Raw genomic sequence first — 256932 nt, forward strand, 5'->3', positions numbered from 1 at the left:
AGCTGGGGACTAAGGTGCGGGTCTCCTGCCCCAGGCAGGGTTTGTTTCCGTGCATGTTTGTTGATTCTCACTTAACCTAATCGTATGCCTTGTCCATTTTTCTCCCCCTTTCCCTTTTGTTGAAATTAAATTGCAGAACACAACAATTTACTGAGGTATGAGGAACATTTTTTAATGACATGGAGAAAATAGTATATGGCATGTAGTAAGATAAATACTTTGTGAAGTTTCTTTTTTAGTTACACATATAAGAGCAGCATGCTGTATAAACTGTATTTCTTACTGTGGGTAACAAAGTCCGAAGGCCGTTGTTCTGGGTACGCTGGATGGAATGGAATGTCTCCAGGTAACAAGTAGGTTTTTCTACAAGGTTATGGAGATACTGTCCTTTTTAGACTCTAAAGTGTTTTTTAAATTTCACATCTTGATGAAAAATGTGCTCCTGTTTATATGATCCCAGAAAAAAAATCCCCCCCCCCAACAGTTCAAGTGACTGATTAAATGGATTGTTGAGCATGGTGTCATTTAGCTCCATGAGGATGGAGACCATCCATGTTGATCTGTATCCCTAGGATCTGGCTCTTAATAGATTCTCAATAAATATTTACTGGTAGTAGGCCCAGTGTTTTGGTGAGTTACATTTTTTCCTCCAGGAAGTTAGAGAAACTGCCTGTGTCTGAGTGTGTCTCTGAGTGCGTCTGTGGGACCCTTAGAGGCTTTGCCTCAGCAGATCTCACTTACAGGGCTCTGGGAAGCCTGCAGAATTGCACCCTCTCTCTCCTGGAGGATGCGGCTCAAACCTGGGTGGCAGGGATTTTGGGTTTCTCTAGGACCCTAGTTAGGCCATGTATCTAGTTCTCTGCCATGCTATGAGAGTGATGGGAAGGGCACAAGCATGGAAAGTCTGGGTCCTAGTCTCTGTTGAGGAAGTGAGACACTCGATATGTTAACACAGAACCGCCTTTTATTGAGCACCAGGAGCTAGCAGAGGATGTGCATGTGTTATTAACCCGTCTAGTCCTCACAACACCTCTGAGGTTGCCTCTATTGTGACCTCTGCTGTACAGATGAGAACTAGGGTTTAGAGGATTTAAATGTTTTCTCTCCACTGTAATTGCTGTGTGTGGGGCTGAGGATACAAAGCCTTGCCCTTCTGAAGCTTCCAGTCTAGTGCCAAAGACCAGCAGTAAACAAGTAAGTAAGAAATACCGTGTAATTTTAGGCAGAAACAGAGAAATGCCGTGAAGAAAACTAACGCTTGAAGAAAAACGATGGAACAATCGGGACCAGTGTGCCATTAGAGAAGGAACAGTCAAAGAACCCCTCAATGACAAGGGTAAATCTGAACAGAGACCTGAACGGAGTGAGGGAATTAGCCTTGTGGATAATCTGGAGGAAGAGGCAGAAGGTTAGCAAGGGCGAGGACCCTGACCCAGTAGAGAGCGAGGCGCGTTCAGGCAACGCCGAGAGGGCCGTTGTAGCTCGAGTCAAACGAGCAAGAGGAGAGCGGTGGTGGCTGGTGAGAGGGCACAGGGCAGATCAGGTGAGGCCCTGAACGCACATCATTGCAAAGGAGTCCGAATTGTGTTCTGATGTCTTCTCCCTACAGCACAAGGTCTGTGAGGCAGAGACCTCTAAGGTCCTTACCTGCTTTAAAATCCTGTATGACTTTAAAGTAGTGATGTCGTGTGTCAAGCCATTCAAATCAGCCAGCGTGTTTTAGCGGTTCTGTGGAAGACCTGACTGCACCTCTAGATACAAAGCCATCGGCCCCTGGGCTGAGTTCTTTCAAGAGGGCAGCCAGCTGCAGCCGTTAAAGCCGTGGCTGGGCCCGCCTGCTGTGCTGTCTGTCAGAGCTGTGGCGGGCAGGGACTGTGTGTGCCAATGTGTGGTATGTGTTTAAAGAACGTTAAACCCTACAAAGTCATTTTGTGTTTTCTGGCACAACCGACAGTTTTCATCCTGCAATTCTCTTTTTCTAATTTGCTTAAATACTCCATGTGCTCCGGCATGGAGAGTGTGACAACTTGGGGTTGTAATAAAGTATTTGACAACTGTGTGAGTTGTAGGAACGTGCCCCTTTTTGTTAATAGCATAATTGTAACCAAAGAAATTTAATTTCTCCTTTAGCACACACTGACGTTGCTGTTTCAGAATGATTGCTAGAGTAAAAGGAAATAAGAAAATTACCATGTATCATGAACACACTGAGAGTTCTCTCTGTAATAGCTCAAAACTGATCTATGGCCAAAATCAAAACCATATGAACTTACCATAAATCTCAACTATTACTGTGTTTGCTTCTAATTCTGTTTGGAATAAGGCTTCAAATGCTTTCCAGAATGATGTGAGTTACGAATAAATAGAAAAAGAGTTATCCTGTGTTCCATTTATTTTATTTGTACATATCCATTTCAAGAGAAAAAAAAAAAAGAACTTTGAAAATACAGTTCTGTCCCAGAAATGGAGCCTTATCTGCACAACCATTAAAGGAAAAAAAAAATCATGCAAACTGAAACCAAGGTCTTTTGTAGTGACTGGATGTGACTGACGATGCAGTTATCCCAGTAGAATATCTATCTGATTTGGCAACTGACAGCACAAAAGAGAACCCAAACTTCACTGGTTTGATTCAAGGAAACACAATTTTACATATGGTTATGATAAGGTTTGCAAAACCCTGCAAAAGCCTGTATGGAACAAATAACGCACTGCAATCTGTTAAACACCATGTACTGCCATGCCACCGTCAGTTTTATTACTGTATCTCTTACTTGTTTGGCAACAGAAATAAGTGATCAAACCAAAACCATAAGTTGACATCAGTCCAGTGAATGCAGTAGCAAGTCACTTCATACTTTTAAATTATGTTTGGTCATTGGTATTAATGCATAATTCCCAAAATACACCACCACGTATAGAAGAGGCTCGACAATTTATCCGATTTGTTCTCTTAGCCAGTGTGACAATATTCCAAGTAGCCGGTTTCATAGAAATGGATAGAGAAATGTTATTGGTGACTAGTCTGGATTTTGCTATCTTGCAAAAGCTACAATTTCACATTTAAAAAATTTGTCACATTTTCAGATTTAATCAGATTTCTCATCAGCAAGTGGTTGTGTCTTTGTCAACCCAGTCACTCTGGCTCGGAGCTGGATGAGACTTGAGACAAACAGCTCTCCGAGGAAGACGCCGAGGCCTGCCCCCCTTCTTAAGGGCCTTCGTCACCTAACGGCACACAGAGCTTGGGGAGAGGAGGGAAGGTGTGCTGGGGCGCTAAGGAGGCTAACTCCCTATTTGATGAAAGTAGAACCAAATGATCACTCTAGCGAGTCCTGAAGGCACAGCTGACAGACGGGCACTGCACTGCTGTTCACATCCTAATGCAGCTCTGAGGTGACGGGAAGGTGTGCGTGCTGTGAGTGCAGACAGCAGTCTGACTTACAAAGACAAGGTCGGGTAATACCAAATACACCATGCATGGTTTCCAGACACCTCTCAGGTCAAGCTGGGAAGCAAACGGCAATGTCAGGATTTGGAGGGTGGCGGGGCAGGACACAAAAGATTTAAGTTGTAACACTGTTAAGAGATGAACCTTTAAATATTCTTCTGTCTTCATTCTCCTTAACACACATGCATTTTTGCCTTCAGAAAATGGAGTCAATAGCTGTGCAGAGTTGAAGAAAAACTTCCTCTGGTGTCCCCTCAGCATTGATCTATGTTTAAAAGGAAAAAAAAAAAAAAAAAAGAAAATTAGTCTTAAGAAATGTTTGTAAATAAGACCACTTTTAATAATAAAGATCACCTGTTTATAACTTGCTGTAAAAATTTTAAAACACAGCACACCAAAACCACAGAGAAAAGACTAGTTTAAGAACTAGGTGCCTAATTAAAACAAGAGATACCACTACACACCTGTTAGAATGGCCAAAATGTAAAGCACATCATCAAATGCTGGTGGGGGTATGGAGCAACAGGGGCCCTCATTCTTTGCTGATGGGGATGCAGAAAGGGACCACCACTTTGGAAGACAGTTTAGCAGTTTCTTACATGTTAGCATAGGATCCAGCAATTTGTGCTGGATTAATATGTACCCAAAGGAGTAGAAAACTTCTGTCCACACAAAACCTGTGTATAGGAGCTTCATTTATGATTGTTAAAACTTGGAAGCAACCAGGATGTCCTTTATTAAGTGAGTGGATAAATTGCAGTACATCCAGACAGTGGGATATTACTTAGTGCTCAAAAACAATGAGCTATCAGGCTATGCACAGACATGCAGGAGACTTAAATGCATGTCACTAAGTGAAAGGAGCCAGTCTCAAAAGGCTACCTACCACATGACCATGGGGAAATGGGAGAACTATGGAGACAGTGAAAACGATCAGGAGTTGGAGGGAGAGAAGAATGGACGGGGGAACACAGGACTTTTATGGTAGGAGACTATCCTGTGTGATGCTATAGTGGTGGATACATGTCATTGTACATTTTTCAAAACCCAAAGAATGCAACACCAAGAATGAACCCTACTGTGAACTATGGACTTTGGGTGGTAATGTGTCGATGGCAGCAGACGTGCTAGTGTGGGATGTTGATAGTGGGGAGAGTTGCACGTGTCTGGGGACAGGGGTAGATGAGAACTCTCAATTTTGCTGCGAGCCTAAAACTACTCTTAGGAAAAAAAAAAGATTTAAAACAACAACCACAACAAAAACTAGATGCCTTATTGAGGTAACTAAAGTATTGTTACAGGTCACAGGAAGGCTGAGTTAAAGTGAGACTTTTGAGTGTTCTGGAGCGTTTGGAGCAGGGTGGGCAGAGGGCAGAGGCTCGGGGTTGAGGGTCGGCTGTGGAGGAGAAAGCTGCAGCTGGGACCTCGGCTTGCAGGGGCCCCGAGCTCAGGGCAGGGTCCTCCTGCGCTGGCTGACACACCAGCACAAGGAGCCAACGACAGAGGCGGCAGGAGGAAGCCGATTTCCTGGGCAAGAAGGCACCACTACCCTTTCCTCTCAAAATCTCCTAATGTCGTGCCAGCCACTGAGCTATGTCCCACCACACACGTAACATCAGAGAAAGCAGAGGCCTGTTGGTCCAAGTGAGACTCACGCAAGGAGTGGTGGTGAGCTTGCAAAAATGCAGCTTTTTCAGACCCCATCTCCAGAGGTTCACATTTGGCAAGTTTGGGCTGGGCCTTCCAATCTGCATATTTGACAAGTTCTACAGATGATTTTGCTGTGGGTCATCTCGGACCACACTTTGAGAAACACTAGGTGATTTCTTCAGCTCCTGTCTAGCTTCTTCTTTGTGCAAACTAGTTTCAATTTCACAACCCTTGGGATTCCAGAGGTAAAATGAACCCTCAGAAAGAAAAAAAAAAAGTGCATATTTAAATGTCCTGGAAAATAGATACAAGAATGTTGGCCATAATCCCATACTGGAAAAATTTGCAAATGTCTATCAACAGGAGGTGGATTATATATATGACTATGTCCTAGTCAGATAATGGAATAGTATAGTAATAAAAAAAACCCACAGCTACATCCAACAGCATGGATTAATCCCACAAAGCTGAAAGAGAGAAGCAAGTTGCAAAAGAATATGCATATGATATGATTCAATTTATGTGAAGTTTAAAAACGAGCAAAGCTTAATTACATTGGTTAGAGATCCATACATAGGTGGTAAAACCACAGAGAACCAAGGAAATGATTATCATAAAAATCAGGATGGTGGTTACTTCTTGGGGAGAAGAAGGGAGATGTGACTGGGAGAGACACGGTGGGGAGCATCTAGGAATCCCAGCTGTTTTCTTGACCTGCGTGGTGATGACACGGTGTTCATTTTATAATTCTTCAAACGGTATTACTTTCACGCATTCATGTATGTAAGATGTATCTCACACGGAAAAAATAAATTAAAACCTAAAAACATTTCTTAAGCTTCTCCCCTTCTTCCCCCCATACTTGATCCTTACAGGAGGGTCAAAGAGCAACCTGCAGTCAGCTCGTCTCCCCAGCTGGTGGCGCTCTGTCTGGAGGGCAGGGAGTTTGCCGTGTTTACTCCCTCACAGCACATTGCTTGGCGCTTCACCTCTTCTTACTTTCCCTTTCAACCATCCAGCATCTCCTGGGTACCAACCATGTACTATGTGCCGGGGAAACCACGCTGAACTAGACCCAACAGTCCTGCTCTCAAGAAGTTCACAGCTCAAGGGCAGAGACAAATAATGAGAATTTACACTGTTGTGAGGCAAGCAGAGGAGCCATGGGTAAAAGGGGCACCTTACACAATCTCAGAAGAGCAGGAAGTTTCCTGAGGAAAGACATTATCATCATCATCATTTAAAATAATACACTTTACCACTAATGAGGCATGACTGCCATTCACTCATTCATTTTTTTTTCCACTTCCACCCTTGCTTCACTCTGCCCTTGCTAGACGTCCCTGCCTTCCCCCCGTCCCTCCAGCCTGCTCTCAATCCCCTCCATCGCTCCATCCCTGCTTTGCTCGCTCCCTCACTCCATCCGTCACTGCCTCCCTCCCTCACTCCCTCCTTCTCATTTCTGCTCCTCTCTCACTCCTCACTTGCTCCCTTATTCCCACCCCTGTGCATCCTCCCGTCCTCCCCAGCGAAAGTGCTTATAAGCAAACAGGTATTTCTAACAATGATCTTAGGGCACAGGTATTGTTGTCCCCATTTTGCAGATGATGAAACTGAGGCCCTGAAAGATGAATTAAATTTCCCAGTCATACAGCTAAGCAAGTGGCAGAGACTTGGTTCAAACTCAGGTCTCTGACTCCAAAGTCCTTGCACTTGTCGACTACATTATGCTACATGCACCAGTTCAAAATGTCTGGATGGCTGAACTGAGTGGAAGTTGCAAGGAGTGAAGCTGGACTAGCAAGCAGAGGTTGACAATAAAGAGGCTTATATCCTCTATTGCCTAAGAATAACGGGGAGCTGGGTAAGGGTTCTAAGGAATCGGTTGATACGATCAAACGCAGGTACGTTAAAAAATCTTTGATAAAGAGTTGTTTAATTGAACAGAAAGTGTGACGTGGAAGCAAAGAGCACCGTGTCAGGAGAGATGACACCTGGTGCTGTCCCTGGTGAGCTTCCGGACCTGGGCCGGCCCCTCGCGCTCCTGGGGCCTCAGCTTCCCCCTCTACTACATGAAAGCCTGAACTAGGACCTGATACCCCCCAGCTCTGGTTCCAGCTCTGACAAAGTGTTTCCAAATCTGAGTCTGAATCTTGGTGGGGATGAGGCTCCGACCAGGAGGCATCAGGTTTGTCCAGTTTAGTTTGGTGTTGCCAGTAAGGCTGGACCTGGAGGAATGGACCTGTACTTGAAAATCATAAAGAAGAATGTGAGCTTCCCCAGGGAAGAGAACAGAGATCTGAAAGCATCTGGATGTTCTCAGGGAGCAGTGGGTCATTCCTTGAGGATCTCACACAAACAGCTCGGCTGGGGGAAGGAGAAGGAGAGGAGGCTGGAAGAATGGGTTGGGATGAACTTGTGTCTCCATAGATCTGCCTATTCTGGACATTTTCTATAAATGGAATAGTAATATGCAGTCTTTTGTGACTGGTTGCTTTCACTTAACATTTTCAAGGTTCTTCCACGCTGTAGCATGCGTCAGCCCTTCGTTCTCTGTCCTCTGCCACTGCCCTGCTGAGCGGTCACCTGACCTGGTCTTTTCAAGCCCTGGGAGGAGGGAGGAGAGGAAGCAGCTGTGAACTCTCCCCACACACTTTCAGCTTCCCTCCCCTATAGCAAGGGCCCTGAGAAGACGTAAATCCACAAGCACTAGGCTTATAATGTGCATTATCTGTGTCCATATCAGTGGGAGATGCATCAGGTCTCTTGTCCCCAGGAAGCTCCCTGAGCACAAAGACTCAGTACAACAACCCTTTGGTACATCTTGCAAGTTCTCCGTCCTAGTGTCCAATGCTCTGTCCTTGGCACGGACACTTCCCAGAGTTCACTCCAGATCTTCCCCAGAGGAGAAAGCTAATTAGACTTGACCCCAAGTCATTTCTACTTCATTTGCATGTAAGTGTTCTCATTATAATACAATTGCCTGATCGGTGGAAGCCTGTAGTGGGACTTTCAGCTTAGCTACATCCTCTGCTTCCCTTGAACAAACCCCACCTGGTTCCGGGACTTCTCTTGTCCTCATAAGGTGGTCCACGTCTTGCAGTCTCCCTCTTTATTTCTCTGTTCTCCACAATGTCTTAACTGACTTCTCTAGTTACTTGCATTTAACTGACTTAACATGTCCTATTTCTACTAACCAGCCCTGAAACATTTCCCTCCTCCAGCCCATTCTTCTCTAACCAATACTACCCAACAGTCTTCAACCTCATGCACTTTTCTAAGTTTGTCATTCTTCCAAAAGAAAGCCATGTTACTTCCCACATCCTTATCTCCTGTCTAACAGTCATCATTTCTCTTTTAACGGATACATCATTAGTACAAAAAGTTATTTTAAAAGAACACTGATTGTTACATCCTCTCTCTTTTTCTCCATTTTCCTGTTGATTGATAACCTGTTTCTTCAATGTAACACCAGCAACGGATTCACACTATTTGGGTTGACCATTATCCAGAATTTCTTTTAGACTCTGATGAAGACATATTTGCTCATTACAATGTCCTATCTTTCCACTGCTCCTTTTGCCCTTTCATCAGCACAATGAACTAAAGGCTCCTTCAACACCTTCAGTGGGTTGCAACTCAACAGTGATGTTCAGCTTCTCACTCCTTGGCCAGATACGACCCATCATAAGCCCCAAATAGCTGCATGTCTAGAGGGCTGCCACGCTCCGTGAGGACAAGGCCATTACTCAGCATTGGCACCCTCAGAGCTCGGCTCTAGACAGGCAGGCAAAGACAAGAGAAGGCAACAGGAAGAAAGCATCTTCATTCTCCCACCCCCTCTTCCCTTCCTCACAGAAACGGGCTGTTGTGGGGCAGAAATAGGTTCTTGGAGCCCATTTTCCGACCCACAATCTGAACTTTGTACAACGATATGGGATCCTCTCTTGGAAAAGCAGAAACCAGGGCGGATTAGCACAAACACCTGCAGGCGACAGCGGATTTTCCATGACGGCTGGGACTGGGCGGTGGGAGGCTTTTCAGTGGGGCTGTGTCACTCAGGCCAAGGCTGACGTCGGGGGGAGCCGGGAGCCGGGCTGCAGGAGTGAGTCATGCCCCGGAGCGTCAGCTGGACCGCGTCCCGCTTCTATTTCCATCCCAAACCTCCCTCTTCAGTTTGCTTCGTGGCTTCAATCCAGGGCTTTATTTATTCAATTAAATAGAAGAAAGCTTCTCACTGCCACCCAGAGTCACGTGCTGTGGTGTGCGCTTTGCGGAGTCCAAGGACGTGAGGAGATTTAGAGACAAAATCAAAGAATCAGTCTTTTTAGATGGAAAAAGCAGCCTTGGGAAATCTATGACGCTCATCTGGGACCCTCATTAGGCCCAAGAACCAAAATTCTGAGAATAAAATTCTAAAGGCAGTGGGGCAACTTTTTCCTATAGAAGCTCTGTGTGTGTGTGTGTGTGTGTGTGTGCGCGCGCGCGTGTGCGTGCATGTGTGTGTGTCCTCCCGCCTGCTCTCCAAACTTCCCCTTCAGTTCTCCAGAGGTTACCTGGACATTTCCCGAATCTCATCTAATTTCCACATGGAGACTATTTTAAGAGAACAAAAAGTGCCTTTTATATTTTCATCTGTAACTGTGTAACTCAAAGGAAATGGGGAAGAACCAACTTCCTAAGTGCTTTCCATGCTGCAGGAACTATTCTCAGTGCTCACAACTTCAGCAAATTTGAACCAGCTCACAAAGTGCTAGTGTTTAGTCCTCAGTGAACAGATAAGAATCTTGTGCAGTTAGCACCCTGTTTCATGTGAAGAGGACTTCCTCAGCAATTGTGCAAACTTGAAAACAAGGTGTCCACCCACAGACGGTAAGTTTTCATTCCATAATCAATGCTGATAATGTTAATTTACAGGAACCCTCTTTCCCCATGAAGAGTAAAAGTAGGATCCAGGATGGTCTCCTCCCAAAAGGATCTCCAATTCTGAATCAGCAGAGTCAGAATGCAGAGCCTTTAATGTATTTAATTTAATAGAACACCAGGTAAGCGGATTTGCTTCTGACTTGGAGAACTTACCCAATTTAGTCTGAGATCTGATACAAAATCCTGCAGTAAGTGATATCCTGATCAATGTACAAAAGATTTTTAAATAAAAAACTGAAGTCAAGCAAACAGGAAATATGATTAAATTTCTGAGTTATCACTTGACTTTTTGAAGGAGAAGTAGAGCAGAGGTAATATTCCTGCCTGGCCGTCAGCGGAACACATCGCTAAATTAGGAAAGTGGTCCCACCGCCTTGGGAGCTGCGTGTTTTGTCTACGCTTTCTTTTTAGTTTTATTAAATTGTAAACCATAAAGCAGTTGGCTAGTTCAAACACTGCCCAGATAGAGTGTTCCTCCTGAATTTTCCCACACTGTTAAAAACATTTTTGAGTTTGTTTTTCACGTGTTGGCGCCACGGAGCTTCTGGGACAAACCCAAGCTGCCGCTGAGTGGTGTGTGATTGTGGTGTGGGCCACCTTCTTCCTCTTCTAATCCTGTCCTCTGGGAAACCAGGTGGAGCCCCACACCACAGGGATCCTTTGCGGCCGGAGGAGAGCGCGGTGCTCAGACACGGCCAAGCCCTTCATGTGCAGCCCCTGAGCACCGTCTGCGACAATCATAAGATGCGCTTGGATTCCAAAGTCAGGGTCATGAAACAGGCTGCCCCTGGGGAGACGGCCGTTTTACCGGTCCGGTCAGGCCACATATTCCTCCTCACTCTCAAGGTCTTAGAAAGAAGGAGGACTATGTATACCTTTGCTTTAATGAGCTTGAAGGACAAGCGTCAGCAAAAATATAAGGATGATTTATAATACGCACATTAATGGCTGCCTTATATAGAGGACTTCCCAAAATACCAACAGTTTGTCCATTTAAAATGTTACACGGTACCCTTTCCTTCTTTCTCCTCCTCCCAATTCTGTCTGAAGTTTAAATTTGACTAACAGATCTTTTCATAGACATGCGAAAAAAAAACATCCTTCCTGAAAGCGATCTTTTGGCTGCTCTGCCTTCTGCGATGGACCACATTCTGTCTGGACTGTGTGTTCCTCTAAATAAACTTGCTTTCACTTAAAAAAAAAGAAAAAACCTTTCTAAAACAGATCTGATCGGTCATTTCTCTACTTGAAATTGCTCAGCAGTTCTCTTCATTACTTGCAGTATTTAGTTCAAACTTTTCTCGAATAGTCTAGAACTACCCAAGATACAGGAACCCCCAGCCACAAGTGGTCTCCGAACATGTGAAATGTGGCTAGCACAGCTGAGGAACTGGGTTTTTAATACTGTGTAATTAAAATTAGTCTAACTTTTAAAACTAATATTGACTCAGTTGTTGGAAAATCAAAAAATGTATTTGAACAACTTGGAGATGTGAAATCTACCTTTTTAGCTATAAATTTTATGAAATACAAATACAATTCTAGTACTTCTGATGAAAATTTAACATTTAAATTGAGAAATGCTTAAGTACCAGATTTTGAAGGCATAGATTAAAAAAAAGGAATGTAAAGCTATCTCATTAATAATTTTTATATTGATTACATAAAATGATAATACTTAGGCTATATTAGATTAAATAAAATATATTGTTAAATGAATTTCATTTGTTTCTTTTTACATTTTTTTTTTGGTTAATGCAAATACTAGGATATTTTTAAATTACCTACATGGCCCAGATTATATTTCTATTGGACAGTGCTGGTCTAGAAAATCAATTGCATGAGGGAAGAATAAAATCTCCCCAGGAATAAAGACTCCACCTTGCTTTTCAGTCTAGTCTGCCATGACTGTTTTATTTTTATGTTTTTAGTTTTTCTCCTCTTTTTTCTTTTTAATTGAAGTATAGTCAGTTACAATGTGTCAATTTCTGGTGTAGAGCTAAATGTTTCAGTTATACATATACATACATATTTCATTTTCATATTCTTCTTCATTATAGGTTACTTCAAGATATTGAATATAGTTCCCTGTGCTATACGGAAGAAATTTGCTGTTTATCTATTTTATAGATAGTAGTTAGTGTCTGCAAATCTTGAACTCCCCATTTATCCCTTCATGCCCCCACTTTAACTCACCTGTTTGCACTATGTCCTGTGCTAGCACTCCTGGGGTCTTTCTTGTGTCAGAGCCTTGGTGCCCTCCTCTCTGTCTGGCATGAACTTCTGCTCATCCTTTAGGACCCAGCTCAAAGGTCTTCTTCTCTCTGAAGCCTTTATGCACCTCTCCAGGCCCAAGCTCTGTGCTCCCCAAGACCTAGAACATTCTGTGAATCCTATTACTACATTAAGAACCTTGCTGTGGGTGCAGAGTTTCACGTGTCTCTTTTCCCCTTTGAATTCCCAGCATTAAGCACCCAGCATGAGGACATTGGAGACACCCCATAAATGTCGGCAGAATATGTCAAGGACCTTAGATGGAACAGTGCCACTTCTCTGCTGGTAGAATCCTTGGCCGTGGCTCCTGGAGAAGTTCTGAGTTAAAGTGGAGCCCAGTGAAGGGACTGCCCTGAGGCAGGGGGGAGGCAAAGGTAAGCCCCGCCCTGCGATGAAAGCCCCCACCGAGGAAGACAATCAAGATCGTGTACAGACGAGAACAAAGGTCTGGCGTTCTCTCCTGCCTGCTGTTCTGGGAGGACTCAACCACACAGGGAGCACAACTCTTTTCAACAGGACCACGGGGGTGCAAAGAACACTGCACGGAATCAAAAGCTCTCTGTGGGAATCTAGTGAAGTCCTGACTATGGAAGTGCGGGGTGGAGGGGAGACTTTCAAGCAGAGTCGTGACAAACGAGTCTCTTCAGTCTCTTGGAGACAGATGGAAGGTTATGCCTTGTCTGTCAAGTGAGAGGACAGACCATCAGGGCCCCCAGGTCACGCTCTCCTTCGTGCATCATTCTTTCTGCTGGGCCAGGGGGTGGGAGGGAGGGTTGTCTCCAGATCCAGGTTGCTAGGAGCACTCAACCGGGGGGGGGGGGGGTCCAGATTGAATTCGGGGAAGCTTCAGACTCAGAACTGAGAAGTAAACTCAACTGAGATGGGCCCTGATCAAAGAGGGCAAACATCCAGGAACTAGGAAATCCCAAAGCTTTTCTAGATTTCAAAGAACTCTTCTCAGGGCAACATGGAGGCAAAGAAAAGTGGAAATGAATGGGGGAAAAAAAACCCTCTGCTTAGGACCTGAATAGACATTTCTCCAAAGACATACAGATGGCCAACAGACACACGAAAAGATACTCAATGTCAATAATCAGGGAAATGTAAATCAAAACCACAATGACATGTCACCTCACACCTGTCAGAGTGGCTATCATCAAAAAGACAAAAAAGAGTAAGTGTTGGTGAGGATGTGGAGCAAAGGGAACCCTTATGCACTGTTGGTGAGAATGTAAATTGGTGTAGCCACTATGAAGAACAGTATAGAGGTTTCTCAAAAAATTAAAAATAAAACTATTGTGTGATCCAGCAATCCTACTTCTGGGTATTTACTCAAAGAAAACAAAAACACTGATTTGAAAACATATACACCATCATTCACAATAGCCAAGATATAGAAGCAACCTAAGTGTCCTTTAACAGATGAATGGATAGAGAAGATACGACTTACATACACAATGGAATATTACCCAGCCATAAAAAAGAATGAAATTTTGCCATCTTGCAACAACATAGATGGACCTAGAGAGTATTATGCTAAGTGAAATAAATCAGAGAAAGACAAATGCTACATGATCTCATGTATATGTAGAATCTAAAAAACAAAAGAAACAGGCAAAACAAAATGAAAACAGACTCAGACACAGAGAACAAGTGAGTGGTTGCCAGAGGAGAGGAGGAGGGTGGCTGGGCCAAATTGGTGAAGGGAATTAAGAGGTACATGCTTCCAGTTACAAAATAAATAAGTCTTGGGGGGAAAAAGTCATGGGGATGTGATATACAGCCTAAGAAATACAGTCAACAATACTGTCATCACTTGGTAAGGGGACAGATGGTTACTAGATTTGCTGTGGTGATCATTTTGTAATATATTTGAATTTCGAATCACTATGTTGTGCACCTGAATTTAACATTATACTGTAGGTCAACTGCACTTCAATTAAAAAAAAAGCTTAATATAGCTCAGCAACCTCATACAAGAAATGAAAGTCTAAGTAAGTGTGTTTGTTCAATGCATAGTTATTTGTAGTCACTCAGCTAAATCAGAAACAAACTGGTTGAATAAATTAGAGAATATCCGTATTATGGAGTTTCAGGTAACTTAAAAGAAAACGTGTTTGCAATATGCGTTGGCTTTCAGATGTTTCAGAGAACTGTGTGCAGGATGGTAGTAGTATTTCTCATGATATCAGAACTCTGCACCATAGAGGGTGTGTGTTTATACAGAGCAGATAGACTGATGTCAGAAAGAAGAGAGGGGAGGGCGAATTTACTTCTTGTTGGTAGATACAACAAGTAAAGAAGTAACACAGCGTGACAAACACAAAGATGGAGCGAGGCACAGGGCTTGTAAGAGCACGCGGGAGGAACGATGAGTGTCTGCTGCTGCTAGCTTAAACAGATGCAGCATGCGAGAACTCGAGGTTGCTAGAGATAAGAGCAGAGAGTCATGAAATGAGAGCAGGATTAGCCTGGAACAGCAACAGCACGAGATGAAAAGAATGAGCTCACGTAAACGACAAACACCCATGAGACTCAAAAGCAATCTTGGAGCTGAAAGCAGGAACCACAGCCTGGAAAACTGAGCTGGATGATGTGGAAGACAAATCTGGGATTTTTTTTTTTTTTTTTTTTCCTAGAAAGCAGACAGCAAAAATGGAAACAATGGAGTGGCTTATAGAGACAGTGTTCTCCAGGACAGAAGTCACTTGTTGCTACTGAGCACTTGAAACGTGGCTCCTCTGAATTCAGATGTGTTGTGTAGATGAAGTACACACCAGATTTCAAAGCCCTGATAAAATCAGAGTCTTGTTTCTTTTTACTTGTTAAAGTGTGGCTACTGGAAAATGTAAAATTACATACGTGGCTCACATTAAATTTCTACTGAATGGCACTGGTATAGAAGGGAGAACAGAAACCCAAGAATTGTGCGTTCTTGAGAAAAACAAGGCACAGTGGGACATAAAAAATAAAGAAAACGTTTCTTGAGTTTAAAAAAGTTGTCTGTGCCACTGAAAATCAGGGAAGAGCAGACCCATTTCCAGACACAAGTTTTAAATTATGTGGGAAAACATTTAAAAAAGTTTTCTTTAAAAACAGCAGCTGAGAAAACTTTACTTTCAAATTTTTTGCCTTTCCTCCACAACACGAAATGCCCCAAAACAGTGGAGCAATGTTTACTGACTGGATAAAGAAGTATTAAGACCTAAATTTTACATCCAGGGAAACTGTCATTTGTGTAGAGAGCCATCACAGTGACACTCTCAGATATTCACAGAGAGACTGAACTGAAAGTTAGTTTAAGGGTTACTTTAGCCAACAGAAAGAAGAATCAAAATGAGAGGTTCAAGGAGGGAGGGTCTAGCTCAGTGGCAGAGCACATGCTTAGCCGGCACGAGGTCCTGGGTTCCATTGCCAGTACCTCCATTTAATAAATAAATAAGCCTAATTACCCTTCCCCCAACCACAAGGTAATGATAAGAAAAAAGAGTTCAAGCACAGAGAATTCAAGATATAGAAGTAATTTTGGGTTTTCCTTTCCTTGTGTTAGATTCCTATCTTAGGAATCCGGTTGATTACAGGGTATCCACTGGATTTTGCACCAGGGGTAAAACTTGACCTGCCGGTGCCTTCTGCTTCCATGTCTTTCACGGTGGTACCAGCAACTGCGTTTCTCATCCTTTGTCCCCCAGTTCACAGGAAGCCTCCTGCCAGGTTGGACGAGTACCCAGAACAATGACAGGTTCTGCTGTGTTTCAGGACTTGCTACAAATCGCAAGACTGTCTGTGAAGGCGGGGCACTGCGGCAGCAGAACTGCTGACGATTAACCTGTCTTCCGCTTTACAGGAGCCGAGGTGCCAAGGAAGTGGAGTTTCTGCATCCGTTAAGTGCATGTTTAATGAGTCACTGGCCTCTCTTTATTTTTTAAATTGATGAACACTAATAAATAACGCAGGGACCGGTATCATCTGTTATCAGGACCATTTCCTCTATGGCCCGTGGTGTTTCTGGGCTCTTTATGCCATGAGCAAACACACATTAAAAAATGAAGAAAAACAAATGTAAGAAAATACATCAAAATGGTCATTGGTGGTTATCTTTGGCTGGAAGAATTCTGAGGATTTTCACTTTATACGCTCACATTTTCTGGTTAGTTTCTTTTTTAAGAAGTGGCTGTTACTTTTATCCTTAACAAAAGGAGAGGTTTTAAACATCAGTTTATACAATTCTGTATATGCCACGTGGGGAAGTTATTTCTGGGGTTTGTCCCAGGTTCACAGGAGCTTGTTCCCCACCCAGGCTCCAGGGAGGAGTCCTGGGCCACCAGGCAACCACGTTTATTATCACTCAAGTCTTCATCCAAACGCTACTTCCACAGAGAGCTTCCAAAACCCACCTAAAACACCTACCCTCAACAACTCACTGTGTTTTGTTTTATTCATAGAGCTCATCCTGTTAGCAGTTATGTCATTGTCTTGCCTACAGCTCTTCTCTTTCCAGTGAGGGACTTTGTCTTGTTTCCTGCTGTGTCTCCAGCACCGAGAATCTGACCCGAGGTTTGCACTCAATAAAACAGCCACAGAACAAACAGAAAAGCCCCACGGGACCCCGCCTGCCTGGCCACAGCTAAAGGGACCAGGGCCCTGAGCAAAGCAAGGCCAATCGGAACACTTCTCTCTGGAATTTGAAACTGTTGTGGTAACGTGAATGTGAAAGCTGCAGGGTGGTCACATTCCAGCTTCTGGGCCAGAGCAAGAAAAATCAGCATGAGGGAGAGAAGAGGGGAGACAGGTGTGAGGCGCAGTGGGGAGCCTGGGCCCACAGGCCTGCTGGGCCTGCTGTGCTCAGCCTCGGCCCCCACGCCCTTATCATCAAGTGCCGTGTTTCAGCTCAGGCCAGCTGGAGTCGGTGCCTGTCGCCTACAACCTCAGGAATATACCTGTGGTCACAGTCATCCTTTAAAAACTCACAGCAGAAAGATTTGGAGAAAATACTCCAGAATGGTTGCCTCCGAGTGGTGGGACCACCTAGTTTTCTATATTTTCTAAAATGACTATTTGTTACTCTTATGATTACAAAAATACACACACACACATATCTTTAATTTTTTCCTGGAGAAGCATAGAGTGACGGACCTGGAGGATTGCAGGCGACGCCACTCTGTCCATCCATTTCATCCAGCTGCGAGGCTGAGCAGTGAGGTGACTCACCGAGTTCCCCAGGCTCACTCACACTTTCTTACACCCAGGCCAGGATTCCCCCAACCAGGGGGTCTCTGGACAGTTACTATGTTTTCACCTCAAAACACTGCATTTCAGTTATGTTTTCAATAATAAATTCTCTCACTCAAGGTGAAACAAGCTTTCTTTCTGGATTACCTCTAGTGAGTTGGGCGAGACTGTCTGTGCTGCTGAGCTGAGGAAGTTTCTGGGGCAGCGTCCAGGCTGGGTGGGAAGTCCCAGGGCTGACTAACAGGTCTGCCCCGAGTGCATGGGGAGGGAGGGAGTGAGGAGGACAAAATTTCTGTCAGTTCTTTCTTAGATGCAGAGCAAAGCTGGCTTTATGAGGGGAGAAAACGGAAGGTCAGGAGACCCATTTGGATCACACACGCTACTACCCCTTGGTTTATGTTACAAGAAGTTCTAATTTAAAAAAAAAAATTGAAGAATAGCTGATTTACAATCTTGTGTTGTGAAGGGAAAGCCAGGCTGGTCTAACAAGATAATGCACAGGTCTAGGAATGTGAAGGACAGGCCGGGCTGGGCTAACAAGATAACTCACAACTCTAAGTGCTGGAATACTGATCTGAGTTCTGCTGGACTAACTTGTAAATCTAGGTTAATTAGTGTTGGTTTGCTGTTCATGTTTTTTTGCTAGCCAACTGGATTTTCAAAGACACATATCTGGCTTTGGAATGTTGGTTTGCTGCCTCCCCGCCTCCACTTTTGTGATGATGCTGCTGCTAAAGCTGTTCCATGCCTATTGGCCGAATCCCCCAAGCTTGTACTTTACCCTATAAAACCTCATATGCACATCTTGAAGGTGCTCAGAGCTTCGGAGCAGAAGCCCCTCTGAGCCCGCCGGCGTAATACATCTGAGCACTCCAACCCTCCGAGTGGTGCTTGTTTCTTGGCTGGCCTGTCGTTTCCGTAACAGTGTTAGTTTCAGGTGTACAGCAAAGTGATTCAGTTATATATATACATACATATATTCTTTTTCAGATTCTTTTCCATTACAGGTTATTATAAGATATTGAATATAGTTCCCTGTGCTATAGGGTAGGTCCTTGTGATTTCCTTGTTTTATATATAGTAGTTTGTATATGCTAATCCCAAACTCCTAGTTTACCCTTCCCCGCTCCTTCCTCTTTGGTAACTGTGAGTTTGCTTTCTATGTCTGTGAGTCTACTTCTGGTTTAACTTCATTTGTATCTTGCTTTTTTTTTTTTTTTTTTAAGATTCCACATGTAAGTGATAACATATGAGATCTGTCTTTCTCAAGAAGTTCTAACTCATTGCACAATGATGATGTAACAGATATATAAGCGACAAAGTAGTGGCTACATAAATCCTGGTTTGCCTGTTTATTACTTTTGTTTGAAATTTCACTGCTCTTTTCTGGCTAGTTGGTGGCCAAAAGCATGACTGCCATTAGTCAGGAAGGGTGTCAGCTATGGTTTCAGCATAAGCATAGCTGGGCAACACGGAGGCCAAAGGGAGGAGCTTGTGGAGGGCGGTCTATTTCTGGGCTGGACCACAGCGAGGCCTATTCCTAAAAAAAAAAAAACCTCGCTGAACTACTAATTTGTCTGACTTGCATCTTGAAGGGCATTCACCACTCCACCTAGTTTAAGAAAACTCCTGAAATGATTCAGGAGCACCCCCTGGAGAGCTGAGCAGCCCTGCCTTGGGCTCAATAACCAGCGAGAGAGGAAGGGATCCTAACACTCCAAAAAGCATCACAGGAACAAGACACAAGCCGCCACTTCAAATCAGGGGGTGATCAAGCTGATGCGAGGAGCCCAGACAGGAGCCCAGAGGCCAGAGAACACACAGGGACTGAGGCGCTCCGGTTCTCCACTGCCGGCCAGCTCCCCAGCTTCTCCTCCTGGCCCCTCTGTAGCCCGAGCTGCTGGCAAGTCACACTGGGCACCTGCAAACCATCCGCGCCTCCCTGGGCCCCAGGCCGGCGCTCAGCCCGCGCTGTCTCTGCACCAGGTCGGGGAGAAAGCCTGTTTGTTCATTCTCTGCAGACAGGTGGGTAGAGGACAGCCCCGGGAGGGGCCCGCAGGCCCTTGGGGAGTCCTGGGGCCTAGAGCCCACACCACCCTGGAGTTGGGGCTGCAGTGGTGTTAGGTATTTGCAAAGTGGAACGTAAATGTTACCTCACTACGAACCCAGCTGCCGGCACCCCCAAAATGCTGGGGGAGCTGAAGAGATGAGCCAAACGGGACAGGAAACTCCCTTTCCCACTGACTCAGGTATTTCTAAGGAGGATTCCAGAAATCAGCTTTCTCTGAGAACTCGCTTAGCCCTGTATCCGCAGGCCACCCATTTGTGAGTGTGTAGGATTTAGGTTGGAATAAAATGGGAGAGACATGAAAGAGATTTTTCTGCTTATGAAAGTGGTTAAACTCTAAATTCCTTAGGGATTTTCTCACCCCTGCAAATCTGGAAAGTGGAAGAAATTCTCTTCTCTCGGGATAATTTGCCTGTGGGTTCCAGTCTACACAAAGGGTGGAAATCACCAATCTTGGAAAGGCCTTTGCTACCTGAATTCTTAAGACCCTGCTCTTACGTAATGTACTATCGATTTGCTTGTTTTTACAGATCTAGGTCTTTGTTTTCCATGGCAACCCGAGGTGACATAAAGCTCAGCAAATAAAATTCATCTTGCACACCGAGTCCTAGTAAGTGGGCGGAGCTGCCTGGAGCGCTGTGCTAACGTCCCGAGGCCACAGTGTCTGCCGTGGGCACGGCTGGGGGGCTGACGGCTCTCATGTCACATGCGTGACGTCCCTGAGTTAAATCATGGGGCACCTTTCAGATTCTATACAGGGCTAGGTTCTTAGGAGTCTGGAAAATGGACATTTAACAGGCTTAGAAGAGAAGAATTCATTAGCAAGGGTTTTCCCCGAGGAGTCAGTCACATAGCTGCCTGAGAGACAAGTCCGTTATTGACTGACTGATGTCTCCTTTTAACTTCCTGTGAAAAGCAGACAGTAGATACCCACTCTAATCTGCTTTGGGTCCTCAGGATTTAGTTCTGGGAGTACTTCCCAGCCTCCCAGGGGTCTCCTGGCCTCACCTTCTTGGGATCCGTTCCTCACAAGGCTGACGGAGAGCTCCTTCTGAAGCCCTCGCCGTGTCTGTCCCCTCAGAGTCCCCCTCATCCTCAGGAATAGCTATTTGCTCCCACAACAGGTTCATCTTGATCTGGTCTCACAGGTTTGTCTCTCTCCCCTCCTAAGCCCGAGGCTTTAGCAGGCGAGAACCGCATCTCACAGTCTGCATCCAAGCCACTAGGGCAATGGACAGCCCATCGGAGGTACCTGATACACATTCATGAAATGAGCGAATGAATGGGGATTGCGTAGTCTCCCCAAATTCATAAAATTAATGGTGGTGACTCAGCATGGATTATCACTCATGAGCATTAAGCGGACACCACTCGTCTCCTCAATGTTTCACCGAAGCTGCCCCCCCGGCCCCATATGCTGCTTCTCCCAATAACACTAGTCATTGCAAGAAACTGAGGCAAAGCAGCCAAGTGCCAGTTATGAACCACGTAAAAATCTAGAAATGCAAAATTGTTGAATTTGACATGTATTTCGGCTCCACCAGTTCAGCTGTCTACAGGGCGGGACTTATGCCCACCCACCCCCTCACCCCTTTCTTGGAAAAAGGAGTTGTTTTCAGCAACTCTAATGGCATCTGTAAAAACCAGCTTTTCATGGTCCACGTGATGATGGATATTTAATTTTGATTGATACAAAAGTGATGAGAGGAAGGGACCCAAGTTTTGGCCCAAATTGTGCAGCTGCCTAATTCCAAGATCCCATAACTCCAAATTCTCCATTTTATTCTCTTTTCTTAAAAAAGAAGAGGGGGGCTGACTCATGTCAGGGGGAGTGGGGTGCCTCACCTTATGCAGCTGTGTTCTCGTCTCATAGTAGGCGACCACGGGGATGGAGGCTCGGTAGTAGGTTTCAAGGCGCTTGGCGATGGTGGTGGTGCTGTCGTCGGCGCGCGCACTTCCTCGGCTCTTCTGGAGAAGGCGGTTGGTCATGGTGTCTGCTGAGCAGTCCATGCAGATTACCAAGTGCGGGTCTCCAATCTGGGGGTTGGGGGAGCACAGCACGGTCAGAAAGTCCACTCTGCCAGGTTCTGGAAAGACCTGGGGGCCCTAGTTCTTTCCTGGGCTTCTGCTTCCTCTCAAGGTCCCAGGCCAACACTGCAGCAGAGTTGGGACTAGACTTCATGGCTCCTCATTTCCAGGTTATTATATAATTCCAGGGATTACACAGAATGCTACCCAGGGCAGTCACACTCTTTCCTCCACACTAAGGGGAGGGATGTGTGTGCGTATGTGTGCACGTACGTGTGTGGTGTTTCCTGCGGGAACCCTTTCCTGACCTACTAAGGCAAGTTAACCACGTTCTCCTTTGTTCCACCACTGGATGTGGCACCAGCCCCCAGTGGCATGGTGAGACTGTGCCCGCATTACCTGGGGCTCAGTGGAGCATAATGATTGGGCACACAGAGGTTGGAGTCAGGCTGCTTAAGGTCAAATCCTGGTGTGGTGACTTGTCTCCACGATGGTCTTCATCAATTCCTTACCCTGATGTAATTTAAGCTCTTCCTCCACTGAGACATAAGCCCATTCCTTCATCTCCTTGAATCTGAGCTGAATTGTAACGTTCTCCACCAATAGAATATGGTGGAAATGATACCACATGCTTTTAGAAGCAAGATCATAAGATTTGCAGTTCCTGCCTGGTCAACTGCATCTAGGATGCCCAGCTACTCTGACTACAGAGCCGTGAGGAAGCCCAAGTTAGCCACACGGAGAGGCTACGTGGGCAGAGATCCCCAACCAGCCCTGGGCTGTTTTAGACATCCCAGCGCCTGCTCCGGATGTGTGTACTCAGCCTTAGCCACTGCCTGACTGCAACTGAATAAAGGACCTTAAGTGAGAGCCAGACAGCCAAGCTCATCAACCACCCCCACTCAAAACCCTATCAGAGAAAATAAAAAATTACTACTTTAAGTTACCTGACTTCCACATTAAGTAAAAATGTCACTTAATTTCTCTGCATCACAACTTTCCCATTTGTACAGTGAGGATGATCAAAGAATTGCTGTGAGGATTAAATATGATTAAATAAGGTAATGTAAGTAGATTGCTTGGCATACAGCAGACACTCAGGAAGTATTAGCTATTATGCTCATTTCCCATATTGGCTTACGATCCCTGGATCAAAAGAAACTGTTGCTCCCTCCTGATTTCGCAATGTAAACGAAGGCTTTCTGTTCTGCTGTAGTAAGGTCCTGGCAGGGACGGGAACAAAGTCAGGGTAGGGGAGGACTTTAAGACGACACAGTCATAAGTTGTTAGTAAGCGTTATTCAGACATTTATTTATCTAGCTCGTCTGAAGGATGTATTTTAAGGAACAGAATGGGGGATTCTCCAAAATCTAGAAAAGTGAAATAAACCTCTAGAACATGTCACATAACTTTTCTGCCTTTATTAATTGGAAGGAAAAAAAAAAAAAGCATTTGAACAGTAGAAAAGCTGGGTGAACGTTTAGAAGACAATGGCCCCTGTCCACCGGCAGAGGGCGAGCTTGGGAGGCAGCCCGGGGTTCGGTTACAGAGTTTGGCTCCCAAAGCAGTTTCTGGTTGGGTTTGTGCGAGACTAAGCGATTTTTCTTATTGTGGGGTTTTTCAGGCCACTCGTGGGGACATGAAAGATAATTCTGGGACTCATTTGGGTACAAACAGAGATAATGAGTGTCTGAGCAGGAGCTGGCAGTAAATGGACCCAAAATAAGTGCAAGACCTGGAGGTAGCTCTGTCTTCCACATCAATTCTCAAAGTGTGGGCCGTGGACCAGCAGCACAGGCGTGATCTGGGAGCTCGTTTGAAATGCAGAGGATCAGGCACCATCCCTGACCTACTGAGTCTGCATTTTAAGAGGTGACTCTTCACAAAATAACAGCTTGAGAAGCTGCTCTACCAGACCAGTTCCTCGGGCCAAGGCTGGGGTCTCACCTAACCCGCCTCTCCTGCAGTCAGCACACCCTTCCCACCTAAAAAGGTACTGTGCAGTCATTCCATTTGGAAGTGGCCTGGACCACTGATGTCTTTAATACCTAAACGTTAGTGAACTGGTTGAATGAAATAGCATTGCATTGTTTTTCGAAACGCTTTGATCTGCACCTTTAGACAGTCCCTTGGGGGTAGCTCAGCCTCTTTTTGGCTGGTAAGCCTCTAACATCCCATGGGCGGGAGAGCAGAGGACTCTGTCCTTGTCGGAATGAATCACAGAGACTTGGGGACAACTCCATGTCCCTAACATCCCCCTGCTGGCTCCTGGGAACTCCGCCACAGCAGCACTGGGCTCCTCATGGCCTTTGGGAAGTCAGGGGAACCTATCAGCGCACAAGTGCCTCGGAAGGGCGTTGAGATCCCATAAGGACATTTCAGCAGCCTACGCACCGGGCCACCCCTCGGACCCCTCCAGCCCCTCTGTGGGGAGGAAACGGAGGCCCACGGAGGTTAACTTGCCCGAGGTCACTGAGGACTAGTGAGTGACAGTCCTGGGCCAGCTGCATGGAACTCCAAAGCCTGGTGACCTCACCCTAGTGGAGGGCACCAGAGCCTACAGAACGGGACTTGGGCCGGACGCCTGGTGGGCCACATGGAGCCGGGAGGGGAGGATGGGGTGGCAGGAAAAGAAGCGGTTGGTGTCAGAGGCCACCTCATTTTACTTTGTGGGGTTCTGGCTGGGGTCGGCACTCACCTGGGCTGAGAGCAGCCCACCAGGATGAGGCTGTCAGCGTTAGCTGACTTGTGATGATGACTTTGCCTGGATAATTCCAGCGGGTGGAGCAGGAGGAGGCGGTTACCTGGGCCTCCTCGGCCCCAACTTTAGTTTTCTTCTGATCAGGTCAGGACACAGGTTAAGACCATATTACCAGTGGGCAGGGGCCTGCCATCCAGGAACTCTCTATGGTTCAGAATACCAGCTTTCTTGTTCTCACTGGGGCCTCCGTCTGCTCATTTTCAGTGAGGATTACAATAGTTTTTACCTTATAGGATGATTGTGATGGTTAAATCAGTTAATATGTGGGCCATTTCAAGCACTACATAAATGTGAGCTAATGTGGGCCTGGCAGTATTTTCATCCCTTTAAATTTTGTAAAAGCCCCAGTTGGTCAGATTTGGGTTTAGAAAGAGTCGGAGGCCCAGTCTACACTTTTAGCCTAAGTCACACGCTCCGGCACTGACCAGCCTCACCGCGCTGGGAGGTGACGCTGGCTAACAAGAGAGCCACGGGCCTATTTCCCATTTGCTCTCACCCCTGAGGTATGTCCCCTTGGGGAGCCTCACTGAGTGGGGGTGACAGGGTCATCCCAGCATTCCTGAACACACAAGCCCCATGACAGGAACACCACCACACTGCCACTACAACACCTGCCCCAACACGGCCATCACACAGCTCAAAGTTCTGCAGTGAACCAGCAGTCAGAAGAGGAGGGCTGGAAATCTCAGGTGGAAAAATCCCAAGGTGGTCCCCAAACAACCAGAAACACCCACTAGAAAGTCCCGTGGCTAGACTCAGACCTTTTTCTTGGCTGAGAGCTCATTCTGAAGATGACAGTACATTTGTAAACAGACTCACTGATTGTGGAGCTGAGGAATGTTAGGAGATGGTTAAAGGCAGTCAGAATACACTGTCATATTTATACAACCAGGAAAACCATCTGCATAATCAGGCTCAGGGCAGAATTTCAGCTAAGAGGCTCCTGCGAGGGAAAGGCGAGCGCAAACTTCTGTTAACGTGTGTTTAGGTTGGCTGCTGTGGAGTAAACGCTGGGTTCCCACAGCAGAGTGTTTCAGTTTCACACCTGGGAGTCAGGCCAAGCACACGCCCTCCTTGGGGGGATGATCATCTGTAAAGTGGGGATAATAACACCGTCTGCACAGGACTGTGAAGATTAATAAAACGACATAGGTGGGCACTGAGTGCAGTTCCTGCACATTTTAAGTGCTCAGAAAATAACAGCTATCATTCAGTTGGTTCTGTACTCTGTGTGATTTTTAACTGCGTAAGGACAGGTAGAACAGAGGCTGGGAGCCCAGACATCAGCGTGTTCTCTCTGGTTAGTTACCTTCGTTTTATACCTTCTTGTATTGTCACATGTCTATATAATTTCTGTTTCTATAGTCAGAAAAAAATCTACTTAATTTTGAAAAAAACTGTAACAATTGATTGAACACCATACCAGGCTTATATATGTATTGAGACACTTTTGAAGGATTTCACCCAATCTTTCCCCCAAAACACTGAGGTAGCTACTTTCTTTCTTTTTAAATGGAAATATAGTTGACACACAACACTGTGTCAGCTTCAGGTGTACAGGGATTTGATGTCCACATACATTATGAAATGATCACCACAGCGGTCGGGTCACCATCTGTCCCCATACAAGGTTATTACACTATTACTGACCGTGCTCCCTGAGCCGTACCGTACCTCCCCGTGACTTATTTACTATATAACTGAGGGCTGGTACCTCTTCATCTCCCTCATCTATTTCGCCTACCTCCACCCACTCCCTTCTGCCAACCACCTACCTGTTTGTTCTCTGTATCTATGAGTCTGTTTTTTGTTTTTGGGGGTTTGTTTTATATTCCACATAGAAGTAGATCATGCTGAATTTGTCTTTTTCTGTCTCACTTTTTTCACTTAGCATAATACCTTCTGGATCCACCTATGTTGCAAATGGAAAGATACATTTTTTTTAAACCACTGGAGGCAACTTTTAAATCTGTATTTTACAGAGGAGGAAATTGAAATTAAAAAATATAGTTAAGGGACTTGTCATGGACTTATTATTTTTGAAATCAAATATGATTTACTTTAGTCAACATTTTGAATCTTACTGTAATTGTTTTTTGTGTCTGTTTCCTCCTCTTTCTTTTCTATTGAAGTATAGTCAGTTTACAATGTTGTGTTAATTTGTGGTGTACAGCATAGTGCTTCAATTATACATATATATATTCCTTTCCATATTCTTTTTTGTTATAGGATATTACAAGGTATTGAATATAGTTCCCTGTGCTATACAGTACAAACTAATTATTTATCTATTTTATATTTAGCAGTTAGTATCTGCAAAATCTTGAACTCCCAATTTACCCCTTCTTATCCGCTTCCCCTCCAGTAACCACAAGTTTGTTCTCTATGTCTGTGAGTCTGTTTCTGTTTTGTAAATAAGATCGCTTGTCTTTTTATTTTTTTTAGAGTCCACATATAAGTGATACCATATGGTATTTTTCTTTCTCTTTCTGGCTTATTTCACTTAGAATGATAATCTCCAGGTCCATCCACATTGCTGCAAATGGCATTATTTTATTCTTTTTTATGGCAGAATAGTATTCCATTGTACAAATGTACAACTTCTTTATCCAGTCATCTGTTGATGGACATTTAGGTTGTTTCCATGTCTTGGCTATTGTAAGTAGTGCTGCTATGAACATTGGGGTGCATGTATCTTTTTGAATTAAGGTTCCCTCTGGATATATGCCCAGGAGTGGGATTGCTGGATCATATGATAAGTCTATTTTTAGTCTTTTGCAGAATCTCCATACTGTTTTCCACAGTGGCTACACCAAACTGCATTCCCACCAGCAGCATAGGAAGTTTCACTTTTCTCCACGCCCTCTCCAACATTTATCATTTGTGGACTTCTGAATGATGACCATTCTGACTGGTGTGAGATGATACCTCATTGTAATTTTGATTTGCATTTCTCTGATAATTAGCGATATTGAGCATTTTTTTCATGTGCAGGTTTTGAATACAGGTCTGTGAATACTGAAGCCATTATACCTAGGGGTTCACATATGGGGTAGGAGACAGGGATGGTGGTTAGAAACCCCGACCCCTCTTTCATATTTCTTCTCTCTCATTCTCTCTCTCTCTCTGCCATACACCCACCCACCCTTCCCTTCCCTAAAACACTATGTTGCATACTGAAGACACAGATCATTAATTCAACAGGGGAAAAAAACACCTTTGGGAATAGAAGACAGGGTGGTAATAGAGAAATCGCATACAGAGTTACCCCTAAGCTGTGGATATTAGTTTGTGCTGGTCTTTGTGGTGTCATGTACAGCAGCCAAGCAGAGCCTCAAAGCACCTGCTCTCGGAGCAGTCAGCTCCAGGTCTGCAAAAGCATCAGCCTAACTAACTGAATCGGATTTTTTTGAGCAACAGATGGTGCCGAGCATCAGGCACAACAGTCCCTGGGATACGGATGGGCTGGGGAGACGTCTGTGGGCTAGAAAACCATCCACAGCCCTGAACGGGCTTCAAACAGAGTCGCAGGCCTGACAGGTTTGCCAGGAACACTCACTGGGCTCTCAGCCAGGCTGATGCCCCTGAATCTCGGGAAAATCAGGTATTTGTCTTTGCCAAATTTCAAATTAATTACTTGCCTGTAATTTGGAAGGGGCTGTACAAATGATGGGGTCCCTGCAGGGCACAAGCAAATCAGCAGTACCTCACCCTGTGCTTGTAGCATCTTTTTCTTCTGGTCAGGTTTAAAGCAGGTGTGTGTGTTGGAGGGCTGGATGCATTCTCTTGCCCACAAGTCAAACTGATATTAGAAGCTTCTAAATTGCTGTACCCAGGGACAAATCAAGATCATGCTTCATCTTTGCAAACTTCTCCGAGCAGAATGCAAAAGACTTTTTTAAAAATAAATACCTCATTGGAAGGACGTCAATTCAGTAATGAAAAGGAGGAGGCCCCTGTATACCTTTTGAAAGGGCACCATGTATTTTAGCATTGGTTGAAACTATCCAGTTGCCACGTTGATGACTCTTTCTTGCTCCTAAATTTTAGTTAGGCTTCTTTGCACATTGTGAAACCTGTCTGAATGGTGCTCACAGTAGGAAAATTTTGCTTTTTTAAAGGAAGATCGTATGGATGATTTGAATTCAGACTCACCCAAAGGCCAGTGACAGACCAGGTGGCCATCTAAAGTCCTTACCTCACCCTACCTAGGTTATAAGCAAAGGAGAAGGGGGTGATGGAGCAGGAATGTATGGCTTTGTATGAAGTGTGATTAAAAACATGTGTGACCCTAAACTAGATAATATTTTATAGCTTTTTATAGCTTAGAAAACACAATATGCGTGTTACGTCATTTAATGCTCACAAAAACTCTCTGAATAGGGTTTGCCAGATATCCCACTATCTTCTACAGGGGAGGAAGCTGAGGTTGAGTGACGTGTCCAGGGTCACACTAAAATATGGCTGAGGTGAAAATCCAGCTTCTCTGACTCCAGGCACCACAAGTGACGAGCTTTGAAGAAGTTACCTTGGAAGGCCCTCCGTGAACACCAACAGTGCTGTCGCTGCTCTTAACAGTCTGGAACCCCACAGGCCTAAGTTCAGGGTTTTGCCATCGGATCCAGTTCAAAAAGTCCCCAAAGGAGAATAAAGATCATAATTTTGCTGCTGTTGTCGGCACACAGTAGGTGACCAACAAAGATGCTCATCTTCCCCACACATCTTATTTTTCCCACGTGGCCATTTGGAGGGTTCAAAAGAATATTTCAGTCCAACTGAGAGCAATTACATAAAAAAAGGCTTTTAAAAGCATATTTTCCCCAGCACTCCTAAGCAAGTACATGGCCTGGCCTGACCCTTCTGGAGACCCTTCCAGGGCTTTGAGACCTTCAGTTCATAGGCAAGGTCGAGTGTGAAGTCACCTGTTGGAGTGCTGCCGCCTTGAAGCCTGAACCTCAGTCAACACCGCAGACCAGCAGCAGCATGCACCCATACCCTCTGGGTTTTGATGGCGTGTTTACACAACTGCCACCCCCACCTGGCAGGAAGCCCCTCCAGTGCCCGTCACACCTTCCTCTTCTCTGGATCTCCCCTCGCCCACCCTGGCCCTAATTCTGAGGTGGTGCAAGAAAGACGCCTTCACCCCTCAGTTACTCAGGGCATCCCCAGGAGCCTTATTAACAACCTGAACACTGGCTAGAAGATTAGAATAAACAAAAATGTATGACAATCCACCGAAGACTTAATATTGTTAAGGTGTCAACACTACCAAAGCGATCAACAGATTTAACATAATCCCTGTCCAAGTTCCAACGTCATTTTTTTTTCAGAAGTAGAAATATCCAACCTAAAATTCATGCGGGCTCTCAAGGGACCCTGAATAGCCAAAGCAGTCTTGAAAAAGAACAAAGTTGTAGGTCTCACACTTCTGATTTAAAAGCCTACTATAATAATGGGAAAGAATCTGACTATATACATATATATGTGTATGTGTATGTATAACTGGATCACTTTGCTGTACATCTGAAACTGACATTGTAAATCAACTGCACTTCAATTAAAGAAACTAAAAAAACTTATTACAAATCTATAGTAATTAAAACAGGGGTAGTACTGGCATAAAGTCAATAATTTAGACCAATGGAATATAATATAGAGCCTGGAAATAAACTCTTGAATGTGTGGTCAAGTGATTTTTGACAAGGGTGCCAAGACCATTCAGTGGGGAAAAAAACAGTCTTTTCAAGAAATGGTGTTGGGAAAGCTGGATATCTATATGCAAAGAATAGAGCTGGACCCTTGCTTTACACGATATACAAAAATTAGGTCAAAATGATTTAAAGACCTGAATGTAAAAGTGACGACTACAAAATTCGTGGGAAAAAAGATAGGTAAAAACCTCATGACACTGGATTTGGTGATAATTTCTTGGACACAACACCAAAAGCATAGGAAACAAAGCAAAAATAGATAAACTGGGTTTATATCAAAATTAAAAACTTCTGTGCACCAAAGGACACAATCAACAGAGTGAGAAGGCAACCTGTTTAATGGGAGAAAATATTAGGGAGTCATACATCTGATAAGGGGTTAAAATCCAGAATACACCAAAAACTCCTACAACTCAACAACAACAAAAAAACCCAAAAACCTGGTTAAAAAAATGGGCAAAAGACTTAAATAGGTATTTCCTGAAAGAAGACATACGAATGGCTAACAGGCACATGAAAGGATGCTCAGCATCATTAATCATTAGGGAAATGCAAACCAAAACCACAGTGAGGTACCACCTCGCACCCATTAGGATGGTTACTATGGAAGTCGTGGAAGTAACCCAAGCAGCCATCGATGAATGAATGGAAAAACAAAGTATTATTCAGCCTTCACCGGGAAGGAAGTTTTAACACATGCTACAGCATGAATGAACTCTGAGGACATTATGCCAAATGAAATAAGCCGGTAACAAAAGGACAGATCTGTCTGATTCCCCTTATGTGAGGTAACTAGAGTCGTCAGTTCAAAAAGACGGGAAGTGGACACGCGGTTGCCAGGGGCTGAGGAGGGGGGAGTGGGGAGTTGTTGTTTAATGAGCGTAGAGTTTCAGCTTCACATGAAAAGAGTTCTGGAGACTGGCTGCACGACCATACGAACACACTTAATATGACTGAAGTGTACCCTGAAAATTGGTTAAGATGGTAAATTCTAGGTTCTGTAAATATATAGAACATGGTAAAATATTACTAGTGATTTTTTTAAAAAATAGAACAATCCTCCCAATTCCATTTTGTTAAAAAGTAGTTGATTATATAGAAGTCTGAACTCTTAAAAGTGGTTTGTTTTGTCAGAAAAAGCTCATTAGAATTCTGGTCCATGAGCGCTCACCAGGAGTTACCTGGAACCCTTACAGGCACAAAGCTCTGCTCACAAATCCACTTCTCCCTGCCCACCCCCATCCTGCCGACAAAGGTTTCTGAGCTGTGATGGAGAAAGTCAGCCCTGGGTGGGGGGTGGTCAGGGCCCACCCTTGCCAATGGGGCCAGGGGAATTTTTGGTTGCAAGCAGGAAATGCAAGGCAAGGTGAGCCACAGTCCTTTAAATATTTAGATACCACCTAAGGAAACTAGATAAAACAGAGGCTCAGGAGGAGGTCACACTAACCCCTAGGAGACACACAAGTACTATCCCACTTAATCAATGCTGCAGCACTAGAGACGGACGGAGATGGGCCCCCCCAGTTCTAGTCCTACCAGTAGTCACTTACCGATGAATTGTCTCTTACTAGCTGTGTGGCTGTGGGCAAGTCACATAATCTCTCTGGGCTTAATTCATCACCTGTACCATGAAGGTTATTACAAGTCTATCAAATGAAATAATATAATAAAAATGTTTAATATAGTCTAAAGAGATGTCCATATGAAAATTAATTCGTGTAGGCTCTGGAGTCTTTGTTTAATAAATGGGGACAATTGTTTCCCTCATTTGGGTTTTGTAAAATTACAGACAATGTATGTGAAATGTGCAGCACAGGGCTCAGCCCAGAGAAGGTTCAGTGAATGAGAGCAATGATGGTTTTTACTTACTGCTCTTTCTGTGAGTGGCCCTGAGCCACCCTCTTCACTAGGAGTGGGTGAGGCTGGGATGCAGGGAGGTGGAAGGATACATAGACCTGACTGTCTGTCCAGCATCCTTTCTCCCTGCCTTCTTCTAAGGGCATCTTAGTTTTCCTTTGGGTAATTCTCTTGCCTTTCTCAGTCTGTGTGGTTCAGGTGTGGTGCCCATTCTCCCTTCCCATCCCTGCCCTGGTCCTCCAGGCTGGACCAGGACATTCCTGAATATCCACAATGATTGATTCAGTGATGGCCCATGACCTAATAACCCAGGATAAAGAAATAAAACCCTGTTTTTTTTTTTTTTTGCTGGACCCACTGGAGAACAGAAACACTTTCCTGTGAAATCACTTAGATAGTAGACTATAAGCCTGCTGAAGGAAGAAAATAAGGCCAACACAAAGAAAGAAAATCCAAGAGGTGGATAAAGTCAGAAGACTGATGAACAAATTTGAATTCATGGATCCAACCAAGTGTGAACCACTCTTGATTTTAGCTGTTTGAACCAATAAATCCCCCACCACCGTCCCCCATCCCCCAACCCTTTTCTTGCCTGCATGCTGAGTTTCAGCCATTTGTAATAGAAAGTTTTGTTTAATGTATTGGGGAAAGAGATAGACTCTGAATTTATCCCCCAGCCTCAGTGATGTCCCCTGTTTTCCTTCTGGGACGGTCCCCACACAACACTCACCCGACGTCCGAACTCTTCCGCTTGCTTCACTTCCCGAGGGTAGCCATCGATCAGGAAGCCCTTGGTGCCGCGGAGGCCGGCCACCACGGCCTCCCTCAGGAGCTCCAGCATGACGCCCTAGAGCAGAGGCAGCGCGGTCAGGCCCCGGGCCCTCCCGCAGGACAGCGCTCGGGTTGCCCGGGTCCCATCGCGGGAGTCTCGGCAGCATGAACAGCGGTCAGCAGTACACCGTATTTCATCCTTTCTAAATCTCTCACCCCCCACCTCCCCATTTTAATAGCTATGGATTTGGCAGGTATCTTACAATCAGTGCTGGGTCACAGTTTAATTGTTCGTGTTTTTCCTGACTGGCATATTTTTATCGGTTATATTTTACTGGGGTGTCTAAAAGCAATGGCATCTTAGATCAGATGAAATATGGTGCTCCGTTTCAGACGGTAGCTCTCCATGAATTAGGCCTAACTGCAGTTTAAAACTAGACAAGAGATGGTATAAAACACGCTTCACTCTTGATTTTTTTTCCAGTAAATACTTTATAAGGTTTGACATTCATTGACTTGAGGAGACTATCAGCAGAGAAGAAGCAGCATTTTCTAGCACAATCACTTTCTCTGTTAAAATTTTTTAATCATCTTTTTTTCAGTTTTTTTTTTTTTTTTTTTTTTTGGTGGTGGGGAGGTAATTAGGCTCATTCATTTGTTTACTTTTAGAGGCGGTACTGGGGATTGAACCCCAAACCTCATGCATGCTAAGCATGCGTTCTACCACTTGAGCTATACCCTCCCTACACTGTTAAAATTTTTGATTTAACTTGTGTTTATGGAAAATACAGAAGGAGAAAGACACAGAAGCTTGGGAATGGATGAAAAACAAATGCAACCAGCTGCCCAAATGTGGGGAAGTCTTTGTGATGGCTGGTTCCCTGGCATCCTCTGACTTTTGGCACGGGCTTGGGGAATGTGGCCATTGTAAGGGCGGACAGAAACTATCCCTAGATAATAGGGAATGACATCCTCATGAAGTTTATATTCTAGTGAAAAAAAATAGATGATAGATGCAAAAATAAATATAAAAAATAATCAGCTAGAGAGAACTACTCTCAACAAAATAAAAGCAGGGCAAAGAGAAGCAGAATGCTGGAGGTGCTATTTTAGATGGGGTGCTCAGGGAGAGCCTCTCTGGTACACTGCGGTATTTAAGTAGAGATCTGGATGATGTAAAGGAGCAAACTATGTGCATGTAAGATGGAAGAGCACTCAGGCTGAGGAAATAGCAAGTGCAAAGGCCCTGAGGCAGGAACAGGCTGGCCGGTGGGAGGAACAATGAGGAGGTCAGTGGCTGGGCAGGAGTGAGCAAGGTGAGAGTGGTGGGAAACAGTGCTGGAGAGCCAGCTGGAGTCCAGAGCCGTGGGAAGGAGTCTGGATTTCATTCTAAGTGCAGAGGGGAGTCATTGAAAGGTTCTGGGAAAAGGAAGAAACGTTTTCAAGATATCACTCTCACTGCTGTGAAAAGTGTAAACTGTAGGAGGAAAAGAATGGGCAGAAGGGGGTCCACTAAGAGGCAATTGCAGTGGTCGGCTCCCTCTCGTGAGGACCCTCCTGGCTTCCAGGTGGGAAACAGACTGCAGCTGGTTAAAGAAGCAGTGGAAAGCTCTGTTAGCTAATAGGGACCACAAAGCCTAGCACAGGACCTAGACTGGCAGGGATGAATATTTTTTGATACCTGTGGCATCCAGCTTCCCAGAGATGGATGATGACTTGAAAAAAATACACCTAAAAGGGGTATTTTTTATTTAAGCTACACAGGGAAGATACCAAATTTCAAGTTAATGCTATTATACCTCCCGGCACTAGACCAAAATGTTGTTTTTTATTTTCCAGAGGGTTCTAATTCTAGACTCTGTTGCACCGTACTCACCTCTGCTTTGAAGATTTCGACTCTAAAGACGGGGAACAGTTTTAGGGGAAAATACGAAACAGGTTAACATTCAAGGGGCTGGCAGAGCAACAAGACAGAAGGAACCTGGGTCCGGACACCCTGGTCTGGCAAGTGGGCCTCTGCTGTGGAGACCCAGCTGCCTCTGGACTGTTACAGAAGAGAGAAAGAAAATACGGCTCTTGTCCTTCGGGGTTTCTTTGTTCCAGCAGCTGAGGTGAACTGCAGCGCCCCCAAACCTCTGCCCAGCCAGAGAAGCAGCTGCTGCTTACCGAGGGCACCAGCTCCCCACGTTCCACGGCGTCTCTGATCAACCTGCTTCTCTCAGACTCTGATGACAGCTCATTCCGCAGCAGCTCACCAGTGGAGAGGCGTGTAAATCCGTATTTTTCCACTAGCTTTTCACACTGTGTGCCTTTGCCAGAGCCTGGGCCGCCTGGAAAAGAAGTCACATATCAGACATCCATCCCAAGTCTGGTGCCTCGTGTTGGGCAGTAGCCACCATGGTGAGCAGGTCTCAGGGCTTCATTCACCAGCATGTACTGAGTACTTAGGATTTACCGGGAGTACGTCGGGAGCTGCGGATACAGTGCAGAATGCGGCAAAGACCTTGTGCTCAAAGAGCTTACTGTCTGTGAAGGGCAGTGGGTGTTTTAGGCAAACAACAGCTGTCACTCTAGGTGGCCTGGTGGGGAGGAGTTCAGGCTGATACAGGGGCACTGAGGAAGGGGCGCAAGATCTCATTTTGGTAGACATGCAGGTCAGAGAGGTTTCCTGAGGCACTGAATCCGCTCCTTTGTGGAGCAGGGACCACAGTGCCTGATACACTGTGAAGGCTCCACAAATATTAGCCGTTAGTTTTAAAACAAGTTGCTTTCATTTTCAAACAATCACAAACATACAGAAGAGTTATGAGCACAAAGAACTTTCTGAAACGTTTGAGAATCAGATGCCAACCTGATGCCTCATCCCTACAGAGCACTTTAGTGTCCTTTCCTCCAGACAGGAAACCAAGCACCACCTCCTACAGAACTGCGTCTTCAGACCCCATTCACGGTTCAGTGGAATTGTCCCAGTGGTCCCGGTGATGTCCTCTGAAGTCATGGGTCAAGTTCAGAACCACGTCTTCAGTTGTCATGCCCTGATCTTTTTCCATATGGAACAGTTCCTCCGTGCTTCCTTGACACTTTTGAAGACTGTAAATAGTTATTTCATAGAACGTCCCTCCATGTGAAATTTTTCTGTTGTTTTCTAGCTATTATTGTTGCTTATCTCCCATATTCCTCTGATGAACATTACACCTTTGACTCTTTCCTTACCCCCTCTAAGTTCAACGCGTTGCTAAGTTATAAGATTTTACATCTTAATTAAAACTACAATGAGATATCACCTCACACCAGTCAGAATGGCCATCATTCAAAAGTCCACAAATGACAAATGCTGGAGAGGCTGTGGAGAAAAGGGAACCCTCCTACACTGCTGGTGGAAATGCAGTTTGGTGCAGCCACTGTGGAAAATAGTATGGCGATCCCTCAAAAGACTAGGAATAGACTTATCATATGACCCAGGAATCCCGCTCCTGGGCATATGTCCAGAAGGAAGCCTACTTCAAAATGACACCTGCACCCCAATGTTCATAGCAGCACTATTTACAATAGCCAAGACATGGAAGCAACCTAAATGTCCATCAACAGATGACTGGGTAAAGAAGACGTGGTATATTTATACAATGGAATACTATTCAGCCATAAAAACCAACAACATAACACCATTTGCAGCAACATGGATGCTCCTGGAGAATGTCATTCGAAGTGAAATAAGCCAGAAAGAGAAAGAAAAATACCATATGAGATCGCTCATATGCAGAAACTAAAAAAACCCAAACAAAACATAAATACAAAACAGAAACAGACTCATAGACATAGAATACAAACTTGTGGTTGCCAAGGGGGCGGGGGGTGGGAAGGGACAGACTGGGATTTCAAAATGTAGAATAGATAGACAAGATTATGCTGTATAGCACAGGGAAATATATACAAGATCTTACGGTAGCTCACAGAGAAGAAAATGTGACAATGAATATATATGTTCATATATGACTGAAGAATTGTGCTCTACACTGGAATTTGACACAACATTGTAAAATGACTATAACTCAATAAAAAATGTTAAAAAAATAAGATTTTACATCTTAAAAATACTAATAGATAAGTTTTGTCAGGTGCTTACTGTACCAGCTACTGTTCTAAGCATTTTGTGTGTATTAATTTTAAATCATCTTAAGAGAGGCAGACACTGGTATCATCCCCATTTTACAGATAGACGGGGAAGTGGAGGCACAGAAAAGTTAAATGCCTGAGTAAGCAAGTAGCGCGTCTAGGATGTGAAGCCTGGACTCTGGCTCTCAGAGGTGGTTCCTCCTCTTCCCTGCTGTGCCCAGATTTACCTGCCACAATCAGGTCCTCATGCTCTTGTATGACAGTCACTTCCCCTCTGCGTGGGGCAACGTGTGAGGCTTTGGGGTCCAGCAGACCTGCTAGCAGAGTGATTTGCCTGAGAAGCGTGTCACTTCCCAGCTGCAGAGCATTCAATGGCTTCCCATGCCCAACAGAAAAATTCCAAATCCTTAGAGTGGTATTTCAACCTTCCAGAATCTAGTTCCATTCAATCTCTCCAACTTAAAAAAAAAATTTCTTGTCCTTGCCCAGCTTTGTATTTTGAGATAAGTGCAGATTCACATGCATTTTAAAGAATCGTACAGAGAGATCCCACGTATCCTTTACCAGCTTTCCCTTGTGGTGACATCTTAACAAAAGTACCGCACAGGATCACCACCAGAATATGAGCACTGATGTAATAAAGACAGAGAACATTCCTGTCACCACGAGAATCCCTCAAGTGGTCCTTTTACAGCCACACCCACTTCTCCCCTACACACCCAACTCTCCTTCCTTAACCTCCGGCAACCGCTGGATCTGTAATTTTGTCATTTTGAGAAAAGTATATAAATGGAATCATAGACATCAAGATAGACTTTTCCAATGTGCTTCTGCTCTTCTGGGTCCTCAGCCTGGAAGGCTCTTGCATCCTCCTGTAACAAGATCCTTTTCATCCCTCAGGCCCGGATCCAATGCTTCCTCCTCCCGGCAGGAGCTGGATCTGTCCGCCTGCCTAGGTTGGAGTGAGCGGTGTAAACAGGGCTTGGCTTGGATGCCCTCGGCCTGTCTGACACTCAGTCCAGGTCTCTGTCTAGACCTTCTGCCCCGCAGCGCCCTGTACAGAGCAGGCGCTGCTTTGTGCCTGGAGGTTTTCCCTACAAAAGGAAGTGTTTAACACTGAAGTGTAAAACACGATTGAGATTTTAGCACGGTAGTGAGAATTTACGACTTGTTCTGTAATTTTCCTGGCTGGCCTCTCTCACAGTCAAAACCCCTTTCTCCCAACAATGGGCCCCATCCCTCTGGAGGGGCAGGAGTTGTCATCTCCCATTAGTACAGGGGCCTCTCATTCCCTCCCCTCTGCCTGGGCAGAAAATTCCAGGAAAGGCCCACATTTTCTGTCTTCCGCTCATCCATGCCAAATGGGGAGGGCACAGACCCCACCCCAGTAATGTCACCGATGGCCTCAATGCAGTCAGAAAACAGCAATTACAGAGGCTCAAAACTATAACGCAGACCACTTAGCAGGAGCGGCCGACTGCCAGCTAATGCTATGTTTGCTCCAAGCACGATGACTCCTGTGTCCGGAGATAATGGAAATGGAGAGTGGGGACAAGGGAGAGCCACTCAGAGGAGCAGTGCTTCCAGATCAAGAGGTCAGGGGAACAAACGGCTGGACTCCTGCAGCGGCCACGAGGGCTTCTGCGGCCAGATTTACCTAGAAACTCTTTTCCCTGGGATGGCTGGAAGCCGGTCACGTGGAAAAGGAACTTGTAGCCTTGGCTTATAAGGCAGAAATGCTGCGTTCCAATTATTTTCTCCCTTCAGCATCCTACTAATATGACTATTACAGTTTTTGTTCCTCCAAAATGTTGTTTAATAAATCTCGACACAGAGGCAATTGAAAAGCTTCAGATCAAATTAACAACAGCTGTGTGTTCAACAGCAGCCGCTGCCCTAGTGAGAAACCTTTCGTGGGAGTGACAGCTGCAAATTCTTAACATTCTTTGGGCGAGTGGTGCAGGCTCGGTGGAATTTTAAGTAATCGACACAATGGCTGGATTCTTCCCGTGGCTCCAAACCGGAGAACAGAGTGATTACTCTCACCCCCGTGAGGGCGCAGAACTTGCTAGTAGATGTATGAATTTTCATACACTGTCATGTACTAGTCTTTGAGGCCTTAATTTATGACTTTTAAATAAAAAACAGTGGAGCCCTGATATCCTTCCAGGATAATTTGTTACACCGGAAAAAAGTCTTTCGGGGTGTCACGTATCCAAATGAGTAGGCGGTGTTCTTCGGTGACAAGATGACTAACGGAAGACGAGGAGCTGTCACAGTTACCGCCATCTCGCCGATCCTTCCTGTACCATTACCCAAGGCTCAACCTCCTGGACAAACCCATACACCATCCCGCGTGGCGTGATTCACAAAGAGAGCCTAGACTATGAGGTTCCATTTTGAAAGGGTCTGTGAACACTTAAAAAAAAAAAAGGTTAAAAAAAAACCCTTTATTGTCAACCCTCCAATGTAATTTAAAATTTTTTCCATGTGAGACCAAAGGTGCTATCTTGTGAGGAGTGCAAATCCTGTGAACTCCCACCTTCCAGCTCCACACATCACTTCCCCCTAATGCTGTGCGGGAGGGAGGGGACGAGCCTGCAGGAGATCGGGGAGCGCGGGGCCCATGTCTGGACTCTTCGTGGTGCATTCTCCGTGGTACCCGGTGAGCTCTGAGGTGGAAGTGAGGCAAACTGCATCACCTCGGCCTTCCCACCTGAGCCACCTCGTCCAGTGTGCTTTTTACCTTCTGGGGTGGTCCTCTTAGGGGACAGCCCCTGGATTCATTAGCTGGGCTCTGCAAGAGGACACCTGCCTCCTACTTGACTTTGCAGGGTGCTTGGCCTCGGGACAAAAAACCGAAATGGCAAAGCTGGTGTGTTAGAGCACATTCTGGACTCAGAAAGCAAGCCCAAGTGACTAATGATGTCAGGTAGGTAACTAGCTGAATCCCAAATACAAACAAATGCAGGGCTGGAAGTTTCTATTACACTTAAAATATGCTTCGAATAGTAACGCGTAGAGCAGGCTCCAGTGTCCTTTGCTGACGTATTATTGTGTCCCGTTAACTGTGAACTGCAACCTGGAACAAGGCATGAGACCTACTAATGCAGCTCTTCACTACACAGACGTCTTTTGGGCAGCTATGATAGGTCAGACGCTGCGCTGATCACTGGGAGTAAAAAGACTGAGGCTCTGTCTTTTCCATGAGAGGATTCACTGTCTAAGGGGAGGCTGACAGGCGAGCGCAGTGTGACAGCAGTGTGAGCCAGGCCTGCCAACATCGTTGCAGGGGCCCTGGGAGGGACTCCTCGCCCAGGCGGGGGAAGGGGAATCCGGGCGCCTGCACCATCATCTTTGCTAACACGGAAAAGTGGAGAAGAAGAGCCTAAGGCTGAGCCTGGAGTCTTCAGGAAAGTGGCCTGGAGCGGAAAGGGTCCTGCGGAGGATTGGGGGACGGGGAGTGTGGTGTGCTGGGAAGGGCACGGGACAGACAGATCTAGCAATAAACCCTGGCTCTACCACTTACTGGTCATGTGGCTCTAGGTAAGTCTTTTAATTTCTCTGAGCCTTAGTTTCCTCATCTGTAAAATGGGGGGAAATAAGAACCAATTCTCCTCTTCATTCTACCTTTGACTCTCCTTTGTCCTCATCTCCCATAACCAGGCGGTTGTTAAGCAACTTTGAAAAGTTGAGTCCACATTTGAAAAGTCTCTGAAATCTGTCCTTTTGTCCCAAATCTCACTGAAAGTTTCCCTCGTCCCATTTCTCTGCCAAAAAAATGGGTGCTTGATAAATGCTATTTATAATGAGAGGAGGTTACTCATCCCTTTAGCTCCTCCTGAGTTACATCTGCAGGGTGTCACCCAGCATATCGAGGTTCGAATCAAGCACAATCCAACAGAAGTATGGGGACGAGCCATCACCTTGAGTTGTCCAGACCACTTGCAGATAATTAAGATACTAGTGTGTGTGGTCACACACATAAGCACACACACATGTATATGACATTATATGTACAAATACATGTATCTAGTTTGGAAAACTCAAGAAGTTTATTTTCTGTAAGGCACAGCAGGGGACAGCATTCTCCAGGTTCTAACTGCCATCAGCAGAGCTTTCCAGGCTTTAATTCCCGTCCCACCCCAGCCTCAGTGTTCCCTTCACCTCTTCAGCACCAATGACCTTCACCTCTAACCCAAATTTCACTCCCTATCGATCTGGCTGATCCTGAGAGTTCGTCACTGCTTGGGTCTATCCTCCCATCTTGATCATGTCTCCCTGTCTCTCTTCCCTTGACCTCACTTCTTCTCACCTCGTTCTCTGTTCTCACCATGACCTTACTGACTTGGTCCATTCCCTTTAGGCTCCACTCGCCTCCCTGACCAGCTGGACAGCAGGCCCTTTGTAGTAACTCTGGATCCTTTGCACCCTCTGAACTCGACTGTGCTTACCACGAGAACCACCAGCCTGCTCTCTCTGCCCACCCCGCCATTTGCTCAATTTGCATCTACTCTGTGCTGCTAAGAATTCCTTGAGAAGGTCAGAAAACCGAGCCAACAGAGTCACGCTTTCTAACTTCACAATTGCTTTTAATGCTTCTTGGCACATACACATTCCTCTTGAGCTGACACCAAATTCGATGTCCATGGATGGATTCTAATATATTTCGCCATTGTTCTTAAATTCCCAATATGCTGTTATTCTTCTCACTTGTAACAGCCATTAAAATCTTCTTATTCACTAAGGAGATGAAGATTACCTTTCAAAACATGTGTATCTTCAGTTTGCCCTCCATCTCTCCTTTTTTTTTATCTGGAAGACATTGTACGACTCTTCAGACTAAGGCTAACTTCTCTGCTTTGGCTCTTGTAGCACCTTGGCATTTTCCTTCACAGCATTTTTCACAGAATATAATTTATCTATCTATCTATCTATCTATCTATCTATCTATCTATCTATCTATCTTCTTTCTATCTATCTATCTATCTATCCATCATCTAGTATCTCTGGCACCTATCATATCTATCTATCATCTATAGTTTACTTAAAGTCTGTCTTCCATGTCAGACTCTGCAGGATATGGGTAGGCTTTGCTTACCACAGTGTCCAAACATAGTGCCAGGAACACGGAAGACAATTTCTAATAGTGGCTGAAATAGTACATAAATGGTGAATGGGTCTTCTCCTCCTGCCTGCTCCCAAAACTCGATCCTCTTTCTCTTGTCTACATTACATTTATTCCTCTCTGTTGGCACCATCTCTTCTGTAAACAACATGTTTAGTTCTTTCCAATCCAAATAAAAATATTTTCACCATTGTCTGCATCCTCTAGTAATCTTTACATTCTTTCCCTTTTTCTGTAGCCTGAAACTGCCTGTTTCCATTTCCTCCTCTTTTACTGATTCCCCATCCTCTTGCAAGCTCCCTCCTACTCTCCTCACTCACTGAAATTGATCTTTTAAAGTTCAGCAGTAATTGCATAATTGTCATATTATTCGATGACCTTCTTCTAGTCTTTACTGTCTTTGACTCTTTAGTAGCATTTAACACCACTGACAAATATCTTGAAATTCTCTCTTGCCCTGGCTTCCAGGACATATAATTTGCCCGTGAATTCTCCCTCCCTTCGCCAGGCAGAAGCTCACAGGCAGTGGAAAATGCTTTATTACTGTTGGTATTCCCGCAGAACCTTGCAAAGTATCACAGGCAGTTGTTGAATAGAGCCAATGTCTAGGAGCTTGGTGGCCCCACAAAAGTGACAACTATATTCCCTTTCACATCAAAGGAGCCCTGAACTATATTCCCTCCACATCGTGGAGCCCTAGGTCCACGCCCTAGACCTTTATCTGGTTAGATGACTTTGATGGAGTCACTTATCCTCTCTGAGCTTCAACCTCTTCAATGACAAAACAGGGAAGATTATAGTGCCTACTGGCTGTGAGGACAAAATGTGATAATAGATATAAACTGCCTGGAACAGTAGCTGGCACGGCCAAGCACTCAATAAGCATCATGACTGTTATCTGTAAATGAGGCAGCCAGTGTTAGCGACGCTTAGAAGTCCTCCCAGCTCTGACATTCCGTGCTTTTACAAAGATTAGCTGCAGCATTTTTACATTTGGGGGATATTTTAACATCTTTAAAGATGGATAGTCTTTAAAGCAATAGCCTGCAAAGGTGTCAAATATCTTTTGCAAATTCAACTATCCTATTTTTAGATAGTCCTCAGAGTTGCTTAAAAATCTATCCGATTTCTACCTCTTGAAATGTTTCTTTCTCTCTAAATGAAAATGGGCTTTAGGTTGGGTTCTGGTTTTTGCAAGTGGATGATTCCTTTCAGGAAAAAAGCTCTCCTGCCATCAGATCTGAACTGACTGTGCCCTCGGAATGGTCCTCAACCACTGTGGCCCATGACTCACTTGAAACATCCTGCGTCTGGGATGAGCTGTATCACCGTGCTGAGTTCCAGCAGGCTGCTGCTGGGAACTGGCTCTCTGACCAGAAATAATGCAGAAAAGTAGACCTTTATCGTCAAAGACAATATCTCTATTAGTTCTGAAACACACTGCTGCTTCAGGTTACCTGCTGACTAGAATGAAATATGCTAGTCACAGGGTCAGCTGAAGGTTATGTGAAAGAATTTCATACAGGACTGGAAAACTTCTGGATAGCAGGGACTTATTTATCAGTACCTGGAATATAGTAGGCACTCAACAGTTACTAGATCAATTAATGAATAAATGAAGGAATGACTGGATGGTGAATGATCTGGGAACTTCAGGGAGGTAGCCCGGTACATAACATTGGAAGATTGGAGACCTTGGTTCTAGACCATTCCTGCTTTGAACTAGCTGAGTGATCAGGGAGAATCACCCTGCCTCTTCGGATGCTAGCCTCCTTGTCTGTAAACCCAATAGTCTCGGTTAGATTAGTGGTTTCCTATGTTATTTTATGTTACTTTTCCTAAATATTCCAGCTTCCCTTCCATAGTCCTCCCTGAAGGAGGATTATTCATCTTCACCTTTTTGAACTTAAAAGTCTATAAGTGACTTGCTTTGGCCAATGAAATGTGGGCAGAGGTGGATGTGTATTACATTTAGGTAGAGGTTTTTATAGCTAATATGTGGTTTTCTGTGTCTCTTTTCTCTTTGCCATGATACTAGCAATATTTCAGATAGGAGGGGCTCAATCAGCATGGTTACCAGGGTGAAACCCAGTCAAATGTTAATGAACATGTAGCATTAGTCCGGAGCAAGAAGAAGAAGAGAAGGAGGAGGTAGAGGAAGAAGAAGAAAAAGAAGGAATATGTTTGTTGGTCTATACCACAGAGATTCTTAGGAGGGCTTACTTGTTACTACGGGATAGCCTAGCTTCTTCTGACTGATACGTTCCCAGTGTATCAGTGTATCATTCCCAGGATAAATTAACTGTGTATCAGAATCACCTGGGGAGGGTGAAAAATTCCTGAATCAGTAGATCTCTGAACCTCTGTGGTTTAGGCCTTGGAATTTATAGTTTTAGAAACTTTCCTAGGGAAAGTACAAAGATATCTGCAATTGACTTCAAAATGGGTCAGGAAAAAAGAGATATTGATGGATGGGTAAAGGGATGGGTAGAGGGACAGATATGTGATAAAACAAGTTATTGTATATGTCACTGGTAGAATCTAGATGGTGGGTTTACAGTGTTCACTATAAAATTCTTTCAGCTGTGCTGAATGTTTGAAATATTTTCACAATAAATAAAGATCTTTAAAAAAATTCCCCAGGTGATTCTGACAGTTAGCTTGATTTGGAACTTCTAGACTAGATAACCTAAGGAAGGCAATTTGCTATGAATACCCCAGTGGTCGGCAGGGAGTCTGTGGTGTGGATCTTTCTTTTAATATTTACAGTGTAATAATGCTGAGATAATGGCTCTATCATGAGCAAATACTGATTATAATGGTTAATAAAAAACCTTCATTGCTTTATCAAATACGGGCTGTCCTTCTGTTGCAGATAAGGGGGAACCTTCTGTTTTCTCAGCATCAAGCCGGAGATGATGCAAGGGGGACTGTGGCCTACTTTACCAATGGCATGGTTCAGAGACAAGTATGAGAAGTCATTGCAGACCATGCAGATAAAGTTCTCTGGTTCACAATGCTTTTGGCTTGATGTTTGACCCTAACAAGTATCTGTTCTATGTGTTTTATTTGTAATAATTCATTTTTAATCTTTACAACAACTATGTGAAGTGGGTGCTGTTTGTAACTCTATTATGCAAATGAAAACATTGTGCCCGAAGGCCACCTGGACCTTGGTAACCACTAAGACCTACAGCCTCTCCTGTGGAAGGCCCTTCTGGAAATCAGACCGATCTGCTGCTCAGAAAAGCACCGCCCAGTCTTTTCAGTCAGTCAGAATGGTCGCTGGGAGCTGGGCTTCCATCACGGTCCCACAGGGTTGCCAGACGACACACAAGCGTCCAGTCAGACGGTGCATGAGACACACCTACATTAAACACTGCCATTGTATATCTAAAATCCAAATTTAATTAAGGGCCTAACATTTCTGTTAAATCTGGCAAGACTATGAGGCCCCACCACTTATTTGGAGAATTTTGGGAGAAATGATTTTCTTTCTGTTCTGACAACTCTTAATAGTCTGCGATTCTGTGATTCATTCAGCTAAAACCCATGGCAGCCATAGTGAGACATGTGAAACATCTAAACAAGACAAGACTCAAACTGGATTCCACGACTCTAGCTCCTACACAGATGGAAGATGAGGAAGGTTCAGGTCATTGGTGAGAGGAAATCGCAGGTACCAGGTGCCGACTCCTAAACATTTCCACCCATGATGCTCCTACAGCTCATGCCACCCGAACCCCGTCTCATCCCACCAAGGACAGAGACAAAATCTCCAAACTGCTCGCAAGCAAATGTCACTAAATAACCTGTCCTTTGTTTCTTCAGCCAGCGGTCTCCAGAGTCTGTTTCAGACGTAACCCACCCAGCTTACGGACTGCAGCCTTTGAAAAGTTGCTTTCTCAGGCTCTCCTGGTGTGGGTCTCTGAACTCTTGGACTTCATTCTTCTAGAGGGCCCTTTCTCCTCCAAATTCTTCTTAAACTTGTCAAGCCACCTTTTTTCCTATTTTGTAGCCCCTTCACACTATGATCTTAGGCGTGCGTTAGATAAATTTAATAACTTAGCTATTTATAAACTTAGCTCCTTTTTTCTGCTTTCTTCCTTCTTTTATAGAAAATAGTTTTTCTTGACTGTACAGGAAATATATGCTCCTTCTTGAAGATTTAGATAACTCAGAAAAGTGAAAAGAAAGAAGATCTCCTATGGTCCTACTCCCCAAGTGTAATCGCCAAAAATACATTTTGTTTTGTTTCTTTGCAACTTTTTTCCTACATGGTGATTTTCCGGTTTGATTTTCACTGGGAATCCATCTGCTCTGATATTTCTCCTTTTGGGGCTTTTGTATTCTCATCTGAAAATGAGCTTCTTGGACTAGATAAATTCCAAGGTCATTTCCAGTGCTACCATTCTGTTTTTGTCTGTGTCAGAGAACTTGGAGAATACTTGTGCTTGCAGTCTATTTTTGTACTGTAAAAGGATGTGAGGATATTTAAGACACGTAGGGGCATTCGTGGTGGGTGTTAGTTGGGTTACATCTGGGGTTTTGTATTCAATTTTGGGCCATACCATGGACACTGGAAGTCTTACAGGCTGTGATGAGAATATAAAATTGGTACACTCTTTCTGAAGGGCAATTTAGTAATATAAGTGACAAGTCTAAAGTTTTGGATTTATCCTAAGGGGGAAAATTATGTTTTGGTTACACAGATATTCATGATCGCATTTTTAATGAAAGCAAAAAATTTAGGAAAAATGCATGACCGTAGGAATAAACTGAATAAATTATAATATAGCAATACAAAGGAATAGTATGTGGTCATTAAAATGATATATTGAAAGAAGTCAGATACAAATGAATACAAACAGTATGATTCCATTTAGATAAAGTTCAAAAATATCTATGGCATTCCCTGCAGGGGCCAGTGAATAGAATGGGACACGGAGACTTCTGGGATTCTGGTTATGGTCAACTTCTTGATCTGCATATTGGTGAGATGGGTGTGTCCACTTAGTGAAAATTCATCAAGCTGAACACTTATGATCTGAGTGCTTTTCTGTTTTGTTTCAGTTCAGTTACAAAAGAGCTTTTAAAAATGAAATGAGGTGGGGAGGCTATAGCTCAGTGGTAGAGTGAGTGCTTAGCATGCAAGAGGTCCTGAGTTCAATCCCTCGTACCTCCATTAATAAATAAACAAACAAACCTAATTACCTCCCCGTGCCCAATAAAGGCAAACAAAAATTTTTTTAAAATAAAATATTATATTCAAAATTTTACAGGCTTGGAAAGATGCCCATCATATCTTGTTAAGGATAAAAAGTAGGTTTCTCATATTGATAAAAAATGTATATTTAAAAAATATACACATAGAAGGAAATCTAAGAGAAATATAAATCAAAATCTTAATAGTATGCATGCCCAGGCTTTGGGATTTTGTGTGATTTATTGTTGTTGATATATGTTTTCTAGAATGAAGATGTATTATTTTGTAAAAGAAAAATCCTTAAATTAAAAAAAAATTCTGGCTAACATGTTGTAGGAGAAATTTTGGCTACATGTGTCCAAAGAGACATGAGGGAGTGGGAAATAATCAAAGTAGAATTTATTCATTTATATCATAAGTAAATATGAAGAATCCATGAGTGAGGCAGTGTATTTCAGTCCTGAGGACACAAGGAGGAGAAGACAGCGACACACTCTCGAGGAGCTTTCAGCCTGTAGGGTAACAGAGGAGGCTGATGTTCTGAATCAGACGAAGACGTGACTCACAGGGAAGTTACACGTCTTCAAATGTGTGAATGGCTGCGATGATGGAGAGGAAGCTGATTTGTTCTGTGTTGCTCTGCAAGGCAAGACTGGGCAAAACAGCAGAAGTTTCGACTGAGCAGGTTTTAGCTGAGTCGTGGGAAGACCTTCCTAAGGACGGCAGTCGTCCAACAGAAGGAGAACCTCCCACCTGCAGGGGAGACCAAGCAGATGCAGCCAATGCTCTCCGCTGGGGCTCAAGGCCAGGGCAGTCCCTTCCAGTGATGTGCAGTGCTGGGGTTGACATTTTAATTCAGGCTTCTTCCTTCTTTGGAGAGGACTTGAAAACAAAGGCTCTAACCCGTTGGTTTGTTTGGTCTGAGACATTGCAAATGCAAACCTTTTCTTTTTTAATTCCCATTTTTTAAAATTGAAATGTAGTCAATTTACAATGTTAGTTTTAGGTGTACAGTAAAGCGTTTCAGTTATACATATACATAAATATATATTTTTTCAGTTTCTTTTCCATTACAGCTCATTACAAGAGGTTGAATATGGTTCCCTGTGCTATACAGGAGGTCCTTGTTGTTTATCTGTTTTATATGCAGTAATGTGTATCTGTTAATCCCAAACTCCTAATCTACCCCTCCCCCTACCTTTCGCCCTGGTAACCAGTTTGTTATCTATGTCTGTGAGTCTATTTCTGGGCAAACCTTTTCTAAGTTTGTATCATTCCACCCCCCATTTCCCCTGAGAACATTATAAAAAAAAAAAACCTGTAAAACTAGAAGGTAAATATGAGAAATATGGGCAGATTCATCAAGGGAAGTTCTTCCCTCCTGGTGCTTCCTTGCCTGTTTACCAGCCCTGGACTGGTCCTTGCTCAGCATCACTTTTATCACATCATTCCTCAGCACCCAGGGCTTCCATGATTGGGCCCATCTCCTTTCTGTACTGGGCCAGGAGGGGCATACTCCTACTACTGTGATTTGTTCCTTACTTAAAATCTCCCTCCTTGGACCTCCTCTCTTTCCAGTCCTCAACCTTAGGGGACCCTCATCTGTTCTCCAAGGCTCCCTTTGCTTCTCAGCTTCTCAGCAGGGGCTCCTGACCATTCAGCCATTGTGCTTTCTTTGTCCTCTCCTCCCTGCTAACACTCCCTGAATGTCTCCTTTGTCTACACTGCTCTGTATTGGTTCTGAAGTTTTCACAAGCATAAATTCCTGCTTCATCAGATAGATTATAAGCTCCTTGAGGAATGGTGACATTAAAAATAAAAAAAAAATGCTGCCTTGTATTTACTGTAGTAACAATGCATAATTCAGATTTTTTTTTTGCTCTTCTATCTTTAATGATGACTTAGTGACCCATGAACTCCAGTCCATACTCCCTTTTTGAAGGCTGGTTACACTTGGAATCACTACCACCACTGGAATGATTTACTAGCTGGTTTTTTTTGTACTTTGCTTCCTGGCATCTATGCTAGTTACAGTGCAGTGACTGGAACTTGGTTCTGATATAGGAACTGCATGCTAGCTTCCTGAGCAAAGGCCATGTTTGTTTCTGTTTTTGTTTGGTGGGAAGGGGCCAGGAAGACTACGTGAAGACTCCACATTGCTCCTTCAGGGCCCATCCAGAGGAAGAGTCTTCTAGTTATGACTGGCTTTTAAAAGTGGCCAAGTATTATAATTGTACTTCAAACCTCCACTCTCATCATCATGACTCTGAAATGGTTACAGATAAAAGACAAGTTAATATGGTTATGTCTGACAATGCATCTTTATTTACCACAACTGAGCTTGAGGGACGTGGCAACAGTAACTCTATCTGAGCTCTCATCATCTTGCTTTCTTATTTTTTCATTCATTCAGATCAAAGACTTACACTGAAGCTTACGAAGTGCCAGGTTTCTCACCATTTAACACACTCTTCCTTTCTCAACAACAGACGTTGGAACGAGGGGCAGTTTCAGGGGCTTCCCTGAACAGCTCCAAGGAGACCACGCTTCCAAGAAAAACACGGCTGTGCTCTGCATGCCGTTCTGCCCACGCCGTCTTCCCATGCATTTGCTACAGGAGTCAGTCCAAGCAGGGAGATGTGTAATCAGACTGAATAGATTCCTTCCTTTTAAACTGACGTTGTCGGGCTGGTGTGGGGATGGGTAGGTGTGTGGCACTAACACGGTGATCAACGTTCTGGTGGAAGACGTTCCTCGAGGCATGGTAGAACCACGAGGAACGCCGCCTTCAGAGTCAGTGCCCCAGAAAATATGAGAAGGAAGTATCAGCTGGGTCACAGGGACCTGTCACATTAAAGTACAATAGCTGCATCCGGTGGCAAGAGGAGAAAGGGTCTCTCATGGCTTTGACCATCTGATGGTTTAAATATACTTCGTCTATAGCTAAGATGCTCCGAGACTCTTGGTTCTGGAGCCTAGAGCAAAATGAGAGGGAAATACTGTGGAATGCTACATTGAGGCAGGCTGAAGCAGCCACTGAACCCTTAATCACTGGCTTGTTATTTTTCGCATCCTTCCTCAAGGCTAAATACGGTCTCCTGCTGCAAAACCTGAGCTGCGTGGTTGTGGACAACTGCACGGATGTGTCCACAAGGGGAATGGCAGTCGACAAGCGGGTTTAAGCCAACCACCTAAGAGATACTTTCTCACTTCACCTCGCCCTGATCCCAGCCAACCACAGCCGTTGTGGGCGAAACCCATTCAGCAGATCGGTCCCTGAGGGAGTGTGTAATTTGAACAAATGACACCAGAAACAGAATCAGGACCTTACCCAACCTCTCCTGACCTCTGTCACGGCCCCATTATCTTGTAGGTGTCCTTTCTTCGTTCCAATTCACTTCTGATCGCATCTTTGTCCCTCGTTTATCGGTTTGTTCTCTCTCTTATTGGTCGTCTCCCTCACTCAGCGTATAATAGTTACAATGAAAGCGAGTGCTTGTTAAGGATTTACTAAGAGCACTGTGACATGTGTTAATTCATTCATCCTCACTTCAACCCTTTGACCTTGGTCCTGTCATTGCTTCCACAACCCAGGTAAGGAAACTGAGGACGAGTGGGTGTAAGGATGCTGCCTGAGCTCATGTGGCCAGGACATGGGGGAGCCGGGATTTGAACTCAAGTATTTCATGCTCTTAAACCAGACTCTGTACTGCCTCTCTGCTTAAACTCATGTGCTTAACTCTCCTGTATTTTAAAAAATATTCCACTCTCGAGCTTCCTTTCCCTTTAGATACTGCCCCAAGTCTTTCCTTTTTCTCAGAGTCAAATTTCTTGAAAGTGTATTTTGAATACATCCTCATTTCCTTACCTTTAAAAAAAATTTTTTTTTGGGTGGGGGGAGGTAATGAGGTTTATTTATTTATTTAACGGAAGTACTGGGGATTGAACCCAGAACCTCGTGCATGCCAAGCATATGCTCTACCACTGAGCTACAACCTATCCCCTCCTTACCCCTTAATCACCCCAAACCCACTGGCTTTACTTTCTTGGGTTCCACTGGAATGGCTCTCACCAAAGTCACCAATAGCTCTTTGGTTGTTAAACCCAACACTTTCCATTACATTCAGTTTAAACTTTCCCAGATGGAAACTCTCCTCCCTTGCCTTCTATGACACCATTTCCTCCTTCGGCTCTGGCACGGGTGCTTCTAAGCCTCTAGATCTCAGCCTTCCTCTAGTGTCCCTTTGCCCAAGCTTGCTGGGTGACCTCATCTACCACTGACATCCTCAATTCCACATCTCTGTCTGCAGCCAGAACTTGTATGGTGGGTACTGGATCTCAAAAACCTCTTGTTTAATGAACATTACTTCTGGATGTCCCATCAGCCTCTCAATCTTGAAATGTTTAAAGCTGAACTCTTTATGGTCCCCCAAACCATTTCTTCCCCACGTCCCTTATCCCCTGGAAGGACTCCTCTGTTTGCTTGGTTGTCTGAGTCATGCTGATTCGCCTCATTCACCTGTACACATGATGGATCTTTAAATCCTGTTGATTCCATGCTCTACAAGCTCTTGGATCTGTTTCTTCTTTTCCCTCTCACTGCCTCCTTGTTCCTCACCTGTCTGGCCAACCAGACGACCTCTCGACGGGCCTTCCCGCCAAGGCCTGGCCTCCCTCTCAGTGCTGCCACAGGCTCTCTCTGAAATCTGATTCTGATGACCCTTTACTGATAAAGCCTTGGTGGCTCCTCACGGCTCCAGGACTAGGCTCCTATTTCCTAGCCCGGGGTTTATAGCCGTTCATGCTCCAGCCTTTGTCTCGTCCCCAGCTCTGCCCTCACCACCTCCCACCTCCTCATCTCCGAGCCTTTCTCTGGCACTTCTGTCCCCTCTCCTTGCTGTGGGCCCACCCCAATTTTCTTCCCGCTTGCACTTGGCCAATTCCTTTTCTTCAGGATTCAGCCCTGACTTCCCCTCTTCACCCCACATCCCCACTTCATCTTTCTCTCCATCCCATGCTTCTGCTGTTGCGCATACCAAGCTGTGCTATTTCTTTGCTCCATCCCTACAACGTGAGCTCCTTGAGGTTAGGAAGCCGTATCTTTCATGTTTATATGCTTATTAACTCTATCACTTATATCTCACATAGTAGAAGCTCAAAAAACATAAACGTATCAAGTGAATTAATGAAAGTCACTCAAAGGAATATATACGTAATGGAAGAATTTACCATAACAGCAAGGGAAGGTATTATCATTAGGGAGTTTAAACAGCCCCCTTAAAGCCTATACATCCTTTAGCCTAGGCTATTTCCCCGCCACCTGCACACTCAGCCATCGTTTGAGAGATCAAGCCGTAGTCAAGGCACTCCATCCAACCCACGAAGAAAGCCTCGGAAGCACCAGGTCCCCCCCAGATCTGCCCAGCACCACATTGTCACATGTTTGCTCATTGTCGCCCTTGGCCCTCTGAGATAGTTTTGGTAATGCTCACAAAAAGCACCCACACTATGTCTTCTCAGTAAAAGATGCAATGTATATTCTGAAATCAGTGTGCTTTGGGAAGGGGTTCAGCAACGGTTCAGATGCTTTATGGATTCAAATTGTTTCCTTTTTTGAAGTTAAAATGGAATATCACATAATTGGGAGAAACATGGCTGGGGCACTCAGAGGTCACTGACATTCATTTGATGTCTTATTATTTTGTCGTTGTTTTCAGACATCAATAGCTAGATACAGAGGAACAAAGTAAAGCAGAAAATTGAGGTACTTATTCAAATGATGATGGCAAACTCTTCCCTCCCCTACAGTACTCTTAAAACCTCACCTACATTTTGGCCTCCGTAGTACGTATTTACATACACTTCTAGAGCATGGGCTTCGAAGTCTGAGAAACTTGGTCTGAGTCCTAATTGTCTCTTATTAACTGTGCGACCTTGGGAACGTTACTTAACCTTTCTGAGCCTCCATTTCTTCATCTGTAAAATGGGGAAGAATTTAAGTACTGATGATTAGTGTCAGGATTAAATAAGAGAACAAATACAAAGAAAACACAATATCTGGGGCAGAGTAAGTCACCAGTATATGTTGGTTTTAATATTGCTCTGAGGGAAATAAAATAAATATTTTTGAGGTAGAGGATGCAGACTTTGGCTTATTAAATTGCTTCCACATTTCATTTCCTTGAGACTATGTCTCTGTTGTACATGTTTGTACAACAGTTTGCAATATGTCAATTCATTGGCTACTCAAACTTGGGGTAACAGAGGATAAACATTATTTTGCCATTTTAAAAGAAATTCAGAGAAGCTAAGGGACTGGCCCAAGGGTGCACAGAGCTTGGACACAAACCCATGATTCTGAGTGTTCTCTCATCACCAATGTTGGGTCCTTCTAGTGTCCATACTGTCTGCCAGTGTCCCCTGATCATTCTTTGTGGGTCTTGGAACAAGAAAAAGAGGCTTTCACTGAGTCAGGCTTGGAGATGAGGCCCTACCTGGGTGAACAGGCTGAGTACCTAAAACTTCACCGCATGACTCCATTGATGAGTTAATGGTGTTTCCAAAAAGATGCCAACAAACGGGAAGGGAGACAATGAGCGTGAGGCTATGAGGTCTCCTTTTTACCTGGTAAAACTCACTCACTTGTGCTCTTTTCTTTTTAGTAGCAGTTTGCCCTTTCTGGATAACTCAATTAACTCAGCAACATTCTTTCCTTTGAGAAAATAATTTTAAAGACATGGAGGAGGGGAACCGCTTCTGTCCTGTGATGCAGTGTTCCAAGGACTGTTTAATGTCTTTTTTTGAACCTCACAGTTCTTTAAGCATAGTGCGCCCTTGATAAAGGTTTATTAATTTGGTCTGTTTAATAATGAAACTGTTTTGTTCCAGTCAAACAATACTTACAGATTTCTGCAGTGAAAAAGTTCAGGTAATTACATGGGCTCATTGTCAGCACACAATGCCTGCATTTCTCAAACGTTAGAAAGATGTCCCGTGAGTTTGTAAACGCATTTGAGATTGTCTCTCTCCCATCCCCAATGGCCTGGACTTTGGACACACAGGTGAGTTCACTAGACTTTATACACACAGGTGTGTGAGGACTTTGTACCCACACAGGGTGAGTGTCAAAGGGGCCCTTGGTAACTGCACCCCTTCAGGGCGGAAAGAGCTGTGGCGGTCCTGCGGCTGTGTCGCGAGCAGGGTGATGTGTCACAGTTAGGGCAGGCCCCGGGCTTTGGAGGCAGGTGGAAACATTTCTCCACGTGAACCCAGCCTTGCTCATGAGCTGCCAGTTTTCTCTTCATAGTGGAAACTCTGTCAAGTCTAGTTTGGGTTTTCTTAGTTTAATCCAATGACTTCTGATAAACCTGATAGTTCAATTTCTGTGCCCCCTCCCTCAATTCCTGTGTCAAATCCTAAAGCCCAACGTGATGGTGTCAGGAGGTGGGGCCTTTAGGAGATGCTGAGGCCATGAGGGTGCAGCCCTCAGGAAGGGGACTAGTGCCCTTGGAAAAGAGGCCCCAGAGAGCTCCCTCTCTCTTTCCACCACGTGGAGACATGGTGAAAGGACAGCTGTATAGGAGCCAGGAGGTGGGTTCTTGCCAGTCGCTGAATCTGCTGGTGCTTTGACCTCAGACTTCTTGTCTCCAGAACAGTGAGAAGTTAGTGCCTGCTGTTTACAAACCACCCAGTCTGTGATATTTGGTTACAGCAGCCTGAGCGGACCTCAAAGTTCAGCCCCAGGTCAGGGCTGCTCTCGCAGCTGGATTGCTTCACCACCCTTCCCCCAGCCCTGGTTCTCCCTGGTGCTGTGGGCCCCCCGAGGTGTGCCCCCTCCACCTTCCACCAGCCCCCACTTTGGAGTCGCCTGCTGGTCCGCTGACGCATTTCTCTTTGCCAGTTCCCACAAGCACCCAGACTTTCCTTTAAGGCATCCCTTCACCCCTGGGGACTGAGAAACATTCAGGACTTCTCCAGGCCCACAGGAGCCCAGAGAAACAGGGGCTTTCAGTAGATGCACCTGCTTTTCCCTGACCGCTTCCTCAAATTTGTAAGGTTATTTGCATTGGAAAGGACAAGTGAAAGCGAAGCATAAGGGACTTTTTTCCTCCAAGATCTCCCAAATGCTAAGTCTGGCATTTCATAATACTTGCGCAACAAATTCCCCACCCCCAAATCCAATTAACCCCAGGGTGATGGTTCTCAAAGTGTGGCCCAGAGACGCTGGTCCCCTATTTTCATTACAATGCTGAGAGGTTATTTGCTTTTCACTGATGGTGCAAAAGCCATGGCTGTAAACTGTGATGGCAATCATAGCCAGTTATTCCCATCATGGATTCTTTACCGCCATGAATCCACAGTTAAAAAAAAAAAAAAAAGAATGAACCATGTCAGTGTTACTTAAGAATGCTCTTGCCGAAGCGATGAAAGAGGTTAACTTAATTTTAACCTTCAAGCACACATCATTGAAACACTCGTGTGACAAAATAGGAAGACGCGCAAGGCGCTTAGCACACTCGCGTACGCTGCACGGTTTTCTCAAGCCAGAGCGCTGTGTGATTGAGTTGCTTAACTAGTTGTTTTATTAGTTGAACGCCACTTTTACCTTCTGAAAGACTGAATAACAGATCAACTGTGGTTTTCCGGATTTGAGTATCTGGCAGACACTTTCTTGAAAAGAAATAAAGTAAGCCTGTCACTTCAAGGAAACCAACTAGCATCATCTGTTGCTAAAGACACAATCCAAGCTTTCAAGCCCTGGACCCATCACTCACTAGCAAACTCTTTAACTCTCTGAGGTCTTACTTGAAAAGTAAGACGGCGATCGTATGCCACAGAGAGGATACAAGCATTAAATAAGGTAACATCACAAAGCATTTTATACGATGCCTGGTGTGCGCTGTGCTCAATAAACGTTGGTTTCTATTATTGCTCCATCAAGTGAAAACAATCAGATTTGCTTTTCATTTGTAATTTGACCAAATACGTGAGTCAGTTCCACCCAAAATGTTCAACCTGATCTCCAAGGAAATACTCTCTAAAAATTAGATTTATTCATATTTCTTTAGTAATAGGGCAACTATGAAATGACAACAGGGCTCTGCTGAAATAATGACAGGCGTTGAGATACTGGGTTTTAAGCAAAAATTCTCATTTCTCTAGTCTTCCTCCAGGAAATAAATAGGACTAGTTGTGCGGTGGTTAAAAAACACACAAAACAACACAGACTATTTTACGAGTACCTCCCAAAGCCTACTCCCTAAACGTAGCTTATCAGCACCAACACCAGGGCACACAAGGCCACCTGTGTCCCTGCGCTACTGAAAGCAACAGCCCTTGAATGATGTCTTCATCATGATGCCGTCAGCACCACACCTCACCTGTAAAGGGAGAAGATTTTCCAAACTGAAGCACTTCTACTAGGGCCTTGGATAAGAATTAATGGGAATTCAGGTTCTGTTACATTGTGGGTGCAGCGCCAACTGGTACCTGCCGAGGCCCTGCGGCCCCAAACTTCCAGCCCTTGGGCGTCTGCCTGCCTGCCTCTCTTTGGAAGATAAGCTCCTGATGGGTATTCACCTTAGCAAAGTTAGCAACCCTGGGAAATGGCTAACTTTACCGCAGCTCAGGCGGACTTGTCACAGCCCACTTTCCTCCTTATCGGAGCCGTAAATCCCACTACCTCGCTTGTGCTAGCGCATGTCTCCATCTTACTGGAGTGGTAAGTCCACTATCCTCCATACACCAAAGCCCCTTACCTCACTTACAGCCAATCAGAGGGCTTCCCCCCCACCCCTCTGTGTTCGCAGCCCCTTCCCCAGCAGAACACCCTGCACGTCCCACACTGGGTGGGCACGCAGGCACCTCTTGCCTGTGTGGCCTGCTGTTGCCTGGAGCGGCATAACTATTAAACTTTCCCTTTGTTCTTAAACTTCTCTTGGTTTCTGGTAAATTCTTTTTTACCACCCACAACACCGGCCTGCCACGTGTCCCCCAATGTTGGGGATAGGCAGGCCACGAAAAGCAGAGAAGGGAAAAAGAAACCAAAATAGATTGGATAATAGCAAGATCATGATCAAAAGATTTAAAAGAAGAAAGAAGGAAGGAGATGTGCCAGAAAAGGTGAAACACTGTAGGAGCCTGTTAGTGGGCTGTAATGAGGCTCTTTAAGATATTTTTACTTTTTCCAAATAATTTTCTGTTTTCAGCAATGATTGAGTCCCAATCTTATACATCAGTCCAGTTCTTAGATCTTGTTTGTGAACAATTACAGAGCCTTTTTCAGTCCTTTTGATCACCAGGCCCTCTCCTGTGAGACCCTTTCTCTGTCCTTTGGAAGGCATTTCTCTATAGACAGCTAGTGAGCTGCCTTCTTCATGAACGAAGAAGTAGTAACAGTCGCACGACATTCAGAAAGCTCCCTAGGGCCAGCCTTGTCACTTTCCCCTTTGGTCCAGACGATTCATTTTCCTGGAACGTATTTTCCCACTCAGACGGCAGACAGTGCTATTACTTGCCCCCACTTAAAACCATATTGTAAATGAGCAAGAAATAGCACCAGCTTGGGGGTGGGCAGAAGCTGTCGCTGCTTGCTCTCAGGGAGAAGGTGGCAGGCACGTGGAGTAACAAGCATCTGATCAGGCTCATAATCAACCTGACAGCCATCCTGCCAGAAGCAGCCACAGCAGCGGCAACCTGCCTGTCAGCTCCGGTTCAGGAGTTCCGACTGCTATTCCAGTTGTTATGGAAACTGACCACACTGCTTCCCAAAGAAGTCATTATTCCAACAAATAATTGTTGTTCTAGTCATTACGGGGTATCTTTGTGAGAGATGCAGACACAGGGATGGAGGAGCGCAGGGGAGGAAGGCTAGAGATTAGAGAGACCTCACAGAGAGCTAGAGCTGGACACTGACCGTGGGGCATGATTAGCTAGCGGAGAAGACATTTCAGGTGAGAGGACTGGCAAGTGCCAGGAGAGTTCAAGAGAGAAAAACAGTGCAGGTGGAGTTGAGGCTGAAGATGCACATGGGGGTGTGGTGGAAAGGGGGAAGACACACTGAGGCCAGGACCGAGAGAGCTCTGAAGGCCAGTCGAAGGACTTTGGAGCTGTCAGTGGACAAAAGGGAACCAGGATACTTTAAAAAAGGGAAAGAATGCTTTAGGAATATTAATTTTATCTTAAGACTAACAGCGAGGATGTCAACCTAGCTTCTGGCTATACTACAACCGTACTTGGTAGCTATCAAGACAATAATTTGCAAAGTGAAAAATTTAGCCGTCTTCTCATACAGACAAAACCACATTTGTTTGACTGAAATCAACTGACTGTTGAAGCTCATCAAAACTGTTATGGGTGTGTCTCTGACATCACGAGTATTTTTATGAGCTTCAAATTGACCTGCAATAATACAGCCTCAAAATATCATTCTGCCATCTGCCAAGAAAGAACAGCTGACCCTTGAGTAACATAGGGGTGGTTGTGCTAACCCTCCCTGCAAAGGAAAACCCGCAAATGACTTATAGTCAGCTCTCCAGATACTCAGTTCATGTGTATCCATGATTCCGCATCTGGGGATTCACCAATCAGACAGTGCGGTACTGTCGTAATTACTGTTGAAAAAAATCCACGTTATCAGTGGACCTGCGCAGTTCAAACCCATGTTGTTCAAGGCTTGACTGTTTATAACTAAAGCCTTAATTTTCAAGCAGAATCCAATAAATAGCCTGAAGAAGAAAAATCATTTTTCCCCTTGTTGCAGAGTCTTTGTACCTTCTACTGCCCACACAGGAAGCTGAAGTCTTTTTTACTACAATAGTGACTGACCAACAAGTTGAAATACAGGAGAGTTTGGCTGATAGAAGGAAAACCTTTACTCAGAGCAGCAGTGCTTAGTGGGGTCTGTGGACCCTTGCAGGGGCGGGTCTTACGGTTTGTGTGATGGCAAAGATTTTACACTGTGCTAGTTCACCTTCTGAAGGGCACAGGACTTAGTAACGGGTGAGCCGAGATCTCTGGAGAGGTCTGGCTGGATAGCAGCAGTTTTTGAAAATACACTTCAAAATTCGACTATGAGTAAATCTGAAATGACATTTTTGCTAGAGACAATAACAACCACCACAAAACATGCTGTACTGTTTTCAAAGGCTTTTTTTTTGTGGGGGGGACTACACTATTAAAAACACAGATTTCTAAGTGATAATAAAGGTCCATTCTTTGGATTCCTGAACTTCCTGTTTTAAAGAGTCTCCCTGTCCCGAATTTGGCCCCTAAGATAAAAGCTGGACAGAAAGTGTAATTTATTGTGTTTGTAACTTATCTAGATGCCAAGATAACCGATTGCAGTCTGTGTGGGAAGGGGAACTTTCTTTGAAGTTATGACGATGAGTTTCTCTTCAGTAAAGAGTGGTCATAATGACTTTTACTTTCTGAAAGAACGTAAAATAAAAGTGTGGCTGTAGTCCCTCCAGTTCCCAAGGCTAAGGTCAGCTAGAGACGAGGGGCTCAGGAGCGGATCTCAGGCTGCCCTCCAGAATTCTCACTGCCTAAGACACGCTGTTCCCTTTGGCTGGAATTCGCCCTCCTCTCACCTCCCACTAACCCTTCAGTCACCCATCCCTTCCTGTAGCTCCCTGCTTAAACATCACTTCCTCAGGCTTCCCTGAGCGCCCATTTTCACCCTGAATACTCCACCCAGGTGTTCTCTGTTTCAGCTCTCTGTTTCCTTCCTAAGGCTTTTCATCTGATTTGTTCTCCTTTCCCTGCTCGTGGCCCAGCGTGGGTCCAATACTCAGTCAGTATTTGGGGGATGACTGAGTGTGGGAGGCGGTCTAGGGTGGCAGCCCACATGACTCGGGGGTGAGTGGGGAGAGTCCTGGAGTGGGGACTCACAGCCCTGGACCCTGGTCTCCTCTCTGCTAGTTGCCTGAACAACCTTGATCGAACCCCCTAAATTCTCTGCAACTCAGTTCCCTCATCTGTCAATGAGGGAGATTTACTGAGAGATTTCCAAGCAAGCATCCTGCCTTCAGGGTGCGAGATTCTAGCTATATCTGATTACAATTCTCGGCTGCTGATAACCATTCTTTTTCAGACTCATTGAGGAGGTGTGGACTTTTCCATTATTTCTATATATAAATAGATAGATTTCTGAAAAATGTACAGGCAGCCGTATTAACTTTTCTATAGACTTGAATGATTAGAGGGAAAAGCGCTAAGTTTTGGGAGGTGCTCTGACAATATTTTGTCCTAATCTGTGTAATTTTAACTGCTGTACAACTAGTCCCGTTTATTCCCACAAGGAAAACTAGAACTTTGGCTCTCAAACTCATTAGCTCTGCGACGAGGTCCTTAACCTTCTGAGGCTCAGTCTTCCTGTCTGTGTAATAGCCATGTAACAGGGAAGGACCACCAACCTACGGGGTTGGCCAAGGAGGTAACCTGGAATATAACAGGTGTTCAAATGAATTTTGTCCCACAATTCATTTTCCAATGAGTTTCACCGTCCTAGGGCATAAAGCAAATGAGCTTGTTTTTGCTGTTAGCTGTATGGAACGCAGGCTATGGTTTCTGAGGTATATTTGAATATGCGGTCACGGACGTATTTAGGGAGGAATGGGTCATTGTTCAAACAGAAGAAGTGTTAGATTTTAACAGGCTCCCTTCTACCCGTGAGACTGTAACGCATTTTGTTTTATAGAGCTGAACTCAGGAGGAGTTTGACATTCCTCGGAGTCCTGCTTTGTGCTGGAAAGATACAAAGCCAAAACTGATATAAAACTGTATCAATGAACAAGCTGGAAGCCTCGGGGGTGTTAATCTTGACTACAAAAGGGGCAAGACTTCAAAACAGGCTGAGAAATGAAAAGTCTTTTTTCTCTACCAAGTTGTTATTATTAGCAATTACGTTAAAAAATTTGAGGGCTGTTACTCACCGATTATGAAAATAATTTTACACTTTCTCAAATCTTCTGTGAAACCTTTAAAATAAGAATAATTTAAGTTATTGGCAAGAAATACTGTATTGAAATCTTGGTTTTGTAATACATTGTATATATACTACAGATGTCATACATAATAGACATAGTACAGATGGCATAGAGATCAAATAAAAGTCACAAAGGTGGGGAGTGAGGGCTGAATTTTGGGAACAACTGCTTTAGGGCAAAGGAATGATCAGGAGTTTTTGGCAAAGTGGGAAACTCTGTAGAGGATGTGGAACCCTAAAAGATTTCCAGTTGTCACTTGGTGTAGTAGGTAGCCATGAGGGCTGGGGCAGTCCGTTTATACACACAATGTTACATTTTTGCAGGAATCCACTATTGGCTGAGTGAAAGGCCCAACTCTACCGGAGAGAGAGAGAGAGGGAGAGGGAGAGGGAGAGAGAGAGAGAGAGAGAGAGAGAGAGAGAGAGAGAGAGAGAGAGAGAGAGAGAATGGGGCATGAAGAAATGAGTTGGGGATAGAACGGGAAGGAGACAAGGGAGAAAGAGCTGGAAACAGAGGAAAGAAGTGAATTTGAAGGTTTGGAAACATTTGATTTTCACACTAAAGGATGATTTTTAAAATTGTTCTTTTATATCAAACAGATGCTTCAATCTCTTTTACAAAGTAGCCCATGGTAAGTGAAAAACTATTTTATCTGGAGCTTTCTATTAAGAGCAGCTCCATTGAAGCTCTTAACATGTGGGACCAAATGGTCATCTCACGTTCTCTAGACTTTCAGTTTCCTTTTATGAAGCTGAGCAACTTTTAATCTATCTGCAATCTAGGAAAGTGGTTGTGGTTATTACTACTATTATTATTATTAGCATGATTGTATTTTACTCCTGTTTTAAAAAATTGTTATTTTAAAATTAATGATGGTACAGTCATATAATGTGGTCACTACAAATTAAGTTTATAGAGAGTTTTTAATGACATGGGAACATACTAATGATAGGCACAGAATATGGGAGATAATATCTGTATATACACATGTATTCTCAACTATGTAAAAATAGGTATATAGGCAAATACGCTGGAATAAAATATACCAGAATGTTAACCATGATTATCTAGAGGTCATGAGATTTTAGATGGTTCTTATTTTCCACCTTAAAATCTTTTTCACATGAATGCATGTTAATTTTATAACCAGGAAAAAAGGAAACTTTATTCGACAATCAATCAATCCCTATCCAGTTGGGACCGAGTTGATTATTTGCACTTGGCTCAGGTTTATGTGCCTTTTCGCTCTGAATCAGCATGATGTCATTTGGTGACCGTGATTTGCACATACTACTATTGCCGTTATCATAAAATGACACTTTATCTGCCACCTCATGCTCATGGATCAGTGCAGGATTACAGCTAGGGTTATTCAGAAAGCACATACACTTACTTGTATGTGCTCACAGTTAATATAAACATATTTCCAAGGACCATAATTATAACTACATTTATTACAGAGTGGAAATGTTAGATGGTATTTTTCCTGGGGCAATTGTGAACCTTATCTTTTTTAGACAACCTCAAATTCATGTAAGTTTATCTATTTTCAGTTCCATGTGTAGCTAATTATCTTGGATTTTAAAGTTTGGACAAGACTTAAAATGACAAAACTATAAAGCAGTATAATTCGGATGTTTCTTATGTTGCATCCCAATGGCTCACTGCAGAATAGTAACCACTACGCAGGAAAAAAGACTTCTGGGTTCCAATAAATGTGAAGAATGCTGAATCACAGTTAGTCAGCTCTCTTTACCGCAGGACATGTGGGAGCCCTGCTGTGCGAATATACATGTGAATCTTCCAAAGGGGATTGAGTGTTGTGTTTTCCAAACGTATTTACCACAGTATCCTGTCTTCACTGAGCATCTTGGGGGTCATGTTCTCTGGGCAGTGAGGAAGTGCATCTCTTAGTAAGGCATCTCTTTGGTTCTTTACGTGGACCAAGAGGGGAGAGAGCCAAAGAGCCCATCTTATTCATGTTCCCTGGCTAAGGGAAAAGTACATACTGTTGGTAGTTTATCTCTTAGTTGGTGTTTAATAAAAAAGACAAGCTCAGAGCTACTAAAATGACAACTCTGGTCTGATCAGTAAAGGAAACTCACCTCCCATGGTGTCCTCTCCAAATACATTTAACTGGTCATCACCCTGTTTATAGAAAAATCAAACTATTAGATGATAACGCCAACAGGTATTGCTCTCAACTTCTTGCCAACATTAACATACTTAACCTTCCAAACAACTCTCTGTAGGAGGCACCATTATTACCCACCTTTTACGGATGAAAACCATGCTGAGTTTGAGAAGCTAGTTGCCTGAGGTCACATAGCAGTGAGGGACAAAGCCCAGATTTAAACCTGGGCTGTCTGTCCCTGGAGTTCATGCTCTTTGCAGCTTGTGCAATATCCTGCCTTTTTTTCTGGCCGCGTAACTATCTGTGGTCAGAAAAGCTGATTTAAAGAAGACAAAACCCTTCAGTACTTGAAGCTCACTGATAGGTGTAGTCACAGCTGTTTTACTAACAGCTCCATGATTTGGCAAACTTTCTGTAAAGGGCCAGAGAGTGAACATTTTCAGCACTGGGAGCCAGTTGGTCTCCGTTCAACTGTTTAACCACCGGCCATGTTTGCCAACCCCCGAACTACAGCATGAAATAAAGGAAGTCGAAAAGACTAGCTTTGATTGGTGCCTGCCTTTAAAATTTTCATTTTATTTTTTAATCCAACAGCTGCTCCATTTTCCTTATAGAAAACCATGGTGGTTGGGAAAAAATCCAGAAAGAAATTTTGCAAAAAGACATTGGTGGGATTTCTCAGGCCATCCATCCTGTTTTCCCTCCCCCTCATCCCTTATGGATAAACACTCATAGAAGGCTTAAAAAAATATCTTTCCAGATACACAAAAACTGACTCCCAGATCTCTATGGATGCACTTGAATATGAATACATAATCTTATTACCTGCACCATGTACACAGAAAGAAACAAACTCATACGTGCATATGTGTTTCTAATACACACAATGATCTAGGACGGAGCTGCTCTTCTCTTAGCTTTTTCACTTATCAGTACATCCTGAAGAACTCTCCGTATCAGTACAGATGCTTTTGGTTACACTGTATTCTGTTGTACGGAAGGTACTGTAGTTCTTATTGTATATCACTAGTCCTTTATTGATGGACCACTGAGTTGTTTGCAACCTTGGAATATTTTTGAAAAAGTAGCAAAATGAATAAACTCATACAAATGTCATTTCATGCATATCTACCTATAGGATACATTCCCAGAGAGGGAGCTGTACAGTCAAAGAGGAAATGTATCTATAATTCTGACAGGTTTTTGCCAAACTGCTCTTCTCGCTGGAGATTGTGCTGTTCTGCAGGGACAGCTTCTGGCTCACGCTATACTCCAGCCTCTTGCGTCTCCTGCTCTTTGATGCGGGAGTCACTTAAATGAGATAGCCTGGCGGCATGAGTGTTCCCTTTAGGTAAACTGCCATGAAAGCACTTTGAAAAGAGAGCCTCACCATCCTTTTTTAGAACACATGCCTTCAGGGCAACTTTGCTGTTTGTCTTCTTAGACTGGCCTGTGTATCCAGAGCTATTCCAGGTGAGAGAAGAGTTTTGAATGGATTGGTCATTTGGGGACACATTTACATTAACTCCTTTCCCGAATAGAAAGAACATTCATTGTTCCTCAGTGAGCCTCCCGGCTACTTCCCTTATTGAAATCATTGCATTTTGCAGCTGAAAGGATAAGAGTCATCTAATCTGATGCTCCCACCCCCCTCCTCCCATTTTACAGGTGAGGAAATTGATGGTTAGAGAGATCCTGTGAGGGGCCCAAGGCTACATCCTCCTGTCCTTAGTGAGGTCAGGGCTGGGATGAGAACCACATCTCCTCCCCCGCAGCATGACTCCTAGAGGCTTGGTCCCATCAGCTTGGCTACCAAGTGGATCTGCCAGGTCATGCTGCTCACCTGGCTGGCGCACCCCTCCCCGAGCTGAGCATTGGTCTGGTCCTGCCCTCAAGCTGGGGCAGCTCTGGTATAAGCTGCTGCCCAGTGCTCCCTTTGAGATCGAGTTGAAGCTAAGCTCCAGCTGGGACCACATCCTTGCTCAGCTTCTACCCCGGCCCTATCCTGCGTCTCTCCCTGTCTCCTAAGAGCACTCCCCATCTCAGACTCTGCTTCCAGGGAAGCCCACCTGAGACTGGGACTTACTTGAAACAACTAATATGCTGCCCTAAGATGCAGCTACACAGAAAGAGGCTCAGTAGCCTTTGTTGGAAAAAGGATTGTTTAATCTGACTCTGCTTATTGCTTGTCAAATAGCTCTTGAATATACTCAGGTAATGTTAAGAGGAAACCATGAAGTCCCCTCCCTCAATTTTTAATATTATTGTTGAATTATCAGGCTTACACTCACCTTGTAGACTAAACTGTATCAGATCTTTCCTGTAGCTGGCTATCATGTCTTTGGAGTCTGATCAGGGTTAATCTGAATTCACAAAGTGATGCACCAGGTTATAAAAGGGCCTCTCTGACCCCTGTTTGGCTTCTTGAGTCTGACCTGTTTTTATCCACAGCTCTTACTCACAGCCTTCTATTCAGTTTGCCCAAATGCTTCAGATGAGCCCCAGCTTTATTTCTATGAACGCACTGATAGGGAACAGGTTTCCAGAGCAGAGATGCTACTGTCAGAAGCTCTCCACCGGGAATGCGGTGCATTACGCTCACTGACACGAAAGCCCAGGTGAATGGGACGTTTGCCTGGAGGGTGTTACTTCCCAGTGATGCTCAGCAAACTTCATGATTCCAACGTGGATCTTTTGGAGACAAAGTTTACTTGATATCTTACACACACACACACACACACACACACACACACACACACACACACACACACGGAACGACAAGTAAATGGCAAACACTCCTGGCTTTGGTGAAAAGATGCCATACAGTTCCCGGAGGCCCTAAATCTTGTCCCTTTCTTTTCAAATGCTAGGTAAGTTCTGCATAAAAGGCATTAATTTCAGAACGTCACATGTACAAGGTGCAGAATATCATATAGGCTCTTTGGAGAAATCACTGACAAGGTGTTCATCTCCAGTTACACTGTAGCTGCGCCTTCAGGGAGGCACTCCTGGAGGAAACCACTCACCAACTCCCAAGTACCACCCCGGGTGCCGGCGGGTGCCTCTGGGGGTCACAGCCTTTCACCTCGCTCCTGCTCCCTCCTGTCAGCCCTCTGTCACCTGTGAGTCTGAATGTGGGGTTAGGCTTTGTGGGTTCAGTGAGACATAGAAGACTTCCTGCAGTATTGAACCAGACTTTGGGGGCATGAGGCAGCATACCAAGTCTGAACAAACTGACAAAGACAGACAGTGCAGACACTGGCACAGGTAAGCACCATTTGTGCCTCACTAGCATGGAGCCAAGATGCACCTGCAACGACGCTGTTAATACTGGCGAAGGTGGGAGAGGCTGCAGCAAAACCACTAGCCCCCAGACCAACTCAGACTGCCACATCCCCTGCAGCTGGATATATGATGCTGAGAAATCTAGACTCCTACTGAAGTGACACATTAAGAACCTCAGGATAGGATCGACGGCTTCATGGGGAAGCTGGATGCAGACTACAGATTTGTTTTGGTCTCCATCCCTCATTCTCCAGTCAAGACAGAGCTGCAAAGAGAGCAAAAGCAACTTGCATTCGACTTTACTTCCCAGCAGGGATATGCAGGCAAGAAACTGCCTTTGCAAGGCTGGATTCTGGTGTTCTCTGTAAGAAGAGCAGCTCATTGGTGCGCATTTGTGTTTTTCCTTTTGGATCAGAGCTCCTATTATCACCTTGAGATATCGATGTTTTGTTACTCCCACTTCCTTGAATTATTGAATTTTTGGTGGGCGAGATCAAAATAGAACATAGCTTCACAGAGGGTTCACCAGTCACAAGGAATTATGTTCGTTCTCCAACTGTGCTTGCAGCATAGCGTGTGCTCCTGGGCACGGGACCAGTGGTATTGCCACAAGCAAATCACATCATAATAGGAAGCTGACCCTTAAATAATGCTTTACAGCATTTCTGCATATAGGACCTCACTGCATCGTCACTGCAGCCCTGCGGATAAAGAATGATGTAACTAAGGTTCTGTGGTGCCACTGGATGGGGAGGTGCCGGAGCTTCCACCGCCCGGAGCTGGGCGGAGGACAACCTACGTTGCCCCGTCAGCATCCTCTTACTGCTGTTGGAGGTGGGGGTCATGCAGGCAGATACTCCTACGGCTCCTCCTTGAGTAGGCAGTGCTGATTTTTAAAAACTCTTTTGGGGACCACAAAACAAAAGCTCTCCTGGGAAGGAGAGCGCAGCAGTAGGTCATTTTTGGAGTGCTTTCCTAGTTCCTGTTTGTATTAGACAGTGTGCGTGTTTCATGATGTTAAAATGCGTATAGCTTCAAGTGGAATTATGAGAAAGAGGCTTTACCTAACAACAGAATGTCATGGCAAAGATTAATAAATTCACAAACGCTGCAAAGAAAAGACTATTTTCTGTCCCTGGCACTGAGCACAGATACCAACTTCAAAAAAAAAAAAAAAAAAAAAGAGGGTTTCGAAGAGATTTCTAGTTTCTGAGACAATGAGAGGAGCAGTCTTTTCTAATTTTTTCTTACCTCAGCGAGTACTAAGCAGATAATCCAGATTCTGGGAGAACCATGAACCATGAAATGCTAGCATGTGAGGATTTTGGTCTAACGACCCCATCTCTGATTACAAGAAGCAACAGCAGGGAAGTAAGGAGGAGGTGAGGGACAGAATGTCCTGTGGTTCTCGGAAGGGCTTATCTTCACTGAGAACCAGAATCTTAATAGGAAAAAATAGTAATTAAAAAAGACAACTGAAATAGTAGCATTTCCAATTTTGTAACCCGAAAATGAAATTTTTCGCTTCTTTTTCTTTATGTCAGTTAAAAACAAAAACACCTCACATAAACAGCTTTTTAAATGGTTATTGGAACTGCTATTTAGGTAGCATTTAGGGTGTTTTCACTATGTGTGATCTCCGGAAAGCAGTAGGAGGTAAGCAAGTTTGCTATTTCCCATTTTTCAGGTGGGGAAACTCAGGCTCAGAAAGCTTACACGACGCGTGCACGATGCCCCAGCCAGTGGGGTTTCCTGGTGCCCAAGCCCGTGTTCTAACGCCTCTGCTGCTGCCCCAGAAGGAGCGTAATGACCCGTCCACGTGGGACGTGCAGGATGACGGTGTTGTCGCAAGTGACTTCACCACTCGAGGGCAGGGACCGCTCGTGATGACATGTGACTAGAGATGACGATGGATTTGTTTGCTAAAAGAGGGGCTGAAGGTGGTGCATGCTTATCACATGACTTGAAAATGAAACTCAAGTTTTACTGGTAAACCTGTAAGTGAAGTTTTGAAATTCCTCGGATCTTCAGAAGGGAATATTGGAAAATGGAAACACAGCTACATTTTATCAGCAGGGAGAAGGGAAATAGGTCCTTGAGAAATGTTTTGAGTGTTTACAGTTCTTTTCTAAAGCATGTTTTCACTTAAAGTAATGGGCAATTTGAAAAAAAAAAAGTAGGGGGAGTGGTATGTAATTTAGTTACACCCAAGAATTTATTTTACAGCAAGTTCCATTTCTCTTTCACCGAAGACTACGCAATTAGAGGTCTGCTTGCTGTGGAAGTACTTGTATAATTGGGTAAACAGGGAGGAAAAAAATATAGGGGATGCTAGGCTAGCCTTTCCCCCATCTTATTAAATTGCAGGTTCTCAACATGAACTGCTTTAAGTAGTGGTTTACAGACCCAGTTCTCTAGGAGGAATGCTGTTTTTCTTCTTTTCTGTATAAATTGAAATGTTGATGTCTCTAATAAGGAATTTTAAAGAAAAGTTTTTCCCTGATGTTTTCCTATAAGTTCTTGTTCTCATCATCTCAAAAATATGTCCAACTCAACTCACTGCCCAGAGACCACGGAGGAAACACTTTGGTCTTGGCTCCATGTGTACCAGATGAGGCTCATTTGTAGTGAGGAGAATTTTTAAGATTTACTCTCTTAGCAACTTTCAAATGTGCAATACAGTATCATTAAGTATAGTCTCCATGCTGGACACTATGTCCCCATGACATTTACCTTATAACTGGAAGTTTGAACCTTTTGATCTTACCTCCCTCCTGTGGCAACAGCCAGTCTGTTCTCTGTACCTATGAATTTGTTTGTTTTTTGATTCTGTATATAATAAGATCATACAGTATCTGTCTTTCTCTGTCTGGCTTATTTCACCTAGCACAATGTCCTCAAGTCCATCCTGGTTGCCAATGGCAAGATTTTCTTCTCTTTGATGGCTGAATAATACTTCATTGCGTGTATGTGCCACATCTCCTTTATCCATTGATCCTACCCATGCACGCTAACTCTACAAAAACACTTAAAAAATGCCCAGTCCTGTGCCTCAGATATATTTTGCCTTCTCTTTTCTTGCATTTCAGTAGGTGTTCAAGTGTTTCTATCAAAGAAAAGTATTTGTTGAGCTCCTGCCAGGCACAGCAGCAGACAGTGTACTGTTTCACAGATACCTCATTATTCTATGCTGACACCACAAGGCAGACTTTACTATCCTCCATTTATAAGTGAGAAGATGAAGGCTCTGAACTTTACTGCCTTAAAAAGAGAGAAAAGGCATATTGATGGTTAAAAATAGTTCTGATGTCTGTCCACTTCTGCATCATCGTATCAAACTGTCTGTGGTAGGTTAGTGGCAACTGTGACCTCACATTTTTCACTCTTCCCTGCATTTCCATCCCTTGCAACGTCGCTTGGCAGATCCTCTCACCCAGAGGTGAGTATTTTTCCGCACCCTTGAAGCCAGGCCAGTCTTGTGACTTGCTTCAGCTGACAGAATAAGGCAGAGGTGCTGGTGTGCCATTCCTGAGGCTTCAAGAACCTTGCAGGCTTCCACCTTCTGCCTTGGCCCCCGCCCCTGCCATGAGGACAAGTCAGAGCGAGGCTGCTTGAGGATGAGCGACCACGTGGAGCAGAGTTCCACTCATCCAGAGAGGCTATCCTGGCCCAGGCAGGCCCTGGCTGACCAGGCAGCTGACCAGTTAAGAGTTCTGTCAAAGGAACAGAACCAGCAGGATCTAATGAATCTTTCTTCCATCAGAGATTTGCTACAAGGAACTGGCTTACCCAGTTGTGGGAACTGGTTAGGCAAGTCTGAAATCTACAGGACAGGTTGGCAGGCTGGAAACTCCAGGGCAGAAGATGACACGGGAGACCATAGACAGAATTTCCTCTTCCTTCTGGAAACCTCAGTTTTGCTCTTAAGGCCTTTCAACTGATTGGATGAGGCCCACCCATATTATCAAGGATAATCTCACTATCTGTGGGCATGTAAACTGGTGTAGCCACTATAGAAGACAGTATGGAGGTTCCTCAAAAAATTAAAAATAGAATTATCATATGATCCAGCAATTCCATTTCTGAGTTTTTATACAGAGGAAATGAAAATACTATCTCAGAAAGATATCTGTCCTCCCATGTTTAATGCAGTGTTATTCACAGTAGCTAAGACATGGAAGCAATCTAAATGCCCATCAACAGATGACTATATAAAGAAAATGTGGTGTATATATATATATATATATATATATATATATATATATATATACACAATAGAATGTTATTTAGTCATAAAAAGAAGGAAATCTTGCCATTTGTGACAACATGGATACAGAGAACAGAATGGTGGTTGCCAGAGGTGAGGGCAGTGGTGGGCAAAATGGGTGAAGATGGCTAACAGGTACTAACTTCCAGTTCTAAGATACATAAGCCCTAGGGATATAATGTACAGCATGGTGACTATAGTTAATAATACCATATTGTATCTTTTATTTATTTAAAAAATTTTTATTTAAAATTTTAATTAAATTTAAATTTAATTTAATTTAAAATTTATTTAAAAATTTAAAGGTTTCTTTTTAATATTTTATCTATTTATTATCATATTATTTAATTATTTTTTATTTTGGCAGGAGGTGGGGGAGGTAATCAGGTTTATTTATTTTTAGAGGAGGTGCTGGGGATTGAACCCAGGACCTCATGCATGTTAAGCATGTGCTCTACCACTTGAGCTATACCCTCCGCCTGTATTGTATCTTTGACAGACGCTAAGAGAGTAGATTTTAAAAGGTATCACAAGAAAAAACATTGTAATTATGTGTGTTGATAACTAGACTTATTGTGGTGATCATTTTGCAATATATACACATATCAAATTATGTTGTATACCTAAAACTAACACAATATGCCAATTATGTCTCAATTAAAAAAAGATAATCTCTTTTACATCAAGTCCGATTGTACACGTTACTGTATCTACGTCTACCGATTGCAGATGTTAACCATATCTACAAAGTACCTTCACGGTAAGGCCTAGATGGGTGTTTGATTACATAACTGGGAACTATATAGCCCAGCCAAATTAACACATAAATGTGACCTTCACACTGTGGATGTGTGAGTGAGCCCAGCTGAGCCCAGCCTTGATCAGTGGATCTGCTCAGCCAACACTGGTGTCTCAAGAGAAATAATAAGGAGATGTTGTTTTAAGTTCTGGGCAGCTTCACAGCAGCAGATCACTGATACACAGCACCTTTTATTTTGAAACAATATTTGGAAATCTTCCAATCCAAGGACTCTGCCCTGTCTCTTTGGGCTCTCTGTTATAATTTACCCAAGACAATGCAGAGCAGAGTTAACAGGTTGGATTCTAGAGTGACCCAGCTGTGGGCCTCCTGGAATATGTTGTACTTTATATTGTCTCTTTGTTTTGTACAAAGTTCCACAGGAGGAAAAGAGAAAGATTTGATTATCTTTTGAAAAACCTTTGACAAAGAGTATTTGGGGAACACTTAAAAGACACGATGACATCTTACTGGAAAAGCACACATCCAGCTCACCACCAAAAAGCAAACAGATGCAGGAGTCCAGGAAGCCGGACTGCTCTTTTCTGTTGCTCAAAGTCCCTCATACAGAATGCTGTACAGAAAAGATAAACGACTGCCAAAGAGAAATAAAGGAGGCTCAGCTGATAAGCCTACAAGAGGAGTTAACCCTTAAAAGCTGGGACATTCAAAACGAAGGGCTGAATGTCTCCTGCTGAGAGAAGGCAGCCCTCTCTCTGTGGCTGCAAATGCAAGGTGGCCTGCCTGTGAGACAGGGTTGCCATGTACGGTTCCATAGTTGTGCACTGCGCAAATATTCTTGGCTGGGGGCCGAATCCACTCACCAACCCGTGCACCCCCAAGAATGTGTGTGTCTAGTAAGGGAGGCTTTTACTAATTCTCACAAAGGCACTGCATGGACTAGCAGTGGTCTGCCTTGAGTTGCAGTTCGATCAACTTTTTTTCCCCATCAAATACTCAGAATAGAAAATGAAGAAACTATGGGAGGAAAAAGCAAACGAGAGTTTTACAGCTTTTGCAAATGCCACTATCGTGGTGTCCGTCAGACGGCACTCCCTCCACCACCTCCTGCCCTCAGCTGTTCTGGGTAAACACGCACTGTACTTACAATCCCGTGCCTGCCGTCCCTACACGGCCCCAGGCCAGGCCTCCAGCCCAGATCTGACCCAGTCCCAGTATTTAAGCCCCGCTTCCGCTGCTGCTCTCTGCCTCCCATCCTGATTCACAATATAGGAACCACCATTCCTTCCCTACTTACACAATGACACTGTTTTGAGAATCAGATGAAGAGGAAGCCAGGGTGCACAGTGTGCTACTTGCGGTGACCCCGCTCCGCCTTGGGAGAGGGGCAGGACTTGTCTGCTTGGACACATCTTGTGAGCTCAGAATGGTCTCCTTCCCCTGAAGTTGCAAGACATGGAACTTTAAAGGACAATGAGGATGCTTTAAAGGCTGGAATCAGTCCTTCTCATCATTGCCTCTTCATGTCTTTACTGCATATGTACTAAAATGAAAGAAGTAAAAGCCCTAAAGGGGGCTAAAAATGGAGGAGATGGTGCCATGGACCTGACACATTGGTATCTATTTTAGAAAAGAAAAAATCAGGTAAGAAGTTACCATATGAAATGGGTGATGTGATAAACCTCCAGTTAAAAAGCACAAACTCCCAGTTATGAGGTAAGTAAGTCCTGGGATGTACAGCATGGTGACTATAGTTAGCACTGTACTGTATTGCATATGTGAAAGTTACCATGGGAGTAGTTCTTAAACGTTCCCATCATGAGAAAAAATATTTGTAACTGTGTGGTGGTGGATGTTAACTAGACTTATTGTGTGGATCATTTTGCAAGATACACAGATATGGAATCATTATGTTATACACCTAACACGAGCATAATATGTGTCAGTCACATCTCAATTAAAAAAAGAAATTACTATATGAGAACTGGGTGATCCATACAATAATTATTTTATGCTGAAAGCAATGTTTACTTTCAAACATTAGCTTCCCAGAAACACTTATAAGTTGTCAGCCTCCTCCTTCCCAAGTGTTGCCCCCGGTCTGAGTCCACCCGCTACCGAGCTCTGTGCACAAGAGACTGCAGGCTGGAAAGAGGGATACTCAATGCGTGGATAGGTTCAAGGAAGTCTGCACGGGAGGACTCAGGACCCCCCCCCTTTACAAGAAGGGAAACTGAGGCCTGGGGGTAGGGGTGACGCAAATGTCAGTGTCACACCTCTGCACGTGAGAACCAGAGGATCAGGTACAAAGACCCAGTGAGCTTTTCTCTAAGAATGGACAAACGAGGAGCCCTGACGTTCTTTTCTACGCAGGAGGACACCAGCACAGATTCCAGGAGTTACTGTTCGTGATATGTCCACACACGTCCACATCTGAGTTAATCTGGTCCCACAGAACCCACTGAACTTTCTCTAGATTTCAGTGCCTCATATTTGTGCAGTAGCTTACACAATGGGTTTTTCCCTAAGTCCTGCCATGCAGTGTGCAATGCTAGGAAAGGCCCTGGATTCCTAGGGACTGGGTTTGAGTCCAAACTGCTGGGTGCTCTCGGTCACGTCATTGAGGCCGACATTCAACACCGAGGCCTGCTCTCCCGGGCGCTGGCCTGGGCCAGCGAACACACATGGTCACTGTGCTCAGGAGCTGCGTGCCTAGTTGGGGAGACACATTAATTAGGTAATCATATAAGAAAATGTGTATTAAATATGGATTATATCAAACACAGGGTGTTAGGAAAATTAAAACAGGAGCCCTGGTGTGCACTGGGGTCAGGGAGTGGACTCTAAGTTGACCAAGTGGGGAAGGAAGGGGAGGGTGGGCGGGGAAAGACAAGTCTGTCCCAGGAAGAGCCCTCAGCTGCTGCAAAGGCCCGAAGGAGGTGCAGCCCGCACCCCAGAGGAGCTGAGGGAGGCCGGCTTGGGCACAGAGCCGGGAGGGCACGAGGGAGGCTGGGGCGCTGAGGCCTCCGGCAGGGCCTCCAGGCCACGGTGAGGACTCAGGTTTTGCTCCAGGAGCAAAGGGCAGGAAGGCATGGAGGCCTGGAAGCTGGGAAGTGACGTGATCAGTTCTGTGTTTTCCTAAAGCTCATTCCCTGAATCATGGATTGGAGGCGTCCTGTCTAAAGCCGAAAGAACCATGTCCACCCCGGAGGGTGGTGGCTGAGAGGAAATACGACGCCGACTGAAAGTTTTGTAAATAGTAAATCATCATACAAATCTCGGGTGTTATTATTATAGCCTCTGTTTCTTAGGCTATCAAGGCAGGAGTTATTTTTTAATGTCTTCCAAAAGCCACATTCCCTGTCTAAGGTGCGAAGCTAAACCTGGGGTCAAATCCAGTGCTAGACCCACCTACTCTTCACATCTGCTCTTTCCATATGGGCTCCACTCCACTACCTTAAAAATCAGAATCTATCCAAGCGTCCTTTGGTGGAAGCCGGATGTAGGCAAACATTCCCACAGGATGTTCCAAGACGAAATCTGGAGCTTGTGTTCCCAACCACGATGACGGCAGCCTAGCACCTGGCTTGGTGGGGAGGGATGAACAGGACACGCTGCTGGAAATGCAAAGTGAAGTTCAAAGTCTTAGGTCAGCCTAGGGAGAATAACTCACCAAACACACTGCCTTCTTTCTTTCCTTCTTTTAAAAAAAAGAATGTTCAGCTCAAGAACCACCACAGTGCATGTTTCTTCATTTTTTTTTCCCACTTAATTGAGCAGTTGCCACAGCAACTCAGGAACAGACTACTCACTGCCTTCGATGAATTGCAGAGACACAGTTTTCATCTACTGTAAGTGGCAGTGAGCTTTTCAAAAAGGGAATCTTGAGCGGTTGCTTTTTCTCCCCTGGCCTGATATCTGTATTCTCTCCACGGGACCCTGAAGTGGCAGCACTTCGCTTTCATGAATGAGAAAAATGTGTCCTGGGGAGAGAGGGCTTGGAAATTTCAGCAGGAGTCAGACCAGCCAGCCAGTCAACAACACCCCCCCAGGCTCGTCCATGCCTCTGTCTGCCCCACATGCCCTCCTGGCTGTTCCTCTGTGCGCACTGCTGTTTCCAGCCTCTGTCTTCAGCCTATTGCCTTTCCCTAGAATGCTCTGTCTAGCTACCTACAACCCCTCTCGTTGGAAGACCCATTTTAAGACTGAACTCAAGAACCTCTCTCCTCCCTCCCGTTGGGATGGATCTCCTTCTCCCAGGTGCTCCAGTGCAGGCTGCATCTCTGTGAAAGTGCACACCACATCACACTCCGTCCTACATTAGAATTAGTTGCGTATGTCATTCACCTTCCACAGTGCCTTGAACATAGAAGCCAGAGTAAGTGGCTCTCTCCTCGTTGACTCACAGCGTTTCCATAGTTTCTCAACAGAATGTGCATCTATTGGACTCTGTGCGCATCCTGCCCCTAAAATGTTATCCTGACCACAGGTGACTGGATCAAGAGTGCACCTGAACCAAGTTTGGACAATTACCATCCTTCCTGAGGAATTTAGACTGAGACGACTGGCCTCAGTGTTGGCTGGACCAGTTGGTAGACCGCTATGTAAAGAGGTCTGCAAAGAGAGAAAAAGAAGGAACTGCATACAATGGAGGGAAATTCTTAACGGCCTTTCGGCACCTACTTTAGCATTGTTCCTAATGCTCAGGTGCATTTTCTTTGGATTTGTGACAGGTCCCCAAAGCTTTATAATAAGTTTACTTTTTTTTTTTTTTTTTGCTGAAGCTAATTTAAACAGATTTTTGTGACTTGCAACCAAAAAAATCTTAGCTAAGATACTTACATAATGAGGATATGCTTTTGTAACATGATTGTCTTTCCCACAAGACTGAGATCTTTGAAGGTAAGGACTAAGAAAATCTTAATTAGGTTTTGTAACCCCAGAATCCGTCATCGGGCCTGACATGTAGTAGGTGTTCAAAATGTAGTTGTTGAATCAACACATCAACATTTTCTTGACTCAGATGGGATGCTGTACAAAAACCATAAAGCATTAAGTCAATGTGAGCCTAACTTATTACCAGACTAACTCTGCTGAGCTCTGCCCACTTACTCCTCTCCAGAGGAGACAGGGAGTGTTTTGGGGACTTCTCAATTGTTCAGAAGTCAGACAGGGAGAAAGGGTGCTAGTTAGTGGGTCCCCCCAAATATTAGGAGAGAAAAAGAAGGTCCTCCCTCCAACACCCTCCTATAATTTTTTGGAAATGGTTCATTAATTCACACCCAACTAATCCGTATTTATTATAACCCCACAGGATTATCCATTAGGATCTGAATTCTTTGCAAGCCATAAAAAAAGGATTTGATGCTAGGATGCAAATAAGGCAGCAGGAACACAAAGTAGTCAAGAGAGCAAATTTTCAGATAAATTGAAGCATGGTAGAAGTTCTAGTTTACACAGAATTGATACAAATTACTTTTCTGCCATAAAGCAGGGTACAAGTTTTTTTTTTTTTTTAAATATATAGACACACACACACACACACCTATGTACATATATTCTTCCTCCTTAAGGGAGGCACTGGGAATTGAACCCAGGATCTCATGCACGTCAAGCACTCACTCTACCACTGAGCTATACTCCCCACCCCAAGATATTAATAATAATATTCTTAGCCTATCTCAAGAATATTGTCAGCAAACCCAGTTTTATTATTTTAAGGCATAGAGACCTACAAGATTCCCAAACTATTGTGTTTTATGCAACTACTCAAACATAGTGAGGAAGCACATCGATTAATATTGAAAGAGATTTACAACATAGTATTATGTGAATAAATAGGCAACTAAAGAGTAGAAATACTGTGACCCCATTTTTATAGAAACGGTTGTGTACATACAAAAATCTATTATAAAAATTAAAATGTTAACATTAAGTGGTTTACACTTGGGTGCTTGGTTACAGGTGTTCTCCTTTTAAATATCTACATTCAATAATTTCTATAAAATGAATATGTATTATTCAAGTAAAAAAATAAGCAAAAAATTCAGGACTCACATATAATACTCATCCATCTATCCATCTTGTTAGTCAACAAATATTTGCTAAGTACCTACAACGCGCCAGACCAAGTTACCCCAGATCTAGGCAGTGAAGCGTTCCTTGGCCTGTTCACCTTCTTGTGTGGAAGCTGCAGTGCTAAAGTTAATAATGTGGATAATATACACCATCTGCTCTCTTCTCTACAACTTTTTGATAGGATAAGAGTTTGGAAAGGAAAGACAGGAAGTATTCTTAAAAAGTAGAAAGTCAGAAATGCTTTCCAAAGACCACCGTTTGTCCTTCTATAAAGAAAACTTTCTGTTCTTCAAACAGTGCTCCTAGAACATTTTGATTGACCCTCTGGATCATTTTAAAACAACTTGAAATGTAGAATGGTAGGATTCGCAAATTAACTTCCACAAGAGAATGGATATTATGCTTTTTTTCATTTTCACTGAGGCTCATGTATGTGAGCAAACACATTTATGCTCTAATCTGAGTTTGGTAACAAATCCCTGTTTAAAGGAAGGAGGAGTGGGTCTCCAAGCAAACATCCATTCTTTCTTTGTCTTGCTTTGTATGTTTCCTGTGACATTTACTATTATTTTAATGCTCTTCATTTGATCCACGTTTTGCAATGAAGCTAGGAACAACATAACCTCTTATTTACCCCTTTGCTTACTGTGTGTGTATGGTGACCTGTTCCATAAGGTCTGAGTCAGTTTATCAGCATCCACCAGACTCCGTCCCTGTGTTTGAAAATGTTCTTTTTTTCTGCCTTGATGACTCTTTCATTAGTGAAATTTAAATTCTTGGGCAAGATCTAGAACTGTGTCCTATCTTTCAGATACTAGATGTACCCGAAGCCGGAAGTGATCACTCTGCTCGTTTTAAGACCCTAAGATTTAGAGCCTTCACAGATTTCTCTGTATGTCAGTGTTTCTACTTGGTACTCACACTGGACTTGATAAGAGTGTAAGCTTTATTTCTTTAAAGTAGGATACATTAAATTTTTTAAAATTAGAATTTAATTAAAAATTAAAATTTTATTGATTCAAAAGTCCCATATATTTAAGCAACTATTTCCTAGTTCAAGAAACTTAAGATAAACATGCTCTTATCCCTTTCAGCTATCAGCCTTCTTAGCCAGTGGCAATGGGTCTCACCCCAGATGCACATTAGAATCAGCTGCAGAGCTTTTAAAACCTAGTTTTGCCTGGCTTCACTTTCCATAGTGAAGAGCTGCAGGTAGAAAGAGGTGTTATCTATGCAACCTGACTGTGCCTGACAATGATTTTTTTCCTTGTCAATACATATTAATTTCCTGCTGTGCTATTTAATTCTCAGAGTAATTAAAAGCTGATGAAAATCAAGATGATTAGAAATCCCTAGAAATAAAGCTAGTCAGACATGTGATGAAGAAGTAACCGTGCCTTATTTTCTGCTATTGGTTCATTACAAAAACAAATCTATATAAGAGAATGCTATGCTTTAGGAGTAATACTGTCCAAGAAAGAGTGTGGTGAGAGTGAGAACTGAGGGGAGGGGAATAGACCAAGACTGCCTTCCCCAGCCAGGGGAGTGGGAATATCCCAGCATGGAAGGGACTGGCAGTTTGTGAATGGAGGAGATCTGACCCCACTCCCATGCCAACAGTCCCAGGAAATGCCAAGACCAGTAGTGGGGTTGGCAGGTGGATGGCTGAGCTCTCAGCTGCCCCTGTGGTCCAGATGGTCCCACTAGCATGCATGCTGTGAGGGGGGCAGTCCACTTTTGAGTGGATCACCTAGGCTGGAACAGTAGGCATCTCAGGTTGACCATAAAGAGCTGAAGACCAGAAGCCCCTTCCTCAAACTTCTTAGACCAGGTAAATCTTCTCAGACTGTAGTAAGACCCCGGAGGAGAGAAAGAAGGGGCTCCCCATACCATGACTGAGAACGAAATTTCCATTTTCTACAGGGAGAGAGGCCCTGATTTAGAAAAATACAGAAATGTTACATGGAAGCAGTCTACACACCTTACCTAACTACTGGACCATTGTTCCTAAAAATGTTTCTAATTTAGAGTGAAATGTGTATTTCAGGTGTAGCCTTACCGGGCTTACACAGTTTTTTACTGGTAGAATTGCAGAAAGTGATAGAATTGCATGAGTCTAATTATTTTTGGCATATAATTATTATATTTAAATATTTAAAAGGGTAAGTTTAGTGAGAGCAACTTAGAAATGTGTGCTAAAGTTGAAGATGCCCAAACCCACGGAAAGACTGACTGGCCCCACATCACTTGCGAGGAAGCTGATGTCCAGAGGAGCGTGCTGACCTCCCAACTTCCTGTTCACCCCAGGAAAGATCTGGAAGAGGAAGAGGTTTATCAGAGGCAAGGGCCAGCCCCTTTCCATGTTCTCCCCTGCTGTCTGTTATAGAGAAATCCTTACACAGTTGAATAAGAAAGTGCCAGGAAGTTCACTGCACCAAATTTACAAAATCAAGAATCAGAAACAACCTAAATGCTCATTATTAGAAGAACGGGTAACTAAATTGTGTTTTGGTCTTACACTGGGATGTTACATGGCAGTAAAAACGAGTGACGCAGAGTTACATCATCTGCATAGATTGAGAAGGATATGCACAATATGGGGCAATTTTTACAGGGCTGGAAACATGAAAAAAACACCCTACGTTGCTTGCAAACAACACAGTCTATTTTACATACAATAAATATTTATTGAATACCTAACCTGTGCCAGTGGCTGTGCTAGATAATGGTGATACAGCAGCAAAGAAAGCAAAGTGCCTGCTTTCCTGAAACCTACATTCTAGTGACCCAGCTGCATAGAGAGCAGAAATATAAAGACAGACGTGGGACTGGTAAACACTGAATTCAGATCAGTAGACACCCCCGGAAAGGGAAAGGGGAATGTGATTGGGGGCCACAGAGGATTTCAATTATGTGCAATGTTTCATTCCTAAGCTGTTCAGTGGGTAAATAGTGTTTGTTATAATCATTCTCTATAGCTTTTGGTCTGTCCTATATATCTTACAGAATCGATTTACTTTTGTTTCTTAGTTTCGCTTCTACAAATTTCTTTCATGCCTGTAAGAACACAATTTCCTCCACTGATAAAAGAGAGGTCAAATGAAACACAAGAAGATTAATGGAGATGTTCTGGGAACTAGCTGTAAGTATTTAAGAAAGCCTGTGTGTTTCGAAATGACGAGAACTAGGGCATTTTTCTAGAGAAAGGAAGAAGGGCATGAAGCACAAGTAAACAGCCAGGCGCAAAGAAACGCAGATGCTGCTTACGAAACACAAGACTGATGTGAACCTAACTTGTCTGCAAGGACAAGCTTGGGAAGGGATTTGCTGCGTGTCCTAGAGGCTTCCCTGAGCCTGGCCACGAGGCTGGCTGGCATCTGGGAAGACTGGCTTATTGGTCAATGGACTGCAGGTAGTTTAGTGTATGCTCTGCATCCTAAGTCATGTGGGACTAAACTGGACCCAGTTCGACAGCTCTTACTTCAAAAAAAATTAGATAAACAGCCTCACCAATAATTTTTTTTCTCTTTAGAATCCTCTTGTCCCCCATCAACAATGCTTGCTTTATTACTGAAGTATATCTGAATAAAAAGAAGAGGAAAATTGTAATAGTACCCTTAATATCCTTTGACCCTGAAATCCTGGTATTAGTAATCTCTCCTAGAATAATAATCAGAGATTTGGGCAGAGCTGATGTGCAATGACATGCCAGGGCACATTGTTTATAACAGTGAAAAGACGAAAAATAAGTGCCCTGCAGTGGGCAATGATGAAAATAAATACAGTCTTATAGAATTATATTTTATACTGTCATTAAAAATGTGTTTACAAAAGTTATTTAGTAACATGGGAAAGTCTGTATTATTAAATGAAAATTTTTGATTAAAACTTTATTAAGTATCTATTAATCAATGAAATACTCAAAAATGTTAATGTTAATTTCCTTTTTTATATTCACTGTAACTTTCCAAACTTTCCCTGGCAGGTAGTTTTGCTTTTATAAATAAGAAAAAAGTTGGTAAGTTTAAGAAAACACAAGGAAATGGAAGCATATTAAGCATCGAAGGAGAAGCAATCGCTGACTTGACATTTTTTAACAACCTTAGACTTCTGTTTAGATGGCTTGCTCATTTTACAAGCCTGTGAAATTAACTCCTGTGATTGCAAATACTAGGATAAAATACAAGCTAGTTTGTGTGTGTGTGTGTGTGTGTGTGTGTGTGTGTGAGGTGAGGTTTTTCTAGGGGTTGTTATTATAGATTCTGGGGCAGCAGCATGGCTTAGTGGAAAGAGATGCACTTGGAGTGAACACATCATTAGTTGTGTGACCTTGGGGATAACGATGCTTTCCTCCCGGGTCTGTGGTGAGGGTTAAGCCAGATCATTAGAGCTCTTGGCGCAGGATAGGCACTTAATAAAAGCTGTTGACTCTGAGTTTTTTTCAAGGTTATGAATATACAGTAAAAAAAACTCCAAGTTTTAGATTGCGTTCTCTGCCAGTTTCCTCTAGACAAGATTAACTGAAAGGCAAAGTGGTTTTAAAAGGGTGTTGCTCATTTACTGTTTAGAACCAAGTGTGTTCTTCATGAGTCATCCAAACCAAAGACAAGACAAGCAAACAAAGGCGCCTCCCCACGACCATGTGGCGTGCCTCCAAAGTCCATCCCATCTGTTCCTCTCTGGGCCCACTCCCTTCTTGACCTCATGGGAAGTCCTAGCAAATTAATCAAAGAGGTAAATGGGCTCAGCTGCCCTCCTCACCCCAACACCCTTTCTTCCTTTTCATCTTGGAACTGAACGTCATTTCCTGGTTTTCCAAAGTCCTCAGCTAGACCAAGGGCCATCCTGAAGTGGAACCATAGTGTGGTGGCTAAAACTTAGTCTCAGTGATGTCAGACTGTTTGGTTTTGAGTGTTTGCCATGTTACTTAGCCTTTCTGGGCTTTAGTTCTACATCTGTAAAGTGGTTAAAAAAAAAAGTCATAAGATTGTGGCAAGGCTTAGGTATGGAAGAAACCTAAGTGCTCACATCAACAGATGAATGGATAAAGATGTGGAATACTACTCAGTCATAAAAAGAATGAAATTTTGCCATTGCAGCAATATGGATGGACTTGGGAGGGTATAATGCTGAGTGAAATAAGTCAGAGAACAATAAACACTGTATGACATCACTTATATGTGGAATCTAAAAAAATACAAGAGGGGATGGGGGGATGGCACCCTCCATGGTAAAAAATGTGTGCTTAGCATGGGTGAGGCCCTGGGTTCAATCCCCAGTACCGCCATTAAAAAAACTTTAAAAATACAACAAACTAGTGAATATAACAACAACAAAAAAGCAGACCCACAAATATAGAGAACAAACTAGTGGTTACCAGTGGGGAGGGCACGGAGGGGCAACCTAGGGGTGGGAGAGAAAAAGGTACAAGCTATTAGGTATGAAATATGTTACAAGGATATATTGTACAACATGGGGAATGCAACCACTATTTTATAATAACTATAAATGGAATATAACCTTTAAAAATTGTGAATCACGTTATTGTCCACCTGTAACTTATATAATATTGTACATCAACTGCACTTCAATAAAAAATAAAGATTGTGACAAGGCTTCATGCACATAATGTGCTCTGAATAGTGCCTGAAACATAATAAGCACTTGAGAAGTTTTAGTGATTATTGTTACTACTCTTCTTCCAGGTTCTTGCGCTAAAAATCCCTCATAAATGCAAGGCTAGAAAGCAGCCTCCTCAGTGAGGAGGTAGTGGAGGCTAGGACCTCAGGCTCTGGTGCTGGAGAGAGCGGAGTGTGCAACGTGGGGAAAGTCATTAATATCTCTTAAGTCTCAACTGAACCTTGGGGCTGGAGGTAGGGCTGTTAGGATAACTGAATAATGATTCGGGGGTTGGCACTTGATACATTTTGGCTATTACTATTGTTGTAAATGTATTGTGTATATTATCTCATTTAGTCTTCACAAAACCCCATTTTGCAAGTGAGGAAACTTTGGCGTAGAGGAGTTTGAGGTCACATGAGTAGTAATTAGCAAAACCGGGCTCAGACTCAGGCACTCGGCCCCCCAGCCCGTGGTTTTACCCACTGTGCACCCCTGTACACCACCTCTTCTACTTAGTGACAAAGAACTCATTCATGCTTCAGGGTCAATGGCCAACAATGACTTTATATGTTTCTACTCCTCCTAATAGGGTTACCTTTTAAAATAAAGCTTCTGTGATTTTTGATATTTCATAATACAGTAACTTCTACTGGTCTGAATTTAAACCTGAAAAGGAATGTGCAATTAACAATGTTCTAAGATGATGGAGGTTTTACTTAGCTGCAGTTAGCCACATCTGGTTCAATCACATAAGCTAATGATGAAAAACTGAGAGAGACCCTCTAGTGACACAGTATCACCCCCATCCCCTTTGGATTCCATATGATGGGATTTTAGGTACTGAAGCAAGATAGTGGGGGTGAATTTAGATATTTCTGAGATAACGATGGTGGGAGCTGATGTTTTACACACACACACACACACACACACACACACACACACACACTTTGGCCTTTACTTAAACAGACTCAGAGAAGGAAAGGACTTTAGGAGGCATATAATTTTTCTACCCAGTACAGAAATCACTTTATGTTAAGCATCCCTGAGGAATGGCTGCCTAGAATTTATTTGAGTATCTTCAATGATGTATCCAAAGGTAACCCTAGTTAGAAAACGCCTTCCTGCATTGACCTGAATTCCAGCTCTGTAAGTTCCATCTCCGGGGCCGTAGTCTCTATTACATAGTAATACAGAAGTTTAACGCCTTCTTATTAAATGATACAGCCCCTTACAGATAACTGAATTTCCTCACTGAATGGTTAATTATTGAGCATGTCAGGTGCTGTGCCCGTGCCGGGCACACAGGTGTGAACCAGACCGCAGACCCCACCCGCCACGGCGTGAACAGGCCCACAAGAGCCTGGCTAGCCACTGCGCTCTCACGAAAATGTACTTCTCCATCTAGATATTTCTAGATCCTCCAACCACGTCTCGTCTGATAGCTTTTGGATCCCTCAACATCCTTGCAACCCTCCTTGGAAAGCATGTAAATTAAAAACATTTTTCATCATCGCCCCATAATTTTTTTTTTAATTCCCTGTTCTCTGGTTAGAGTTTACAGAATGTCAGACTTCTGCCCTTTGAGATTCTTCTACATTCTATTTGTGGAGAAAATATTCTGAATTGGCCTCTTATACCTTGTCAAGCATTATGCAGAGAATTGAGGAATTACAGTGAAGGAGACACTGTCCGGGTCCTTATCTATAATCTCCTGGGGGAGAAAGACGTACACAAATGGCCATAATACATGTGACAAGAGCTGTGACAGGAACAGGGACAAGTGCTGGTAAAAGTAAGGGCAGTCTATCCTGAAAGCTTTAAGGATGGTACTGGAATCCCAAGTGGATTTTTACTTTCACTATTTTATTATTTTCTTCCTCTCTTTCTATAATGTATTGGGGGGGGGGTCCTTTCAAAAGCCTAAGTGAAAAAGCTGTTGTTCTATGGTATTTTCTACCTGCATTTAAAATAAGGCATGAGGAATTACAGTAAATAATCACCATGTGAAGACTTACGTTTCTAGAACTACTACGTGTATAGTGCTTTATATCTGATCTAATGCCTTGATAGAAATCAGCTCTTGAATCTTCACATTATTTTCTTCATTTTATAGATTTGGAAACTGAGGCACACGGAAGTAAGTGGATGTGTCAACAGCACAAAGCCACTACGTGGTAGAACCAGAACTCAAATCCATCCAGGACCGTGAGCCTGAGGGTCTTAGCTTGCTGAGCTGCAACCACCACCCTTAATAAAACCATAGATCCAACACGAAAATTCCCAAAACCCCACAGAAAAAGAATGATAATTCACCAGTAGGTGGACAATGGTAACTCTGCTCCTTGGCCACTGATGCCCAGGTTTTTGAGCACCCTCCCCACCCTTACTTCTGTAAATACATAATAATCCCAGAAGGTTATTTTGTTTCCCATTAACAACAGTCTCCTGTCTTTTAAGGCTCCAAGGCACAGCCGACCACAGGTCCCACAGGAGTTCTATTTCCTCTCCTTTATTATGCAGTCATGCTCTTCTGTTATCACAAACGTTTTCATTTTACTTTAAAATGGCAGGACATTCGAGGTTATTCCAGTTCTTAAGATGCTACAGGAGCCCGTGAGATTAATCATAAAACCTGTCTGACAAGACTAATAGGGTTTTTGAAAAGAGAAAAGCAAACAGTCTCTACTGGTCCGTCTCCCATAGGTTTTTGACCCCTGGAATGTATCCTACTGCTTTGAAGTAAAAAAATTCTAGTTTTCATTTCCTTCTGCAAAGATTTCTCCTAGAGTCCTGGGATGGGGCACACCAGATGTGTGCTGTGTGGAGGCATTTACTTTAACGTCTCCGAGTGTGGAAATGTATTGAACTCCTGGCTCAAAGCTGGTAACTGAAGTGACATAATGTAACTGTTCGATGTTTAATATCGATACCGAAAACATGAAGGACAGCCCTGACTTTGCAGTGAAGAATGGTCAAAATAAAATACATCCTTATGTAATTTATGAGGTTTAAAAACGGGACTTGTCTTTCTTCTTACAGAATCACTTAGTTCCAGACTGCCCAAGGCCAGCGGGGACGGTCAGGAAGGGCCGGCCGCCTAAGCCTGCGGCAGGGACTTTGTTTCCATGTTTGGGGAAGGCTAGCCTTACATCTTTCGGACCTCGGTCCCTCTCCCTCTCCAAAGTCCCTGCTGTCGTCTTTCCAACAGATCACCAACAATCTTCACTACCAAGGACAGATGCTTCCTGCAGAGCTGAGCAGTCACCTGGCCGCTCCAGCTTCCCAGCTGCAGTCAGTCCTTGCAGGACTTGTCACAACAACTTGACTTGCCCATCAGAACAGGACTCAGGGTGTCAGCTCGCAACTCGGTACGTCTCCACATTATGATCAGTGCTGTGCTGCTGAAAGATACAGCTTTGGGAATGGCCCCATCTTAAGCCAACTTTACAAATACAACCTAACACAGGTACTGGGCTTAGTGTAATATTTCTTGATTTAGAAGCTGAATATCACTATGGAAATTCACTTAAAACACACACACACACACCCAACCACCAGTAAAGCCTGTCTGTTCTGATCAGGGAATGTGCCATGATGATTTTATTCAGTGAGTCCATTTTGATCCTGACCGTGTCCCTGTCACAGTGTAGCAGACATAAAAGAAGTACAAGATGGGGTCCTCCCTCTGGAGAAGGAGGGAAGGAAAAGGAGATATTTACTGGATGGTCTCCTGTGCCAGGTGCTTCTACATGGATCGTCTCTTTTAACCCAAAGAGCCTGCAAGGTGTTGTTATGTCCATTTTTACAGATGAAGAAACTCAGGCTTGAAGAGGTAACTTGCAACCAACCCACAGGTGCAGCCCTGAATCTGAACTAGGTCTGTCCAGCTTCACAGTCCACGCTCTTTCTCATCATGGATTCATGGAGGAGGCAATCAGGGAGGAACACGAAGCAGAATGTAGTGAAATATGAAATTACACAGAACCAAGCACTGAGACTTAGGGTACGAGCTTCAGGTGCATCGGGTGCTCAGTGGGGCAGGCAAGAGATGAATGTTTAATTATCAGAGAAGGTCTCAAGGAAGAAGAAGTAGGATTTGAAATGATCCTTGCAGGATTGTTAGGATCAAACATTCTTTTGAATAAAGAGCCAATTCCTACTGGTAACATAAAGTCACATTTTTAAAGAAGTCAAATGTGCTTCTAGTCCTTCTGGGCTTTGCCCCCTAACCATCCTCTGTCCACTTAACTTGCTGCCCTTGGTCCGCCCTCCCGTACACGCCCTCCCTAATGCTCTGCTCTGCTCTCTTTGAAGCACGTATTTGGTGAAACTCCATCACTGAGTGAAGCGAACCATGGACAGTCTCTGTGCCCCATGGAAGCTCCACAGGCCTCTGAATCTTCAGTACCTAGAAGAGCATCTGGCACCTATGGGACACCCACCAAACATCTGCTAAATAAATGGAAAAACGTGAAAAGGATCAAGTGGTTAAAACTAATTTCCAGGCATTAACATCAAATGGGCTCTTGGACTTTATATGCGAGTCCAGTCCTGCTGTGTTTCCTTCGTCCATTCTTTGCTGGATTTTGCAACATTTCAGTCCCTCCTCGCTTCAAATCTTAGACTCTCAACAGATGGCTTTGCCTCTGGAAGTCATCTGACAGGAACTCATCAACTTCTCACCATTAAACATACAAGCCTACACTCCCACCTGACTGGTGCTTGTTCTGTTATAACCCAGGTGTGCGTGCTCTTCTGTCCTAAGGCCAGTCTCCCCACCTGTGCTTTAGAACTCAGTCCTTCTGCTTTCAGAGTATATACTACTCTCTTGTACATTCTCCGTCTCATGAGTGAGTGGATCCTTCCTATGTCCAAATGTCTCCATTACAAACAAACAAGCCAGCGTCCCCCAAAAGCTCTTTGTAAGGTCAACAATTTCCTCCATGGTTCCATATGCAATGGCCGCTTTCCATTCCCTCTTTTTCTAATCCTCTCATCAGCATTTGACACTCTGCTTCTTGAAATACTGTTTTCCTTGGCTTTTAGAACACCACGTTCTGCTGCCGTTCCTCCTATCTCTCTAACAACTTCCTTTGTATCTTTTTTGCTGCCTGGTCTCCCTCTACCCAGCCTTTAAATTTCCTCAGTGCTCAGCTTTAGACCCTCTTTGCTTCTCAGTTCTGTCCTCTATTCTATGAGTATTTCATCTCCACTCACAGCTTCAAGGTCTACCTATGTTCAGAAGTTCAGAAATTTATATTTCCAGTCCAGATCTTTCCTCTAAAACCAGACCTATATATTTAATTCTTCACTTGAATTTTCTACTTGGGTGCATTAAAGCCCTTTGGACTCAGTGTGTCTAAAATTACACTCATGCTCTTTTCTTATGGAATTGGTGTTTTCTTAGTGTTCTTTCTTAGTGAATGTCACTACTGCCCACCCAGCTGTACAAGTGAAAAACTCAGGCATCATATTCCACAGCTCACCCCTCACTGGCTCTCATATCTATTCCAGCATGAAGTCCTGTTGATTTTACTCCACAAGTACCTCTCAAATACATCCCTTTCTGTCCCTCTCCTCCCCAACTCTGGTGTAAGGTACCATCCATGACCTCTTGTCTGGACCTCTGCAGTTCCCGCTGGACTTCCCAGATCCAGTCTTGCCTTCCTCCAGAAATTCTTTTTTCTCCTCCACCTGCTGGAAGTATGAGGAGATTTTTCTCTGATATTCCCTGTGAGGCTCTGGTAGAGCTCCAGGAGGTAAAACCCACAAAAGTGTGGGGACCCCATGACTGGATGCCCCTGGATTTTTTTATCCTCAGACTTGCCCACACTGAGTCTCCAGCAATTCATCACTTACAGTTTAGGTTTTCTTTCCCAGGCTCTCCTGGTTCTTGTGGAGGTTCCTGCTCATGGGTTTCTGCTCTGGTAAGTCGTGATTCTCTGAGTCGGCCTGTCTGTCTCTCCAGTTCTGGCTGCAGTAGTTTGCCCTGTGACCTCACTTCTAAGAAGAGAGTTTTTAGTTTGTCCAGCTTTTCACTTGTGAGGATAGTGGTAATTTTTACACTCCTACATGCCAGATTGAAAATCTTAAGTGCTCTACTAGCATTCACTTAACTGAAAGGGTGGTGGCCTCTCTCAGCTACAGAAAGGCATGGAAAAGTTCTGCCTAAGTTGAGTCTGAGGGAGGGAAGAAAGGGGTTCACGTTTATGGAGTGTTTGCTCCATACGAGGCACCTTGCACTCCCTACTTCTTGCAACGATACTTCTTTTTTCCCCTTTATTCAAGTTGCATTTCTTTAACTTTTTAAATTGAAGTATAGCTAGTTTACAATGCTTTGTCAATTTCTGATGTACAGCATAATGTTTCAGTCATACATATACATACATACACTCCTTGCCATATTTTTTTCAGTATAAGTCACTACAAGATATTGAATATAGTTCCCTGCACTATACAGTATGAACTTGTTGCTTATCTATTTTATATATAGTAGTATCTGCAAATCTCAAACTCTCAATTTATCCCTTCCCACCCCCTCCCCACCCACCCCGGTAACCATAAGTTTGTTTTTCTATGTCTGTAAGTCTGTTTCTGTTTTGTAAATAAGTTCATTTGTGTCATTTTTTTAAAGATTCCACATATAAGTGATATCATATGGTATTTTTCTTTCTCTTTCTGGCTTACTTCACTCAGAATGATGATACCCAGGTCCATCCATGTCACAACAATACTTCTAAGTGAGGTGACCCTCATTGTTTTCTAGAAGAGGAAACCCCAGCTCAAAGAGTTAGCAAGAGTCAGCAAGTTATCAAAAAGTTACATATTAAGTAGAAGAACTAGAAATCATTTTATTGGCTTAAAAAATGGACATTTATTAAGCACATGCTGTGTGCTAGGTTGAGTGGCAGGAGAGTAGAACCCAGTCCCTGCAATGCAGGGGGGTATTGTAACACTGGGTCTCATAGTCCCCCAAGAAGGTGAATCAAATGTGCAATGAGAAGTGCTTAGTCAAAGAGAAGGGTGGTCCTGATGGAGCATGAGTAGGGGTTGTCTGGCATAGGGGTACTGGGGTTGTGGAAGCTTCCATGTAGAGGAAAGAGATTGTGCAAAGCACAACCCACTTGGGAGGAACTGCAAATGGATGGATGTGGCTGGAGCATTCTGTGTGTTTTGGTAATTGGCAAGGGATGAGTCTGGGGAGGGAGGGAGGGATGGGGTCAGACTGTAATTTGAAAATTGCCATGTATTATGACAAGAGGTTCCAATTTAATTCTGACATCAGTGAAGAACCAAGAAGAGTTTTGAGCAATGGACTGTGATGATTGGCTTCGTTTTTCAGCAAGATGATTTTGATGGGTGAGGAGCCTGGGGAAGAGAGACTGGTTAGAAGACTGTGTCAGTGGTCCTGGGGATGAAGGATAAGGGTGTGGACCAGGGCAGTGGCAGTGGAACTGTAGAGGGAGGGAGTGATGCCTGCACAGAACCGACCAGCTTCTTGATCCAACTGATGCAGGGAGAGAGGAAAAAGGAGGGAGGCTAAGAAGACACCCTTGTCTCCGGCTTGGACAGCTGGGAGGATGGTGCTGTCATTCACAGAAATAGGGAAAACAGGAGGAAGAACAGATTTTGTGGGGGAAGATGGTGAGTTCAGTTTTGGATGTGTGGCGTTTGAGATGCAAAGGGGAAATACAACCAGTGCTGCTTAGCAGGCAGACATAGGCACTGGAAGCTCACCAGCGAGCTCCGAGTAAAGCGGAAATCACGGCTGTGGTCCAGCTTCTCAAAGGAGAACGTGTGCAGGGCGGAGTGAAGGGACCATGGCCAGGATGCTGGGAGGCACCCAACTGACAGAATGGACCAATGGAAAGGAGCTCAGCAAGGAAACCAAGGATGAGTAAACCAAGAAGGACGAGGACTGTGAGAGAGAGAATACATTGTAGGGGAGGGGCAAGAGCTTTGCGGCTCAGGCTGGCTTGATACCCCCTAAACCCATCTCTCCCTTCCTGGACACATAAGTAAGTTCCATTTTCCAGCCTTTGCATGTAGGGAGAGCCAGCGACTGGGGACATAAAACGATTGTGGGGTGAGGTAAAGTGCAGTTAAGAGTGGGTCTCCTTTCCCCATGCTTTTTTCCTTCCCATCCATGGTCTCTTTGGAAGTCACATGTTAAAGAACCTCTGGAAGGAAAGCACTCAGATTCTGAGTTTTATCTGTTACCATCGCAGAGCCGCACCTGTCTCTCCTGATCCTGGCTCTGCAGTCAGACGCCTGTGTTTGAATTCTGTCTTTACCTCTTGCCAGCTGTGTGACCTTAAGTAAACTGCTTAACATCTCTGTGCCTCAGTTCCCTTAACAGTAAAATGGGGATAATAATATCAATCTCATGTAATTGTCTCAGGATAAAAATGAGGGAATATGTGAAGCACTTAGAACAGTATTAAATAATGTAGAAATGTTAGAAGCTAATGGAGAGGAGAGTGTCAAGAAGGGGGCTGGTTTAGAGATGCAGTCAGCAAACTGCGGTCCTCAGGTCAGATCCACTCTGCTGCCTGTTTGTGTTCAGCCTCTCAGTTAAGAATGGCTTTCACATTTTTAAATAGTTGAAATAAATCACACGCAAATATGTGGAATTCAAATTTCAGTGTCCATGAATGAAGCTCTACTCGGACACGGCCGTACTCCTGTTTAAGTGTAGTCGTAGCCACTTCTGCACCGCAACGACAGGTCTGACTAATTGCAACGAAGATGTTATGGCTCACAAAGCCTTAAATATTTACTGCCTGGCCCTTTACAGTAAAAGCGTGCTGAATCAAAGGCAGCCAAGGTCAAGAAAGGTAACTTAAAAAGTATTAACTGGAATTGGCGATAGACTACCAGTGACTTTGATAATGGCTTTGTTTGGAGTGGTGAAAGTATAAATGAGATTTTGGTGCCAGGCTGATCATAGTTTGATTTCTGGCTCTACAGCTTGTTACCGGTGTAGTCAAGGGAAGTCACTGAACTTGTATGAGCTTCAGTTTTCTCAGCTGTAAATTGGGGATAAACAGAGCTGCCTTCTTGAGTTACTGTAGAGATTAGCAATAATGCACGTAAACCATAGAACACAGTGTCTAGCTCATAGTAGGTACTCAATAAATGCAGCACTTGCTTCAATTTAATCTGCTGCCCCCCAAATTGCTGTGCCTTTGTGCCTTTTCACTTTGAATATTGTATTTTGTTTTCTGTGTTCTGATGTTTTACACTATACGCCAAGTCTTTGCTCAAATCTCTCCTTTTTAATGAGGCCATCATAGTTCATACTGACTGTCTTATTTAATACTGTAATCTGTCCCCCACCCCAGCATTCCTAATCCTTCTAACCAGTTCTACATTTTTTTTCTCATAGAACTTACCAGTCTAGAGAATTTACTCATTCATTTATTTTGTTTTTTTAAATTAAAACAATAAAAAAATTTTTTAACAGAGAGGAGGTAATTAGGTTTATTTATTTAGTTAGTTTTTTGATGGTACTGGGGATTGAACCCAGGACCTCATGCTTGCTAAGCATGCACTCTATCACTTAAGCTATACCCTCCCCACTAAAAAAAATTTTTTTTACTGAAGTATAGTCAGTTTACAATGTTGTGTCAATTTCTGGTGTACAGCATAATGTTTCAGTCATACATATACATACACATATGCATTTTCATATTCTTTTTCAGTGTAGGTTAGTACAAGATATTGAATATTGTTTCCTGTGCTATACAGTATAAACTTGTTGTTTATCTATTTAAAATATAATAGTTAGTATCTGCAAATCTTGAACTCCCAGTTTATCCCTTCCCACCCCCTTCTCCTCTAGTAACCATAGTCTAATTTTCTACGTCTGTGAGTCTGTTTCTGTTTTGTAAATAAGCTCATTTGTCTTTTTTTTTTGTAGATTCCACATATAATTGATATCATATGGTGTTATCCTTTTTCTTTCTGGCTTATTTCACTTAGAATGATGGTTTCCAGGTCCATCCATGTTGCTGCAAATGGCATTATTTTATTATTTTTTATTTCTGAGTGAGAATTTACTAATTTTTAAATTTATGACTATATTATGTTCATTGTTTACTATCTGTCTTCCCCATCAGGATGAAAGTTCCTTGCCTGAATTACATAGTTAGATATTCCAAGTGACTAAACAGTACCTGACACACAGTAGGTGCTCTATTAATATTTGTTGAATGACTAAACAAGAAAAGAATAGGTGAGGAATTTTTTTATCCTGCTCAGGACTAGATGTGTTCCTTCAATCTGGGGACTTGTCTTCTCTCATCTCTGTAATATTCTCAACCATCATCTGCTATAATGCAGCTCTGCTCCATCCCCTCCACCTTCTCCTTCTGGAACTCCTTTCAGAGCAGGTTGAACAAATAATTCTATCCTCAGTGTCTCCTAAGTTCTTTCTTATATTTGACAATGATTTAGCCCTCTGTTTTATTCTGAGGCAATTTCCTCAGCTCTACCATTGTCTTTTCAGCTGTGTCTAGTCTATTCTTCAACTCGTTAATTGAATTTTTATTACAATGACAATATTTTTTGTGCCTAGAATTTCTATTTGGTCCCCCCTTTTCCTTCCTGCCTTTTCCTTTCCATTCTCTCCTGCACTTGTTTCATGGTTTCTAATCTTCTCTTTATCTCTTTGGATATTTTAAATATTCCTATATTAAGATTTCTTTCCAACTCTTCTGTTATCTCTAGTCTTTGGCGTGTGAGCCCTTCCATTTGTTTAATCAGCTGGATTTCTTGTTATGAGTCATTTCTTTGTGTGGTCTGTAATTTTGGATGATGAGCTCACTTTTCATAGTGATTATCTGGCATTTGCCTCTGTTGGGGTCTTAAGGGTTAGCAACTGAAAAGGCTCCCAAAATGCACCACTGAATGGCTTGTCTTTGGAGGTCAGGATGGGAGGTGGAGATGTGTGTGTTAGGGAAGGTGACCGAAGCTCACTTCTCCACTGTGAAACCATCTGTGTAACTCTGGGCAAATTACTCTTGGAGACTGCATTCTCTTATCTGGGAGATAAAGACAGTAATTCCTATTTCCGAGAGATGTCGTGAAGAATTAGCGAGATAATCAAGTTAAGGAAGTTAGCGCAACGTTTACTATGTACAAAGTGCTTAATAAATACTAAAAATATTTTTAAATACTTGCCAATATCTTCTCCTTGCTTTGTGATATAATAGAAGAAACTTAATGCTCATGAAAATAGCTTCTGAACACGTACATGAAATGGAAAGACAGCCATTACATTTGGACACTGGTCAGATTTATCTGCTTTACTCATAACATGTGTTAGCTGAAAATGGGTGAAAAAAACCCCAGATGAACATGTTCGCTTGGCTTTCAGCCACTGCAGAAGAGCACTGTTGAGAGGTGGAAGGAAGTTTCAGACATTATTCTTTTTAAAAAACACAGCCTAATTGGAGAATGGGAACATTTGCCAACTATTTTGGATCATTAAAACTTAGCAGTAGGAAGAGTTCCTTTGCCGAGAAGAAAATGAGCCAGATACGTTTCTTTGGTTTTATTCAAATAGAAAATACATTTAACTTCTTGGCTATGTTGTCCTTGGTCATTAGTCCCTTTCAAAGATTAGGAAGAGAAAAGCAGGTCCCTGACCCTGTAGTCAATGCGGTTAATACTGTCAGTTTGTTATTGGAAAGGGATCAAGACACAGGCAAATTCCTGGGCAAGGGAACCTCACATAACCTCACTTCTATCTCCTGTAACTCTAGACCACAAATCTTTCCTCAGTTAATTGCCATTTGGAGTCTGTGGATACAGGAGGCCTAAAGGGCCAAAGTTAGTGAATAAAAGCTATGAGCTACTGTGATTTATCATGGACAATGTTACTAGTTACCTGGAAACATTTCACAGAATGATTAATAACTCCAATTTTCATGAAACATTTATAAAGACTAAAATTAAAAACATTTAAACAGAAACACTTTTAGATTTTAATTACCTGATCTTCATAATCAGATCCTGTATCAATGATCTCTCCAGCGTCCAACATCATCGAAGAATCAAGGTCAACTGAACCTAAGATTCAGAAAACAAAGATTACCTGATGGAGGCTGTCTGTGTACGTTTCTAAAGCAAGCAGCCTCCCACCAGGTTTCCATACTGTCCTTATGATCACATCAAATATTTATAGACCCTTCCCATTGGCCAGGCACTGTTTGGCTTGCAGGTGGGAAATGCAGATACTCTGGACACCGTCTCCACCCTTAAGAAGAAGATGATCCTGTCGACTGATCTGTCAGCAGTGAAGTTCAGAAACCGGAAAGGAAAGGCTACTGATTCTGACTAGCAGTGGAGGAGCTGACGGAGGTGGGGTTCTCCACAGGAGCTAGTCTACGAGCCTGGACTGCGAGGGTGTGGAAGGGCTGTCCAGAAGGAGAAGTGGTTTAGGACTGTGTGGCAGTAACTGAGGAAGAAGGAACACCAGGTGTGAAATACAGAGTGGGAGCAGAGCAAGGGGTTTCCAGAAAAAAAGAGGGACTGAGTTTGCTCACTCCATGAGAACTCGAGAAATTTTTCCTCCAGCCTTGGATTACCTGAGTCCCTGAAGATGAGAAAAATCAGGTTAACTTAATGTATTAATGTAGAGTTTTTCCCCCAGGGTACTACAGGTTACAGTGAATTGCCTGCCCATGAATCCCCAAGGCTGAGACTTAAACCAGTGATTTCCATAATGGGGTCCCTGAAGAACAACTGATTGATCACCCTCATCTAAGGGCTCTCTCCTGCTGGGAAATACATATTCCCTAACTAGCCAGAAAGGCAGCCTTCAGTGCTGCCCACAGAGCGCCAGGCGCCCCCTGAAACACTCCACGCTTCACTGTACACGTGCCTTTGCCAAATAACTCTTATTTAGAATCTGCAACGAGTAATATGTGATGAAGATGGATTTCTTTTTTAAATGTCAAGCATCTCACACACTTGTCAGACATGGACCTCTCACAGAGATGCTGCTTTCATACCTTCCTCCAAAAAGAGAACCAAGGTATGTCCCCACAGTCTTTTTTCTTGTCTTCCGTTTTTTTTTTCTTTTTTCTTCTCATCACTACCTCTGCCGTTTAACAAACTAAGTACTAGCACGTGTTCCCAAGTATTAAGCAGTAACGTCATTGTTCCTTGTGTCTGCATCATTAAAAACTTTTTAAGGATGATAAAGATTTTCAAAATGGAGATACTTGACTTGTCAAACCATTTTGGAAAGTAACCATAGAGCTGCCATGTCTAGTGGCATAAACGTATACTGCACAATTCTTGGTGACGCCCACGGCAGCCCCAGGGTTGAGGTGCTTGTTAGAGGGGAGTTGGGAGGACTCTGCACCACATGCTATTAATACAGCGAGACTAGTGGGGTGAAATGGAAACTTCAATTTTACACATATGTTTTTAAGTAGAGGAATTGTACATGTATGATTTTTCTATCTTTGTGCTTTTGGTATTTTTCAAATAAAATTTTTCATAAATTTTTATGAAAGTACTTGACGTCTCAGAGCCCACTTTGAAGATCAGTTTGCCTATGTGTACTGAGGCAGTAAAGATGTCAGAAGTAAAACACAGTTCTCTCTTATAAGAACACAGACATTTTAGAATTTAGTATTTCACTGACTCCCACCCTGTCATTTTAGAAAAAGAGGAAAATGAGCCGTGGCGAAGTTAAATAACTTGGCCACGGTCCTGTAGAAAGCAGTTGACGTCAAGACAGGAGTCAGAGCTCCCACCTCGAACACGTCCCGCTGACTCCAAGTTCCAAGCAGGCGTAATCCAAACGGCCATATAATGGTGGTCTTTCATTACAGTGCCCTACAGGACAGGACCTGGAGGCGTGTGCCGCCTCGCCTACATTCTGAGAAAGGGAGGAACAGTGAGTGGCTGATAATGAGGGGGGTCACTGGGCGGCTGTGGAAATGGAAGAACAAAAAGCGAATCAAGGAGAGTCACTCCAGCCTGTGACAAGGTGGCTGCTACTGACAGCGTCGTCAGAGGGATCGCCGAAGTTAATTAGCTTCCATCACTTCCACAGTATGAATATTATCCACCCCTGACTAGTGGACTTGGTGACAGGCACTCAGATGATACCCTCCCCTCAGAATTCAGAGTGACTCACGTGGAGTGCGCAGCGTGATCGGAACACGGAGATCTTATTAAACATATAGCTGTTTCCGTTCCTGCGTCCTACTTATTTAATCAGAAACTGTTCTTTTGGTTGTTTTAATAACGGACAATGTGAAGAGCTCTTAACCCAGTTCACAGAAATATTGCACATTAATATTTGAAAATGGAACAAGGTTATTAGAAAACTAACTTCAGCAATGGTTAGAATGAAAGAATGAAGAGGTCTTGGTTTAAAAACCAACAACTCGTGCTTCTTAGGAAGAAGAGATTGACTTTCCTAATAAAACGCTTTCAACAGAAATTTTATTGTATCATCAAGGGGTGGAATTTCTTGACATATTGTTGCTCTTGGCAACAGTCCTAACAGATCATAGAAGGAAGGCAACAGACAAAGGATGGCATTATCGGCTCAGATAATGATTGAATAACTTTCATTTCCTTTTAGTATCGGTTGCTTGGTTTGCTGAAAATGGAAACTTTAATAATAGCCTAAGGTTTGACGTTCAGAATAGGGAGGTAAATACCGCCATATGTACACATTTTCACCATCTTTCACTGGACAATTTAACACATAAAACAATGGCAATGATCTTGTTACCCAGAAAAGACAGCAGAAGCAGGACATTTTGAAAAAATGATAGTACTGCCTTCATTTCCCCCTATTTTGAATTTCTTGATTTTTTCATATTTAAAAATATCTTTCCTATAGATAACAGAGAAAGTCATGAGCTAAACTAGAACCCCACGGAGGCACTCTGTGTCGCCAGCCTTAGAAGCAGAGTGCTCTGTGGAAATACTATTTTCAGGTTGTCTCTTTAAATTTAAGCAGGAAGATGATACAAACTGGCTTTGGAGGTACAGGAAGGCTAACCATACTGCTTTCTGGGACCCTGTTAAAGACTTTTTTCCTCCTTGTGGATCTTCATTCTGAAGTTTTAGGAAAGTCCTTGTCCCACTTTGAGTCCCAAGCAAAGGGACACTCCCGCAAGGCGGGGCTTCCAGGGCGGGGATGGGCGCCTGCAGACAAGGCTCCTCTAACAGGTGCATCTCCTGCCCCTCTGTGAGGAAAGGCAAAGGGGTCTCTCCCTTGCCCTGTCGTTGCCACTAAACTGGAAGCAGCTTTAGGTGGGGCTGCACTTCATCTCTGAATCTAAAAACAAAACTTAGAAATCACATGCATTCGATACATATTTGTGAATGACTGAAAAATGCATAAAAGGGCATATACATTTTACTTTTGTGGATCTCAGTCTTATTCATTCGCTCTACAAACATGAAATCCCTCCTAAGCGTCCGAGGCATTAGGCACGGAGAATCCAGCTCTAATTCCAGCAGGCGTGGAAAGGGTTAGCAGCAGGTTGCATTAGCATTCCTTTGAAGAAGAGCACTGCATATCTCTGGGAAGATATCCTGACAGTATTTGGGATTAGAAGGGAGCTCCTGGAGGGAACTGGGTGTTGGTGGCCTGTGCTGGGTGAGAAGGGAAGCGGAGAATTTTTCAGTTACTCCACAATACGGGTTGCGGAAAGGAGGAAGGGGGAGAAGAGAGTAGAAAGTGACCTAGGAAACTGGGGAAATGTGTTGCATAAGATGTGGTGTCTCCCTGCAACCCCTCAAACTCTCAGCAAAGATACCAACTTATAGACAGCCTTTTCAGGGTGACAGCCACACACTTTATACGCATAAGCCATTTACTGGTCACAGCAATCCTATGAGGTAGCACTAACAGCATCCTTTCTTTATAGATGAGCAAACCGGGGCGAGAGAGATTGACTGCTGTAGTCAATTCTGCTCAGTGGAAGTATTACTGGAGGGCTCCAGGGAGGAGGAGACACCGCAGACAGGGTGCGGACATTTGGGGGATGGCATTCTATGACATGCAAGCAAGCAAATGCACACTCTGCTCTGGAGCCAAAGAAAATTCAGTGTGGCTGTGAGTCTGGGTATTCAGGGGAGTAGCCCAGCTGAAGCGGCCAGCTGGATGAGAAAGGGCTTATGTGTCATCGCACTGGGTATCAGACAGACACTCACCTATGCTCTGTCCCCGAGAAAGCTTGCATCTAATGTGGGAATTGATGCTTAGCGAACGTTCATATACTTGATCGTATAATCATAGCTGTGATGAATGCCCTGCAGGAAAAGGGCAAGGTACTACTCAAGGGCCTAATCGGGTCTGGAATGGGGTCTGCAAATGCCTCCTTGGGGACATCACTGAGATACAAAGTAGGATCTGACCAGGTGAAAGATGGAAGTAGGAGTTGAGAGAGTAGAGGGATACAGATGGAGACAAGCAGGTCCAAGTAACCTGTGCACATGGCGGGAGACAGGAAGGTACCTGAGGCATTCGAGGAGCTGGAGGAGGGTATGGGGCAGGGGAGGAGTGACGCTGTGCCGGGAACAGGACCACAGCATCCTGGATACTTTTCTCACCTTAAGGACGTTGGTGCTCAGTCTGCAGAAAAGTCATTGAAGGGTTTTTTTTTTTTTTTTCTTTTTGTCAAGAGGCAGAGTGATCAAGGCTGCCTTCTGGGAGGATCCCCATGGCAGTAACAGGATTCATGACAGATGGAAGGGGATAGGAATGAAGTAAAAGGCCAGCCAGGGATGTCAAAGCCTTGGCTAGTGGAGAACGTGGCCCGGACCCCATAGGACCGATGGCTGGTGTGGGCTGTGAGGGCAGAGACACTCTTCCTCTTAAAAGGGAAAGACTGCGCAATCTCACTTACAAGTGGAACCTGAAAATGTCAGATACACAGAGGCAGACAGTAGACTGGTGGTTACCATGGGCATGCAGGGGGGACACAGGGAGATGTTGGCTAAAGGGTCCAGCGCTGCAGTTACGTAGGAAGAATAAGCCCAGAGCCCCGGTGTAGCACGGTGACAACAGGTAACAATACGTGATGAATGCTGGAGATGTGCTAAGAGAATATGTTCCAGGTGCTCATTCATCACACACAGAAAAACGGTAACTATGTGAAGAGAGAGCGTGTGAATTAGCTGAGCTGGGTAATCACTTCACTAGTCAAATCAGCATGTGGTACATCTTAAAGAGATACAATTTTTGTGCAAAAAAAAATTTAAAAGAATTTAAAGCCATTCACATGGAGGTGATATGGGAGCCGTAGGGCAGCTGAGATTCTGCAAAGAGAGAGGATCAGAGAGAAGGGAGGGACTGAATCACAGAGCAGAGGCCCTGGACGTGACTTGTCGGCCTGAGTGAGCCACCGAGATTTCACCTGCTGGTGCAGGTTTTCTGTTTTCTCTTGAAAGAGAGGAGCCAGCGACACTGGCCTCTCCCCTACGGCAGCAGTAGCCTGGGGCTGTGAAGTGGCCGCCTCCTGTAGGGAAGGTGGGGTTATTTCTAGTTTACCACAGGCCCTCCAGTTCACATCACTCACCAGGGCTGTCACATGCAGAGCAGGCTTACTTTCAGGCTGGAGCAGAACCCGATTTTCAGGGGTCTTGGGTGTGGAAGGGAGACGGGGGCGTGGGGGCTGTGGGCACTGGCTCCTCTGTTCACAAGCCCAGAGTTGCAGAAAGGAAGCAGTCCGCCCCTGGAAAGCTCCGCTGTGGCGGGCCCTGTGCACCCCACCACGGGGACTTGGAGAGGATGAGGTCACCATTTACCGACTATCACAGAAGCCAACACAGCTGCGTTACTACAGGACCCGGCCACCTTGGAGAAATGCCACTTGTGCTGGGAGTTCTAAAGAACGGGCAGCTAAATCAGCTCCTCTGCTCCGCTGTGTTAGCAAACTGAGGGTGTCTTGCAGAGGCATTTGTTGTTAGAGGTCTAAATGAATGTTCTAAGTAAAATATTAACTTAAAAAGTGCAGGTGTCACAGCATTTTCCAGAGCAGCACTACTCTTGTTTATATGATCTTACATGCATCTCAGTATTCCATCTTTTCCTGCAATGGGCCATCCTTTGGTAAATATCACTGGAAAATCAGGCGGGTGAGTTAACATCTGTCATCTGTGCACTGTGGATCTGCCCAGAAAGACTACCACTCTTTGAAGCTACTCTTAGTGGGCTTCAAATATGGCTGAAAAGTTTTGGTGTTTAGCCTTTTTCTTTACAGCCCAGAATTTATGGTCTTTATTTACTCAGGCCACACTGAGAAGCAAGGTCAGGACTGGGACAAGGACTTAAGAGTCATCCACATAGAACTGATGGTTGAAACCATGAGGGACAATGAATTGACCAAGGGAGAGGGTGGGAAAAGGGGCAAGGCTAGAACTCTGAGCGGGATATGGTTACCCTGCATGACTGTCCAACATTGAACTCCTAGACATAGGGAGAGACGGGGCAGAGCCATGACAGGGGCTGTGGGCAGGGATGGAAGCAGCTATCAGATCAAAGGGGAGGCTTTTTCCAGGTGGCACAGGAGAGACATGTATGAGTTAGGGAGTCCTGGGGAAACAGTAACTTCTATTGTTGCACAAAGAATGAGTTAGATCAGTGTTTAAAAATTATAGTAACATAAATGTAATGCTCCATTGTGACCACCTGCTAATTTGCACATGCAGTAACTGGAAGAAAGGCAGTAACCATAAGGGCCAGATGTCGAGTTCTTCTTTTATATGTTGTTTTGTACCTTAATTTTTAAGCCTGAAGGTATAAAGCTCTGAGGACAGCATCGTCCTTAAAACCTTACAGCAGTCTGCTGAGCTCCAACATGACTACAAAGCCCCAGACACTTGGCAGGGGGTCAGGATGTCCTGCAGCCCAAAGGACACAGTGACTTACCCGCTGCAGCCTCTTTGTTTGGAAATAACTTGCTGTCAACTGCCATGCTGATGTCATAGAATACCTCATCCTCGTCCCGGTCGGCATCAAACTGGGGGAAATCAGGACAGACAAGTTGAGAGCATGAGAATACAGAAATAAGAACATTCCAGAATATAACAAGCATGCAGCACACAACTGTATGTCTAATGAAGCAGGACGGCAGGGGTTAAAGCTCTTGAGTATTTAATCAGACACTTAGAGGGTTTTTCCAGCCCAGACGTCGTAGCAAAGAGGTTATTAGGGAGTGAAACGTACAGTCTCTTATGGGTAAGAAAATGTGTAGAATTTTCTTAGTTTCTAAAGCAAGCTTTGGAAAAAACCATAACTAAAATTTACCTTGTGCCTTTCTGGCCCTTAGTTTTGTTTTGAAATATATCTCCCCACCCCTACCCAATGAAAATACATGGCTCTAAACAACAAGGGGAAAGGTTTTCTAATTTGCTGTTAAAAAAATAAAAAAAAGAGAACTCTTAAACCAAATTTTAAATATCATACTAACACTAAAGATGCTGTATTACACAGGTAACTTACAGACACCATAGCTGATTTATTATTTATTTATTTTGGAGAGGAGGTAATTATGTTTATCCATTTATTCATTTTAATGGAGGGACTGAGGATTGAACCCAGGACCTTGGGCATGCTAAGCATGTGCTCTACCACTGAGCTATACCCTCCCCTCTAGATACTATAGATTTAGATGTAACAAAAAATTACATATTTCAAACTTTATTTTTACCATTCTCTAAAATTTACAGAAATTTAAATACTAAAAAGTGTGGTTACATTTATAAATCTTCCGTTTTCCAAGTTGTTCAGTGGTTATTAGAAATACAATTTTATCTCTTTAGTTTTTAAAAATAGCTTTACCGAGTTATAATCAATATACAATAAATTGCATACATTCAAAGTGCATAAAATGATATGTTTTGACATCTGTATACACCCATGAAGCAGCATAAAAATCAAAATAGTGAACATCACTGTCACCTCCAAAAGTTTCCTTGTGTCCCTTGGGTATCCCTTCCTCTTACTCCTGCCGCTACCCTGCAACCAGGTTATTCTTGATATGTTTTCTGTAACTGGAGATTACTTTTTGCATCTTCTAGGATTTCATGTAAAAGGAATCTCACAGCATGCAATCTTTCTGTCTGGATTCTTTCATTCAGCACAATTATTTTGAGATTCATCAAGTTCATTCCTTTTCATTGCTGAGTAGTATTCCATTGTATAGATACACTATTAATTACTTCCCGGGTATCTTTCATCTCAGAGATTGTAGTTTTCATCTCTAGATGTTTGATTTGAGCCTTTAAAATATTCATGTCTTTATTTAAGGCTTTGAACACTTGAAATACAATTATAATAACTTTTAATATCCCTTTCTACCAATTCTAACTTCTGGTGTCAGTTCTGAGTTGGCTATGATAGATTTTCCCTCATTATTATGGCACATATTTTCCTGTTTCTTTTCATGCCTGGAAATTTTTTTACTGGATGCCAGGCATTGACAATTTGACCCTGTTAGATGCTAGCTGTTTTTGTATTTCTATAAATATTCTTGAGTTTTGTTCCAGAATGCAGTTTAGTTATTTGGAAACAACTTGATCTTTTCAGGTCTTGTCTTTAAGATTTGTTGGCCTGGACCAGAGCAGGGTTTAGTTTAGGGTTAACTATTAGCCACTGTTGAGGCAAGACTCTACCTAGTGCCTTGTGGATGAAGGAATTTTCCAGTCTGACTGGTAGAAAAGGGTGCTCTTCCAAGCCTGGTGTGAGCCCCAGCGACTGTTCCCACCGATCCTTTGGGTGGTTTTTCCTCAGCTTCAGACAGTTTCCTCATATGCAGGCCCTGAATAGTTCTCTGCTGAATCCTGGAGGGGATCCCTCTGCAAGGGAATTCTGTGGATCCCTTGCAGCTCTGATACTCTGTCCTCTGAACTCCGGTCACCTTGGTCTCTTGGGCTCTCAGCTCCATCTGCGCAATTCCTGGAGGCACCAGTCTCCCCACGGCCTCTTTCTCCCTACACCGTAGCCTGGAAACTCTCCAGGAGTAAGCTGGGGCGACCGCAGGACTCACCTCATTTGTTTCCTTTCTCTCAGGGAATCACCTCATTGTCTGATGTCCAGTGTCTTGGAAAAACATTTTTAATACATTTTTTTCTGTTTTTTTTTTAAATTTATTTGTTTCACATGGGAGGGAAAGTCCAATCTCTCTTATTCTATCTTGGCTTTTAATCGTAATTATCTTGAAGACATTTAAGAGGACTTGAGTGATTTATTCCTTTATATTTTCCTACAGAAGTGCTTCATTATTTTTAGTGAGGGAAATTTAGAAACCGAAGTTAGAATCTTATCCCCTAGCCTCCCCTCACACAGTTAAAGCACATCCGTATGGAGCATCAAAGTGCCTTCACTTGGTCACGTCAGCCCATGGGAAAGGTGAGGCAGGCCGTCTTGTTTCTGTTTTACAGGCAAGGAAACGTCTACTCAGAGAAATTGTGACTTTCTCCAGTCAAACAGCTAACAAGCAGGAGAACCAGGGTTTGAGCTCAGGATGACTGATGACTTCTGTCCTACCAGGAGACATATGATCATCACAGTCAGACAAGTACAGCCCTGCTGCTCAGGTAAGTGTTAACACAGTCTAAAAGCAAAGGGAGGAAAGCAGGTGGTGTTTAGGGCAAATACAAGGAGACCACCGAGGCACGGTGGGCACCATCTTAATGCACTGCTTCCCACCCCCACACACCATGGCTGGTTTTCTCCTTTCAAGGCATCTGTCAGCTATCATCAGTAAGGGGTAAGGTCTATTCCGGGGGGGGGGGGTGTTTTTATTTTTTTCCTGGACTCTAGAAGGATGGGTGGTAGCATGTCATTTTACACATAAAAGAGCATCCGCTTATGTTTTAATCATCATTTCCTAGAAAACAGAGCCAAAGGCAAAACTTCGAGGTTACACTTTATGGGGGGCAGTGTGTGTGTGCGTGAGTGCATGCGTGTAACCCCAGGGCAGTAAGTTTGAAAGAGGAAGGAAGGAAAGCAAATGTAAGGTGGCATGTTACTGAGCTGGACCCCTGCTTCACAAGAAGACATGGCTCATCTCCAGAAAGGCTAAATGGAACCAGTACATCTCAGAGCAGTCTGAGAGGGGGAGGAAGGGAGAGGCATTTATATGGTGTCTTTTCAGTGTCCTGCTTTCCATTGGTCCAGGTTTTCCCTTTGTGGAGTTAAGTGCCCCCGCCTCTTGGCTGTGTTGCCTAGACCCCGGGGCGGCCCCTGGGAAGCCAGACCCCACGTCCCAGGGAGCGGCACAGCATCCGGATCTAGAGGAGCTGGAAGGAGCCCACCCCTGTAGGTCTGGTCTGGTTGGGCCTGGGGGCCGTCTCTGCAGAGGCTCCCACCAGGGTGTGGACGATGAAGCCCGGCCCTCAACCCTGAAGAGGCTGGCGGGGGCCGTCAGCCACGCTGCAGGTCTGGGCAGTGGTGGGCAGCTCCCCATCCAACAAGCAACCGAGGCCCGGAGCACATGGGCCAGGTGAGTCAGGGGAGGCTTGTAAACTGGGCTTGGGCCGCTTAAAACTTAGCTAGAGCTTGATTTAAATTTCTGCTTCCCCTGTAGCAGCTGTCTGACCTCGAACGACTTATTTCCACGTTCTTGGCATCTACGCAATGGGATTTTTGTGAGGACTAAAGAGATGGTGTATTTAACACACCAGCACACAGCCTGGCATAACGGCAGTCCTTTTTTTTTCCCTCCCTAAGCCTCTGGGCGTATATTCTATAGATCTTTGACTGCTTCTGTACTTTGGACATGTGCACACACACCACACACACATTTTTTTCAAACTAGGGGGATTGTGGAATAAAGAACACAAAAGACTTTGAGATTTTCTGGGAGATATTTTATCCTCCAGCTGATCTGAACAAGGATATGTTTAGTTCTGGCACAGACCAAAGCACCTGACTGTCTATTCCAAAAGGCAAAATGCTAACAGTAAAACATCATTCATGAAAGCATTCAACACATATCTGCTGAGTGACAACAATGTCCTGGGTGGACTCTTCACTTGACCACTGCTAAGGGTTTGGATGATGAACAAGGAGCCACAGGACGGGAGACGACACCCACGCAGCCAACTCAACTCCGGGATTCCACAGCTCTGCTGTAGCCCATTTACTCCTGCATCAGGACCACAGGTCTTAACCTAGACTCCCTTTTATGTTCTGTCACGTCCCACCTCCGCAGCTGCAGGACTAGCATGGCACCCTTCTCTCCAGTCGTCTGGCAAATAGCGTGGCATATAGACCTTGAAGAGCATTCTGATTGAGGACTACGAGAGCAACTGCCACTTAGTGGATAAAGATGTTTACAAAACGGTGCCACTCAATGTTGAAGAGGTTGTGTGTATGGTGAGTGGGGAACTGGCTTTTCAATCATCAAACATCATTTCACTTCCTACTTGTTTTTGCACAAATCATACATGTCAATGGCTCTCAACTAGGAATAATTCTGCCCATCCCTCCCCCACCCTCCCCAGCACTTGGCAACATTGGTAGATATTTTTGGTTGTCACACCTGGCAGAGGGGAGGTTACTGGCTGGGGATGCTGCTAAATGTCTTACAGTGCACAGGACAGCCCCTCACAGCAAAGAATTATTCCAGCTAGAATGTCAGTGGTGCCAAAGTTGAGAAACCCTCATCCACACCAACATATTCTCAGTTTTTGGGTCTCTAAATAGTGTTTTGAAACCCAAGCAGCAGTGTAACAGTGACCGACCGACCGACTGACCTATCTACCTACTTCTTCCTTCCTTCCTTCCTTCCTTCCTTCCTTCCTTCCTTTCTCTCTTTCTTTCCATCTTCTTTCCATCTTTCTCTCTCTCCTCTCTCCTTCCCTCTCTCTCTCTCCCTCCTCTCTCCCCGGCCCCTCTCTCTGTCTCTTTCTGGTTTTGAGCTGCAAGAACCTGTGCAGTTCACTTCAAAATACAAAGGAGAGCAGAAGTGATAATACCACAAGGGTAGCATCGGTATATGATGAGGAAGGTTCTGGGAATAGCAGTTTATTTGGACCTCATGGGTCAGATACATGCTTCAGCGGGCAGATGTAATTGTGAGCCATTAGACCAGATGATGCCTGAGATTGTTCCCAGCTCTGAAATTCTGTGGGCACTTTATCTTTTCAGTGATTGTTATTTAATGTCCAGCAATGTTAACAAAACTCCTTTCTTATTCTGAGGGAAAGAACTCACAGAGGACATGGTCTGCATCATTTGTTTTATGTCATTTAATGTAAGAGGGCTGGGGAGGTCAATGGGAAATTTCCAAATGAGATGCTTACCAAATTCCCTAGTTCACTCACAACACATGCTTTAATTTGAAAAACAAATGTTGTAACAGCTTTGAAAATCATACAAAATATATCTAGACTAGGAAAGGAAATTATAGTAGATTGAGCAGAATTAGGCACCATCTGAGCAGAAAGCAACAACGATGGTTTGCAATTTTAATGGCAGAAATGAATTCTTATTTTGCTTTCTTTCGGCTCTGACTTTCAAGCTGCCACAGGCTGCCCAGATCTTCTCCACAGAGACAAGGTTTTCTGTATTCTTACTTCTGCTAGCGAGGGACGTTAGGTCTACAAAATATCCTAAATGGATTCAAAACAGAGACTAACAGGTCAACCTTCCCAGATTCCACCTTTCATTAAACTTGGGTCTATCTCCTATTTTTTCTTTTTTTCCTCTCTGCTTCATCATTTGAGAAGGAAATAAACTGGATATGTTACTAGCATTGTCTTAGTTTTATGTATCCCACAAGCATCATTCTCTGAGCATCAAACCAGCTTCTTGAACGTTTTATTTGTCCCTGGTTTCCTGCAAGGGATTTCAGTTAAGCACATTCTCTACCAATGGCTACTGGGGATCCCTCAACATGGAAACACTGGCCCTTCAAGTCTATCTTCATATGTCTAGAGACTTCTTTCTAAAGAATGGATTGATTGGTGTTCTCTTTAGGTTACTTTGCTTTTCTCCAACAAAAATAGGAGTTTGCATTAAGATTGTAACAACGTAAAAAACTTGTGATAGCTGAAATGAAATCTGTAGTTATCAGCCATGGAATAATGACAGTTTATATTATTCTGCTGAACTGTGTTTCTAGGGCTTCAAAATTAACCACAACATTTGAAAGAGAAGCACCTAAGTGGATTTGGCTGGGGATGGGGTAGGACAATATTCTGTCTGAGAAAGCCAAATCAACCCCATGTTTTGATGTGCAGAATCCCTCTGGTATGACCCGGCTGAACTGAGATGTGTAGAACATATTTCTCAACAGAATGAAATAAGGGCAAAATGTGAATGAAAGCAGATCTAAAACCAGATATGACTGGTATGTGAAGTGATCGGTACAAGGACACTAGAAAGTTGTGGATAACTTGAGTACAAGGCTCATCTTCTCTCAGCTTTTTGTACAGAATCTTAATTTTCCCTGGATCTTCAGATTATGGACAACATCTGGAAAATGTTGTTGGGAAATAGTCGACACAGTAAAGATCTTCCAGTGAAAATTGCTGCAATATTTATGAAGTGCTTTATGAAAAAATTTCTTCCCAAACTTGAACCCTTAATGATGTAATCATGTCTGACTTGTCCTGCTACAGAGACCTGGAAACAAAGGCTAAATCCGGAGAATTTTGATCATTCTCACTACACTAGCTCAGAGGACATTTTTCAGAGTCTTCTTCAGCACTCAACAACAAGAGGGTGCTAAATAAAGCACCAGACACCTTCACTATTTTTTTTTTGAGCATCTATTATGTGCCATGCATTGTGAGAGGTTTTCTTTGTACACTTTATCATTCAGTCCCAACAATATTATTAAAAAGGTGTGTCACTCTCCCCAGATTGAAAAACTGAGCCTCAGAGATTAAATAACTTGTCCAAGGTCATGGAGGTGGTTGAGCCAGGATCCAAATCCACATCCGTCTACATTGAACTGCCAAGACTGTCAGGATCAGGTCTCAGCTCCTTGAGAAGTTGGGGAAGCCTTAGATCTTAGCTGGGCTCTTACAGAACAAATCAGGGCTCAAGTCCTAAAGGAGCACTCTCAGGACAGGCCTCTAGGAATCCTCTGAAGCCAAGCCAGATCCAGAGGCAATATACTCAAATATTCTTGATCTTATTCTCCATGTGGAGGCCAGAGTAGGAGATTGTCTTTCTCTGTATGATTCTGTGTACCCTGCCAGATGGATGTGGCTGTTGGCAGGAGACCCTCCCGTCAGGCCAGCCAGGAGCCCGGGAAGGAGCAAGGACAGGCAAAGTTGACCGTAAGAGGCAGATGGTTTCCCAGCTCCAAACAGAGCTCTCTCCTGGGGTCTCTGAGCTGAGAGCTGTCAGTTGCACAGGGAAGCCAGCTGCTGTGCCTCATCCTCTCTGTCTGCTGCTGGCTCCAGCTGTACCTTCCCCAGTAGCCTTCTCAACTTCTCTCTGCAAACAACCCTACCCTTTAGTTTAAGAGGACGGAAGTCACCTAGCATGGATTCTGTTTTTCTCCTCTCATTACCACCCAACCCTTTTTCAGTAATCAAAGAAAGAGTAGGTCTACCCTCCTCCTGAGAGCCTCTCTGGGCTTGGAGGATAGATTTCTGATAGAGGTCCATCTCAGTCTAGCACCTCCTGCAGAAGCTGCTCGGGTTCCGCCCCAGGTGGCTCCTCATCCCCCAGCGCCTGAGGCACAGCTTTGGCCCCGCAGCTCCTCCCCAGTCCCACCCTGGGCTTCAGCTCTGCCTCTGACTGACAGGCAGCATTCCAGACCCTTTTCCCAGATCTCCTTGCTCTGGCTGTCTCCCCAAGGGATGGGGGAATCCAAAGGCAGACCGCCCACGATGATAAGAGGGGAGAGGCTCGGCCTTAGGACACGCAGAAGGTTGCTGATGAGAGAGAAGAGCCAACGCCTAAAGAATCCAAGTTGGTGGTGGGAACTGCGTCTGGAACAATTCTCGAGCTGAAGGGTGTGTGGCTGCAGGTGCTGATTTTTCCTACTTTGCAGGCTCGGGTAGAGCCCTAGAGCTGACATCCTCAGGCTGAGCAATGCCCAGATCAGAAACGGATAGTAAGCGTCCAATATCTTGCTCACGAATCTGTTGGCATTTTGATAGGCCACTGTAATATTAAGGTGCTCCATGTGGCATCTTAATAAAAAGCCAAACTTCAGAAACAAGAGAGCAGAATGGTGGCTGCCAGGGGCTGAGGGGTGGGGAAATTGAGAGATGTCAGTCAAAGGGTACAGATTTCCAGAATAAGATGAATAAATTCTATGGATCCAATATTCAGCTTGGTGATTACGGCTAACAATACTGTATTGTATACTAGAAAATTGCTAAGAGAGTAAACTGTAAATGTTCTAACTGCACACACACTATAATACGTGAGGTGATGGGTATGTTAACTAACCTTCTTGCGGGAATCACTTCTCAACATATATGTGTATCAAATCATCACAATGCAACTTACACAATGTTATATGTCAACTGTATCTCAAACTGGAAAAAAAAAAGTAAAGTCAAATTAAGTTGCCGCATATTAAATCATGTTAGATTTTCTGTAATCACAAAGGCGCCAACAAGGACTAAAATAATTTGGAAAGATTTGATTAAAAAAGGTCAAAAGAAGAAAATGGAGGAGAACAGGCAAGACAAACTCACTGTAGACAAGAATCACATCACATGGTTCCTGTGTTTTTCCCACGGCACCTAGCAGGGTGCAGAGCCCAGCAGTTAGACAGCAAGTAACTGTCAAACTGCATGAACCAGAAAATTCAATTAATTAAAATACCCTTCTCCCTTCCTGTTTTCTCTCTTTCCCCTGCTCTCCTCCCAGCATTCCAGCAATTTGAGACTTTCTAAAACTATAAAGCAGCGGCGTAAAGATGGAAATCTCTGCCAAGAAAGCTTCCAAACTGAAGAAACTGGTTAAGAGTCTCAGAAGTCAAATTTCACCTCCGTGTGACTTTGGGTGCCTTTCCTAATTACAGGCTCCCTTCCCTCCAGCGCTCGAGTGTCTCCTACTGCAGAGCCCTAAGTGGTACCCTGAAAGCCTGAGAAAACTGCTCGCTGCCAAAGCGCCAGATGTGTGACTAGGGGCTAATTTAGGGAGAACAGGCTCGTTTTACTTCTTTTACTGATTTTTTTCTTTTTCTTTTTCTTTTTCCCCTTAGTTGAGATGCTTCTTATTTTTATTTTAAAAAATTTCTCACCAGCAGTGTCGACTTTAACAACCATGGCCAGATATGGCCAGTCCATGATTATGTGGGCAATTCAGTGGAAATCAAGTGGAATCAGATTCGCTCAGAAAAACAAAGGGAAGTGCATCTTGCAATGTGAACACAGGACCTTACATTGAAACACATCACGTACAAGTAGAAAAAGAGTTAGGATTTTAAATCAAATTCCCTTTTAGTTAGTACACACTTTCTATGTTGCCAGTACTGAGAGATTGTCTCTCTCTTTACAAACTTCTTTAGGACAGCATTTAACACTTATGAAAACATATTTTTCTGGAATAGCAATCATTTGGGATTATAAAATACCTCTTAGAAAAATCATACTACTGCTTCCCCTTGTTGTATGTATGACCTTGGAGAAATAATTTAATTCCGTCAAATATGGCAGTGTCTCTGCCCTCACGGAGTTTAAGGTCTATGTTGAGAAACTTGATAAGTAAATCGTTAATAACAGTTTCGGGTGGGAAGGACCTTGAGGGGGTATACATGGGGTGCCCTGGGGGCTGGGGCTGTGCAGGTGGGCGGTGTGGGGTTGGGGCTGGTCAGAGAAGGCTTCTTGGAGAAGCTGACCCATGAGTCAAGTTCTGAGCAAGTGAAACTAAACTAAATGAAGAAAGGAAGAGAAGGATATTTCTTTTAGTGAAAAGGAATGAAGGTGTGAAAGCCATACTTTCTTTGAAGAAAATGAGGATGCCTTTGCCTTAAAATCTTGGGATTCACCTTCTGAGAAGAGATTGGGTGACGCACTTTCTTGCTTCCTGAAGTTATCTGATAACTTTCTTGGGGTGTTTTTGATCTGGAGCTGCTTCCTCTACCAGACATCCCTGTGCATGTGCATGCAGTAACTGTGTGCTGGGCTGTGTCCACAGGAAGGGGACAGCTGAGCGCATGGGCATAACAGTAGTTACTACTTACTGAGCACTGACGATCTGCCAGGCAATAGGTAGAGCACTTTGTCAACCTCTCAGTTAACCCCCACAACGACCTGAGTGTCATTCTCCCAAGGGAATAGTTGGCTCAGAAACGTAATACTTATTTAAGGTCAAAACGGCTGGAGAACAGGGCTTCGGTATGAACTCAAGTCTGTCCTAGTACAACGCTTGTGCTCTTGAGAACTAAGCTATTTTAGCTTTGGGAAGAACAAATCCTGGGTTCTTAGTTACCCCACATTCATTTCTTTTTCCTCTCTATTTTTAGTTTTAAGGTCATTTCCAAATTCAGAGCCTTTTAAACAACCGTCCTCATTTTTTCCCTTATGCACTTCGTGATTATGTTGTTTGTACCAAGTTCCCAAAAAACCAAACTGGTCTTTGTTTCAGAATAATTAACTTATTAACCAGTTGGCTATGAAAGGCTTGGTGGTAAAAAGTGATTAGAAACCAGAAACCGAATGGAGGATTATTTAACCACTTGATAGCCATTGGGCCTTTTAGATAAGTCACCTATTTTGTTCCAAGTTTTAGAAAAAATATAAATGAAGCAAGTAAAAGAAGATTATGAGAATGAAAATCAGATTTGTAATGATGGGATTTATATTTCGGCCCACAGACAGAGGAGGGAAATTAATATGCAAATCGATGTTAAAACTGTATTAATTCTTCTGATGCTGCCTTTATGTGGCTTCAGCTGACTCAACTAAAATGGTGATTACTCTTCATATTTCTCTGCTAAAATCATTAGACCTTTGACTAGAAGCAACATGTAGAGAAAGACTACTTGCCATCCGTAAATAATATTGACATTTTATTTTGTTGAATTTTGAAGTGGATCATGTAGAAATTCCACTGGCCACATACCACTCAACCAACTACGCACTCAGCCAGTTTGATTCATGCGTAGCCCTGTTGGGTTGATTCTGTTGGCTAAGTGTGGCGCTGACGGGTCTTTCAGGCAGTAGCTGAGGTGGGTGGCTAGAGAGGATGAAGACAACTGAGAAAGAGGATCCAGATCCAGAATATGCCTGTAACTCACCCCATGGGAACTTGTCCATCTGTGTCCTGGCTTCGACTTCTCCATCATTTTTGTTTGAGGCTATTTTTTGTTTAATAATTCCTCTTCTCTTTTTCATTTTCACATATGATTGAGACCCTAGAAGAAATCCTTTCTAGCCTCCTGAAGATGTCAGCAATGAGAGATTCTGTTCTACAAAAAAGTGACATCCCTCAAAGACAAAATGAGTATAGCCTCTGAAAAGCCGATTAACTTCCATGCTGCCTCCAGCCAAGCCTGCTCTTATGTTTTTATATCTGCTGTCGTGGACATGGTGAACTTCCTCCTGAAGGGGATGGGAACTGGTAAGTTTACCGGCGTATAAAGGGTGCAAAGTATTTGCAAAGTAACAGACTTTCCCAAAATTTTAGGGACAATATTCCACTTGGTACACATGGGATGTGCCATTGGAGACCAAAACCAATGAGAATCTGTTATGAGCCTCAGGGCAAAAAGCTGGGACTGAGAAAACCAAAATTAACACCAATTTCAAATGCAACCTTCAGGCTCACAGAATGAGGAAACTCTGATTACACAAAAGCAAAGGCAATATGTCAGCTTTTACAAAATGACGAAGTGATTTTTTAGGACATCTAGGAAATTTACCACATCCCGCAGGGCCTCTTGCAAGCTCGTTAGAAGGTTCTCATACATAGTTTCATTTACTCAGCAAATACTTATTGAGTATCTAACATCTGCTGAGGGCACAGCATGCAAAGATGTCTTACTCCAGCATCATAGAGTAGAATAGATAGGACTGTGTTTTCACCTGTTATGAATGTCCTCTCCATTAAAGAGAAGTGAGAAAGTGACACCATTGAATGTGTGGGAACTTTTATTAATTCATCCACTAAGAAACACTTACAGTGTACCTACGACATGCAACACACTGGAGGGTCAGTGCTTGGTAGAACAGAACTCTTGCCCTTAAAAAGTGCACAGTCCCGTAAGGGGAACGTCCACTTGAGCCCTAACATTAGAGGAGAATAAGGACAGTCACAGAGCCACAGAGAAATGTACAGGCGAGATCAGAGGAGAAAGGAGGATTAACTGGTATAAGAGAGGGACGAGGGATTAAGAAGGATGTGTGGGGTGGGTGGGACTGAGGATTAAATAAAGTGTCATAGGAGAGACGGCATTTGAGTCCCAAATATACAGGACTCATAAATACTCTTGTCTGAGTTTGTGGCTGCCCCACCAGATCTAGTAAAGATATTCATTCTTTTTTTATCTGACAACAATATATAAATCAGAAAACACCCAGCCAGATTTGCATGATTCTTTATCTGGTTGAAGAATTAGGTCTCTCAATAATAATTAATTGTTTTGCTTTGATCACAGGTAATGATTGAGGGAAGTGGTAAGGTGTAGAGAGAGACTCTCAAGCCAGACGATCTAGATTCAAATCCAAGCCCTACCATTACTGATTGTGTAGCTTTGTGATTCTCTAAGCCTCTTTTCTCATCCATAGAAAGGTGATAGCCACAGTGTGTACGTCATAAGGTTGTGGATTGCTAAAAGGGTTAAGTAAGAGAAGCCATTATCACTGCAGAGCCTGGCACACAGTAAATCTCAAAACGTGTCTTCTGCAAGGGGGACAGTATAGTTCAAGTGGTAGAGCACATGCTTAGCATTCTCAAGGTCTTGGGTTCAATCCCCAGTAACCCCTCTAAAAATAAAGAAGGAAATAAACCTGATTACCTCCCGTTGGCCAAAAAAAAAAAAAAAAAGCCAATTAAAAAAAAGTTTTATCTATTTCTATAACAGGGAAGTAGCAAATGGATGTCTTTGTAGAATCACATTTTCCCGGAAGCATTTAAAATGGGATAAATTCTTTTAAGTCCAAAACGATTTACATCTCTTTCTGACAACTTCTTAGGTCTCATCACTGTTTCTGCTTTTTAAAAATCTCCCTGACTTACATTTGTTTTATAAATAACATAATATTGATAAAGGAAATAAAAGCCACAAGAGCAACAAATCACCCTAATCTGCGCCTCAATTTCTCTTTTCCACAATCTCTTTTGGACCAAGCGCTCTGCAAGAGAATAAATGAATACATAAATGAATTGTGGTCTCCATGGTTCTGTCTCAAAAAGAAGTATGACAGTATAAAAATCATGCCCTAAGGGGTAGGCTAGATTTCTGTGTTTATCTCGAAAGCTGGGAATAACTGTGGCATCATAAAATGTTTTCCTGAATTTTAAGATATTTAAAAAGAAATCCCACTACTATTTCCTGGTGAGAAAGGCAAAAAATGGAAGATTGTGGGCAGAGTGATGAATTTGGAATGAGAAACTCAGCAATGATGTTAGTACTAGATCACCATAACAGGTTTCCACGGAGTATAAAAAACAGTCCTTTGGCCACTAAAAGACCATTTCCTTTTGGCATAAAATCATGACCTACTTAGCTGTCTTGTCAGGGGAGTCAGAACCATTATTATGAATGTGCAGATTCAGGTTCTGCATTTGTCCAGTGACAGCGAGCACAACTGGGTGACAGCCAGGGGTTTTAAACGTAATCCCCTGAGCACACACTGAAGAGCAATCAATACGGGTCCTCTATTTAAAATTCAGATACAGAATCTTTAAAGATTTGTAAGTAGCCAGATATTTATCTCACTTTAAGATAATATGATAATATGAGTATTCATTTGAATTACGTTATTTTAAGTTTCTCTTTACTATATCAAGCTAATTACAGAGGGATGTGGCTTAAACTTTAAGTCGCTTATCTCATACACGGCACAGAGCAAGCGAGTAATTACCCTGAGGAAGAGCAATGCAGCTCATTAGAAAGGCCCCAAATGTGTCAGAGGATTTTCCCCATAAGATCCATGAGATTGTAAGTTTGGAAAGTTGAACCTTGGAGGAATCCTGAAAAATAATTAACATCCAGTTTAATCTCACCCCTTCCAATAATATTCATGGTTTATTTTTAACTACAGCCAGGCTAACCATAAACAACCAAGTTGGAAGGTACAATTACGTACGTGCACACTCAACGGTATCTATCATCGAGGCAGCGACAAAGAGACTGCTAATCTCCTGGCTAGTTCAACCACATGGCATGATCCAAGGATTCTAGAATTTCTAATTTTTATTCAAGCACCATCTTGGACATGCCTGGCCTTTTAGAAGGAGAGAGAAGCAGCTGGTAATTCCATCTTTTATGAGGAAAACAAAGCCACTCCATGAAGCTGTTAATGACCCAGGATCAGTGGTTTTTAGTATTTGTTTTACTCTGTTCCACCTTCCTCATTTCTGAGCATTCAGCACAATGACGAGCTTAAGAGTGCGGGCTTTGATGTCACACCAGCTACGTGGCTCTGGAAAACACGTCCCTCAGTTTCTGCAGGTGTAAAATGGGGCTAAGAGCAGTTCTTCCCTGACAAAAATAATCCACGCACAGCATCTGTACGTGGCAAATGCTTCATAAATACTAGTTATTATTATTTTCTATTTCTTTTTTTTGATGGAGGTACTGGGGATTGAACCCAGGACCCTGTACATACTAACTAAGCATGCACTCTACCACTGAGCTATCCCCATCTCCCCCATTTCTATCTAGTTTTCAGTGTCTTTCTTGTAGCATCTATCAGGACGCTTGTTTACTCCCCATTAGCTATGATTTGGATACCTGCTGTGGACAGACACCGGGCAACGCCAACAGCCTGAGGATGTTTTTACATGAGGAAGATCGTGAGAGAGACAAACACATATACCAGCTTGGTACACCCATCCCCAGCTGTTAAGAGTGTTGGCTGCTAACAGCTCATCCCCCAGACCCTTTTCTGGAGGACTACTCTCACTGACAGGTGTCACCTGGGAGCTGCACTCCCACTTCCTGGACCATCTCTGTGCAATTCTCCGTGCAGAGCTGCCGGTGAGATCAGGCTGAGGCTGGATTGCTTCTGAAACCATTTGTTTGTGTCTGCCTTCTTTCCCAGCCCTCTCCTTTCCCTTGCTCAATGACAGGTGCCTTCTGAGATCACTCCCTCAACAGACCCCCTCTCAGGGGCTCTGCCGCTCAGGGATCCAACCCAAGACAAAACGTGCCATGTATCACTCTCATAGCAATTTGATATCAAAACATCAAGTAGACACACCAACAACGATTAGCCACAAATTTCTAGAGCTTCTTCAAAATACACAGATAAAAGCAATCTATTGTTCTTCTAGAGGACTGAACATCTACTTTTAAAGTATTCTTATTAAGGTTTCACTCTGCCTTTTAAAAATCTTACTTAGTTTTTTTAAAATAGAATTTCTCCACCTTTAAACCCAAGAAATCATGCCATATAAAGTAAATAGGACAAAAATCTAATTTAAGAATTAAAAAAAAACCTTTTGGGATTTGTTTTTATTTCCTCTGTCCTTTCAAAACTGAAACAAAACCTTTCTTTTTTTGGATGGCTTAGTGATTTTTGACCATTTTCTTAGTTCAGTGTTTGTCCCCATTGAATTTTTTCTCTTTTACTCATTACAAGGGGTCTGGGTTTGAGATTCTGTGTAGGAGTTAGCTGTTAGCTTCATAAACTCTGAGCTGAGTGGGTTTCTACACTCTCACCTAAGTGTCCAGTGTTGAAGTCTTATCAACTGTTTACTGACAGCGTAATGAGCCATCCGAGGCACGTAGAGCAGTCTGGGGAAATAAACATTTCACAAAGTGAGATGAGCTCTGATTAAAACTTTTACATCTTTGTTTTATAAACCATGGCAGGTAATGCAGTTATGAATAGTAACAGATGAGCGCCTGGAACAGGCATTTCACCTAATGAGAGATCACGCTACATCAAAGTAGCTTTTTTTATGAAACTAAGCATAACTGATTGTAATTGGATATGATGATCACACCAGAACAGAATGCACTTCTTAATATGCTGTAAGCGTCCTACTGAATGACTGGTCATCCTTCATAACTGGTAATCTGTCCCCAGGTCACAAAATCCCAGGTCGAGTGTCGGCTCAGGTCCTCTTCTCACTGAATTCAAAGACCTGTGTCTGAAGTCTTCTTGCCACATAAACCATACTCTTAAAAAAAAAGAGAATTTTAGAGAAACTGTGGGTTTCAAAATAATAAGAATTTGTGAAAAGTGATAACTTGTAACTATTTTACTTCCTCAATTCCACAAATTCCTTACGAATCACACTATCAATTTCTTTAAAAAGCTGCAATTGCATTCATTTCCTCTATTTTCCTCTTTTCCGTGGTCTTCTCTCTTCTCGCCACATCCTCCTGTCACTTTTCTGTGCTTTACTTACATAATTCAGCATTTCTGCTACCCCAGGCAACCTCTGTGCCCCGGATAACGCTACTTTTCCTCCTTTCTTCTTTCCTATCAGTGAGACCCAGAAACTCTTCTTATGGTAGCCATAGATTTATCCAGTTTCTTTTCCAGCATTTGGAACAAGAATTTGCAAATATCTTTCCCACATGTTTTAACATCAAACGTTACCATTCCTTCCCCATCTCTGCCATTTTCTTCTCTCAGGCAGATGTGATTTTGACTTTCACCACTAGTGTACCTCATCAAAGTGATTCTACTGTCTTCCTCTGGAAACATCAGAAAATTGTCCTCAGGATATCTAACTTAAATACGTGGCAGGCCCCCAAATACAGTTGCTCGCAATGCAGGCTTTGGTTTAGGCAAAGAAGTCAGTTACTGTCATCGGTGTCATAAGCTTTACACATCCTTAATTAAGCTGTCCGGGTACCACTGAGCCATCTGTTTTCCAGACAGGATAGTTCTCGCTCCCTGAGGTGGCTCTTCTTCCGTCCAGTCCTCCAGTTTGTCTCTACTTCCCTTCACAGTCTCTGATATTCTGACTTTGCTTCCCTAGTTTATGGTCTGGGACTCAGCCTGCTCACTGACAGCCATTCCACCAAAAAAAGGCCTTGCTGCTTGGTCATTCTCCTTCTGGCCAAGAGGAGAAAGATCAAGGCTGTGATCAGTCTCCTTCTTTTTATTAAAATAGATCTCATCCTTCCCACACGTGGCTTTCAGTAGTAAATATAGTTCTCTTAAATGTCAGATGTTTATGGAGCTGACAAGATTTAAAAGTGTTTCACCCACATTTCATTCTGAATGATCGTAGTTTCCCATACATGGGGAGTTGCTTCATGTGAAAAAAGAAAGGTAAGACGCAGAATATTCTACATGGCTTTTGGGTTACTCTGAGATGCTAAAGGTTTGGCAGCAAAGGCTCTGCCTGAATGCTGAAAACGGCTTGAGAGGGAGGAGAGAGAGAGAGCACGGTTCTGTGATGTCCATCCAGAAGAGACGAGGCGTATTAATTTCCTCCCTAAATGTAGCTCTAACAGGGACAGGGCACCTCTGTTTCATTTCTCCTTTCCTTTAATGGTAACCATCTGCTAATCCAGCAGCTTGACTTGTGCCTTAAAACACAGACGTCACTGCGGAGATCTTTGAGACTGGTCTGTATTAGCAACGAACGCCCAGCACTTGTGAGATTCTGCTGACAGACTTACGGAAAAAAGAAAAGTGTCATGGAGTGGGGTAAGCAGGAGTCAGACGTTGAGCCTGTGAAGGCCCCACTTATTTATGTATATGACAACGGAACTTTTAAACAAGGTGATTGTTAATGTGCCATTATGTCAGAATGGCTCAAGAAACAGTCATGTTTGTTCTCGTTTAAAATGGCAGGATAATAAGAAAATGAGTAGCTGAGAAATCAATGTTAGAAGAAGTATTCAAGTGGTGGTTTTAAGCAACAAATTTTAAACCAGAATGAATGGTTTATCTTGCTTTAAGCAAACATTTAATCATGGAAAATCTAGTCTTAAGCAAAGGATAAATGAGGGGATTATTATTTGCTTTTTGAGAGACTATAGTGTTCCCTAAAAGTGCTACCAGTCAGATACCAGGTCTTGTTACTTCTCAACGGAATGTAACTGATCTAGAACAAGATGTAGCAGGCTCGTTCTGGCTCCATTCTGCAAATAACCTGAAGTGTGATTTGGGATGTGTCTGGTTAAGTCTCTTCACCAATAAATGGAGACATTCCGGGTCCAGGCAGGGGTTTCCGACTTGGGACTCTCCCTGCGGCTTCAGAAAGCAGTGTTAAGCATCTAACAAGTTATTTTTCTAAGTATTTTGTATTTCAGAATGCTTATGGAAATAGTACTTTCCTCCCCGAAAATGCTCTTGAAGCAAATAAAACCTTGAGTTTATTGCTTGCGCTTGTCAACTTGGTAAAGTAATAATGGTTAGCTCATGCTAATCAAAGGCTCTGATTGGCTGCAATGACCTTCTAGAAATTTCCAGTGACAATTAGGATAAAATGACTTTTAAAGTTTATTGGAGTTATAAATATTGGGAATCCCTAAGTTTTCCCATCTGTAACATTCCAGTATCCTTCCTTTCCATTGTCACTGCTGTTGCTACAATTAAAATCACTCTCATCTCCGAGCTGAGATATTGCAGCAACTGCTTAATTATTTGCCGACCTCTAGGCTGGTCTCCTGCTGACAGCAACCCACATACCACCACCAGGCTGATCTTGCCTACGTCTTGCTCAGAAATGTTCAGGGACATATTTCCTATGAAATAAAGTTCTCACCTGGCCTCGCTAGACTGCTCTTTCAGAATTATTCCCACTGCATCCCCCTTTTAAAATACAAATCTTATGCTGCTGCCAAACTGGTTTATTACTGGTATGAGCTAACTGTGTCCCCCAGATTCATATGTAGAAGCCCCCCCCCCCCCCCCGCCCCAGTACCTTGTCTTGGGAGAGGACCTTTAAAGAGGTCATTAGGTAAAAATGGGGTCGTTAGGGTGGGCGCTAATCCAATATCACTGATATCCTTATAAGAAAATGTGGTTAGGATACAGATGACACAGAGGGAAGACTGTGTGAGAACAAAGCAAGAAGGGGGCCACCTTCAAGCCGAGAGAGAGAGGTCTCAGAAGAAACCAAACCTGCTGACACCTTGATCTTGGACTTCTGGCCTCCAGAACTAGGAGAAAATAAATTTCTGTTGTTTAAGCCACCCAGTCAGTGTATTTTGTCATGCAGCCCTAACAAACTAGCCCACTATCCATCTCACATCTGAGTCCCCTGCCTTTGCTCCCATGTGCCTGCCTCCTGTCACCTCTGTGGGAAAGGCCTCCGCACACCTCTCCCCTCTACCCTCCACCCCCGGCTAACCACACACTTCTTCCCAACGCTCAACTCTGCCTCCCTCCTCTTCTCTACGAACTGAAGCCCACATCACATCATCTCCTTTCTGAAGTCCTAAGACATTCCAGTCTCCCGCTTTTATTTAGTATTTGGAATATGCTGTCTGATAATATTGTTATCCTGAACAAACCAGACTCGTGGAAGGAACAGGCTGTCTTACTACTCTTTGAATTTCTCCACAGAGCCTACAATAATTTATTGGGCTTTACTAAAAGGGCTCAAAGAGAATTAATATTGATTGATTTATAAAAATGAATCTACACATATCACCAGGAACACAGCTATTATATTTAGCAAGGTTATGACTATTCCAGTCTTTTTTTTTTTTTTTTAACTTAAAAATAATGAAATCAAAGCAATACATCCATGGAATTAAAAAGAAAAAGAATATGTTATTGAAAAGCTTAATGAAAAATAGCACTCTACTCTTTCTTGCAGGAAAAGCATATTTTTATTTTAGCTGCTTCTTCTGGACATTATTGGCATTATGAGTAATATACTTTAACAGCTATTTCTTGATTTATCAGTTTTAGGATTTACCTCTTACACCACTTTCTGCCTCTTATTGCTGTGATCTCCCAGGAATATCCTATCACTTTTCCATTAAGTAATTAATGCTCTTTCTTGCATCTTGCTCCTGTTTTGTAGTGACACTATTTTCACTATTTTTCTCCTGTTGCCCCAGAGGCATAACTAGAATGTTATTAATGTTTCCTCTCATTTCCTGCATATTTCCATTTCTTCCAGATTCATTATTTTCTGTTGTTTATATTGCACCTGCTTTCATGCTGGAAAGTTGCCTCAGAAGTCTTTTTTGGTTGGCATATTTATGAGTCAGCCCATTCATTCATGAGGCCATTCATGAGTAACGGCCCCTCTGAGAGGCCAAGAGAGAACTCAAGTGTAGCATGTACTTCATTGGGGCCCATTAGTTTCTCCAGAGAGGGATGACTGATCTCGTCAGAGGAGAGGATCTTGACCGCTGGTACAGCGGCCAGGGCAGGGCAAAGTGCTGCGGTCTGACGGCCTCGTGGGCAGGCTCTCAGCTGATATCTCACTTTGGCTGCTCTAGTAGGCTTTAGGGACTGAATTGTGTCCCCCCAAATTCACATATTGACATCTTCATCCCCAATACTTCAGAATGTGACTGTATTCAGACACAGAGTCTTTAAAGAGGTAATTAAATTAAAATGAGGTTCATATGGATGGGTCCTCATTCAATATGACTGGTCTTTATAAGAAGAAGATATTAGGACACAGGAGACACAGAGGGAAGGCCGTGTGAAAACCCAGGGAGAAGGTGGCTGTCTGCAAGCCAAGGAGAGAGAGGTCTCAGCAGAAATCAAGCCAGTTTACACATTGATCTCAGACTGCTAAGACTCTGGACCTCTGAGAAAATAAACTCTGTTGTATAAGCTGCCCAGGCTGTGGTCCTTTGTTAAGGCAGCCCCAGCACACTAATATGTTTGGGGTTTTTGCATCTTGAGTTTTTCCTGGTTAATTTCTGTGGGGAAGAGCCCTCAAACTTCCTCCTAGGAGAAGTGGCATGAGTGACCAAGCTCTGTTCATGGGAATCGCTGGGGAGGAGCCAGCTCCTCTGTAGACTGATTTTCAGTAAATGTCAGTACTTGGTGCTGAGCCTTATCTTTATGTCTGCCAGACCTGGTGCATCCAAACCCTGACCCTCTCCAAGGCTTTGCTTTTTTCATTATTAGCAAGGAAATGTATTTTTCAAACCTCTTTTTTACACATTTTAAACTGTCTTACTTCTTTCTTGTTAAATCAGTTATTTATATCCCACCTGCCTTCTGTCTTCCAAACATTTATTGGATTCTCTTATTCATGGATGGCCTCTCCTGTTATCATTGTCCTTGTGTTTGGTACATTAAGAAAAATATCCTTATTTTCAGAGCATTACACCCCCCAAAAATAGGATATACATTCTTTTCAAGTGCACATGGAACATTTTCTAGGATTGATCACATACTTTGGAACAAAAGAAGCCTCAACAATTTTAAGAAGATAGAAATTATCTCAAGCATCTTTACTGACCACAATGCCATGAAACTAGAAATCAACTACAGAGAAACAAAGGAGAAAAAAAGGGAAGCACGGAGATTAAACAACATGCTATTAAAAAACCAATGAGTCAATGATAAAATCAAAGTTGAAATTAAAAAACACCTTAAGACAAATGAAAATGAAAACACAACCACACAAAATTTATGGGACACAACAAAGGCAAGAGGGAAGTTTATAGTGATACAGGCCTTCCTCAAAAAAAAAAAAAAAAAAAAAAAGAACAATCTCAAATAAACAATCTAACCCACCAGCTAAAAGAACTAGAAAAAGAAGAGCAAAAACACTCAAAAGTCAGCAGAAGGAAGGAAATAATAAAGATCAGGGAGGAAATAAATAAAACAGAGATTTAAAAAACCATAGAAAAAAATCAATCAAACGAAAAGCTGATTTTTTTGAAAGAGTAAGTAAAATTGACAAACCTCTGGCCAAACTCACAAAGAAGAAAAAAGAGAGAGCACAAATAAGCAAAATAAGAAAGGAAAATGGAGAAATTACAACAAATAACATAGAAATACAGAATATCATATGAGAATATTATGAAAAACTATATGGAACCAAAATGGATAACCTAGAGGAGATGGACAAAGTTCTGGAAACATACAGTCCACCAAGACTGAATCAAGAAGAAACTGACCACTTGAACAATCCGATCACTAGAAATGAAATTGAAATAGCAATAAAAACCTCCCTACAAATAAAAGTCCAGGATCAGATGGCTTCACTGGGGAATTCTACCAAACATACAAAGAAGAACTGATACCAGTCCTTCTCAAACTCTTTCAGAAGATTGAAAAGGAGGAAATACTCCCAAACTCACTCTATGAAGCCACTATCACCCTGATACCAAAACCAGGCAAAGACTCTACCAATAAAGAGAATTATAGGCCAATATCACTGATGAACATAGATGCCAAAATCCTCACCAAAATATTAGCAAATAAAATCCAACAGCACATAAAAAAAATTGTACATCATGAACAAGAGGGGTTTATCCCAGGGACACAAGGGTGGTACACATACACAAATTAATCAATGTAATACATCATATCAACAAGAGAAAGGACAAAAACCAAATGATCGTCTCAATAGATGCAGAAAAAGCATCTGATAAAATTCAACACCCATTTATGATACAAACTCTCACCAAAGTGGGTATAGAGGGAACATATCTCAACATAAGAAAAGCTCTCTATGACAAACCTACAGTCATAGCACTCAATGGTGAAAAACTCAAAAGCTTCCCACTAAAATCTGGGACAAGACAAGGCTGCCCACTATCACCACTCCTATTCAACATAGTCTTGGAAGTCCTAGCCACAGCAATCAGGCAAGAGAGAGAAATAAAAGGGACCCAAATTGGAAAAGAAGAGGTAAAAGTGTCACTATATGCCGATGACATGTTAGTATATATGGAAAACCCTAAAAGGTCCACACAAAAACTACTAAAGCTGACTGAAGAATTCAGCAAGGTAGTAGGTTACAAGATTAATGTTCAAAATTCAGTTGCATTTCTTTACACTAACGATGAATCAACAGAAGAAGAAAGTAAAGAAACAATCCTCTTTAAAATAGCACCCAAAGTAATAAAATACCTAGGAATAAATCTAACCAAGGAGGTGAAAGAATTATACACAGAAAACTATAAACCATTGATGAAGGAAATTAAAGAAAACTTAAAAAAATGGAAAGATATCCCATGCTCTTGGACTGGAAGAATCAATATTGTTAAAATGGTCACCCTGCTCAAGGCAATCAACAGATTTAATGCAACCCCTATCAAATTACCCAGGACATATTTCACAGAACTAGAACAAATCATAATAAAATTTATATGGAACCACAAAAGACCGAGAATTTCCAAAGCATTACTGAAGAAAAAGAAAGAGGCTGGAGGAATAACTCTCCCAGACTTCAGACAATACTACAGAGCTACAGTCATCAAGACAGCATGGTACTGGTACAAAAACAGACATATAGACCAATGGAACAGAATAGAGAGCCCAGAAATGAACCCACAAACTTTTGGTCAACTAATCTTTGACAAAGGAGGCAAGAATATACAATGGAATAAAGACAGTCTCTTCAGGAAATGGTGCTGGGAAAACTGGACAGCAGCATGTAAATCAGTGAAGCTAGAACACTCCCTTACACCATATACAAAAATCAACTCAAAATGGATCAAAGACTTAAACATAAGACAAGATACAATAAACCTCCTAGAGGAAAATATAGGCAAAACATTATCTGACATACATCTCAAAAATGTTTTCCTAGAACAGTCTACTCAACCAATAGAAATAAAAACAAGAATAAGCAAATGGGACCTAATGAAACTTACAAGCTTCTGCACAGCAAAGGAAACCATAAGTAAAACAAAAAGACAACCTACGGAATGGGAGAAAATTTTTGCAAATGAAACCGACAAAGGCTTGATCTCCAGAATATATAAGCAGCTCATACGACTTAATAAGAAAAAAACAAACAACCCAATCCAAAAATGGGCAGAAGACCTAAACAAGCAATTCTCCAAGGAAGACATACAAATGATCAATAGGCACATGAAAAAATGCTCAGTATCACTAATTATCAGAGAAATGCAAATCAAAGCTAAGATGAGGTATCACCTCACACCAGTCAAAATGGCCATCATTCAAAAGTCCACAAATGAAAAATGCTGGAGAGGCTGTGGAGAAAAGGGAACCCTCCTACACTGCTAGTAGGAATGCAGTTTGGTGCAGCCACTGTGGAAAACAGTATGGAGATTTCTCAAAAGACTAGGAATAGACTTACCATATGACCCAGGAGTCCCGCTCCTGGGCATAAGTCCAGAAGGAAGCCTACTTCAAAATGACGCCTGCACCCCAATGTTCATAGCAGCACTATTTACAATAGCCAAGACATGGAAACAGCCTAAATGTCCATCAACAGATGACTGAGTAAAGAAGATGTAGTATATGTATACAATGGAATACTATTCAGCCATAAAAACCAACAACATGACACCATTTGCAGCAACATAGATGTTCCTGGAGAATGTCATTCTAAGTGAAGTAAGCCAGAAAGAGAAGGAAAAATACTATATGAGATCACTCATATGCAGAAACTAAAGAAAACAAAACATAAATACAAAACAGAAACAGACTCATAGACATAGAATACAAACTTGTGGTCGCCAAGGGGGCGGGGGGTGGGAGGGGACAGACTGGGATTTCAAAATGTAGAATAGATGGACAGGATTATACTGTATAGCACAGGGAAATATATACAAGATCTTACAGTAGCTCACAGAGAAGAAAATGTGACAATGAATATATATGTTCATATATGACTGAAAAATTGTGCTCTACACTGGAATTTGACATTGCATTGTAAAATGATTATAACTCAATAAAAAATGTTAAAAAAAAAAAAGAAAAGTATCTTTTCTCACCATGTTACTGGACTCTTGGGACGGAGAGGAAATGAACATGAGTAAGTCAACTAGCCATCCTTGATCTGACTCAAATTTTTACTTAATATTAAACATTGGAAATAAAGGCCATTTCCAATTAGCTACTTAAAAGCAGGATTAAATGTAGTCATGATTAAATGTAGTCTTACTTCTGATTAAAAATATTATTTACGACTGAATCTTAAATTTTATGATTTCATTTTATGGCTATATAGATAGTTTACTTGTGGATTTAAAAGTGAAAATATAATAGTTATACCATGAAAAATAGGGCATAATTCTGAACCAAATTTGATCCTATTTATAAATAGTAAAATTAATACAGCATAAATTATACAACAACAAATATTTAGAGTAGTTTTATTATAACATGAATTGGCTTGTGTATTACAGTATTTTAATAATGTATATTGTTGGTACCAGAAGTAAAGATTGTATTTACTAAAATCTGTCAATAGATTACTATTAAGTGGGTGAGATACTCAGAACAGGGCAGTTTAGCTCTTGCATGTGATATTTTGGATATATTACTTTCATAAAATTAAACTGAGTGGAGTGGGTATATAGCTCAAGGGTAGAGCACACGCTTAGCATGCATGAGGTCTTGGGTTCAATCCTGAGTACCTCCACCAAAAATAAATAAATAAAAAGGTAAAAAAATGTAAAATAAAAAATAAAACAAAATTAAACTGAGACTTTACAACGTGTAAGTGTGTGTTTCTGTTTTTGTTCTCTTCTGCTCTGACTCCTAATAATGGATATTTGGACTGAACTTAACCTAGTTAGGCTTCCAATGACCTCTGCTTATTAAGCAGCCCCTAGACTTTATTTTCTCTTCTGAATTACGTGACCTGAAATGGGTCATTAAAAGATTCTGAGTTCCATTTCTTGACTGGTTGCCTGCTACAGGAGATATCTGAAGTGCCATCAATTTCTGCATGAACAGTTTCAAGGCAGGTGTGTAAAATGATGACAGTCACTGTGGGTTCCTGGGTGCTGTATGCTCTAACCTTCTCAGAGAACCACTGTCTCATTTCATATTTACATTCTGTATAGTCCTTGACAAAACACTGCCTTTGCAAGTTTAAGTTAATTTAAAAAACTATATTTTTCAAATGGTACAGAAAGATAAATATGGCACTTCTCAACCTAAAACTGCAAATGTTTCTTTGCATTTATGACTCATTCTGAATGTGTTCACATAGTTTTTTTTGGCATTTAAAAAAATATATAATCTATGTGTTATCACGTTTTGTTTTTTTCTACCATCATACATAGATCATTTTATTAAATTCTTTACATTTTGATATTATATTTTGATATTTTGATTAGAATTGAACTTTGAGTCTTAAATATTACAGTCAGGAGCAAGACCTATGTTGGCTTTCATGCAAATTGTTCTTTATTCCTCCCATTAAGGTTTGGTATTTTAGTGCTATATTAGTGCCATATTAGCTTAAGTTGTAGATGTTTATTATTTTCATTGATATAGTAAGTGGGATCCTTTTTTTCTTCATTTTTTCTCATTTTACGACAACTCACTTTACTACATTTCCTAATGGTTTGTTATAGACTAAATTGTGTCCTCTCCCCAAATACACAGGTTGAAGCCCTAACCCCAGTGTGATTATTTGGAGACAGGGCCCTTAGGGAAGTAACTAAGGTCAAATGAGTACAGAAGAGTGGGGCCCTCACCTGAGAGGACCAGTGTCTTTACAAGAAGAGGAGGGATATCAGAGAGCCTCTCCTCCACGATGTGAGATACAAGAAGGCAGCCCTCTAAAAGCCAGGAAGAGAGGCTGCAACAGAAACCAACCCCAGTGACACCTTGATCTTGAACTTCCAGCCTCCAGAACTGTGAGAAAATACATTTCTGTTGTTTAAACCCCACACCCAGTCTGTGGTTCTTTGTTATGGCAGCCCGAGCAGGCTCAGACATAGCTTTTTTAGTAAAACTGGATTTCTAGCTATAGAAAGTTTGCAAAGGTGATGTTTTTCTCTCTTTATTCCTCTATCAGTCCCCCTTTTTTGGACTCATTACAGTGGCAGGAATCTAATAACATAGAAAGCTCTGGTACAAGAAAGTGGACCTTTGCTTTGTTTCCAAATGTCTGGAATATGTCTTTGTTAAGTATAATGACAATTTTTAAGTAAATCTTATCACAAAAGAATGATTTTATATTTAAAGTTTCATTCTTCAAAAAAATCTAGATGGATGTACATTTCTATCAAATGTCTTTTTGAGCAGCCACGCTGCTGATATTTAACATAATAATGGTTTTTCCCATATGGTACTAAATTGTGTTGTAGGGATAAACTTTATTTAGTTATGGCAAATGAACTGATGAACATATTCATTTATTTTCTTTGCATTTCTTTTATTTAGTCTCATCAGTGAGCTGTCTGTACAAGAGGCTTACTTTCAGCAATAAACTTAGCAAAATTTAGGCTCAAGATGATAGATGCCTCGAGAATCCTGTGACGTTGGATTATTATTACTGTTAACAATAAAAAAATTATCATTACTGTTAACAATAACATCACACCAAATAGGGTATGAGGGCTGGAAGATCTCTTAGAGAACATCTCATATCCAATATTAACTAACTCTTGGCTAACAGTTGAAGAAACTGAGGCTGCAAAACATGAATAATTTGTTCAAGAGCCCACAGATAGTTGGTGGCATAAAACGGAATTAAAACATATAAAAAATATGTTGTAAGCTCTTAAAGGGATAGCAATATTGAAATCAAATAGTCATTGCCATCATTTCCCCCAGTCTTACATTTTGTGCACAACCTCCAAGCACAAACGAAAGAATGACCAAGGGCTTAGGAAACAGGTCTTACAGAGAAATTTAAGAGGAACTGGGTTCATCTAATTTATAGGGGAAAATATTGAAAGGCCTAATATCATCTTCGCGTAAAAAAAGAATTCTTAATGAAAGGGATACTTGAAAATCTGTTTTACAAAAGTTCACGGAGGAATGGCTAGGTGAAACCTGTTGCCTGAGACAGGCAGTGTGACAATGACATTCGACCTGATCAGCATCTCCCTGCATAGAGGGGTGGGAGAGGCGACTGACTGTGTGCATGTGGTGAGCGAGAACTGGCGAGCAGTCCCTGAAATTTAATAATGGATTGGGTTTTTGCTTATTTTTAACGTTGTCTAGTCTTCTCATTAGGGTTGTATCCACATCAGCATGGAATTTATTTTCCTTAATAAAATGAGAGTTACTCTTAGATAATAGAGTGTAGAGTTTAGCTGAATACATACAAGAGGGAACGCTGAGTGTCCTAGGTGGTAACAACTGGGAAATACTGGTAAGGATAAGACAGAATTACCTGGGGACCCCAAAAGTTCATAAGCATTTGTTCATGAGCTGAAGAAGGATGGTTCAGAATTCCTCCTTCAGAATTCTGTCAAGCAAACCTCTGAAAGAGTCAAGGATGCCATCCTGCTGAGGACTCAGTAAAGATATTTTATAAGTGCCTGTTTGCCTTATCTGTCTCACCCTCCAGGACAGGATGTCACTGAAAGCAAGGACTCTGGGTTGTTCTTTGCAGCCTCTGGTGCTGAGCACAGCGTCTTGTACAAACTTGGCTGGAGTTAAGTATTTGTGGAAGAAATAAATGGATGGCTGACATCTGAGCTAAACTGAATATCTTGCTTAAGAAAGAGAGAATTTACTTTATTAATGTTCTGGGAGGACTTGAATCTTAAAGCACGAACAGTATTAAATTGAAAAGTGGAGTTCGGATTTTAATTTCACCTCTGCCATGTCCCCTTCCTCAGTCTAAATCTCAGCCATAATAAATCTGTTGATGGGGGTGGGGAATAGCTCAGTGGTAGACTGTGTGCTAACATGCACAAGGTCCTGGGTTCAATCCCCATCACCTCTATTTAAATCAATCAGTCAGTCAATCTGGTGATTCCTGACCACACAACACTCTTTTACCTCCATGCTCTCTCTATGGCTAGAATGCCTTGGTCTCCATCCTTCACTCAGCTAATTCCTATTTTTTCTTCCTAACTCGGCTCAGGGATGCCTTCTCCTGGAGACATTCCCTGACCTTCTTAGAGGGTCCTGTCTTTGTGACACACCTCTAACTTGACAGTACTTGGGACTCAGTCCTGTTGAGTTACCTGTCTGTTGGCACCACTAGTCGGTGCTTTCCTTGCAGGCAGGATCGTGTCTTAACCGAGCTTGTACCACAGTGCTTAGCACGATGCCTGGTACAGAAGAGATGCTCCGTAAACACTTGTTGATTAAGTGCTCCCAATTTTCCATCGAGGCTTAACACAATATGTTACACGGCAAATATTTGAGAAACTGAACGGACATCCTCCAGATACACAGAGGCGGGAGCGGGTAGAGCACAGCTGGCTGGAACTGCAGGCTCCTGAGACAGTCACTGGAGCCGGACCTGCTCCATCACGTGCCGGCTCTGTGACCTCAGTCAGTTATGTATCTTCTCTAAACCTCAGTTTCTAGTCTGTAAAACCAGGGATAACAACAGTGTCCATGACGACGTTGGGGTTTGGGAGGACTGACTGTGAAATGCTTAGTACAGTATCAGATGCTCGGCAAGTGCTTTAAAAATGAGCTACTGATGATGACGTGAAGCCCTGAGAGCTCTAGGCTCAGGTTATGTGCATTATTGCACTTTCCTTCCAGTCTCGAGGGCTGAGATGTGGAGCACCCAGCAGTTCCTTTTCCCCCACCTTCACCCAGTTTTATTGAGATGTAACCGACCCCCGCACTGTACACTGTTCCTGGCGGTTGTTTTCACCACCCCAGCCCTGTTGGGGAAGATGCCAGATAGAAGCCGCCTTGCAGCCATCACATCTCAGCCGGCCTGTTCAGTGCCTGCCTTCTGAACAGTTTCCAGCACTCTTTACTCTGTGGGCTCTTTGGGAGCCTTCAGGATGCTGTCATTAATAATTATTAGTTCCTTGGAACCCTGCAAGTTGTTGACATGCTACGGAAACAGAAAACCCAGTCTTCCCACAGGGAACGGTCACATGTGTTTCAGACTCCTTTGGTTTCCAAGGCCTGTGTGAAATGCATACTTTAAAAGCACTGACCCAGATTGGTTATTTTATGCTTTTTAGGTTCATGTCATGTAACAGTTATAATCTGAGTAATGCCGTGCAACGAGAGCACAGAGAGCAGACGGCATGACCCACAGTGTCTCCTATCTTCCTTGTTTCTGTCCTTACGCTTATTTTGTTTTTCAAATTTCAGCTTGGACACCTTGCCTATTCTTTAAAAACAGGTGGGCCTCCTGAAGCCCACGTGTCTTAGTTACGGAGACAAGGAAACCGCTAATTAAGTCATAAATTCATGACGTAGAGCATGCCCCTCCAGCCTCAGACTGACTAAATTTGCAGGGTCTCCTGCTGGCACCGGGAAGATTATTGGGATCACTGGACACAAAAGATTCTAACTGGTCCTTTGTCTGCAGAGTATGCAGAGTACAGCCCCCGGGAATCTCTGATGCTAAATCTGTAGGGCTTCTCAATCCAAAGGACAAATAATTCTACTGTCACCTGCTGTCTGCAGAGAAAGGAAGCAAGAAACCTGAAGCTTCTCCCTCTCAGGGGTCTGTGATAATAATGGTGATTAGTGCCTCTGCAAACCACAGTGGGCAGGTCTCCAGAGAGGAGGCTGAAGATGCCAACTGGATCCACGGCACTTATCCGGTAGGGAGACAGCCAGCTGACGCTCCATGCCAGGGCGCACCCAGAGCCAGGGATCTCTGCCATACCCGACTTCTCCTGTCTAATCACTGGTCCTTCTCACGCTGGGTCACCCTGGGCCCACCAAGGTCAAAAGGCACGTGGCATGTTCAGACCACAAGACAGAGGGGTGGGGAGGGGGGTGGACAATGCGGCATTAGTGGTTGTGACTGGGGAGCAAAATTAAGGAACATGGTTTTTACTGCAATGTGTTCTCTCCTGCACCTGCTGTGGTGCGTTTTGGCCGAGAACTCGCAGGATGGTGAAATCACGTCCCCCCATCTAGACGGGCAGCCAGAAGAATAACCCGCCTCAAACACTGTCGATCGCACCTCTTCTCTGTTCAAACCTGTGGCCGTTTGCTGTCCTAAGACATCTAAAACTCCCCTCTGCCTAGAGATGCTCAGGACTTCTGACGCTTCAATTGCATCAACCTAGTCCTTGTCGCCTTTGCAGCTCCATCATCGTCCCTGGAGAGCGTCCTCAGTTTTGCATACTTTTTCATGTACTTTCGCTTCAGTTCATATGTTGACTTTGCCCCAGTTTCTTCATCAATGCAACCTTGCTTTAACACACACCTCTAATTAATCAGACACCTCCCTCAAACACTATCATACTGCTTCACAGGTAGTGTTAAGATCCTCAAGACAGTATATTCCCAGATCCTATCTCTTCTCTATTGCACTCACACATATAGGGCTTTTCCATTTTACAATTTACATTGTTGTGTATTTTACTTTTACATATGCTATAAACACACAATACATGCCTGTTGATTTTACTTTAGTTTTCTTTTTAAGTAATTAAAAATAAAAAAAATTAAATTTCCTTTAATGTTTCTTGAATTGTAGGTGCTGGCAATGAATTCTCTCAGTTTTTGTTTGTCTGAGGAAGTCGATTTCCTCATTTTTGGAAGGTATTTTCACTCGGTACAGAATTCGTTGTTGCCCCCTCCCCCCTTTATTTTTTCACTTCAGCACTTTAAAGAAGTTACTTCATTGTCTTCTGTCTTGTAAGTTTTTTGACAGAAGTGTGCTATGGTTCTTATCTTTGGTCCCTTGTATATATTGGCTGCCTTCAAGATTTCCTCTTTGTTTCTGTTCGACTATTATATGCTGAGACATTGTGTATTTTTGTATTTACCCTGCTTGGTGTTCTCTGAGCTTCTTAGATCTGTGGTTTGGTGTTCATCATTAATCTTTGGAAAATTATTTCTTCAATTTAAATTAAATTTAAATTCTTCTGCCCTATTCTCTCTCCTTCCCTTTCTGGGATTCAAATAACATACATGGTAGATTATTTGGTATGCACAGTTCTGTGGGTTTTTTTTGTTTGTTTTCCACTGTTGTTCCCCTCTGTGTTTCACTTTGAGTAATTTCTATTGGAACTATCTTGCAGTTTTCTAATTCTGTCCTTGTGTTGAATAAATTTTTTTCATAATTTTTAGAAAAAGAACATAATAGAACAACATGATAAGTGTTATCAAGGAGGAGGCATTTACAAGGTGCTAGAGGAATGCAAGAAGAAAGTTTTACAGAGATCATGACATTCAGGTTAAGTCTTAAAGAATAAGTAGGAATTCTCCAAGGGTAAAATGTGTGCAAAGTAACATCTTTTACAAAAGCTCAAAGGTATGAAACTGTATCCCCCACTTAAGGAACCACTAGTATATCAATGGAGTCAGCAAGGAATGTGGTAGAGTAGCCCTAAGTTCATGCTAAGGAATCCTCACTTTTACTCAAGAGGGAAAAGAAAAGCAATGAAAGATTTTTAGGCAGTTGAGTGACATACGTATTGCCCGTGAGGCATGGGGATATTGTCTGGAAAGGAGTGGGTTGGAAAAAGAGAAATCAGTGGGATATTGTGGCAATAAGTGTGTCTTGTGCCAGCAAGAAGGAAACGGGGTGAGGGGCTAAATGAAAGCTGTAGCAGCAGGAATACAGAGGAGGGGCCAATCCTAAGAGATATCCAGGAGTTAGGATGATGAGAACTTGGTCACTGATTAGAGAGTGGACTAGAGTGACTCCCCAGGAGTCTCCTTAGGAGATGATATTGTCATGTTTTGAGGTAAGATGTAGGATAGAAGCAGGGTTGAGGAAGGGCAGAGATTGTAAATTAGTCTTGGACAGACTGTGTTAATTGTCCATGGGACATCCAGGAAGAGATGATCCCAGTCTCGAGGAGTCTGTTATATGGGTCTGGGGCTTCCAGAGAGAATGAGGAAAAGAGAGGAGGGTCAAGAGAGAAACCAAGAATGACAATGCAAAGTCTGAGAGGAGAAACACCCCCCAAAAGGTGAGGACAGGACATTCTCCATATTTTGGGGGCAAGTGACTGTCACGTTACTTTGAACACTCTGGTGGAATGACAGAATTGCTTATTTCAGGTTTACTACAGAGCAAAGCTATTTAATGGTATCACTTAATGAAAGGGGGACTTCTGTTTATTTCTCACTTTATCCAAATCCCTTTTACATTGACTGACATTGTGCAACCTTTCTGGTAAACGCAACACCAAAAAGCCAATGGTTCTTCCGGAAAATCCAAGAGGAAAAACAAAAATAAAAAAGAAGCCCCATAGGAATATCTACACACAGCACTGATCAAGCCAGTAATAATTTTTAAAAAGTGAGACAGGTCTTTTCCTCGCATCGAGTGCACTGATGTTTTCACTTTGCAGCTTGGTTTTGCATCAGCTGTAGACACGGTCGGCTCCCTGTTCCTGGTCACTTAAATATGAGCATCTCAGAGCCTGCCTCAAATGACTTGCCCTCCCTCTTGATTTGTACTGAGTGAGTATGAGGAGAGAAGCAAGGAGCCTGAACTGTGTGGCTGCAGACTCTAAATCAAATTATCGTCCTGTTCCCTAACTATTGTTCAGTGTCTGGAGTCTCAAGTGACACAAACCAGTGGCACCCTCTTCGAGTTTTCATGCAGTGCCAGAAGTCTGAGGCTGCGGTGAGTGTGTTAAAGCACTGGAGCATGACTTTTACTGCTATTTTTCTCGTAAGAAATTTTGAAACATAAAAAAAAAAATTAAACATGAGCTGTTACAAAATCTCTAATAACTAGAACAGATAGTTCTTGATAGTTTACGTTTGCACCCACATCTTTCGCTTGAGCATAGCAACAGCCTGGTGAAATAGATACCAACATGTTTTATCCATTTCCAAACATGAGAAAATAGAGGTTCAGAAGTTAAGTCATTAGGTTACACATACAGCAAGTGGCAGGGCTGAGGATCAATCTCAGGCTTCCAAACTGCAAACCATGTCTCCTTTGGATCTGTTTGGTTACTGCAGCCTCTCTGTGCAGCTGCATTCTACTGCGTGAGCACAGGGGAAAGGCGGCTAGTGCAGCACTAAGGTGACCCAGTGGGACAGAGTTTCCCTGCCCTACAGATTATCTACTGAACTATATCCCCAGGCCGGGACCTAGAAAGCAGCCCTGAAGAACAGCGGAAAATTCAGTGCATCAAAAATATTTGTGACTTACAGAGACTGTAAAACAACAACAACAAACTTTTCTCACATTGAGCAGGCCCTGAGGATAACGTAGATGGGACACAGAGCATCAAGACTGCAGGGAAGCACAGCTCTAAGACTGCTGGCTCTCATCTCTACCTGCTCCAGTATCACTTCTTTTGCGGCATGGGTCGCAGGTCTCCTGCAGGCAAGCGGTCATCTCCTTTTCCTGTATTAATGGCTGACCCTGCTAGGCGACCAAGACGCTCTTTCTGATAGCTCTCACCTTGCTCACCTGCCTCAGCACAGCCTGTAGGTGGGCTACTGATCGAGTTTTGCATGCCAGGTGAAGTACTCCGGCATGCCGGCTTTAGGTCCATGGTCTGAACTGCCTCGTGTTACGTCGCAGTACCAGGAGCACGAGGTTCTGGTCTGGCTTGAATCTCTATGGCTGCACAGTCTTGGCCGAGTACTTTCAAGCCTCTCTCCAGCCTCAGCTTCCTCATCTCTAAAATGAGACTAATAATATCTTAAAGTACACTGTTGTTGAGAGGACTAAACGAGGTAATAAACATGGGCCATTTAACTCACTGTTTGGCACATAATAAGCACAAAGTAAACAGTGATTTTGCTGTTGATGTTACAAAAGGCCCTTGTCAAAAGGAAAAGTGATTCATTTTATTAATTGATAAAAAATGTACTCACTAATATCATTAAAATCAATGAATCAGATAAATTTAGTGAATATTAAAAAATGTATTAACTGCTTTTTCAATGACAACTTTTAGGTCTCTCTGTTATATATTATCTCCTTAAAACAAACCTGTACTTACCAAAAATAAAGCATATTTGGCAGGAATATTGTTAAACCTGATACCTTTTTGTTTCCTTCTCTTGGTTCTTAGAAAGAGCATGTCCTCAATTAGCATCAAAGAACTAAACTGCAATGTAACAGAGAAGAACTTTAATCCAAAAGGAAATTCTTACTGGGAGGATTTCTTGATAACTATTTGGAGGATTTATTCATCACTTTACTACCAAGCGAGGTCAAGAGAAAAAAATAAAAGCAAGCCCAAGGGCATTTTGCTTGGCTAAGGAAACAAAACTGGAGACTGTTCAAGGACAAGTTCCCCACAATCTTTCTAGAGTGGTCTGGGTTTTAAAAGAGCTATGCATACCCATTTTGAAGTATCATGAGATACTATTAAGAACGGCAGGCAAACAAGAGGCTAAAACTAAATTCTGTATTTTTGGCACATGCTTTGGTAAAGAAACTGAGATACCAATCTAATTTCAGATGAGTGTTTACAGACTTTGAGCTAAAATTAATTCAGCTGAAAAATGATGGTGTGCTAAATGGAAATTTCAGAAATAACACATTTACCCAATGTATGTATTTTATGGGCTGAGAGACATACATATAGTTTATTGGGCAATTTTCGATATTAGTTGGAATAAAATAGACTTTTCTGATATACTGACTACAGTGTAATGTTTAAGATTCAGAAGTTATTTCAGAAATAAAAAATATACTTGCTTCATCAAAAGCATTTACAATTTACTTCAGAGAGTACAAGAATAAATTTTGAATAATGATCTGGCAATTAGATGGCTATCTGTTAAAGATTTCTATTCAATCATATGTTTACTTTTTATTCACTCTTTAATTCAACAAATATTACTGTATCACTATATGGCAGGTGCTAAGATTATAATGATGGATTATAATGATGGATTAACTCAAGGAATTTAACAGTTAAAAGTACTGAGAAGACAAATTCTATATTGAACGAAAGGTTACACCAAATGATATCTAAGATCTCTCATTTTTAAGCCTATGTCTCAACTATAAAATATTAAAAAATGATAGTACCCAATGCTGGCAGGAGCTCAGTGAGCTGAGAACTTTCTGTATACACTGGTGAGAGTATAAACTATTATAAGCTTATTCTGGAAAGTAATTTTGCCATAGGTATCAAGAATCTGAAAAAAAAAAAAAAGAAAAAAAAAAAAACCCCAGAAATTTCACTTCTTGGAAACAATCCTGAAAAAATAATTAAAAGTGTGGACATGAAAAAAAAAAAAGCATGGACATGAATGGAGGTAAAAACTTGGAAACCTAAATATCAAAGAACAACAAAAACCCGAGGCAAATTAGAGAGATTTCCTACAATAGAATATAAGGCAGCCCTAAAATGGTGTTTATGTGGAATTTTTACAAAGTTTTTTATTTTATACAATTTTCAAATGTTATTTTCTGTTTACAGTTATTACAAAACATTGGCTGTATTCCCCATGTTGTACAGTATATCCTTGAGCCTGTCTTATACCCAGAAGCCTGCACCTCCCACTCTCCCACCTCTATATTGCCCCATCCTCCCCACTGGTCACCACTAGTTTGTTCTCTGTATCTGTGAGTCTGCTTCTTTTACATTATAGTTACTAGTTTGTTGTATTTTTTAGATTCCACATATAAGCGATATCATATGGTACTCAACTTTCTCTGACTTACTTCATTTATCATAATGCCCTCCTAGGCCATCCATGTTGCTGCAAATGGCAAAATTTCATTCTTTTTTATGGCCGAGTAGTATTCCACGGTGTGTGTGTGTGTGTGTGTGTGTGTGTGTGTGTGTGTGTGTGTGTATCTATCTATATATCTATATATCACAACTTCTTTATCCATTCAACTGTTGATGGACACTTTAGGTTGTTTCTAGGTCTTGGCTATTGTAAATAGTGCTGCTATGAACATTGCAGTGCATGTATCTTTTCAAATTAGTAGTTTTGTTTCGTTTTTTCAGATGTATACTCAGGAGTGGAACTGTTGGGTCATATAGTAGTTTATGTGGAATTTTTAACTGGTAAGTGTTCATGCTAAAATTCTAAGAACAAAAGTTGGGTATTTAATTATATACAAGATGTTTTCATCTTGTACCTACATACACTATATGTAGCTATAATTTACTTAGAAGAATGTCAAAATATTTGGAAATTGTGGCTAAAGATTTTTGTCTAGTGGCATTCAGGTGGTGGAGAAGACTTTTCAAAGTCCCTTTTACCCAATGCTACTTTTTCCATGAGCAAACCTGAGTCCATATACATCCAAATGGATTTGGTAGATACATTTTCTTGATCAAAGAGAGAATAGAGTTCAGAAACTCATTCTGAAACATCAGCATTTTTACATTAGTAAGTTAAATGTAATAAAAATGACAAAGAGTCACAGTTTTGTTTTAGAGTATTAAACGCAGAGATTTAGTCACAAGCCCAGTTTTGTTACAGTCTCTCTTTTTTTTCTAATTCCCCAGAGTGTTGAAACTTAATAATAATTTTTTTCCATGAAAAGATGGGGGAAAAGGTGTGGGAGTCTATGCAAGTTTACATTTCGGTATTTAAGTGCTCATAAAAGAAGTATTATCATCCTTGGGCTAAGTCCCCAGATTTTCATGCCTGTTACTGTGAAAGAGGACGCATGCATTTCTCCGTGTTGTGCAATTTTTGTTCTTAGAATTTTTAAAAGTACTTTTCTAAAATTTGCTGTAAAATTTCATAGGAAACATTTTTAAAAAATCCAGTGGTATTAGTCAAGGTCTGGTAAGTGTCAGTGATTGAAAATGTATGAAGAGAGCGAGTTATTATTACTTGTGATTTAGGAGAGATAAGCACATGCTGACAGTGCATGCTGCGTTAGTAAGAATTAGGAATAAGAACAATAAACAACATCACATGCAGATGGAGAAGAGATCCAAGAGTTCAGATGAGTGGGTGCTTTTGTGGAGGAGGGCGGGTCTCCCCTCCCAAGTCATTTTTGAGAGTCAAGCACCCTGGGCAGGACTAGTTAAACGAAGTCAATTCTGCCGCCTCGATCCTTCCTCCCTCTCTCAGGATGAGCCTTTCCCAAGACTGTTAATAAGTATCGGAACTCAAGGACTAAAAGCTGCCTTCCCTTTCCCTCTAGTATTCTCTACTCTGTATACTAAATATGGAATAGTCAAATAATGGGGACTTTCACGTATCAAACGTTTATTAAATGTTAGGCTCCTTACAAAGTTTTCTTTTTAAATCCTCATAATAACCCTGTGGAGTAGGAGATACTATTTCTATTTTATAGAGAAGCCAGCTGACCCCACTGGAAGGTAAGCTGCTCCAGTGCCCATGGCGGCAAGTGACAGAGCAGCCACCAGAAGACAGGACCACCTGACTTGGGAGCCCACATTCTCGGCCACCAAGCTTTCGGCTAGATTCTCAAATGCCTGAGGGCAGGGCAACAGTGAGAATAAAACCCACCACACCAGGGGACTCCAGACAGAAAGGGACTTACTAGCAGATCTAAAAGTGCTATTGAAATGACTTCCAAACTTGTTGCTTTTGCTGCCTCCTTTGAAATCTCCTTTCCAAACAGCACTTCCAAGGCTGTAAAATATTCTTTCCATCTGGAGATCTCTAGGCTTCAAGGAAGATTGTAAGATTGGGCCCCTGCCCCCTCTTGCCTATCTAGACAGACTAGCTAGCCAGCTCCTGGGCAAACTAGGACTGTTCTTTTAAGTCAGCCACATATATATGTTCTGGGAAGGCTTGTAAATAATGCCAAGAAGGGCCCCTGGTCATGTGAGAGCTATAGCTCAGAATAAAAGCAGAGTGTCATGAATCAGAGCCTATGCAGGGTTCTGACTGCAAGAGAGATGCCCTTAACTGTGTGAAGACATGTGAATGGAAAGAGAGTGTGGCTCTTTATAGTCTCCCACAACCACATAGTCTCTTGTTCGGCATGGGATGGAGTTAGCAGGTAATGAAAAATGACATCCAGCCATGCACAAATGATTTAAAAAAAAAAAAAAAGAATAAAAAAGCAGAACTGGTGAAAAGGAAGATTTTAGAAAGGAGCTGTAGACCAAAGTATGGCAGTCGTTAACTTCAGGAGAGTAAGAGACAGCCAGAAGTACTTGAATGGTTAAGAAGGTGCTGAAGCAATGCCAGTGGGGAGGGAGGGTCCTGGAGCCTGGTTCCCAGGCGGCTGGCCCTGCACTGCCCGCAGGCTGGCTGAGCTGGACTGGGCCGGGGCTGCAGGCCGGCAGCTCACTCCTCGCACAAGGTCAGGTAGAATACTCCTTTCAGTGAATGCCATCCAGTGTTTCCATCCCATTCCACAGTCTGTGAAAGGGTTTCAGTCTAACTTGGAACCAGAGGCTATAAAATGGAAAATCTCCTGCACGTGCCCTCAAGACAAAACTTAAGGACTGGAAGACTGGTTTCCTGTAAAGGCCCGATTTACAGAAAACTGATGATAGTGGAATTGTCTTAAATGATAGGGAACTGGTCAGGGGTTGCCTCAGACCAACCTTGGGGAGTTTTACTTAGGGTTTCCAGGGGCATGAACAAGAAATGACCCAGGTCGGGTTGGTTTCACACAATAAGCTGAATTGAATTTTGTTTGTATGACTGGACAGGTTTTGTCTGTTCGGGAAATTTTCAAAGCTGGTCTCGGTTTGTTCTTGATTTTAGTAGACTCCCACTGACTGCTCCCCTCTTAACGTTCACTGCCCATAAGTACAGCCTACCCCAAACACTCAGCAGACTCGCCTGTATTCCTCTGCTCATTCCCAAATGAACCTATCTTTTAAAAATTTTATTTGTTATATGATTTTAAAGGTTATTCTCCATTTACAGTTATTACGAAACATTGGCCTTATTTTCTGTGTTGCACAGTACATCCTTGCAGCCTAACTTAAACCCAACAGTTTATACCTCTCACTCCCCCACTCCTAGATTGCCCGCCCCGCCCACACACTGGTAATGGCTAATTTTTTCTCTTTATCTGTGAGGCTGCTTCTCTTTTGTTATGTTCACTAGTTTGTTGTATATTTTTAGATTCCACGTATAAGTGATATCATTCAGTATTTCCCTCTCTCTGACTTATTTCACTTTAGCACAGTGCCCTCCAAGTCCATCCATATTGCTGTAAATGGCAAAATTTTGCTGAATGAGCTCATTTTTAAACAATTTTGTGGTGCCTCATTTTACCCATTTATTAGATTGACATGCCCCTTCTGACAATCTTGTCCATCTTTAAAGTTTTTAAACTCCATTCACTAGGACAGAGTGGATTATTCAGTTATCACACATGGAGTTGAAAAATCAATTGTAAACCAAACTCCCCCCAGTCTGTTTGCAATTTCCCCCGTTTGGTGTGAAAGTTTGCTTTCGCGAAAGCCTGTAAGGCTGAGGCTGCCTGAAAGTTTATGAGAGAGATAACGTGGGGGATGATTTGTTAGAGGCCAAAAGCGAGAATTTGCTTCCTTTCAGTTTTGAGATTAGGGGTTTACTCACTTTTCAGTGACTTACAGGAAAAAGTGACAGGCAGCCAAGTTCCCTGCTGAACTCCCCACAGGGCTGGAGGTGAAATGTGAAAGCAAGAGCTGGGTACCAGTTGCCTGGGACTGGTGTGCACAGGTGAGAAGCATCAGGGTGGGACCGGAGCCCTGATGAAGGCATCTGCTTGTCTCCAGCCCCAGACTCCTGTCAGTTCAGCCTCAGGCTACAAGGGCAGAAACATGCCTCTAGGAAAGTTTCTCTAACAGCACTGGATGCTGTTTTGGGAAGAAAAGCAATACTGGGAAATTACATCGCTTTCTCAAAGCAGATATAATTGCTACATCACAGCAACTGTCAATGCTATCTTGGAAGTGGCATGTACTGGCAGTGGTTTTAAAGCTGTCTTTTGGAAGAGCGTGGCTGTATGCTCAACTCCAAAATGTGTCTATTTTCCTTTAATAATTTATGATGAATTTATCCTGAATGCTTTTGTTAAAATGCTTCTTGAAACTACTTAAGTGTTTACCACATTTTGAAAGTAACAATTACTTCTGAAGTAAAATACTATTTCCCTGTAATACAAGTAATTCTCTTATTACAGATTCTTATTTTAAATAATTTGCATTTACTGTTTCATATAATGCCTATTATAAAAAAGGCAGCATGGTCCCATTTTGTCTTCAAATATACAGATGGAGGAGATCAAAATTAATGTTGCTCTAATGTTTAACTGATGCAGGAGACACAAAGATTATGTGTGTGATAACAGACTAAGATGACAACAGAAGATTGTATTAACTTGCATCATTTGAGAGAAGCTGTAACATTACAAAATGCACGTGTACATTACTTATTTGAAGAAGAAAATCAGAGAAAATAACAGTAGCGTCCGTTGTCACTGAAAAGACAATTTGCTGATATAATACTTCCTTGGAAATTTAGATTGCTGTTTGTGTTTTGAAAGTCAGTCTCACCAACTGTATATTCTTTTGAATAAATTTGAGGTTATGTATTGGAGAGAGAACAAGCTTTGGAATTAGGGAGATCTTGGCTTGCAATCTGGCTTTATCACGTACCGATTGATTTTTAGGAAGGTTATTTAACTTTTCTGAGCCTCAGTTTTCTCATCGGTGGAAGAGATAACAAAACCTCTCTTGAATAAGGATGACAATGAGCACCATTTCGATGAACCAAGCACTTGGTAGTCTGGTATGAACTGCAAATAGTACAGGCTGATTAAGGAGTGATGCATGACCACGTCTGATTGTTAAATGGAGCTGGACCCTTAAATTAAGATTACAAACACGTAAATTAATCCTTAAAGATGCATGTATAACTAGTAAACTATTATCACATTATTCAATCAGAAGAGAAAAGAATGCTCTATAATATACCTCGCAAGTTCTCCTGATAATAATTAGTTTTGGAGCTGAAGGGTAACAGGGAGTAACTGTAGAGTCTTGGCCTTAAAAATGTTGATGATATACTCACAGACAGAACACTGACTTTTAACAATAATGGGTGCCGACTAACAAGCATTAATTGTAATTATTCAAGTAACAGAGGAAACACTAAGGCCTTTGCCTTAGTATATAAGCCAAAAGTCAATTTTAAATCACTGAGTGATTTACCAGCATGTTCGCCCAGTTGACAATCCCTTGTTGTTAGGACTTGATCTTCTCTTAATGAAGAGAGAGATTTTAAACTGAAAATCGTCCACAAGTTAAAAGCACATACTCTTTCTTGATAATTTAACTCTAAGACATATGGTTTATGTTCATACATTCATCTAAAGCAGAGTGTCAGAAATAAAGCAGCTGGGTGCAGATAACTTGATACCATACTTTTTAGTATGCACAGTGAAAATAAAGCTTTGCGATCATTATTTCTGGGGTAGAGGTAGACCGGCGCGACAGACGTTGTCTTTGCAACTAGGCAGACGCAGAAGGAATTCTGGCTCTGCCGCTCGTTTGCTACATGAACTTGGGCAAATTCCTTAACCTATAAATGTAACAGCAGTCTTATCTACATTACAGTTAAAGAGTGTTAAACAGATGAGCTAATAATGTCGGCCAAAACAAAAAGAGCAATAGTATCTTCAAATTATTGAGGGCTTACAATGCGCTAGGTACTGGACCAAGCATTCTGTATACACTTAATTGGAAAGAAGTTCTCTGGAGGTACTGTTAGCCTAGTTCACAGATGAACAAATGGAGGCTTAAGGAGACTAAGTGGGATCTGAACCTACCTGACTCCAAAACTTGGTTATTCTGTCTCCTTCCAGATGTATACAAAAGACTCAGCACTTGTACATAAGGTCTCTTGGTAAATCGTAGCTATGATGATAATGATGATGACCCTATTTTCATTACATGTTTTTTTGGGGAAAAATATCTTTATAAAATCAATATTCATGCGAAATACTTGGCAATAAAAAAGAACTACAAAAAAGATAAAAGAAACATTTTGTAAAGTTATCACCTAGAGATAACCAAAGTTAAGATTTTGCTGTATTTCCTTCAAGATTAAAAAAAGTATAATACTACAAGATAATTTTAATTTTGCACATTTTTATGACACTAAAAGTCTTCGAAAATTTGACTCAATGTTTATAAACATTTCATTGTTTGAGTGCGCCATAATATATTGAATAGTTCTCTGATTGTCAGAGTTTATTTCCTTTCTTTGCTCTTGTAATTTTGTTAATTCATTCAACAAATGTTTACTTAACACCTACCATGCACCATGTACTATTCTAAGCATTATGACACAGCAATGAATAAAACAGACAAAAAACCCCTCTGTCTTCTTGAGGATTATTATCTAATAGGGAGAGGTAGACAATGAATAAAATAAATTAAATGGTATACTAGAAGGTAATAAATGTCCTGGAGAAAAATAAAGCAGGTAAAGGGGATGGAGAGTGTGGGTGAAGGGACACTGCAGTTTTGAATAACAGGTCAAGTAAGAGCTCAATGAGAAGGTAATATCAAAACAAAGACTTGAAGGGCGTAAGAAGCAAGCCGTGTGGACAGGAAGAGCATTCCAGGGGTGGGGCACAGCAAAAGCAAAGCCCTGTGGTGGAACTGTGCCTGGAGCATTCTGAGACCAGCAGGGAGGACAGTGAGTGAAGCAGAATAAACAAAGAGAAAGAAGGAGGCATGGGGTCAGAGAGATAGCAGGACACCACAGCAGACATAGGGCCAAACGAGTGAAAATTTTGATTTTTACCCTGAGATGAGATGCCACTGAAGGATCTGAACAGGGGAACGACATAATCTAATTAGGTTTTAAAAAGGTTTCCTTGGGTCCCGATGTACTCTGTGATTAAATATAAAATATACACCACTTCTGGACCATCCACTCATTTTTGTGAGTGTGTGAATCATCTCTTTCTCCTCCAACTGCACAGAAAAGAATTTAAAGTAATACTGTATGACAACCAAACTCGAAAGAGTTATGCCAAGTTTCAAAAGATAAAAATCTTCTGACATGGTTTTACTTATATTACTCTGTCCCTTTCCCTTCCACTCATCTGATTTCTATCCAGGTTTCAGAATACAGTTGTGTTCCACCAGATCTGAGGATCCAAGTTCTATCTGATCTCAGGATCCAAGTTATGCAGAAAAAATCCATGGAAAACCAATAATACTAAATATCTAACCTAAGCCTTCTTAAAATGCCATGGGTAAGGCCCCCGCTGTGAAAATACTGGCATGTATCTCCTTATATTCTTGAGCTAATTAGCAAGGATCAAAGGCTGATTGAGTTCAAGAGAGAGGAGATGCTTAGAGGAACCTCATCTACAAACACTTACATATGTGTGAGAGCAAAGAACTGCACATCAAAGAAAGGTGACTCGTGCCTGAGGCCCACTTCTCCATGTCTCCCAGGTGAAGACTGCCTGACTCCCCAGGGAACACTCTCTCAGGACTTTCTTCTTCCTGCCTCCATAATGGTCCTGAGCACAGCAGACTGGTGCCGTCTGCAGAGGAATGTGCTTCCCATGCTGAGCTACACATTGCCAAGGACTGTGCCTCGTTTTCCTGGGTGCCTGCATCACCTTCCACATGCAGATGCTATCCACTGAGTCAGTGAAGGCGGCCATAGGGACTGAAGTAACCAGGGGAGGCAAGACTAGATCTGGACCATTAAAAAGGAGGCTAGGGGCACAGCGCTAGAACATGAACCACTGGAAGTAAAGACACAAAGTAAGGAGTGACGGTGTATTCTAGACACAGTATGAGAACTGGCTTGACTTGAGCAGACAGAGTTTGTAAGCAGCCATGAGAAATCTAAGGAAATAATAGGATGGGAAAGATTATTATAGAAGATCCTAAAAAACTGCTTTTTGGAAGCACTACCAGATTGGGACTTGCATAGGTGTCCATAGAGAGGAGAGGTATTCAGACTTGAAGCCTGGACTGTGAGGACCTGCAGGACAGAGGGATGGAGAGCTGAAGGCAGGGTTTGTAAAAACACCAAGGTCAGGGTGGGAACAGCGTGAATAAAAAGGAGAGATCAATAGGCGAAGCAACAGGAAGGAAAAATAAAAATTAATGGGACTTGGTGATGACTGGGTTTTGGGGGTTAAACGAAGGAGTGAATCAGGCAAAGCACTGCCAGCACCTGTTAAGGCAGCCTCAGAATAAAGGACTGAGAAACTGCTATATATACAAGAGAAAAACAACAAGGTCCTACTGTATAGCACTGGGAACTATATTCAATACTTCGTAATGGCCTATAATGAAAAAGAATATGAAAAGGAATATATATATATATATACATATACATGTATAAATGAATCACTATGTTGTACACCAGAAATTAACACAAAATTATATATCAACTATACCTCAATTAGAAAAATTAAAAAAAAAAAAAAAGGACTGAGAGACACACTATCCTAAGGAGGATGGGGCATGGATCTCTGGATCCCACTGCAAGCCAAGTTTAGTCCTGCACTTAACCCTGGGAGCCTTGGCTCCATGCTCAGCTAGGGTGAGCACGGTAGCTATGTTACTGGGTTGAGTACAGACCACCATGTTCTCAGGCCATTGCCCTGTGCCAGACTTCCTCCCCGGAGGACACACTGAGCCCTCCAGGCTGCCAGAGAAGCTGCTGAGTTTTTTATATGCAAGGAGGCAAACTTCTAAAGACATTAGAACAGAACTTTGTGGGGGAGGGTGTGGCTTCCTATTTATAAAAAGCAGCTACTTATTGTTATGCACGGAGAAGACGGAAGTTCACAGCAGCTGTTGGTGAAGAAAAGAATTAAAGAACCAACTGACCTGGTGGAGTAGAAAATTCCAACAGGATCAATAAGAAGTAGAATTTATGTTAAGGAATAAAATGTGACAGTGATTAGGATGTTAAAAAAAAGAGAAGAAATAAAAATATGTCCTTGGACTGCAATGTGACCAGTCTTTAGAGGGCACGGCTGGAAGCAAGGAGACCAGTTAGGAGGCTATTCCATAATTCAGGAGAGAGATGGAGTGGCCTGGACTAGAGTGGTGGTGGTTGGTGGAGGTCTTGAGAAGCAGTAGAATTTTGATATATTTTGAAGGAAGAGCCTGCTGACAGACTGGATGTAGGGTGTGAGACTGGAGAGGAGCCAAAGATAACAGAGTTTTTGGCTTAAGCTACTCTGGAAGGATAAAAGTGCCATCAACTGAAAAGAAGGCAGGAGTAGAGCAGGGTTGGTGGGGGGTGCTCGAGGTGAGAGATCAGGAGGCAGGAAGCCAGTTTGCACAGTTAAGTCTGAGATGCCTATTAGATACCCGAATGGAGATGTCAAGTGGTTAGTTGGGACATGGGAGTCCAGAATTCAAGGAAGAGGTTGAACTTGGAAATATAAATTTGGAAGCCAGTAGTGTATAGAGAGGACTTCATCCACATGAGGGTGGATGAAGTCACCAAGGAAGCCAATATATCTTTGATGAATATTCTTCTTCATAAACACTTGTCCTTATCTTATGGTCATTTCATCAGGGCAGATTTCTAGGAATAAAATTATTGGGTCAAAAGGCATGTCATTGCCAAGGCTCTCAATACATATTGCCAATTATTTTTCAAAGTGGCAACAATTTATATTACCAGCCAATACTGAATATTGTATTTTAATCTCTTTTAATTTGACACATATAAAAATAGAATCTTATTGTTGATTTGAATTTTCTGATGACTAATGAAGTAAAAAGTTTTTATAATGTGTTTGTTGATCATTTTTATTTCTTCTGTGCATTGGCATGCTTAGAGTAAGATTTTTGTTGGAGTACTTTTTAAAAAATTTATAATTTGCATAATTTATAGCTTTATTCTTTTAATTAATTACTTACAATCTTTTGTTTTTTATGTATAAGATAAGGAAGTACAAGCTAAGAAGAGGGTTCAGACTGATGCCATGGTGGCCTTTCTGGTAACTCATGAGTTGTGACCTTTTATTTGCTTGGGCAGATAATGGCAACTATAATATTGTGATTTATAATAAGAAATACGTATGTGATCTTAGTCCCTATCTCCAGAACACAGCTCTTAAAACTTTTACCCTTAGAATTTCCTAAGTGATGAGAAAAAGCAAGATGTCTTTTGTTATGTTAATGAGGTGGCTTTTGGACCCCTATCTCAGGATGAAGGCTGGTTGCCCAAAGAACCTACCATGTGATTAGAGGGTTGGTTCCGTCCCACCCTGACCTCCCGCTGGGGAGGGGAGAAGAGCAGAGCTGGATATTGAGTTCAGTCACCAATGGCCAATGATTTAACCAATCATACCTATGTAATGAAGTCTCCACAAAAACCCCAAAAGAAGAGGGTTTGGAAGGCTTCACTGCTGGTGAACACATGGAGGTCTGGAGAGAGCGGTATGCTTGTAGCCACGCCCCATGCCCCTTCCCCATGTGCATTTCTTTCATCTGGCTGTTCCTGAGTTACACCCTTTTAAAATAAACTGATAATCAAGTAAGTAAAATGTTTCCCTGAGCTCTGTGAGTAGCTCTAGCTAATTAACTGAACCCAGGGTAGGGGGTCCTTGGAACCTCCATCTATAGTCAGTGAGTCCGAAGCGTCGATGGGCATGAGGAGAGAACAGGCTTGTGGGGCTGAGCCCTTCACCTATGGAATCTGGTGCAATTTTCTGGCAGGCAGTATCAGAACTGAGCCGAACTGCAGGATACCCAGCTGGTGTCAGAGCACTGCTTGTTGGTGTGCGGACCACTCCCTCCACCGATCGCCCCACACACACATGTTGGAACTGGATCTAGAACTTTCAACAGTTTTAAAGTATTAAACTACAATTGAGGAAGCATATATAATACAGATTGTTATTAAATACACATAATAGAAAGAAAAATTGAAATGACATAAAAGTTTTTAAAAAATTTAAACACTGCTCACTGAAGTGAAATTACCTAAAAACTAGAAATATTGTTAATATTGCTAAAGGGTGAGTAGCAAACATTTTAGGTAAACCATTTTTTAGTCTAATACTACACAGCAGTAAAGAAAGTCATAATAACAACACACATTACATAGTACTGACTACAGGCCTCGTCATGTTTTAAGCACTTTGTCTGTATTACCTCATTCTTTCAACAACTCTGTGAGGTGGGCATCAGTTAGACATTCCTTTTAGAGGGCAGGAACGTGAGCCCCAGATAGGATAAGTAACCTGCCCAAGATTCTGCCCCAGCAGAACCCGAATTCTATCACACACAGTCCGAGTCAAAAGCCCAAACTGTTTCAGTTGCCTTATACATATTATTTCATTTACTCTCTAAATAATATATTTTTTTCCCCTAATGGAGACCCTGGGGATTGAACCAGGACCTCCTGGACGCCAAGCACGCACTTCACCTCTGAGTGATACCCCCTACCCTCATTTACTCTTGTTAGAGACCTTCAGAGGTAGATCCAGCTCCCCATTCTAGAGATGGAGACACTAGATACAGGACTCGCTCAGGTCCTGCAGGTGGGAAGTGACAGAGGATGGACTGGACTGGACCCAGGTCATCTTGAGATGGAGAAGTTGGGGTTCCTTCCCCTGATACAACACTGCCTCCCAGAAAATAGTTAAGAGCCAAACCCTGTGGTACACAGGTTAAGCGGTAAAGGAATTCAGAAACAGAGGAGACTGATGGAGGCCAGAAGAGTCAGGGAAAAGAGTGAGATAACGAGGAGCAAAGACAGGATCTGAAGGGTAGGATGGAAGAGAAAGGGCAACTTAAGCCAGAGGAGCGAAGCCTGGGGGATGAGCCAGGATGGCCTGCGAGGGGACCGTTAATGCTTGTGTTCTGGCTTGTGGGTTTGTGCTGGTCTGTCTTATTCTTCTGGTAATTTTCTTCTGGGTTTTATTTTGACACATACTAATTATGTGGCCTCCTGTCTCTTCCCTTGAATTAATATGCTTTCTGTGAATTTCTATCAAACTGTAGCTTCTAGAAGGCCAGGAATTTATCTTGTTCATTTTTGATTCCTAGCCTAGAAAGACTTAATATATATTTGTTGAAATTGGTTGAATTGCTGGTTTTGATCCATTCTCGACTTTTAGATAAGGCTGCCTACACAGAGTCGTGTCAGTCTCTTCCTTTCAACCGTGTTCCCTTCTTCCAACACTGACCCCCACCGAAGTCTCCTCGCCCTAAAACAATGTGATGTTAAACTAAAAAAACCAATGCACAAACAAACCGAAACCTGTTTCCTCAGCTCCACTTTCCCATCTAACTACCGCTTTGTTTTCCTCCTTTCCCTCACAGTCAAACGTCGGGTTTTTGGCACCTGCTCACCCAGCTCTTTTCTTACTTCCCACTTGCTCCTCTGCGTACTCCAATCTGGGGTCTCTGTCAATCCACCTAACACACAATGGACAATAAAATTCTCTAAGTACTTGCCAATCTATAAAACAAATGGGCTTTCTCCAGCCCTCATCTTGCTTGACCTCCCACAGAAGCAACTTTGGACAGTTGATGCTTTTAATTTAGCACCTGTGGTACCCAGTTCTCCTTTTCTGCCACATCTTTGGCTACTTCATCTTCTCCTCCTTGCCTGGTCTTCTACTACCAGCCTTAAGATGTTGATTTTATATAAGACTGTTGCTCTTTATGCAATCTAATTACCACCAACAATACATACTTACTGAATTAATGAACGGACAAAAAACCTACCACCTTCGTTGGGCTGAGCCCTAAGAAAATCAGTTTCTTTCTCCTCGTGCTGACTGTTTCAGTTAACCTTGTCTGTATGCTGTTCTTGCATCTTCTGCACCTTGCTAAACTCTACTTGGTCCCATTTCCAATTTATCTCTGAGCCTCAGCTAACCCACAAACCATCCCTAGGTCTGTTAATTCAATTCCTGGCTCTGACGAAGTTATTTAGCTTTGGACAATTTTGATCACATGAATTCCCAGTAGACTTCCTGGAGAGACAAAAAACACTAGCACTGAATTTGACAGTTGTTTGACATACCATGAAACCAAATAAATAATTTGAAGTAAAGCTAGTGAATTGTCTAGGGGCAAGTTTTACAGAGTTCAAGTAAGCTTAGTACTGACTTTTACCTTATGGAAAATATTTCGTTGGTTTCCTATAGATATATTGCTGTGTTTTGTTTATCTGAGCTTAATTCCCCTATTTCTTATTTATTTAAATTGGTCCACATTCTGTTATTTTTGATCTTCAAGTGTATGAGTTCTTAGTAATTTTTCTTTTTTTAGATTATCAAAAGAACACTTATTATAATAGAAAAATTTGTAGAAAAGGAGAAGAAAAAAGATACAAATTATTCTTAATTCCACCTTCCAGACATAACCAAACACATAGGATTTTTCCATAGTAACATAATCATGTAAAAATATTCCTTATAATGCTTCTGGCAGAAAGAAATAATTTACATTTTTTTCTAAAACACAAACTAACAGAATCTTAAAGAGCTTTCTCATTTTATAATTCTTTTTTCTTTTTTGAGTCCAAGGGACTTTTTTCTCCTCTATAAAATACTAGTTTTAATTTAAACCAATCATTATAAATGATCTGAGTTTACAAAAATAGATCTTTTCTTTCCTCTCATTTTTTTTTTTTTTTTGAGGTGGGCTGGAAACTTACTATTCAATTGGCAAATCACATTGTTGGGGGTAAAATTATAATTATGTCTGAGGTAAGAAAGAAATACTTCTCTAAAGCATGATTCATTTTAAAACTGTAGAGCTAAGGATAGAAGAAATTCAAGATCTGAGAATCCTTTTTCAATAATTAAGGCAAAGGTGTACTTGTAGTCAAAAGAACAGCTTAACCCTCTGCTTTTCTCTAATGTTTTCATATCTTAGCTTCATTTCTGGGACCAGATTGTAAACTCTGCGGGGTCAGGAGCTGTGTTGAGTCTTTTATGGATCCCACAGTGATCTGCAGTGTCCTATAAATGCATAAGAAATATGGACCTTTCAACCCCTCAGATCACCTGGACTGGAGTAAACAATACTCTCATTTGTGTGCTCTCACATCTTCTCTTGTCTGAACTCCATGTCAGTTCTCTGGAGTATATACCCTAGGCCACTCACTATTACTGAGGCTTCAAAATGGAAAATAAGTGTCTTGCAAATATGCTTATACTATAATTTTAAGTTAAAAAGTGTTTAGTGCAGAGTACAAAATGATTTCAGCTACCGTATTGTCAAAATATCACAGAAAAACACTGCCTAGAAAAGACCCAAAATGTTAACAGGGGTTATTTCTGGGTTGCAGAATAATGGATGCTTTGTACTTGTCTGCATTCCTTACCCCTGACACCCACTCACGCATGGGCACACACACACACAAAACCTCTCCATAAATATTACTTGTTCTAAAATGGAAGCAGAAGATTTTTACAGAAAAAGAATTAAAAACAGAAGTAAACAGACTCCATTTTTCCTCCTCTCGAGAGAAACTTGAAAGCTGCTCATCCTTCAGGCAGCTCCGCTTGCCAATGTTGAGAAAGAAAAGGATAGAAAATAACATAGCATGCATCTGCCAAGACAGATTTGTGGCTGACATTTCTTCTGAAAAATGTCTCCATTAAAATAAGGAGCTGTTGGAGTTGTCTCCTGATTTAGTCATTTTGGAAAGTAATGAGTAGCTTTCAGAACTGGATTTCAGCTTCCCCATGGAACCCATCACCTTGAATGGATGTACCTCAGACATCATGAACACCTGATGGAGGGGAGTTAATCCCCGGGCACAGTCATCTTCCTAAAACTTCCTTACTTGCATGATGTTGTGCAGGATAGTGAGGTGCTCGATAAGGGTAAGCTGTTATTCATTATTAGTATTTTGGACATATTTTGATTAGACCTGTTTCTAAGTGTTTTAGGGCCCGGGCTACAGACTCCACTAACAACTGCAGATGTCATTTATTTAACCACCCATGTGATATGGGTGCTTTATTCATATTATTTCTCATCTTAATTAATCTTGCAAGTCAGTTAACTCCAACCCCATTTTACAGATGAGGATCCTCCAGCTTAGAAAAGTTAAAAACCTTGCCAGGATTCAAAACCACGGTCTTTGTGACTTCAAAGCCAGCTGTTGGCCGACAATACCGCGCTACGTTTTGCGGGATATCATATTTATCATCGGTGCCCTTGCAGCATTTCCCTAGCATGGGGTTCCTTTGACTGCATTAGAGATTGAGCAGGGTTTTGAATGATACGGGCGTGAACACATGTAGGAACCAGCAGCCCTGCCCATCGTTCTTGGTGTCCGAGACCATCCCCAGGGAGCGAGAAACAGAGGTGAAATCAGGGAAGGGAGTGAAGGCAAAATTGGAAGAAAAGAGAGAAGAAAGCAAGCAACATCGAGAGCCTGTAAAGCAGCTTCTGAAGGGCTTTTACAGCTGGCGGCAGGTTTGGCAACGCGTCTTTCAGACTGTTCAGCTGGGCTCAATTTTCTCAGTTCATCATTGCACAGGCGTTGCAGAGGCCACCTTTAAAAAAAAGTCACTGGAATATAGGAATTTCTCTCTTGTCAGCTCCAACATAATAAAGGAGTCAAGACGAGACAGTAGCACAGCACATGTGGTCGCTAAAGCACCGTAACACAGGGGGCCGCACCATCGAGGTAATAATGCCAGTAACGACAGCCATGTCTGATCAGTGTTTTCTGTGCGGGGCACTGCGTCAAATGCTTTAATTACCTTTTCTTACTTAATCCTCACAACCTACCTAGGAGGTACATAGCATGAGATTCAGTTTTTCAAATTTCATAACTGAGGCCCTGAGAGTTTCTGTTACTTGTACAAGGTCAAGAGATGGTTAATGACCTATGTCCACGATCGGTTTGCCTCCAATGGTTTTTTTTGTTTTTTTATTTGCTTCCAAATTTTAAATCACTGGCCCTGTATTTCTCACTGATAAATGATGCTGCTCTCACATGTCTGGTCATGTTCATTGTTTTTCTAGATTCTTCTCTTTATGTCTCCAAATCTAGAATGTTTTAGGGTGCTGGTTTAAATCTATGTTTCATTCATTACATATTTATTTATTGAGCATCTATTACATGCCAGGCAGTGTTCTAGGCGCTTGGGGTAATAGTGGTAAAGAAATCAGTCAAAATATTTTCCCTCGGGGAACTTTTGCCTCAGTGACATTGCATATTCTTTCTGAAATTTGTGTTATTTGAAGAATTCAAATTTATCTTATGAGAGTGTGGAACAAAAAAGAAATCAAAATCAGATGTGCAGTTTAAGACTTAACTTTGGAATCCAGAGAACTAACACTTAAAAGGAAAACAAGAAAAGACTTAAGAGTAGAATTCTTAAATGGTGTTACCTCGGAATAACTGCGGAGAGGATGCAAGAAAAGGCTTTCGAGTGGAAAAGTATTTTTGGCTTTGTTTTTGCTCCCTCTCTCCCCGTGTATTCCCCCACATATTTCTGAAGGTCATCCTATAATTGACAACCCATGAATATTCATTAAGTAAATGTATATCGAAGGCAAACTTATAGCCTCTGAGTCAGGTGCTGGAAATAAAATACTGAGGACAATAGTAAAATTATAAAGAATAAAGTAGAAGTGCAGTTATAAAGACAGCAGAATTATGGTTCAAAGACACTAGAATCACAAAGAAGTGGAATTATAAAAGAATGTAGTAAGCGTCACAAAAGGGATCACAAAGAAGTGTGAGGGGAGCTCATAGGTGGGGTATCTGTTGCTGACGGAGTGGCTTCCCAGAGGAAGCCATCTCCAACGTGACAGCCCAGCCAGGTCCAGGCAGAGTGGCGGAGGGGATCAGGACTGCAGCGAGAGGGCAAAGCCTGGGCAAACAGCCCCTAGCTGAAGAGAATGCAATCTGAGAGCAGCTACAAGTGAGAGAAAATAATCTGAGTCAACTGAAGTCTCCCGTGTTTTTTCTCTTCTCTTCCAATTTTAAAGCAGAGCGGTCATTTCACAGAAAACGGAGTCAAGCAGTGCCAGTGTGGAATTGTCTACCCATGAGATTTTAGGAAACTAATTAATTGATATTGTTAATATCAGATTTCAGTGTTTTAGGAATTCAGATGGGATTGCTGAAATGAAAAGGCAATCAGAAGTAAGCTGCAGTCACCCAACACTGCTGACAGCGCCAAGAGGACTGCACCTGAGGCTTTAAGATCTTCTGAGACAGAGAGGGTTTAGTTGGAAATTACCACTGAATTCAGTTGTAAAGGATCATGTCATCTTTCGGGACTTCTGTCAGAATGAATTTGTCATGAACATATGCACTCTGAAGCTGTGGCAGAAAAACTAAAAATAAACACTATCAAGTATATATCAAATGACGGTGATGTCTGTATTCAGATTTTTAAGCAGAAGTTTCAGGACAGAAGAAAAATCCTGTTACATTGCACGACAATCTGGATGTTTTCAAATTAAATTTTCAGGTAAGAAACAAGATTCTTAAAATAAATCCATTGTTTCTCTTTGTCGTCCTTGATCCTGAATTTGACGGCAATTGTAGAAACTGTTTGACGCAATACTCCTTGGTATCTTCTCTCACGGTTGCTGACACCTTCAAATAACCTGTGACCTGGCCATGGTCAGAGGCCAGACCACAGGAAGACAGCAGGCATTTCTGAGTTTAAAACACTACCACAAAAGCTACTTATCCAAATGAATGAAGTCTCAACAAGGTCTCGTTCACACTCAACTTATTAGAACTAATTCATTCAGTCCAACTCCTACATTAATGCATGAATTCAATAAACATTTTAAAGCACTCTGTGTATCCAGTACTATTCTGGCTGTTCCTGCTGACCTGGTTCCTGAAGAGAACAGCCCAGGTCACGTCCGGGCCTCTGTTCTACAGACATCCTTTTAAATTCAGGTTTATTTTGTTACTTTATACAGGAGATGTGAAAGCCAAAAATCAGCGTCTTCATTAATATTCGAGTACTCTATACTAACTAGAAATCTCAAAACAATTGCCTAGAAAGAAATTGATGGATGAGTATGTTTTAAAGTTTATTTCATACTATACTCAAATTTCTAAATTAGGTAGAGGGGAATCCACAAGAAATCAGAATGGTTAACATAAAATTTCTTTTATTTCCTCACTCCATCCCTGGCTGTCTAGCCCTTGATTCTGTCTTTTCTGTCCACCTATTCCCATTTCCAATCCTGAACATGGTAATGACTATGACTCCTCACTCAGTAATTTCAAGCATCTGATTACTTCCTTGAATGCATGGAGTAACCTCCATAGATTGGCCCAGAGTGTTTTGAGTTCATTTAGTCCCACAGGAGTTGCCATGGAGAAGGCAGAGGCCATTCATTCCCTCTGGCAGCCCTCTGTGTATCCTTCTATCATGTAATGGTCCGATGCACTGAGGCCACTCATTCATCTCCTCTCCTCCCCTATCCACGGGCGTCCTTCAGAGCAGGGGCAGGTCTGCATATCCGTCTATGTCCCACCTGCTAGGTCAGGGTGAACAAAGTAGAAGCACCATTCTTGGGACTGTGCCCGGGTGAGAGGCTTCCAGAGGCTGGCGAGGTGAGGCAGAATGACAGATGAGGGGAGCAGACACAGCAGACACGACAACAGCCTGTGCTGCATCTGAAGGGTGAGGCAGGACAGACTGGAGAAGGAAGAGTAATGAGAGTGTGTGACACGGCGTGAGTGAGGCAAGGGTCAGGCTGTACAGTTTAGGATTTATCTGAGAAAGGACTGCGAGCTCTTGTCCTTACCCGAAGTGAGGTAAGGTAGGTGTAACAGCTGGAACATCCAAGGCACTGAATAATTTTAATCCCTACCTTACAGAGTTTAGTGATTAAAAGGGATAACGATTAAAGGAGGTAAAAGAGGCATAGAGCTGGCGTGGCCCTTGCTATAGTATGTGAGTTCTCCTTCATTTCTCCCCAAAGTAGATTTCTCAGTCAACAGCATCTTGCATTGCCCATCACGATGGCTTTATCAGTATCGTTTCTGACTGTTTTGAGAGAGAGGCTAATTCTTTTCTTGGCTGCAAGTGTGACTCAATCTCTTATATTAACTGAGTGGACTCTGTGAGACAAGACCTGTTTCAAACCTCAGCTCCCTCCTTTACTGGCTCTGGCACTGACAGTATGTTCCTGAACCTCTCTGAGCCTATTTCCTTCATTAAACTTTAAGGACAGTTGTGAGACTTAGACATAAAGGGGATAAAGGTCATAGAATATTTAAAGTACTTACTGAAAAGTAGTTATTATTAAGCACAGGCACTTTCTACTTTAACTACTTTGGACAGAATGACTAGCAAATGTATTTCCCAATATCTTTTAAAAAGAAAATGGAATTTTTAAAAAACCCTGTAGTCATTATTGTAGGTTGGTTTATTTAACATTTGTCCAAACTCTTTTCCTTTGATTTCCTCTACCTCAAAGCCTGGGGAGCTAAATAATTCATTTCCCACCCTCCCTTGAAGGCAGGCGAAAACATGTGACCCAGTTCTAACTGATGAGACCAAAGTGTGAGTCAATGAGGGAGGGAGAGGAAACTTATGGAAAAGCTCTTATTTTCCTAGTGAAGGGAAATAGATATGGCTGCCCAGCCCCTTGCCCTAACCCCTTTGTCCTATTTGGAATGTGAATTTGATGACTAGAGCAGCAGCAACCATTTTGTTACAATGAGGAAATGAATCAAAGAGGGTGGAACAGGAAGACAGGAGGAGCACGGTTCCTTAATGACACCATTAAGTCACTATGTTAGCCTTGGATCATCCATCACTGTATTTATTTTTGCACAAGTCAAATAAACCTGTTTGTTTAAGCCACTGCTATCCAGCCATTCTGTTACTTGTAGTCAAACACATCCCTGAAAGGTATAAATCTTTTTCTTTTCTTAATGATAACTGACTATGGAACCATGACCCTCATATTTGTAAGATGTATCAGGCTGTCTTCCTGGAAATAAATGGTTCCAGATATATCTAAACTTTTTTTCCACTTAAGTCATTAACTTATTTACTATGTGAGTTATTTTGAAACAATTATTTATGGAAAGAATAACTGATAATTCAACTGAATCTGCTGTCTCTTTGCTTGGATTTTGATGTTACCTGACAGTGCTTTAGCTAGTCACAGTCCTTAGTACATTACGTTGCCTTTCCTTTCAACTCTGCCATGAATAGTGTCCAAATGGGAAACCAAATGGTTACGTTGGTAAACAGCATGTTACATCTCATCTGCAGATGATCTATGAGTGCTATTTTAACTCAAGCTCTTTTTTGGTTATTCCCATGTTTGTAGTTGGTTCCAGATAGTTGTAGGTCCTGCCCCATGGAGAAGTAAAGCCTTGTGCACCCCCAGTAACCATGCCATCCTATGCCCTTATCAACTCCCTCCCAAACACTTCCTCCACTCAGGGTTTTACACACAACTACCAGCTTATATTTCTAGTTGTGTTATTCCTTTGCTCAGAGCCTTTATGGCTCACCCCTGCCCACAAAATAACCCTTCTTCCTTAGCTGAGCACTTCGAGGCCTTCCTTACTGTGACTGCAGCACACTGTCCCCCTTCTTTTCTAATTCTCACGACTCCGTCATATACCCTACATGCCTTGTGTCTGCTCATGTCTGCTTTTAAAGCCTACCTTCCCATTTCTGGGTTCTTTTACCCACCCCACAAGGGCCAACATTTCTAGTAAGTTACTCTAGTTACTCTTTCCAGGAGGAAGTCACTTCCCCGCCTGACTCATCCTGGTACGTTATTATACCGCTGTGTGTGGCACTGATCCTTTCCTGGGCTATATTCAAGTTATTTTTGTTTACATCATTGCCGCACGCAGACTCCACAAAGGCAGACCTATGTCTCCGCATCATCTCTGTATTCCCTGCAGTGCCTGGTCTGCTCCTTGCTTTTCATCTGACACGCAGTAGGCCCTCGATACAATTGTTTGAATGGATGACTATAAAAGCACTGTCATAATGGGGAAGATGAACTATAAAACTCAGAGGAGACAAGGACAGGGCTTTGCCTGAAGCAGAACTGCGGGCCTGGTTCTGCATTTGATTTGTAGAGCTGAGCAAGGTCAGAAGATGATGGGTGGTGTAGATAAGCAAATATACAAGGCCCAACAATTGGCCATTCCCGGTAAAATTTTCTTCTTGTGTGCTCAGATTAATCAATTTTATGAATTTTCTTAATTATTTTACATCTGTCATCTAGCAAAATTACTTTTTTAAAAACCTCTCAGTGTAATGCACTCATAGAATTCATGTTCTCATTTATTCTAACCTGAGAAACAGAAATGAAGAGATTATAGCTGAATAGAAGTGCTTATCAAATGATAAATGCCCGGAGAAAGCAGCAATGGGCCTTCTCTTCACGATCTGGAGTCGTAAGTGTCACATTTTAATGAAGGGACAGTATAGCAATCACAAGGGCTGCTTCTGGGGTCAGTGCCCGGGATCTGGGCCAAGGCTCTACTGCTCTTGTGGGATCCTGGGCCAGCTACCCTTTCAAGTATTTCACTTTTCCCTTTAAAAAATGTAAATGATAAGTATATTTGCCTCATGGAGATATGGTGAGGATTAATGACCTACCACAGGTGAAGCACTTTGAATAGTACCAAGCATCTATTAAACACTGTAAATTGTTAGCTATTGTTTTTTAAGACACCATCTGTTTATAACATATTCTTGTATTTTCCTCACTAGTTAAGTCTTACATGCCTGGTCTTTTTCTTTTCTTTTGTCTTCTTTCCTTTTTTTTGGTCACTTAATTCAACTATAGTGCTGTCTCTATTTAAAAATATTGACCAATGCCAATTCGTTTGGTCTGAAACATAAAAAAAAATAGTCCAAGAACTTTACCACGTTCTCAGTAAATTTCTGTATAACATATTAAAGTAGATTAAGACTTAATTCTGCAAGTGTGTGGAATGTTCATTGACACTATTGTAATTACCACCCTGATCACAGAGCATCTCTTGGAGAAGTGACCAGCCGAAAATCTGTGTGTGTGAGTGTATGAGTGTGTGTGTGTGTGTGTGTGTACCTTTTTCTGTCAGGAACTGTAGGTTTGAAACAAGAGTTTACAGGAAGTGGTTAGTATGACATGACATTCAGTTACCATCTATGAATCTGTTTTATTTTATTTCAAAAATTACAAATAAAGACAAGATGTTGTAAAAGGCAGTCCCATGGAAACAGCACAGGCTTTAAACTATTCTTAGGTAGACCTGTCAATAATAGTTCTTGGAATCAGCATTTTCTTAACATGAATCTTCCAAATATGTTCACTTGAATATTATCTTGATTTTGTCCACACCATTATTTCATGGTTATCATGTGAAGACCCTACTTTATACTTAAGATGATTAAAGCGTATTAAGTGGGGCTTTTTGGACTCCATTTCATGAGAGTTTGTAATAATAACATTAACAGAAAGGTATCTTATGTCCCTTTGGGGAAGGAGTCATGTTCATCCTTTAAGTTCACTCCTCGTTCTTCCCGTGAACACCTCTACGAAACATCACAATGAGAATACCGCATTTGCTGGCGTGAGAGCTCTTCTCGATAGGCACCGAAAATATGTTCACCATATAATTGGCATCAATTTCCCACTTTGAAAGGAAATGCGCTTTCTGAGTCACTTGGTTTGCTCTCTGCCAGTGGAGTGTGAATAGGCCTGATGCTGAGTGAGCTCTGGGTATGGAAAGTTGTGAGTCAGGGCAGCTCGCTCGTTACTGAGACAGAACGCCAGAATTAGCTATAAATACGGTATCTGCGTGTTCTCCCTGTTTTGGTTTTGATGCTGTTTAGCAACCAGCATAATTTGTCCCAGGACTGTGGATGTTACTTTGCTAGATGTGGATTGCTATTTCGTGAGCAAATAACTGTCTCTATCTCTCAGTGCTTTTAATTTTCCTTTCTATACAAAAGATCCAAGAATGAAATGGGTATCATAATAGTATTTCAGTTTTTAGAGCCTACAGTAATGACAGTTTTGAAAGTAATCAGATTCACTTTTCAATTTCTAGATATTTTAAAACCAGGATTACAAAGATTTATGTTAACAGGTAAATTAAGTGGGTCCCACTGACGAACCCACCGAGAAGGTACCCTCCTAAGTGAGCCACGGTACTTTTTCCAGGGCAGCACGGTCTTGCCAGCTCTGCACATGGGAGGATCTGATAAATGCTGTTGCCCAGACAGTGTGACTCCTTGTAAGCTACTCTTGAGTCAAGTCAAAAATGGGTATTTCTCATGTTTCTTCAGAGCACTTCACATTGAGTTTCTTTTAGTATCAGGTTTCATGCTGAAGGTACTGTCTATTTGATTTAAAAAGACTTTGAATTTAAAACAATTCAGAGGGACATATATCCAGGTGCACATATACACCACTGTCACGCAGGTAAATATCTTACAGAATAGCTCCACAGCCTTTCTCATCTATTAACCTTTGAAAACTCCTCCTCGACTGTTTTCTGTTTTAGTTACTGAATCCACTAAATAGGATTAGTGGGGGATTTTGGTTACGTAACGGGTGTTTAAACAGGATATAATAAGTGATGGCATTTAAAGGAAATACATAACTGAAAAATCGTGCTCTACACTGGAATTTGATACAACATTGTAAAATGACTATAACTCAAGAAAAAAATTTAAAAAAAATAAAGGAAGTACAGCTTCCCTGTTTTGTATATTACAAATTTATCAACCTCAGGCATTGAGATACAATGACAGGATTTTCCTCCTCGTAATTTTAGGGGAACGGGTTTGTTTGAGTAAACTGTTACCAAGTGTTTTCATTGCCTTTCTTGTGTTTAGGTGAGCTGCCGAGTCTGCTGAGAGTCTGTGCTGTTCCGATTCCGTGCAGTGGTGCTGGTGGAGATGGTGGTAACTAACTGAGGACTGTGCACTGGGAGTTCAGGGATAAGAGTACTTGTATTTTAAAGGTTAGTGTTGATTCCTATGAAAATGGAAGTTAATTAACAGATAAGTACTCAGCAGCTCTGCCTAAATTAACTTTTACCATTCTTGTTTATTTCCCCTCTGGCTAGGAGTGTCTGGTGGGATGGGAATTACATAATTTCAGTGGTAAATTTGAAATACATAATGGGAGGATTCTCATATTCAAAGGAAGTCACATGGGGCAAATTGAGCAAATGCAGCGCCAGGGGGTTCCTCTGAGGGCTCAGACACAATGCCTCAACAGTGGTGTGGTTTTGACAAGGACGTGTCTCTACGCCGGGGCGCCCTAGCACCGAAGCCAGTTTGTGATGAAGCGTTCCCTAAACCACAAAGAAATGAGGAAAATAAGGCAAACACTGGGAGTTTTTCTGAAAGCCAACATTCATTTAGAGACTTTATTTGGAGCTGCCATTTCTAAATTTTTTGTGCCCAAAATATCCCTATCAATAGATTTTTTTTTCTTTCTAATACCCTCACTTAGTAAAATTTTTAAAAAGTCAACCTGGGAATGCAAATTAAAACAACAATAAGATACCACTGTATACCTACTAGAATGGCCAAAATCTGGAACACTGACAACACCAAATGCTGATGACAAAGTGGAGCAACAGGAACTCTCACACATCACTGGTGAGAATGCAAAATGGTACAGCCACTTTGGAAGACAGTTTAATGGTTTCTTACAAAACTACACATACTTTTACCACATCATCTACCAGTCATGCTCCTTGGTATTTATCCAAATGAACTAAAAACTTACATCCACACAAAAACCTGCACATGAATATTTATAGCAGCCTTTATTCATAATTGCCAAAACTGAAGTACCCATGATGCCCTTTAGTAGGTGAATGGATAAATAAACTATGGTATATCCAAACAAGGGGATATTATTTAGTGCTCAAAACAAATGAGCTATCAAGCTTTGAAGCAACATGGAGGAAATTAAAATGTATATTACTAAGTGAGAGAAGCCGTCTGAAAACGCTACATATTGTGATTCCAACTATATGACATTCTGGAAAAGGTAAAGCTATGCAGATAGTAAAAGCATCAGTGGTTGCCAGGAGCCAAGCTAAGGGGATGGGGTGGGTAAGAGAGGAACAAGCAGAGCACAGAGGTATCTAAGGGCAGTGAAAACACTGCATGATATGATAATGATGAACACATGTCATTATTCACTTGTCCAAAAACACAGAATATACAACACCAAGAGTGAACCCCAGGGTACACTACAGACTTTGGGTGATGGTGATGTGTCAGCATAGGTTCATCAGTTGTAACAAATGTCCCACTCTGGTGGGGGATGTTTATAATGAGGGAGGCCATGCATGCATAGAGGCAGGGAGTATATAAGAAATCTCTTGTTTCTTCCTCTCAAGTTTGTTGTGAACCTAAAATTGCTTTAGAAAAGTAAAGCCTTAAAAAACAAGCCAACTTCATCTCAGTGCCATTACAATTTTTTCTGATCTACTATATACTGAAATTAGGGAATTACTGGTCCATGTGCCTTGCTATATGCTAAGATGGTTTATAATTAGTTCCTCACCTGCTTCCCTAGGGAAGTTGGTGTTGGTGAACAAGAAATAATCCTGATTTTACCAAAGACCCTCTCCCTTTCCTGGCTGAAGAGATCCAGTCAGTAAGTCAAGGTACTAGTTAGCAAGTCTCTTCCTGCGTCTTATGACTATAGCTCACTTCTCAGTTTTAAACTTTGCCTCTCTTGCTTCCTCCTATAAAAAGTCTGGAAGAACAATGACCATTAGCTTACTTCACAGTCTGAAACTAATGTGGGCCTTCACGATGGTCGTCACTATTAAGCAGCATTTGCTCGATGCACATGGGCGGGCAACCATTTCTCTGGCAAGCTGCGTCTTGTTCCCACTGATTGGAATATCCAGTGGCACAATGCATTTTGGAAAATAATGACATAAACACTACATCTTACCCTATTATTTTTCAAGCATATTAAAAGACTCTTCTTAAAAAAAAACAAAACCCTGCATTTGTTTTTTAAAGAGTTCATCAAGCATACAATGACTTGGCCTGTTTTAACTATTTCTTTAAAAACGTTCTAGCTTGTGAAGATGACTAAAACGAAGGCTATTTTTTTTTAATAAAAAAAGCTTTTAAAATAAAATAAAAAATTATCACTAAACAGATCTATTATTGAAGCTTTTATACAGTTTCATCAAATCCAACTGCTCCAAAATGTCATGAGACACAACTTACTCACTAAAGACTAAATAAATAGCTTTCCTAATCCCATTGCTGCTCAAACTTTGAAGAGACACTTCAGACAATCTTTGGGAACTCACAGCATCCTAATCTTTAATTAGAAGCAAAAAAGCTGTAAAAGACATGATGAACTATTACATCCAACCTACGGTAAGTTAAAAAAAAAAACCACAAGCTTGTCTGAAAAGATTCTCTGAAGTCCCCAGTATACCAGGCTTGTGATTTCATACCGTTCAAGTCATACTTGCACAGATGGCGGTATACAGACAAGTGTAATAAAAGAATAAAAATGAAGCAGTCCATGTGATGGGAACCATGTCAATAAGATACAGTATTTCAGGCAACAGCATGTTTTCCTGGCTATTTTGATTAGATTTTTTCTCCAGTTAAACTAGGTTTGTTTGTTCTTTAGTCAAATCTGCCAACAGATACCGTTAATGCTGAAGTAAAAAAGAAAAAAAGAATGAGTTGACATCTGTTACAATTCAACCACCATATTCAGACACAGCCATTGTATAGCTTGATTATATGGGTGACAAAGATATCAAAGAAAACACTGGGACAATTTTATAACAGATTAACAGACACTTTCAAAGAAAAACAGTGAATCTGGCAAGAAGGTTTTACAACCTAAATTCTTCATTTTGGATTTCTTCAATAATCCATCTATGTGAGAAAAGGCAACAGAAAACCCTCAAAGAGCACAGATTTTTAAGTGGTAATTGTAGATTCCAAAAATTGGCATTTGAGGTGGAAGGAAGAAAAAGGAGGAAACAGGCAAATTACAAAGCAACGTCAATCACATCGCTCTTATGACATTCCAGGCACTGTTCTAAGCACTTGATATCCACTTACTCCTTGTAATTACACTGAGGTAGGACGGATGAGTATACCCATTTTACAGGTCAAGCATTTGACTCAGAGAAAAAGAAGTAACCTGCAGGGGGTCACACAGGTGCTAGGAGACGCAGCAGGAATCTGGACCAGGCAATGTGGCTGCATGATGCGTCTTACACACGGTCTCTCCCTACCAGGCCACATGCATTCTCTCATTTCACCCATACAGCAACACATGCAGTAAGGAGTGTCATCTCCAACCTACAGATGGCGACCAGGTCCTAGAGCACCGCGAATTTACTCAACGGCAGTGGAGCTGAGATTCCAAGTGAGGTTTCAGATTCCAAAGCCCGAGGGAGGAAGAGCACCAAGACCAAGTTTCTCACCTGGACTAAGCGGTATGTGGTCTCTGTGATCTTTAAGAACGTCACACCAAGATCAGTGATTAATCCCACTCGCGAGGTAGGGTTGGGGAGAGAGTCTGTTCTCCTCACTACAGGGAATTCCTGTAGTGCCTGACATATGTGAGGGCACCCTGTACATTCTCTTTTGCAACAGTCATCACACTTAATAACTCGATGTTAACTATCTGTTTCCCCACAGACTGCAAGCTCTGTTCATTTACTGGGAACATACTATGTACCAGAGGGGTACTGTTCCAGGCGTTTGGACTATGTTATGAAATAAAATAAAGATCTTTACCTCTTGTTTATTTAGCTTTGCACCCCTAACACCTAGCAGAGTGTCTGGCACCCATCGGTTCTTAATAAATATTTACTGAATGAATAAATGAATTAATTAGGAGGAGCAAGTAGAGGAAAAAGAAAACAAACTACAGAGAAAAAGAAATATTTGGGTTTAATCTTTTAACTCCCTGATTTTTACTGAGATCTTAATATGCTTTTGATTAGTAAGGATGATCACTTTAATGATTTAATTCATCTTTAAAAGCAGAAAGGCTACCAAATATATTTTAACTCCAAAAGTGAACTACGATCCAGGTTCTGCAGGAGGACATGTGGTTCAGGATACAGTACTTGCTCCTCTGTCGGACTAGACTTTCAAATTCTATTTCCCAGAGCTCAGCCTGCGTTTGTGCTCACCGTTTTTCAAAAGGTGACTTTCCAATGCAAGGCTTCTCCCAGTAATTAGAGGCGTTTATCTTAAAGCTCATCTGGGTTTAGCAGGGAGGTTACAGGCTGTCATCTGCATTGTTATTGACTCCTTCAATTAGAGGCAATGGCATTTCACCTCCATGCAAAATATTAGTAAATTAACAGTCCTCACTCTGCATTCATTTGGGAAATCTGCTCTGCTTGTGATGACGAACGTGACAAACAGGGAGTAATCAGAGACGCTCCGGTAATACCTTTAAGCCTTGAAAACATCAATTAAAACTCTGGCCCTGCAGCTTGTGCTTGGGGTTTGGTCTGTAGGGTAAATTTCTATTTTCATGACATAGCGCAGAAGTCAGCAATGGTAATTTGCAGGAGAAACAAACAACAACTCCGACAAAAAAAAGAGCCACAGAAACACCCACCCTGATTTTCTTGAATCTTTCATATCACTCATATCTCTTTTAGACCAAAAATGAACTCTGGCATTGTGAACACTTTTCAGATCAGATTTACAGTTCTCTGCCATGACAACGTTGACTCAAAGGGCAAATTCTAATAAGTATTTCCTTATAGTGCTAGAAAGACCAAAACTATTATTCAAATGTCGTGACAGTCTCTTTCAGTCTAAGGGCATTTTAGGCTAATGAAGAGATTTTTTTTTTTAACACAGTAATTGTTAGGTTATAGGAGCTCTGCAGATGGGATTTAGCAGATTTACCTAAAATTTATGAGAAGCGTCCTCTGTGCATTTTATTGGGATGGGGACGCATCACGTTCACAGGATTCTCCACGGGGGCTTAAAACCCCACTAGGCAAGAATCTCTACTCTGGTGAGAAAGACCAAAGGGCTGAGGGGAGGGTTCTGTGGAGCTCGGGGACCACCATGGAGCACCACGGAGCTGCTCCGGTCTCAGTGTCATCTTCTGTAAAACGCCTTCCTCAGGTGGCCAGTGAGCCTCTTTGTCTCCTCTATTTTAGACTTGATTCTTTGATGTAGGGATCATGACTTAGGCTGCATCTTCACCTCCAGCTTCCTCTAACTTCTAATGACCGTAATAACTAGTGATTCAGCCTCATTCTTCTTTGGCGCACTGAATATCATTAACCACAACATAAATTGAATGTTTACGAAAAAATTAGTATTTGCGCTGTTCAGTGGGGCCGAAAGAGCAAGGCCTTCCATTTTGAGACAATATCACTTCTCCATGACAAGTCAGACTCTCCGCAAATGTCTTCTGGGTTGTCAGCACCTCATTTCTTTAAGCAGTACACTATGATAAGGTCTAATTTACAGTTTAAGTCTAATATAACACACTATCAACTATGTAATTTTAAGTCTATCAATTTTACTTGGTTTCCAAAGATAGAAGAGTTGAGAAACTGGGCATGTTTTGCTTAAAATTATCAAGAAATTATTTTAAAATTATTTTTAACTTGAGGGCCATAAGATTCTAGCCAGGGTTACCACTTTTTTTTGTAAAAATTAATTAAATGAAAGTGAAAGTGTTTTTTAATGACTTAATAAAGGTTTAATAATGGTTTAATAAAGGCAAATCAGGTCAAAATTACCAGTTGTTTTCATTGGATCTGTACCCAACAGAAGCCACATATTTAAGGTAGAAAGATTTCTAAATGAGAAGAACATGGAACAATTAGAAATCTGAAAGGTCGTTCACGTACTGGACATGCAAAAGTACAGCTAACTTACTGTCATGATGAGCCCCTTCTCCTGGAAGTATTTAACCAACGGAGCAGCGTTCTGCTTGAAGTTCATCAGTCTCCTTTGGGTAGCTTTCAGGTTGTCATCAGGTCGCCCCTGTTGCTCTGCACGCTTCAGTAATCTTTCTTTGAGTCTCTGATTGGCACAAGCCAGGAACACCACCAAGTCGGGAGTACATATCTGTGGAGAGCATCAAACAAGTAGACAAGGTGAGAGGGTAGTGGCATTCAAGTCTTTTGGGTCTGTTGAGGCTGCCATATTTTTGACCAGTTATGGTCTTGCCAGCGTGTTTCCAGGGCTACGGCTCTACGCAAAGCCAGGAGGAGCTATTGTTATTACAGTCCAGGTAAATGGCATACTTCGACCCACACAGCTGTGTGCAGTGGCCCGCCTATTTCAGGAAAAGACTTTTTGTCTATGCTCAAATACATTTCCAAGTTGAATTAAGAACAATATAGGCCAAAAAAAAAATTAAATTAAAAAAAAAAAAGAACAATATAGGCCAAACTCTGCCAAAGGCCGACATGACTTGACTTCAGAGGGGAGATGACCACGGGGCTACAGAAATTCTCTACAGCAAACAAGGCCTGCTATTATTACTGTCTGTTGCCCTTTAAAAAGTATCAACTGCATGCCAGGCCCAATGCTAAGTTATTTCCTATGATATTGCTAAACTTCAGAACAATTAGCAAGGTAAATATTATCTCCATTTTAAAGATGAGCCAAAAAAAAAAAAAAAAAAAGATAAAATAAAGAGCAAACAGAGGCTCTGAGAAATTAAGTACTTCTCCGGGGGTCACATGGTCAAGGTCAAAGGTGGTATTTGAACCCAGGTCTGTCGGGTCTATGGCCTGTGTTCCCTCCACTATTACAAAGAATCAAATGGTTCAAAAACCTTCAGGAATTTATGAAAATACCAAGGAATGACATGAAAAAAACCTATGTAATAAAGAGTTCTTATTTAATTTAATTAGAACTAGTACTACATTTAAAAGATAACATGGCCATATAAAATGAATGTTGTTTCTTGCTGAAGATGGGACAAGAAAAAAGGGCAGTTTTGCACAGTGCTTTAAGGAAATGATCTCCCCAATTTTTTATTGTATCCTCACATTAGTAAATTATTTGTGCATATACCCCAATAAATATATACTTATTAATTTATAAAATGTGCTTGAATATATAATATGCATGTTTAACCATACTAATATAGTATGCATACTGTAAAATAAACACAAAAATGCAATTTAAAAAGAATGGGATATGATAATCATAACTTTAACATTTTCTTCCCACATCACAGTGGTTTGCCTTGCACACTCTGGAGACCACTGTTTAGAAACTGGAGCCTGGAGGCTGGGAAACATGGGGTCCGTTCTAGCCCCAGGATTTAACAGCTGAGGTACGGCATATGGCTTAACTTTGCTAGGCCTCCATGTCTTCATCTGTCAGAAGAGACAGATGAGCCTACCTGCATGAGTTATAAAGATTAAATAAGATAATGTATGTAAAATGTGTAACACAAACCTGACCGATGGTAAGTGCTCAAAGAATGTTAGCAATGCTTGCTATCTCTTGGTTTTCATGATTCTATGTTGTCCTGGTTCTCCTTTAACTTTTGGGTTTTTATTTTGTTGTTTTTTTCCCCTTTGCTCTCATTTTTTGCCCCTTCTTAAAAGCACTAGTAATGGTATTTCCAAGGCTTAGATCATGTTCTGTTTTGCTTTTCCCTCTCCAAGTTCTCATTCTCTCAGCAACCTTCCGCTGTTCTGGTTTCGACCACCTGTCCTGTGTTGATGGATTCTAAATCTACACTTTTCAGCACCGACTTTCAATAGCACTTATATCCTATATTTGCAAATGCTTACATGACAGCTCTACCTGAAAGTCTTAATGTTACATGTGACCCAGCAAGGACAGGATCAATTCCAGCACCTTTTCATCTACATGAATGTCCCATCTTGCTGAGCCATTTATTTGTTTGTTTATTTTTATGATAGCAACCCTACTACTTTCCTGACTCTCTCAGCTAGAAGTCTTAATATCATTTCTAATCCTTATAAAACTTCAGTCTCTCCGAGCTCTCACCATTGACTATGGATTTTTGTCTTGAAACACTATTCAGACTCCTCTTCCCCAAATTCCCACGGCCACTGTGTATGCACAGGCACACACTGGCCTAAGTGATTAGGAGCATGAATTTTAGAATCAGATCATCCTGATTTTATATTTTGACTCTGCTATCTACTAGTTGTTTGTCCATGGGTAAATGGTTCAATATCTCTGAGCTTCAGTTTTCTCCATTGTAAGAAAAACAGAAAGAAGAAACTCTTCTAATCCCAGTGGTTTAGTATCTCCCAATTTTTAAAACACTTTTAAATAGTTTTTGGGAAGCCTTAGCAATTTAGAAAGTCACTTTGTATTTTTGTGTGATATATGATAAAAGGATTATCTGAAGTTAAAACTTTTATCTTATCACATATTATAGTGTAAAATTCATATTTAAGAAAATCTTTGGCAATATTCAGTCTTACCCAATATAACAAATGACATCTTTTAAAATTTACTTTGAATAAATTATATAAGGGAGAAGATAATTTTTGACAAATAAATTAAAATGACATATTGTGCTTGGTTTATTCATAATGTATATTAAAATATGGAAAAATCCTCAACTACTAACTCAGGATTGAAAGCAGATAGAAACTTCTTGCATTTAGAAATTCTTGCATTTTGCATTTCAACAAATTGAATGGTTTACTTTAATACATTTTGTGTTTTGCAACAGACACAATGTCACTGCTTCTCCCTACATAACACAAGAAGGTCATGGAGAGACTTAAGAATGTAATCATCACTATATTTTCCCTTTTAGTACTGGTTTTCAAAATACTAGAGGCAGCTTAAAATTCATCTAAGACTTTTTTATACTTCGAATAAAACTAATTTATTTATTTATTTTAATTAGTAGATTTTTTAAAAAAGCAGTTGTAAGTTTACAGATAACTTGCGTGGACTATCTAAGATTTTTGATCAATGAATGCAACTTCAGGTCTGATATAGATGACTTTGAAGTGACTCTGCAAAATTACTTAATTTTATAATTGTGATTAACTTGCTGTCTTTCCTTGGTATAAATTAAGCTACATATAACTAAGAATAAAAAAAATTAAAATGTGGCACAGGCGAGAGCACTGTGGCAGCTGGGATAACCAGCTGACTGCTCAACTGAGGGACCTCAGCCACAAGATGCTCATCTGATTCCTAGTAACCCCACATATGTCCACACATGAGGGCCCTCGTCCTCCAATACTGCTCCATTTTAAAGGATGAGAGATGTTAATTGTTTGGGTTTTTTCCCCAAAATGTAAAACAGAAGCAGATACCATTCTTTTCCAGAAGATGTGAAGCCCCAGGAAAGTTTTCATGAAATTCACTCATGAAACATTGAAAAGTTATCACCAAAGTGGACCCTTGGCACATCTTTTATTAGCCTATGTCCTCAAAAGTTTATTGCTGATTGAATAAATGAGTATATCAGTGAGAACAAAGACTGAGATACCGCTTTTGTCTGCATGAAAGTACACTTCCAAACCGCTGATACTGTTTTTCCCATTGGATCAAAGAGATCAATTTTTTTTTCTGTCATTATACAGACAAGTCAGTCTTCCTCTATCCATTGTCTCAGTTTTCTACCTGAATAATTATTCTGTTAAAAAGACCTTATGATCACCTTTGATGAGCAAAGACATATTCACTGTGTCAGACAGCCAAGTGAGCCTATTTTAATAGTCCCTGTTCTTAGCTGTCAGTGGTTTTGACTGCCCTATCGTTTATGAAGATGTATTAGAAGGCCTAGACACCGTAATTCAGATCACACTGTCAGAAACCAAAAGGCAAAGTCTGAAAAAAAAAACAACAAAAAACAGAGAGAAGATCACACTTGGAACAAAAACTGGAATCATAGAAACTAAGAGATGGAAAAATCTTGGTGGTTATTTAACCCAATTAATGCCAACCCTGTAATCATCTCCACAATCTCTTGACACGTGATTTCTAAACTTGAATGCTCTTGGGAGCATTTCTTGCGATGCCTCACTACTTATGAGGTTGCCCCTTTCATTACCGGACAACTCTAATCACTGGGAAGTTCTTTCTAATACTGGGCTAAATTTTGCTCCCTTAATTCTACCTACAGGGAAAATGTAAAGTAAATGATTCCTTTCGCCCATGAAACATTTATTGAATATACACCATTATCACATAGGCTAGACTAGATCATGAAAGGAAAAAAGGGTGGGTAACTGGACTTTATCATTTAACATGGAGATAATTTCTGGGCAGATCTCCTAATGGATTATGGGGCTCAGGGACAAAAACTGGACTTTGGGGCCCACCAAGAAGAAGGAGCTCTAGAAACTACTGCTGTTACTCCCACCTTAGGCTTTTGGTTGGAATCCTAAGGGGCAGCTATACCATGTGTGAACCAGCCTTCCCAGGACTAAATTCCATTTAGAATCATCTCAAATCCTCATTATACTAAGGTGATTAAATGTGTTTAACAGCCAATTAGGCACTGAAAGGAGAATTAGTGAACTAAAAGGTCACGAGAAAATATCCAGAATGAAACAAGGGGGAGAGAAGGGTAGGAGGAGAACAGAAAAGAGCAAAAGAGATGTATGAGACAATAGCTGGAAAGTTCTGGAAGAAGAGAGAAAAATGAAGAAGCAGTGTTTAAAAATGGAATAGTTAAGAATTTTCCAAACTCGCAAATAATATCAAGTGCCAGAAGTAGGAATCAATATGAAAACCAAGAGAATAAAGAGAAGACTCAGATCTAAGCATGTCATAGTAAAACTGCTGAAAGTCCAGACAGACAAAAAAAGTCTTTAAATCAGCCAGAAGAAAGAAATGATAGATAACCTTTAGAGGGGCAACAGTAAGACAGCTAGATTTGCCAAAGAAACAATGAAAGCCAGAAAACAATGAAATGACATCTTTAGGGTGCCGACAAAAAAATAACTACCCATCTAGGTTTCTATATCCAGTAAAATATATCTTTCAAAAAATAAGAGTAAATGCAGATATTTTTCAAACAAACACAAACTGAGAGCACTCTCATCAGAAATTCTACTCTAATGGAAATATTAATGAATGTTCTTCAGGTAGAAGAAAAATGATCCACGCTAGAAAGCTGGCCCAGAGGAGTGAATGAAGAGCAATGAAATGGTAAATCTGTGGATGAACCTAAGTGAAGACTGACCCTATAAAAGAATACTAAAAGCATGTTGTGGTATTTAAAAACAGAGATTAGTCATGAGGCAGGTTAAGTGAAGTTCACTGTTCCAAGGTCTTGTTCAGGAAGTTGGAAAACTACTGATTTCTATGAGACATGAATAAGTTAATGATGGATGTTATAATCTGTAGAACAGGAGTCAGCTAACTTTTTCTGTAAAGGGCCAGATAGCAAATTTTTTAGGCTTTGCAAGGCCATGTGGTCTGGTAGCATCCAAGCAGCCATGGACAGGAAAGCAGGAGTGGGGCTGGGCCAATGCAGAGGAGGAGGTGAGCCAGTGCAGAGGTACAGTGCTGGGTTAGTCACTGCGACGGGAGCCTAGACTCCACGCTGCTGGGCCTTCTGAGGGGACATGTGTGATGAGTGTTTATTTATCAGATCCTGTCCCTTATAGGCCAAGAGTTGCCCCTGGCGTGTTGCCTCCCTCATACGTTCACACTGTGTATGTCTCAGAGCAGGAAATTGAACAGTGAGTTGCTGTCCTGGGCAGCATTACCCAGGCACAAAACTGGTCACAGCAGCAAAGACCAAGGTCAAGGGGGCCTGAGAGAATATGAGGTAGGGCATCAGAGGTGCGTGATGGAGCAGTACACTTTAAATATAAAGATACAGAAAAGGAAAGGGATGGAAAACACATCCAAGGAAACATTAGCCAAGAGAAAGATGGGAAAACAATACAAATATCAAATCTGGTTAAAAAACAGGCAAAGGAAAAAAAATGGAAAGTATCAACTGAACGTATCTATTAGGAGAGTGGATCTGGAAAGCTCTCATCATGAGAAAAAGATTTTGTAACTATGTGGGGTGAGGGATATTAACTGGATTTACTGTCGTAGTCATTCTGCAATATATACAAATATGGAAATCATTAGGTTGTACACCTGAGACTAATACAATGTTATGTCAATTATTCCCCAATAAAATTTTTTAATTAATAAAATGCCTAATAATCCATTTTCTATAAAATAAAGGGCAAAGGACTTTGAACAGACATTTCTCAGAAGGGGACAGGCAAATGACCAATAGGTATAAGAAAAGGTAGTCAGAATCACTAATAATCAGGAAAATGCAAATCAAACCAGAATGATATCAGCTCACACACCTGTTAGAAAGGCTGTTATCAAAAGACAAAAGGTAACAAGTGTTGGTGAGGATGTGAGTAAAGGAGAAATCTTGTGTGCTGTTGGTGGGAATGTAAATTGGTTTAGTCACAAAGGAAAACAGCATGGAGATTCCTCAAAAAACTGAAAAAGAGAACTACCTCATAATTCGGCAAGCCCACTTCTGGGGATACATCCAAGGAAATAAAACCAGTATCTCAAAGAGCTATCTGCACCCTCAGGATCACTGGAGCATTATTCACAAGAACCAAGATATGGAAACACCCTAAGTGTCCCTTGACCAATGAATGGGTAAAGGAAATGTGTTATATGTATATGCACAACTAAATATTATTCAGCCTTAAACAAACAGGAAATCTTTCCATTTGTGACAAAATTGATGAACCTAGTAGACACAATGTTAAGTGTAATAAGCCAGACATAGAAAGACAAATACTGCGTGATCTCACTTACATGTGGAACCTAAAACAGTCAAACTCACAGATGCAAAGAGAAGAATGGTGGCCATCAGGCTGGGTAGAGGGGGAGATGGGGAGATGTTGGTCAAAGGGTGCAAGGTATCAGTGACACAAGATGAGTAAATTTTGGAGATCTAATGTACAGCAATGTGACTACATATAGTCAACAGTATTGTACTGTATACTTGAACTTTGCTAAGAAGGTAGATCTCCAGTGTTCTCATCACAAAATTTTTTTTAAAAAAGAAGAAAGCTGTTACTATGTGAGGTGATGGATGTGTTAGTTAGCTTGACTGTGCTGATTATTTTGCAATATATACATATATATATGTACATATATACCAAAACATCACATTGAATGCCTTAAATAATACAATTTTTGTTTATCAATTATACCTCAAAAAAGGTGAAAAAGTTACGAGACAAAGTAGTAGACCTTAGGGAAGAGAAGTATTACTAGCGCTAAAGAGTGTCACTTCATTATGATACAAGCTTTAATTATCCAGGAAGAAATAACAACTCTTAATCTGCATGACCCAATAATATAGGCTCACAGTATACTGATCTTGGACAGAACTAAAAGAAGAAAATTACAAATCCACAACCATAGTGGGAGATTTTAATATACCTTTCCAAGTAACTGATAGAACAAGTGGCAAAAAAAAATCAGTATGGAAAAAAAATCAGTAAGGATATAGAAGATAGAATTAACAAATTAATGTATTTTTATAAAGTATAACCATCAAGTTGAACATAGGCACTTTTAAAACACAGACAGAAAATTTATAAAAGTTGCCCATGTTCTGAGCCATAAAGGAAACCTAAACCAATTTCAAGTCATCACTTTATCTTTAATGATTACAGTGGAAGTAAACTTTGCATAAATAATGAAAATATAAATAGAAAACCCCCATGTTTGGAAAATAAGCAATACATTTCCATATAATTCCTGGGTTAAAGAAAACACAATAGAAATACAAAATATTTTTAATTAAATTATTATGAAATGATGCCCTTCCAGAACTTGTGGGATAGAACTGTGTCTATAGTTAGAGGGACACTCAGTGCCTTCGATGAATAAATCAGGGGAAAAAACAAAGGCTGAAATTAGTGATCTAAGCATCCATCCTAAAATGGTAAAAAAAAAAAAAAAGAAAAAAGAAAAAAATTAGACCTTAAAAAGGTCTACTAAAATGTAGAAAGAAGGGAAAATAATGAGTAGAAATCATACAAACACAGTTTAAATGCATAATTAATACATTATGGCCAAGGGCTCGTTCTTTGCAAACACTAATAAGATTAATAATCCCTGGTGAAACTAGTCAAGGAAAAGAAAAGGCACAAATAAATATTGAGCATAAAAAGGGATGCACCCCAAATACTCTACAGAAAACAAGACGATAAAAGGAAATATTAAGAAAAACTTCGTGAAAACAAGTTGGAAAATTTATATGAAATGGACAAATTTCTAGAAAAACACAATTCTCCCAAATCAAAAAAAAAATAATAATAAAGCCAGAATGGTTCCATATTCATAGATATTAAATCCATAATTCAAAACTCTCACACAAAGAAAATTCTGAATCCAGATGGCTTCACCAGTGAATTGTACCAGACACCAATCTAACAGAAACCCTTCTACTAAATATGAAGGAGGGAGTATTTCTCAATTCATTTTATTAGACTTGCATAGTCTTTGAATCCAAAGCCTGACAAGGACACTAAAAGAAATAAAAATTATAGGTCAATCTCACTCATGAACACACATGCAAAAATTCTAAGTAAAATATTAACAAACAGATCCATTGATATATAAAAAGGATTATATACACCATGACCAATTTGGGTTTATTCCATGAATGAAAAATGTGTTTACTGTTCAAAAATCAAGCACTGTAATTTACCAAACCAACAGAATAAAAGCGGAAAAAAATCATATGATCACATTAATAAATATGAAAAAGGAATGCAACACCCAAATTTTGCCTGAAGTTTGCAGCTCACAAATGAGAATCTTTTAGACACCATCCTCCTAGAGAGGAGACCAGCTAAACAGGTAGGCAATTTTTTTCCCCAGGATAGGAGAAGCAATTAATCTCGATGGGGGATCTTTCCAAATTAAGTTTGACGTGGACAGGTGGAAGGTTCTAGACACAGGAACAGATGAACTGGGACCCTGGCATATATGAAGTTCCGTCATCTGTCTTCTGGGTCTATTCTCTTTTCCCAACTAACACGCGTGGGCTCTGCACCACGCAGCTTGGTTATAAACTCCATAACTTGAGCTATTAAGACCCTTGGGCTTATAGAAAAGGACAAAAAGTAGAAGAATGTGCATCTCTAAGGAAAGCAAGTTCAAGACTCCCTTCCATTCTTCCTCATCCTCCTCTCTTCGCTTTTGAGGAGAAAGATGTGGCAAAAGTTGGTCAGAGTCGGACTTTTCATTGAGCCATCATCCTAGGTAGGGGTGTGATTTCTCTCACCTGGGATCCTCTCTTTTATTTCCAGGAGGTTGAGAAGTAATACCCATTTCTCTTTCTCTCTGCTGCTCACCTTTCTTTTTGAACTTGCTTCTTTCTGTGCAGCAAGTGAGATCAGCTGGACTTAATTTTCAGAAGGCCTGCACTGGGCAGCTCTAAGCACTGGCACCATTTACGGTTTTTTGCCCTTACTTCCTGGCTTTTCCAATGGCATTCCCTGGATCAACATTTCTGTGACAACAGTGTGACAATCTGAGACTTAGGGGGTGGGATGATGGTTGGAGGAGGTCTCGTGGCCTGCTTTGGCCCTAGGCTCTAACCTGCCAGTAGTTGGGATAAAAAGAATTCTCCATGTGATTCAGATGATACTTTGGGCTCCACTGGGTTTAAAGACAAAGTTTCACAGTAAAAGAATACACACACACACACACACACACACACACACACACACACACTGCTGTCCCTGCATATATTTGATTTAGGGATCATGGTAGAGGACCAGCAGACTGAGCATAGGATTGCTTGCTCCCTAAATATAACTCCAACCTCTCATACTTCCAATGATCAGTACGGAGGATTAGGCTTCGATTAGAAGGAGGAGTAAGACATTTTCTCTGACCTTAAGGAGCTCATAGGTTAGTAGTTGAGATGAACAGATAATTATAATACAATATGACTACCACAATGTTTAAAAAAATATGAGAATAAAGAGGAGGGCCACTTCCATATGGCAATTCTTATAATACCTGATGCCAGTTAACATAATCTCCCTAAGTCTTCTTTTCTCCAAGACAAATGCCATTCCAGCTCTCCATTATTGTTACAATTACGTGAAATTCCAGGAATTATATTAAGTCTGTTTCACTGGGACACACTTTGATAATAATGTGAAGAAAACCCTACAGCCACGTTACTGTGGTCCTTACGCCAGCTGCCCTTGCTGGGGCATCCCCTGGACGCTTGTCAGAAATGCACGTTCATGAGCTCTGCTCCAGTCTACTGAGTCAGAAGCTCTGGAGATGGGAACCAGGAACCTGTGTTTTAACCTCAGCTTTGTATTACAAGAAACCCTGTAGGTAGACATGGACACTCAAAATAGTAACTTCATGAAGTTGCAGGGTCTTTAAAAGTAAAATAACAATAAAAATCAGAAGTGGATCAAGTTGATTAAGTACGAAAATGAAAGAAATTGTTCTGTTTCACTTAAGGAGAAAACTACTATGTGAAACTTTATTTTTATAGTTTGGGCATTTCTTGTTGGAAGCCTATATTCTATCCATTTCCATGGCCCTGCAGTGACCTCTTACAGTTCACATACATGTTGCTTCTACTACATGAGTTAGGTAGTCATCTAGGTTACTCTGTCCTTTCATAATTTGTCACAAGCCAGATTAATCATATCTTCTGAAGAGAGTAAACCATTAACGGTTTCAAAAAGAAATCATTAGTTTATGAAAAGTACATTTCTGTGGTTTCATTTTTAAGGTGCAAATCTCTATTTCAATAAAAGCAATTGGGGAACATTAAGCTGCCAAGATGTAGGAATTTAACGAAGAGGAAAAGATTAAGGTTTTATTTAATATATACCATGTTGACAATATAGAAATGAATGTAAACTTACATGGCTACTTTTTTCAAGACGTCTTTTCCTGAGCAGTGCTTTGATTATGCAGGCAACCATTTCATTCATGTGTCTATTCATTCATTAAATATTTACTAAGATCCTATTACCAGCCAGAAATTGAAGTTCTGGAAAGGTAGACTGAGACTAGATGGGCTGGCATTGCCTCCCACGCTAAGCATTTGGGGAATATATCTTATAAACATGGAAGCAATTTATTTTGTGCCTTAGAATGAGTGCCAATGGCAGTGCAGGGAGTAGATTGGATGGGGCGAGACTGGAGGCAAGCAGATCATCTGGAAATGCTAATGCACCTGAACTGTCTATGGAATGTGCCCCTTATGAATAGTGGTCAAATGAAATATAAAGTAAAACATGATCATTATTCTTAATATTGTCTTTATAGATGTGCTTGATTTTAATGATTATTTAGGAAACAGGAGAAACCACTAGAGCCAGCATTAGGCAAACAGCCCCAGTTCTGACATTGGAGGGGAGAGTGGAATGAAGGCAAATGGGTAGAACCAAAAAATATATCAGCTGTTCCACACTGGTGGGATGAGCGAGCCATGCCTGCGTGGGTCGTAGTGGTCAGATTATGTCTCTGCACCACTGCTGCCTGTGACTCAGGACTGACTGGACCACAGAAAACAATATCGATCAAAAGGCAGTCAAATGACTGTATGATGCTGTTGGGTGATGGTGCCAGACCCAGCCACGGAAATCACCGCAGGGACAGACCTTGAGGAAGTGGAATATCTCAGCCTATGGCTAATCCTGACCCTAAGCCAACTTCTAAGCCAGCCCCTCTCTATACTACGCCTCTTTACAAACATTTAAATCCATAATATTGACAATAGAAGTACCTCTCCATGAGATCCTGTCACTGGTAGGCAGGCACAGACCTGATGTACATTGTCAACTACATTCTAAATTCATGGAAGCAAAGAAGATAGGGAAGGATTCTTAAAGACCATGTGGTCCAAATCCCTGTTTGATCCACCGCGTTAGCAATCAGTTTCCCAAGAAACAAGCTGCTAGAGCTAAATACAGTACATACTTTCACTTGCATCAAATAAGATAAAATACATTCATTTTATAAAGCAAGAGCAGTGCAGTTTCTCCCTGACCTATCTATTTTAGATGACTGGAGTTTGTGCTTTGAGACATACTGTATCCATTCAAAGGCAGTATTAGAATTCTAAAGTGATTAAGAAATTAAAGAAAAAGTACCTTTTCAAATCTTTTAAAAGCATTTCTTGGAAGAACATTAAAGAGTATATTAAATGCTTACTGATATAGGAATGTACAGTAGACAAGAAATTATGTGATAGTTCCAATACTACGCCAGGTGCAGACTCCTGAGTGGAAAACTGGCTGAAAATTCACCTCAAAATGCCATTATTGAAGATTTCCATTTTTAGTTTAGATGGAAATACTTTTTTTTTTTAAAACTCTGGTGTTGTTCCAAAGAAAAAACTGGTATCTTTTTCTCAGGTGTTAAGTTATCTTGATTTGTGTGGCTTGAAAGAAGCTAACACTTCAAAAGAAGATGTATGCTGAATACAGGTCTCTTTCACACTCATCTGCCTTGATTGCTTAGCATTCACTCAAGCACAAAGGCTGTCTCCAAGGAAATGCAGAAAAGACTATTAAGCTATTAGCGGCTGGAGGAGGGGTGATGGTTCCCCTCCATTCCTTAGACGTTACATTATCTCTCCATTTAGCTTATCTTAGAGTAACTCTTCTCATTCATATTGACAGTGATGAAAACTACTTTAAACTCATATCCTCAGACATTTGAGGCATTAAGACTCAAACAAGTTCTAGTCAGAATTTGAGAATGTATCTTTAGAACATCTTGTTCTCAAGATTTTCACGAGCACCCTAAGTATGAGAATCACTAAGGAAGATTTCTTCATTCTTCCACTCATTCAATTCACAAGTGCTTTTTTAAACTATTCTAATATGTGCTTATAAGGGGTTAAACTATTCATTTCTTTTTCTTTTTAAAAATCTGATAAGCAGAGTTCTAGCGCTACTTGGAAGTGCATTTATAGGTGTCCCCTTCAGGTCAACAAACATTCATTGAGCAGCTACTATGAGCCAGCTACCATATTATTTGAAAGAGATGTAAAAGGGGGAAGACATGGTCCCAGTCCACAAGGATCTCCCAGTCCTGTGTTGAAGCAGACACAGAAACTATTATTTCAATACAGTGGGCATTCCACTCTGTTGGAATACAATTCCAAATGGAAGCCAGGGCAGGATACAATAGAGGCACAGAATAGGGCCTGGAGCTGTGAAGCTTGTGGCCCATGTGAATACCACGCAGCTATATGGGATGTCACCTTTCCCCAGAAACTTTCCAGGGCTCTGCTTTTCCTGGAGAAAGTGTACAGAGAGAAGAAACGAAGAAGTTATAGCCAAGTCTATGTTTGGTAAGCAAACATGGGTCTATGAGAAATACTGCTGATACAATCAAATTATCCTTCCATCACTCACTCATTCACTTAGTGAGATTTTGTTGAGGACTACTGTTAGAGCAGGCAGGTAGCTAGATAAGCAGAGAAAGGGGGACATGGGCCAAATGGCAGAAATCCATACGTCTTGTGAACAACGGGGGTCCTTGGATAGACTAAGAAAAACAGGATCCTCTGGACTGATAAAAAACATACTTTCTGGGTTGCTAAGTGTCCTGGAGGCAGAAGGGTAGGACTGACAGGAATCCCTATTTTCTGAATGTAACCTTTTGATCATTATGACCTCTGTCCAAATGTAACCTTTTGCTTATGATACCCCCATCTGAATGTAACCTTTTGTTCACTATGACCTCATCCAACTTCCCGATCAAGAATAAATAAGGACAAAAAATCCCTCCTCCCCACCTGGGAAGGTGGAGCTGGGAGGAAGTTCAGGAAAGACGACCCCAGACCCCTCCCCATCAATGAATATTCTGCCTATTCATTTTTTACACGCATATAACGAGCTTGCCAAGGAAACTTGGGGCAACTACCCACCTGGATTTGCTCACTCTTTCCTTGAAAGCATACTGTCTATTCCTTAATAAATCTTTGCTTTGCTTCTTGACCTCCGTGTCTTGTTTCTGAATTCTTCCTGCGACAAGAACCTCTTGCCCACAACGCTGCCAAGCACCAGAAGTATAGTAGTTGCATTTTGTATTAAAAATGTAGCTCAAAATGTGGCCTCCAGCTCTAAATTGCTCTGATGTAACAGAAAGTAATGAACTCAAGGTTTAAGACATGGATGGTCTGGTAGTCATTGCCATTTCCAGAGTAGTGAGCTAAGCTGAGACTCCCCAGTGAAATGACTGGCACTGTATGTAAAATCAGGACTCTTCCTGACAATCAGGAGTAGTCTCTGTGGGTACCCCCATCCCACTCCATGCTCCTTTAAAAACAACCCCACTTCCAGGAGGAGGGTAAAGGTTTTGGTTTTTTCCTAAAAAGACCCAATAAATGGCTTGATAGATTCACTGTTCTAGGACATCTGGGATGGGAATTCAGTGTTATAGTCTCCAGTCTATACTCCACAGATGTGGCCCATCCGAAGGCTTTCTATCTGGAACGGGCAGAGGGTCATCGCTGCTAATGACCACAGCGCTCTGGACTCAGCTTCGACAGCTTTCTCAACACAGCAGGCCAGAGAGCCATTAATCATCTGAGTACAGTACACCAGATGAAATATTTTTGCTACTGCTGGTTTATCCACATTAGTGAGGTGGCTCCACATGCCACTCATGAAAATTAGTTTCAGCCTCACTCCATAGTCATGCTGAGTAACACACACACACACACACACACACACACACACACACACCCCCTAACTGGATTTTCAATGTTAAGTAGTGGTGGAGACAAGAGGTTTTTTTTGTTTTTGTTTTTGTTTTTAATTAAAGCCAATGAAATTTTCCTCCAAAATTGTTGATTTCTACTTTCAGTGTTCTGCTCAGTGTTTTTAGCAGGCTAACTTATGGCGTACTTCCTCATTAATAAATGAGTAATTTCCCAAGGCTCTAGAAGAAAACAGCCTTTATAAAAATGGGTCTTTTCAAACTGTCCTGGTGCCAATGAGTTGACACCAGACTTTCAAGTCTTTTGGGGCCACAGCAGCAGCTGCCTTCATCTTCGCCTTTCTGCTTGAACAGGGAGCCAGAGTGCTGAAATAAAATCACTCTAACAGGATATTTTTAGATTATTAATTTAGTGCTTTGAAATCCAGGAATAATTTGGGAAGAAACAAATCTGAGATGAAAACCCTTTCCAAATATTTCTCTCCTACCTATTTATCTATCACTCTCTTATCTATCCATCCCTGTGTAGGTATAAACATATATACATGTATACACAGACACTGTTGAAAAGTGAATATGAAAATACATATTAGAATATTTGGAAGTTCAAGAAAAACATACGTGGGTAAATTTCCAGAAGGCTCATTATTAAATTGGAATAGAAAGCAAAGGATCATGGATATGGAAAGACCCACCAGAGATTTTAAATCATCATCCATTTTATTATCACTTAATCATATACTCATTCATTCAGCAAATACTGATGTTCAAGGTGTGCAAAAATAATATTAAAGAATTCCTAAAATTTCTAGACAAGAAGAATCAATGTTTGGCTCTAACAGTTTGCCTTAATGCTTAACAGTTGGTACTTTGAAAGAGGTTTTCCTCATTTGTACTTCAAAATTATTTTCTTAAATACAAATACATTTACTCAGCAGAGAAGAACCAGACAATATACTATTTATAAAATTCTTAGACATGCTTGGGACAACAGTTACGAGGAAATGACAATGAAGACAAGTAACGACTCTGAAGTAAACAGAACTTGTAAAACGAAATGCTCTCTCTCCTTCAAAACAGACCTTCTGGGAAATTAAAAATTCATTTTAATATGCTGTCCATTGTTCAGAATGTTTCTGGGACTGCCTTTTGGATCTAACTCTAAAGAGGTTCTTTTAAGTGGTAAATCCTAGTCCTTGGAGACTAGCCTAGACCTTTTTAATCGCTCAGGGAGACAGTGCAGTTGGGTGGAAAGAGCACTGGACATAGGAGTGTGGGTTGCTTCTTCTGGCTCAGGAGTTGGGGGTGCTTACCCTAGCTTTCACATTAACTAGATTTGTGAAACCCAGGCAGTCACTTAACCTCTCTGGGCCTCAGTTTTCTCATTTACAAAAGGAGATCAGTAGCTACCAAGCTTTTTAAATTTGAAGATTCTTTTTAAAGCTTTTTAAAAAAGGATGCTAAGAATTTCCATGTAGTAAAAGCTATACTTTTGCTGTCAGTTGATTGAGAAAGTACTTATTTTGCCTACTTTTGTTTGTCTCTGGAATGACTCAGCAACTCCCAGAGACAGGGACCAACAGTTATGACATGCAGGATAAAGTAGCCTCTAAAATTTGTGCTTCTGTGAATCTTCATACTCATGGAGGACATTATTTAAAGCATGAATGGGAAGATTTTTTTTTTTTTTTGCCATGATTCACAGGAAAAAAGGAGAAGGAACTGAGGACTACACCAGATTAAATGCAATAGTCAAGTGCTACTCAGTACTTTAGAAAATTTGTCACTACACTTTTCTGATGCAAACAAATATACACATATTACCCTTCATCCCATCCACGTGTATGGACAAGTACCAATGACTATGTATTCAAACAATGCTTAGACGCATGAGAGAGCCTTCTGAGTCAATATTTTAATAAAGGATCACGATGGGAAGTTAAACAATAAGTTAGAGGTGGCTCACCCTGTTTTTATAAGACATAGAAATTTGCTGCTAACAGATAGAACTACAATTGATTTGTACATTGACCTTGTATTCTGACCTTGCTAAATTTATTAGTTTTGGTAGTCATTTTGTAGATTCCTTAAGATTTTCTTTGTAAACAATCATGCCATACACAAGTACAGACAGTTTTACTTCTTTCTTTCCCATGTTTATGCCTTTAATTTATTTTTCTTGCCTTGGTGTATTATTTAGAACCTCCAGTACAAAGTTTAACAGATGTAGTTAAGAGTGGACATCTCTCCAGTTCCCAATCTTAGGGGGAAAATACTCAATATTTCATCATTAAGTACGATATTAGCTATTGGTTTTTTCATAGATGCTCCTTATCAGACTAAAAGAATTCCCTTCTATTCTCAATTTGCTGAGTTTTTTCCATGAACCAATGTTGAATGTTGTCAGAGGCTTTTTCTGCCATTGTGGCCAAAGAACATACTCTATAAAATTTCAAGCTTTTAAAATTTATTAAGATTTGTGCTGTAGCCTAGTATATGGTTTATCTTCATGAAAGTCTCTCGTGTACTCAAAAATAATGTCTATTCTGCAGTTGTTGGTAGATTCACATATTTTGAAGCTTCTTTTTATTACATATATACACATTATAAATTTCCTGTCTTTCTGATGAGTTGACCTTTTTATCACAATGAAATGTTCCTCTTTACTTCTGGTAACGGTCTTTGTCTTAAAGTCTACCCTAATATCAATAAAGTCATTCCAGATTTCTTATATTTAGTATTTGTAGGGTACACCTTTTTTCTGTCCATTATTTTCAACCTGTCTGTGCCTTTAGTTTTAAAAAGTAACTCTTATAAAACTAAAGTATGCTTCTACCCAAATAATAAAAATCCCAGTTGAATCTTTCTGTAAAGTTAAGAGTCCTTTTGTAGTGAAAACAACCCTGTTTATTCGTCACAGAAATTCAGCATCTCTGACATTTTTTAATAAGATGGGGGCACACCTGTGAACATATTCACTCTACACAGAATGTAATGCACTTAGTGACAGTGAGGATCTGAGAACGGTATCGTGGGCTTCCAAAATATACAACAGCTAGTTTAATTTGAATTTATATTTTTGGTAATTACTGAGGAGACTCAAATTATAACTGCATCTGCATTTTCTCAAGGAACTGGCCTTTTCTATTAAAGACATTAAAGGAATTGAGCCTGGAAATGAAGGAAATACAGGAGTTTGTGTTTGAGTGAATCATTGTGCAAGAAATGCAAGATGTTAACATTGGGAAAGCCTTTTATCACTCATTTTTATCAAGCGTTCTGGGGAAATAAAACCAATGTGTATTGGCATTAAAAAAAAATGAAGATGTAGCTACAGAACAATGACTATACGCAGGCGGGGAGGAAGACAAAAAATAGATGCAGAACTCTCTGCCTTCATGAACTGTATTTATGCAGTCTATTTCCCCTTGTCTCTCTGGCCCCATTGTCCACCGTTCTCTTCCCAACTCCGTGCCCTGGCTGGTTGACTTTCAGGAATGAATCTATGGGTTCTCTTCCCTCTGGCTTCCAGTTGCTTTTGGCCTATGGTAAACACGAGCAGGAGATCTGAGGAAGGGAGGAGAGGAAAGCCTGGACATGTATTCTCTTGGTTCTTGTCCTGTGGGGTCATCACAGGCTGAAGGTCAAGGCTTCTGTAAGGGAGGCTTCTTCATTTATCTGACTTTTTTCTAGATTCAAGTAACTTGTTCCTCCTACTGAATCTGTAAGCCTGGGTATGGATGGTAACTGATCCCATTTTCACCAGCCTCATGATACTGAACTAACCTTTGTAGTTTCCTTGTGTCCTTTTTCAATAGTTTCTTTATTAAACACTCTTCTGTTTAGCCTGTTCCATATCTTTCCTGTTGGCACTTGACTGACATAGAAATCTGATGAACTAATGTTAAGGAAAAGCCGGGCTGGCCTAACAAGATGACTCACAAATCTAAGTATCGGAATACTGATCTGAGTTCTGCTGGACTAACTTGTAAATCTAAGTTAATTAGTGTTGGTTTGCTGTTCATGTTTTTTTGTTAGCCAGCTGGATTTTCAAAGAGATATATCTGGCTTTGGAATGTTGGTTTGCTGCCTCCCCGCCTCCACTTTTGTGATAATGATGCTGCTAAAGCTGTTCCATGCCTATTGGCCGAATCCCTCAAGCTTGTACTTTACCCTACAAAACCTCATGCGCACGTCTTGGAGGTGCTCAGAGCTTCGGAGCAGAAGCCCCTCTGAGCCCGCCGGCGTAATACATCTGAGCACTCCAACCCTCCAAGTGGTGCTTGTTTCTTGGCTGGCCTGTCGCTTCCGTAACACTAACAGTTACCAATGTAAGGTACCATATGTTAAGTGCCATGTAAATATTACAGACAGTAAAATATTTTGCTGAACAAGCTGTGAGTAGAAAGAAATCTCCAAGGCTTAAGATCCTAAGGGAGGATGTCCAGGGGAGGGTGAGATATGACAAGTAGTAAAAAATGACTATCAAGGAGACACAAATAACGAGGGAGTTAGAGCAGAACATGTTCAAGAAATGGTGGTAAGACAAGCCACGTTGGGCTCAGATGAGATTGCATGCGGCAGTGACTGCACAGAGACACAAGAACCTCACGACACTTAATACTGAGAACCCATCTTGTGTGAAATCCCTCCCATTCTGAGGAATTTCTCTCCTACTCAAGAAAGCGCGCATGAGGACTAGGGAAGATGACATTATTGGATAACTGTGAATGTGCTCAAATCTCATACTTCAGTATGATTAGCAGCAGCTGGCTTGGTCCACAACGACGGCAACACGCCGCGGCTGAGAACCTTTGCTGCGTGCTTTAAACACCAATTCAGTTTGCACTTCAGCGTGCCTAAGAGTCAGCTTTGCTAAAGGCTTTTAACTTGATAACTTGCAGATACTTGGGATCTACCCACGACAAATTCTAATTCAGTAATTCTATGAAGGGGCTTGAAGAATGCGCATTTTTTGACAAGGTGTGTACCTGATTCTGATACAAACCACAGAGGGAGAAACCACACTGGGAGAAACAATAACCGACACTAAAGGCTTTCAACCAGAAGCACGAATTAATGACGGCGGTCTTTTAGAAAGATTAATTTGGCCAATACAAGACAGGCTGGATGTGGAGAGAATAAGGACGAGAAAGGGAGAAAAGTGAAGACTCTGAAAGTCCCAATAGCTGGAAGAGTACCTGGCATGAAAAGGCTGGGATGAAAAGAAAAGAAGGGAAGGAACAGATGTGAGCAAAGTGAGGACTGAGCAGGTATTTATTTACAGTGTCAGGGTGTTGTGGTTTAAAATATGCCAAATTTTTTTTTTTTTTTACACACTCTCCTATAAAAAAAAATAGTGGCTCTAATTTGCCTCTCCTTGAATATGGGGCTGACTTAGTGATTCATTTCTAACAAACAGAAAGTGGTAGATGTGATGCATGACTTTGGAAGCTGGGTTAGCATAAGTGACAGGGCTTCCTCCTGGCTCCCGTGGGTGACATGCCTCCGAGCCCTGGGCTACAGTGAAGTCCAGTCACCCTGAGACCCGCATATGGTGGGATAAGAAGAGATGCCTGAGGAACTCCAGCTGTTCCAGCCCCCAGCTATTTGAGTCTTCTTCCCCAACCAGGCATCAAATGTTAGTAAAGAAATCTAAGTAACTCCAACCACCATGTAAGTACAACGTCCTGAGAGATCTTGAGTCAAAAGCAACCATCTGAGCAGCTCGTGGCTTCCTGAACCATCGAAAGCATCTGAAATTATCATATTGTTGTTTTAAGCCACTAAGTTTCAGGTGATTTGTTATGCAGCAACAGTACCTAAGTTGCGTGGCAAAGTCAAAGATGACTCAGATCTTATCTTTGTAGGAAAGTTGGAAATTGTCTTTTCACTTTATATAGGGCAATTATAAAAATCTCATCAGCCTTTTAACTTCAATTTTTTTGTAGTCACAGCACATCACAATAAAAATAAATGAATAATCGTTCAGTAATGTATTCTCAATTTCAAAGCCTAATTATTGAATAGTTATAAGCAAGCTTCAAGTAATTAGTCGCAGGGGAAAATATCCACATTTTCTTTACTATTTTGCATGAAAGTGCTAATGCTTAGAAAAAAAAATTTGTATAATTAAAATTAAATCATCCCCCCTTAGGAGCAAATCGAATTTGTCTCCCTTAGGAACAGCAAATCAAATTATGAGTCTGTCAAATCAATTCACTATGTAAGGAGGATGATAGCCCTCTGAGGACTGAGTTTCTTTCATCTCTAAGCATTTTTTTAAAACTATATTTATCTAGTCGAGAACTTCTTACATGTTCAATCTCACGCACTCAGACTCAGAACTTAACTCTATTTTTAGACTCCTTTTAAATGGCAAAGGTGAGGCTAAATTACAGATTCTAAAGGAAATCACAACTAGAAAAAGAATGAATTTTAAAACAGTCATATACACCTGCTGTAGCAGGTCCCACCCTCTGTTATCTCACGATGCAACATAAATGGAATTCACAAGGGCGGTGTCTGCTGGGGGGGGCCACAACCCTCGGAAGCACAATTCCTGGAGTCCTTACCTCTCACTCAAGGAGCCTAAAGGAGTCAAATTAAGAGTGGCATTATTATAGGGATAATCTTGGGTCATTACTTTATTTAAAATAATTATTCCCAAGCACTGGCGAAAGCGAGGGTGTCTTGAGGGGGCCTTTCAAGTTTCCTCCCCACTACTCCCCGACTTGACCACTCACTCCACTACCACCCAAGTGACAATGCTTAGTGCCTGCTACTACTGAGCACCAGTACTTTAACTACGAACATTGCACCTCAAAACTATGACAACGCATCTCAGAAAACAAACCACGGCGAACTGCTGATTTAACCAAGAGTCTGGACGTGTGTTAAAGAAGCCATTACTTCAGATATTCTGCAAATGATCCCTGATGAAGCCGACTTATTGAATCCCCTGGTCCTGGATTCCTTAAGTAGGATGCGTGCACCCCCGGAGGATGGTTCAAGGTGATGAACTGGAGTGCAGGAGGAATTCTTAGATCCTCTGTTTAAATCAACTTTTAAAACTTGACAAGTGGGAGAAATTAAGCTCCACAAATATTTAACATATAGGCTGACAGTGTGGCCCCCACCATGTCAGACAGCCATGTGCCACCTATGTAGGGTCTACACATCTTTGTGAGGTATTCTTCTGGTGACAAAGCAACAGTGAAAACCAGCCACAGCTGAGACAAGGGGAGGACAATGGGGGGGACAATGGCACCACAGGGTATGGACTCCCACGCCTTCTAGAGGCCAGGCTGGTGATGCAAAGGCGAGCTCCCGGCCGGGGAGGGAGTCGGGGGAACGGCCCTGCAGCAGACAGCACCGACACTGTGCCAGCAGCATTGCTCACATGTAGGAGGTGGACTGGGAGCTACCACATCTCCAAAAATTTCCAAACAAGCCAGAAATCTTTTTATATGAAATCCTCCAATTTGAGAATTTGACACACTTTTAAAAATTGTCTGAAGCCCACATTCAGCCTGAGAGCTGCGAACGTGTGACCTCAAACTGACTGAAAGCTAGCAGCATTGGATATCTGTATTCCCTCCCTTGGAATCCTCGCTCTGACTTTGCTTGCTGGTGGCTTTAGGCAAGTTACTTAACTTGTCTGAGCTTCAGCTTCCTTACCTTGCAGAGTGGAATAACAATAGCTAAAGTTGGGGAGTCAAGTGATAACATAATAAAAATCAATTTTAAAATTAGTGCATTCAAATATAAATGTCTAGAAACAATATACTTTGCTTCCACCAAAAACAGAATCAGAAGCATAGGAACAATGGAAAAATGAAGTCAGTGGAAGCACCAATTGATGCCTATCAATACAATAGAAGTAAAATTCTGGATCTTGGGACATTTGGGTCAAAGACACGTAACCTACTTCTTTTTGATTACACTTGGAAGAAAACCAACCAGCACTGTCATCAAGCAAATTCTGCATAAATGTTGAGCAAGGCAGCCAGAGGCACCAAACCACTCCTCACATGAAAATCACATGGACGTGGATGCACAAGCCTCGCCAGGAAAGGGTCCGAGGCCGCTCTGTGGGACCGCCCCTGAAGAGGGAGAGGCTGGGAGGAAGCTGGCTGGAACCAAGTGGGTGCACAGAATGGAGGGAGTTTGGGGTCTGCTTATATATATAGATGTATACTGAGAACACCGCCACTAATCAGTGAGCTTCTGAGTGCTTCTGCCTCGCAGTGTGAACGTCCCAGGGCTGGCGGAGAGATCACTGGAGTGGTTCCAGCCATTTTCAGCAGCAGAAAAATGTCTTTGAACAGAGTCTCACCTGGAAGCCCAAACATAAAATAAAGCAGAGCTGTTCTGGCTGCCTTTGCATCGCAAGGCGGCCTCTGGGCGCCATCGATCAATTCAAAAAACAGTCCTAGAAGGGACCTGGAGGCCCTTTTGCCTTCAAAGCCTCTGACAAAAATGAGGGAAGAGTTGGGGGAGACCCTTCCACAGCATAAATCTGTGGAGCATCCATCCTCACCGTGCCGAGGAGTAAGAACCACTGCCTGTTGGTGAGCCGTTACCATGAGACACACACTGCTAAGAACTACAGGCCCTCGACCTTATTTAACCTTATAATGGTCCTGTGAGGTATTATTATCCTCATTCTTCAAAGGAAAACACTGAGGCCTCCAGAGGGTCAGCAAATTAGTCAAAAGCACAGATTAAATGAGTCCAAACCTGCTATAATTTAGATGAACAGCTGAGAAATTGAACTCAGGATCACTTTTCAAACAGTCACTTAAATTCTTCTTTTTCTGGATATCCATGACACTAATACTTATTTTCCAATTCCAGTCGACAAACATTTATTGGAACCCAATATAGTAAAGGAAAGTGCTAAATTAGCAGAGCAGGTGTGGGGGTCCTGAGGTGGTAACGGAGAAAAGGAAGAATGCATGGAATTTTACGGCATGGATGACACAGAGAAAGAATAGAAGCCAGCCTTGGAGGGGAGACAGACAGAAACAAACACAATAATTCCACAAAGATCAATTGAATACTGAGAATAATTGGTTAGAAAAAAAGTAGCTCATTCATAACAGTAGCAATAATTAGGAACAAAGATAACAAAAAATGTACAAGGCTTTTCTACAGAAAACTGAAAAACTTTACTTACTGAGGAACATAAAATAAGATCTGAATGAATACAGCGATACGGCGATGCTCATGATGGGAAAATGTCAGTTCTCTGAAAATTATTCTCTATATGATATAATCTATATTGAAATTCAGATAAAAATCTCTATAGCTTTTATGAGTCTGACAAATTGATTCTAAAATCCATAAAGAAGAGTAAATGTATAGGTGTAACCAACTGAGAAAAGAAGACGAAAGGGAGTAGGCTGTCTTTCAGACATCAGGGTATAATCTAGAGTTCCTTGACTGAAATCATGATGTTGACGCAGATGAACATAAAGAGACAACAGAATTGAGGAGAGAAGCCATAAATCAGATCCATGTCTATATAGGAAGAAGTCATTTCAGTGGGAAAAAGATGTACAAGTCAACACATGATCTTTGGACCACTGGATACATTTTTCATTTCCATTTAAAACATACAATAGAATTCTATCTCTGCCTCACACTATACACAGCAAGTAATGCAGATAAAATAAACAGCTGAATCTTCATGACAAAAACTTAAAATAGCTAGAAAAAATAGAATATTTTTGAGGCTATAGATAGAACATGTTCTTAATATCTAAATGCAAAAGCCAAAAGCAAAATACTGATATATTTACCACATTAACATTTAAAACTTCTGTAGGACAAAAGAGAGGTCATGATTCTGCATGTGTTTCAAGCATGACTTAGAAAAATATCAGTGGAGGAAAATAGGTAATCAAGATATATAACAAAGAATTAGTATCACGAATGTCAAAATCACTAATAAAAAGTAATCCAAGGGGCCAAGGTTATGTTTTAACAATTCTCAAAAGAGGAGATACAAATGGCTAATAAATACACTCTTAAATGTTTCAGTTCACTAGTGGTTAGGAGAATACATGTTAAAATGGCAATGCAAAAACATATCTAATCTGTCAGGTAGCCTAAAATAAAAATAACCTGAAATTAAGTATTGGTGCGATGCAGGGAAATAGGAAAGAAGTAATCATAAATTTATTAGATCACTTTTTAATAATGTATTAACAAAATCTAAAATGTAGATTTAAAACCACACACACACATATACAAACACACACAGAGCTTCACTCTACCCTAGAAAATCCATTTCTAGAAATATTCCTGAGACATCTTTCTGACATATGCCAAGGGAGATGTGTACAGAAATGCTGTTCACCGTGCTGTTGGTAATAGTAATTTTAAAGCGATCTGAAATTCCACTAATAAAATATGATATATTTACATGATGTAACATTATGAAACAGCCATAAGAATGAGCTTGGTCTGTATGTATCAAAACAGACAGAGCTCAAAGGCAGAATGCACAGTGAAGAAAAGCACATTAAGGGTTGATATAAACAGCACTGAGGAAACAGCAGGGGCAGGTCACTGTGAGAGACAGGAAGTAATCCGGCATGGAGAAAGCATAAGCAGACACAAAGAACTGGAGGATTAGCTGGGGCCAGATAGTTGAATATATTGTTAATTATTGTCAGTTAAAAAAAATTGGTGTAGCGTAGGCGTTCTGCCTTCATTTTTAATAATAGCACCTCAGAGTTCTCACTGGTTTCAGCTTTACTGTTTGGTTAATAAACCCTCAGTACAGAGATCCAGCTTTTCTCCCCACTCCTAGCTCGTGGAAAATGAAATTCCACAATGTTTAAAAAGCACCTTGCTTGGGTTCTAACTGTGGACTCTGAACTGCCTGTGTAAATCTTGGCTATGCAGTCTGCTTGGTCAGTGGTGAAGAGATCTGAGACCTCCCATTTCTGCCTAGCTTGATTTCTTTCCCTCACTAGTCTGTTACCTCTCTTCAGGAATCAGACCCAAGGCGAGAAGAGATTTTTTTCAGAGAGGAAGGAACTACTGTAAAATGCAAGGAAGGGAACCAGGACTCTACCATGGTGATGGTGACGAGAAGAGTCGCCATCTGCCCCGTCAACTGGCAGATGGGAGCTGGGAGGGCTCAGCTCGGGCTGAGAAGTAGGGGTGGGAAGGAAAGATGGGGTGCAGCATGTCACTTCTGGTGGAAAGGGCTCTTTGTCTCTCAAAATCTGTTTTCCTTTCTTCCATGATAACAACTCTAGAGCCAGGCTCATGCCTGACCACATGACTCATCTCCCAACTTTTGTGATGGTTAGGATGTAGCCATGTGACCTGAGTTCTCATTACTGGGCTGTGAGTAGTGATGTGTACTGCCCTGGGGTCTGGGACTGAAGTAGTTGAGCATGTCCCTTCTGTACTCTTCTCCCTCTTCCAACCACCTGAAAACAACCATGGCACAACCTAGCTTTCACCATGCGGACGTCAACCATGTCCTAGGGCTGTGGTTGTCAAAGTGTGGTCTTGAGATCTCTGAGGATTGCTGAAACTCTTTCAGGGAGGTGAAGGGTCAAAACAATTTTCATACTGACACTGAGAAATTCTGTCTTTTTCACTCTCGTTCTCTCACAAATGCACAATTTTCCAGTGGCTATGTGAAGTGTGGTATCATAGCAGGTGGAATGTAAAAGCAGTCATAAGAATCCAGCTCTCTTCTATTAAGCCAGAAATTAAAGAGATTTGCAAAACTGTAAAGCAATGATATGGTTACTTTTCATAAAAATGTGTTATTTTTGTCAACTTGTATGGTTTTATTGTTATTTTTAAATGACTTAATATTTTTAAATGTCTGTTTTAATGTCTCATATACTAAATATCAACAGATATAATCCATGTAAATGAAAGCTTTTTGAGTTCTTTAATAATTTTTAAAAGTGTAAAAGGGTCTTATGACCAAAAAATTTGAAAACTATTGCCCTAGGTTTTGGAGGAACAATAACTTGAAAAGAACCTGCATCTATGAATGACTGTGAGGACTGACGCTGTGAATGAATAAGAACCCTCATTCATGGTGACGCTGTCATATATAAGAGGAATGAGGATGCCACTGTATCACTGGGGTCTTATTATTATAGCACCTTGGATTTAGTCTAAATAATACAGACAATAGTCATATAAGTGGGATATTACCATATCAAAAGCTGAAATATGTGGTATTGGTTGGTTTTTTTGGGCAGTAAGGGCACAGATATTTTAGACTGGAAAGTTGATGACCCCTTTTATGCCACTGCAAGATATTAGGTATAAATATTATGATAATCTGGAAGGCATACCATGTTCCTATGGGGCCCATAGCTAGAGAAGAAATGCCCAGAAAGAGCTAGAAGGTTACTATGTGTTGACTATTCTCTGTTGTATTTGGCAACATTTTACAAGAAATAGATAAAACCTTCAGTAAAATCAAAAATGAAAAAGGAGAAGTCACAACCAATACCACAGAAATACAAGGGATCATAAGAGGCTACTATGAGCAACTATATGCCAACAAAAAGAACAACCTAGAAGAAATGAACAGCTTCTTAGAAAGGTACAATTTGCGAACACTGAATCAGGAAGGAATAGAAAATATGAACAGACCAATTACCAGCACTGAAATTGAATCAGTAATTTAAAAACTCCCAACAAACAAAAGTCCAGGACCAGATGGCTTCACAGGTGAATTCTACCAAATATTTAGAGAAGAGTTAACACCTATCCTTCTCAAGCTATTCCAAAAAATTGCAGAGGAAGAAACACTTCTGAACTCATTTTATGAGGCCACCATCACCCTGATACTAAAACAAGACAAATATATCACAAAAAAGAAAACTACAGGCGATATCACTTATAAATATAGATGCAAAAATCCTCAGCAAAATACTAGCAAATCGACTCCAACAATTGCATTAAAAGGATCATACACCATGATCAAGTGCGATTTATCCCAGGGACGCAAGGATTTTTCAATGTCTGCAAATCAATCAATATGATACACCACATTAACAAATTGAAGAATAAAAACCATATGATCATCTCAATAGATGCAGAAAAAGCTTTTGATAACATTCAACATCCATTTATGATAAAAAAAAAAAAACTCTCCAGGAAGTGGGCATAGAGGGAAAGTATCTCAATATAATAAAGGCCATATATTACAAACCCACAGCTAACATCATGCTTAATGATGAAAAGCTGAAAGCATTTCCTCTAAGATCAGAAACAAGACAAGGATGCCCACTCTCACCACTTTTATTCAACATAGTTTGGAAGTCATAGCCATAGAAATCAGAGAAGAAAAAGAGATAGAGGAAATTCAAATTAGAAAAGAAGTAAAACTGTCACTGTTCACAGATGACACAATGCTTTACATAGAAAATCCTAAAGAAGTGACCAGAAAACTACTAGAGCTCAACAACTAATTTGGTAAATTTGCAGGACACAAAATTAATATACAGAAATCAGTTGCATTTCTATACATGAACAATGAAATAGCAGAAAAAGAAATTGAGGATATAATACCATTTACCATCACACCAAAAAAGAATAAAATACCTAGGAACAAACCTACTCGAGGAGGCAAAAACCTGTACTTCAAAAACTATGACACTGATAAAAGAAATTGAAGATGACATAAACAAATGGAAAGATACACTGTGCTCTTGGATTGGAAGAATCAATATTGTTCAAATGACCATACTACCCAAGGCAATGTATCAATTCAATGCAATCCCTATCAAATTACCAATGGCATTTTTCACAGAGCTGGAACAAAAAATATTAAAATTTGTATGGAAACACAAAAGATTCTGAATAGCTAAAACAATATTAAAAAAAAAAAAGGCGAACAGAGCTGGGGGAATCACGCTCTCTGACTTCACACAATACTACAAAGTTACAGTAATCAAAACAGGATGGTACTGGCACAAAAACAGACATACAGATCAATGGAACAGGATAGAAAGCCCAGAAATAAATCCACACACTTATGGTCAATTAATCTATGACAAAGGAGGCAAGAATATACAATGAAGAAATGACATTCTCTTCAACAAGTGGTGATGGGAAAACTGGACAGCTACCTGTAGAAGACTTAAATTAGAACATTCTCTAACACCACATACAAAGATAAACTCAAAACAGATTAAAGACCTAAATGTAAGATGAGATACTATAGAACTCCTAGAGGAAAACATAGGCAGGACACACACTGACATAAATCACAGCAATATTTTTTTGAACCAGCTCCTAGAGTAATGGAAATAGAAGCATAAATAAACAAATGGGATCTGATTAAAACTTAAAAGCTTTGGCATAGCTAAGGATCAGAACAAAAAGACAACCTACAGATGGGGAGAAAATATTTGCAAATGATGAGACTGACAAGGGACTAATTTCCAAAACATACAAACAGCTCATACAGCTTAGTATCAAAAACAAACAAAAAACAACAAGCAACCTTATCAAAAAATGGGCAGAAGATCTAAATAGACATCTCTCCAGAGAAGACATCTAGATGGCCAACAAGCACATGAAAAGATGCTCAACATCACTAATTGTTAGAGAAATGCAAATCAAAACGACAATGAGAAATCACCTCATGCCAGTCAGAATGGCCACCATTAAAAAGCTCACAAGCAATAAATGCTGCAGAGGGTGTGGAGAGAAAGGAATTCTCCTGCACTGTTGGTGGGAAAGTAAATCAGTGCAGCCACTATGGAGGACAGTATGGGGAATCCTCAAAAAACTAAAAATAGACTTATCATGTGATCCAGCAATCCTACTCCTGGGCATATATCTGGAGGAAAATATAATTTGAAAAGACACATGCATCCCAATGTTCACAGCAGCATTATTTTCAATAGCCAAGACATGGAAACAACTCAAATGTCCATTGACAGATGACTGGATAAAGAAAATGTGGTGTATATATACAACAGTGGAATAGTACTCAGACATAAAAAATAATAAAATAATGCCATTTGCAGCATTATCCAGAAAAGAACTTTGAATGTAGTTACTTGTACATAGAACTAACTGGAAGCAAAAAGAGAAGCCTACCAAATTTTTGAGGAAGTGGTTTTACCAAAGTAACTATCAGCCTACCCAGAAAAAGCTTGTATTTTTTTTTCAAACTTAAAATAGCTCCCAAGGAGGGCATAGTCACAACACATCACTCTGATGGGCCCATGCAGAATAATGGATAATAAGAATAACTTCTCAGAGGGCCAGGGGCCTCAGAAGAGAACAGGCAAACAATGATTCCTTAAGAGAGAACACGGAGTTGCCAACGGGTTAACCCAGGAAATCACTCCACTTCCAGGGCAAGGACCGTTGGCAACCCCTGCCTCACAGGATTTGTTATTTGCTACGGTTCAGGGACTACCACACACAGTGCCAAAATTCCCTCTTCTGAGTAGGGGCCTTTATTTCACTTCTCCTGGTCTTGCTCCGCCACTGTTTATTGTTGGCAGGGAGGGAAGATAACCTGGTGTTCAGTTGACAGGTGGCTGTGATGAGGGGTCGAATCTGGACCTAATGGAGAGAACTAAACATCAAGTCGAGATTCCCAACTTTTGCACCAGATGATGGGCTCTGGGTTGTTTCCCCCGGGGAGTGAGCGAGCACATTCTACGTGTGGGAAGCAGGGAGCATGCAGAACTGCGGCAGAAGCTGCTAGTTCGTTGTCCCAACTTCCCATAGTAACAGAACTGCCACCCAGCTAAACGTCCCAGCCTGCCTCGTGATTACAACACATCTACATTCTCAGCAGTGCCATGTGAGCAGAGGTGATGAATGCCACTTCCAGATCTGGGACTTCAGACCTTCACATCCTCTTCCCCTTACATGCCAGCTGGAACCCATACATGAGGCCAACCAACCCTGCTTCGACCATGCAGATGATGACAGTGTCCTAGGAGGTGGCGGAACAACTTGGCAGGAACCTAAGTGACCTCAAGGAGAAAAGCTGCCCCGGCAGTCTGACTGTTCACACTGACACTACTCCCTATAGGAAAAATCCACTTACATCTTAGGTCTTTCTGTTACAATGGTCTTACCATCACTCATATAGATGCTCATGTCAGAAATCCAACTTTTTGTACACTCTGAACCAGTGAGGAAATCTTAGGGGAAAATTTCTGCATGTGTTTATATATGCCTACATGTGCAGTTAAAATAAAAGCTGGTTAAAGAAAAACCTTGAAGAGTGTGGTACAATAAAAATATGTGTTTAGTCTTTGTACCTAATTCCTGGCACAGAGCTTCTAAAACACTTGGAATTTCCTGAGTGGTAAGAGTGTCTTTTGTTGTTCATAATTAGCACCTTCTGACCATACCCGAGTCTGAGCTAATGAGGTGACTCAGGGTAGGGTCCTTACATAGCATCCAGATGGGGGCTGGTTGCCAGAAAGACCAAATGTGAGATTACAAGGTGGGAACTTTGAGCCCCACTCCCCAATGTCCAGGAAGGGGGAGGGGATTTGGAGACCGGTTTATAAAAACTCTTCAGCAATGAAGTTTGGGGAGCTTTGGGGTTTGTAAACACACTGAGGTGCTGGGCGGGTGGTGCACCCAGAGAGGGCAGGGAAGTTCTGCGTCCCCAGCCCGATACCTCGCCCTGCACAGCTATCCTGTTTGGCTGTTGGCTGAGTTGTATTTTTTAGGATAAATCAGTAAATGTAAGTAAAGCATTTTCCTGAGTTCTGAAGTTGGTCTAGTGAATTATCAAACTTGAGAAGGGTTTGTGGAAACCTTCAGATTTATAGCTTGTTGGACAGAAGTACAGGTGGCCCCTGGGACGTCTGAATGAAGTCTGAAGTGGGGGACAGTCACGTGGGACTGAGCCCTTACCCTGTGGAGTTTGCGCTAACTCTGGGTATTTAGTGTCAGAGATGAACTCAATTATTGGACATCTAGTTGGTGCCAGAGGTTTGGATAATCAGTGTGGAATATCACCCTCAGCACTTGGTGTCAGTAATGGTACCCCCAAAGAAGACACCACAGGAGCTTAAGCCTACATAGGGTGTGAAGGAATCAGGGCTGGCCCTAACACTTTGCTTTACATGAACACCTCAGTTTGCCTCTGCACTCTCTAAACTCCTCAGGTCAGCAACAATAGCACAAACCTGACACCACTGCACTGCCTGCAGAGGATGAGAACCTCCAGGCTGCTACCATGCCAGCCTAAGAAAATGTTAAATTGGACTTTTCTAGCCTCGGAAGTATGGTTGAGTACAGTCAATGCAAGCGACTGCACATCCTACAGAGATGCCGGACCATCTTATAGAACTTGCTAACGGCTGTCCCCAAACCAATTGGTGACCCTTCACCCCCTGTGGTGAAGGCTTATCACTCATGTCTGGGCTACATAAGGGAAGGTGAAGATTGATCAGGTATCCAGAGAGGTTTGCTGGAGAGTCACGTGTTTTCTGCCCCCTTCCCCACTACCTGCCCCAGTGCGAACATGAGGAAGACATTCAGGATTCTGAGACATCACTTTAGGTTTCTGAGCCCGAACCAGGTCCAAGCTGAGGACAGCAGACATATATTAAACTGAATGAGAAACTGAAGTTTTGATGTATGCTGGACTGGACTTTTTTTTTAATTAAATTTTTTCCCCAGCTTTATTGAGATGTAATTGCAGAATGGGCTTTTTAATACCTGAAAATGAAACCATCTGCCAATATTTTAAAGTGACCAGGAAAACTATAGAACCGGCCCGAGTTATTACCCAGGGAAGAAGCGAGGGACTCACAGCACATCTGAAAGGCAACAGGCAGCAGCTCGCCGCTTTGCTGCTGGCACCTGCCACGGGCATTTTGTTCCACATGTCGGGTGGACCAGGTTTCAGTGTGAATTCCTGCCTGCCCGGCAACCACGCTTCCACCACGGCCACACACCACGTGCAATGGCTGACACAGCTCTCATCTGCAACAGCAATATTGCTTGGCAGCAACAGCAACAACAAAAAATTGGTTTTTCTAGTTTTTCTCTCTTCAAGGCCAGAGCAATTAGAACCAAGTCCTTAACCTGAGTAAGCACCAGAAGTTCAGGACTTGCTGTGGGAGGGAGAAACCTGAGGAGGGGAAAGACTTTCCATAGCACAACAGACGCCCCCAGTCAATGCGAACATTCAAAGACAGGCTTCATGAAGCTGACCTCTGGCCTTGAACTGCTTAACTCCAGACTTCTTTTATATGAGACATAAACTTACAACTTATTTATAAGTCCTCTTTGATGGAGTACCTGTAATTCAATAAAAGCTTCTCTAAATAAGAGAAAGAGAAGTAAGTTTGTAGAAAAATGGGCAAAGGAAAACAGGCAATTCACACAAGGAAGAAACACACATGGTCAATAAGAATCTGAAAAATACTTCACCTTAGAAATAATTCAAGAAATATAAACATCAAAAGTGAAATACTGCTTCTTATTTGCCAGGTTGGCAAAATTTTAAAATATGAATTATATAGCTGGTTGGAAAGGGTCTGGAGAAATATTTTGTCATTCAACACTGTTGGGATGAACCTGGGAAAGCCTTCTTGGAAGACAGTTTGGAAACAGCTTTGAAAATTAAAACTGCATTTGTATAGGGGCATGTACACATGTCCAATCACGGGTGTGTGTGCAAGTGTAATGCACAGAAAAAGGCCGGAAAAAGGACATATAACAAGCCTAACGGTATTTCTATTCTCAGGAGAGGAATGGGAGGAGGGTATTAATGGATGTTCACTTTGTACACAAGGACTTAAAATTTGTTATTTTTGTACTTAAAATTTTAAATGAAAAACGAGTCACACTAGCTTTTTGAAGATTAGATACACAAAACATTTTAATTGATTTATTTCTCTTTAAAATAAGTGTGCTGAGTGTTAAGCAGGCACAGTCTACTCAAATTTGAGTAAATTTTGGCAAACTGAATGCTACCTTGTTATAGGCAGGTGGTTTATTACTTCATATCCCCATGAAGAGGGCTTCCTTAATTGGTAACAATGTAAATGCAGGGTGGCATTTTATATCCCTGGGCTGTGCTGAATAAGGCTTGTTTTAAGTAATTAAAGATTAAAAAAACCACAATCTTAGGGAAAGTATTCTGAAATAAAGGTTAGAGAGATTTGCATTCTTTTCATAAAAATAACAAATTCTATTATTTGTTTTTATCCTTTCTTTTTGGCAGAGACCGTCTTCAATTTTTAAGCATGTGTGCCAAGGAGATGACCTTCTGCCAACCTACACTAATGTACTTGCCAATTTTCAGGCCAAAATTCATTCAAAATAACAGCAAGTCTTCCAAGAAGTATATATTTTTTTAATCTCAAAGTTTTTAGCAAAAAAAAAAAAAAAAAAAAAGGTCATTTAAAATACAAGGAGACGTTCTTACTTGATCCTCAAAAGACAGAGCCTGGGCAACATCTCTTGGGAATCCATCTATAACAATGCCCACTTCATCAGGTATTTGCATCAGTTTCTGTTTTATCTCTGTAATTGTTGTTTCCTTTTTTCAAGAAAAGAGATTAAAAAAAAAACCCAGTTAAACTTATACTCACAACTGGTACAAAAATCTTTGCAGGATAGAAGCAAATCATACAACAGTACCTGTGGGGCCAATTCTCCAGTTGTAATTATTTTGGCAATAAGACTCCATTTCCTATTGCTGCTGGTACTGTGGATCTTCTTCCTTAACAATTCTCCCACTGAGATGTAGTGAAATCCATAACGTTCTGCGATTTTCAAACTCTGCGTACCCTTTCCACTTCCTGGACCACCTATCATTTAAAACAGGCAAAACTGTGAATTTCTGAGCCAATAAGAAACTCCCTTTTACACAATTACTTTTCTCATTTTGAGATGCAGAGTCCAGACTAGTAACAGGGTGGAAACCATTCTACTTGCGGCATTCTTGGTGCTACCCCTGAATGCAGAGCATGTGTAGACTTAGCCAAGGAAAGGTAGAGTTGTCGTGATCGACTGTATTAGATGAAAGAAACATTATTTGCTTTACCTATTTTAGTGAACAACTAATTTAAAACATTGAACAATGCAGTTGAAAGAAACCGTTTCTGTTTTTCTGTGTAAACTGTAATAGTTTTTCCCTCTGTAATCAAAGAAGAATCTGAGATACAGAAGACAATGCTGTACCCCCGAAACTGACACAATGTTGTAAACTGACTATACTTCAATTAAAAAAAAAAGATATATATATATATATATATATATATATATATATATAAAAAGAAGACAATGATGGAAGTGACAGAAATGGGTTACATGCCAACAAAGAGTTAATAAGCAGTTTTGTGAAATGTAACAATTATTTTTAATCAAAGCCACACCAATATTGATACAGCTTATTTAAATCTTAATTTGAACTCTGTCTGTTCATGTACCTCGTTGCCTTATTGCCTTTGAATGCAAAAGCTTTACTCAATAAATATGTATAGTGAATGGAAGAGGTCTTTAAGGTAGAACAATTTCATAGAACTCATGATAATTTTGATTTCGTGACTCATTAGTACAAAACAATCAATATTTTGCAACATAATTCAATACTAATTGTCAGTAACTGCCATTTACTTTTTAAAAGTATAAATACTAAAATAATTATAAAACATATGCCTCAGATTTTATTTCCAGGTCATATTACATTATTTTAGTTAATTTATATTTCTAGACAACCTAGACTAATTGGAAGCTACGGTCTGAATAAATTTCAAAATAGCATGTGTAACAATCAGCCCGATCTGATTTGCTATTTGTTGGCAATTATAAAAATAAAGTATTTTCAAGTTCTTAAGCATAAATTATTGACTGTAGACAAAATGTTTTTAAAAGTCAATGTATAATAAGTAATGAAATGTTTTTGGTAACATTCACTGAAATATAATTGATTAAGCTATACTGAACATAAAAATTCAATAGGAAAGTGAGTTAATATTCTTCCTACTAATTTAATTTATTAAGTTTTTTAGAGGGTAGAAGTCATTTTACATATTATTTAGCACATATTTTTTATTCATGTTGCAAATAACATAAGTGAAAAAGAAAGGTGTTTGTTCTGCTTTGTTTTCTTTTCCATAAGAAGACTTCTGAGTGGGTGGACTTGGTTGGCAAGGGCTTATTTCCTCTTTAAAATTTTTAATGTGCAGAATTTCTTAACCCCAATTCCAAATAATGCACCTAATAAAGCTGGCTTTGCCTTTTCATTGCTTTATTAAATTTAGGATAGGAATCTGTTTACGTTTTTGACATTCGCTTTTTAAGAAACTCTAAACCCAATCCTATTAGACTTAACATTATGAACTACTAGATTAAATTCATTACTTTGCAAATCAAAAGTAAGTTTGGTTCCAAATAATTGCTTTTGGTCTATTAAGCCACGGGCAAACCATGTATTGACTGAAAGAAAAAAAAAATAACATGACCAACGCTGTTAACAAATTCAAACTGACTTGATCCCTGCAGAATGAAAGTTATCTTTCATAAACTGTATATCCACACCTGATTACAAAAAATCATCAAAATAACAGATTATAAATTCCACTGAATTAAAAAAATTCAAACACGGTAAGAAAGTCGTGACACCTTCAAGGAAACAAAAAATTTTATCAATTAATGGCGGCAATAGCAGTCAGCAAAAAAAATATGATTAGCACAACTGAAAGGTAATGGCATTAATTTATTGGGTAAGTTAGATTACCAAGGCTTCCTAACAAATTAATCTTATTTTCTTTTCACTGAAACCAGAGTGAGCTTAATTTTATATTATTTATCTTTACTACTTATAAATATTAGGATCGATCTAACTCAGATTTTTATGCTAGCATAAGAGAGATTCATTCATATCTGTGCCAAGAAGGCAAGCTTTAAGGAAAAAAAAATCTGTATTGCCAGAAGAGAAATGTTATTTATTTGAATGTAATACTATGTGGCTATCTGTACCTCTTCAACTCTTTTTTGGGTTGGAACTAATAAAAAAATTTTAACGTTCAGGCACAATTATTTTATAATTACAGAAAAGTCATAAAATTGCCCTAATTTTCTCAGATAACCTAAGGTTCAGCTTTGCCTTTCTTCTCTTATCTCAGTCCTCTAAAGGTTATTTACACTCACTGGTTCTGCATCTTTCTCGTAAAACATGAAATGTTACAACACACTGTGTAAGTAAGTCTAAAACCAAAATCACATCCTTGGGAAGCAAGTTGATTTTACTGAGTAAAAATGAACTGTGAAGTGGAGGAGGTTTAAGCATTTACACCTTCTCCACGGATTTTAGTTCACTGAACTACTTTAATCATTTCCATATAAAATCCACAACGCACAAAAATTTCACATATATATGCTGTTTTATATGAGAGCACTTATGTATTACACTTTTTCATGGACAATCAAGCCTTCGTTTGCTCATCCTGTTAATAATCACCAGTATCATACTAACAGCAACAAGAAAAACAAAACTGAAAGAATATCTCATGACAAAATGATGAAATAATTTCCAATTATTCTTTATCTGTAGCTGTTTCTCTCTATATATGTATTTTTTCCCTTAATGGAGGCACTGGGGATTGAACCCAGGACCACATGCACGGCAAGCTTGTGGTCAACCACTGAGCTACACCCCCAATCCCTCTATTTCTTAATAAAGCAATTCCTTATCTTCTAGGTAGGAACCTCAAATTTTTAAGCATACACACAAAAATTCCATTTTCAAGAACAGATATTTATGGCATAATGATGGCTACCAAAAGCCATAAGAATATTTTGACTTTTAGAAAGCCAATTTCTATACTCTCTTTCTACATTATTTTAAGCAATTTAGGGCTAAATATATATGCAATTTCATTTTCATTACACTGAGAGATGTACAAATGTCACTCCTTCCAGTCTGGTGATCTTAAATTCTTGTTCTAACTTGCTGTGTTTATTTGCATGTTTTTTCCCCCCAATTGCCGTCATCGTTATATGTCCTAGGAGTAGCACTTCCTTCCTTGGGGCTGTACACATTTGGCCCTCTGTTAACAGTTCTGGCTGGAATAGCTTTGAACGTCTCACAATAGATTTCTGCTCTTGGTCATCTCTGTAAAAAGCTGAGTCAAATTGGACAGTGAGACAATGACTATATATGTTGTGTTTTCACAGGTCTCTGTAATTTTATAAATTTTGAGGAACTTAGAATTTGCAAGAGTGGTAAAAATGCTCAAAACATTTTTAACGTCTCTATTCCTTGTGAAATGGCATCAGACTGATATTTTCAGAATCAACATAAGATTCATAGTGGCAATTTTTAAAATTAACTATTATCCTTGTTATTTTGATTAATACTCATGTTATGTGCCAACTAAAACACAATTCTACTAGATTTGCTCGTCTAATTACACCAAAACTTAGATTTTATTGTAGATGCCAGTCTGTCATAAGAGTCATCTGTGAGTCTTTACCAACTTATTATTAACATTTATTTTTTGCTCTAAAGTTAATAGTGAGTATAAATTCAATTTGTGGAGTTAAAGGGAAGAAAACCATATTATGTGGTGAAAACTTCTAATGGATTCAGTTATCTATGTTTAAAATTAAGCAGATAAAATCACAGGACAATAAATCTTGAAGAGATTACTTTCAATTCAAAATAGAGAATTTCTATGACATAAACAGAGTCTATAAACGTGTAATAAACATTAAATTATATAATTATAAAAATTTATGTTTTATTGAAAATTATGCTAATATTTCCATCTACTGACTCTTGAGCTCTTGTTTCTATTGTTTGTCATTATCCAACTAAGTATTTGCAAATACAATACATAATTGGCATAATTCTTGAAATGTAAATATAGAAACAAAGTTAGCAACAGTGTGAGAATTCTGCTTTCCGGCCTCATACCTATGACAAGAATGATTTTGGGTCGAGGTCTTGTAGGATCAAAAACCTCATACTCCTCAATTAACTCCGCAGTCTCAGAGAGGTCCGTATCACTTTCTATGGAGTATTGATGGATTGGAGGGAGCCGATCATACCGTCGATATGGAAAGTTTGAATTTTCAGGCATTACTGCAAAAGAGTAAGATAACTTTGAAACGGGAAAAAAAGCACAATAAAACATTTTTTGCACTTAACCAATTAGGAGAAGAAATTTAGAAAATTAAACTTAATGGAGTTTGACTTTTTCAACGGGAAGAAGATTCTAAAAAATCCATTAAGCGGTCAGCAAACTTTCTCTTAAAGGGCCAGATGGTCAATATTTTGGACACAGAGTCTCGTACTCAGACACAACAGCAGGAAAGCAGCCTTAGACACTATATAAACAAATGGATGTACTTGTGTTCCAATAAAACTTTGTTTATAAAAAGAGGCAGTGAGCCAGACTTGGCCAACGGGTCATAAGTTTGCCAACCTCTGCCCTGGTGGAAACTTCTTAAGTAGTGCCTTGTTTTGTCTGGTAGTTGGTATACATCCTGGTCTCCAAAAATGGTGCTCCTCAGAGCTGTGCAGTGCACAGCCTTCAGAACTTTCACAGCCATATGCTCCTGCCCATGGAGGCAATGTTTATGCATAATTTATTTCATTTACCTATAAACATAGACATACGGTCACTATGATCCAGGGACTCCAGTGTAGTCCAGTGGAATGGCTTGGTGGCATAAATATTGTTACAAGACAGGTAAAAGAGCAGCAAACAATTTCTACATTTGAAATATCTTTCAACATCATTTTATTTTCCCAATATTTGTTTTCTTTAATCTCCTTGATTTAAAAATATAACTATGAAGATTTAAATTCACATCTACCACGACAACAAATATTTGCCATTGATTCCAGGAAGGCTAGGCTGGATCCATCCCCCTGTTAATATGGTTAGTTCTATAGCATATGGTTGTTCCTACTGCATCCATTATGCTTCTGATTATATTTTTAATGTCTGACTTCATCACTAGACTGTAAGCTCCATGAGGGCAGGTGCCATGTTTTTTCTTTCTTGATGGCTACAGCCTCATTCTTAAAAGAGTGTCTGACACATAGTAGTACTCAATAAATGGTTACTTTACTGCTCAACTGACTCATTGACTGTCTTCACGGAAGTAAAAATAGAAGGGAGTGCTGGTTTTGAAGAAAATATGGTGTGTTTGGTTTTGGACCTGTTGAGTATAAGATGATAATCAGATATTTCAGAAGGAAAGTTCTACGGACATTTGGAGCTATGGGACTAAAACTCTTATTCATGAGTAATGATTGTACACGTATGGCAGAAAAAAATGGATGCTCATCTCACATTTATGATACAATGCTTTCAAAAACTGACAGCTAATAATTTATCTTTGCTTTTATCATATTTTTACTTAGGAAAGTAATTTGCTTAAAATTATTAGAATGTTTCACTTCACAAAATAATTTTTCATGATTAATAGATATCAGCATAGCTATGACAATATTTCAGCAAAAATGCATGAATCACTTTTTATTTCTAGAAATAATAATAATGCTTTAAGTTACTAGGAAGTAAGCAATTTTGTTGATCTTAATAAGCTATTCCATAAATGACAGTTAAAACCTACAAAGCACAAATGTGTAAAGCATCTCATAAAATAAAATTTTACTATTACATGATAACTCAGTTTGGAAACCATTTTCTGTCTTTTAGCATATGTTCCAGGAATAGGATGATGTGATACAACATTCTTGTCACTATAGTAGGCGAAAGGTTCTATTTGATGACTAATTACGAGACCTCTGAGTGGAAATTCCAGTAAAGTATTAGTAGGTATGGAGATTAAAATTAACAAGCAATTTCAATTCTAATAAAAGTTAAAACCTACATTTTCCACTCATGTTTTAGCTTATCCTGCTAGATCGAGTTCCAAACCAGTCATTTTTTGGCCCAATGTAGCCCCTTGGACGCATTTTGTTTAGCTCAACATTTTCCCAAAATTTATGTTTCACTGCTCTTAGACAATGACTGTTCTCTCTTGTCCCCCCTACCCTCATTCTCTTTGACATACTTGGCCTGCCTAGCTTCTACATATAATCAGGTAACAGTCAGTATAAAATAAAAGCATTCACATTATTCACATTTCATTTTGTTACAAAACTGTCACTTTATATAACTAGGCTGAAAGCAGCCATTCCACTAAGTGACTGTCATATCCTCTTAGACTTAAATTAAAAAATGTAAAAATATTTCAGACTAAATCCAGTAATACCTGAGGTTTGTTAGCATAATGCGTAAAAGTTCAGAGAGTTCTCCATACTTACCTCGCTTGATTTAATAAGGGCCCAGGGCATGTATTTCACACTGAGCCAGATTCTAACATAATGAAGACACTCTGGGAAGTAAGTTAGCCATCTTAGGAAGATGCGTGAACTTTTCAAGCTCACAAAAATATCATCTGGTTCACCTAAGCAGTAATTTACTAAGTGGTGTGCTGCAGTGGTAACTGGCCAAAGGCACCCCAATCCTAAATCACCTAGTGGTGACCCTGCATGGATAGGGAACATCTGGAGATGTTTCTGAGAAAACATTGTTTCTGCTTTCCCTCCCTGCTTGTGTTTCTTAAAAATTAACACACTAGGACTTTTCCCCACACCACATTCAAATAAAATCGAAGTGGGTCATGACTAAGTAAGATAAAACAAACTAAGACTTATTTGCCCCATATATTTATTGCAAATAGAATAATTGTCTTCACTTCAAATTCTGTCTTTAGAGCTGAAATTTTTTGTGGTGCAACTTTTGAGAATGGTTTAAATTTTGAAAATATAATGATCTTGGTCACTCAGAAAGAATTAATTAGTTTCCTCTGATTGGAACGGACTCCATTTTGCACACACATCTTAATTTTATCTGGAGCCTAAAAGGCAGATTGGCTGTTGTTGAACTACCAATTTTGATAAGCACATACTTCAGAAAGCTATCAGAATACCACGAATCTCCCCTAGTGAACTCCAGTTCTTAGTTCCAAAGGAACCGAAATTGTTAAACAAGCTTATGTCTTCCATTTCCTTTATAGCACCCAGATGCCTAATCTCATGCATTGCATTCAGTAGCTGCTAAATAAATCTTGCTTGAATGAACTAGTATAAACTTTATATGCGTTTATAATATGAACTCTGAATGTGAAAACACACGGATAAGTTAAATCTCTTCTCAGCTAATAAAAACATGTTGTTATATAGTAACCACCAATTTTGTCTGTCTTCTACTCACTTATTTGGAAAAGTCTTATTTGCGATTTTAAGAAAGAGTCATAGTTTGCTAATGCAATTCATTTTGCAAAATAATGAAGTCAGTGATGAGAAATTTCACCAAGCCTTTAGTGAAGTGCTGGGTGATGCTATGTAATTTTGTTTGTCCTACCATGAGTAGCTGAGAGAGATCAGTCATGTTCTGGAACCAAATATCCTTTCTGGCGTTTGTTAACCGAATACATTAAATCACTGCCTGCAGTCTGTATGGTATTAAAAAGAACAGCTCTAACTATAAACTGTCTATTATTCTACATACACATTACCATTTCTTAAAAAGGATCTCCGTGACTGTCCTCCATTGAGTGGAGGTAAGGTCTTCTTTTCCTGGCTCACAAATGTATCCCATTTCACCTTGTCACAGCCGCCGAGTTCCTTTACTTTCTGCAAACAACTTTCCAAGTACTCTACTGGGTCTTCGGGCTTAGAACACATCAGCCCATTCAAAAGGCTCTGAAATACAACAACAAAATGTGCGCATATTAAATACGTCTTAAAACCACCTTTGTGGAAATAGTGTATATCCCATCTTTGAATTCTGGGTTGTTTTGGTTCTTTGCATTTATGAAAATAAACCATTTGAGTTGAAATTATGCTCTGATTGAGTAGTTAAGATAACCCCTAAAATTCTTGCCCAATTAGTTTTCAACTCAGCACTGTCTTTTAAAACAATTAAAGGAACTATATTGTTTAACATGGAAGAAACCTATCGAAATGGGATAAAATGCAGCGTGTAAAATGCCCCAGTCATGATTTATCTCACTCCTACCCATGCTTAAAGTCTCCAAGCCTCAGTTTCAGAACGTTTTTTTTTAAAGGCTTAAAACATTCAATATCTGTGAAGTACATATTAAGTGCCTGACACATAGTAAATAACAAATGTTGGTGGTTTTGTCATCATCATCATCAGAAAGTCTCCCCTGTGCCCTCAGGTTGGCTTTCGGATCCCTTCTTGGGTGTTCATGACACCCAGAAAAAAAAACTTACCTGTCATTTATACTAAAATCATCAGTTTTTGGTTGGTCACCTCTTTTAACCTATAAGCTCTTCAACAATACACTGTGGGTCTTATTTATTTTTCAATATCCAGCCTCTGACACTGTCCCTTGCACATGGTAGGTGCATACTGGACTGCTCTCTAATTAGGAAAAAATTCAAGCAAAACATAGAGTCTAAGTCTAAAAAAATATTTGCTATACAGTAAGTCACTACAGTACCTGTTCAAGTTACAGAGGAAAACCTGGTGTCTGATGTGTCACATGTACAGTTTCTAAAAATGCTACACACCTGGAAATGCTGATTCCTTGGAACTGAACTGATGTGCAAAATATTTCCTTCGGAGTATTTCATGGAAAAAGCATAGAGGATTATTATCACCATTATCTGTACACAAAACACACACCCTTTGAAAGACTGACATCTTTCCTGAATACAGTATTTTATTTTCAAATTATTCTGGTGCAATTTGCTCAAAATGGTAGGCAGTTGCTACCAGGTACATTTGTCCTCTGAAATCCTAAATAGTGTGGGATAGAGTGTTCAATCAGAGGACTGACTGCAGAGGGAGGTCAACTGCAGAGGGAGCAGATGAAACTAACCCGAGCATCCACACCCAGTTTGTGGCCATCCACACACCCACTGACACGCACATTGCATTAATGCCTCACACTCCTCCCAGTCAACTCCGTGGCAGTGCTTACGCTGTAGTTTTGATTCCAAAAACCATACATTCCTTTTTCCACACCTTGCAAAAATATGATATGAGATAAAAAGGAGATGTCAGATTATCTGTGCTCCATCAAATCACTCAAGATTAGGTCTTTAATTTTTAAAAAATCCCTATTATTGCCTAAAATGAGTGTACAAACTCAGTTTTTTAATGGAAAATATACATTTCCAGCCTCCCTAAATGACTCTGACTCCCCAAAGGGTACTGATTTTAGGAGGGAGAATAGGTTCCACTTATCTGTGAATAATTTGAATCCTTTCTTCTAACAATCAGCCACCATCAGGATCCAAAACAACCAGCAGATTAAAAAAAAAATCACTCTATTTGAATTAATCCTTCAAAAATTTGGATAATCTAATTTGACTTTCCCCAGTATTCAAATTAATTGCCAAATCTCTGCTCTAAAATGCAGCAATACAAGATCAATATATACACCATTAGGTTAACTAGAGTTAAGAACTCAGACAAAATCAGGGGAAAGTGGTTTTTGTTTCAAACATTTAATCTAAAAATGGAAACACATTTCAAAGTTGAACCTACCAGAGATATCCCATTTAGCCTATGTGATGTCTCAAGTCAGGAAGAAATCTGAAAAGGTCGGTTAGATACAGCTAGTTGCTTGACAATATGCAGATTCAATAATCAGTCACTTGGTCTATAACGATATCTAATATCCACAACTGTGGCCAATGTTTTGGGTTTGGTAGATACCTAATTGCTAAACTTCGTATACCTGGAAACTCTGTATACCTATATCGTGGTTTTGAGGGAGAAAATCCAGTTGGAAACTTGAAGCATTTGGTTTTGCTGTCTATACTCATTGCATGGAGAGCTGCCAGATTTGACTTCTCTCTCGGGCTCTGCACAGCACAGACTCTTCCTACTGGAAGGATGGAGTCTTTGGAGGTCACCAGCAGTCTCCTTCCATCTTCCTATTGCCTGGGATTGCATTTGAGTACACTGTATTTCTGTATTTCACTTAAGCAAGTTGAATTCCTTTTCTGGGTGTGCCCTATTTTAAAACATCTTAGAATGGCCAAGGAAAAGCATCGTACCTTAACAAAAATGCCTGCCATCACTTATTTGCATACACAGCATAGATTTTCATGAACAAACTATCAAAATTCTCTGTGGTTATCAAAGAGGAAACAGTCCCCAAATTTATAAAGAAAAAAGGTGTACTATTAAGCAGCACTTTGCAATCAGGTGACCTTCCTGTGGATGTTTCTAATTACCATTTTAGGGATGAAATTAATTTCAGTAGCAGTATTCATGACAAAAACCTTCAGCTCTTCATTTCCACATTTACTTTTTGAAAATTAAAAAAAAAAAAACTTTTAACAAGAATCCAACATACTCCCAAGATCTGTCCTTATGCAACACCTCCTGGCTATTTTCAAATACTAGTAAACGCTTGCTAGATTTGGGTTTCGCATACCAGGCTTGTGCTCATTGAGGGATTTACCTGGAAATCATGGCTTCAGATGGACCTGTAAACCGTGGCTTACAGAGCTGAGAGAAAATGAAGATCTGTAATTATGGCGGCCCATTTTAAAGATAATTTGGGAAAACAGAGCCAAAATTATTTTCCCAAGTAGTGTTATAAAATTCCTTTTAGCAGAACAAATCCCCCAAACAGGAGAAAGAACAACGCATGACTTAGTTTACTACATCAGTCCACAGAAATGGGGGACCAGTTTTCAGGGCTCGCTCTGTGAAGGTTGGCTCGTTTCCATTTTATTTTATTTTTTTAATCTAAGTAAAAACACAGGATTCAGGAATGTTTTAAAATTCAAATACGGGGAGAAGGAAAGATGCAAAACGTTCCGCGACATAAGCTACGGTTTAGAACTAACCAAGGTTCCAGTTCATCCCTCAAGCCTCCTCTCCCACATTCCCAAAGTGTCCCTCATCCTCCGGGTCCCTGGTGCAGACGATGCTGCGATGAGGTCGGAAGACAGAGCAACAGGAGTCAACGCCCGCCTAGCTGCTCCCTTTCCACTCTTTTTCTCTAAGTGGGATGAAGAGGGCAGGCGAAAGCTATGGGCTGGGGAGGCGAGCAAGGAGAATCATCCTTTCCACGGCGACAGAAAACGTGCTCAGGAGTTCATTCACCGAAAGCGCAGAGCAGCGCTGGGTGCCTGCCACCCGAGAGGCAGCGCTGCACTCGGTGGGTTTGGACTTGCTTTTTGCATCTTCATCCCTCTCTTTCAAGCGGTCTCTGGGGGAGGGCTGCTTTCATCCCCACTTCCTCTTCAACGCGGGGTGTGGGGGGTCCCCACTCTGGGCGCGCGGAGGGACTAGGGCTCTCGACCCCTCGGTTCCGAATCTTTGCTTGCCGCTGGGCGCCCGCGTGCCCACCTGGCCTGGCCCCGGCCCCCTGAGAGCGCGGCCAGACGTTGCCTGTAGCCCACCCTGGGTGTCCACATCTGAGGGGTGGGCTGGGGGCAGCCTGCTTCTATAACCCGGCTAGAAGACTGAAACTTAATTTGCAAGATGGGGGCTTCTGAGCGCAGCCATCCCGCAAGAACCCCCGCAACCCACCAGAAAGGCGGCTACCCGCGGCAAGAGGGCGAGCGAGCTTCTGCAAGCACCTTCACTTCCGTGCCCCGCGTAAGCTAGGTGGGACGGGGCGCGGCTGCCTCACCCAGAGCCCCGGAGGTGCCCTCTCCCGACCCTCCCGTCCCTCTCTGCCATACCTAGCCCCCTACCTCGAAAAGCTGAGGTATTTCCCTCCGGGCCAGATACTCCTTGGCATCGTTGGTGTTCATGGCTGTGCCGCGCGTGCCTTGGGGCGCAGGCGGGAGGCTCTCAGGCTGCGGAGACCTGCGCTGGGGCTGGCGGGTTCCGCGCCGAGCACGGTGCAGCCCTCGCTCTCACGCGCAAACGCTCACAGGCTCAGCTCTGGCCGCCCAGGCCGGACCCCCGCTCCGCCTCTCCCCGGGGGCTGTGGTTTCAGCGTTCCCGCCGCCCCCGCCTAAGCGCTGGTCCCCGCGCCCGAGCTGCGGATTCGGAGCGGCGGCTCCCCGGGCTGCTGGCGGCGCGGCCGCCGGGGGAGGGGCGGAGGGAGCGGAGGAGGGAGGACCGCGCGGCGGACGCACGGCAGCAGCCCGCCCGCGTCTCCCGCTCCGCGCACCGCGCTCTGCGCCTCCGGAGTCGGGTCTGCGGCGGCGGCCGCCAGTCACGGCGCGTGGGCTGCGCGGGGTGCGGGGGTGGGGACGGCGTGCGCGGGGGGCTCGCAGTCACACCCCTCCGTGTCACACCATCGCCTGGGCGCTGCGCGCTCCGCCCCCGGGACGCAGCAACCTGGGACCAGGTGGCCGGAGGAACAGAACGGGGGTCTGTAGGAACCTGCCACCCTTTCGCCTCTCCGGACCTCTTTACACAGGCGGGCGCGCGCGCGCGCGCACACACACACACACACGCACGAGTTACTCCTGCATGCCCAAGGAGCTCCCAGGAAGACACCTAATTGTCACAGAATCTATCTTTCATTCCTAAGGTTACCTACCGATCTTTCATAATAGGCAACTGGGAGTAAGGAGAAAACGGGAATGACGGTGCGGAATCCATCCCCTTAAGATAATTTTTAGACCTTGGATATTTCTATCCTTCAGGAAAGTTTTGGTTGCTGGCTTCGAATTTTTTCTCTGTTAGTGTTACAAAACCTTACAGATTTCGGTATAAGGTTTTACAGTGAGGTTGCAATCTTCACTAACAGAAGGATTAGTAAGTAATCAGCTAGTTATTTCTGTAGAGAGGGAGGGAAGGTGGAAAAAAGAAGTGGGTGGCAGTGGAGAGCTGGAGACTGCTTAATTTGTTTAGTAGGTGAGGTGGGTGCCAGCATTAACCTGATGTGCGGAGTGTGAAGTTGGTGGACCGTGGACCGTCGGAGCATCCCAGGGTCAGTATGGGTGGGTATGGGTGGGTACGGGTGGATGTGAGTGGATGTGCTAAAGCAGCTATACAGGTCAAGTATTTTCCTGTTACAGACCATCGTAAAAGTGCACACATCCTCCTCCATGACTCATTTCCCCATTATGATGTCTTTTCATTGCCAGCTGTAAAGATGGTCCATGCTGTCCTGAGAACATGACCTCTAACTCTGTGCAAGGCCTGACACTGTGAGGTCATGTGAGAGGGAAGGAGGCTCTGATAGGCATTGACAGCTGGGGTCAGGCCAGGGAGAGAGGCAACACTGCACCTGCTTCCAAAAACCAGTGTCTGAATGTCCATTTCAAGTTCATCTTTGCCGATCTTTCCTTGGTTCTATTTCTTGTCACACGAAAAACTGCTATTCATGCCTTCACTATAGCTGCAGTTTTGTTTTCCCCAAAGGAGGGGCTCAAAAATTAATTGAGTTTTGTAAAGTAAATGAAGTTTTCTGAACACTTGTGAAACCATGTGTCATATGGTAGCTTTAAATGAGGCAGGTGTTCCTATTCCATAGAAGTGGGTTTCTGCCCTCAGAATATGCCACATCACTTACTGTTCCAGCTTCTGACATTCTTTTTCTTGTTTAAGAGCAGGTTAGGGCAGGAGTGAAGCGTTGTCTCTTCCCAACGTGACAACGCTATGAATACCAGGGTCCGTGGCATGAAAGCTTACTTTATGAGCAGGTACAGCCAAGGCAAAGCACCTAAGACTGAAGAGGCCACTTTCTGCCGGACCTTTCAAGGTCACCCTTTACAGACAAGAACCCGGCAGAGCACAGCTCACATCTTCCCTCCTGGGGAGGAATGGATCCTGAAGGGATACAGGATACTAAAAGCACTTTAGTGTAGTCAGGCAAGGATGGCAACTTGCTTGTATAAAGAGAATGGATAAGACTGCATTGCATTAAATACCCTGGACAGCCTGAAAAACGTAGCAGCTGGAGATACGGCAGATTTTCAGGTAGCCTTATGCACTGACAATCAGTGCTTTTTGGTGTGTTCCAAGTGTATGAGAGCAGCAAGATGCTCATAGTTACTTTTGCAATGGGAGTTGTAGCCTGTTATGGAAGGGCTATATGGGGGAAGTATAATGCTTCAAAGGCAAGCTGATGGTTTGGAAGAGAGGAAAAAGAAAGGACAAAGGACAACAAATACGTTCTTGCCATGGGAGACCAGGTTCATTATTTCCTGACATGAAATTCTGAGGGTGGGTATATAAAGGGCTCATGGCCCTTTGCCCTTTGTTCTCTTGGGGATGCATTCCTGCAACTCTGACAAATCAAGATGCCTATTGCATGCCTGGTGTCTCTGGGCAGAATCTCTTCTGCTCCCCTGTTGGGAGAGTGTGCTAGTTTATACAGCAGTGAATAAGACAAACATGATTCCTGCTGTCAAGGAATTTACATTCTCCTGGTGAGTGCGTGTAAGAAGTGCAGATGGTCAATAAGCAAGTAAAAATGCACAAACAACATTGGGTAGTGATAAATGAAGGGCAGATAAACAATTATCCCTCTCTCCAAAAGACGTAAGTAAGATACCAGATAGTGATCAATGTAATGATGAAAATCAAACATATGACTGAACTATTATGCTGTACACCAGAAATTGACACATTATAAACTGACTATACTTCAATTAAAATTAAAAAAATAAAATGCTTAACTGTTGATATGAAGCAAGGGGGCGGAGTCCAGATTATTTGCTGGACGTAGCGGAGGAAGTCCTGATAAACTTTGGGATGATAACTAGAACTTTCCAAAGGTCTAGACATCCTTGAGAAGGCGGCTCTTGGTGGGAATTTCTCTGGATGATCCCTAAAGGGAGCTCAGTGTTGGCACACAGGCTGTGTCTCAGTAAAGGGCCACCCCTTGCTCTGTCCCTGTTAAGTAGATGTCTCAGAGTAGAGACCATTTGCTCCATCCACACAAAGAAGACTCAAAGACTCTAAACCCAGGACAGCACTTCCCACAACCCACAGAGACGGCTGGGGCCTATGCTTAAATCCTCATTCATTCCTAACAGGTACTTACCCCATCTATAGTTTAAATGGAGCCAGCTTAACCACAGGAAATTTTACTGATAATGTGCCAACTGTTTCTCATTTACAGTTCCTCACCCCAGGAGAGGGGCCCTAATGGGATCAGTCATCAGCACTGGTACAGTTGATAGTAATGACATGATGACAAGTCTGGCCATAATACAAGGTAAAAATTTATTGAGTGTTACAAGTCAGGCATTGTGATAAGTCCTTTATAAAGTGCATTACATATGCCATATTTAGTTCTTAAATCAACCTGTGAGATATATTTTATATTCATTATATAAATGAAATAACTGAGATTCAGAGAGCCTAACTGCAGGGTTATACTGGTGGTCACTGTCAGTCCCACTGCTAAACCCTGAGCGTCCTCACCCTGAGAATGTCATCATCATGCCTTTCATGGTTACAAAGGCCTGCAGCTGTTTTTCCTTTGCACCTTTCAGTGTTTTCTGAAGGTTCTTTCATTCTTCCTCCTATTCCCTTCCTTCCTTTCTTTTTCTCAGCAGGTGTATTTTGTGTTTGAGGGGGAGTATGTTGTTTAAAACACAGGCCCCACCACAGAACACGTACAATAACAAGTTTATCCTCATAGATTTTCTAATTGTTCAAGATCCTTTTCTATTTGAAAGTTTTTTCTGGGTTTGGAGTTTGAACGGACACCACAACATTCCTATGTATTGAATTCTTGAGTGTTTATTTCTCTCATTTGGCGCACACACCAAAATCTCCCTCCTAATTATTCTGTTTCCCTCACTAATTGACAACCCAGTGGGCCATTTGTGTTTTCAGGGACATTTGTAAATGTTTTGCTTATCCAGAAAAAAATCTAAATATATAAGACTTTCCATATTGGGTATATTGTCCTGATAAATATGCCCCTTATTTACATTTTTTTTTCAGACTGTCTTTCTGAGTCTTTTACTTTTTTTGTAAGTGTGGAATACACATACTGGTCTGTGGAATCTGGGTAAATGCAGGCTGAAATTATAGTGTATAACACAATTGTTCAGCCAAAGCAGAATTTCTCTATGCTCTATTTCTTTTCTCCATACTGGCCAAGTAGCTGAGCCAGACACTTGGATTCTGGATCTCAAAGACTGCTAGAAATTCTTTGGCTAGTGGAGGTTAGAGGTAAGAGATTGAAAACTTTCCTACAATGTCTGACAGCATAAGGAATATTTCCAAGTATATAATTTATACACCAAGAATAGCTAAGATTTGGAAAGTCTTATATACTCGTCTAACTATTCATTCAGTAATACATCCATTGGTCAAACAATTATGAAATGACCTTTTATGTTCCAGACCTATGTTTGGAATACAAAGAACAAGACTCAAGGGGTTCACTGCCTGGTAGGGAGAGATGTAATAATTAAGTACAGGTAAATGTAATGATATGTTTTAATAACATGATAGAAGTAGATATGTGGAGGTAGGCTGTTTTGGTGGGGACACAAACGTGTATGACTCATATAAATATGTATATGGTGGTGGGTAGGAGGGTATAGCTCAAAGGGTAGAGCACATGCTTAGCATGCATGAGGTGCTGGATTCAATCTCTAGTCCCCTCTCTGAAAATAAAGAAGTAAATAAACCTAATTACCCCCCACATAAACCAAATAAAATAAAACAAACAAACAAAATTTTTAAAAATATATGTATATGGTAAAAAAAAAAAAAGCACTTAGAAAGTTGAAAAAAGAAATACTTTCTTTCAGCATTTATTTACCACCCTCAAAAAGTGTTTGTTTTTTCAGTTGTTTTCCCTTCCAAATTTCCCCCAGATACATATCTTTTCAGAAACTTTGTCCTAACTGTAATTACACACATTTCCATGCTTTACATGGCTATCTTTAAAAATAACTTTTTAAGAGTTTGTTCAGAAGTTTTGGCATAAGCAACTTAATAATTTTTCCCATGGCTGCACATTTTTGGTTGCTTCTACCATTATGCTATTATAAGAAAATCTGACATGAAGAAGTCAGTGTATATTTTTTTTCACATTTTAAATTATTCCCTAGAAAAATGTGCCCAAATGGGGTTACTGGATACAATGGAAAATGCATTTTGTGGTTCTTGATTTATTTATCAAATTTCCAGAAGGGTCTAATCCATTTACAGTGCCGTAAGCAATATTTGTAGTGTTTGAGAGTTCCAGTTTTACTACACTGTCACTAAGAAGGAAATATTTATTTTTAATTCTCAATTTTACCTTAATAGATTAAAATTACACATTTAAAGAATTTCATCATAACTTAATTCTCATCTACCTTGATAAGTCCTACCTTCTGTTATTTCCTTTCTCACTTGGGTCCTTTTCTTCATAACTCCCTTTTCTTTCATTATCTTTCTTTTGCTGTTCTCCCACGATCATGCTTTGTTTATGACTCTATTATAGTATTCACTATATTATGCCTTATAGAGAAGTTATTTGCAAAACTGTCCATGTCCTTTGATGGCTGTTAACACCTTTTGGAGGGACTTTATCTTTGTATCTGCCACAGTGCCCAGTGCAGTTTCTTGCACATTGTGGTAAGGCCTAACGTATGAAATACTTTACCGCAATGTCTTGTTTAATTCACAAAATATCTTGAAGTAGGCATTATTTTCCACTTTTAGATAAGAAGATAACGAAAATGAGTCGCAGATTACACAAGTAAAAACTGATTTAAATATATACATAGAAATCAAGTGCAGATGGATTTCAGATCTAAATATTAATGGTAAAACCACAAAGCTTTTAGAAGAAAACGAAGGAGAACATGTTTGTGACCAAGGAGTAGATAACAATTTCTTAAATAGTCATTAAGGATGTTTGTATATATATATTTTTTATTGAAGTATAGTCAGTTTACAACGTGTCGATTTCTGGTATATATGCAAAAATAAAAGAAAAGAAAATAAAATGGTTTTTAAAAAAGGCATTTGTAGTAAAAGAATAAATTATAAATCAGACTACATTAAGAGTAAGAACTTCTGTTCCTCAAAAAACATCATTAGAGAATGAAAAGGCACTCTGTTGAGTAGGAGAAAATATCTGCAATACATATATCCAGTCAGGGACTTGAATATATAAAGAACTTCTACAAATCAATAAGAAAAAAATTCTAATAGAAAAATGGACAAAAGACTTGAGCAGACACTTCTCAAGTGGGGATCTCTAAATCCAAATTCAAATGGCCAATAAATATGTGAAAAGCAATAATTTCTTCAGTCATCAGGAAAATGCAAATTAAGCCATACCCATCAATAGGGTTAAATTGAAAGAAAGAAAGTAAATACCAGTGTTAATGAGGCTGTGGAGTAATCAGAACACATATACACTGTTGGGGGAACGCAAACTTAGACAACCACTTTAGAAAACCATTTGGGAATAACTACTAAAGCTGATTAGTTTTGTATTTACCAAGATGTGTTAGAATGTTCATAGAAGCACTATTCTAAATAGCTCTAAACTAGAAACTACTCCAATGTTCACCAACAATAGAATACAGAAATTGTGTTAGATTCACAAAGTGGAATACTATAAGCCACAAGAGTCAACAGTCTACAGCTACATGTAACAATATGGACAGGTCTCACAGACACAATATTGAGTAAGCACCAGACATAAGAGATACAAGCTATGTGATTTCATTTATATAAAGTACAAAAGCAGGCAAAAGAATCTATGCTGCTAGAAATCAGGAGAGTGGTTACCCATAGGAGCATGAAGTGAGGGAGAGAGCTCAAGGAAGGTTTGGGGGATACTGCCCACGCTGCTCCTTGGTTTGGGTGCAGGTGACATGGGTGTGCTCATCTTGTGAACACTCATTCCGCTGTGCAAATAGAACATGCACTTCTCTGTATGTATACTATACTTCAATAAAGAGACATACTAAAAAGTAAAAGATGGTGAACTATGGGATTTAAACCCAAGACCGTCTCATTCTTAAATCCCATGCCCTCCTAACAGTTCCATGCTATTTTATCATTTAGTAAGCAGATCAGAAGAGAATTTGCAATCCATGGCCCTTTGCTTCTGCCTTTATTATTTCACTTAGAGTCAAATTGCTGCTATCAACACTATGCCGTTTGTAAGTAATAACTTATTTGTAGCTTAGTCTCTTTCCGTGTAAGCTTCTGAGCTTCTCGTCAGCTGGACCGCCATGTCCTAGAAATCTTCATTTTCCCAGTGCTTTGGACACTGCCTGGCCTAAAATAGATACATGAATGCAGGAATGAACTATCTATATCTGAATACATAGAATGCTTAGAATTCAGCCAAAGAAATTTAGAAAGATATCCTAGCAGGAAAGAGTAAGCTTTCTAATATTAAAAAAAAAATCCAAATAGGTTGAAACCTTTTAAAATTACACCATGTTAACTTGGAAGAGTTAATGCCATTTGTAGATATTTCTAATTTACCATATGGGAGTTCAGGTGCTGAGAAAATCTAGCTCAAGCAATGCCTTTGTAATGTCTAGAAATATAATGGTCTATAGCTACATGATTAGGCTACATAAAACAAAAGTAGCATTTTACAATAATTCATTCAGTCGAGTATTTCTTGAGCACCTACTATGAGCTGCCAACACACAGGCAAATAAGACACATGCACGGGACATGCATCTAGAAGAGAGAAACAGTAAGATACATGTGCCACAAGTCATTAGTGTTTCATATGTTGTTAGAATGTGATAAACATCATGGGAAAAGAAAAAGTAGATGAGAATAAGGAGGGCCAGGGGCCAGTTACAAGTTTTTTAAGAATTTTAAAATTTTTATACAATTTTTAAAGGTGACTTTCCATTTACAGCTATTACAAAATATTGGCTGTATTCTCCATGATGTATAATATACCCTTGAGCCTGTCTTACACCCAATAGTCTGTACCTCCCACTCTCCCACCCCTGTACTGTCCTCTTCCACTAATAACCACTAGTTTGTTCTCTATATCTGTGAGTCTGCTTCTTTTATGTTATGTCCACTAATTTGTTGTATTTTTTAGATTTCACATATAAGTGATATCATACAGTATTTATCTTTCTCTGTCTGACTTATTTCACTTAGCATAATGCCCTCCAAGCCACCTATGTTGCTGCAAATGGCAAAATTTCATTCTTTTTTATGGCTGAGTAGTAGTCCATTGTGATACATACACACACACACACACACGCCCCATATCTTCTTTATCTGTTCATCTGTTAATAGACACTTAGGTTGTTTCCATATCTTGGCAATTGTAAATAATGCTGCTATGAACATTGGGGTACATGTATCTTTTCGAATTAACGTTTTTGGTTTTTTCACATATATACCCAGGGGTGGAATTGCTGAGTCATATGGTAGTTCTATTTTCAATTTTTTGAGAAACCTCCATGGTGGCTGTACCAATTTACATTCCCATTAACAGCGTGCAGAGGTTCCCTTTTCTCCTCACCAACCTTTGTTATTCGTGCTCTTTTTGATGATAGCCACTCTGACCTGTGTGAGGTGGTGTCTCGTTGTGGTTTTGATTTGCATTTCCCTGATGGTTAGTGACGTTGAGCATCTTTTCATGTGCCTATGGCTGGTTACAATTTTAAATAGAGTGGTGAGGGAAGGTGTCATGGAGAAGGTGACATTCCAGTGAAGATTTGAGAAGGTGAGGGAGTTAACCCTGCCAGTATCTGGGGGAGCAGTGAGTTCAAATGTCCTAGGGAGGGAGAATGCCAGACTTGTTCTGGAAGCAGCAAGGGGGTCGGTTGGCTGGAGCAAGGTGAAGGATGGGAAAGGCAGAGAAGAATGTGACCAAGTCACACAGGACTTTGTAAACCCGTTAGTTCTTCTGAATGAAATGGGAAATTAGTGAAGGGTTTTGAGCCAAGACTAATATGATCTGACTCACATTTTAAAAGGCACATCTGTCTGCTGGTTTGGGAAGAGGTAAGAGGGCAAAGGTAGGAGCAGGGAGAACAGTTGAGAGGCTAATGTGACTCAGATGAGTGATGAAGTCAGTAGAGGCGATGAGAACTGGTTAGATTCTAGCTGTATTTTGAAGATACAACAAACAGGATTTTCGGACAGATCAAATGCAATAGATGAAAGAGAAGACATCAAGGATGGCTTCATGTTTTTCGGCCTGAGGATAGTAGGAGACTATTAACCAATTGGCCACAAGCAGCTTGCTAACTTATAAAAACAGAGACACAATGGAATTTTGATTGGCTTTGAAGGGAGCCTGGCACATGGCGAGTTCTCTGTCCTATTTACTGACCATGCTTCTGTTTTCATGCACAACCTTTGGCTTAAGGGCAGCCTTCTGAGTTCATGTTAGGTTAATGTACATGTTGCACCAAGTCAACATCTTGTGCAGGTAAAAGAGAGAAACTTCCACTTATTTCAGGAACACTGAGAACTTAATGTTTTAGACTTTCAATGTCCAATCATCAGTATAACTATTTTACGTCCCAGTGGGAAATCTGTAATTCCATCAAATCGGGTCTTCATCAGTCAGCCTACCTTGGCTATGATAAATATAAATAAGGAAACAATTCGAACCCCAAGGAGCCTCTAAATTTAAATGCCGTAGCTAAAATACATGGAGAAGCATTTTCATTTTGACTTAAATGAGTATTCTGACATACGCTTTGAAGTAAAAGCTTTTTTGAATCTCATAGAAGCCCCAGAGAAAAACAAATCTATGACATCAATTTATTTTTAAGTTTGTTTTGCAAATAACACATTTGAGTTTTTATTATTCTTTTTTTATCATTATTAACAAATGGCAATTCTGTGAGCCTAACGGTCTAAAATTTCTAAATCACACTTATGTGTCAGAACCAGTATGCCCTTTTAAGTGTCTACACTGCTTACTTTTGTGTTTTTACTATATGTCTTGTGAACAGTCTATTAGTAAAACATACATTAATCAGCTTAGGATGAGTAAGATACATTTTTTCCATCCAAGGAATGAAATGTTGTTTCTCAAGAGTCAAATGACATTCATGTTGATGTGCTAGAAAAATTTAAAACTTAACAGAATTTACCATCTGCTACTGTTTTTTTTTAAATCTTTTCCATTTAGCCACATTTTCTCTATTAGCTGTTTGTCTAATTAGGTGAAGTCATAAAACTGAAGACCTAGTAGAGATCACATGAGCGGTGATTAATTTAAAGAGTTCCCTTCCCCCGAATAAATCATCATTTTAGATTGTGCAAAAGAAAACTAATGCTAAAGCATTTCTGCAATCATGTCATTCTCTTGTGCAAACATTTTAGTGACCACCATTGTCTGCACTGTCCAGTATGGTACACTAGCCACATATAGCTATTTGAATTTAGTACATTAATTCTTTAATGGTAACTTCAACACAATAAAATTAAAACTTCAGTTTCTCAGTTGAACTAGCTACACTTCAGGTACTAAATAGTCATGTGTGGCTGGTGGCCACCATGTTGGATGGAGTTAGATATAGATATAGATACAAAACATTTCCATCATCACAGAAAGTTCTATTGGAAAGTGCTGGTGGAGAGAATAACTTGCAGTTTTTTTTTTAGCATAGCGTTCCAAACCCTCCACAATTTCACTCCAGTTTACTGCACTAGGTATACCTCCCACTGTACTGATCACGTGTGACCTGTGCGTCCTATAGTTTTTAAAATTTCTGGGCCTTTACTTATTTGATTCCCTCAGCTTATTAGTTCCCTGTTTTCCACTTAGCAAGATATTCCCACATCTACAAGGATCCACTTAAACACACTTTTCTTCATAAAAGCCAGCCATGTTCGGCCCTAGAGGATGGAAGTAATGTCTTTGCACTCTCCAGAGTGTGCTTGTACAGGGATTCCCTGCTTTTTGAGAGTTTGCTTTATGTCCCTTTGCCTTTTGAAGGACCGACATTAGTACTTGTTTTCTCTAACCAAATGAAATCTGAAGGTTTTTTCTTTTATGAAAAAAGGAGAAAAGCAAAAATCACGTTCAATGTTTGTTTTGCAGCTAGCGTTACAGAGGCAGCGCGCACTCCGAGCAGCACAGCGGCACCGCCGAGCTCCTCCCCTGGGAGCTACCCACCGCATTTCAGCATCAAGCTGCCAGAGCTTTGAACTGTGTCTGTGAGCATCTGTGTTTATCTTGATTTGTTATTGTTTCTAGCATTCTTTAGGTTTTTTTTTGAATTATAATTGACCTACAATATTATATTAGTTTCAAGTGTGCTACATAGTGATTTAATATTTTTATACATTAAGAAATGTACCATTTGTCATCATACAAAGTTATTACAATATTATTGACTATTATCCCTATGCTGTACATTACAGCTCTGTGACCTGTTTTTTTTAATGACTGGAAGTTTCTTTCTCTTAATCAGCCTCCACCTATTTTGCCTGTCCCTTCTCCCCACTCCCCTCTTGCAACCACCAGCTTGTTCTCGACCTATCAGTCTGTTTCTGTCTTGTTCTTCATGTGTTTTGGTTTTTTTTAGATCTGACATATAAGTGAAATCATACAGTATTTGTCTTTGTCTGTCTGACTTATTTCATTTAGCATAATATCCTCTAGTTTCATCCATGTTGCTGAAAATGGCAAAATTTCATTCCTTTTTATGGCTGAGTAATATTCCATATATACACACATATATATCTCACGTCATCTTTGTCCATTCATCTATTGATGGACACTTAGGATGCCTCCATATCTTGGCTGTTGTAAACACTGCTGCAATGAGTAGAGGGCTACATATATCTTTTTGAATAAGTGTTTTCATTTTCTTCAAAATAAATATCCAGAGGTTGAATTACTGGATTGTATGGTATTTCTATTTTTAATTTTTGGAGAAATGTCCATACTGTTTCCATAGTGTCTACATAGTTGTTTCCCACCAACAGTGCACAAGAGTTCCCTTTTCTCCACATTCTCACCAGTACTTATTATTTCTTTGCTCCTTTTGGCTGACAGCCATATCTTGATTTATTTTGTGCCTTTATTATCAAAATGTGTCCCAGGGTACCTGCTTCTTTGCCTTACACCACTCTGGCTTCTGGAAGTTTTCGCAGGAAAGCTCTGCTTCCAGAGAGCAGGGAAAACCTGTCTCTCTATCCTACCCAGTAGAGTATTTATGTACTTTTGTTTCTGTCATCTGCTCCAGCCCCTAAAATGTATCTTCATGGGTGGACCACTATGCAGCTTACTACAGTGTCATGTGCATAATGAATATTCTAAAGTATTGATCTGAGTAATTTATATTAAATTTAAATATTACTTCTTCTGCAGTGTGAGTATTTACAGCCGGACTATTTGACGTGCTTTGAATTTGTAAATTTATTTGCTCCATTTTTTAGAATTATCACTTAAAAATTTTAACACCTTTATTGTGGTATGGTTCCTATACAGTAAACTACACATATTTCAGATGTACAATTTGATGAATTTTGATAGATGTGTACACCCATGAAACCACCACCACAATCAAGATAGCTAACATTTCCATCACTCCCCAAGAGGTGCAATTTTCAAATTCCCAATTTGTCCCTTCCCACTCCTTTTAACCCCTGGTAAAATAAAAAATTATTTTATTTAAAAAATTTTTTTCAGGCCTTTTTTTGAGGGGGAAGGTAATTAGGTCTAGGGTTATTTATTTATTGAAGGTACTGGGGATTGAACCCAGGACCTCATGCATGCTAAGCATGTGCTCTACCACTGAGCTATACCCTCCTCCCCAGGATCACCATTTTCAAACCCCATCTATGTTGACTAGCCTAGATAGGGACAGGCACAAGGGGATTAAGTTTTAGAAACATCTTTTCCTGGCTGTAATTCAGTATGTAAGCATTTCAGCTGCCTTCTCCATTATGTCTCATGCCTGTAGCTAAAAAACCGGATGCAATTTAAATCAATCAAACAAAGAGCGTCTACTAATCCCTGATAATTGGTACTAGGCGCTACGTGTATTTTTAGTCAGCTGTCTCTGGTCACTGGCTTTGCAGAATCACAATCATCAGGACAGAAGAAGGTTGTTATGACCTTGTTTATGCCTTTCTCAAAACCTGTTGGACATTGTTACACTTCCATTTTTTAAAGCAAAACAAAGCCTCTCACCCGTTAACCTATTTTCAAATTATAGGGTCCAAATGGATTCCCGGAAGTCATCACTCCTCTCATCTCTAGAAAATACAGCACAAGACCATGGCACATTCCATGTAGGGAAATTTTGAATTTCATTTCTCGTGTCTTCCACAGCATTCTCATTTGTAATTTTCAGAAATTGGCCAGTGTTATTTGTGAAGATTATTTCATACTAATGAAATGTTGGAAGTCCCAATGTTGGAATTGCCTTTGTGAAAAGAGATGAGGAAGTCTTTTTCTATTTCTGCTATCTTGAGTACCCACCTTCAAAGAAGGTGTCTCCTAACATGACCCTGATGGCTTCATGGGGACAGTCATCCTGATATCTCTGGACTTGATAACTACCATTCAACAAGAGGAGAAAGAGAAAGTATTCTTATGGTCACCCTGAAGTTCATATATTCATTAACTGTTCTTTGAATTTATTATAAGCATGTATCAACTCATCTATCTGTTGACTACACCAGTGACCTCTTCACAGGTGACTTGTGCATCTGTTTATCTCCATCCTTGGCCTCTCCCTTGTCTGTGCTTAGTTCTGTCATTAAAACAGGTTGCTAGATACTCATTCTTTCATTCAGCCAACATTTCTTTTAACATTTTTTATTGATTTATAATCATTTTACAATGTTGTGTCAAATTCCAGTGTAGAACACAATTTTTCAGTTATACGTGAACATACATATATTCATTGTCACATTTTTTTCTCTGTGAGCTACCATAAGATCTTGTATGTATTTCCCTGTGCTATACAGTATAGTCTCGTTTATCTATTCTACAATTTTAAAATCCTGTCTATCCCTTCCCACCCTCCACCCCCTTGGCAACCACAAGTTTGTATTCTATGTCTATGAGTCTATTTCTGTTTTGTATTTATGCTTTTTGTTTTTGTTTTTGTTTTTTAGATTCCACATATGAGCGATCTCATATGGTATTTTTCTTTCTCTTTCTGGCTTACTTCACTTAGAATGACATTCTCCAGGAGCATCCATGTTGCTGCAAATGGCGTATGTTGTCAGTTTTTATGGCTGAATACAGCCAACATTTATTGATCACATATCTATGCCAAGCACTGTGCTAGGTTTTTAGACAACAGAGACACGCTAGCTGGGTAAGACTATCTGATATCCACAAGTTATTAACCAGTCTAAGCCTCAGGTTTTTTTTTTATAAAAATGGGAATATTCATTTTTTAACTCATTGAGTTACTGTGAGGGTTAATCGAGCTGCTAAGTCAGAGTTGAAATCCAACTTAATTCTTTGCCTTCAGATTCCAGTTCATTGCCTACTGAATTTTTTATTCTGTCATTTAAGACCCTGATCCTGATTACCACTGTTCCCTCTCCCACATCATAAGCTCAAATTAAAGGATTTGCTTCCTGTTCCTATTAGATACACTTGCCTGATGCCTTTTTTCCTTTGCTCAGGCTCTTCCTTCTGCCTACAATACCTCCCCAATTCTGCATGTCTAAATTTTTCCTGCTTCAAGGGTCTTGATGAAATATAATTTTCTTCATAAAGCTTTCCTTGGTTTCTGCAGCATGAAATAACTGCTTCCCATAAAATCCTGTAGCATTTTGTTCTAATTTTTTAAATGATTGTTTTTATGAGGCATCATATGGTACACTGAGTATCAGAATGAGAATGATAATTAATATCTATGCATTGAAACATTATAACTGTGGCAACAGCTTGTCAATTCAAGCTTGTGGAAGATATGATGGAAGAATCTTACCTCTGAAATGGAAAGAAACTAATGGAGTATGGAACAGGGATGCTCAACTTTCCTCATATTCAATCCTCAATTTACCTTTGCTATTCCCTCTTCACCACTTTTACTTTCTTCTCATTGTCTTCAGGAAGCTGCTTTTATGTCTTAAAATAAGGTAGGAATGGTGGCAATAAACCAGACATTAAAACTAGCTCATATAAGTCCTTATGAACAACTTCAAAGTGAGGTTGTTACCTTGGTTCTTGGTAAATATGGGTAGGTTGGCTTATTTTTCCTTGAACCATCTCTCAAAAGCCTTGAATTCTTAGAAAAGCGTGAATGTCTAAAGCATCAAACTGTTTTACTTATTGATGAAAGAATGGATTTCACTGGTAATCTCATTTGCTTCACATGTCGTTAGATCATTCAACCAATAAGTATGTTGCATCGTCATAAGAAATACTTTCCATAGCAGTAATTAGGTACTCATTGTTCTAAAGTTTGAGAATATGTAATAATTTAAATTATTCATTGACAAAGTAACTTCATTTTTTGTGTTTGTACAAATATTACTAAAGGTCATAGATGTCTATTAAATTCTTAGGCTCTCTGATGAGTAAATACGATCTGATGGTGAACTATCATGGCTTTTATGGCAGTCATCAACATCCAGAAGGGACAAGAATACGTTGGACCAAATCAGTGAACAGTCGTGTATGGTTTTGCACGTCCATTGATACTGCCAATTTTACCCTCTTTCTGCAGTAATGGCCATCATCTTCCCTTTCACGTTAATATGAGTACGTATGAATTATGCTGTGCAATATGAATGTATATATGAATATGTACAAATGGTTTCAGTCAACCCTGCGATCAACTCTACTTTATTCACAGATACACTTTCACTCTCCATGCAATGAAGCAAATGAGCTCTTTCTGTTTGCTTCCTTATACCGTTTCTGCTAGAAATTACAGAACAATTTTAGTTGTTGATTTAACAATGCTATACATTAAATCTCAAAATCTTGGTCATTTCATCTGTCTCTGTCAGCCAGGCTGCAGATTGCATTGCATAAATACTCCTTTTTTTTTCCCTTGAGACTACTACAGACTTTGTTCTTAATTTTCCAAGTTCTTAATTTTTTTAAATTTCTATTAATAGTAAAGATTTTTGTGTTGAATATCTCTGCTATATATTTCCCACTTTCTCTATGATTTGATATACTGTTTTTTCTTGTTTATCTTATCTTTTTATTTAACCAAAATTCTGAATTATTTTATTCTATACAGAAGGCCTATATTATTCAACTACCCCATGGATAACAATCTACTGATGGCCACTGCCCACTGCTGAATGTCTAGACAAGGCATTTCATTTTGAAATACTTGATCCATGACAGTGTCAGGGACTGGTGACAGAATTCTATAAATCTACTTTGTATTTCAACTATAAGCACATCCAGCAGCTGCATCTTCATTTCTACCTCAGCCATCTGGTGTAGTTCCTAGTGTGGGTATCCTCCTGGAAGAGAGAAGGCAGATCTAAAGGATGGGTACAACCGATGCCCTTGGGGAGAGTATTTATCCTACTTTTTCAGTGGCATTAACCACTTTCTTTTAAAAAAAAAGTTTTTTTAAGGTTACAGTGTTTAATGTTTATCAAGTTAAACTTCTACAGCTAGCAAGATAACAGAAGAGTTACTAGGAATCAGACCATTCCTAGGGAATGTTTATTGGGCCATCCCAATTACACTACAGGGCAAACAACTTCCAGTGTTTCCCGTCTTTGTACTTTCTTCCTTTCCACCTTTGGCCAAGTCATCTGGTGTTCCATGGACCTCCATTGTATGGCCAATGACAGAATGGTCTCCTGAGAGTGAGATCAAAGAATCTTCAATAGGCATAATGGCCACACCATCTTTGCTAGCAGTCACATTGCCCAGGTCTCCAACTCGCCTCTCTTGAACCTCTGGCCCACCATGTGTTTTGGAGAAGGGATTAAAGTGAAGACCTGCACTGGTACAGCCTTGTGTACTGTCTCCAAATTGATGGACTTGGACTCCATGATCGCCTTCAGTCAATCTTGTAATGGATCCTGACACCACGACTGGCCCATTTCCCTTCTGCTGGAAGTAGATGGTGCCCTGCACTGGCTGGTGCCCGTCAGCACGCACACAGCCGTGGTTGCCATGACTGGTGGGGGTGCGTGTCGGTTCGGGCTGCTAGGGCTCCAGGGGAAGCCAGAGACCCCTCACCACTTTCTTACTAGTGGTTAGGAGGACAGACTCTGGTAATGATTTGTTGAGTGGTTAATGTGAACTAAGGGAACTTACTTCTTATGGCCTCTGACTTCTCATGACTGACAGTTTGAATGTGAGGACAGGGAGAAGGACTCTCATCTCTCTCCTTTAGTGCTTCCCTGGATGGAAAAAAATAATTCAACCTGACAGTGACATAACTTCTTCTATTGCAGCACCCCATGGCAGCATCACAGGGATTTGAAGGAGCCTAGGAGATCAATTCTACACATGATTGTGAGCCACTGTGGAAAAGATTCCACCAGTGTCTTCGCTGAACTAGGCAGGCTAGTTATTGCCTTAAATTGTTCTGGAACCAGTAAGTTCATAGATGACTTATAACAATTTCTTTTCATGTGATTTGAACTGTGAGTCATCTATTCTGCTGAAATTGTGGACACACTGGTGTATTTTTAACTTGCTATGAGCCACTCTTCTGAAATAAAATGGAGCAGAAATGCAATATGCAATTGTCTAGGGGGCAATGGTGTGCAAGGTCTTGAGTGGAGATCTATGTCTTGGATCTCGCAGGAGCTCATGAAGGGCTCCAGGGCTGAGGTTCTCAGCCTGTATTTCCCAGGGCTGCCTTCGCATTAGAGGAGAAGAAACACCACTTCCCACAGTGAATCATTCCTTGGGGCCTCTGTAGCCCTTGGTTTCTGTGTCTGCCTCTCTTTGAACCAAGTCTTGTTCATCTTTGCATCTTTGTATCTAAATCACAGTAGAATCTGCATACATATTTGTTGAATCTATCCAGCCATTATACATTCCTTTATTTAACAGATATTTTTTATGTACCTGTTAACTACAAGAGCTTGTGCTAGGCACTGAGGATGCAGCAGAGGACAAAACAGACAGTTCCTCCTCTGTCAGAGCTTAATTTAGTGTGTTATTTTTACTGAGGGTGGGGGAGTTCAGATTATACATGAAAAATTACACAAATGATTTCCACTTCAATAGTTTTCAGTGCTCTGAAGGACTCGGGAGTCCTGACCAAACTGCTAATAAACTGACAGTATAATACTGGCCGAATTACTTAATCTCTTTGAGTTGCAGTTTTCTCATTTGTAAAATAAGAGATTTGTATGAATTAACATCTCAAGCCCCTCTGAGGCCTGAACTTTATGATTCTGTGTTTGCTTAGTGAAAAAATAGGTTTGTACAGAGAGCAGCTGATTAAAATTATTCATTAAATAATAATACCAGTAACAATTGTCAGAATGAGTTCCTTCAATATGTTTTTAAACTCTCAGAGACTATAAAGGGAACTTCACCACATAAAGAGAAATAAAGTAGGGAATCCGCTAGAGAAAAGCAAAACAAAAAACCCCACAGACACATTAAGACTTAGAGTAAAATGAATGAAATGTCTGAAATCTCAAATATTTTGCATCATTTTGGATGGGTGACAGGACAGGGGGAAGTATTAACTGAAATCTTCTCTAGCTTCAGAAGGTTACAAACAGTGCAGGGCTTACAAAAGAGATAATATCTTTTTGAGAATAAAACACAATACTTATTTCTAAACTTATTTCTAAACGATAATGTTATCTGTTAATGTCTTTGCAGTTTGACTTAGAAATTTCCTTGGAATTGTTATTTTTTTCCTCCACATTTTGCTACTAACCCAATGTTTTCAGATCTAATGACTGACAGCACATTTCATTTTGTTTAAGCAATTTTTTTATTTTTAGCATTTCCAGCTTCAAAAAAAGAAGCATTTGAGCCACTTAAAGTATTAACTAAATATGTCATATTTATCCTTCACTTAAGACATTTTAAGTCACATTAGGAAAAAAGATTATGTATTTCTAACTTTAATGTCCCATTTTCTCAACACATTCTCTTATCCTTTTCCTCCTACCCTTGCCTTCCTGCTCTAATCCCTCCTCACTCAACTCCCCCTTCAGCTTCCTAGTACTTGGTTGCCCAGAAAGTTTCTAGATCACTCACCCATAATATTTCTAAATATTTGGAAATGCAGTCTCATGCACAAGTCCTTCGAGCCCCTCTTGGCTACAGAAGGATGGCCCTGAACCTGGAACACTTCCTTATCATGAGATAAAACGCACCCACAGCCGGGGCTAGACTTGTCACCTTGTGTGGGACTCTCTCTCCCAGTTTAACCCTCAATGTGTACTTCTTTGTTCTGCTTAAGCGTATGTGTGCCATACAGCACCTGACCAGCCCCACTACTGTATCTGTCCCCTGCAGGAAAGGGACGAGGTCCTTCTGTTGCAGTTTCCTTGGCGACTTTGATAGTAAGAAGCAGTGGGCAGAAGAGCTTGGACTTTGACTTCTGGTGATAGACACCAGATGCCACTTGCCCGACACCAAATCTTCAGTAAAATTACTGCTTCTTTATTTTATTTCACTTTCATGAAAACTGCTGGTAGGCTTGAACTTTGTGGCCAAGTGCAGTACCTGAGTGAAGACAGGAAAGATATAGAGGGGGATATATACTCACAAAATGTATAAAATAATAGAACCTTTCTTCCCAAATTGAAGAAGCTCTAGGCAAGGGCTCTGGAAGGAGGAGACATGCAAGCTGGGAGGCAGACGCAGTCAGTCTGCCTGGCTAGGGAAGGATGGTTTTGAGCTCATAAACTCATAGACCCAAGGATTTAAACTTTCAAAAGATATAGAAGTTAAAAAGGAAAATTCTCCTCTTTTACCATCTATGTGAATGCTTTATGCCATTGCCAAGGGTTACTACTGTTAATAGTGTCTTATTTTTCCTTCTGGAAAGTATCTATAAATACAGAAGCATGTATATTTTTATTTCAAATAAATACAATAAAGTTTCTCTCAGATTGCCTCTGTGTTTACAGTATCATACAGTAACACCTGGATGAGATTCCATCATGTTTGAGAGGAATTCATGGTGGATGGTTTGGCTTAAAATACAGAGCACACAACACAGTTGAAGGGCACTTTGGAGAGTCTGTTGCGTCATTGTAAAGTAGCAGACAGTTGTCCTCGAAAGCGACTGATACTGAAACACAGGGAGCTTGTGTGCTGCCAAAGGGGAGAGAAGTGCCGTACAGATGAAGAGGTCAAGGGCAGAGAAATTGAAGTCAGATTTCAGACATGGGTCCCAACTGGAAACCCAGAGAAGAAGGTGCTCCAAATTGCAGCTGTTGATTTCTGATGAAGGTCTTCATCATGTGAGAGGTTTTGGCAGTATGACTGGTGGCAGGGATCTAATTATTTTATATTGGTTAATGAGCTTCTCAAGCCACCCTGGGCAGGTTCACTAATTCCACATAGGTCCTTTCTTCCCTCACATATGGTATTTTGTGGTAAACACCACAAATAATGAGTGTCTACTCTGTACCAGTCATTGTATTAAGTGATAAAGTGGTAAAAATAACTAGCATTTCATTCTTGACCTCACAGAGTTCAAGTCAAATTAAGAAAAAGTTTCCATTAATGGCCTGGAGGGTAGGTAGGTCAGGCCTGAGTTTTGAGCCTGAGCTCTTAACTGTAGGGAGGAGAGTCCAGAAGGTCATCCTTAGATACCATGGATACATTTTTAGAATAGTTCTTTACTCATAAATATTCACTTATTCAACAAATATTTACTTAGTACAAAGGCCCTGGTAGGTCATTGTAAGGCCTCTGGCTTCTATTCTGGGCGAGGTGGAAGGGATTAGAGTTTTTGAGCAGAGGGGTGATGTGATCTGACTCAACATGGTACCAAGTTTACTGCAGCTATTGTATGAAGAGTAGAGCTTAGAGAGCGAGGGCAGAAAAACCAGTTGGGGCGGGAGGGAGGGAGATGGGGCTGATGGTGGGTTGGACCAGGGAGTTGATGGTAGAGGTGAAAAAATCAGTCGTATGCACGTTGTATTCTGAAGACACATTTGGTGATGGATTAGATGTGAGGTTTCGACATGCTGTCGATGGAGACTTGGATGTAACGAGGGTTAGGCTTTAGGAAAGCATGTCTGCTATATGCTGGAATATGATGAAGTGGATATGAATACAAGACAATGGATGGTAATGATTGACTGTGAAAGTTAAGTTAGATGAAGAGGGGTGTGAGCCCCTCTGATGAGGGGAGGAAAAGCGAAAAGGTGGTAGAATCAATGAACTGTTGGTTTTGATATGGTCAGAGATCTTTGGAGACATGGTTCTACGAAAGTAGGCTAGAAAAATAGGTGGTGGTGGTAAGTTAGAGGCTGGAAATGTAGATTATGGAAGGCTTGCAAGTTCTGCAAATACCAGGTCTAAGCTATACCATAGGAATGAGTGGCTGATGTAAGGTGATGGACAAGATCACGGAAGAGAGGAGGTAAAGGACCTTAGGTTAGACAATTGGAAGGATCATCTGTCTGGATTTTGAAGAATGAAGACAGTAACTGTGTTGCTGAGAGTGACGTGAGCCAGGACTTGAAATCTGGCGGATGGCCGCAAGAAGAAGAGGTAATGCGTGATATGGACAGACGGTCTGAGATTCAAAGTCAGGAAATTTTAGGGAGGAGCACAAGAGGATGACCTGGAGGTGGAGTAAGGAGGACATCTTATGTTACCCGCAGGCCCAATGTTTCCAGGTATATGGAGGAAAAACCGCTAGTATGTGGAGGATCCCAGGGGAGAGCCAGGTTTACAAGGAAGCAAGAAGGTGAAGAAAATGATGAGAGAAGAGAGCAAAAAAATAGGAGAGTTTGCTGCTGATGATTGATGGGTTCCAGACAGCACAGGGCTCCCTCCTCACTTCTACACTGGAAAAGCAGAGCCCTCTCAGTGGGCGTAAGTTTTCCAGGCTTTGGTAAATCATGAATCTGTGCTAGCAGAGTATATATTCTTTTGGATTTTTAAAGTGGGAATGCCTTTTGCACTTAAGAATTAATACAGTTTGTCTATTCTAGGAAGGACCTAGTTGTAAAACCAAGCCAGCTATCTACTATAGGTTTTCTGTCATGGCCATCTGAAGGGGCTCACCCGACACAGAGAAGGGACCCATGAGGACTGATGATGGCCCCTAGGACTAAGAGTAGTAAGCAAATATTGGGTATCAGAGACTTCCTGAACCTCTCAGTAAGTCCCTTGTTTGGTAGAGGAATTAATACTAAGGTAGAAGGGACATGAGTTCCTAGAACATTTTGTGGTGCAACACTGATGGATTCCAGCAGTTCTGCTGGATAAAAGTTCACAGTCATACTGCACTCATTACCAAGGTTTTCTTATGCTCACCAACTTGACCTCTGCAATCTGGTTATGGTGCCTGAGAAAGCCAGGATTGTGTACATCTTAAATTGATCCAATCTGACAATGTTTGGCACTAAAGCAGTCCCCTGCTCTTTTTTTTCCTTAATGGAGTTAGACTTTCTTTATAAAGCTTTCTCTTTTCTGTATTAAAATAAATCATTGCTACATACTTCACTCACAACCCTCACCTGGAATAATGGAACAGATTTTTAAAAGCACTTTCTTCCCTGTCGCAACATTTTTGGGGTAAAAATGGATCCTTTGTCCAAGTAATTCAAAAGCATTTAATTGACTTGTTTCTGGAAGATTCCATTTCTACAGTCTTAGGATAGAAAGTGAATGGTATTTGACATACTCAAACTGTACAGATTATATTTGAAGTCCTTTATAACTATCGTTAGAAGAGCAGTAGTGAAAAGTAAATAGATGTATCACTTAATTAAACACAATGGAATAAAAAACTCATTTTTCTCTGACTGCATAACCTCATATATAACTCTTATGGCACCATTGCATATTGCTTAGGTAAAATTTTATTTTAAATTTTTAGCATATTTATGCTTTTTTTTGGGTCTGTATCAAAAGTAGAATACTGTAATTATTCAAAGAGCGAAATAGTTGTTAGGCCTGTATGTATAGCAAGTGCAAATACCACAGACACAAAATGTGTGTGCAAAAGATGGCAACTCACTCTATTTTTCCATAAATAAATTTAACTTCTACTTCTAGCTGTTGCTTCTACTTGATGGTAGAAAGCTTTATCTGGTAACTTGAGGTAAACTCAGGCAAATACGGTAATTTCTCAGGAATTCACATTTAAGCGTAGTCTTCCGTCTCCTCTCCCCAAGAGGGCATCTCATTTAAGCGGGGGAGAGGGAGCAGGTGTTGCAGGGGTTGCGTATAGCATTACAGCACTGAGTAAGCAGAGAACTCTGCACTGGAATTCTCTGGGGTGGCTGGTAATGACTCGTGTTGACATGTGCTGGGTCTACATCTGGTTTCCTGTTTGTGCAGTCCACACTGAGGTCTGCAGATGGGATCCTTCCTTTTAAGGACTCTTAAGACCGTTTGGGCCTCTGGCTTTTTGCTTTGTGTATTTTATTCTCTGAAGCAAGGAGAAGGTATCCCCTTTTCCCCCAGGGCCATGAGCCACCCGCAGCTGTCACTGGGCTTCTCTGTCCTACTACCTTCACCTTGCTGTGGCCCCTGGCACTTCCCTGGGATGCTTTGAGCTAACTTGCAGAGCTCCGATGTGAAGCAGCCACACGTCTCCTCTAGAGATACCCCTCAAAGTACATACGGTGGGCCTGTTACCCACCACCCTTCCCCAAGACCGGCTCTTGGATGGGGCAGGAACAAGGGCCACGCATGAGGGCCTGCCAGAGTCTGAGCTTTCTCCTCTCACTCTGCAAGCTCTTCTCCCCTGAGGATGGTAAGCAGGAGTTACTCTGGCTCTCTTTTGGAAGAAATCTTAGGCCTCAATTCTTCTAGAGCTCAGCCTTTTAAAACAAAAACCTACCAGTCTCAAGGGCCTACTTTGGAAAACAAAATACAAGTATTGACCATTTCTTTTCCCGTTCCAGCTGTCCTCTGGAGGCAGTGGATGCCCTGACGGAGTAGAGGACTTGCTTCTCTGAAGAGGTGCTTGGGGATGGGCAGAGGAGGAGGATGGAGGGGGAGAAGACACCCTGACGGGAACCTGAGGCCATCACCCCACAGCATCTACTCTCACCAGGTGGCGTCCAGCCATATTTTCCTCTCCAGGCACTGTGACATAGTCTATTTTAATTTTTTCCTATTTCTTCTTTAGTTTTTTTTTTTTTGTCCCTTCCTATTTTGTTTCAAACAGAGATGTTCTGGTTTTGGCTTTTGACTTTTCTCTCTTCTTAACCTCAGCCTCTTTGAGATTGCATGCATTTCAGCACCTTCATCTAGTTATATCTAGGCAAGTAGTGCCTACCTCCAATCCTGACCTCCAATCTCCCATTTCAACAGCCTTGAAGACATCTTTACTTGGACCCAGCATCACCTCAAAATAACATGTCCACAGAGAAAGACAAGTATCATATGATATCACTTTTATGTGGACTCCTTAAAAAATGATACAAATTCTATTTACAAACCAAAAACAGACTCGGACATAGAAAACAAACTATGGTGACCAAAGGAGAAAGGGCAGGGAGGGATAAATTAGGGGTTGGGGATTAACAGACACACATTACTGTATATAAAATAGATAAGCAACAAGGACCTACTGTCTAGCATAGGGAACTATATTCAATTTCTTGTAATAACATATAATGGAAAAGAATCTGAAAAGAAAAAAATATATATGCGTGTATTTGTATAACTGAATCACTTTGCTGTACACCCGAAACTAACACTGTAAATCAACTACACTTCAATAAAAAATTAAAAAAAGAAGTCCGAAATCAAGTTCTTTACCTTCCCATCATCTTTCAAAACTAGCCTCTGCTTTTCTCTCCATTTCCAGTTGTGGCATCACCATTTTTGCATTCACCATGTCCCAAAGTCTCTTTCTGGTGTCTAACAGTCAATAAATCTTATGTATTATTACTTTGCAGTGTCTCTTTTATTTGCAACCCCAACCCCATTCTGACTCTCAGCACTGGACTGTGGTGGCTCATTATCTCAGTACCTGTCCTCTAACTTGGGAATGTCTTAAGCCTCACCTCCTCCTGCCACGTCCTCCCCCTGTGGATCTCTCAGTTACTCTTACCCTGTTTTGATTCTGTATCTTGGCTCTCACATTCCATCTTGCTTCTTAGATGGATAAATAGACTTTGGATGTTCCAGCTTGGGTCTGATTTGTGTGTCGTTCAGGGTACTTACTCTTCAATCTCGTGTGCCAGCCCTGCGTGAGTCTTGATTGATGAGGACTCCGCTTGATAGAGCCTAGTCCTCACCTGACCTGACCTCTGGCTAACTGAGAAAGGGCTTTGTATTAACTCGCCTCGCTGCCTGAAGTCTGCTGAACACCATTCTCAGATTAACGGTGGTCTTATCATGTCCCTTCCTTCCTAGTCCTCAGAGATTCTTCATCACTTACAGGAGAAGAATCAGACATGCTGAGTCTTGCATTTCAGCCCCTCCACATTCTATCACCAACCAGCTTTCTAGCTTTACTACTAGTGGCTGTCATAAAAGAACCCTTAGTCAGCCCCACTAAATCAGTTCAATTACCATCTCTCTAGAACTCTCTGCTTTCGGACATTTGCAATTTTGCTTGTGTATTTTCTGGTATTTGAAATCCCTCTCCTATCTCTATCCCCAATTCCATCTATGGGAAGCATACTCCTGTTTCAAATTTTAGCTTAGATTGCTTCCTGAAGCTTTCCTACCAGCTTACTGTATCTTTCCCACTGGAAACAGAAAATAACAACAGAAACTGAAATAATGAATCATTATGATCATATAAACAGATACATAAAATATAAATATGTCTATATATATACAGTTGCATCTAAGTGATTTTACCCGTTGTTACAGCAATTGGATTCCAGGCTCTGGATGGGTTTCAGTGGAAAAAGAGAGATGAATCGCAATTGCTCTAGCTAAGATCATAATGACCTCTGAACCCCCCAAATCTAGCCCTTCTTTTCAGGCTTCCCCAAATCCCTATGCCCCCAAATTCCCTCCCTATAGGTCTTTTTTCTTCCTCACTAACTGCCCCCTTTTAGGCTGGTTTTCCATCTTTCTTTGCCTAAACCCTGATCTGCCGGTGCTCTCTCAGTGATATAACCAGTGACTTCAAAGACCAGCTTATGATACAAATATTGATGTCTGCTCTTGACTCTGCCACTAGTAAGCTCAGTCCAGACCTATGTTTCTGGCTTGGTGGCCCTGCAGCTAATTCAAATTTTAAATATCACGGACTGAACTCACCATTAGCCTCCACAGCCCCAACTTGCTTCTCCTTCTATATTCCATTTGTGATGCGAACCAGCATCGTCCTCTCCATCACTCACTCTGGAAGAATCCTCAGCTCCTCCTCGTCCCTCAACACTCAATTCACCCTTCTCCTCGAAACTTTTCGAGGCATCTCATAACACTCAGAGTTATGTCCAAATTGTTTACCATGGCCTTAAGGGTCCTACACAAACTGGTCTCTGCCTAATTCTCCAGACTCATCTCATGCCACTATTCTCCTTTTGCCAAACTCTAATAACTCGGATTTTTCACCTGTGGCTAACCTATTAGGATTCTTCATATCTCAGTTTAAAGGCCAGCTCCTTGGGGTCACAAGTGACCTAACTAAAGTAGCTCCCCTTGTATTATTTTCTATTACCTAGCATTCAATCTTCTTCCTTCTTGGTTCTTAATATAAACCACATTCATCTGCTCTTCCTGGCAAACAAGCTTCATGAGAACAGGTGCCTGTCTGCTTTTTCATTGTTTTAGCTGCAAGAGTTTGCCATGTGGTAGGAACTCAGTCAAGCTTTATTGAATGAAAAAGTGGTCATCAAATTCTGTTGCTTCGACTTTCAAAAGTCCTTCGAGTACCACATCCCTTTCCATTACTGCTTTTTCTCTAGCTTGACTCTTATTGAGAAACAGTGGAGGAGAGTGGTTAAATATGCAGGCTCAGGAGTAAGACATTCGAGGTTTGAAACCTAACCTCAATACTGACTACCCTTGGAAACTTTAAGCAAATTATCTAACAACTGTATACCTAAGTTAGCACATCTGCAAAATGGAGACAATAACAGGGTCTGCCTTATACAGCTGTTGTAAGAATTGATACATATAAATAGTAAACAATTAGCATATGCATAATACGCTTTATCTGTTAGCTCATTACTTTTCTCCTATTAACTATTACCCTAGCCTCCTATCTCCAGGATCTTTACCTAAAACATAAATTTGATCATATTACTTTGCTCCTTGAAACTGTTTAATGGCTGTTTTGTCCATGGGATGGAGTTCAGCACTCGGCACTGAGCACAAGGCTCTCCTAGCACCATTTCTCACCACTCAGATCCAGGAGCCCACGTTTCAGTTACTTGGATTCCTCATCTTTCCTCACAAGTTAACAGCACTCTTTCCCCCAGTTTTGTATCTCAGCTTGGGTCCTTACCCTGCCTGGAACACTCCTTGCTCCTTCCAACGTGGAGAAGTTAACTGGAAATGAACAACTTCTCTACACTCCAGGAGGACTTTACTATACCTCCACGGTAGCTCTTGAACCCTGTTACACCATTATTTACTTGGTGGCTGCTCTCTGCCTCCCTTCCTGCAGAATGAGCCTCTTGCAACTAAGAAGTGTGCTATTCAACTTTTAATCTATGGGGCTTACTGTGATGCGGGGCACACGGTAGTCAGAAAATGCTTTCTCTTGCTTGAATTGTGTCTTCTCTAAGATCTCCGAGATCAGTTTTAGACAACTTTCTCTAATTACGTCTAAAATTTCTTTTGGTTCCTTGAGCCTGGCTTATAATGGCCTCATTAACTTTTTTTGAAATAAATAATTCTAAATCCCCTTTAAGGAAGGGATGAAGAAAACAAGAGAGAGACACATCAGGACATTAAAATTGGTTTTACTTATTTGAAAATCAGCTTAGGTTTCAAATGATAAAAAGCTCCAATTGTAAAAAGAAATAAAATGTAAACAAAGCATTCATATTCATTTTATGGTACAAACAAAAGGCATAAAAATGCATTTTATTTTGATTAAATTTTCGCTGAGACCTCTATACCTAATGATGCCCTTAAGAACTAAAGTAATTTTTGTTTTGTAATTTTTTGAAACAATAGGATGCAGCTATAGAAATTTCCTGACATAATGACCCTACATATCTTTCACTGATGGGTTCTTCTGTATTCAAAACAATTTATCTTATTGGCGAAGAAGCTTTTGAGACCACACATGAAAAGATTAGGCTTTTTCATCAGAACAGACAGATAAAATTAGAAATTCTATGAAAGATCTAATTTATGTGAAAATTTCAGGGTTTTTTTTTGCTAAAATATGCCGCTACAGAGAAAGTTGTCCAGCAATGTGATATAACTTAATTCTATTTTTTTTTACTGTTTCCATGGATAGAAATATTAGAAATACTACCTTGAATTTTGCAAAGATTTATTTGAAGTTATGGGAAAAACAAGAACATTGAAAATATTTTCTTAAGTAAATAAAACTCAGGAAGGCAGTGAAAGTACATTTTGCAGCAGTTACAAATCAGATTACCCAAATAAATTTTGCCCCCATAGACCCACAATTTGGTCTTCTATTAGGGCAGGCAGAGAACAAACTAGCGAACTTGCTGGGGGTAGGAAATGATGCCGACCACAGCGGGCAGGAAGGAAATGTTAATAACTATCGAGTGCTCTTTGTGTATCAGACACTGAACTAGGGGCTTTAGCATGTACATTATGCAATATCCCATGAAGTAGGCATTATTATTATCTCTATTTAATGTATGAGAACACCAAAGCTGAGAAGAATTATGTGCCTAAAGAGACATAGCTAGTGATGTCTATCTGAGACCAAAACCCAAGCAGTCCGGACTCCAGGGGCTGAACTTTCAACCACTAGGCTGTACCAGACTCAAGACGCCAAAAGGTGGGCTCTAGAGGGTCTATGCTCACTTTAGGCTCCATAACTAGTGATTCATGGTGGTTATATTTAAGACCATCAGGTTCAACATAAGAAATACAATGAAAAGGAAGTTGGGAAAAGCATGTCTAGTCAAGACTGATCTCTGCTGGTCTGGGGGGTCTTGGAAAGGCTTCTACATTTTTGGTATCCCCTTAGACAATAAGAAAATTAAATGCACAAATAGGAAGATAAAGGCGTACGTATAGAACTGTGTAATTTTTGATGGTAAGTGCAGAAGCCTTATTGCCAAAACCATTATAAAGATACAGTCTTTACAAAATTCTCAAAAATCTCCAGAGGAGGGAGTTTACAACCTTAAAAAAAAAAATACTATGGTCATGAATTTCTTTCTGATGGCTAACCTGAATTTTTTTTTTATTGAAGTATAGTCAGTTACAATATGCCAATTTCTGATGGACAGCATAAGGTCCCAGTCATATATATATATACATATATTCATTTTCATGTTCTTTTTCATTAAAGGTTATTACAAGATATTGAATATAGTTTCCTGTGCTACAGAAGAAGTCTGGTTTTTAATCTATTTTTATATATAGTGGTTACCTTTGCAAATCTCAAACTCCCAAATTTATCAAATTTATCCCTTCCCACCCCCATTCTCCCTGGTAACCATAAAATTGTTTACTACATCTGTGAGTCTGTTTCTGTTATGTAGACAAGTTCATTAGTGTCCTCCTTTTTTTTTTTTTAGATTCCACATATGAGTGATATCATATGGTATTTTTCTTTCTCTTTCCGGCTTACTTTGCTTAAAATGACAATCTCCAGGTCCATCCATGTTGCTGCAAATGGCATTATTTTATTTTATTTTTTTTATCACTGAGTAGTAGTCCATTGTATAAATATACCACAACTTCTTTATGCAGTCATCTGTCATTGGACATTTAGGTTGCTTCTATGTCTTGGCTATTGCATATAGTGCTGCTATGAATATTGGGGTGCATGTATCTTTCAAATTAGAGTTCCCTCCAGATATATGCCCAGGAGTGGAGTTGCTGGATCATATGGTAAGTCTATTTTTAGTTTTTTGAGGAATCTCCATACTGTTTTCCATAGTGGCTGCACCAAACTACATTCCCATCACAGACCTAATTAAACTTATAAACTTTTGCACAGCAAAGGAAACCACAAGCAAAACAAAATGAACCTATGGAATGGGAAAAAATATTTGCAAACAATGCAACTAACAAAGGTTCAATTTCCAGAATATATAAACAGCTCATACAACTTAATAACAAAAAAAAACCCCACAACCCAATCCAAAAATGGGCAGAAGACCTAAACAAGCAATTCTCCAGTGAAGACACACAAATGGCCAATAGGCACATGAAAAAATGCTCAATATCACTAATTATCAGAGAAATGCAAATCAAAACTACAACTACATCTCATATCAGTCAGAATGGCTGTCAGTAAAAAGTCCACCAATGATGCATGCTGGAGAAGGTATGGAGACAAGGGAGCCCTCTAACCTAAATTTATCAAACTGGAGTTAAAACTCCTGATTTCCTTAAGTCCAAATGATGATCACATGCTCATTCATGTACATCCAAGAAAGTTATACAAAATGCTGAGTATAACTCTGCAGAGACATGGTGACATTTGGGTAAATTCGAGGTGATTCCTCAAAAAAAATTTTTAGGCTGGTAAAATAGTTTTGTGGGTCTCAAACAATTTCTCAGTTGCTGATGAATCTATCAAGTGTTGATATACAGCTAATATTAAAGGTAAGGTAATGATTATCACTTATAGATTGTCCATGCTCTTCAACTTTTCTCCTTTGCCCTTTGGCTGACTGCTCCATATAATTGATTTGCTTGTTTGCAGTTAAAATCCATCCATCTTACTATTTGTTAGCTGATGTGGTTCAGAATATTTGTTAGTAACTGAAACAATACAATCAAAATAAAATTATATATCATACATAGAATCATCATTTTCAAATGTCCCCTCTTTTTCTTACTAATAATAAACTCATTTTGCTTTCTTTGACATATCATGTCACTTTCTTTTAGATTAATTCACTGAATTTGGTTCTTGCCAATTGTCTTTTCTTATCTTGTAACAATAATGTGGTCTGTACTTTGTACTGATGTATTTTATTTTTTAATAGTCTATTTCTTAAAGAATTTTCAGGTTCATAGTGAAATTGAGTGGAACATAGAGTTCCCTTATATTTTCTGCTCCCCCTAGTCTCCTCCACTATCAACATTCCATACCACAGTGGTGTATTTCTTATAATTGATGTAACAATTTTAACATATAATTATCCTACCCAAAGTCCATAGTTTACATTAGGGTTCACTGTTGGTGCTGTACGTTCTGTAGGCTTGTACAAATGTATTATGACATATATCCACCCTTGTGTCTCATGGAATAGTTTCACTGACCTAAAAATCCCCTGTGCTCTGCCTATTTATCCCTCCCTCCCTCCAGTTGCTGGCAACTACTAATCTTTTTGAAATCTCTGTTGTTTTACCCTTTTCAGAATGTTGTATAGTTGGAATCATTTATTGATTGTATGTAGCTTTTAAAATTAGCTTTTTTTCATTTGATAATATACATTTATGCTTCTTCCATGTCTTTTCATGGTTTGATAGCTCACTTATTTTCAGAACTGCATAGTAGTCCATTGTGTGGATGTACCACAATTTATTCATTCATTCACCTACTGAAGGACATCTTGGTTGTTTCCAAGATGGAATGTTGGAAATCATGAATAAAGCTGCCATAAACATCTATTTGCTTGTTTTTGTGTGGACATAAGCCTTCAGCTCATTTGGGTAAATACTAAGGAGCACAATTGCTGGACTGTATGGTAAAAGTGCATTTAATTTTGCAAGAAACTGCCAAATTGCCTTCCAAAGTAACTGAGCCATTCTGCATTCCCACCAGTAATGTGTAAGAGTTTCTACTGTTTCACATCCTTGCCAGCATTTGATGTTGTCAGTGTTTGGATTTTGGCCATTCTAATACATGGATAGTAGTATTTTATTGTTTCAATTTACATTTCTCTGACAACCTGTGATGTGGAGCATCTTTTCATATGCTTACTTGCCACCTGTATATCTTTTTTGGTGAAGTATCTGTTCAGTTCCTTTGCCCATTTTAAATTCTGGTATTCATTTTCTTATTTTCTTTCTATATTTGGGTAACAGTCCTTTATCACCTGTGTTTTTTTCAAGTATTTTCTCTTATTTTATTTTTTTTAGCATAAAACTTTCCAATTTCTCTAGTTATTCTTTTCCCCAGTCAGTATTCTTCATTATTTAAATTTCTTTGAAACCTCACTTGTTGACATGTTTATTCAGAATACACTTATTGAGCATCTTTTATTTAGCATGTCTTAAATCATGGGAATACAAGATGAAAATGGCATGGTCCTTGGCCTCAACAAATGCAACCAATCCACCATAAGAGACAATGAAAGAATTGCTGCAAAAGAAATACATGTAGGATGTTATGGCAGCAAAAGATAGTTGGGACTCTTCTGGGAAAAACAGGGTCAAATGAATAACAACAACAATAGCAATAATATCTGAGACTGATTGATTGATTTTTAGGGGGAGGTTTATTTATTTAATGGAGAGATACTGAGGATTGAACCCAGGACCTCGTGCATGCAAAGCACGCATTCTACTGGTGAGCTGTACACTCTCCCCTATTTATTAAGCTCTTACTTTGTGCCTGGCACTGTAGCCAAGAGTTTTACATACACTGTTGTATTTAATGTCCACAATTACTCTGTGAGGTACATATATTTTAATTTCATGAAATTACAAATTTTTGTTTAATGAAGGGCAACATGGACAAAGTTGAAAGACAAATGACAGGAGGGATAGGACATATCTGAAATGTCTAAAACCAATAAAGGATTAAATATCTGTACCTTGTAAGGAACTCCTGCAAATAAACAAGGAAAAGAATGAAAGTACAACTGTAAAATGGGCAAAGAATATGAACAAGTTACAGGAGAGGAAATCTAAAAGGTTAGCAAGTATATGAAGACACACTCAGAAGTATCAGTAGTCAGAGAAATGCAAGCACATATTAAAACAATGAGCTATCACTTTACCCTAAAAGGATGGGAAAAAAAAAGGAGAGAGAGAAAAATGCCAAGTGTAGGGGCACAGGAAGCCTCATGCATTGTTGGTGGTAGTTTAGATGGAGCATCTATTTTGGAGAGAGATTTGGCTTTGCCTTGTCAAATTAAATGTGTATATCTTTCCCCCAGCAATTCTACTCCTCCTTCTTTGCTCACAGAACCCTAGCTTTTTCTGGAAGCAATGTTACCAGCTATTAAGGACAAATAGTGACTGATCTTGGCTACTCTTATTAATCCTGTGCCCTTTGTCATGCCTGGACATGGGCATGTGACCAAGCCCCAGATAATCATACATAAGGGGAAGTCTGCTACGAGGCCACTAAGATTGTCTTCCTTGATATGCAAGGATGTGCTATTTGGTGCTTCAGCAGCCATCCTGCTCCTGTGAGAAACAAACCAGTATCCCAAAGTCAATATGCTGAGATGGCAGAAGAGGTGGACTCTTGGTCTTTGAAGGTATCATTGAGTTTGCAAAGCAACCTTAAAACTACCTTTCAGTGGACTGCTTGTCTTGCCAGGTAACTACATATCCTTAAGGTTTAAATGACTTTATTGGGAGTTTCTGTTTCTTTTGGGCAAAATTGTCCTTACTGATGCAGTGCTCCAATGTTGGCTGAATGAATAAATAACTAATTGCTATAATCATCACAAAACAAACCGTTCTCAGTCAGTCTCTATTTCCACAACCAGAGAAGTTAAAGAGCTGGAGGACATAATGAAAGCAGCTAGCATGATACTAAAATTGATTGGCTGGTTATGAAAACAGCTACCTCACATTCTGTAACAGTTTCCTAGGGCTGCCATAACATAGTACCACAAATTACGTGGTTTAAAACAACAGAACATTTCTCTCGTAGTTCTGGAGACTATAGGTTTGAAATATGTTCCCTCTGAAGGCTCTGGGGAAGAATCCTTCCTTGCTTCTTCCTAGCTTCTGGCGGCTCCTAGAAACCCTGGGTTTTTAGTTGCCTCCCTCTATCATCTTACATGACGCATCTCTCTGTGTGTGTCTCTCTGTGTGCCTTCCTCTCCTTCTAAAGATGTATGTAGTTGGATTTAGGGGTCCACCCGAATCCAGTGTGCTTTCATCTTGATCCTTATTTTGGCTACACCTGCAACGACCCTCTTTTCAAAGGTCACATTCTGAGGTTCCAGGTGTTGAAGAATTTGGGGAGGACACCATTCAATCCACCACAATTCCAAACTATTCTATTTCATCTATAGCATGAATATCTGAATTCTAAATCTTCCATTTTTTTATGACATTGATGTTGTTATAGCCTTACTTGCAACTTAGCTAATATAAATCTCTGTTGTAAATACCATATAACTTCTTACTATGTCATCATTATTATAAGTCAATTCTACATTACGACACTTATATTGAATATAGATGCATTTATGATGATTCTCATTAAAGGACATCACTGCTCAAAATATTACAGACATGTAAGTGTACTGAGAAGCAAGCAAGCAAATAAATAAAAAGGATCACTTAAGTAAAACTGACAAGATTTGACTTATTTAGCAATTTTGATTTCATGGTAGTTCTTAATGAGGGTGTATGTTATTCTTCCCTCTCCCCATCTGAAGGTAATCTCAAATTGTAGTTTGGAAAATCACTACTCATCTGGAAATTGTAACAGAAGATTCTAATGTAGAGAAGTTTGGAATTTATATTTTTAATATACAGTTACTTCATCTATGAAATTACTTTGAGAAAAATTCCTTTAGTGATGCATTTTGTGTTGATTTCAAAATAATTTTTGCTCTTTGTTCCTTCACTTGTGTTCCTTAATTTTGATCTGATAAAAATAGAACTGGGATGGGCAAATAAGCTGGGTCTTGTTTCCCTCCAGGCCAGCGTTAAGTGCATTTCACAGCTCTTCTTGACAGGCTGACTACCAAAAGGTAATACATCTAATAGTTTCCTAATGTAAGCTCTGGACAAAGAGGTTATTTAATCATTGTTTTATTTTGCTTTTTTCATCCAGTGGCTTCCGTTTATTAACTTAAATATTTCAAGTGGCTGAAGTATTTGCGAGAGGGAAAAATCTCTGATTATTAAACTAAATTTGGCTAAATCAAGCAGGATGAGGAGACCATTTCTAGCACTGAGCAGCTGCTGCTTCCAGATATAAAGAGAGGGAGGAGTGTCAGTTATTCCTTTAAAAACCATGAAAAGGACTCTTTTTTTTCATGATAGTGCATGTAATATGTGCTTTTTGTAGAAAATTCAGAAAATCTTATTTTCCATCTCTGTCTGGCAAATTCCCATTTATCCTCTAGTTCTAAGCTCAAGATCCTCTGAAAAGCATTCCTTGACTAGGTGAGCCTGCCCTAGTATGCGATGATGCCACCTGTGCCTCCCCTTTGTTGAATTTATCACAATATTAAATAATTTGTATAATTATCTGTTTAACATCTGCCTTCTGTACTAAGTTTCAGTCCCATGAGGGCAGGGATCGTGTCGAATTTATTCCTATCTGCAGTCCCACTTCCCAGCATATTCTCCAGCACAGAGTAGATGCTCAGTGAGTGAATGAGCATATTGAACACCCACAATCTCAATACTCAGGACTAAAAACTGCTAACATTTTAGTGAGCTTCCTTATTACTTTCATCCAGTTTTTCATTCCACATACAATTTCCTACACTGTCTTTTCACTTAATATTACCGAGTTTTTCTTTTAATGAATATTTATTTTTATTAGAGATGCTATATAAATCCATAATAAAACAAAAAAAGTTCAAGTAATACTAAAGAATGGAGAGTAAAAGCCCCCAAGACCTCAGCCTTCATCTCAGACGTCCAGAGGAGGTCACGTTTAAGGACCTGCAGTAGTTTCCTACGGCTGCTGTAACAAACTACCACGAATCAGCGGCTTAACACAATCAAGTCTATCATCTTATGGTTCTGGAGGTCAGAAGTCCAAAATGAGTTGGGAGAGCTGGGTTTCTTCTGTCGGTGCTAGGGGAGAATCCATTTTCTAGTCTTCGTAGCTTCTTGAAGCTACTCACCTTCCTTGGCTGGTGGCTCTTCACCACTCTGACTATGGCTTCTGCCATCACATCTCCTTATCTTCTCTGACCCTCTTGCCTTCCTCTTGTAAGGACCCCTGTGATTACAGTAGGCCAACCCAGATAATTCAATACAATCAACTCAAGATCCTTAATCATGTTTACAAAGTCCCTTTCTTCACATTAGGTAAACACATTTCACGGGTTCTAGGGATTAAGAGATGGACATTTTTAGGGAGCCATTATTCTGCCTACCATAGCCCCCTTCTAGCAAACACACAACTCCTTCCTCCCTTTTACACCACTCCAATATCTTCCTAACAGAGGCTTTCAGAATGTCCCACACTTTACTAAACATGGTTTAATTAAAATATCTATTAATGTCCTTGATACTTTGCAGAATCTCACAAGATGCTTAATGAATAAAAGTAATATACAATGGAATAAAAATAAACTGAAAAAAATCAGTTGCACCTGTAGGAAATCCTTAGCTCACGGAGAACTAAATTCTATCAATGACCTTTGTACCAATAGAACCAATGACTTCTTGATTGACAAGGGAGGATTAAACTACTAAGAAGATACCAGGTTTTATATCACTAAAGCATTCAGCGTGACCTTCTGTCCAGGTCATAATGGCATTTTAATGACAACACAGGATTTCCAAAAACGAGACTTTTAAGGGCACGTGCTCTACTCTTGCTTTGAAGCAATGTTATTCTGCATTAGTTCTGAAGCTAATGACAAGGTTATGAGCTGGAAACTGATTACAGCATAACAATTATTAAATGGCTCCCTGGAAGGAAAGAAGAAAAGTATTTGAGGCCAAACTCAAATGGGGTTTAAGGTGGTGCAAAATAAAAAACACAGTACTAAGAAATGATACAAATACACTGGAAAGAAATGCTTCTGACGTATTTTAATTGATTTTTTTCTATTTGTATTTTATTATATATCTAATGTTCTTTTATTGAACACTATCTTGCCCAAAGAAACACTTTGGCTGTTGCATATGAAATGTTTCCGGCAAATACTTGTGGTGCTGATTGTTGCAGAAAACAGACTTGCCTGTAGCAATTAAATAATAAAGCATAAAGCTCATTGCAGAAGCTCTCTCAGGGACCATGTTCTGATCCTGATTAAATTTATCCTTTCTACTTATTTATTTAGTAGTCACAGAGGTATTTATAATAAGCTAATATAAGTTTGTCTTCCAAATAGCTCTGGGTAAATGTTTAAACTAGATCTCACTTGTATATGAGTCCTAAACTGGGGTCCACTTCCAACTGAGTCTTAGGTCAAAAAAAATAAAAAATAAAAAAGAAAGAAACACTGCTATGCATTCAGTTGTACAAGTCAGATACCCAAAGGTCATCTTTGAAATTCTCCTCTCTCCTACTTGCCAAATATAATTCATCATCATGTTCTGTTGGTTGTAATCTTAAATTCTTACTGGTTATCCCCCTTTTCCATCACTCCACTCTTATTATTCTGGTTCAAGCTACCATCACTTGGGATAACAGTGGACTACTACATAGAGTGTTCTGTAACAGTGACTTCCTCAATGCTCTACCTGCAGCCATTCTCCTCTTTGGAGCCACCATGATCTCTATCATTCTGAAGCTTTCCATGACCTGACCCTCAAGAATTTGAAGGGAGCTGGCACCTGCTTAGCAATGCAGTTTCATTTTGCAGCACTCTATCTTCTGTTCTTGAACTGCAAGCACAATGTCATTGGTCCCTATAAAGTTCCTCTAATAAGGCAAGCTCCCTCTTCCATAGGTTCTTTGCAAGAGCTGTTCCCTCTGCCTTGAAACATCTTCCCTCCTCTCCATCCTTGCCTCAGTAACTCATTAATTTCAGCTCGGTCAGTTTCCTCAGGGAAACCTAACCTGGTGTTTCCCACAAGGTTGCGTCCTCTACTAGGAACTCTCCTGTTAGACTTTTACATTTGCTTAAATGCTTCTACTAATAATGGCCACCTCCCTTGGATCACAAGCTCCATGAAGAAAGGGACTTGCTCAGTTTTTGCTCTTTCTTCTATTGCCTGTGATCAGCACAAAACCTGGTAAATAATTGGTACTTAATAAATATCCACTGAGTGAATGAATAACACAATGGTGTTCTTGGTGCAGAAAAGAGAAGAGAGAAAAAAAGAATGAAAAAGAAGACATGGTAGGGGTATAGGTAAGAGGAGAGAGCAAGCATGAACACTGATCCAACACAAGAGTCAATGGAGTCAATCTGAGTTATCAACTAATTGAAGAATAACAGTGAAAACAGTATGGATAAACAAAAACACTAATTCTAAAAGATACCTGCACCCATAGGAAAGAGTGAAATTCTGCCATTTGCAGCAATGTGGATGGACCTAGAGAATATTATGCTTAGTGAAATACATCAGAGAAAGACAAATACTTTCTGATATAACTTGTATTTGGAATCTAAAAAATAATACAAACAAATGTATGCAGAAAAATGAGAAGTAGACTCATAGATACAGAAAACAAATTAGCAGTTACCAGAGGGGAGAGAGAGGAGGGTGAAAATTAGGGGTAAGGGATTAAGAGATACCAACTACTATGTATAAAACAGATAAGCAGCGAGGCTATATTGTTTATCACAGGGAATTATAGCCATTAACTGGTAATAACTTTTAATGGAGTATAATCTGTAAAAATACTGAGCCACTATGCTGTGTACCTGAAACTAATATAATATTGTAAATCAACTATACTTCAAATAAAAAAAAGACTATAAAAAACCCAGCATGGGTAACTTCATAGTGTACCTACTGTAAGTCTCAGGCACAAAAACTTTTATGAGAGAAGCCATGAATGTGTACAGATGTGTGTAATTTTGATCTGATAATCAAATGCTTGTTTTCTCTTTTAGTTGCTAAGTCAAATTATTCACTTAATGAATAACTGAATTGAATTCCAGTCTAAATGCAGACTCTGGTTAACAATTCTTTTTTTTAAACTGATATACATGACATAAATGTTGTATTAGTTTTAGATGTACAACGTAATGATTTAATATATGTATATGTTGCAAAATGATTACCATAGTAAGTCTAGCTAACATCCATCAACAAATGTTACAGTTTTTTTTTTCTCTGGTGATGAGAAGTTTTAAGATCTATTCTCTTAATAACTTTCAAATTTTCAATACAGTATTTGTTAACATACAGTCATTATTCCCAGGATTTATCTATTTTGTAAGTAGAAGTTTATATCTTTTGACTGTCTTCACTCCTTTTGCCTTCCCCCTATCACTCGGCCCCCTGCCTCTGGCAACCACCAATCTGTTCTTTATATTTATGAGTATGGTTAACAATTCCAACCAAATTTTAAACTATGTTATTTCACATATTAAAAAAATTATTATTTCCCTTATTGAGTGGTATTTAAAACTGCTCATGTGTCCTATGTTAACGTCTAATGCTGGCTATCCCATACCTGAAAATCAGTGGTTCAATGAAAAAACAAAGAGAATAGAAAACTACCTCTTTAACATAATATGAGTATTTATCCTAATCCAAGAGCTGATGATAGACTTAATGAAAATATGCTAAAGTAGTTCCTTTTAAAATGCAAATGAAACAAGAAAGTCTTCTACTATCAACATTATTAATATTAAGCCATAATACAAGCTGTGAAAATGAAATACAAGGACTATTACTAGAAAAGAAGAGACAAAAAGATAATTTGCAGATAACGTTACTATTAAACTAGGAAAGCCAAAAGAATTTGTCAAACAAAAGTTTTAAATAATTTTCAATATTAAAGTAATGAAATAATTCTTGTTAAAATAATGAAAGAACGGTGGATACAAAATATGACCTGCATATCAACAATAACTGATCAGAACACATAATATTATAGATATCATTTACATATGCATTTCCTGCATAATGAAAAAAGAAATCCATTGAGAATAAAAACGAATGTTAAAAATGCTAGGAAGTAGCTTAATTTAGTTACCTCTGACAAAGTTTTACTGAGAAATTTTAAAAAGGAACCACAAATAAATAAGAGACTTCTATATTCTTGGATGAGAGACTAAATATGATAAAGATGTCAGCTTTTCTCAAATTAATTATTTGTGTTTGTAGATTTTGTATAATCTCACTAAAAAACCCAAATAGTATTATATTTTTTTGAGTTGAAAAAATTATTATAAAATTCTGTAGGAAAATTACCAGGTGAAATCATCAAAGAATTTTGTAAAATATGACGTGTACTGAAATGGTTAGCCCTAATGGCCAAAAATATAAACATATTAAAAGCAACAATAATTAAAATAACATGGTCCTGGATCCAAAATAGACACATATTTTAATTGAACAGAACAGAGCCCCAAAATATTGTATTTCTTATAAGAATTTAATAGAAGAGTTACGAGTCTTTCAACAACAAAAAAGTTATGAGTCAATGGGAAAGGTAAACAATATGTAGAAAATCATGCTGGATAATGAAATACCAACTTTGATAAAAGTAGTGATAGATCGATATAGCAATGGCTCCCACGGAATCATGTCTCCCTCTTTCTACACCCTTGTGTCTCTGGGTATGGACATACCACAGAGTTTTGCGTGGTTTGCTATGCAACATCTTATAGACCATATAACATCTTATGGAACATACCAAATATATCACAGATGTCTGAAGAGTTAAATGTAACATTAAAAGAAATTAAAACTTTTGATCTGAGTCTTGAATGAACTTGTGGCATTCAGGTGCAAGACATGCTAGTAGTGTGCTAATTTTCTTGTCTTAAGGGAAAACCTGAAATTTGGCTACCTAACATTAAAAATCTCACAAAGTGCAAAAGCAAAAGAAACAAATAAGATGGAACGAGTGACAAGAGACTGGGAAAAGCAATAGAATAAAAAATGGCAAAGGTCAATTTCACTTCTTTATAAAGATATCATTTAAAATCATACGTAAAACAAAGCTAGGAACATAAAAT

At 41.1% G+C, this 256932-nt stretch overlaps 1 protein-coding gene, 3 non-coding genes and 1 pseudogene across 5 annotated transcripts; all 5 read right to left on the reverse strand.

Annotated features, from left to right (window-relative positions):
• Positions 1-2054: 2054 nt before the first annotated feature.
• Positions 2055-216036, reverse strand: AK5 (adenylate kinase 5). 2 transcript variants are annotated; one of them, XM_010963381.3, is made up of 14 exons: positions 215616-216036; positions 211442-211628; positions 207819-207914; positions 203537-203706; positions 203322-203435; positions 169094-169285; positions 102227-102317; positions 95309-95385; positions 63270-63312; positions 61111-61155; positions 34896-35059; positions 32689-32805; positions 21447-21638; positions 2055-3716 (listed from the first exon to the last, which is right to left on the reverse strand). In XM_010963381.3, the coding sequence occupies exons 1-14, from the start codon at positions 215673-215675 to the stop codon at positions 3648-3650; spliced, it is 1617 nt and encodes a 538-aa protein (XP_010961683.1). In that variant the 5' UTR covers positions 215676-216036; the 3' UTR covers positions 2055-3647. The 2 variants fall into 2 exon arrangements, with proteins under 2 accessions (XP_010961683.1, XP_010961681.1); XM_010963379.2 differs by having other exon boundaries at positions 207819-207986; positions 215616-216033.
• Positions 77183-77254, reverse strand: TRNAV-GAC (transfer RNA valine (anticodon GAC)). The gene has a single exon. It is a non-coding gene; the product is annotated as a tRNA-Val (tRNA).
• Positions 206488-206559, reverse strand: TRNAG-GCC (transfer RNA glycine (anticodon GCC)). Its single transcript has one exon. It is a non-coding gene; the product is annotated as a tRNA-Gly (tRNA).
• A 12451-nt stretch (positions 216037-228487) lies between the features above and the next one.
• Positions 228488-228559, reverse strand: TRNAA-AGC (transfer RNA alanine (anticodon AGC)). Its single transcript has one exon. It is a non-coding gene; the product is annotated as a tRNA-Ala (tRNA).
• A 3740-nt stretch (positions 228560-232299) lies between these two features.
• On the reverse strand, positions 232300-233909 carry LOC105075519 (superoxide dismutase [Cu-Zn]-like; annotated as a pseudogene).
• Between the last annotated feature and the right edge of the window lie 23023 nt (positions 233910-256932).

This window comes from Camelus bactrianus, chromosome 13, assembly GCF_048773025.1.
Source record: "Camelus bactrianus isolate YW-2024 breed Bactrian camel chromosome 13, ASM4877302v1, whole genome shotgun sequence".
In the NCBI taxonomy this organism is placed as follows: Eukaryota; Metazoa; Chordata; class Mammalia; order Artiodactyla; family Camelidae; genus Camelus; species Camelus bactrianus.

What these genes read in the sequence shown, in the direction of transcription:
- AK5 (XM_010963379.2), bottom strand. Translation starts at nt 215,675, where the DNA reads ATGAACACCAACGATGCCAAGGAGTATCTGGCCCGGAGGGAAATACCT. An exon ending in AAATACCTCAGCTTTTCGAG is followed by an intron (nt 211,629 to 215,615) that starts GTAGGGGGCTAG and finishes GTTGTATTTCAG; the next exon opens with AGCCTTTTGAATGGGCTGAT. An exon ending in CGAGAACACAGCTGCATAAG is followed by an intron (nt 3,717 to 21,446) that starts GTGAGGCACCCC and finishes TTTTAAACATAG; the next exon opens with ATCAATGCTGAGGGGACACC.